The sequence below is a fragment of the Leuresthes tenuis genome, unplaced genomic scaffold (assembly GCF_036924035.1).
Source record: "Leuresthes tenuis unplaced genomic scaffold, fLeuTen1.0.hap1 SCAF_22, whole genome shotgun sequence".
NCBI lineage: Eukaryota > Metazoa > Chordata > Actinopteri > Atheriniformes > Atherinopsidae > Leuresthes > Leuresthes tenuis.
The window spans coordinates 13,173,719-13,460,989 of NW_027325376.1; the positions used below are offsets into that span (position 1 = coordinate 13,173,719).

The 287,271-nt window shown below is 41.0% G+C and overlaps 14 protein-coding genes across 17 annotated transcripts; 7 read left to right on the forward strand and 7 right to left on the reverse strand.

The window, feature by feature from the left end:
* Positions 1-42: 42 nt before the first annotated feature.
* On the reverse strand, positions 43-4,690 carry LOC140281871 (uncharacterized). Its single transcript, XM_072376374.1, has 3 exons — positions 4,406-4,690; positions 3,744-4,085; positions 43-1,669 (listed from the first exon to the last, which is right to left on the reverse strand). Exons 2-3 carry the CDS (start codon positions 3,922-3,924, stop codon positions 1,590-1,592), a joined length of 261 nt encoding a protein of 86 aa, XP_072232475.1. The 5' UTR covers positions 3,925-4,085; positions 4,406-4,690; the 3' UTR covers positions 43-1,589.
* A 5,413-nt stretch (positions 4,691-10,103) lies between these two features.
* Positions 10,104-17,079, forward strand: LOC140281825 (placenta-specific gene 8 protein-like). Its single transcript, XM_072376320.1, has 3 exons — positions 10,104-10,225; positions 10,378-10,532; positions 16,716-17,079. The coding sequence occupies exons 1-3, from the start codon at positions 10,126-10,128 to the stop codon at positions 16,878-16,880; spliced, it is 420 nt and encodes a 139-aa protein (XP_072232421.1). The 5' UTR covers positions 10,104-10,125; the 3' UTR covers positions 16,881-17,079.
* Positions 17,080-17,960: 881 nt separating this feature from the next.
* On the forward strand, positions 17,961-20,259 carry LOC140282127 (cornifelin homolog A-like). The gene is made up of 4 exons (XM_072376705.1): positions 17,961-18,368; positions 19,026-19,142; positions 19,542-19,696; positions 20,138-20,259. Exons 2-4 carry the CDS (start codon positions 19,037-19,039, stop codon positions 20,237-20,239), a joined length of 363 nt encoding a protein of 120 aa, XP_072232806.1. The 5' UTR covers positions 17,961-18,368; positions 19,026-19,036; the 3' UTR covers positions 20,240-20,259.
* A 4,025-nt stretch (positions 20,260-24,284) lies between these two features.
* On the forward strand, positions 24,285-29,861 carry ugt5g1 (UDP glucuronosyltransferase 5 family, polypeptide G1). Its single transcript, XM_072376278.1, has 2 exons — positions 24,285-25,311; positions 27,920-29,861. The coding sequence occupies exons 1-2, from the start codon at positions 25,216-25,218 to the stop codon at positions 29,510-29,512; spliced, it is 1,689 nt and encodes a 562-aa protein (XP_072232379.1). The 5' UTR covers positions 24,285-25,215; the 3' UTR covers positions 29,513-29,861.
* Positions 29,862-32,715: 2,854 nt separating this feature from the next.
* On the forward strand, positions 32,716-35,413 carry LOC140281782 (G-protein coupled receptor 4). Of its 2 annotated transcripts, XM_072376280.1 has the most exons (3): positions 32,716-33,092; positions 33,174-34,008; positions 34,357-35,413. In XM_072376280.1, exons 2-3 carry the CDS (start codon positions 33,428-33,430, stop codon positions 34,745-34,747), a joined length of 972 nt encoding a protein of 323 aa, XP_072232381.1. In that variant the 5' UTR covers positions 32,716-33,092; positions 33,174-33,427; the 3' UTR covers positions 34,748-35,413. The 2 variants fall into 2 exon arrangements, with proteins under 2 accessions (XP_072232381.1, XP_072232380.1); XM_072376279.1 differs by having other exon boundaries at positions 32,716-34,008.
* A 1,161-nt stretch (positions 35,414-36,574) lies between these two features.
* LOC140282304 (prostaglandin D2 receptor 2-like) lies at positions 36,575-39,077 on the reverse strand. Its single transcript, XM_072376890.1, has 2 exons — positions 39,026-39,077; positions 36,575-37,747 (listed from the first exon to the last, which is right to left on the reverse strand). The coding sequence occupies exon 2, from the start codon at positions 37,691-37,693 to the stop codon at positions 36,575-36,577; it is 1,119 nt and encodes a 372-aa protein (XP_072232991.1). The 5' UTR covers positions 37,694-37,747; positions 39,026-39,077.
* A 6,547-nt stretch (positions 39,078-45,624) lies between these two features.
* mus81 (MUS81 structure-specific endonuclease subunit) lies at positions 45,625-53,039 on the reverse strand. The gene is made up of 16 exons (XM_072376116.1): positions 52,969-53,039; positions 52,570-52,720; positions 51,532-51,661; positions 51,179-51,267; positions 50,596-50,721; positions 50,425-50,505; positions 50,245-50,333; positions 49,548-49,910; positions 49,324-49,451; positions 48,311-48,423; positions 47,629-47,748; positions 47,370-47,465; positions 47,022-47,150; positions 46,754-46,857; positions 46,279-46,362; positions 45,625-45,999 (listed from the first exon to the last, which is right to left on the reverse strand). Exons 2-16 carry the CDS (start codon positions 52,708-52,710, stop codon positions 45,933-45,935), a joined length of 1,860 nt encoding a protein of 619 aa, XP_072232217.1. The 5' UTR covers positions 52,711-52,720; positions 52,969-53,039; the 3' UTR covers positions 45,625-45,932.
* A 3,724-nt stretch (positions 53,040-56,763) lies between these two features.
* Positions 56,764-66,968, reverse strand: ovol1a (ovo-like zinc finger 1a). Its single transcript, XM_072376613.1, has 5 exons — positions 66,423-66,968; positions 59,433-59,656; positions 59,081-59,287; positions 57,538-57,682; positions 56,764-57,453 (listed from the first exon to the last, which is right to left on the reverse strand). Exons 1-5 carry the CDS (start codon positions 66,520-66,522, stop codon positions 57,128-57,130), a joined length of 1,002 nt encoding a protein of 333 aa, XP_072232714.1. The 5' UTR covers positions 66,523-66,968; the 3' UTR covers positions 56,764-57,127.
* Positions 66,969-75,620: 8,652 nt separating this feature from the next.
* LOC140282210 (N-acylneuraminate cytidylyltransferase-like) lies at positions 75,621-81,659 on the forward strand. The gene is given in 9 exon segments (XM_072376798.1): positions 75,621-75,995; positions 77,063-77,205; positions 77,294-77,449; positions 78,185-78,321; positions 78,445-78,539; positions 78,751-78,913; positions 79,003-79,168; positions 80,521-80,683; positions 80,685-81,659. Coding segments are annotated over 9 exon segments (1,329 nt in total). The 5' UTR covers positions 75,621-75,732; the 3' UTR covers positions 80,728-81,659.
* A 2,969-nt stretch (positions 81,660-84,628) lies between these two features.
* LOC140282209 (E3 ubiquitin-protein ligase TRIM21) lies at positions 84,629-97,479 on the reverse strand. 2 transcript variants are annotated; one of them, XM_072376796.1, is made up of 15 exons: positions 97,460-97,479; positions 93,504-93,645; positions 93,038-93,296; positions 91,211-91,425; positions 90,961-91,065; positions 89,906-90,001; positions 89,057-89,290; positions 88,826-88,973; positions 88,378-88,425; positions 87,703-87,729; positions 86,770-86,834; positions 86,553-86,663; positions 86,198-86,316; positions 84,994-85,090; positions 84,629-84,839 (listed from the first exon to the last, which is right to left on the reverse strand). In XM_072376796.1, exons 2-15 carry the CDS (start codon positions 93,642-93,644, stop codon positions 84,687-84,689), a joined length of 1,818 nt encoding a protein of 605 aa, XP_072232897.1. In that variant the 5' UTR covers position 93,645; positions 97,460-97,479; the 3' UTR covers positions 84,629-84,686. The 2 variants fall into 2 exon arrangements, with proteins under 2 accessions (XP_072232897.1, XP_072232898.1); XM_072376797.1 differs by lacking the exon at positions 97,460-97,479 and adding an exon at positions 94,860-94,880.
* A 7,245-nt stretch (positions 97,480-104,724) lies between these two features.
* Positions 104,725-116,909, reverse strand: LOC140282057 (circularly permutated Ras protein 1). Its single transcript, XM_072376604.1, has 18 exons — positions 116,693-116,909; positions 114,143-114,194; positions 111,894-112,025; positions 111,722-111,808; positions 111,566-111,651; positions 111,220-111,417; positions 110,903-110,947; positions 110,683-110,772; positions 110,262-110,413; positions 110,095-110,176; positions 108,642-108,769; positions 108,365-108,449; positions 107,680-107,786; positions 107,336-107,448; positions 107,047-107,158; positions 106,729-106,869; positions 105,481-105,574; positions 104,725-105,086 (listed from the first exon to the last, which is right to left on the reverse strand). The coding sequence occupies exons 1-18, from the start codon at positions 116,891-116,893 to the stop codon at positions 104,949-104,951; spliced, it is 2,043 nt and encodes a 680-aa protein (XP_072232705.1). The 5' UTR covers positions 116,894-116,909; the 3' UTR covers positions 104,725-104,948.
* A 583-nt stretch (positions 116,910-117,492) lies between these two features.
* On the reverse strand, positions 117,493-124,233 carry tkfc (triokinase/FMN cyclase). 2 transcript variants are annotated; one of them, XM_072376606.1, is made up of 18 exons: positions 124,152-124,233; positions 123,569-123,758; positions 123,369-123,473; positions 123,096-123,283; positions 122,841-122,919; positions 122,660-122,749; positions 121,972-122,006; positions 121,802-121,886; positions 121,631-121,720; positions 121,442-121,558; positions 120,926-121,045; positions 120,566-120,703; positions 120,367-120,473; positions 120,192-120,298; positions 119,227-119,260; positions 119,038-119,130; positions 118,732-118,914; positions 117,493-118,699 (listed from the first exon to the last, which is right to left on the reverse strand). In XM_072376606.1, exons 1-17 carry the CDS (start codon positions 124,155-124,157, stop codon positions 118,756-118,758), a joined length of 1,743 nt encoding a protein of 580 aa, XP_072232707.1. In that variant the 5' UTR covers positions 124,158-124,233; the 3' UTR covers positions 117,493-118,699; positions 118,732-118,755. The 2 variants fall into 2 exon arrangements, with proteins under 2 accessions (XP_072232707.1, XP_072232706.1); XM_072376605.1 differs by having other exon boundaries at positions 117,493-118,914.
* A 795-nt stretch (positions 124,234-125,028) lies between these two features.
* Positions 125,029-218,241, forward strand: exoc6b (exocyst complex component 6B). The gene is made up of 22 exons (XM_072376603.1): positions 125,029-125,207; positions 135,112-135,277; positions 135,370-135,417; positions 135,882-135,972; positions 136,103-136,148; positions 137,308-137,512; positions 147,313-147,498; positions 150,801-150,869; positions 155,725-155,808; positions 157,153-157,199; positions 161,181-161,301; positions 161,381-161,452; positions 163,028-163,125; positions 163,867-163,972; positions 164,153-164,262; positions 171,552-171,663; positions 173,111-173,245; positions 173,408-173,596; positions 185,203-185,344; positions 191,217-191,290; positions 214,330-214,442; positions 215,557-218,241. The coding sequence occupies exons 1-22, from the start codon at positions 125,119-125,121 to the stop codon at positions 215,681-215,683; spliced, it is 2,430 nt and encodes an 809-aa protein (XP_072232704.1). The 5' UTR covers positions 125,029-125,118; the 3' UTR covers positions 215,684-218,241.
* Positions 218,242-239,907: 21,666 nt separating this feature from the next.
* Positions 239,908-271,441, forward strand: cyp26b1 (cytochrome P450, family 26, subfamily b, polypeptide 1). The gene is made up of 7 exons (XM_072376291.1): positions 239,908-241,239; positions 257,642-257,866; positions 265,019-265,137; positions 265,651-265,807; positions 265,955-266,110; positions 267,201-267,485; positions 267,665-271,441. The coding sequence occupies exons 1-7, from the start codon at positions 241,036-241,038 to the stop codon at positions 268,055-268,057; spliced, it is 1,539 nt and encodes a 512-aa protein (XP_072232392.1). The 5' UTR covers positions 239,908-241,035; the 3' UTR covers positions 268,058-271,441.
* The last annotated feature ends 15,830 nt before the right edge of the window (positions 271,442-287,271 follow it).

The window sequence follows — 287,271 nt, forward strand, 5'->3', positions numbered from 1 at the left end:
AGATATATCCCATATTCTCGACTGGAAATGAAACACAGAAACTCCACAAAGATTCATTCTTTATTTCCAGAGATGCAATATGAAAAGTTGATCATGCAAAAGGCAACCACAACCCAAACAGTAATCTCTGAGTGAGAGAACGAGCTGTGAAATGCAGTGCTTCATGTCCCAAAACAGATCAGTAACTAATAACAATTTCACAGCCGACAAAAATAGTATGACGTGATCAGGAGCTCTTATGTCTCACCGGAGATCCACTTCAGTTTTCACAAAATCCTAAAAACATCAGTGTAAGATTGTCTGAGCAGGGACATCTAGTCAGAAGCTGCTTGTTTCCATTATCTCATAATCGCTGTAATTACAGTCTCTAAAGTCAAACATACCTTTAAATAGTCCGTGTCAATCTTAAAGATTACACACAAGAGGTTTCAAGCTTTATAAATAAATAGTAACACAAATGACTCTTCAGTTTCACAAAACAGTGTGCCAATCAGAATCCATTTTAATTCTAAATCTGACAGAGCATCAGGTATCATTTGGCATTTCATTTAAACAGTTTGAACTTTACGCATCTTTTCTCACAGTTTCTGTAGCCAACTGGGGAAAACCTCCCTTCGAGAGCAAACAAAAGCTCCATAAATCTGTTGTTGTTTGTGACATTTTCCTGCCGAGTCTGCAGCTCAGGCCAACAATGAGCTCAGGGAAACCTCGACTCTGCGTGGTCAAAAGAGCAAAACAGTGGTGTGGCTTGAAAACTATTACATAGCCCTTCAACAACAGGATACCAGTTACGTGTTTTGATGCTTACACAGACTTCATGCATAGAATTCTGCAACATGTCACTGCACATAACAGGCATTCCCACAAAGTGCACCATTTGGAAACGTAATAAATCTCAGTTACAGATGACCGAAGCAATGTGCATTCAGAAACAAGTAAAAAACACGTAGAAGCCATAACGCCACCAAAAAGAAAAGAAAAAAGAAATCAATTTTTTTAAACAATAAATAATTCGTAGTAGTTGATTTTTTTTCTCCAGTAAATAGCTAGCTTTCATCCAGCGGATAACAGTATACCACTTGAAACAGTGTGAAAGAGAACAATAGTCATTGCACAACCAAAGAGTAATATTTCACTCGTGTGATACACATCAACAGACTTGTGCTCCTTCACATAACCACCCTGCAGAGAATCAGTTACCCTCACCAGAAAAAGGCAGGTGAGCAGCTGCTTGTCATCTACCCGTTTGCTCAGTGCAACTTTAGCAATGTAGCCCTTGATAAGAAGCTTTGAAAAATACACTTTGTCCAAAATCTTTCTCAAGTCCTGAAAGCCTACTACCTACCGAGGTATAGAGTAGAGAGCAATGCCGTACTTTTCATTCACAGTCTGAAAAGAAGTTAAGTTAAATAGACACTATGTACAGTCAAGGCCTGGGCCTCAGCTGGCGCTAAATGAGCCATTTCAGAGCCTTGAAGAGCCATCAGAAGCTTCTACAGGACACTTGACAGGAGCAAGGCCAAGAGCACTGATGGGAAGGGGAATTGGCATCCCGGGGAATTTCTGTTTTTGGCACTTCCTGGTGAAGTTTAGGAGATAGGTGACAGGGATACGGGGCACTGCCCATTGTTGTTCATCATGTCATCCAAGTCTTCATCTTCCAGGTCCACTGTGGAAAAAAGGGCAGAGGTCAGGCAAGTGCACTCATATGTCAAGAAAGAACAGATGGAAATTGAAAACAGAGCATAGTCGTATCAACAGTATCAACGGAGCATGACTGCATGACATGAATGTATGCCGATGGGAGAGGAGAAAGACCAGAGCCTCAGAGGCCTCATGGTAACTCTATATGACCAAGCATGCTTTTGGAATTATCATACAAGCTTCATATAACCAGTCAGGAATTTTTATAGCTTAAGTTGTTACTAAATAAGAGTATTGTGTGGCAAGCACAATATGTATATCAGTTAGATAGAGAGCTCTTTCAGTTTCCTGTGTATTAAAAGACATGTAAGCACAGTAGAAAGAGATTTTAATTGTTCTGTGAGTGTTCTCTCTTGGTACAAGACATGTGGATTGTTTATTTTCTCATACTTCATATCCTTTTAGAATGTTTGCTCACTGAATAAAATGTAGGTATTTTTATTTGTGAAGGTGAAGACTAGAGTAAGGCACCACATCCATGTTTTTCTTTTTAACACGCCGATTTAAAAACATCTGGACTCTGCCGTAGCCAGTCTGTGGGTGAAAATTGATGCCTCATGCTCCCTGATCGACCCTTTGACAGTTAGAGTCTGATGAATCCAGGATTGCCATCTTGGAATATGCCCGTGTCACCACAACAGAACAGAAATTACTGTTGGAAACCTCAGTCATTCAGTATTTTCAGGTAGTCAGCTGCCCTCATTTGTGACACATACTGCTGCTAAACCTAGACCTGGCAGACTGAAGTAACTCCCGATCATTTGCTTAGTTAAACCAAGGTGGGGACTTGTTTTAAGCCAGGCAGTGTAAAAAAAACAAAAAAAAAACAAAAAAACATGAGCAATTAATTCCTGCTCAAACCCAGCATGCAGCAGCACAGCCCTGACTGACACTTGCCTTAGATCTTTGAGTCCACTGAAATATAGGTTACACCTTCCTTTTAAAATGAATCTCCGATCCACATTCAATTAGCTCAGCTTACCTTAGCTTAGCACGAAGACTGCAAACAGTCCGAAGTCAACAACCGACCTAAGCTAAAACAATCCCCCAGAAAAAGGCCATATCACGGGACTTACTTTGTCGGAATAATATCAAGAAAAAAGAGAAAAAAGGAATCAAATTAAATACTAAAAATAACAAAAAAAAGGGTGTTAAATAATTAAGGGTGTACAAATCTGATAAACAGGTTGTACAGAACTATTCCTTAGGTTGGAGCAATGAAGAAAAACAAGACAACTGAAATGATTTGCTTCTGGCCACGATGCAGTTATTATTCTGGTTTTGACATTTTGATTAAAGAGCAACTTCATGAAATGACAGACTCCGGCCAAATGTTCCAATTCTTTGTACAGCATCAGTAGACAAGATAGTCATTTGAGGTTGCATCTATTAGCTATGTCATCACTCTTCAAAAAAAATAGTACTAACATCCGTGTTCTTGCTCTACGAGAGAGACAAAAATAGGGAAGTTATTAAAAAAAAAAGAAAAAAATCCTATTTATGATAAAGGCATTGGTTATATTCATGGGAAATTCATGGTCTGCTCAAATTCTAGCATTTCCCCTTCAGCCAAAAGCAGCTTCACATGGACAACAAGTATGTGGATGTGATGTGATCTAAACCGTACTTCTATCTACACTCAGCCTATGTTTGGTTCTGCTCAGACTTAAGTTTATGATGTTATTGAATTATACTGCACGATACTGAAAGCTCTTCCTTCTATTTTGTCCACTCAATTTACATCAGTGAAGCTCAGTTAAAAATAGAAACACCTCTCCGCACAGTCTAATGCAGTTCAGGAGCACCACAAACTACTTAGGAGAAAAAAAAAGGTTGTGGATTTCCTACTGCAATGGGATTTTTTTAATATGCACTGCAAGCTCTGTGGATACAGTGTGGGTGTAGTTGCTCCTTGTTGTATTGTCATTATGTAACTGTAAATTCAGTAAGGGGTGCCATCGGTTTATGTCTTGTGTGCAGTGTGGGGTCCAGGGGAACCTGTTTGAGAAGACAAAGGCTTTAAATATGACAAAACTCACCTTTCTTGGACCGACCGATCTGGCCCAGTTTGGGCGCCCTCTGTCCGAGCCTCTGCGGGTTGGGCCCGCCGCTGTGGCCGTTCACCTGCGGGTGTCCCGGGTTGAACTGCCCCGCCGGGCCTGGCTGCCGGGGCGGCCCGGCGGGTGGGATGAGCTCCGGGATACCTGAAGCTCCGTACATCGTAAAGAGGCGTTCTCTCCTGGCTGGCCGCTAGATGTCCGCACAGCCCAAGCGTCGTCTCGTGCCGAGGAGCTTCTCACTTCCGCAATGGCATTCAACAATGAACGTATGGAAAACAGCCGACGAAGTGATGGAAATAACAGAAGGAAAGTCGTCTCTTCCTGTCAATGAAATAAAAGACGTCTGTTAAAAAACATGGGCTGTAGCTCTGATGATCACGAGAGGACTGTTTTTGACAAGCGTGCGCCAACACTGCTTCGTTGTTTATCCAGAAATAAGCGATGTACCCACACGTTTATTTTCTCTGTATTACTACTGACAGGTGTAGCAAACGCCTTCCGAGGCAGAATAACCACCCAGCAGTACAATCAGGATCCACCGTCTAAAACAGTGCCTTTCCGTCCGTCTCTAAGTACAACATTAACAACGTTTTCTCTACGATTATAAGAAAATTCTGCTAATATAATAACTCCGAGCTCACCTCGTCTTTCCCAAGGCCGCAGTAAAGAGCTGAATCCGGTAAAAGCTGCTTCTCAGAACCGTGTTGTTGTTTATCAGAGCTCCCCCTCTCTCTCTCTTGGCACAACACAGGAAGCTCGATTTAAAGGGGCCTCTCGTCGTCTTCTCCGCCGTGGGGATTTCCTTGTATTGTTTCCTGACTCATAACGACAAGAAAACGTCACCGTGTGGCTGATATGAGTGACAGTGCTGACACCTCGGTATATACGGAGTAGGTGTGCCAAAGTTTGGAGGGCGCAGAGCGTAATTACGCACCACGCCTAATGACAGCGACTCAACGGGCCAGCCAATGACAGACACGGCCCGATAATCCCCCGTGCGTAACAGTCAGATCGCTTTACAGGAGACTTGAGGTCCTGATAGACAGCATTAAGTGAGCGGCGTCACAAAACGAATGACTCACTGACAGCAGAACTTGTGCATGTTGTACTAGTTCATCACTCTTCTGCTTGTTAGAGAACTCACCGTCCTTGAATCAGCACCTTCCTACATGTGTGGTTACTCATAAAAACCCTACCAAACCTGAGCAGCCTCAGCAGACCTTCATCAGTTACATTTGTCACTTATTGACCGTCGCATCCTGTACAAAGTGCAGTCTTTGCATTTTGAAGTGTGTCCCCTCCGGACTCATTTAAGCCAGATATGGTAAATCCTTAACTTGGTAAACGCCACAGTGGGAGCTGTCCTGTGAGAGCTGCTCCAACATTGTTCAAACCCACATAAATGCGTGTTTGTTTTGATGGAAATCCAAATAATTTCAGGGAGATTTCATATTTTGTGTTGAATTTCAGAAATAATTATATCTAACAGAATAAGGCAGCACGTGGATATTGATGAATAAAGCTAAGAGAGTAAGTTACACAGTTGAACAGTGTTGAACACAATGATTTAGAAATCTTAAATGTCCTTATGCTGTAAACTAACAACATATTGCAATGTGTTGGGTCATTGTGATAAAAGCTCAGTACAACATTACACGAATGGTTGGAGTGTGTTTCTTGAGTTAAGATTGATTGGGTGAAAACATTTAGAATTTATTTACAGCTGTTACATATCAATGAGCTGTACCTGTGAACATATCAAGAGAAGGTTGCTTTATAAATATGGTTTAAAAAAAGTTCTTAATATATCTTTTTTTATTTAAATTAATTTTACACTTAAGGGCTTTGGTAGATTATTAGAGATAACAGACACTTCATGCCCATATACTTTCATTAAGAACTGGCGTGTGGCTGAGTTCATTTAGGTTTAGTGTCATATTTTTCACTAATGTTCCACCTACAACAGATTGATTGCACCTGCAGGCTCAGGTTTTCTTAGATGAGACTTAATGCCAACACTTTGTCACAAAACCAGTTGGAAAGAAAAGGACAAAAACTGAACTGTTCTTGTGCCGCAAATTCACAACTCCATCTCAGAAAACCAATCTGATTAGGTTGAAGGTTAGTTTGATATCGCATTTCTCAGAATGTAATGGTTGCAAGTCTGTTGGAAGTTCCCCCTGCATTTGGAAATCTTTATCATTTCTATGCATGTGTGTGAGAAAGTGCTATCTCCATTACCATCACATTTTACGAATGAATCCAGCCACAACTAAGAGATTGGAAGAAAAAAAAAAATGAATACCCCCCCCCCCCCCCCCCCCCCCCCCCCGACATGTCGAGACTGATCTGGTAGATGAAATTATGCATACCCACACGGATGAGGACCGCAGGTATAAAAGTGTTTGTCGAAGTGCAGTCCTGTAGAACCATTCGAAGGCTTTGGAGGAAGCAGAGAAAAACACCTGCCATCATGACCAGGATCGTAGCTATAATTCTCCTGCTCGTCTTTCTGATGGACAACTTTTGCGACAGCAAAGGTACATATAAAATCATTTGTTTTTTTTAGCTTTCCCTGTTTAGATGCATCTTATGCTGTTTTACTCACGCCACAATCAGTGTCTCCTATGACATACACTGGTGCAATCCTCTATAAATAACTGAGTTTATTTTAGGTTAAGAAAATGTGTATTTTAACAGATAATCTACAGTCGGTTTATAACTATTGCTGCTTCTTGTCTTTTGTGTGCAGTTTCTGATCAGTTCCATTCTGCTGGATTTACTACCCTGGAAATTCGCAAATGCAGATGCAAACGTGAGTAACCGCATTTTTTTCTTTTTCCTTCCTTTAACAATTATTTCACTACCCGTTATGATCAAAAATCTCTTTTTGACTGATAAAAGGTAGAAACAAATTTTACAAACTCGCAGCACAATGGAATGCATGAACTGCAACAGTGAAAACATGCACATTATAACGATGTTAAGCATTATTGTGAATGATACTAGGCAAGGTTTTACAGAGCAAATGTTAATGCTCACTTCTCATTGCAGATGTTTCCAATCGGAAGCTGAAGTGTCCTTTCCAGCTCATACCCACAAATGACCCCGAGGAAAAAGATCTGAAGAACTGCCTCTGCAGTAGAACACCTGAAGACGGTGAGTGAAATATGATTATGTACAAGTGTAAATTTACACTTTAAATGTTTAATTTGTTGTAAATTTGTTGTTTGTTTGTTCTTTACATTATAGGTCGTCAAGGAATTATGACATTCTGCAGTTTGAAATGGACCGTACTACCACACCCACCTTTATAGAGGAGTAGAATCATAATTCCGGGGGTGACGATCTTGTACATAGTTCTGAATGCACAGTAAACAGTGAAATGGCATTTTGCATCACAGTGTGAACTTAATTGTATAATTTACAAAGTTTTCTAAACATAAATGCAAGTTTTCAGAAATGAAACCTCACTTCCTTGTGTTTAAAGTAAGAAACTGAATTGAATATCATCCAAAAACACAAAGGCTGTTAAAGCAGTTAATTTACAGTTGAACAGTTAACAGAGAGAAATGTAGACACTTTTATTGGATATTCTTGATATGAATGTATAGATGTAACATAAATGTCTGTAAATTTTCCAACATTGTAAATAAAGACCCTTTCTTTTTTTGAAGGTTTTTGTATGAGAGTTATGACTGTTTTGTTAAAGGCTACAGTTCGGATTAAGATATTTCTTTAGAAATTGCTTAATTGCTTAATTGCTTCACAATAGATCAGATTTAAATGGAAAAAAAATGTTCTTTTAAATTTTTTGTTGGAAAATTTTGTGTCTTAAAAGAGAAAGTGGAAAGTGTCAGTAACATTGTCTTTTCGCCCAACACACAGATTATAGACAGTCTATAATCTCTAAAATTTTCTGGTTTACCAACAAAAAAAAGTTTACTCTTGCAAACCGGCCACGTGTCACAAGAAAATGTGCAACTGGTACATTTGTCCACATCGCCAAAACCTAAAAGTGTCACAAGGTTGTACATTGTGTAATGAACGTGTCTCCTTCGGCAAATGTTTTCAAAAAGGCACTTTCTGTGAAACATGACAAGATTTGCAAACTATGAACAGCGCAATGCAAATCTCAACTAAACCTAACCATCATGCATTTGTAACTTCTAACACAACCACAAACAAGACAAAAGAAGAAAAGTGAAAGCCCTGTGTAAAACATGCAGTAGGGGCATCAAATCCATGGTATTTTTGCATGGAGCAAACACTTGTTTCTTCCTCCTGACAAGCATTTTGAGGGGTGACATATAAATGTCAAGTGTGAATGACATGATATATCAGGACATATGGAGCCTTTAGAAATCAATGTGATGATCAAGACAAAAGCTGCATCACTACAGAGAACCATTCATGGAAAATGTAGTAGGTTAATTTCATCATTGTGAATGTTGTGTAAGAATTAAAGTCTTAGATATAAAATAAGCCTTTTCTATCCTGTCTCAATGGCTAACAAGGCTAAAAGGTGTTAGTTTAAGCTGTTTATGACACAAAAGTGAGTGTGTTGTAAATTCACTCAAGTAATCATGGAGAGAACAAGTATTTCCCAAAATGTCAAAATATTCATTTAGAGTAATGTAACATGTGTGCCAACGCACTGTTGAAACATCAAAGCTGCAGACACCTCTGTGACGTAAATCTAATTTTCTCATCTCATTTGCTATCTTTCTGTCTCTGACAGTTTCTGAAATATGAAGGTCAACATACAAGTGTAGATGTGAACCCTGCATATTATCTATTCACTCATGTTACTCCTAATAATCTCCTGTCAGATCCCACATGTCAGCTTCAGCCCTCATGTTTTGGATTTATTTACACAGGGGGTGGATTAAGTCAACAGGAACTTTTTCCGGTGGCTGTCTCACTTTCTTCTACCAGGACAATGATGAGACCAGATCAGATAAACAACAGCAGAGGAACTGTTTTTGTTGAAAGGCTTCAGTGAGAAAAGTGAAATCAAAGGTCCAGTTGGATTCACTTTCTGTGCTTGTTATATATTGTCTATCATTGTGTTTTTGTCTTGATGCTTAAGTAATTTTCCAAATAGGAGAATTCAGCTGAACACAGAATAGCTCGCTGTTTCAAAAACTCAACCATATTCATTTAATGTTCTCTATCAATCAACAGATGTTTTTAAGTCTTGTTCTCTGAAATTGGTACTGACGTTACCTTTGTTCTGTCTAAAAATTAATAGCGTCTTGACTTCCTGTTAGACATCAACTAACATGTCACTTAGAACTTAGAAATATTTGAGGTCAGCAGAGTTAACTTACATGGGAACAGGGTGGCTTCTTTACCCATCTTGTATGGCAGTTTCATATTTACACAAAAACACTGCAGTGAGGTAATGAGCATGTGAGTACGGGACGGAAGACAGAAAGAAAGCAAACAAAGTCAGTAACAACACATCTCCCAGATCTTGGTTTTCTGGATAAGTGAGCATTGTAGCAGGTAAGTCATCTATTCTATAAAGACTGGTTACTTATTTTCAGTTACACTTCCCTTCTTTGTGGATCATTCTTCAGGGCACAGTAGGTTGGCTCTGAGCCACACTGTGGTGGAATCTTTCTCTCCTCAGATTTTAACATGTGGCTGAAAAGAAGAGCTAGAGAATATCTCAAGTCAGCAGTGAGCGGGGTGTGAACGTTTCCTCTCAGCAAGCACCTCACTGGATTGTCACTTTTAATTATGAAACTGAGACTGTGGTTTCAGTTGAAGTAGATGTTTGCTTTTTTGTGACCATTTGCCATAATGTAGTGTTAAGGTGGAGCACCCTGCTCTAAACAAAAAGCTTAAAATGTGTAAGCATGACCTATGAAATGTCACAGAAGAGTTCAATGTCTACACAATGTCATGGTGTGAAGTTGTCATGTTGATTTGTGACACAGTTATCTGGCTCATTGGTAGCAAAATGCTCCACTTTTATTAACAAATAAAATAAGGATTTACAATAGATTTTGTGGCTCTGGAAAGTTTGAGTGTGTCTTTAACTTAAATTGAATTAGAAAAGAAGAGCTCTCTGGAAGTCATCTATTTAAATACAGGGCAAGCTTGCGATCATGCAATCATGAGAGGAAAATTAGTGATTGTACTAGTTTGATTTGGTGTCCGGAACACTTTCTACATGTGAAGAGCATTACTCCTAACTACGTGCTTCCCACAAACAGTTCCCACAATCAAAGAATTTCTGTAGAATTTTAATGCAAGTACTCCCTAGTTGTCTCATAGTATTGGTCCAGTTTTGTTTTGATGAAGTTTTACTCCAATTTCTCTTTTGTGGTGATGGACGGACTGCTGAGCTATGTCTCGAAAAGTGATCCAGTTTCAACCACAGAGCAGGGTCAAGGAGGCAGGTCAATGGACCACCGGCCTGTGTGAGTGTTACAAAGACATGGGAGACTGTAAGTACACAATAAGAAGCAAAACAACAGTTTGATCTTTATAACTGATCCACAAAGAAGAAAAAAATTGAACATATGTCAAATCAATCTCTTACTATCGGATGTCATAGTGTTGTGAAGTGATTGAGCAGTGTGTCTGTCTGTGGTTGCAGGCTGTTTTGCCCTGTGTTGCCTCCCAGTGTTTACCTGTAAGGTGACCAGTGCAGCAGGAGCGTGTCCATGCCTGCCTCTGCTGGATTGTATTAGTTGTGTGCCTCCAGCCTCTCTGGCCATGAGGGCTTCAGTCAGGGAGCGATACGGCATACAGGTAATGTCACTCACCACCTATTTCACTTTACCAGATGGATGACTGTGAGAATTTCTTAAGCCTTTTTATATTAACATACAGCCTTTTAAAAAAGAAAGTGCACAATCATGCAGTTCTAAGGATTTAATATCAGAACGAAAAAAATCTGGTTGTTAAACGGTTGTAAGAGCTTGTAAGCAATGACTTTAAAGAAGCAATCATTGCTGCTCATCAATCTGAGAAGGATTATAAGGCTCATTTCCAAACAACTTAGAGCTATCATTATACAGTAGAAAAGATTATTAACTCGTGGAAAACATTCAAGACAGTTGCCAGTTCTTTTATTTTAAGTGTTCTATATTCTATAAAACTGCAAAAAAAACCCTAAAAGATACATCTTAGACTCTACACATCTCAGTGAGCATGTTCAGTGTAAAAGTTCACGGGTCAAAATCTGAAGAAGTAAGGCCTGTTTGGATTGGTTGCAGGAGAAAGCCTATTCTCTAAAAATGGCTTAGGGTTACAAAATTGCATCTGAACAAACAAAGACTTTTGACAAACTTTTGAAACAATTTCCTTTGAACAGATTAGACTTAAACTGTTTTGTCATAATGCAGAGAATCACATTTGGAGAAAGCCAAACACAGTATGTTAGTACAAGCACTTCATCCCAATTCATCCCATTACAGTGATGATGATTTTATTTTCCAGCCAAGGACCTGGGGAACTTGCAGTCTTTGAATCATCAACTCTTCTGTATACCAAACCATTCTACAGTCAAATGAGACAATTGTCTGACAACTTGGCTGAAATTGAGTCTTGCAACAGGACAGTCGTCCCTAGCACAGCACTAAATCTAGAATATAATGGCTGAAATAGAATAAAAATCACAATGTTGCAGTTCTCCAGTCAACCTCCAGAACTCAACCTGATTGAAACCTAAAAGATTTTAACAAATACCTCGAAAACCTCACTGAAATTACGCAATTATTTTGAAGAAAGTGGACTACAATTCCTCCACAACGATGTGAGAGACTAATACTGTCACTCAGGAGATGATTGGTTCAAGTTCTTACTACCACAGGTGGTTCTACAGGCTGTTGAATCATAGAGTGGACCTAGTTTTTATCAAACAAATAATGATAAGATGCAAAATATGATCTGCGTTTGTGAGACCTGGACAATTTTACTTTATTATTTTAGGGTGGTGGTGGCAAGATTTAGACAGAAATGTAAAAACTTTAACTGACACTGACTTTATACCTAATGGGACAGATTTGAAAAAATGCTGAACTTTTTTCATAGGTGTTCTGGATAAATAGGCAGTTAAATCTTCAGTCAGAAAACCTTTCACACAGTAGCAGATCATTCACAGCTTTGGTCATGTATGTTTGACCAGTGCTGTGACCTCGAGTAAATGAATAGACGTGAATAAACCGTGTTGCAACCGGAATCTGAGAGTTAAACTTTACTCTCACAAGCAATGTTTATGCCCTTTCAGTCAAGTGGAACATTCCCCGAAGTTATAGAGCAATGAACACTGGCTCGAACAATTGAACTGATTGTTTTCTGTCTCCAGCTCAATTACACAAAGCTCCTGGAGTTTTGAATAATTCTGATTACTGTTGAGAGGATGGAGACATCTTAGTGATGAAACACAATAACGGCTCACAGAGGAAATAGCTGCAACAGCATTAAGCCTGCCTTTTGACACCAGTTATTACTTAGCAGTGCAAGCAATGTTTTGCGTCTCGGGTGACATAAAATATACGTCTATTACCTGATAGACATCAGGTCTCCGTCACTGATCAGTGCCACTAAATACAGATATTTTACATGCAAAGAGCACATACCAGGATCCCAATGTGATGGAGGAGCCAATCATTTCTGGGACAGTGAAAAGAGAGAGAGATAAGGTACGTTGTGGGAGTGGTTGGAGGCCAAGCAGACAGAGTCTGGAGTCCTGCCATCGGAGAGAAGAAGGTGGTTGATAATGTTGGCTTTTCTGGAGGCGGTGTGGGAGGTGGATCGTTGTCAGTATTGCAGAACAGGCGCGAGGGACGCCAGAAGTTCTTATGAAAACAAGTCCAAGCATGTAGGTTGTCTATAAAACAAGGCAATCATTCTCTCCCGAAAGGAGTGATAAAGCCATAGTAGTGCAGATCATGAGAGTATAGCTGTAGATTCAGACAGATTGAAGCTTGCTTAAAAATAAGAGATGTGTATATCCTTCTGTGAAGTGAAACTTTCGCTGCTCTTTCTGTTTGTACAATTAAACTTTTGTTGATGTTTTCTTTATTAACTATGAAAGCCTGAATCTGGGGTTACGCATGTAGGTCACTCAGGCTTTGTATGTATGAATATGTTGCTCAGAGAGTATATCCTCCTCTAAAGCCAGGGCTGTATTTCACAGTTTTGATAAGTGTGATCCAACAGTACACCAAATTGGAATGGCTTCTTTCATTTTCCATGCTACAACTCTCTACCATGAACTCTATATCATAAATATCGCCGCTGTAGTTTTGATGTAACCTTATTAACAAACAGACAGATGACAATCATTACATCACTCCACCTTCCCCCACTTTTATTACCATTGGATGGGTGACCACGGAATTTGGAAATTGTATTTGTGAAGCCTATCCTATGAACCTAACCTGGTGATCCACTTGCCTCTCTCTTCAAGCCACAATGGGAATAACCAGTTATTTTTTTTCCCCCTGCAGTCAATTATCCACTAATCTACAAAGTACCCTGCCTGTCACCCAGTGTCTGCTGGTGGAGGCTTCTTCGTAAAGGGTAGGCATGAAGCTGGAATCACAGTTACTTGTAGACATGCACATGGACATCTCCAGATACCACATATGCGCTGGAGTTGTAGTTTTACATCTTAGTCCATTTCGAGTCTGCTTGGAGGATGTGTTCCATCCAAGCACAGCAGACAGCCACAGAAAGTTTTTATTTTTAACAGTTTTTTTTTTTTTTTAGCACATTCTCACTTGGTGCTCTTGAGGCATAGTGGTGCACAGTCACAACTGTGGTGGAAAGTAAAGCACACTACCCAGAGGAGATTAATTAACTGGAAACCCAACACTTGCCTTTTTCTGCCTTTATTCAAGCCAAATCCTATAAGGGAACGACATCAAGGCTCGAAAATTATGAAAAGCTAGAAAATTGACAAGAACAATAGATTTTATACTGTTATAGTCTTGGTTACCATGGTTTCAGACGGTAGGACAAAGCCAAATGGCGACTGAGCTTCAACTACAACCACTAGAGGGGGCTGCTGGAGTAAGCAAGCAGTTATTTTGACCTGACACACATGACCTATACAGTAACTTTTTTTTTCCTCAGCAATGATCGGGACTAATTGGAAATGGCTTTTTTATTGCCTCTGAGCCTTATCTGAGTACAACAAAGCAAATTTAAGGTGTGTTTCACATTCACATTCTCATTCACTCACATCATCGGGACCAATCATTATAAGTTATATAAATATAACTTATTGTTCCCTCAATGCTGGGAAAGTACCTACTCTAAGGGGAGTATGAAATACTATTGTAATCGTAGTGCTTCAGTCAAGAGGCTTGTGTACACCCTCTAATTATTGAATTTGCAGTATGTCACTTCAACCCTTCTGAGTCTGTCTGTGCTTCACAATTATTCTTATTTGATCTTGATAATGTCTTTGGGGTGTCCTGAAACAGGAAACTGAGATGCTGTATTTTTTTATTCATTTTTGGTTTGTTTGTTTATGTTAACTGCATACATGCAGACTTCATGTCAGAGAGGTTAATATTTCATACGGACTTCCATAACTGGGATGACATTTAAAGGTGGACGGATATACTTAATTGTCATCCTCCCACAATGAATTCAGTGGTAGCATTGCAAGAGGGAGAACGTGTTTCTTTGAGAAGATCCCAGGTCTGTCACTCATGACAGACAAGTGTGTCAAATTTGAGTTGTTTAATGCTTTCTGCTGTAATGAGGCTGCTCACACACATTTTCTTTTTTATTAGAATCAAATGCTTGCTTTTTAATCATTGGCTCTCTCAAGATGTTTGTGGGAGGAGAGATTGTTCTAGTTGTTTATTTCACCTCCCACATAAAAGCAAGGTTCTATGGTTTGACATTACTCACTGTATCCATTATGTTCTGTGGCAAATTTTTAGGTAGATTTCACAAATGCATTTTGATTAAGCCAACATTTAAATAGAAGCTTCCATCAATGCAGGTACAACTTATCAGAAAAACAATAGATATAATACAACTCTAACAACCCAAATTCTAAAAAAGTTGGGACGCTGTGGAAAATGTAAATAAAAACAGAATGCAATGATTTCAAATCTCATAAGCCAATTTTTTTGATAGAACGCAGAAAACATTGCAATATTTTGCTTTTTTAAAAGCAAATATTGGCTCATCTTGAATTTGATGGCAGCAACACGTCTCAAGTAGTGATATGGGGCAACAAAAGACTGGAAAAATAAGTGGTACTAAAAAGAGACAGCTGGAAGAACATGTTGCGACTATTCAGGTTAACTGGCAACAGGTCAGTAACATGACTGCGTATGAAAAGAGCACCTAAGAGATGCAGTGTCTCTCAGAGGTAAAGATTAGTAGAGGCAATATGCAAAAAAATTGCTACTACAAATTGTGGATCAGTTTCATAGTGATGTTTCTTAATGTTGAATTGTGCAGAGTTTGTTTCATCATCAACAGTACATCATGCCATAATAAGATGAATATAATCTAGAGACATATCTAAGTATAAGGAACACAGCAAAAAACGATATACAGTGCCCGTGCTCTTCAGGCCCTCACTGCATTAAAACCAAACATGATTCTGTCATGGAAATAACTGCACAGGCTCAGGAACACTTCCAGAAGTCACTGTCTGCGAACACAGTTCACAATGCCACCCACAAAGGCAGATCAAAGCTCCATCATGCAAAGGAGAAGCACGGACACTGTGGCCTCTGAAAGAGGAGAAGGACCATTCAGCTTTTTGTCAGCGCTCAGTTCAAAAGCCTACATCTGTGGTGGTATTGGGGGTGCATTTGTGCCTATGGAACCGGAAACTTGCACATCTGGAAAGACACCATCAATCCTGAAAAGTACACATAGGTTTCAGAGCAACATATGCTTACATTCAGATGTTGCCTTTTCCATAAAACATCTTGCATATTTCAGCAAGACAATGCTGAACCACATAATGCATCTATTACAACAGCATAGCTTTGTAGTAGAAGGGTGCTGGACCTGCCAGCCTGAGGTTTAGATTGTTCACCACTTGAAACATTTGATGCATCATGAAACCCAAAATGCAACAAAGAAGACCCAGGACTGTGGAGCGGCTCAAATCCTATATCAGAAAAGAACTACTACTACAATGTTCCTCTCCAAAGGGTCCAGAATTCTCAGTTCCTAGACATTTGATTGTTATTAAAAGATAAAAGGATTCTACATAGTAGCAAACATTGCCTGTCCCAACAAAATTTTGCCAAGTTAAGGTTTTTCATGAATTAGTAAGATGTCTCACTTTCAGCATTCAATGTTTTCTTTGTTCTATTTTGAATAATATTTCGGTTTGTGAGATTTGCAAAAAATTGCACTCTGTTTTGTCGAGCTTTTACTCAGTGCCTCAACTCTTTTTTTTATTAAGCAGGGCAGTTGTGAGGAATAAAAAGTGACTGAAAATCTCAGCCAGGATCCAAATTAGCTCAGTATCATGCAGGACATTCTTGATGGGACCATCAGACTGAATTGGTTTGATAAAATCACCCACCAACATTTGCTGCTTGAGTTACTCATAAGCCCCTGTTCTGTTGCTATGAGCAATGGCTTGGCTGCAAGAAACTGGCTGTGCTAAAAGGGAGGAACACAGTCTGTACCATTACACTGGTAATACAGTGCCTATCATTACGTTCAAAGAACTGCATGCCTATTATTTTTAAGTATACTGACTTAATTTGGTTTTCTAATTGGGTTCATTGGGTTTACATCAATGTGATCAATATGTAATATGGAAAAGATTTGGATGAATTATGAATTAAACATCTTATATCTTTATATCAGGATACCAAAAGCAAATTAAATTCTTCTCTGCTGCATTATAAATCGATAAAAGTGTCCTTTGCACCTAAATGCAAGGAACTTGAGCCTCCCACCTGAGTCAAGACCTCTCTGTGTGTCTTACAGGGAAGTGCGTGGAGCGACTGCCTGTATGGATGCTGCTGCTATCCGCTATCTTGGCTCCAAATTTCCAGAGAGCTGAAGAGGAGAGCAGCATCCCACACCTCCTCCTCTTCTTCCTCAGCCAGATATGTTCCTTTGACCTCCCTGAAGGGGGCGCACTTGGTCTAGACACGTATCTTTTCTCTCTGGACTCCATCTCTCAGAGTACAGGGATTGATTTAATCACACTTCCTCCGGTCTGCAGCCACTCCCGGTTACCTCAGAGAATTCAACAGGGACACAATGTGTCCTGCGGAGAGGGGAGTTCAGTTTTTTCCAAGGATGAAGTGAATGAGCAATAATAAAAGTAACTCCTTTTTTTAGAGAAGGGGGTTTCTTATCAGAAAATGATCTTTCAGTAGTAGTTCACCACAATAGTAATTGATACTTCCCTCTTCATTAGAAGTGCTCTGGTTAATTTGGGTCACGTAATTACTGAGAAGTACGTGCAAGTCTTAGTTTTTTTCTCTCTTTCGTTTTGATCTTTTTGGTTGTTTGAGGAACTAATTTTAATCTATAAAAAATGGTATCAATGGCTGTGCCTGGATTTGTAATTTGGATTTTGATGTCATAGAATTCCAGTCTTTTTTTTATCATCTATTCCTTTCTTATGTTGTACTAAAACTTTAGACATTTTATTATAATATTCTGATTAAAAAATGTTCTTATTTCTCAAGATATCCAACATTGCGTACTTGCAATTCAAGGGTGCCAATAATTTTCGGCCAGCACTGTGAAATCGTTTTTTGTTCCATGTCAGTTGTTTTTTAATTTTTTTTTTTATCCTTGAACGTTTGTTTCCAAGGAAACAGAGAAAACAGGACACATGGACTTAAGTTCAGCACCAGATTTTAACATTCAAAGATACTACTGGTGAACTTGCACATGAAATGAACATCTCTTTTTTTTGCTAATTTAAGTGATAAACTAATCTGATCTTTCATAAATTTCACATTCGTATTTCAGTAGATTAGAGAGATAGATTGCTTCTATGACGTGCGACTTATCTTACTTTTGTAAACCATACGATTAGTCAGTTAGTCTATTTTTGTTTCGTTTCCTTTCCGTAACTGTAGAATGACGCTGCTCCGGGATTTCAGGTGGCGTTGTGTATTCTGGATTGGGGTTGATTTAAATAATTATCTTTTATTGTTCATATCAATTCTAATTCATTCATTCATTCATTCATTCATTCATTCATTCATTCATTCATTCATTCTCATTTTAAAAAGATTTTAGGTTTATTGCTAATGTAAAATCTTCATCTTCAATGAAATGATAGAATTAAGAAATTCTTATCGAATGTGATTAGAGAAGTCTGGAATATTCATACCATTGTGTTACAGGACATTCTGTTTTGAATTTATCATCTCTATCATCATTTAGCATCTCTTTCAAAGAACTATGCAGCAGACCTGATAGCTTGATGTCTGACTGAAAAGGTGATTACAGTCATCCGACTGGATGAACCAGTGAGTCAGTGACATACTTTGTCCGCTGTCGTGTTACGTTTGCCCCTTTCTAACAGGCCTATAAAACGCCACACTGCCCTGGAGACCCATCAGTTATTTGGTTGTAGGACGTGACAGTGCTCTTACTCCACTGAGCCACAGGGAGGTAAGAAAACTCACTCAGAGACCCTTTTAAACTTGACAACAATACTCATATGCTGAGAGCTTGCAGATCGGCCGTCAACAGGCCGAGAAAATTCAGATTTTCATACTTCTGGCATGTATGTGTCTGTTTGTGAGCATGGACTTTGGACAATCTCTATGTTAAATGAGCAAGTGGTGATATGGTAAAGAAATTCTGCAACTTCAGGCTCTGTGACACTTTATGAAATAGATTTCCATATCCAAATTTCACTCGGCAAGTACTTCAGCATTATCCTTTTTATCTACAAACTGGATTTGAGCGTTTAATTTGCGATATCACCAGAATTATACATTCAAACTCGACTTGTAGAGATGGGTTTCTTAACCTTCTTCCCATCTTGAGGGTCACACTCTGGCTTGTATCACATGGTTCCAAAACTGAGAAGCTGCAGAACTTACATCCCACAGAAATGACAGAAAACCCTGACCTGTTTTAACCTATAGAAACAAAGTGAGTTTGATTTTCTCCTCATTGAATCAACTTAATGATGTTTATATGCACAACTGTTTTCATCGGGTGCTTAGATTTGATAAAAAGGTTTGAGGCAGCCATGTTATTACTGTTATCAAAATGTATTCATTTATCAATGTGATCTTTTTTTTTGTTTGTTTCACTCAGAAGCTGAAGCCATGGCTGAAAAAATCAATGGGACCCAACCCCGGCCATTTGTCTCTGCCACTGTATCCAACCAATGGACTTCTGGCATCTGTGATTGCTTCCAGGACAAAGCTCACTGTAAATGTGCCTCGTTGTTCTTACTCAGAGAAGTTGAGCATATTTTCCAAAGTGTTTGATAAGCGAAGACAGCATAGTCTTGAGACGTTTGGCACATATTTTGAGAGAAAGCATTTGTTATCTTAATATATCTCAAGTGTCTGGCTAAGAACGCATTGATCATTCAGACTGTTCTAGGTTGAGGAATGCCCACACACCCATTAAGTATTTGGACATTGTTGAGACTAAGGTATCCCTACATAATGAGAGCTGTCTACTCTCAAAGCGGTAATGCTATATGACTTGTTTAAACAGGGCAGCAGGGGTATAATATGTATCGGCCCTGGACATGGAATTTTGAAACTACCTCACAGAATGACAATATTAAGCTGAATCTTTAATTGGCTTTTATTCTCTCAGGTTGCTTTGCTTTTTGGTGCTTTCCTTGCTTCGCCTGTATGACGGCTCGCGAAGCTGGAGAGTGTCTGTGTTTACCTCTGCTGGACTCCTTTGGAATTATCCCTCCCATGACTACAGCCCTCAGGGTGTCTATTCGTCAGCGATATGGCATTGAGGTACAGACAGTTCATCGTTTTGTGTAAATAAATACACCCCTTCTGCGTCAGTACTTAGTGAACCAGCAGAAAAGTCACTGTTGCCTATACTATTTATCTGCTCTCTGATCATTTTCAAACCCGTTTAGCCTTTCAGGATTGTGCTTGTTTACATTCCCAGATGACATACATCAATTCACGTTGCATGGTCATTAAAGAGCGTTGCAGTTTGCTGTGTTCTTTTGTTCAGTTTGATTTGTTTTGGTGAACTTTGACAGTGATTAATAGCAACGATTGATAGCTAAACAGCAGCTGTGATATGGAACTGTTACAGCTGTAAGTTCATTGAAAAATATCTTTTCTACTTCAATAGATAGGCTGAAGTGTTTCTTAAATGAAAGTAAAAAGCGTTTTAGCCCACACCTTTTGCCTGTTTTAACCCCTCTTATGTCCTTGTCACAGGGAACGATCTGCAATGACTGTGTGTACTCCTTCTTCTGCGGGCCCTGCAGCTGGTGTCAGATATCGAGAGAGATCAAAACGAGGAGGAATCCCATCGTCTGAACCAAGTCAGAGGCCTGATGAGAACAAAAAGTTCCCTCCCTCATCATCCCTATTAAAAAGGACATCACTACCATCATCTGCGTTTTCATGCTTTGCGGATCATCAACAGTTCGGAACAGTTCACCATCGGAACAGTTACGTCAGATTTTAAAAAGAAATAAAAAACAAGTCATCAAAACTAGCTAATGGGGCATACTGGTGTACGAGAATGTTTTATCTTAAACCCATGATTTATTATCTCTACATTCTAATTCTATGTTATTGTTTTTTTTTTTACATATATTTATTTATTTTCTACCTTTTATATATTTCTGTTGAAGAGTGCACATCTGTAACTAAGCTTATAATCAGTTGATAGAACTGAAACTTTACTATTTGATTATTCAATCCGAAACAATAACATTGTTGCATCAACTCTTGAGGTAAAACTGTAAAATGATAGATGCTAATTACTAATTACATGTTTACCACACATATTTTGTTGCTCAGATAAGTTTAACCTGAGTTAACCAGAGTTTTACATGTTCGGGTTTTGTTTCCAAATTCAAAGCTTTTTTTAATCACCGTTTGCGTTGCATGTTGGTTGTGAGTTGTGTCATCAGTAGAGCTGTGAGTGGGAGCATTTATTTTTTTCAAGGTACTGGTATAATTGCAAGTTGGGATAATTGTGGAAAGGAAAATTTATAGAAAAAAAATAAAACTGTATCAGACAGCATCAGATCTCATTAATTTGAATGACACCAAGTAAAACTGCATTGCCCATGAATCATACCATACTTTACAAATTATCTTAAGACCTTAACCTTTTTTTTCATAGAATAATAGCATAATTCATAGAGAATTGACCATAAGACTAATTTAATTATTGTGGGAAGTTTTTGTCAAGTTGTGTTTTCATTAACAGCAACTGTCACCAAGTGACAGTACATGCCAGGCATCTAAATCTGTGGCGTGAACACCAACATGGGAATTAAAATGATCTGTATCGTGATGCAGAACAATTAAAGGAAGGAAAGGTTCTGAACAAGCAAGCATCTCAGGGGCTTTGTTCACATGTTTGTGCTTGAAGTCAACTTTGAAAAGGTGCAATGAAAAGAGTCCCATGAGTAAAATTGTATGGTTGTTTTTTATTTTTCTGGCCTTCCTTGTTTGGGTAACCACCATAGTAACAAATGTGCACAGCAGCAATAAGCTGCAGCATTAGACTCCATTTCTGATCACTGTTCAGTTTTATCAATGTATTATCAGCAGCGATGGATGCTTCAGTGATGTAAAATGCATGCAAATCTCATTTCTAGGGGCACATAGATAGACTTAGTGCTTTAAATTAAGATCTTATAACAGGGAATCTATTTACAACCAAACTAAAAGATGACTAGATTCAAAGTAATGCCTCTCCTTTAATCTGAGGGCGGGGTATAACATTGTGATCATACATCTGAAATCTCTCTCAAAACTCTATTTTTTTTTTTTATTCAAACCTTTCCAAGATAAAGGACCTTGTAGTACCTCCTAAAATAAGACCTGTTTTGTCTGCAAAGCTATTTCTCCCAGGTCCGGACAGTTTTGCTTCCAGAGTGTTTCTGTCTCCCCCTGCTGGAAGATCCCGTTCCAGATCACGGTATGTTTGCCCCAACATTCAAAGCTTGATCTGTGTTATCTGTATGTCTATAAAATCCTGAGAGAAGGAAACAAAATGGTTTCACTGCATCTACTTTACAGTCTGCAACATCTGCTCATGATATGAAGAGGTCAGACAGATTAAACAAAAACACAAAGAGATAAGACAAGGCCAGGTGCAGTGTCGTCAACATCCAGCCATAGGTGGCCAGAAATACACCACTTTGTTTTTTACATTTTAACCAAAATTCTGTTTTTCAATTTGATCTTGATTTTATGTGATATCACGCAATCAAAAGCACAACACTGCATATTTTGGCCCCAATCTTCTTGAAAATCGGCCTGGACTTGTTTTCCATTTTTGTAGTGGTGCAAATTTGGGTTGACCTTGAAACTTGGATGTTAAAGAATTTTATCATCTTTCCAAATACATAAATGACACCTAGCTCCTTCTGGATGTGGGGTATCTGTAGAGTTGTCCAGACCTGTTTGGAGTTAGCCTGTGATAAGACAAAAACCACATCCATTCCAAAAGACAAGTCAACATGAAAGCTACGCTTAGATATAAGATACTTGTCTCAGCAAAGACAAAAAACACAAATGCAGCCATAGCTAACAAGTTTTAGATCATGTATGATAAAAACATTTGGTATTTGCCCTTGTTTTTCACAGACCATTTTCAGTCCATGACTTTTCATAGCACTTCGAGAACACACAAGAACAGACTTGTCATATTTCAGGATTCACAGAGTTATGTGTTTGCATATCTAAATAGCTTGCTGATTTCCGATTGAGAATTGCCTTTATTCTTATTGCAAGTGCATACAACAAAATCAAACTTGTCACTCAAATGTGCACACATAAATACTCAGGACTTAGCTTAAAATATAGGACAAAGAATATGAGCTGCCAGATGGCAAATGGCATGGAATTTTATGAGCAATCTAATGATATACTGGTATCACTCATTCTTGAAATTTAAAAGTGCAGGTGCTCCGCAGCTGTTTTTCTTGTTTAATGTGCTGATTGCTTGAGGGGAAAACTGTTTTCTGAACCAAGAGGTGTACGTCTTGGCCAACCTGCAATGCCTGCCCGAGGGCAATAATTCAAACAGATGGCTATGGGGTATGTGGAGCCTTTGATGATGGTGGCTCCGCTGATGTTGCATGAGAAAGCGATGTCCTCAAGAGAGGACAGCAGCTACCAAGGGATTTTCTGGGCAGTTTTTGCTTCACTCTGGAGCGCCTGCATCAGAGGAGCAGCCTGCATATCACACCTGCATGCAGTATGTTAGGAGACTTTGTGGTTGCCCGGTAAAAGGCTGTGTTGTGCTTCCTAAGCATTCTCAGGAAGTGCTGTCTCTGCTCTGCTCTTATGATGGTTGCTGTGGTGTTGGCCAACCAGGAGAATTCTTTGGATATACATATGCCCCATTCCAGAGGGAACAGATCGGAGGTCTGGTCAAATAGTCTTTTTTGCTTAGAAAGGTTCTGAGTCAAACAGTACAATAGTATTTTGGAAGTTGCCATAAGAGCTTTTTCGAGTTCCCTGAAAACTAAGGAAAGGAGCTCAAGTGCTTCCTTTATTATCTCCATTTGCATTGGGCACACAAGACCATTCTTTTTAAAATAAAGACATCATTCTAACCCATGATTTCTTGCAGAGGCATTTTTCAAAGCAATGCTTGATTATATTCACCCTGTTCCTAACTATGATTTATGTGGATACATATGAAAACAGGAGGCTGAATATTTGAGTGAAAACAGAATATTTAAGCAAAATCTATAGTTCCAGTGCTGCAAATTCACATCGCAGCTCAGTGTGGTTGTATTTTTTTTCCATCTTTTTTTCCAAAGTCCTCAGGAATTTCTACCATTATTATCCCTTGCTGATGATATTTTCCAAGTCAAAGAAACAAGCTTCACGTTTTTTTCTCCAGTCAAATATTTCATTGCTTCTTGAGAGGATGTGTAGGAAGTATAAGAAATAACTCAAATAGTATATCCTGCTTGAACATAGGACTATTTTGACTTTGGACACTAAATGTCAGCAGTCTTCCTAAACTTGATAAATGTGTCAGTGCGTAATGTGTTTTGACTTTTTTTTTATACCATCTGTGCCTCAATTTGAATGAGAAATAGGTTTAGTGCATTTGAGTCATAAATACAATTTTGAAAAAAGATAAACCAATAAATGATAAACTTCTTACCACATTAAAACTTTAAAAAATAATTCAGATTATTTAGCAAATTTGCTGCAGATGTGATAAATATAATTGAATATAGTCTTACATCGCTTTTGGTACATACACGCATAAAAATCCCATATCTAAGACTTTCATATATCAATCATATATCAATCATTAGTCATAAAAACACTTAAAGTATTCAATTAGAGTTTTATTGTACACATTGTCTTATGTATATGACTGAAACAATGCATGGACTTAATTATATGCAGTTCTACTGCAGATGTCTGCATGTAGATGCAGATGTCTGATTGACTATCTCTGCTCTGACATGTGACCAGCTATGTGATCACTTGAGAGCAGCTCTGACTGCTATCTACATGCACTTTATTGTTCAATTTTAGTGAAGAACTCCCATATTTCTCTTTTGAAGACTTTGGGCTGAATTCAGATAAGTAGTGATAGCTTGCATGCAGATCAAGTTTGCACAGTGACACAGCTAAATGTTTCCCCTTTGACCAGGTTAAAGGTTTACTGTTGTAAAGGCTTCATAGCAGCCACGAGTTACATGTGCTCTGCTGTTACCCTGTTCCCTGGCGAAGGTTTATACAACTCCACACAGGCAGAGGAAGGGAAGGCTGCATCTCACTGATATGACTGTGGAACTGTGAGTTGCGCTGTTATTGCAATCAATGCGCACGTTATTTTCCCTCCGCTGTGACCTTGCCGCTTCCTCCCTCCTTCTTTCCCTGCCACTCCCGTCTCGTGCGCTTTGACTGTGTCCCAGTTTGGATTTTTCCTCTTCCTAACCTAAAGTTGAGGCCTGTGCATGAAGCCTTTTTGAAAGCAATCAGTGAAGCTGTATGATGAGAAAATTGCAAATATTTAACTGCATTTAGTCATTTTGAATTAGTACTTATTTAAATTAATTTGCTATTGTGCTTACAATATACAATTCACTGGTTAATCATGTGGAAAGAAGGGCAAAAAAACTTTTAAAAGTACAGATTTGAACCCATGTGTGATATTAAATATGCATAGAAATATATTAACCCTCATGAACTTTAACCTTTGCTGCTAAGCACAAGGCAATGGCTTTGGGAGTTACCTTTAATCCATATACTGGACTTTGGCCCACAAGCACGGGGCCTGTGTGTGTGTAAAAGTAATGTCATGTGCAAACATATGCCACATATTATCCTGGCTCACTGAGGACCTGCAGACCTGCAAGTCGAACCTTTGGAATATGATTCAACAACATCAGGTGAGGCATTTGATTTACAATCAACCGAACAAACTAAACTAAAAGATTTACTAAGTACACTAGATAACCATTTCTGGCACAGTTACTAAGCACATTTTATGCCTCTGTTACTGGAATAAATAGTCAATTTATTGTTATTATCCTTAACATTACTTTCCTTTTCGCATTAGCAGTGATGCATATTATTCTGTAACATTTTGGCTTTGAAGAGGCTACAATATCTGTTATGTAACAGTTACATTAATAACAAGCTGCTGACAAGCAATACATCAGAAGCAATGTAAGACATTTAAGTATTTGTATTTGGTAAGTAACATAAAAAATATATCCTTTTAAAGAAAAAAAAACAGAGCCAAGGAGCAGCAGATCTTCCACACTCATGGAACAGATATAACTGTGATAATTGTATTTGTAAATTGAAATTATTTTTAAAAAGCGGAGACAGGGAGTGACCCAGAGATAACACAGGCACAGTGTGAGGTGACAATGTTAACTATCACACACCCTCCTGGATTAGCCTACAGATTAGCTTTAACATTTTTGCAAGCAAGAGCTGAGAACATCTCTGCACCAGTCAACATTCACAATAGATCCATTCATTCAAATTTAAAATGTGATATTCGTCCACTTATCTCAAACAAGTAGGCCACAAACAGACAAGATTCAATAACTGTAACCTACAGGGATATTTCCTTTTTTTTAAGTGGCATCGTGTAAAGAAACTCATAAGTAATCAGTGTATTACCTGCAGAAGACAGCAGCCAGAGTTTACTCAGTTTGGAGAAGAATTTTCAAGGAGGAGCTAAAACAACAGCTACTCAGAACAGAGACACAAATGAGCACATCTCAACTCAAACTTCAAAAAATTCTGTCTGAATTGTTTATCATTTTTCTCAGCTTAAGAATTTCTGTGTTGCTCACTGTCATTCAATGCATGGCAGTTGGTCAACGTATCCTGCCGCAGATCAGCTGTGACCCTGAAGTCCCCCAGTCTGATCTCAACTTACCAACTTCAATAAAGTACAAACTTGTGAAAAGCCTGGAAAAGCACCAGCACTCATCATCATTTAAATCCAGTCCCCAGTCTGTAAAGTTTAGTCCAACTTGGTCCTCCACACTCACTCTCAGTACTGGTTCTCCTCATTGTTGTGTGCTGAGCCCGATGCTCTACTCACTGTAGGGATATGACTGTACAATCATCTCCACTTCAAACTGCATTATTAAGTTTGCAGATGACACCACAGTTGTTGGCCTCATCTCAGGAGGGGACGAGACCAATTGGTCCGCAGGCTGACACTGTGGTGCTCTGCAAACAACCTGACACTGACACAAACAAAACAAAATAACTTATTCTGGACTTTCGGAAGAACAGAACTGACCAACATCTCCCACTTTATATAAATGGCAAATGTGTGGAAATGGTCAGCACTTTCACATTCCTGGGCATTCACATAACTTACACACTCACCTGGACACAACACATCTCTGCTGTAATAAAAAAGGCACACCAACGCCTTCACTTCCTCCGTGTGCTTTGAACCAACAAGCTCAGCACCAAGGTCATGACTGCTTTTTACCACTCTGTGATTGAAAGTACCATACGGACATACGGACTCACAGTGTGGTACGCTGCCTGTTCAGTGGCCAACAAGAAGGCCTCGCAGAGGGTCATACGGGCAGCTCAGAAAATCAGCAGCAGCCCTCTCCCTTCCCTCAAGGACATAGCAGACTCACAATACCTGTCCAGGGCCAGGAACACTGAAAAAGACTCTCACCATCCAGGCCATCATCTGTTTGACCTCCTGCCTTCAGGGAGGCGATACAGGACAGTAAAATCAAGGACAAACAGATTGTTGAATAGCTTCTTCCCAAAAGCCATCCAAACATTAAACAGACACCGGTGACAAATGTAATGTACTGCACTATACAGCCCCTCTGTGCAATATACAATTTACAATATCTTGAAATTAGGTTTTTATTAATTTATTTATTTGTCAATATGACAGTATTTCTTTGAGTCACAATGTTTTACTGTCTTTCCACAGTTTTTTATTATTGCTTTTATTGTTGCATGTAATCTGTGGGCAGCTATCGCAATCTCGTTGTATCCTGTGTACAATGACAATAAAAGGAAATTGGAATCTTTGCAAAACTTGTGACCCGCAGTGAGTTAACCAAAATGTGTGACACAACTCCTGACGGACTGAACTGATCATCTGCAGGGCATGGTGATGAGCCGCATTGAAGCGGAGCAACACAGATGTTTAGTTGATAAAATACTGACAAAGTCAACAAATGTCTGATGAAAAAGTGACACGGTGTAAAATTCACTATGTATAGCATTTGTTCAAACTCCTATGATGTTTTTGAGGTTTGAGTTCAATTAGGTGGTGAAAATCTATTTTCTTTGGTTCCATTTTGAGTTGCTCTTAGCTTAGTTCTCCCCATCAGAATTCCTCCTCGATTCTCCAAGAGTGCTCTATCCGCTGTCTGCTGCAAGTAAGACAATGACTCCTGAAAAGTTTTTTACACAAACCCACTGAAAAGAAATATTCCTTTGAAATTTGTGTTCAAAAGGCTAAACATTTGTCTTTGTTGTTCGTTGCAGGAAATGTCCCACACTTTCAATGTATTCCTGACAGGCCTCTGCTTGCTGTTGCTCAGTGTGTCTTACTGTGATGGCAGCAAGATTCTGGTTGTGCCCGTTGATGGCAGCCACTGGATCAACATGAAGGTGATCCTTGAAGAGCTTCACTCCAGGGGCCATGACATCACAGTTCTGCGCTCTGAAAAGAGCTGGTATATCCCCAGTAACTCCTCCATTTATACCTCAATTGACGTGCCAATGCTAGAGGATGAAGTAGGAGACAGGAACTACTACAATAAAATGCTTCAAGATGTTATGGAATGTCGCAGCTATCCGACTTTTATACGCACCTTTTACCAAGAGAGCCTGATCACGTCCATGTTAGGGAAGGGTCATGAGATTCTGGCCAAAGCAGCTGCAACAATGTTAGATGACCCCGTGTTTATAACGAGGTTACGGGATTCAAAATTTGACTTAATGTTAACTGACCCAGCTCTTTCTTTAGGGGTTATTCTGGGTAGTTACTTCAAGCTGCCGATGGTTTTCAATGTGCGCTGGATTAATAATGGGGAGGGCCATTTAACCATAGCTCCCTCTCCTGTTTCCTACGTCCCTGTGTCTGGTAGTGAACTCCATGATCAGATGGACTTTTTAGATAGGACAAAGAATTTGCTCCACTATCTCTATAGTGTTTATGAGTATCACTTTTACATTAACCCAGTATATTCAGACCTGTTTAAGCGGCACTTCCCTCCTGGAACTACCTTGCTGTCTTTGGAGCTTTCAGCTGATATCTGGCTGTTGAGAGCTGATTTTGTTTTTGAGTTCCCGCGGCCCACCATGCCCAATGTGGTGTATATAGCTGGGTTCCAGTCCAAAAAGGCCAAGCCCCTCTCCGCTGAGTTGGAAACATTCATGCAGAGTTCTGGGGAACATGGGGTGGTGGTTATGTCTGTGGGGACAGTGGTGTCTGCCCTGCCTCATGAGACCACAGAGGCCATTGCTGCTGCTTTCGCTCAGCTCCCTCAGAAGGTGGTTTGGCGGTTTGAGGGTGAAAGGCCTTTATCTCTTGGAAACAACACCCTGCTGGTGAACTGGCTGCCACAGAAAGATATCCTGGGACACCCCAAGACTCGTGTCTTTGTAGCTCATGGAGGGACCAATGGCGTGTATGAGGCCATCTATCATGGCATTCCTGTTCTGGGCCTGCCGCTTCTTTTTGATCAGTTTGACAATCTACACCGTCTGAAGGTGCGTGGTGCGGCTCGGGTGGTGGAGGCCAGATCACTGACCACAGAGAACTTCCTGGAGGCTCTAAAGGACATCCTAGAGAATACCTCTTACCGCAAAAACATTCAGAACCTCTCCCAGCTGCATCGTGACCTACCAATGTCTCCAATGGACACCGCCATCTTTTGGATTGAGTATGTAATCAGGAACAAAGGAGCAGCCCATCTACGGTCAGCAGGTTTTAACTTGCCTTGGTATTCCTACTTTTGCCTGGATGTGGCTGCTGTAATTATGGCCCTAATTGGAGCTTTTATTTGGGGTTTAGTCTCCATCTGCAGGTGTCTCTGCTGTGGAAGGTTTAGGGGAAAGATGAAAGCAGAGTAACAGTTCAAAAAAATTTTGTTTAGTTTTGTTCAGGAGTAAAAAGAGCACTTAAGTATCTGCAAATACATAGAGTTCAACTAACTCTAAGTACAATTTAAACATTTCTGCCTCATATTATAACCTGTTTTGAGAAAATGAAGGTCTTTATGGACATGTTAACTGTTGTGAAACATTATTTCTGATCATGGACACAGTGTAGAAAGGTGAAGGATTGACTTGTCTGTGTAAAGATTTGTCTGATTTGGGGAATACTTTTACTGTATGTTTAAACAGGTTGTAGTTACAAAAACATGTGGAGTCTTATCATGAGATTACCAACCTCAGTGATGCAAACCACACACAAATGTGAGATCACTGTCCAGTTTGCTGTTTTGATTTAAGAGAAGAACAGGTCAGACAGAAGGCTTAACCACTAAGGGAATAAAGCACCCACCAAACAGAGCGGAGGCTCTCATATTACTGTAAAATGTTTTTACAGACTCTATGTGTCCCTTTCAGGACAGCTTGGGAAATAAAGTGAGACATTTATGCTAGTGATTCAGCGAAACCATAAGAACCACATCTGATAAGGTATCATGTAAAATGGTTTGTAAATGGTTGAACACTACGACAAAATGTACAGAGCGCAGAGGGCCTCAAAGCCCAGTAGCCTGTAATATTATGTTGATTATACAGAACTGGTTGCAATAGTAGAGCTGGAAACTTCAGTTTTCGCTCTATAGTTTTGTCTGTTTGCCATATTCTTCAATTAAGGACTGGACAAGTATATATTGTGAGAACAAAAACATATGTGAGCCTTTAGCAACATTAGACATGAAATGAAAATGTAATAGAGTTCACAGTAAAAAAAAAATGTCTTTGTTATTTCAAATTATTTTGCTGTCTTTTTGAAAAATACGGGAAAATATCAATAGGATTACGGAAATAGACAAAGTAAAATTAAAAAGCTGCATCTTTGAAAAAAAACACAAAAAAATCAGTTTTTGTAAGTAAAATTGAGTTTCATTTCATATTAATCAAATGTTGTAGTACATTTTCAGAGTGATCCTAATTTCCATAAAAGGCACTTTTGTTTAATTTCAAGATTATTATTGTTAATACCCCTTTTAAATTCTACACAAACAGTGACAATAAACAGTAATAAAAATCATCATTCATCTGTCATTTTTTATATATATGTTTAGATATCTGTACACGAACATATACAAACAAAACAGAATTCCCCATGTTCACTTCGACTTAAAAATTTCAGAACCATGAGGAAGGCAGATAAGTGCAAAAGCATAAACATGGAATTTTAGACCAGTTTATGAGGTTTAAAAGCTGATGATGTAGCTGTTTTATATCATTGACCCTGTTGTATCATATATGTATATCGTACCTGTTAATAAAACTTGAAAGATTGATGGTGGAATCAGTTTTGATTTTGGTTATGTCAACACTAAGATTTGAAACCAGTCATCCTTATGAACAGTTTTAACTACCTATAAAAGGTTTTTATTTGTCTTTCATTATAAACTTCAAAGTCAAAATAAAAGCAATAGTCGTAATTGTCATGGGTGGAACTTTTTTACATAAAAACGACGCTGCATGTGACGGTGGGTTAGGGTACTTCTTGACTAGCTCATTCTACATTTGCCATGATTTATAAATTAATGTGCAGGTTCTCAGTAGATCATTTTGTTCTAATTACTCCAATCATCCATTCTCATCTTCATTACAACTGAAAATGCTCTTTAGATAAAGAAAAAGAAAGATAATGTGAGTTTTGGTGTCATTGGGTGGCTAGAGCTTAAAATACCAAATATTTTTTTAATTCCCTTCTTTTAACACAATAACACTTTTGTAAACAGTATCAACATCATTATCATTATCATTATCATCATTATTTACTTGGTATTGGATAGGAATTAAATTCGTGGTATCGCACATCTGTAACAGCCAGAATAAGACCATAATTTTAAGGTTGTTTCCTTTTTACAATGCTGTATCAGCTCAATTTCTTTTACTTTACTGCTATTGGGCTCTGTTAACTGAATCAGCCCAACTTCAAACGGTTTAATCAAAACGCATGTCATCAGTGTGGTGACTTTTTTTTTTAAACAGGAGGATGTCAAAATTTGATATGATTTAGTCTACGCTGGTGCAAAGGCAGAATGGTCTTGTTTAGAGATCCGATGCTCCCCATAGGGCATCTGAAATCCAGATAAAACTAAAAAATTCCTCTCCTTGACTTGCACAACTCTCTGCATGACAAGATTCAATTCTGGCAGAAACAGAGAACTTCCTGTGGAACTCAAAAAGCCTGCTGCAGCAACGACTTATCATGCTGCCTCTATACTCGGACCTTCTCCGGGGACACTTCCCCTTAAGCTTACTTTTAGTATAAGCAGTATGCAGCTCATCTGTCTACATGCAAAGTGAGGTTTACACAGAGGCATGAAGAGCTGGAGATTATGGAGGTGGTAAAGTCTCAGAGAAATTTATGTTTATTTGTAACCATCATAGATTATTCAATAAATCATAGATGTGAGGCATTTCAAGGAAACAAATCAACTGATTAGACCCCCTCCCTTTGAAACCATGTGGTAAAAATACTTCCCAACATATATTGTTACAATAAAAGCATTCTTAACTCAAACAATTTCAATTGTGTAACATTTCCCTCCCTCTGGTGTCTGGGAAAAGTTACCCACGATAAAATATGCCACTGTCTGTTACATAAACTGCTGTTTATAAACTGTTTCAGTTAAATCGGTGTGGGGACAAATGATAAGTTTGAATTTATATATCTCTTTTTATTCTACAATGACATTTAATGCAAAATGGCTGCTCTAAAGGTTTGTTTATCTGCTCTCTATTTCTGTGGCCTTAACTTTGTCTGCAAACTCAAGCAGATATCTTCAAACATCACACAAAGCAAAACCACAAGCACACTTGTTATTCATCTATCATTCAACATACACAGGCCTGAAGTAATCATGTGAGAAGACTTGTTTCCATGGTCCAAACCACACATCTATACTCTATATCTATACATAAATTCACACATTTACAATAATAAAGATTCAGAAGATAAGAAAATCTGAACCTGTCATGGAAAACTCTTGCATAACTGTACAAATTCTTCCATACTTAGAAAGAATGTCAAGAGTTATCAAAAGCATGCCTAGCAATATAGTTGAAGATCTTTCATTTTTTTTAATGTTACAACGTTTAGTGTGTCCTACAGCTGGCAGCCACCAATCTAAGGGTCATCAGTGAAAACTGCACATCAGTTTCCCCTCTCACAACTACTGTCCATCTTTAATCACTGTGACTATAGTGCTAGAATTTGAACAAAGGGAGCACAGAAAAAGCGACAGTGTATGTTTTTGTTCTGGAGCAGAAAGGCGTTCTCCTGGCTCAGGATGTTGCCTTTAAAGCTCAAGAAGTGGGCTTCCTGTGGAGGAAACAATTACAGAATAGACAAGGCTTGGGCGAGACCCCGTGTTCCCAACATTTCTTGAGCACAGGTCACCGATCTGCAGAGTGCGCTGCTTACTTTTGAGAACTGAGCTCAGTCTCAATCCATAGAGAGGTGAGTTAAAAATCTTTATATGGCTCTTGCACCTGCTGGGACCAAGCCATCAGAAAGGGCTCACACTGTTCTGTTTTGCAGGTGTTCATAGATGGATCCAGGATGCTTTGAAGACAGGTTGGCTGGCAGGATGAAATCTGAGCCTGATCTTTTCCAAAGCCTGATGGATTTATGAATACTACACGATGGAAGAAAGACAAATGGATGCATCAAACTGCATTTTGTCTTGAGTGACTTAATGGGTATTTCTAAACTCTTTCATCATTCTTTGTGTCAATCAATTTCCGACAGAGGAATCTCAAGTTTCCCATGTCAGGTGTTTGACCAAAAGAGACATGTCCAATGACACCTGCAACCTCCCCTTGGACACGGACACATTTGGCCTGACCTGTATCTATGGTGTCATCTTCTCCTTTGGTCTTCCCAGCAATCTCCTGTCTCTCTGGGGTTTGTACCACCTTGGTCGCTCAGGTGGGGGAGGCTGTCAGCTGGTCTACATCCTTAACTTGTTGCTGTCAGACCTTCTCCAGCTGCTCACCCTGCCACTGTGGATCCTTTATCTCCAAGGTGCACACCGCTGGCCCTATGGCCAGCTAACCTGTGAGCTGGTGGGCTATGTATTTTATGTAAACGTCTACGCCAGTGTCATGTTTCTGTGCCTGATAGCGATGGACCGCTGCCTGGCCATTGTTTATCCACTCAGCAGCCGCAGGTTCCGGACTGTCAGGGTAGCAGCAGTGTCGGGGTTAGCTGTGTGGACCCTAACCTTCCTGTTCTGCCTTAGTGGACTGCTGCCATCTGTGTTTAACTCTGACAGACTGCTGTGTCTGGAACAGTACCCCGTCAGCGCCAGATATGCTCACTTTAAGATCATCACCGTGGTTCTTGGCTTCCTGCTGCCATGTGCCATTTTAGGGTAAGTTAACATCGACTTCCAATATCTCCACATGTAAAATTATGTCTCAGGAAGTTACCATATACAATAACTAACTTTATGTTGAAGTGTTCTCCTTTGTATGACTGCAAAAGTGAGGCAGACTATCACTCTTAAGCTGAAATAATACGATCAAACTTATGGAGGCAATGTTCAGAATTTTTGAGCAGTTGCAATACTTTCTGATTTGAGAGGAAGGAAAATGCGCAGAACTAAAGAAATTCTTGTTGTGCACTGATTTAGAGTTACCATTTAACAACATATTATTTACTCTCCTCCCACAATTTTGTATATCAGGATGAACATTCTGATTTCTGCTTCTTCTCTCAGCTACACCTCAGCTCATATCGGAGTGACTCTTCGACGATCTCCCTCTCTTTCTGACCACGAGCGGCACAAAATCGTTGGAATCCTGGTTGTGATAACTGTCAACTTCATTGTTGTCTTTGGCCCTTACCACCTTGTGGGTGGATACAGGTTTGTGTCCTTGCTGCAGACTGATGAGCCATGCGAATTTGAGCATTCTATTTTCCTCATCTATCGCCTGTGCTACGGTCTGACCAGCCTCAACACCTTGCTGGACCCCCTCTTCTACATCTTCCTGTGCCCTGATGCTCGACTGGAGCTGCAAAGGTCCCTGCCTTGTTTAGGAAGGGGGCAAAACAACCACAAGAACATGACCATGAGTACCAGATATCGCCTTGACACAGAAAGAGAGTGAAACCAGCAAAGTAACTTTCTAGCAATTTAAACTGGACTGGAAAACACCTGATCCCTAGTGTTAAGTCACAGCAATTGTGCCACCCAGTGGACATGTATTGTGCTTTAACAGTGTGCAGTGACTTTCAAATTTAATGCCCTTAAAATGTTTCTGCATCTTCAGCTGAAAAATTCTGCTCATGCTGTCCTAGTTTTTCAAGATCGTCTTTAGCAGTGTGCACAAATCTTAACGTGCAAAGACTTTGCGACATTGTGCAACTCCAGTCCATTATTTTACACTTATTGCTACTGCATCAAGAGGGGGGAAAAAATTCAACCTGGAAATGACCTAATCAACTACATCATCAACATTTGTGTGCTTTGAGTTTCACCAGTGTGTGTGGAAATAAACTACTGTGGAAAAGTCATAGACAAACAACTCTCATCTTTTTGTTTGCAGTGATAAAAAATATTTCTAAGTACTTGTTTACTTTTTGTTTCAATAATAACATTTTGTGAATTTCCTCACTGTGGCACTAATAAAGGTTTATCTTAATCTGAATCTCAACACTGGTTTAAATCATGATGGAAACATATGCATAACTGTGATTACATGATTGTAAGGCATGTGTCACTTTGCAACAGCAGAATGTTTATTTCTCTCTTTTTCCTTTATGTTTGAAATGTTATTTCACTCTATCAAAAGACAGCACATGAATGAAAATCAAACAGATGTACAATGTAGATTTTGATACATGTATTCAAAGCCATATGAGTGCTTTCATCTAAAAAGCAAGAGACATTTTGTGTGCGAAACACATGCCGCTACTGATAACATCTCGCATGTGATACTTCTGCAGGCCATCTGTGACCCACATCTTATTATACCAAGTGCAAAACAGAGTACAATGCTTTATTAGGAAAAATGCAAATGTAGATGTAAACATCAAAGCCAAAAACGACATCACACAGAATGCAGTTAGTTTCTTTAGTATAATCACAGTAAAAATGTGTTCAGTACATACTGTACAGCACTAAGGGTTATGGCCCCTTTGTTGAAAATAAGACAGTTCATGCTGATATGTGAGGAAAATATGCTAGTCGAGCACAATGTAAGAGTTAAGGCATTCAAAGTAACCTTAAATTCTTAAGTTCATTTTTCATAATGCTGATTAGTGGATATAGCTAGCACCCACAAAAAAAGCTTACGCTATATATTCAAAGTGTACCAGCAGAAGAAGGGATTTAAAAAAAAAAAAACATTACCTCATTAATGCCAATATAAAGCAAAGGCAATAAGGACATAACTGGAAGCAAGAACAAAGTCAACCTTACACACTAAAAACAGTTGAGTTAAAAAAATAACCCAATTTTAACCCAACTGTGGTGTTGAATAAGGACAAACCCATTTTTTGGGGGTATTTCAACCCAACAGGTTGGGTTAATAGTTTTCGATCCAACGTTTGGGTTAATTTTTCAACCCAAAAGTGGGGTTACAGTAACTACAATGTGGGGTTATCTTTAACCCAATTATTGGTTAAAAAATATTGAATATGGCTGGATTGGGGTTGCTACTTATAAAAATGATATACATTATTATTCCACTAAAATACCCCCCCCAAAAAAAAAATGATAAGACAGAAATTAAAATTTTTACATTCTAAGTGTAGCATATCAATAAAATAGAACTTCTTGCTATACTACAATATCACAAAATCGATGCAGCATATAAACACAAGCGGAAAAAACTACAGTCTCCTTCACATTTTGGCTGTTTTTTTTTTTTTGTTTGTTTTTTTTTAATAAACTTCTTGGCAACATTACGGATATATATTGGTATATTTCAGTTTTAAACCGAGGTACTGACAATTTCATTCAGATTGTGCTCCTCTGTGTTAAAAGTTGGAATGGTTTTGTTCCGTTTCAACGCAAACTCTGCGCTGTTGGCGCTGCAAGCGGTGCTGCGGCGTCGAGCCAGCTCTGCCAGATCCTCAGCCAGCACACTCTCCATCACTGCCCCGAGAGAATGTTGGATCTTACCGCACAGGTCAGGGCAGCTGAATACATACAGGATGGGGTTGAGGACACTGTTAAGGAAGCTTATAGTTGCTGCAACTGGAAGAGCCCTGGATGCAAATTTCTGTGCAGGATGCCCTTTGGGGGCCATAACCTCTATGATAATGAAGAGGTGGTATGGGGCCCAGCAGACAATGAAGCTCACAACCACGGCTACCACGAGCCGAACAAAACGGAAAGACCGCCGGCTGCCTCTGCGACCCAATCCAACACTCACAGCTATATAGCTAAGGATAATAATTACGAGAGGAATCAGGAAGGCTACAAAGAGCTTCATGAGGGCCAAGCCCTCTTTGCGCTGCTTGATTAAAGAGTTTATATCATATGTCCCACTAGGGAGAAATCTTTGGTAGTTGTAGTAACACTGAATCGAGCCCGTGGGCAGGTTAATGGTGTCGCGGAACATGTAAAAGGGGATAATAAAGAGTACAGCTATGGCCCAAATCACTCCACATATCTTCCGCACAAGTTTGATGCTTCTGTAGTTCTGGGTCCAGACAGGCCTCAGCACCATCAGACAGCGGTCTACAGAAATGGCGGCCAGCAGGAAGGCACTGACAAACATGTTGAGAAAAAAGATGGAGGAATGGATGCGGCAGAATGTTGGGCCCAGTGTCCAGGTGTTCCCACGGGCCATGTACAGAGTGAAGAAGGGCAGGGAAGCTGTGGCCAACAAATCAGAAGCTGCAAGGTTCAGGATCCAGATACTGATGACAGAGCGTCGAACTTGGAAGCCCACCACTCCAAGGATGAGGAGATTTTCTATGATGCCAACACTAGAAACTATTCCATGGAGAGAAATAGTGAAATAGTTCAAAGAATTCATCTTGGCTGTGTTGTCTGATTGATTAGTTGTGACATTCATGCTTTGATAGGAGGGAAGAGATGTCATCTTGTAAGGAAAAGGTAGTTCTTTTTGCTGGCGTTTGCTTCTTAATGCTGAGATCTATAACAGAGATTAGAACATAAGTTAATCATGCTGCATAAGATGTCAAGCAATGAAATCCATAACAGAAAAAACACAGAATAAGAATCCTATCTAAAATTCTAGGCTCAGAGCCTTTGAGGTAAGTTTCCTAGCTTCTGATCCTGATGTATGTTTTCTGTCATTTACACAGCAGCTGTTCAAATATGTAGTGAAATTATTTCAGTCTTGATATCAGCTCACAATGCATTGCAAAAAGCACAATTTTGCACATAAAATGGCAAATGATACCCATAATGATGCAAAAGTTATTTCCTTTTAAGCAAGAATCCATTCGCACATTTAAGAATATTTACAACTTGTAACTAAAACCAAACAAGAAGTAATGTTGGTTTGTTATTTTGGCACCTCACACAGGCGTCTGCATGCTAATACTCATGCTTATATTTAAAATGAGTTTGAAAAGAAATGTTAAAGCTGTCTATCAGTCATGAACAGTGCTTTATTATACTTATTTTATGGTTTGTAGAGCACATATGTCAAATATGCAGCGCTTTAAAGCACCTCCTGACCTCTTCCCAAAATACGAAGCTTTCAGAGTCATGCTGGGTGGCAGAAATAATGATCTACAGAATTTGTGCTCATCAGCACAATGACAAAGTATTCTGAGAAATATTCAGTGAGGGTAGTTACTGTGAAAGGCTAGCTGGTCAAAATCATCAAAACGTTACAGCACACACAACTATGAACGTGTATTTAGCTCAGAAATTAAACTCATTGGCTTTGGGTCTAGTAACTACTACTGAGGACATTTTTCACAGCAGACATACTAATTTGTCAGAAATTGGAAAGCACAGTTGTAATAATGGGTGGCTGCATTCCACCCAGGAAGCTCCTGTGTTCGTCCACGCTGCCTCATTGATACGCCTTACCGGGACACTTTATGGGACTGACCTTGCATTTATTCCACCTATTGTTTCCCTATTATTTCAACCCAATTATCTGCTATGAAAAACTTCATTCCACTCATCTCCCCAATGTGCGATTCTCCGAAAGATTAGGAGGAGGTTATGAGGTCAATATGTTACATGAGTGAAAAAGATATATCAAGCTTATCAAACAAATCAGGTTAATTCACCTTTATCAGTTGCTGATTGTGATCAAAGCCATCTGAATGGTGCAATCCAAGCAGTCGTAAAAGACAGATATCTCAAAATGTTTCTTGAAATAGAAACAGAAGAAGATTCCACCTTCTTCTTGAAGGTGCGTTCAGTACATTTTAAAAGTCACCTACCTGACCGCTTTGTCAATTTGTCACCAGCCGGTCTGATGAGTCTCTGTCATGTCATCGTACTAAGGCACAGTGAACAACACTTTAACCCTGGGTAAATGTACAGTAATAGGAAGTCTCAAACCACAAGAGGAACCAAGTCTTCTCAGAAAATTGTGTACAGCTTAGTGTCTGAATAATTTGACAAGGAAGTAAGGCTGTTAAAAATAGAATTTGCTGACTCTAAACAGTTGATTAGAAAACAACTTAGTGACAGTTTTAGGTGTTATGACACTTTAAGACACTGTTAGAGTTGGGTGGTAGTAAAGAGATGAGGATCCAAACAACTTGGCCATTAACTTGAACAAACAGAGAAAACCATGGGAAAGTAATGACTGAGAGAAACCAGGGAGCTTAAATACGGTGGGGCAACTGATGAGTAAGTGATTGCAGCTGAGGATAGTGGATAGACGTGGCAATGGAGCTAATAACCAGACAGGAGGGAACTGAGGAAAACAATAGGTGAGAATATGGAACAAGAAACAAAACACAGACAAACTAAGCCTAAACTAAATGATCAATCTTTATCATGAACATGGTGACTCCATAAAACAAACACATTGTTGAATGTATTTGGAAGTAGGTCTTGCATTCATCTGTCTCTCAGTGGTGTGATTTAGATACTTCTGGTAAAGTCCATCTTCCTTCTTTTCACCTCTCCACTAGATCAGGCAACATTGGCTGTAAATGGGAGATTATTTCAGGGTGACACCCCTCCACAATGTAGCTTCCTTGTCTCTGTCACCCAGAAGCACTTTCTTTCTTTCTTCGTTCTTTCAGTTTTCACATATCCAGTTCCTCTTTCTTCTTGTTATTCCCCGCCATATCACACAGAACCCCCCACCACCACCACCACCACAACCCCCCATCCCCCCATCCTGTCTCAATCAGTAGTATTTTAGTCTTCATCAAGCTACTACTGCTAAATTATTTTCTGTTTAGGAGCAATCAGTTGGAGAATATCTTAATGTAACACAAGCTTATCATCAAGCTTTTCCTTTGCCTCAAGTCCATTCCACATCTCCCAAAAATAAGAGGATAGAATTCTCTTAGTATATAAAACAAAAATGGTGAATAAGTGAGAGCTCTGCTATTGATGTTCTGTATATTCTTGAGCCACTTGCATAATGTTGTTTTTTTCCCCTCTTTTTCTTCACCAGTATATTCACCTTTTGATTAGCTACATACTACATGCTTGGTTGCAGCAAAAGTTGGAATGTTGCCTCTGGGACTGAGTAATTTAATGTTACTTGTTGTTAAACTAAAAATGCTCTTTTAAATGGAGCAGGAGAGACTTTCAGCTGTGTACTTTGTGAGACCACAAAAATAATTCACGCAACATACTGCTATACAGTGTGCTCTGCACATTCCCTGGAATCATCTGCGAGTTGAACTGTTTCATATACAGATCAAAATCTTTCATTCTGTATTAACAGTAAATGTTTCACCGCTCAAGAGCAGTATCTGGTTCAACCATCCCCCCCTTGATCTGCCAAATGCTGTGAAAGCAAGGGTGGGTCTCTCTAGCTTTCATAATCTCTTGAAGACTCGCCTCTTCTGACATCTCTTAACCACTGCCATGTCTCACTTTTCGTATCTAATGTTTATGCCAGAGTTCCTTGCTGCACCGAAGCCTGAGTGTTTCTCGTCTCTTGCAAGTTGCTTTGGTTAAAAGCACATGCAAAGTGACTACATGTAACGTAACAGCAAGTTATCGCAAGGACAGACAAGTCTAAAAAAACAGCAGGTTATGGCATTCTCATTCAGAGTGTAGATTTACAGTCTGTTGTCTTATATCAGTGTCACGTGTTTAGAGAGATGTTGGCAGCGTTTTTCTAAAAGCATTAAAAGGATAATTGGACGTCTGTTACAGGCTTTTTAAAGCAGATCAGGAGCAATAAGAAAGAATATTTGGCAGCCCATGCAGCTGGATGTGTCTGAGATGTGTAATCTAAGATTAAATTTAGGTTAAGTTGGCAGAATTATTAAGAACTATAGATACACAAAGTAGGATTCTCAAAAACAAGTATGAGTGCGTGTGTACATGTGGCTTCTGGGTGAGGGCATGTTTTCTAAAAGTTCTAGTGATCTGTTACATTTCCTTTAAGTGATATTATCATCACCATACAAAGTTTAATTCTCGTGTGAAATGAATGTATATATCTATATATCAGAGTAGAAGAAAATTAACTAAATACCAGTTAAGATATATTTAGGCTGTATGAAATATGGTGCACTCAAAAGTGTGCAGCTTAGAGCCAAAAATGTCCCTTTTGATAATAACATCAACCGTCTTTATGACTCAACTAGAAAAAACAGTCCCTGACATATGGGTGACATAATTCTAAAGGCCTTAAAATGAGAAAAAGCAAGCAGAGCAGCAGTTACCAAACTTAAAGACAAGTGATACTTTCACACGAGAAGTCCCGCCATAGTCTTTCATGTCGTTACAACATGGTGGTTTGTTGTTGTGTCTTTGTGAGGATGTTCACACTGACACCTGCTGGTAAAGTGAGCAACACACACTTTACAACATGTGCCTATCAAACGATGAATCATTCATTTTCTTTTGACAATCCAGAAATTGTATATATTCATCCCATAGTGTTTTCTAAATACATTGGACTTAAAGACCTTGTTTCATTTGCTGATTATGAGATTAGGTATTGAGTCATCACTTCTGTGTTTCGTGTCGCAATCATCTCTATGTGGTTTGGGGAGAGTCTTGATACTTGCAACTGGTGTTTTCACATTTTCAGAAGCCATAAGTCCTTTTTACACTCTCCAGAAGCATGTCAGAACACTTTAACTTCTTTTTTCCTGTGCTAGAAAGAGAAAACCACACAAGAGTAAAACAGAAGTTATCCTGTTAAGAAATATCTTGTTGGAAGGTTAGCTCAAAAACTCCCCCCTCTGTAACTTTTTTGGACCTAACTTTTAGAACGTGACATGCACACAAAGGACACAGTTATAGGGCAGCTGGTAGAGGTAAGAGAGGACTTCTCTTTCTACCATCTGAGTGCAACACAGAATATCTTCCAGGATTGTTGAAAAACAGTATCTCTATATTCAAAGAATACTGTACACCCACCTCAGTTGTATTACTGTGGACAAGCCAGCATTACAGTCAATGAATTTGGCAAATTGAAATTTTGGTTGCAAAAATAATGCTGTGCCATTTTCAGCCCTTGAGTTCAGAGGCCAAGCAGTGGAAAGACTTCTCTGGAGTTAAACAATGAGACCTTTGCCGTATAATCGAGCCAATAACCCATCTTTCTTACGCCTGTCCTTTTAAATTGTTATTTGTATTGAAACCAATCAGTTTTAGTGTATGAAATGCATTTGAAAAGCTTTGATTCTGCACCAATCACACAAAGGTATGTTAGATTTTAGAGAAAATATTCATTTTGATATTACTTTTCGCTTGATATATTAAAGATTTTTTTAGATGTTTGTATTGAGTGGACATGCTCTTTGTGAAAAGCATCAAATAACTGCCAATAAGATGAAACTCTTTTTTTTTTTTTTATGTAAAGCATAGCCCAAAGAGGAAGTTTAACCCTTTCTTAACAAACAGTTACTGACTTGAGTGAAGCCAGGGAACTTAAAAGGCAGTTTACAAATTAGGAAAGGAAACACTGATACCACAACATCTATATCATTATGAGTAAGTTGCATTTCATGTCTAAAACTTAGTGGAGCCCCTCTTTGGTGGGATTGCTGTAAAGAGCAAACCCACAGTTATCAGATCAAAAGCTTTATTCTTATACTTCCGATCTTTGTACTGAAACTACTGTAGTTGTGCTTCACTGAACACAGAAACATGATTTGTGTGCCAAAATGTCAGCAGGTTTGACTTTTCTTGAATGTACCTTGGAACATTCACAGCTAAAGCATATGTTTGCCACAAACAGCTTCACCCACTCTAAAAATTCAGCAGTGGGGGAAGCTGAACCATTCTGAACCAGTTCAATTTAGCTTTAAAGATGATGTTTTATTTTTTCCAGCACTTCACACCTTTCACGCCAGAAATACAAATGTCACACTGTTCATCAGCTGCTGTTTCTAACAGACTCTTCTCACGCAGAGAGCTTAACTTACTCAAAAACACACATTCAGATAGTTTGGAATATTAACTTAGCAGTTGTCATGAGACAAGACTTCAGTTCCCCCAGGAATGGCACAGTCTAGCCTTTTGATATCAGGCCTTTCTGATTTGTCAATGTATGCAGCAGGAGAGAGCAGTGCACCCGCAGTAGATTTCATGTGAGCACTCCATCAAAACACTACATTTGTTGCTGAAGTGATCAAAGAACGCTTACATGAGTTAATCTCACCACATCGCTGTAGTGTGATTGAGATTGTTATCTTGTCTGTAAGATCCTGCCTTCTTCCTGCAGAAGACGGCATTTGCATGAACTATTTTGCATGGCTGTCACAAAAAGCTCCCCCCTTCATTACAGTAAATTAAGTCTTTTATGGCTGCTCAGCAGTTTCCGTTTCCTAAAACGTAACTTGACTAACTTAGGTTGTGAGTTTTAGAAAACCTTGTTGCATCAACTTTTGATGGTTGATGACTTGGACTCGCACAGAATAAGTCTGTGTACTCGTGTAACAGAAAACATAGTAGCTAATGCTGACTAAATCTTTTCCTTTGTGCAATTGAGAAGGAGGAGGAAAAGGAAAAAAAAGAGAAGACAAAGAACAAGAAGAGCTAGAAAATATCTGGAGAAATGTTGGTGGGTCCCAATGAAGCTACTGACCGCTGAGAGACCTAATGCCACAGGTGGGCAAGTAACCTCTCAGGTAGACATAAGGAGATAAAGAGACAGGTTGTGATGTTGTGTGTGTGTGTGTGTGAGGTTGCTTCATAAAGAAAAGATCAAGCTCCAGTTGAATGACAAGCCTTTCTGGTCATGCACACTTGGTTTTACTCAGAACAAAGATTCCCCCTGGAGGTAACCCTGTGAAATCTTTTATTTTGATAGGGAGACATGTATAACGTAGCTGTGAACACTCCTGGTTTGTTCAACTCGGCTCTTTATTTTAAGAAGCCTTACTGTTGGCATTTTACCGTTGATAACAGAGGTTGTTACCGTGACAATTAAAAGAGCCTTTGGTATATTCCTCAAAGTAAGAGTTGCTTTTTTTTTGAAAGGTGGTCTTCCTGTTGGCGCGTTCCTGTCAGTAATGTAGGCTTTTACTTTAAAGGTCAGACTGAGGATGTCCTCAAAAAGTGATATAAATGTCTGTCTGTGTGGATATGCGTTTGCTTCATATACTGATATACTTCTATATTATACAATGCGAGTTTAAATCCTCAAAAAGACAGAGGCTGGTGTGTTATTGTCATATTGTATTAGCTGTGAGCAGCTATAACACGGTGGCTGCTTAAAAACATGTTACATGGTGACAGCCTTAAGTAAATGAGGATAAACTGTGCAAGTGGCTCTGGCCCCAGCTCCTTTTCTCACACAGTCTTCCGTTCGAACAAACGGTCACCATTTGAAAACCATATGTCGTATCTGAAAGATTCTTGAACCGTGAGTGTCAGAAGGGACAGCAGAAGACACAGCTGTAATTTCCATGCAGCTCCAATGTACAGTTTTTTAAAAACACCCCTCACAGTTGTGGAGGCGTTCAGGAGAACATGTTTATAATGGAAGTTAATGTGAGTCTGGGTGGTTTGAGAGAAAAACGTGAGGCCCAGCACAAAGACGACCAAAATGCCTACGTTTTGATGTATGAAGAGTCTAGGTGCACCAAACATTGTGGGTGTGAGAGAAGTTTGTTTGAGGTTTTTCTGAGTAATCTGAAGCATGTGAAATATTAGTGGGTGGCATCCTCACACTAGCAGGGCTCTCAAACGCCGGTGCTCGAGGGCCGCTGTCCTGCAGATTTTAGTTGTTTCTCTGCTCCAATACACCTGATTCAGATCGATGCCTCATTCGCTGCTTTGTGCAGAATTTAACAATCTTTTGAAGAGATCCATTGAATCTGAATGTGTGGTAGAATGAGGATGACATCTGTCTTTATTTACTAAATGTACCACTTTACAGCAGGTTGTGGCACAACCCATGGTTGAATAGTCACTTCAAAGTCTTCAGCTGGATAGGAATGTTTCACACCCTCTGAGGGATGGAGCAAAAGGAATGTTATGGCCAACTTGAAGGCATTCTGTTGCAACATACCATCCCAGCTGGAGTGTGTTTAGTGGAACCACATTTTGTGTTTTCTAACATGTTAATGCCCTAAAAAAAAAAAAAAAAAACACCTCCAGGCTATGTTAGGCTCCAGTTATTGAACCAGGAAGAGCGAAGGAGTGCTGCATCAGTTCACCTGCTCGCCACAGTCACCAGACCTAAACCCAGTTGATACGGGATGAGTTGGAGCACAGAGTGAAAGAAAAGCAGTCAACAAGCGCTCATCATATCTGCAGACTCCTTCAAAACGGTTGGAAAAGCTGGCTAAAAATGCCAAGAGTGTTAAGAAAACGCAACCGTCACACATAGCACATTTTCTTTCATGGAATGGATGTCTTCCGTGTTTTCACCCTTTTTTTTTCTCCATTGAAAGCTCTTCGTGATTTACTTTGTCATAGAAACAACTTTTCAACCATAATTGTTATTCTGACTTTTGACTTTATTGATACACAATTTGAATCCATTTCCAGATTCACAGAGGGAATGTTTCACAAACATTAAAATATAGCAGCATCTGGCACATGAATGTAAGTAATCATCCTCAAAGTTAATTCAAGTAAAGGATGAATCAAAGATACACGGTGATGTACACCTCGCATTATAAGATGAGTGGGCGTGGCATGAGTGAGAAAATCCAATTGAAGAGAACAAAGGCCGTCGGTGAGTGTTGCGTTCATGAAAGTGCTCCTCGAGTACAGTATAGCTGATAAACTGTTCTGCTCAGAGCTGGACCCACGTTTCTGAAACCAAAGAAAACAGAAACCATTACCTATTCCAAGTGCTCCAGGTTCAGTCATTAAATAGTCATTTTGGCCCGTTTTATTGCAAACAACACATAAAATATTACTGCAGAATCAGATTTTATCAAAGCAGGTATTCACTGAGGTCAAGTTAATATGAAAACTTCCTAATATTTGTGTGTATTTGTCAAGAGTAACTAAAACTCCACTTAAATGTATATTTTAGTAAATTACCTTTAGAACAAATTGCTACATGAATCCATGGAATGTGCTACAAACCTTTTGAGTTTCCCATAGCGGATGCAGGAGAGGAGTTTCTCTTTCTCTGCTTCATTTGCACAGCGTTCATACGCTGTTAGAAGGCTGAGGAGGAGGAGAAAGGGATAAACCGATCAAACAATGTAATGCGTCATACAGCAGGCCACGGGATGTTTTCGTTTTTGACGTATTTAGTCAGTTTGGTTTCATAAAAAAATGTACAGTGGGGTGAAAAACACCTAGGACCTCTTTAAAGTTTAAGATTGTACGTATCAGAACATAATAACACCTGATCCTTATCCGATCTTAAAGTCAGGTAGTAAGGCCTCGGATGAACAACAGCACTTTGCTCCTTAAAAAGAACCCGTCCTTTTCTCTGTGTCCTCGTTCTCCATTACTTCGAACTCAAAAAAGCTAAATGTTTTAAAAAGGAGAGACTAAAATGGCAAACGTGTGGATGAAATGTCTGTACTGTGCATACTTTGAAATGAGTTACCTGTGTGGAGTGCTGTACTGCTCCAGTATAGCTGTTGCTTTGTCTCCAGACAAACCGCTAATCTGCATCAGCTGTCTGGCAAACACTTCTCTCACTGTCTGACACTGTGGAGGACGGAAAAGGCAGGACAGACTGGGATCAATACATTCACAAACACATAAATGAATGTTTAGCATTCATTCTTACTTGTAACTTTCTTTCCTTCAGATTTCTGAAAAGAAGATTACTTGAAATTTTATTAGCTAAGGTTCAAATCCTAAAGATGTACCTTATTTTTCACAGCACCATAGTTGAACTCTGCAAAGGACATAAGGGAGCAGGAGGGGCTCCCTCCCTCTTCTGTATCACTCCATCCATCCCCCTCCAACTCTCTGGAGCGACAGATTAACAAACAGTTCTGAAAGAGATTTATTTATTTTTCATTTGAAATGCCCTCGTTTACAGAATTTCTCACTTTGTCTGTCTATGTTCAGCCAATTGGGTTTACATGTCACAACATGTGCTACACACTGTCACTTTGTGTACTCATCGCCCATCATCAGTCAGAAGCCAAAAAGGGTGTAAAAGATAAAACAGGCAAATAAAACCCGCCCAATCTGTATATTTCCAACAGTACCTGGTAGAGTTTAGTCAGGTATCGTGTCATGACGGTGAGGTAGGCTGCAGACTCTCTGACATCCTGAACTCTCTTCACAAAGAAGCCGTCGACCACCTAACACACACATTGTATGGATCACACACAGGCAAAAATCACATCTCCACACCACTAAGACTATCTGTGTCGCTCGTTTTTAAACATATCTCACATTCAGGCTCAAATGCAGTCCAAGGTAACCTGGCTTAGCGGACAGGACGTATGAGTGAGCATATTGCACCTGTGTGTTGACGATGGCCTGCTGCAGTGTAGTTTCAGGTAAACTCAGGTGAGAAGCAGCCGCCGCACTTCCCTCTACTAAATAGATGGGCCGGCGAAGTCCACACCTTTTCAGTCGAAACTGATGGAGGAAAAGAGAAGAAAACAATTCAATGCAAACCCTTTAGGACAAAAAGGAACTCGCTGCTCCTTCGGGTGTTTTTAGTCACTTCACATTCACCAGGTTTCAAAGCTTGGCTACATGAAATGCATCAGTTATGCAGTTGGAAAAGACGCCAATATAAATGGAAAGAGGCTCGTCCTTCGTACAATATCTCACTGTAATTTGATTCCATTTGAGATTTATCAAGTTTCCTTCATATGGTGGTTGGGTTTTAACTCTGCTGTAAAATTAGTAAATACAAATGGAAAAAATATTAAATCTAACAGAAAAAAAAGAAGAAACATAAGACAAAGGATTAGTGTCAGATTTTCTACTTGTAGTATATACCACAAGTTTATCCTAAATGACTGTTGATGAGATGCTCTTCCAGCTTAGCTTCATAGAGGTGGAACCAAGATGTTTAAAAACAGCTTAATCCTTAAGGGGAGTTAATACAGGAGAGTATACTTTTACATACTTCCATGCATACTTTTAAACTGAGACGTTCAGGAGATAAAAGAAAATTCGTAAACAAACCCACCTTCTGTTCTCTGAAGCGCCCATCGATGATGCTACCACACAGGTCGTCCATCCTCTTCCTCTCGATTATGTAATCAAGCACGAGCTCCTTGCCTGCAGGAGCTCGCAACTGACCTGGAAAATAATAATTCATTTCCCTTAAATGTAAATGCGGCAGATTCTGTTCTATTGCTTGACATCTTTTAAGGTACCCAGATTAATAAGCCTAGCAGGCCTTAGCATGTTCAGTTTACCCTCTAATTACACACTTTGGAACACGTGCTTCTGGTCACAAGAGTCTAAATCCTTCCGTGGAGTTACTATATCCAACTGGATTCGATGTCCAGCTAAAGAATGCAGTAACTGCATTTAAAATGTTTAAACGTACACATGTTCCAGTCGTGTTCTGCACCTCTCTTGCGTTTAATCTGAGTTGGCGCTTAGCAGCGTGTTGGTAATGAGTTTGAGTTTGTTAGATTTAACGCTGCTCTCAGCTGATAAAACCTTGACAACCAGAAGAATCTAAATTCTATCACAACTAACCTGCACTGCAAATGCACCCCATATGAACAGTTTGGACTCTGATTAAACAGTCCTGTGACTGCTTGTCCTCAGTCAAAATCCCCACCGCTTCAGCCTGCTTGAGCATGTTTACCTTGACCAGTTAACGTTGAAAGATGACAAATATCGCCCTCTTCCCTCTCTGATCTCCTTCATCTTCTACATTTCCAGTCATGTTTTTATTGAGTCTACCTCACCTCTTTTCCAATGTTCAAATGGACTATGTTTGATGTCACTACTCATGACAGAAGGAAGCCTCCAGCATCAGACATTAAAACTAATTAAATAAATAATGCATCAAACAGAGCAGACGTTCCAGTTCCCTTTGAGTACCAGCTTCACTCTATATGTGGAATCAATGCTTTAAAGTGTCCGTCTTCCTCTTTACTAAATTATAAGCAGATTATTTTCAGATTTTTCTTATCATCATTGTTAATATCATCATTATATCTGGTTTGTCTTCACGTGCATCACCTGGAAGAGGTGCAACCTTTTCCCGAGCCACCCACAGGAAGTCTCCGACATTTAGCTTCCTGATGTCAAAGTGGACTCCATTTCTCTGAAGCTCTTTCACCAGCTCTTGCTTACGGTGATGGCTGCCGCTGCGCAAACACACACCGACATAAACTCACAAACTGATGTGACCTCGACCCTTCATAGCTCTTTAACTGGCGCAGATGTGCAGACGGGCGTCTTACCCGGTGGTCTCAATGAAGTCAACACAGAGGATAATCTCATAGTTTCCAGGTAGGAGACATTCTTCGTTCAGCTTTTTGCCTGTTGCCTGTGAATTCTGGGGGTTAGCTGATGAACACTTCCTGCCCTCGTCATTCATTGGCTGAGTGACTCTTTTTGCAAGGCTGTTAGAGTCCTCCTTCTCTTCATCTTCATCACCACTCTCAGTGAGATCAACTACCACCACTTCCTCCTCCTCCTCCTCCTCGAGCTCCTCTCCTTGACTCCTGACCTCCTCTCCGTCCCCCTTTGCGCCACCTTTCGTCTCCTGTTCTGTTGAGGCCAGTTTCTCGGCCAAAGCAAGACCTTCTTCTGTCAGAGAAAACCTAAATGAGAGGCAGGAAGCCGACAGAGTGACTCCGACCATCGCTTCTGTGTTTAAAAAAAGCTGGATTATTTTTGCTTTAAAATTAAGATGAAATTTGGTTTCTTAAAACTATCTGTTCATGACCAAATAATTTATTCATCGGTTATGCAGTCTACACAAAGTAAATGACATCGGTTTGTCATGGGCCAGTAAGATATACCGATGGCTCGATAACCCAAAGCTTTATCTTTAAACGTCTGGATTCAGACAACATCCAGGATATTTGGAACATTACTAAATTCAACTAAAGGTGTATATATTTCGATACGTGTATATGGAGAGATTCTGATCACCTTGCAGGGTTGTGAGTCTTTATCACCAGGTTCTTCTGGATCAGAGTGCTGACTGAGGACCAGGCGGTGTACTTACTGCCAAGATCAGGCTGCCAATGGAAGACATAAAGGTGAGAGTCAATTTAGAGACAAAATTAGCATGAATCATGAATACCAGGAGGTCGTGTGAAAACACTTAACCACAGTGAAAGATTTGTCACAGAGATGCTGAGCCTCCGTTTGCAGTTCCAGCTTAAACATGAAACCTTTGCTGTCCGGGATCTACGGAGAAAGCGATGACAGACACTCAGTCTGATTAGAGGCCACGGCACTTTGAGGTGTTTCATCTAACTTTACAGGAGAAGAGTGTACCTGTGTCTGTCTGTAAAGAGTGAGCAGTACAGCATACCCCCCAGATCTCTTCTGGGGCACATACTGCCTCTTCTTCCTCTTCCCTACTCCTCCTCTCTCCTTGCCTTCATCGCCTGCAGCATTCTTCTACAAAGGAGGATGAATCACACAACCAAAGTCACAGATCACACTTTGGCTTTCAAACATTGACGACATCACTTCTACTTTCCTTAAATATACTGAACACATTTTATTTGACAGCATTCGTGATAAGAAGATTTTCCTTAAGGTTTCTTCTTTTACTTGTTCATTGTCTTAACTGTGGATGAATAAATAACAACAAGAAAAATCCTCTTTTTGTTCAAGTGAAGGAAACCGAGAAGAAATTCCTCTGCCTGCCTTTGCATCATAGCTGGAAAGCTAATACTGTTTTTGGTCTACATGGTAAAAAAAAAAAACAATGTATAATCTCATGACAACAATGCCCAACATTTAATTTAAGAAGCTTGTGCATATCCACAAATTGCTCAATTTGTCCATTTACAAGAAAGCAATAAAACGTGTCGTCACACCATGAGTCAAATTCCCAAACTTTACTTTTTACCTTTCTAGAAGGAGCCAGGTTATTGCTGTAATCTGTTCTGCCAGGAGGGGGCGCTCCTTTGGGAAGACGGTGAATGGATGTGTTGGAACCTGCAGAGGAGGGGGTACAGAAGAACAAACGTAATTGTCTGTGAACTGCTTAGTTAGAAAGAAACGCTAAATAACATTTAAAAACTACAAAAAATCTAAGAAACATGTTAACAAGGGATTCTCATTTATTTTCAGGCTCTCTGTAATGTATCCTGTTTGATTTTTTTTGTCAGTTGTTGTGCTGTACCACATTATTGTGCCTCCTGCAGTAAATCCCACAGTTCACTCAAGCAGCCATCCATCCCTCACCTCCCTGTTTCTTACCGTTCTCTCTGTAGTATCGCTGCAGTTTTTCATCCAGTATTTTACAGATCCCGTCTCCAAAGTTTTGGAGGATCTTTGCCTCTTTGGCGTTTCGCAGTGGGAGAGGATATTTAGTCAAAGAGCTGATTGCCTGGTAAACGATACAAACACAAGTTATCCGAAATTTGCGGATGCAGCTGAAGAAACGTGAACAAATTAGATCTCTTTGCAACGGGCGGTTAGTAACAAAGTTCCTAAAGACAGTTCAAAATTGTTCTTTTTTTTTTGCAAAGTTATCTTAAATGTGTAAACACAACATTTGTGTGTTGCTTGAGTTATGAGACCTTTTTTTAAGATTGATTGATTGACACATATTCCTCCGAAAACGGTCAGGTGCAAGGACTGCACTCAAAATGAGAGGAAGAGCAGCCAATGTCCCAAAAAAATAAGATTAAATAAAACAAAAAACACTGGAGAAGGATTATTGAAAATCTGGTTCCTTGGGAAGAAAAGACAGCCTGAAGAAATGAGGAGTGCCTTAACGCTCCCCAAACACAAAACTCTCCTCTGTATAAATGCTTGACAACGAGTGCACTGCATGCAAACTTACTTATTTCAGACTTTCCAAAAAACTATGAACCAAATACTAAAAATGTCCCAGCAACATGTCAGACACTGATGCACAGACATCTAATCTATAGTGAAGTGTCACATCCTATAAGCTAAACATATGCTCCAAGTACACAGCAATATTAACTAATTACTACAGTTGTGTAAGGTATAATTCAGCCAAAAGCCTATTTCCCTAACAGAATAAGCAGCAGGAATAAGCAGCATAAAATATGTCAGTTAATGAGTTCATGTTGTTATTTTCCACCACGGGTTGGCTGCACAGTGGGTAACAGACTACTGAGATAATATTTCCGTTTCTTTGAAAAATGGTGTGCGGATCACTGATCCAGCGCTTAGCATCAAAAACACACAAGACAGCTCATCGCTATCTGACTTTTCATCAAATCGGTTGTGAAAACTTGAGTGAAAACTATACCAACAACCCACCTTCTGGTAGGTGTACTGGATCTTCAGTCCCTTATCTTTAGCCTCGTCCCGGAGCTCGGTGAGCCACTTGAGGAAGAGCGGGTTCGGGCAGGAAGGGAGGGCGCGTTTCCGACCCAACCGAACCGGCTCCGAAGCGGGCATTCCTGTGGATCTGACAAGGAGATAACGCAGCAGATTAACAACGAGCGAACGCTCGTGAAAAGATGTAAACAAAGACATGCTCGACTTGGTGCAACTTTTAGCCACCAAAAGCTAACGTTAGCGAACTTAGAAAAGTAAACGTTTTTACAAAAAAATAAGAAAAAAGACATTAAGCTTAGAGGAAGAAGCGTAAGGCTGCAGTTTGAGCACAAAACAACTCTGCGGTGACTGGTTTCTCTGTGATGTAACGTTCCTCACCTTTTACTTGTGAATCTGTTGCAGTCGCTGGCGCCTTGTATTCAAAGAGAAGGAGCATTTCCTTGTTGACATGAGTCACGTGATCCAACACGGAAGGTGGGGCAAAGTGCTGCAATCTGAACAGTGACCTCTAGCGGCGGAAGTAGCACCAGCAGGACAACGTCAACACAACGAAAAAAATGTAAAAGTAGAAAGAAATCCCAAGAAATTAGACAGCTTTTTTGGGCAAGTAAAATTATAGTGAAATTAAAGAGATTACTACTACTAAAATGATATGTTATACTGTATTGCTATAGCATTTATTGTTATACATGATTTAGAGGAAGGATTATTCAGTGATAAAGCAGCTTCCGTTTTTGCCTGCTCCAAAAAGTCCAATTGCAAGTGCCAGGCAATACCTCCTGTACAAGAAAACAATTACAAAGTCGATAATCAAATAAATAAAAGGAAATATAATAAAATGTAAGAATATAAGAAATGATACACAAAGATTATCCACAAAAGTGATAAATTAATTGTACACCACTTTTCTTATTTGATATTTGATCCTCTGGAAGTCATTAAAACTATGAAAGAATGACATCTAATTTATTAAGTTTGAGGTCAGTGACTCAATGAAGTCAGTTTCACAATACAATCAATACAATAGTGTTTAACTAATGCAAAAAAAGGCACAAAGTTTCTCATCCAGGAATTTGAGGCAATAAGGTTTAAAATGGCCATGTTGATATCTCTAATTTGGTTTGGCTCTTGATTTTTTCATCATAATGAGTGTAATACAGGCCTGTTTTTAAGTGCTGAGATCATATTTTGGGATGTAGTGTATGCCACAAGAGGGACTTGATATTGAAATTATTATACTGGGTCAAGTAAGCAGAAAATTAGTTACATAATTTAGACTGTGATCATTGATATTTACAGCATTTGTATTTCTTTCTAAAAAAAAATATCATAAAACTCTAAAGAATCACACTTTTACAATAATGACTTAAAGCTGAATATGATAGATGTACTTATAGGTTAATAGGGCATTAGTGTCATTATAATGACCGATCTATACAAACAGCAGAAGGTTGAAAATCTAAATTGCAGCATGGAGCACAAATATGTGTGTGACATCTGGAGAGGCCGCCAACTGTGGCGTTGGTACCCTCTTGTGGCAGAATCAGACACCAGTAACTCAGAGCTGTGCAATCAGTAGCAGATGGATCGAGTATGAGGCAGTCATCAGAACCACATTCTGAGTGGACTTACATGCAAGTGGTACAACACGTATTAGGCAGTGTTGGTAATAACAGTGTTAAAGCATAACGGCGTCACTAACGGCATCATTTTTTTCAGTAATGAGCAATCTAATTAATTACTTTTCCCATCGTTGCAACGCCGTTGTCGTCACTGAGAATGTGAAGTGGCGCGTTACTACAATTCGGTCGAATGAAGCGCAAAGTGCCAGGTTTTGGCCACACATCAGCTGCCTGGAGAGAGCAGGGGTGGGGATGATAACATCGTTGCAAATGTGATGATGATTGGCTGTGTGGGCGGACCATGCCCTGCTCACACTGTCTAGACGCTCATACTGTATTTAGAGTTTTTATTCAATCAGTTAATATAAACGTCTCTCTGAGCAACGTAAAGAGATTTTTTTTTCACAAGCAGGTAAGACTATTGTAACACTTTCCTATCTAATTACCTAAGACTGAAATTGTTCCCCTATTGGTTTTAGGTGCTAAAACTAATGGGAGAGCACACATTTTACACCTATATGGCCTTGACCCTAGCTGGCCTCACACCAGAGTACCTGCAAGAGTTTATGAGCCTCTGGGGATTTTAGTTAACTAAAATCACAGTATCGGCCTTAGGGTGACACAAGAGGGAAAGGCAGGGAATTATTATAGCTGACAATGAATGTCTGTAAACGTTCATGAATGGAAGAAAACCTTGTGGAGACATTGAATAACAGCCAATAGATAAATCTCTGAAAAATGTCAAATATAAATGTCATAATAAATCACCATTCCTCTGATAGGCTGAATAGTTGAGATATAAGTAGCTTCACACTTAATCAGATGGTGGATAAACATTGTGTTTTTTTAAACTTTCCTTTCTTTACTTTCTTCAATACAGTCAGAGTCAGTTAACTTCCGAGACCGTTATCTGGGTGTCACCTGAATCTTCTCCTGTCTATCCTCAGGCTGAAATGAGTCTGTTGGAATCCTCCAACAAGACTAGACAGAGATCAGGAATCCAACCCTCCCACACCCACAGCCCAACGCTCAGGAAAAGGTAACATAATGGGGGGAAAAACAGCAGAAAAACAAAGAGGTGGTTTGGGAGGAAACTGTCGGGGTGGTTCGAGCTGAAACGTTAAATGACAATGCTTGAAGACTTTAACGGGAATATCCCCCAAAGAGACTTGTTTCTAAACTATTAAACTTACAAAATATTTTGGGAGATGAAACTACAGTTGTCATGGTTGTTGTTTGCTCCCCAGAATCACCATTACAGATCAAAATTATGCCTAACTAACTATACAGCTCCTCATGCATCACAACAAGTCCAGTCCAGTCCATGAGTGCATGTACAGGAATTTGCCGTTGCACATCTAGTGATTAACAATGTAAAGAAATTTCCTAGACTTCCAAAGGAAAAAGGTACAAGACACTCGCCAGCTTGTTCCACTCCTTCATGTGTCACTTGTTTCTTCCTATAATCTCAGACTAACTCCACCATATTTAAACCAGGGGTCTGAGTTGGCTGTACCCACCAGGGTTTTTGATGAGGTGAGGTTTATGAGGAATATATGTCTTTAGATGTCTAGTTAAGAAGTCATATTTAGTGTAAAGCTATTCAAAGTTAGAAAGCAAAAGTTTAATACATGTCTTATCTGAGCCTTAAAACTATTTAGACTTATTTACAATATTTATCAGACCAATACAATTACACAGTAAACTTAGGGATGCTTGAGTTACGCGAGTCTTTCAACACATCTTTAAAATATGTAATTATGTTCCTTAAAGAATGGTTGAAAGCTAAACTATGTGTGGCCAAGATAATCCAGGTCTATATCAGAGCTAAAGCATAGATTTGATGTTGAAATAATGAGGAATTGCTCAGTTGGCTACCTGACTCATGCTGCTTTGGTCTGATTTGGTTCATGCTGAAGTCTGGAAATATTACAGTTACAATATTACTGTATCTAAGGTTCTCAAACATCGCCTTATTTATCTGTGTTTTGGACAACTGGACTAGAATGTAGTCACACCAAAAGCACAAAACTGTAATATCATTTCAGCCTTAACCATCTGAGAACTTATGGCCCTTATAGATCAGAAAAAAGGGCAGCTCTACAGGAGCTTGTCAGCATATTCTCAATCTGAGCAGCATTTGTCTTCAGAGTTCACTCCTCTGTAACATCTTTCAAACACTCGTCAGCCACTGTTAACCTTTTACAGTTTTGCTTATATTAAAAGCCAAGTTTGTGACAAAATGAGTCAGTCTTGTGTAATATATTAATCCCTTTAATGCATAAAGTATTTTTCATAGAAAAAAAATCTCTTCTGCCGTACAGAGAAGCCCACAGGTGATATGGTCCCTTTAAGAAATACACAGATGAGCCAAAACTTTATGACCTCTTGTCCGTGTTCAAAACAGTGTCATTATCAAATGACTGGGCAGGTGTAAAGATCGCTGCAGCCGGGCGACTCGGTTAAAGCATCTTCTGGTAAGAGTAAAGACTTGTTGGGGAATGTGATATCAAATCCAATCATTGGTGGCTCAAAAATCCTAACTTGCTACTGATGTCTTGTTGCCAGATAGTTAATGGCACCTTACAGAATTTATGTCATGTGATGTTTCAACGTCACACAAAGGACCAGCATCGTATTAGGTGAGGTCATAATGTTTTGGCTCATTTTAGCAAGACTCAGTCTTGCTTGTAGGATTATTATATAAACAACTGCTATGTACAATAGAACCCCAAATACAAACACACACATTCATAAATACACACTTATATACAGTACATAATAAAGATTTGCTTTCCCCGTTGCTATGGCGTCTATCTCTCTGTCACTGCCAACTACATGTCCATGAGATAACATGTCCCTGCTTCATCCATCCCTCCTGAGTTTATTCTGATGATCTCTCTTCTTTCTCTGCTCTACTGCCCTGCTGATCCAGTGGTATCATCACTATCAACTTCCTGGGGAGAACCTGGCGTGGATTCGTCGACCCCTGCTCCTCCCGCCCTCCTCGCAGCCTTTCCCTTCAGCAGGGCACTGTCGGGGTGAAGCGAGTGGAGGTGGAGCAGCAGCTCGTCCTGGGTTCCCGCCGTGTGGCCGCACTCCTCGCAGACGTACAGCTTGTTGCGTCGCTCCTTGTAGGCGTACTTTAGGGTGATGCTGTGGATCTTCTTCATGTGGGACTCGAGGGAGCAGCGCTGGGTGAAGGCCTTGTCGCAGAGGGTGCACTTGTACGGGCGGACGCCTGAATGGGAGTGAAAAGCGTTCCGTAAGCATTCAGGTGCCTCTCTTTGTGTGCCTTTGAGTGAACATAAAAGTGGGTTGCTACCTGTATGCGTGCGCACGTGTCTCTTGAGGTCGAAGGTGTCATTGAAGCCTTTTCCGCAGAAGCTGCATAGGTGTCTCTTGGTCTCATTATGACACTTGACATGTCTGTTCAACATGCGCTGGTACTGGAAAGTCTTCTGGCAAATCTATGAGCAGAAACAACAGTCACATCACATTTACCGTACATTCAACTTTGAAAGGGAGAATTTTGGAGAAGGAGCTTTTTTATAAATACAAGATCCACGTTTTCTTGCTGGCAGTCTTTTCCACGCTGCTTTTGTGGATGCTTTGCCTTGTTTTTTCACACATGTCAGCCTAGCAGTTTCCATGATTTATAAGAATTTGTAATACGACATAAGTTACTGAACAGTGGAAAATGACAGATGGAAACAATTCTTGTCACCTTTTGCATGAATTTAAAGTAATTCATCCCCATAGAAAACTATTAAGACTCACCAGTTTATAAGCTTCAGTGTTTACATCACAAGTCTATCAACCAGTAAATGAACAAGAAAGATCGCTTCCAGTTTCTTTGAGCATCATAAATACTGTAATCAAAAACAATGACTTTTCCAAAAGCTGGACAACAGTCACCAAATATCTTGAAATCCCTGCTTCAGAAGTTTTACAGCCGTATTACTGTGAAGATGCTCTCAGGATGTGGCAGTAAGAAGAAACACAATGAGAAAAGCCTGTGAAGATTGTAGCAGTACACTGCAAACAGAACCAAGTAGGGCTCTACCAGTGAAGGCCATTGACAGCACGACTAAAAAAGGAAGAACTGAGCGTCAGCCTCTAAGTGATGATATTTTGTCGGCCAAGTAGAGTTTTTTTTTTAATCTTGTTTACAGAATAAAGTCAATTAGAAACATAAAACCCACTGACAGTGAGACACAGTGGAGTTTCTGCTTATGCAGAGGGGCTGCATCATTGCTTTAAACAAATGATACAATTAGAAGACTGCCTGTGCATTTTAGAGTTAAATGTGTTACCCAATTACTGAAAAGTGGGTTTGAGGAGACGTTTTTGGGTCTTTCAACAACCTGAAGCCCACGTCCAAAAGTAACCTGACCTAAACCCCTTTGGAAAGCCTTACAGGAGGCGGCTTAAAGAACTCCTGACAACTTAAAAGAGGTGGAACACAAAGCAATGGAAAAGCGGCAGAAAATACCAGCAGACAGGTGCACAAAGCTTATATGTGGCTACAAGGTAGTCTGTCCCTGCTGCCAGATGCTAATGAAAAGAGGTGTTTTTATTTTTTTAGTTAACTGTATGAAAGCCTGGGCATTTCATTCAAATCTTTAGAATACATAAAAATATCTTCCAAAATCTTTGCCTAAAATTCCAAGGTGTAAATAACTACTGGCACGATATTTGTCGCTACCATAACATTTTGTTTTACCAACTTTTCCTGTCTTGACGTCAAAGAGCCTTATACTTTTTTGAAGTATCTCTGATTTGACCAAATTCAACAAATATAAAGGCGCATCATTGTGTTTCCTCTTGACAGTGATCAAGTCGTCTCTGTAAACTCTCTGGCATACCTGGCAAACAAACCCTCCTGCCGCTGCAGTCGAAGTATTTTGACTTTGACCTGGCGATCTGGTCACCATGGAGACCGCCTCCGAAGGGGAAGGGGTTGGCTCTGGGGCAGCTGGCATCTCAGTGGCATGTGATGTTAAAGTCGGTGGAGTGGCATTGAGAGCAGGAGGGTGAAGAGAGGGATCAGGTGGCAACTCTCCTGTAGTTACCTGAGATGGTGAGATAAAGACAGACTAAATAGTTATTTCAGTTTCATTTCAATTTCATTACAATATATACAATATTTTTAAAAAAATGAAGATAGACTTCAAAAAGCAATAATTAATAATTCAAAAATTGCTCCTTATTTCTCACCTTCATTTTGGATCGGATGTACGTGGAGTCACCATGCGACCGCTTTCTGATGTCCGACCTCCCCTGCGGTGAACCCGCTAGTCTCTGAGGTTGACCGAGGGCCGTGCTGGATGGCAGCTCGGCACACGTGTCAGGGGGATTGTGTTTGCTGAGGCAGAGAGGCACAGTCTCAGCAGGGCTCGCCTCAGCCTCTATCAACAGGGCCGATGGAGGGAAGATGGAGACTGGAGGGAGAAAGGAGAGAATATGAAGTGTTAATTCCCTTCTGAGAACTGCAATATTTAGTCTCTTTGAGCTCGGTTTTTGATCTCCAACAACTCCCGAGGCACAGATCGGGCTCTTTTAGATCCTACATGCTCCACTTTGTCCATTTGCTGTTTGAGCTGAGCAGACAGTGAAGAGTGGCTTTGTACAACCTTTCTCTGAAAATAGTGGCCTGTTGTGCCCTAAAATGACTCAAATACAAGAGCAGCGTGAGCTAATCAAATTTCAGCACATAAATGTCTGTCTTAGATTGTGTTTTTAAGTTTTTGTTACATTTTCTTGTTTTGATATAAAGTATTTTTAGGTTAGAGGAAGGTTAAGAATATCTCTTCTATCAAAGATCTCCAAACTCAAATTATCCATGTTTTTAGGGAACAGAATATCACATAAAAGTTTTATCATTAAGTATGTACTGTATTAAGTATTTATTATTAGTGTGGAAGAGACAGAAATCTGAACATTAACAAGAGTAAATCAAACTTTTATTTGTCTGTAATGTCTGGGGTTTTTTTTTGGGTTTTTTTTTTTTTTAATCAGTTTTACATTACCATGTTGCATAAACTGAACATGATTTAGGATTAGATGACAGTTTTAAACTTTACTTCAGTGATTAAAACAAATCAAGTTCGGTTACATGGAGAGTTTAATAACTTTTGTGCTTCTATAGGTTTTCTTTCAGATTTGCAGTAACTGTTAGCAGGTCTTATAACACTGTAGGCTCCATGTTTTTTAATAGCTTCAACTTTACTGGATATTTAATTAAGAGAATATCATTTTTATTACTTAACCATTCAAATCAGCAGATGAGCTTCTGTATTGATTCAAGTTCAGGTTACAACCTGCGCACTGACAAATCCTTACAAACAATCGACCGATAAAAGACATTTTTCATTTACTTCATACAGACACCAGCACAGCTGCCGCGGCACAGCATTTATTATTTGATAATGTCAATATAGTTAAGAAAAGATAAACAGGATTTCATTAAGACAAACAGTAGATTGGAGTCGCGTAGACAAGGGAGGAAGAGAAAAGAATAAAATAGGTGATGTGAAAACTCTATTAGACTATTGAGTTTCCCAACAGGCAGCCAGCATATTTGCACAATCATAAATTAGCAAACATGCAAAGTTATATATGTGCATATACTGGTGTGTGGGTGTGCTCATGTTTGCGCTATCGTTTAGCATGACTTATTTTTCACGCACACACATGCCTAGAAACCCAAGCGCATAAAGCCATCCCCATTATAGTTAGACTTGTTTTACCAGACAGTCTTGCAGCACCAGCTCTGTACCTTCCTCAAACAATCCACCTCCGCAGGGCTGGATGTCATGTGTGTGTGTGGGTGTGTGTGTGTGTGGGTGTGTGCGTGCATGTGTGCGAGCGTGCACGCACACAAATGAGCAGAACATAACAAAATGCCACAGAAAGAAGGCGACAGAAAGAGAAACCACTGAACCAACAGCACAATATGCAGCAAAGGTGAGCAGGTGTGTGTGCTCAGGTAGCCCAAACACAGGTGTGGTTGGCCTCAGTGAGAACAACGAATCAGTTGAGTTTGCCGGGTTACAATCAGATAAAAACCAAATGCAAATGCAAATGCAAACGAGTCCCAACAGCGAGCTTTAAAGACGAGAGGATATAACAGCGGATCTGTAAACAGGCGAGCTAACGGTACGCTGTGACACAGTGTAACATCTGTGCTGCCTGGGCAGCATATCTGGGAAAGAAATGCCTCTCACAGAGCCTCTGCAGATCTGAAGAATGGGTTTACAGAAATTAGCTGCCTATGTCACTGGAAAATCTTAATAGTAAAGCTTAAAATCTAGAAAAACTATCATCAAACTCAACATGATTGAAGGATAAACAGAACCATGGCTGTATTTTGTGCAGTTTCTTATAATTAGTGGTATGACCAAATATGGTCAGAATTATATTGATGCTAAGGCTCAGTTCCTGCACCTAATTCTGACTTAGCTGTTTTTATTGTCATGTTATGTCATTTATGTCAATTGCTGCTACAGCTCTCACTTTCAGATATTGATTTCCCATGCAGCAAACAAGACTAAACATATTGGGAATTTCTTGTCAAACATCAACACACTCTCACAGGTTTTCATAGTATTTTGGTAAAAGGCAGCGCAGGAAAAATGAGAACTTGTGGGTTTGTAATTTGCTGATAAAATCCATTTGGCATTTATCCATTTATCCATGTTAGGCTTATCTAAATCAGACTTTGAGACGCTTCGACTGCTCTAGCTTTTGACCTTGTTGACTCATTTATTAGGGTTGGGTAGACACAACTTGGTCTTAGTTATATTGAGAAAATGAAACAAAAACACCATCAACACAGGTAAAAGTGTTATTGTGTAATGCCCATTTAGAGGCCACTATTCAGGGCTTGACTTTTGACTCAACTGAACACAGAGGAGTTTTCTGTGAGGAGTTAGGGTTCAGAGAGTCTGCTGAAAAACATCTGTGGTGTGGACAGAAAGGAGCGCTCCACGTGGTTCTTCCACCCATTGCAACAGTTTAATCTTTATTACTGAAATATTTCTTAGCCTGAGTACATATCTATCGTGGGCTAAAACCTTGTTTCATAAAGATAACTTAAACTTCAGTTTTTTAGCAAAGACAAAAGCCAAATCATTCCAGCTGAAAGTGGACCATATTTCCACGATACCTCCTAAAATCCGTCCTAATTACTCCTGTGTGGTGATAGTCTCTGTGGTGACTGCTGCTGGCTGGACATTTAATCTCGTCTTGTATTGTTTGTTCACCCCTCCTTTCCCCCCACACCGATGAATGAGGTGTGTGTTTGTGAGGCAAATGTTGAGGGGGTTCCAAATAAACCAGTGTGTGTGTATGTGTGTGTGTGTGTGTATGTGCGAGGGGGGGGGGGGGGGGGTGTTGTTTGCATACCTTTTGGTATTTTATTTCTATTTTATATCCTTCACATCGTTCAGCTGGTACAGAGTCAACAATCAGTAGATAACTTGATAAAACACGGGGTGTGAGTTTGTGTGTGTGTGTTTGCTAAAGGCGTGTTGAGTGCAGCAGTAGGCTGTTCGTAAGGGTCCGTTACGTTTCCTTTCATCCCATAGCCTAAACATTAACCTTGTGGGATCCTTAGCACAGGTGGTGGGAACACATCCTCTGAACCCACAAAGAGAATCGGGGCCCAACTGATGAAACGCTTGTCTTAAGCGTACTTGGACTTTTGAGAAATCAGCCAATTCATTTTATGGCGCTACACGCACAATAAAACAGAACTAGCTTTCATGTCCGTGTTTTAATGAAGCTACAGCCAGCAGATAGTTAACTTAGTTTAGTTCAGCTTAGCTTAGTGTAGAGAATGTTGTATTGCAGGCTGGAAGAAGAGCCCCATCTTGTAAAGAATGCCCTCAGTTACCTTTGCCATGTGCCATTGTTGCCAAATTAGTTTCTGTTTTCTTTGACTAGAAACTTAACTCTTAACTAAAGAGATAAGATATGGATATTATCAAGAATAACTGAATAGCACTTCTAAAAATAAGACTTGCTTTCAACATCTGACACTCCAATGATTTTTGGCCAATTCGGAATATAGTTTAGTATAGTTAGAATATAGTTAGTTCATTCAAAATTCAGTAAATGAATTACAATAATTGTAAATACATTCAGCCATGTGCTGGTTTTATACAGTTTTATGCAGTGGGTTTTCAGGATTGGATAAGAACTTGCAGCTGGACTTCTGTAGTTTTTAACTACAATGGCTAAATTACCAAATGTGTGTTGCTCTAAATGAAAAAGGATAGAATTTTATCATCAATCATCATTTAATCAAATGAAAGAGAGATAAAAAAAAACTACCTTTTGTATCATGAGTAGTGGGCTAACAGTGGTTCCAGCAGGGGTCTCTCTGTGTGGAGTTTGCATGTTTTCCCCTGGTACTCTGGCTTTCTCCGCAGTCCAAAAACATGCATGTTAGGTTATTTGGTGATTATAAATTGACCGTAGGGGTGAGTGTTGCATGGTTGCTTGGCTCTGTGACTGTAGCCTCCCTCTCACCTTGTACCAGCTGGGATAGGCTACAGTTAAAGGGAAGTGGGTATGGAAATGAATGGCTGGTATTATTAGAGTTTATGCAGTGAATGTTCATAGCGTGCCGAGTGTGTGTGTGTGTGTGTGTGTGTGTGTGTGATCCTTAGGAGCAAACAAACATGACATGTATACGCAGACAGGAGTTACACTGAATAGTACACAATTTACATTCTGTACATGTAGAATATCTCGAGTAGCAACAGCTCTGTGTCTGGAAATTCTGCACTTGAATTCATTAAGTGATCTATTTGATACTATAAAATGTTTGCATGTAATCAATAACTCAAGAGCAGTGACACCCCGACCAGTAAAACTTTTAGCCAACCAAAGGAAATCTTCTCATCCAAATTACTTTTTTTTCTGGGATTTAGAGAAGATGTTAAAGGAAGAAACAAGATGTGGGACAACCTATTTATCTGGCTAGTTATGGCTATCATGAAATAAAACATTTTTAGTAAAAAATCCATTCCTGTAACCCTGTTTTATATTCTTTTCCTATAAGTCTTTTTTTTTAAATGTTTTTATTAATCATTTCATTAAGTCTCTTTCTTCTTTACATGTTTCTATCTACAACATCCCGGTTTTCTCAAAAGTATAATAATATCAAACATCAGTTTCAAAAACTTGCAATAATACCAAAAAGTCTGATGAATTGCACTTGTGTATATATATAAATATAAAAGCTCAAAATGAGTTCATAATAGACTTATATGCTATATTCTGTTTTGTTTTTGGTTTTTTTGTATTAAAACACAGCTGTTCTGAGTGTTTGGGAGTTTCAAAAAAGGCATGAGCCAGGCATGAATTCAACACAGGCTGATTCAGACTGATGACCCAACAGAAACAGGACCTGGCACATGTTTGTGGATTATGGGCTAAAAATAAACCCAGCATAAATACACAAAGACCATGTTTCAAACTGATGGCATCTGGCGTTTCATAAAAGCATTCAACACGCCTGTCTCTGAGGCAATTATCATACCTTTCTGTGTGAGGGTTTCACTTTGAGTGTGTGCGTGTCAATGTAGGACACTTAGAGACTCAAACACACGCCAGGCAGGTACATCAAGTAACGGCGCATACCAGAAACTTTAGCTGAGACCGTTGCTGGGTTTGGTAACTACGTGCGTAATTACGTGCGCTCAAAGTTGTCTTTTCATCTTTGACATTCTTACGGTAAATTGGGTATTTTACAACTGATACATTTAAGTGTTCTCGTTTGGAGTTAATACTACCTTAAAAATATCATAAAATCAACGTACATACTGTTTTATGGTGGGGGTGGGGTTGTGAAAATCTGTCAAATTGTCTCAGAGAAATAGCTCTATTGTGCCTTTTTCAGTGCGTAAAAATACAGCCAAACGCCATGAGAGCCAGAACAACCCTGAAATACCTGTGTCCTTCCTTTTAAGGTAATTAAATGCGTTTAGAGACAGGATTTCTTGGTAGTTTTAACACGTTCGAGAACACTCTAAAAATCGCACTTGGTTCAGTTCCTCCATATCTTCCAGCTTTGGGCACCCAGGAGGATGTAGAAGTCAATGATTAAAAGTTAACGGTGATGAGATGAGGAGAGGACACACATAGTCAGGCAAAGATGGGGGAAGGGTGTGAGAGGGGTTTAGGGTGTAGTCCGTTACTTGTTATCTGATACCGGCGTGGTCTCACAATAAAAACTCCGCCAACGGCAACAATGGGGATTGTTCTCAAGAAGAGGGGGAGACAGAGAGTTATTGGGACTCTCTCAGCTCGTCATTTAAATGTAAAGTCAGTGATCAACATTGGCTGCAGTCACAGGATCAGTTTTGACAGTTAACACATCAAGTCGTTGCACCTCACAATGTCTGAGAGGGTTGTGTCACCTTCCTATAAGACGACAGTGAATCTATTTCATGTCTTGGTTCATAACTTGAGAAGGCTGTTTGATTTTATTTTACGGATGCGAGGGAAACTTTCATCTACAAAAGTAAAACCAATATAAAAAGCTCTGAACAAAATGTGCTTGGCAAATATTTTCTGAATCAAAGTGACATGTAAGGAGCCACTGTCTGAATGCTGCAGGCCTTGGTTGAGGATTTATAAGTCAGTGCGTAACTAAACAAGGAAGAACACTGCAATAAGGGGTTGAAGGTCGATTAGAAAAGCAACGGACTCTCCTGATAGCCGCAACTACGGTAAATACCAGATAGGAGATGATAAAAGAAGGGGAAATTGCCTTTTGTCCTGTACAAGTTTATTTCAGTTTTCTTTCACTTAAACTGATCATTTCGGGGAAATGAAATAATCTGATATGGATTCAGATTTTTCTTCGGACAAGAATAAATATAATGTAAAAATTAAAACGATTATTTAACGCAAGTTTTCCCTCTTATCCATGCAATGAATACAACAACCAGGTTATCAGCGGCCCGCTGTGTTTCCCGTTATTCCGTAGCTGCAGTTGCCCCGTTACAATCACCACCGGACCCCTCCCCACCTGCCTCACCGACATTCCCGGCGGATTGCTAACCATGCGAACCCCTCCAATCTGTGCGCAAACATTCCCCCCAAAAAAACCAAACGCGTCGGTGGTCATCGCTTTAGGTCGCTCTATTTCTGTCAAACAACAAATGTGGCTCATTACCAGCAGCTTGGACTCACCTGGGATGTAGACGTCCCCTCGCTCATGATCAGGGAGTTCACTCCAGTTCCGCTTTCCCGGCGAAACATTCGCCTTTTTTACCAAAAAGGCCCTCGGCATTTTCAATTAGTAACCAAATAGTCCTTATTTTTCTTCTGCAGGAGCCGCTTTCCCGACGTTAAGTCAGGTAACAGTTACAAAAGCAGGAAACAGGGGAGTTGGGAGAAATCCAGGTGTCGGTTCTGTCTTCTTCCTCCGTCTGTGCACCTTTCTTCTCGTTTCGCAAGCGGTGTCCCTCTTTTATTCCCCTTTGCTTCACTTTATCTCCGACAGATTTAGTTTTCCGCTCCGAAGAGAAGTCCTTCTGCGTTGGGACAGGTGAGTCGGCTCAGGTGAGCAAACCGGACAGGTAAAGACGAGTTTCATCCGTAGCGCCCTGAAATAACGGGAGTGTGTGAGTGGGTGAGGGAGCGGGTTGAGAAGGAAAAAAAAAAAACCCGGCAGATATCCCCGATCACACACACACACACACACACGTACATACACACGCACTCGACAGAGGTGGGTCAAAAAGCAGCACAGGTACTCATTTTAAAAGCAGGAAACTGGCAGCAGCGCGCATGCGCGCCAGAAATAACGGTGACAACAAGCTTGAGGTAGCCTGGGTAAGGCCTCAGTATACCTGCTGAACCGGTTTACCCCTCCATTCTCTCTGTCTTTCCTTTTCTCTCTATCTCCTCCTCTTCTCCATTCCGCTTTAAGGTGGGGGCCGTGAGAATGATATCAAGAACTTGAGGGAAAGAGAGTGAGTGGCAGAGGACATCAAGGGCAACCGTAAAACAAATAGGCACACTTGAACTGTGGAGATGCATGACCACGGCAGCCAAAGGCCAACAAGGTGTTTATATTTCAGCTACTTTCAGTACACAAAAGTCGACAACAGATATTCATTTGATGTTTTTTACGGCCCAGAATCAGAAAAACAAGGAACAGTATGGAAAATCTTGATTTTTTTCTTTTAGTTTAGCTTTTATTTACCTGGTGACAGTATGAAACCAAGATTGTTCAGGCTTGTAATAAATCAAAATTGAGTTGAGACAGTAAAGCTTTTACCACTTTGTAACGTTGTCTCGCAACAACACTTCATTTCAGGTGCTACTTTGTTCCACACATCCTTTAAACACATCTTAAGATGTTCAACATTCTCTACTTGGGACATGTTAGAGCTGCAGGTGGGTCAGTCCAGTACCCATACCCAGTTTTCTGTTGCATTTTTAATATAACTCTGTATTGCAGTGCTTAAAAAAAGGTTTCTCACAGTAAGCCAGTGCCTGTGTGGCTATATCTTCTGATAAATGCCAGTTCTTAATGCAGTGCTGTCTGAGGAATGACAGATCACAACTATCTATCTTAAACTTGTACTTCTGTCCTTCTTCGCACTGAAATTCCTCCAGGTTCCTTAAACAGTTTAATGACATTTTCACTTGACAGAGAAATATGCAAATCCCGTCAGATCTTTCTTTTAGGAGCATTGTCTTTAAACTGTTCAGTAATTTCATCACACATTTTGTTGACAAACTGAAGATCCTTCGGTCCCTCTTTGCTCGTCAAAGACTCAGCCTTTCAAGCATTCTTCTTACCAAATCATTATCACACTTCACGCCTCTTTCACATAATGTCAAAATTTATTGAACCTCATTCCAAGCTCTAAACTGCTCACCGACTATTCAATGGAATACAGCACAGGCCTGAAATGCAGACATGGATAATGGGAAAATAAATCAAGTTGATGTGACAAAACATGAAATATCTTAGGTTTGCACTGTCTACAGTGGCGTGAAAAGGGACAAGGTATCTCATTATTAAGCTGCAGCGACCTCTCATCATGCAATAACCTTTTTGTTTTACATATTTTGTCATACACCACTGTTTTTTACAGATTGTCTTCTGTCTTCGTCTTTCTCTACAGCTGCAACAGTGCAAACTTCCACCCTATGGGACCAGTAATGAATCATCAACAACAAATCATCGAATTCTATTCTTTTCTTTTCTTCTGGGTCGACCATTTTGCTTGAAGAAACAATAAAACAAAATGGGAAATCCAGTTGTATAGCAGGGTTTATTCAGGAGAACATTTCATTGCACTGAAATAGTTGAGATACACACAATGTCATTAACAGCTGATTCAGAATCAATATGTTTTTCATTGCTCATGTGAGGTGACTTTACTAAAAAAAAAACAAAAAAAAAAACACTGGAAGTGACAAAGAAAGGGATGTCAGTCAAGTGCAAGCGTCTGCACATGTGTTTTAATGCAACAACAGCCTCATAATATTCAATTAAGTGCAGTATCACAGCTAAGGAGACCAAATCAGTCTGCAAGTGTGCAAACGACTCACTAAGAGATCCCTGTTTGTCTTAGCTGTGCACCCTGCTGGGTGTTTACGACCCCCTCCGGTTTACTTACCATGCTCTGGTCTCTGTTATTAACCCAAAAACACACAGACATCCACCCCAGAATGGTCTCTTGAGACTTTTGAAACCCAGACTAATTACACAGTGATAGAAGTAAGAGAGACAACCGCATCCCAGTTCCTCACTGCCCATCTCTAACAAAGAACACCCTCATCTGAGAGAACTAAGATGGGACACTCAATCCATTCACATTTATATGAAACAAAACAAACAAAAGTGTGTCATTGAGCTCTACAATCAGTGTATCAAAAAAAAGAAAGAAAAAAAAGAAAAACTCCTATTAGATACCAGAGAGATAATTCTACAATTAAGCAACTTTTCCAGTTCCTGGAAAAGGTTCCTCTTTGGAGCTGTTGATCAAAATGCACCATTGAATGAAGGAAAAAAAAACTTTGTTGGCTTCTGTGTTGGACACAATGGAGCCTTAACTCTGAGATTGATCATCTCTCTCCTCCTTAAAAGGCTCGGATGATGGTGTGCTTTTTAAAACAATCTAACTTCTGGTTTGACACATAGTACCTAACCTCACAGATATACGGCCTTGTAAGCATGATTCATGGTGGACAGTTTTCTTCAGCCGCTCTGTGCTGTAGATAATAAACAAAGTTTTGCTAGAGGTAATCAACTTTTATCAAGACTGACATGACAGGACAAAATACACAGAGAATAGCGTTCCTCTCTACTGTTGCATGTTAGATAGAGACTGCCACACCCGTGCTATAAAAAATGTCAGGTGAGACATCAAATGACTTACTGACAGGAGTGTGTGTGAGTAAGCAACAAAAAGTACAGGAAAACAACAGCTTTTAATCATACAGATAGAACTAAGTGTTTGTGCTAAAGAGAAAGTAACAGCCTGAATCAGCAAGAGGCCAGAGACAGTCGGGACCAGTTATGTATTCACTTACTGTTGTTTTAATCTTAACCTACCTGAGGTCAAAGTATCAGTACAGCAATGTAAATATACTCATATAAAAGTCCTGTGTTAGTAGTAAAAATGTGAATCAAAAGCACTGATTTAATTCCCTGACTGATGTTGTATCATGTAAAATGAGTGAAGCAACAGTAATGCAGCCTGTTATTGTCACAGCTGCTGTAGGTGGCGCTGGTTTGAACTGCTACATATGCAGTTTTACATACAGAGAGGCCAGCTAACTGTGAGGAGTCTTTGGACAATTAACGTTTGATTCAGGTTAAATCGTGATATGTATCTTAAAAGGGGCCAACCATACGATGAACAATGTCTTACAAGGGAGAGGGGAGGAGACAGGCAACAAGTCTGCCCTACATGTTTAGGTGTGTGAGATTTAGTAGCCTGATAAGATTATAATTAAATAAGTATTATTGTATTTATATATTAGTATTTATAGTGTTGAAGTCTATGGAGCCGTGCTGCTTTATTGTCAGTCAGAGAGAAACAAAAACAGTTCTTGTGGCGGATCTATGTGGTTTTGAACCATCTCATGAGCCTCCTGCAGATGCTGTCAGAGGCTGATGTCTTGAATGTCAGGGATAATTCTTGTCAGTGACACCCCCCACCACCACCACCACAGATGCTTTTAGTCATGCCTCAGTCTCTTCACAGACAAAGCAGAGCCACTGGTGAGTTTTCTGATCACGGTGTCCGGTAGAATACTTTGGTGATGTTCACTCTGAGGAATTTGTAGCTGCTGACCCTTTTCAACTTTAGCATCTCTGACGTGGACAGGCCTGGGTCTGCCACACCTTCCATGCTGCCTGCTAAAGTCGAGAAGACACATTTGGGCGTAATCTGGGCTACTTTTAGGCCTTCCCTAAGAAAATGCAGATTTAAGCCATGTTTTGCAGATCTGTGACTGTGTTCAAAAAGCCACACTCATCTGGATTTAGTGGCTTTGTTCAAGGCTAACTGTGGGTCATAAGGAAAGTGCTTTCTGGGTTGTTTCATCAGCACATTTTGTATTGATGTTGGACTGATGTGCAGCACAGCCATGAATGAGAAAAGAGTGGTGCGCAAAGTTGTCACCAACTGGAGCCTGCCTGCTGAAAGGGAGAATGTGCAGCTGCAGGTGTTTTTTCAGAGATTTTTTTTTTCAGAACATATATAGACTTTTATTGGAAAGAGAAAACAAACACTATTTGGTGGAGCTGTAAACAACCCACAGGCAACAGAAATGTGTCCCTGACCACTTGTTGCTTTTTGTAAGACGTCAGAAGCAACTAGAAACACTGGTTTACTCTGCCACACTATTTCATAAGCTTTTTTTAAAACATGTATGTCGAAAACAATCAGGGCAATCAATTATTTGTAGTGAGGTGGGAAGTACATTTTAATCTGACATTCAGTATGCAGGAAGTATAAAGACAAGAGTAAAGTACCTCAAAACTTAACCTAAAAACAATTCTTGTTTCACAGAAATAAGTTTCTGTGAACACAGAAGCAATTTGTTGCTGTGGAAAATCCATAGACAAAAATCAGCCTTCCAGCACACTTGCAGCTAACTTCTTTTAACTGTACAGAAGAAATAACAGTGTAAACATAAAAGGGTGTGGTACTATCGCAAGTTAGAGGTGGAATACTTCTTTGGTTTGTTGTAGCTATTTGCTCAAGGAGATGGAAAGAGTCCAGTTTGATGTTGATTGAATTATAGAGATGGAAGACGTAGTTAGTGGTGTCTTCAATTTGATTGAGGTATCTAATATATTTCATATGCCTATGAAATATAAATTCATAGGCAAACTCTTCATTGAATCACTTCTGACTTATGGACCGCACCTTTTTTGCCTCAAACATCCAACCTGTTTTGCTTTGCAGCCCTGCTTTGGATCAGTTCCAAAAACAGCTTTGTTCTGTACAGCATCTTAGATTTACATGAAATCTTTTTAAACAGATGCCTAATATACACTTGTTGTAGATCTCTGCTGCTGTCGTGTGTATTTACATTTATTTTCTCCGTCTTGTGTTTCCTTGTGACGTGTTATCTTTCAACCAGACATCCTCTCTTTCAACACCTGTTACGTTGAATGGGCAACCAAAGCAAACTTCTGATCAAAGCAGAGTTTGTCTGCAGTTGATTGTATGGTTGAACAGGAAGGATGGGTCCGAGCTGGTTATGAAGGACCAGAGGAGTGGTGCAGGAAGAATGAAGGAACGGTATGCTGCCTGGGCTGTTGGAGGAGTTCTGGCAGATGAGTTACTCACCCTCTCTATCTGCTTTGTTACATAGCCTTCCTAACTGTCACTGATACTGTCATTTACAGAGGGATTACTGATGGGGCCTGCAAGGGACAGGCCCGTGTTGAGATTTATTTCTGAAAAATCATTCAAGCAGCTGAAGACAGAAAACCCACAACAGACACCAAACTACAACAAGGAGAGACTAAACGTTAATAAGGACACAAACACATATTAAAGAAATAGGATGATTGCAACAAGTGAGAAAATGACTACAGAGATTCAGGAAACAACCAAAAAGGGGAATTGGAGTGATTACAAGAAGAACAAATTACTACATGGAGATTACAAAAAACAGAGACAGAAAACATTTATGGACCCAAAACAACCACAGAGACATACATAGGAGACTCAAAATGTCTACATAGACAAACAACATGACCAAAAAGAGACAAAATAACCAGACAGACTTAAAGAGACAAAACAACATTTACAAAAAAACTGCAGTTACAAGATGACCAGAAGAGACAGCGATATCTGCAAAGTCAAAACATTAAAAAAACTACAACAAGAGGACAGAAGTTAAGACAGAAGTTTCCATATAAAGGCATGAAATCTCTTCAGGGAAATGGCCAGGAAGTCACAAAACAATTACAGAAACTAAATGTCTACATGGGAGAATACTACAAGGAGACAAAAGTGATCATAGATGTGTAAAAATGACCACAAAGAGAAACAAAAGCTCCAAAAAAGACAAACAAATGCAAAAATGACTTAGAAATGATCACAAAGATGCACAAAACATCCGTACAAAACTGCCAGAAAGAGATACAAAATACTACAAAATTAATACGCAAAGATCACAGAAGGACGTTTTGTCTCTTAATCAGTGTCTAATTTGTATGTTTAATGGTGGGAGGACGGCTCTCGTAACCGTTAATGCCAGTATATTTGTCACACTTGTTTCACATATTTGGCTCACTCTTGAACCAAAACATCCTTTGTCTTTCTAAAGTCTCTTATTACTGTTCTTCACTTATTGACTCTCCTTTCATCAGCCTACACGTCAAACTAAACTGATTGAAACAAAGAAAAACATGTAGCGTGAGAGAGATGGAAAAACAAACGGTCCCAGAAGCAGCAGAGCCACTTTCCACCTGCCCAACCGGATCGACTGCCTGGTCCCTTCGACACGTCTAGTAGGTGAGGGGACAGAGACTTGGTGCTTTGGTTTGCCGGCCAACTTCCGTTTTAAGATAGTTGACTTATGTGAAATGAAGATGAAGCGGTGGAAAAGAAAACCAACAGTTGTTGTTCGTTATATCAGAATAACTTTCAGTTCTGGTCAGATGCCTCCCCCCCTGCCTGTGTTCCTCCATCACTCTGTGGGCATCATGTTAGTGTCGTAGATTAGTCGTCATGTTTTGGTTTGATTTGTTTTCTCACCAGTGGGTGGGAGCTCTGGTCAGGTGGCATACCTGTGTATGTCTTTCCAGTAAAGCCTTGCGCCTGGATAAACTTCTCACCCAAGAGGTGGTGCCAAACTCACGCCAGACAAGAAGGGCACGAAGAAGTGGAAGGAGAACTTATGTGGATGTCACCTCCATGGTTCTCCACTGAAAGACTACAGGGACACGTGGAGAGTGTCAAGCACCCGTCAAACAATCTGATTAATTAAATAGATAAATTATTCAACAAAAAAACAAATAGCCTATGTTCAGGCTTCAGTAGCTGATTATTGCCAATCTGGGGCAGCAGATACCAGCTGTCAAAATAAAAAGTTGAGATTTAAAAAAAATGCTTTATTTGAAGGGAATTCATATTTGACCAATAGGTCCCTCTGGCTCAGAATTATAAATATTAGATCAATCATACAGTACGTTTCAATTGCAACTATATAAAATGCCTCTAATAAACTTAAGGGACCACAGATCCTGTGTAATAATCTCCATGTCTTTGAGATAGGAGGGCTCCCTTGCTGTCACTACAGATATCAGTTTTCCACAGATTCTGGATTTGGGTCTGTTGATGACATTAATATTGTTCTTTTTCAACCCTTTGATTGAAAGCTTATTTTCAGAGTCAGTAAAACATTCCTCCATCCATCCGATTTCAGGGTCACGAAAGGAAAATGGAGTCTTCCCCATCAAGTCTTATCTTTCATTCATTGTCAAATGAGTCTCGCTGTCGCTGCTTTTATTCCTATTCTGGATGATGGTGAAGTCAACAAGTGAGCACTTCAGGTTCTTTACAACAGCTTGTTAAGACCGTGTAAAGTGAATTCAGTCATTTTCTTCTAAACACATTAAATAGGTCATCAATGTATTTCTCAACCATGCGTAAAAAGCATTTCAACCATTTAGATTGGAATTGTGGAGCTAGGCTTCACAAACTGTGTTTCAACATCAGGATTTAATGGGCGGGTCTGAAATCACCGCCGCGTTTGGTATAAACCCGCCCTTGCTGCTGTAGCAGTAAAACTACATTCAGCGCAATCGCCTCGGTGATTTTCCCCGCTCGGTCCCGAGTCTCGGACAGCATAGCACGGTAGTTTGCAACGAGCTGGCAAACAACTGTAACTTGCTCGCCATGTCTCCTCCTCGTTCATCTTCCCTGGATGCCACAGTGTCCAGGGTAGTGGCTCCATTACTTTATTTAGATTTCCAAATGACAACGGCATCAAGAAACGGTGGATCGATTTTGTTAGGAGCTACTGTGGAACTTAATAATCACCACCACCCCCGGTCTCTGCAATGTCCACTTTAACCCTGATAGTTTCACCAGCTATCACCAGGTAAAGTTTGGATTCCTGAACAGTCCGTTGAGGCTGGTCAGGGGAGCCGTGCCGACCGTCTCCCTTCCCGGTGTTGCTTACGTTCTCTCATCCCGCCAGCAGCAGGTGCCATCATCATCATTATGTGCCCGTATACATATTGCTAACTTGCATATTAGGAGAAATACGTTACAATTCTGTTGCAGAATGTGAGGCACGAGGTTATGCATTTTCATTGTCTGACTCAGTCTCAGTGTCTGGCTCTGACGGCTCAAACATGTAGGACTGGGTCACTGCGATGCTGTTGTTAACTCTCGCGCCCGTTGCTACTGTTGCTACGTCACACGGAGGTAACGTGGGCGTGGTTCCAGGGCATTCAGCGGACACGCCCCCACAGTCCTGGAGCTGAGAGTACTGCTCATTTTTACCTGATTTTGACACCTAATTTCATAAACATATCGTTATTTTTAAGCATTCAAATTTGGCTGGGTGATTAATAACACTTTCTTCTTTAGTCTGGCAAAATCAAAACACATTTATTTTCACTTTACACGGTCTTTAAGCTCTGCAAAACATGTCTTACAAAGCCAGGATGCTCAGCTATTATCTGAAATAGTTTCGTTTCACATGTGCATTTTGTTTGTTTTAACACTTTATTTTTACAAATCAATAATCAGAAACGCCGATTGACTGTCCTCCATGTCTGATGATTCCATCATTTCTGCCAAGGGTTGCAGAATGTCATGTCAGAAAGTCATAAAACACTTTAACATTCCAGTCCGGTAGGTGGCGGTATCAATCTCTTAAAATCCACAGAAGAAGGAAGAATATAAACCAGCCTCTGGATTGGGCAGAGTTGCTGTGTTAGCTGGAGTTCTACACGTAGACCTTGGACAAATAATTGGATGTTAATGTCTTTAAGGCCACAATGAAACGAGCTCAGAATGAGAACGGGAAGCGGGACGGCATCGTTACCGAGGAAGCCCGAAGATGCGATGAGAGTTACAAAGTACCCGAGAAGAAGACAAGAGGAGAAGCTGCAGAAGGACGAGGGAAAAGACATACAACAGCATTAATTCTGGCCAGGGGTGGAAGTAAGGGGATCCCGCTTAAGAACATCAAGCTGTTAGCTGGGGTTCCCCTCGTAGGCTGGGTTCTGAGGGCTGCTCTTGACTCCAACTTGTTCGACAGGTAAATATCACTACTATAACAACATCGTATACCTGCTTTCATTTGCTTACAGGCATTGACTTAAACTGTGTGCGGTTTGTCACGGAGAACACAAAGTCATAATTTCTGGCTCGTATTGTGCTCTTACAAAAGAAATGGAAAAGTGTCTAAATGAGAGGAGTTTTATTGGGAATTCGGTTGAATTATTACCGAAACTAGGCGAGGCAACGACAATGTAAAGGCCGTTTACAAACCGGAATGCGCATTAGCTGCATTTAGTTATTTGGCAACATAAGATGAGGTTTATCCGACTTCCCAAGACTAATTTCCAGGGATGTTTGTAAAATGATTTCCCGGCTTGGAACTCGGAACGGTCAATGTCAGGGAACGCACCATAGATAACAGTACGCGTGTCTGTTGGTGCGTTCGAGTGCGCCTCGGTTTACTGTTTACAGGAACGGTTTTCCCTTGCTGTAATGGGCAGATAATGACAAAGAATGTTGAAAATCTCTGTACAACATAAAATGTTGTGAGGTCACAAGTCTACAGTATGAATCTGACAGATGTTGGAGCCTACTTAGCACAGGGGAACAATGTTTGTTTGAATTTCCAGTCATAAGGCTGTGTTTTCCACTGCTGTGAAGGACAAATGAACACAAAGAGGGATGAAAATCTCAAGAGTTTTTTTTCAGACTGATACCAAATTGCATCTGTAGGTACTGTTTTAAAAAAGGTTCTCATGTTTCCTTGTTTAAATGAACAGTGAACAATTGCCAAGGAATTATTTAATATTTTGCATGACTATATGTATAATTTGCATTTGATCTTATTAGCCTCTCAGCCTCTGCATGAACTTGAACCATCAGAAATCTCTTTAAGTCATATTCGCTAATTCTAGATTTTTTTTATTGTAAAACGACATAAAAACAATAATTTGTTTCAACTGACTCCCTAAAGGGATTCATTGTCAAATAAGCTATTATGAAAATGATTCTAAAAGTTCAATTACAGATGATACAAGACACGACAACATAAACAAAATAACAATAATGATATTAATGATAGCATGTCTGCATTCATTCATTCAGCGTGTGGGTATCAACAGACCATGACGAGATCGAAAAAGTGGCGAAATCCTTGGGAGCCAAGGTGCACAGAAGAAGTCAAGAGGTCTCCAAGGACACTTCTACTTCAGTGGAAACCATCCAAGAGTTTGTCAGCCACAACCCAGGTTTGAAACCCACACCTAAACCGCTCCAGGCTTTCCAGTAAAACTACTGCAGCTGTTTACTTTGGAACAACTTCCTTTGTGTTAACAGATGTGGATGTGATATGCCACATCCAGGCTACATCTCCGTGCCTCCACCCATTTCACTTGAAGGAGGCCTTGGAAATGATCACGATGCACGGCTACAGTTCGGTCTTCTCTGTGGTCAGGAGGCACCAGTTCCGCTGGAAGGAGGTCAAGATGGGATGTGAGTCAACAGATGTCACTTGATCTGTTTGTTTGTTTTTAAGACGAGATTACTTTGTGTCACAGCTTCACTTTCGGGTTTGGTTGGGGTCATTTTGACCCTCAACTGTCACACAAAAAGACCGGGGACCATTGTAGTATCTTCTCTCTCAACACTTTATGTGGCAGCTCAGAGTATTCGGTTCTTCTTTGGGGAGTTTTAACCTTTATCTCCCAAAAGGCTCCTAGTTCTGTGAAATTCTCGAGCCATCTTCCATGCATCACGTCACAGGTCAAGTGACCGTGAAATCCATAGGAGAACCTTTGACTTTTACCTGTTCTCTGTGTTGAATTTTGAGGTTTTTTTACTTGGTTAATTACCTTGTTGCAGAAACATGATGTTTCCAGCATCTCAGCCATGTGATATTAGCCTCCATTATGTGCTAATATTTAACCAAATCCATCCTTCCCTCCACCTTTGAAATCTGATCCCTGTGCAAGGTCGATCTACTTTTTGGTGTTTTTTTTTTTTTCCTAACAGCAGGTCTCGGTTTTTGGGCTTCCAGGTCTCAGTTTGACCTCGACTCTTCCGTTTCCCTTCCATTTCTTATTTAAATTACAAATAGAAACCACTTCCTTGATGGACTTTGGTCTTTTATATTTTTGAAAAAGTACTTGGCAGCTCAGTCCCTCTGTGCAAACAAGAAGCGGGTGCAAAACGTTTCTCTTGTATTTAATGGATCCTGTTTCCTCCCAGCCGGTGAACAAACTCAGCCTGAGAATCTGGACCCCAAGAGTCGACCGCGGCGACAAGACTGGAATGGAGAGCTGTGTGAGAACGGCTCCTTTTACATTGCCACCAAGGACCTCGTAATGAAAGAGGGGTGTTTGCAGGTAATTGTGCTGCACGGCTTCCATTCGGTGCTCCGAAAAAGTATCAAGATGGGGGAATGCTGTCCATCAGCTTCTTTGTGTAATGGCGTGTCTGATGTCATGTCTGTGCTGACCTCTCTTTAGGGTGGTAAGATGGGCTACTATGAGATGCAGCCAGAGTACAGCGTGGACATAGACGTGGACATCGACTGGCCTGTGGCAGAGCAAAGGGTTCTCAGGTGAGACGCAGAAACTAACGCATAAAATAATTTAGGCCACTTCTCATATGTTGTGGGCCACTCCTACCCATTCTTCTTCTCTTTTTTTTCCTCCTTATTTTTCTGTCCTTCCCGTCTGGACGCCCTGCTGTTTTCAGATATACTTTATGTCTTTTTGTCAGAGTTTTATTTTTTTTTTTTTGTGTGGCTCCGTCTGTGCATCTTCCAACAGGTATGGTTACTTCGGTCGGGTCACGGTGCGCCTGATGTTCTGTAAGGTTTCGGGATGCTTAACCGATGGTCGGATCTCTCTGTCCGTATCCCAAGAAGAGATGGTGTCTATCACCTCCAAAGCCGTAGAGGGCCTTGACAAGCTGAGGAAAGATGATGTGGAGGTTGGATTCCTCAGCTGTGTATACACTGATGTTGAGCTGCTCTGTATGTCACATAAACTCACTTACTACCCTCTGTCTCTCTTCACCAGGTGCTACTCCTGACCTCTGGCAAGGACCCTGTTGCCCAGTCGTTGGCTGACAAACTGAGCCAGAGGACGGGCTGCCAGGTGATGCAGGTGGGAGAGGAGCCACTGAAGGATCTGCAGCCAATTGTTGAGCAGAAGAAGCTGGACTGGAAGGATGTGGCGTACATGGGTAAAGCAGCCACACCTTTATCCTCTCATGCAAATATAATGCGCTTGGGTCTTTGGCACCCGTGTGGAGACGTGTCACGATTTGTGTTTAAACAAGTATTCTATCTATAAGCTAAGTTGTAGACAATAAGCATGTTTACAGCACATTAGAAAAAACTAAATGTTGTTTTAGTCCAACCGTAACCGGACTTTTAAAATGCATGTAAACATGTTAATCTCTCCAAAATCATACAAAACCGAACTTCTCAAAAACAGACTAACACACCCGGGTTTTGTGGTTGGGAGTCGGATCACTACTTGTTGGACGTGCTCACCTAGACTCAGTTGGGCCTAGGCGCTCTGCACATGCTCCAAAGTCTCGTGTTTTTTTGCATAGTTACAAATTTTTTTTAAAAAAAGACAGCAAACAAACAATCTGCTCATTAAGACTGCTTTTCGTCTAACAGTCTGTCGCTCTGCTCTAATAGAATTCTAGATGTTATATCTGCAGCCTCATCAGACAAAATAGCCATCGAATTGACTGAAAGACAACGTCTGTGCACTGAGTTTAGTCAACTGTGCACGTCAAGGCGCTAAATGAACTGTTAAGCCTGTTGGTGACGAAACGGCCACTGGTGTTTATGTTGTGCCTCAGTCTGATTGCATGTAGTTTTGAATCGACTTTGGAGCAAATTAAGTCAGTTAAAGTAAAACAAAAGTACTGTTCTATGCATAAAAATAAACAAACTAAAGGTTTGTTTCAGCTTATGTTCAGGGAAAGTTTGACATTTGGTGGAATATTTGAGTTCTCTTTAAGTTTTCCATGAAATATCTGCGACATGCCACAGAAAAACAGTACAACAGCTCTTTATTCCACCAAGACTTTACACCTGGATTCACACTGACCTCTTATGGGCCAAGGTGTGACCCACTCACCTCTCTCCTCTGCAGGGTCTGCCTCTTTTGAAACTTGGCAGCACTTAATAACCCACGAAGCACATCATTCTCCTATTACCAAGCCTACAGTAAATGGCCTGAGACCTCAGACCCCACACACAGTTGACAAAGCTTTTCCTTCTGATGTGGACCCCTTTCAGCAAGTGAGGCATACTTCAGTGGATCTGGTTGGTGGATTTCTTATTCCAGAACCAGTCTGACTGTTGCCACCTGCTTCCAGTCTTTATCCTAAGCTAAGTTGCTGGCTGTAGTCCCCCATCTTGGCTCTTCAACACGATCAACTCTGCTTCTCGTTTCAGTTGGCCTTTAACTGACTAACTTGAGATGGAAAAACAGAAGCCAAAGTGGCAAGAAAACAGTCCGCTGCTAAATTGCTCTTTGTAATCGAAGAGTAACTTTTGTTTTTCCTCCTCTCAGGCAGCGATGAAGAAGACGCCAGTTGTCTGAAGCTGGCAGGTTTGAGTGCTGTGCCCAGAGGCGCTTCTGTGGAAGCCATTAATGCTGCAAAGTACACCTGCCACAAGGTTGGGGGAATGGGAGCTGTGCAGGAGTTTGTTGAACACATCCTCCTGCAGAAGAAGGACTCAGATGGAGCAGGACCACATCGACCGCACTAACTTCTGATGTGAAAGTCCACATGTTAAGGTTTTAAGAGTCACTGAAGCAATCAAAAAATCCAGAGTCTAGTCGGGTCAAAATGAGTTTCTTTGAATGGCTTCGTAGAGTATTAGTGTCTCGATTGATTCGTGTGGTTTTTGTTTTTTTTCTATTTGATAATTAAACTGTCAAACAAACTCTTCATACCATTTTCAGTGAAGGTGTACTTTCAAAGTCTTGGTTTTGTGTCTTTAAAAGCTTAATAATTACAAATACTGCTGATGACATACACCAAATACTTGAACTCAAAAGAGGGAACAGTTACTGCACTGTTGCTTTCTGGGCCTAAATTGGCTTTAACTTCGTCCAAACTACTTGCCAAAATAAGATAAATGGGGTTTGTGTTGAACCTCATGATAAAATTCACACATACAAGATATGACTGATCACCTTTCCTCACTTTTGTCATAGAAGCAGATACAGTTGTGAAGTAAAGCAGCTTTTACCACCAACTCTGTCCACCTCTGGACGTAACTAATAGTCATGAGCGAGTACAGCATTATCTGTATCTGTTAACTATATGAATTCTCTGTATCCGTAGCCGTTCTCGGAGTGGGCGGGACCTAACCCGGAGGTGGGCGGGGTTTAACCCGGACGTTGGTGTGGTTGTCTTGAAACGGGCAGGGCTTTAACCAGTGTTATTTTAAGCATGCAATTGATATGGGTTGATCAGAAATTGCTATGTTTATTGCTGATTAGAAAACTATTTACAGGGCAGCATCAGCATTGAGATTCAGATCAATGGTTTTGATCACGATAGCAAACAAACTATTTACAGAACAAGTTTTGCACCAATGAATACAACACATGCGGTTGCAATTATGAAGTAAAATGTAATGAGCAAGAGTTTTCATACTCAACATAACTTTCTTTTTTTTTTTTTTTTGATCAGTATTATTTTTTTGGTTCTTTTTTTTTTTATTTCCACACCAGCTGTGTGTGTGTGTGTGTGTGTGTGGCTTAATTTGTAATATTTATACCACTACTACCTTTATTTTTTCATGAATTACAGCAAGAAATTGTCAGGAACTGGTTAGAGGCAGCCGAGTTTAAAAAAAAAAAAAAAAGAAAAAAGCAGGCAGAAACGCAACGCGAGTCGCATTCTATCAAGCACCGCGTCTGAACGTACCAGAACACTTCTGGTTCTAAGTAACTACAAACCGAAGTAAAAAGCTTGAAGCTGAAGAAACACTAAATAACTAAACATCCCTAAAACTGCAAGGCCTTCTCTGCTGGCCTAAAAAATATCTGAATCACAGACTGATGTTAATTATGTTTTGTCCATGTGAATACTTATTAAATAATTCCAAATGGTCTCTCCGCTTCCTTTCATAGCTTTTCCCTTGGTTGCGCTGTTTATAGACGTGTATTTTGATATTAAAGCATTTAACCAATCACATTTTAGCCATAATTTGTTGCCAGGGTAAAATAAATTTGCCCGAAGGCCTTCACAATTAGTTCTGCGGGCCCTGTAGCATAAAATAAGTGTCGATCAAACTGTTGTTTCAACCAATCAGATGAGTTGGCAACACCAAGGCCTTTTAGCTGGCCAACGGTGACGTCAGCATATTCATACCCTTTGATTGGATAGTCGGAGCCAGAACTATAGGGTATATACAGAGTATACTGTCTATCTCTCTATATATATAGATAGACAGTATACTCTGTATATATATATATATATATATATATATATATATATATATATATATATATATATATACTCTTTAGCTCTGGCCAGAGCTAGCAAACTGCATCTGTAGCGAGCTGCACAAGCAAAATATTATTATGTTTATTTAATAGCAGTTTTGTCAACCCACAATGGCTGATGGAGGAGAAGAAATTGATTTTAAACTTTAAAACTTATGCCAGAAATAGGGCAGGGCAGGCTCGACTTTCATCATTAGCATAGATGCCGATAGTAAAGGACTTTTGATGGAACTGAAACACAGGGATAATCCGTAAGACAGAGTAATGAGGAATGAAATAATCAGGATTTTTGGTGAGTAAAATTTTGTTATTTTAATAGATAATATGAGTTTGTTATTGATGCTTTTCTATGTGTGTGGCAGCTGTAGCTGCAGTAGAAGGAGACTTGTGCGCCCCAGGTTTGTTTCTTCAGTATATGCGTTTATTCTGGCTACACAAGTAATCCACCTGCGATGCAACAGCTGTTTTTTACGGCCATAAAATAGTTATTGAGGGTGGATTGATTCAGACAGAGCACTATTGGCTTAGGTGTGAAATGCACGGCCCACCACTGCTAAAACTACAGTACAACCAAAAATGGACCTCTTTAGAGTCGGTGTTGGGGTTACCTGTTGTAGACTACTGTACAAACAGGATGGTGCAACATGACGTAGGAACATTTTTTTTTTTCATGAAGTAACGTGAACCCAACATTTCTTATTTTGACCCAGTTTTACACTAATGAAGACAAAGTTATGAATACTATTTTGTATCTCAGCCAACAGGTTTTCCTAAATGTGACACAGCGGAATTTAAGGACAAACAAAAAAAAGTGATTACCAGGAGTTACTGCAAATTTTCAATTGTTCTTTATTTGGTGAGTGTATCATTTTGACAGAATGTGCTCACAGACATCTCATAGCTGACGCTGGTTAGAGCACTTTTGCAGGTATCTCATATGGTTAATAAGTAAAGGGTAACAAATGTAGAAATGAGATCGTTAACTCATGGCATTGAGGCTAGTATCATCCTATCCCTACCCAACCCTTTCATTTGATTTTTAATATCTGCTTAAAAAAACATAAAAAAAGGACAAACCCAAGATTGAAAGTTTGAAAACTACTGATTTATTTTTCAGCAATGCTTCAAATGTCATAATTATCACATTTTTTTTTCCAACAACAAGGTTTATATTCAAGCATGTTGATACAAATACCCAAGAAATATATTACAGATACCTTAGTAAACACATCTGACAAACTCTTAACAGAAAGGTTTTCTAAAATGCAACAAAAGCACAATTCCACTTTGTTTATTCATTTTAAACTTTATTTTTTCAACTGACCAATGATTCTCTGGCCAAGTGTAGCACAAAGTGGTTCGCTATGACCCATCTTTGCTTGGAGGGTCTAGCTTTTGGGAGTTGTTCATTTATACCTAAGCGTGACACCCACACCTGTCACCAATAACTGTGATAATTGTAGAATCATCCAGGGAGTGTTACTTGTGTATTCTATGAACTTTTCTTGGCCTCTCTACTGTTTTCAGAAGACAATTTTTTGATTTGTTCATATCTTCTGAATACAATGGAGTTGGAAAGACAATGAAACTCGCCTGCTTCGTGTCTGTGCCTTAAAGGTCCCAATTGATTAACAAATGACAGATTTAGGTGCTTGTTGCATTTCATTTAGTGGTGAAAACGTGTCTGTTCTCATGTCTCTCCACAGGAGGTACAGCGGGGGGAAAAATAGCCACAGTTGATAGAAAAACAAATGTTTATCTCAAAAATATAATTTTTCTTTTTTTTACCATGTGCTCAGCTTTCATTGAGAATAAACCTAATAAGAAGGGCAGCTAAGTATATTGATAGCACTTGTTTGAAGCTACAAACAGTAGCTGTTAGCCTAGCTTAGCATAATAAACAAATATTGGTTTAAACAGTTGGCACAGTTCAAAAGAAAAACATAAAATAAAACTAATAATATAAGAAGGCACTTAAACTGAGCTTTCCAGGAGTTTTTTTTTTTTTTACTTGCAGCAGTTGCTATGTAAGTGCTAGTCTTTATGCTAAGCTAAGCTAAGCAGCGTTTGGCTTCGTTTTAACCATCGAAGAATAGCAGATGTCATCAACAAATGGTCACATTAAAATCAAAACTGCTTCATCTGACATGCTAATGAAAAGATTCAAGAAGCTCGTCACAGATTTATTGTCACAGATCATGTTTTTAACACAAGTGTTACTCTGTCGTGTTAACTGGTGTGATAATCAGTGGCCCGTCATTCTTTCCTGATTTATTAGTGCAGGGGCTGAAGAAGGGGTAGAGATTTTCAGTGAAAATGTCATTGAAAGTATAGATGTGGACTTTGGCATCGACGTTGTAAAAAGACACCTGTAGGGTGGAGCACAAACAGTATAATTACACAACAGATTATAGGGAAATACAGACTACCTTTAGCCGTACATTTATCAAAAATACTCCTCAAAATGTTCATAATATTAAGCAGAGTCAGAACAGTTATTTAGACATGTCTTCCATCCTGTACCTGTCCTTTCTCATAGTCCACAAATATTCCTATCTTATGAGGTCGTAGGTTCACGTGGACGTCTGTGGATGGTTCACTGCGAAAGGCGTATTTACTCCTGAGGGTAGAGATGAGGAGGAGCACAAGAGAAAGAAAGGAAAAGAAAAATGTCAAGACAGTTTGCAAGCAAAACCAACCTCCAGGATTTAAGCTTAGTGGAAATGTACTGAGATGTTTGTGCTACAATGTATAGAAGACTGAAACTGCCATAAATGAATAAGTTAATCACCAGACAAATGTAGCTAAAATAAGAAGAACTTGATGCAATAATTAGTGTATAGAGTATAGAGTGCTTTAATTATTTTCATTTGCATTCATTTAACTTTGGTTTAATACCCCTATTGATTTTATTTAGCATTTCATTTTCAGTTTTACTCAGTTATTATTTAAGCATTTTTTCTTCACTCATTTCTTTGTGTGTTTTGCATGACTGTATTTATTTCTGCATTGTTTCACTTTAGCATTTTCTTTCTCCTTTTAGTCCCCCAGATAACTACAGCCTGAACCCCGGCAGTCGGCATTGTTCTTGGAAAGAAGTTTATGTCAAACACATGAGTTGCTTGACCTCACTCATGATGTGTCTCGCAACACTTTGAAAAGCTCGAATTGTTGAGGATTTAAATTTTTTATTAGTAAAGGTTGATAGAAATAGCACAATGTGAAGAAAGGAAAAAATAATAAATTTGTCTTCGAGGTGGTATGAAAGACAAACCAAAACTTCAAATCTAAGTAGAGTAAATTGATCAAAACTAATTATTCTTGTATATGGCAACTAGTTTTATTTCAAGTTTGTGACCACCATTCTGTCGATTGCAGACATGCGTAAAGGAGGAATATTTCCTCCTTCAAATGATACTATGCGGTCTACTTTATTTGCTCCACACTATTTGATGCAAACATGCTCGATGGTCTTTTTCATTAATGCAATATTTCAAAAGCTTGCTTCAAATCAGCTTGAGACTTAGATGGAAGCGCAGCTATTGTTAACAAGTTTCCTTGTTAGTCCTATGTGAGACCGTTGTATTCTCACTCAGTTCGGTTACATTTTGACATCAAAAACTACTTGGTCAAAGTCAGAAAGAGGTCATGACATGGCTTGAAATGTATCTGTCACAACACTAAGCCAGCGAGTTAAAAAATGACAACTGTCTTTATCTAAACTCACCTGTCTCTTAAACTGAGGAACCAGAAGCCATTGTTTGGGGTATAATCGATCTTCCCTTTCCTGCTGACTGATTGCCTGGCCACACCCAGATCCCAGTCGGTCTTCCCGCCCACCTCCACCTGGTCACCAGAGCCAGAACACGTTTGTGATCAAATACTGAAACTTACTAGAGCCAAATAAAAAGTCTTCACAAAGCTGAAATGTCAAGGTAGTCATGGATTTTTTTATTTAGTTTTTTATAGGAAATCAGTCTTGCTTGACAGCAATTTGTCAAGCAAGACTTAAATACCATTTTACACAATGTTATACTCCGGGTCGGCTGTGGTAACAGCTACAAAAAAAGAGAGCCTTTTACCTCCCAATAGTGTCTCCCAGAAGAGATGGCCTCCCTCCCCAGGACACAGACAACTCTGTCGAACCTCTCCGGGTAGTCTGGCATAAAATGATGTCGATCTCCACACCTCACCTGCAGAGAACATGCAGATTATCAGTGCCAACCGTTACACACTGTATGGCTTAAAAAACAGGGGTTATCTCTGAGTGACAAACTACAGAATGCTGCAGTGTCTCACACTTTTCATGTCCTCTGAAAGCATCAGCCTGGGATGGGCAGTATTGGAGTCCAGGGTCACATCCACTGTGTTGAAGAAAGAGAAATAATTCTGGTCTTCTTTAGTTTATTTTGCATTGACATAGTTTTTTAAAAATGTTTTAACTGATAAACTTCTAAACTCCACTAAACCTCATTTCATGTCATGGATCTACCATGTTTTTTTTTTTAAAGTCTCACTGGATTGGATTGATTATGTAATACCTTGTCCATATGTAATTTTTATGGGCAGCTGCAATTTATACAACTTCCCTTCTGGATCAATAAAGTTTTGCTAAGTGTAATTCTGTAATTCGATGTAAATATTCCACAAAACTTCAAGAATCATTGACAACTAAAAAGTTGTCCTTTTTTTTTTTAGTCATGAAAATAGCACAAACAAATCATTTTAAAAACGTGATAAATAAAGTAAAATAAATGTAATACATCTACTCTTGCAACATAATTTGATCCTATGTATTTATATATATATAATTAATTTGGTCCTAGGAAAATAGGAAAACTGACAGCTGTAAATGTTGCTGTTTGTTAAGTGAAATTTCCACCTTTTGATTAAAACACCAGCTGCATCTATATCTATCCAGCTTACCTGCAACAAATAACATTACAGAGCTCTGCATTCCTGCTCCTGCACTAACTACACTGATTGGAATATTATTGGCAGTAAACAGTAATGAAAATGGGAAAAAATTTAGAGTCTATGGCAAATATTTGAGTAAGCAGTGCTGTAAGATTTTTCAGTTTTTCTTATCCTGTGTGTCTGCTGTAAATATGAGATTTCTGATAGCACATTAGGATTTTGCACGGCCCATGAACTTGACAGAAGAATCCACACAAATGTTTTGAAGTTCAACAGTGACACAAACTGGGAGGGTTAGGAATGACTGTTACATACGTGCATACTCCTGCACTCTCTTCACCCCTGCAAAAAAAAAAAAAAAAAAATGACATAATATTACACTGTTACAGCTGACTGTAGAGGCGTCGGCTTAGTTTAAGGTGAAGGCCAGACACTGTCACTGGCTTTTGTGAAGTGTAAACATTTAGAATTGTTCAACTTAGGGTGGAGAGGTATGGAGAACTAAAACTGCCACAATCTGAAAAAAATACATACAGGGCCAAATGGGTTAATTGATATGATGATAAATGCTTATAATTAAGTAAAAAAAAGTGAAAAATTAAACATAACATAACATAAACTAACTTCATTTGTTTAACTTTTTTTACCATGCCTATTTATTTACTTTGCCATTTAATGTTTAATTCAATTTGTTTTTAGTATTGTATGTTGGAAATTTGTTGTTTGTTATTCCTCTATTTATTTAAAAAAAATTTAACCTACGTAGTCTTGCTTTATTATTTGTTATCACTTATTTTCTATTCAAATTTTGCTCTCTATTTAATTTATATACATGTTTCTCTGTTTGTTTCCAGTGTTTTCTTTTTACATTTCTCTGTCTCAGTCTTTGCATCCTGTATGCATTTCTGCTTTATTGTGCAAATGAGCAAGGCTCATTTGTTTTTCTGATTATGGCAGTGTCAGTCCGCCATATTAAGGGATTGAACTCACTGGGCTGTGTTCGGACTGGACTCGGTTCCTCTACGGGGGCAGGAAAACCTGGACACAAACAACATGAAGTATCAGTAGTTGAAGCAAGCCCATATCATGGAACTTAACTTAACTTAACTTAGATAAACTTGCTAGCCGAATCAGGTATCATACTGTAGATATCCCATGCATCATAATGAAGAGCTCAGAATAAGTTCTGCCACTAGAGGGCAGTGTTTATTTGTTTATGATGTATCAAACTATAGTTTCTGACCCCCAAGACTTAATAAAATGTGTTTTTTCATTATACTGAGAACAAGCTCCAGACCAATTTTAGTCCATGTTGTAGGGAGGGACATTTTTTTTCAAATACGTCTCTTTTAAACAGACTCAGTTATTCAACAAACATTTCCTGTTCTTACAGTGTTCATGTTCTTCATAACAGGCTATGATTGGAAATTGCACTGACCCGTTTCTAAAACATTCTTCAGCTCTTCCTGGAACTTTTCCACCAGACCTGCAAGAGATCTGTAGACCGTGGCTGTTCCCAGGTCAGAGTTCAGTGACACCCCAGACCAGTCTTTGGCAGGTGGGGGTCTGGAGAGGATGGGGAATGTCTGGGAACAAAATGAAAATAAATAAAGGGGTGTCAGGGGTATCCTCTTGACTTTAACTTACTAAACCTTACACTCTCACCAACCTTGACACAGTGTATGTGGTCGTCTGATTGGCCGAGCTCAATGAGAGCCTTTTCTCTCCCCTGGAGCTCTTCAACCTCCCGCTCCAGCTGTCGTATCATATTGTCAGCTTGGCGCTCTGCCACCCTTCGGCTGATCTCCATCACCTCCATCAGCTCTGCCTGAGAGCGTTCAATGGCAGAGGCCAGCATGGAGAACAGACACACACTGCCTGCCGTCTCCCTGTCCACCGCCCTCTGGTAAGTTTAAACACGTGATTTAAATCTGTGCTGCAGTTTCTATGTTTTCATGCTTTCTAGCTACATACAAATCTTTGGGGGCACAACCCCCAAATCAGAGTAAAGTTTTTTACTTTACTTTTCCCAAACCTTTTTTTAAATTCAATTTTAAAATTACAGTTTGGGATATAATCATCACATCAAAGAGGCTAATTGATTAGCGAAAACCCTGTTTGAGCTTGGACTAAATCCCCCCCCCCCCCCCCCCCCCTTTTTTTTTTTTTATTTCTAAAGGTTATACACATATACAAATACTAAAACACTTGTTATTGGAACAAAAAAATTGGATCCAGAGTCCAGACCCAAAATCGATATATACCAGTCCAAAAATGTTTGAAAATGCTAAAGTTGAGGTAAAATGCCTCAAGTTTGGTTTAGTTTTTTCACAAATCAACCATGAAACAATTTTTTTAAAAAAAAGAAAAATCTTCAGCAAAAAATCTAATAAAACCAGATTGATATTACATCCCAGTCCCTGTGAAAGTTTGTAGAGGAAGCTGATGCGTGTTCAAGAAAAGCTGACGGAAAATGGAGGACAGGAGAATTTACAAGAATGTGTCTGTGTGTGCTTACCTCCATTTCAGTCACTGACATCCTGATCTCTTCTATCTTTCCCATTCGCTGAAGGATCATCTCCTGGATCTCCTGCTCCGACACCCTCAGCTGTTCCTACAAACACACACACACAGCTGTGCTTTTTGTCACTTCAGAGGACATTACACCCGCTGAAATACGCTGATTTTTATGATGACCTGTCCAAACCCAAGCCACTAATTGCCCAACATAACCTCTCAGCAAGTCCTGCAAACAGGTTTATGTCCACAACTGCACTCAAACACCAGTAGCACAAATAAAAAAAAAACATTTAATTGCTCCTGTTTCTGTCGTTTGTTTTTATTGTTTTATTAAAAATAACTTCTTGTTGTTGCTCCATCACGTCTTCCTTTACGCCTCTGTTGCGTTTTCAGTGATGTGTCGTGGCTAAATTGATCCACATACTTGTTTCATAATGTGATCCATCACTTTGGTTGAGCCTTAAAAGCCTTAAAAATGATCAGTTTGATGACCATGAAGCATTTTACCAACAGAATTGCTCCTGATAACTTTGTTGATTCGGCTGACTTACTTTGATTTCTGAGTACTAATTCTTATTACTAATGAAGTTCATATCAGACCGTGTATTAATAAGCAAGTGTTTCAATGCTTAAAGAAGACGGAGAACACTGTGAGCGTTACATCCGCTTATCATCAACATGTAATAGCGCTCTATTTAACCATGTGAGCAGGTGCAAACTAGTGTCACACTTGGCTCCAAACTCCTGTTATAAATTTGGAGACATTCTTGGAGACATTTGGAGATCAACTTACATGTAAGTCTAGCCAAATTAACTTCACAGACATTGACTTGTTGTTACTTGAAAGGTGATTTATTTTCAGATGACGCTGGGGTTCCAAGAAGGAAATTCTTCATGTCACACGTCAACCATCACCCGCTTTGTTTGTCAATGTACTTCCTCTTACAGCCATTGTTCTTTGTGAAAGAATCATATGCTTACTCCTCCAAATTTTAATGATTCACTCCAAACATCAGTATGCTCTTTATCTCTGTCTCTGTTTTGTTCTCTAACCTTAGTTTTCATCCATTCAGTCTCAACCGTCACAGTGTCGTGATCATTGTGGTCCTCGGTCTCACACTCAGGACAGATGCACACCTGGTCGGTCCTGCAATAAACCTGGAAGTAATGAGAGAGAGTGTTGCACATTATCCTTAAGTATTTCTCAGTAATGGTAATGAGAACAACAAATGTGGTGACGCTCAAACACAAAGCATGCAGAGCTATTTGAATGTGGAAGCAAAGTTTTCAGAGGGTGTTTTACCAGTATTCCCCTCTGGTGGATGTTGCACAAAGGGAGGTCCTGGCTGCTCGCGGCCCCACTCAGAGTGAACCTTCTGCGGCTACTGGAGCGGGAGTTAGGGGTCAGAGGTGGAGGATGAGGGGGGGTGTGGTCTACACTTGTTATCTCAGTGTGGTTCGGGAACGATGACGCCAGTGAGTTTGTGACATGTGAAGGCAAGGCTGAGATGGACTCGCCTGCAAACGAAGACGATACAAAGAAAGTCAAGGGCGCTGTCAGCTGCTGTGTGTTGGTAGTCAGTCCACCACTTTAACACTTAAACATGGAATATTTCTACGACTACTGCAGAGAAAGTTTGTAAGATCGTTGTACAGAACATGTGACGTTTTTTTTATTAAGCTAACAGCAATTCCAAAGTGGTGTTAAGATTCCCACAGAGCTGTGTGGTTGAAGCTGCTGCTGGATCACATGATTCTATCTAAAAAGTCTTATATCATCAGGAGAATATGCCACGACACAGTTTTGATCCATTGTTGAACTCAGAAGTTAGCACTGGGGTGTTAACATATTTGCTCATCAGTATTCGTACATCCAGTAATGGAGAGCTCTGAGAGCCCTGCATGTTCCAACTCGTCAGTCAAATTCATCTAAAACAACTTCTGTCGGGTAACTGAGGTGGCCACCGCCCCCTTTGTTCTCCAACGTGTGCTTGAGGTAATTGTTTTGCTTCATGAAAAAGTTGGAACCAGTCCAAGGTTTTTATGAAACCACTCCATTACACTGCAACAATGAGAAATTCACACGCTGACTGAGCAAGACTTGGATTTTGCGAAGATCACCAGCGTTTCTCGCAGCAAAACCAAAAATCACGGTGGTGGTTCTGGGGAATAAACGCTTTCATCTATGCAATGACAAACATGTAGAGGATTCTTTGCTTCTCACAACCTCTCCCTGGTGTAAGAGTGCTACACCAGGGAGAGGGTGAGAGAATGTAAGAGCATCCCATTGGATGTTATTATGTGACGCTTTCTGTGACAAATTTAAAACATCTGCCCTGAAAAAGATCTACCAAGTTTCTCACTTTGTCCTTCAACAGTCCACAGAAATCTTTTCATATTGGAAATGAAATGTTTAGTAATATCACGTGTCATATCATGAAATTAAGCATTGTTTTATCTGCAACTGTAGCCAGATTTGACTTTAGCTTTCGCATATTTTCTTTATATTAACATTTTCAAGTTCTTTTTCATTCTTGTTGCATTATTTAAATTACTCAGTAACTTTTAGTGTAGGAAGAAGTTAATTGTGGAAAACTAAGGCCACTTAGTTGGAGCACCAAGACTTCACACTTTACTAGAATGTTACTTTTTTTTGGCTATGTCTGCTTCCTTTATACAGTCTTATGATGTCATCAATCCAGGGAGAAAATCTTGTTCTCACTGTGTCAGAGGTTGGTTGATTTAACATGAACGTCAATGCTGAACAGTGAGAAAAATTGTACTCTTGTTGGCTTACAAACCACATTCATTTTGATTAACACGCCCGAAAGTGAAATTTTAAATGTAATTGGCAGTTCCATCATTCGAACGTTGTATAGCCACAGTTTGATTTACAGAAACTCATCAGTGCTGACATAATCCTTGTTGGAGAAAATATTGAGTTACAAAATGGTTGAAGCAATGGAACACAAAGAGAGTCTTGTCATCAGAAGCAATCATAAAGAATCTACTAATAAACCTCTTTATGAAATTACGAACATAAAAAATATAATAGTTTCACTGATAATAATGATTGTGCAAAAAATTATATATCAATTATATATCAGTTACTCGGAACACCTTAGCTTACCCTGAGCAGGACCATCCGTGATCGAGATGGGTATCTTTGGCAAAGGTCGAGGCAATTTCTTCCTCAATTCATCATATAAGCTATCTTGTATGCTTCCATCTCCTCCTCCTCCTCCTCCTTTCCTTCCCCTCTTTTCTCTCCCTGCCACTCCTCCACCTCTCATAGATTTGAACTGCTCTGTGATCTCACGTAGCGTCCTGTTGATCTGGAGGTCCGGTCGCTTCTGGAAGGTCTTCTTACACAGAGGACACTGACAAACCTGTAGGACCATGGAGAAATGGATGTGGTTAAAAAGAACAAAGAAAAACTTAAGAAAAGCATGTACAGCAGAGAGGAAGCGAGGAAAGAAGGAAAGTTAAGAAAAAAAAGTGAGACATAAAATTCAGCTAAAAGGGAAATAATGATGAAAGAGAGAGGAAAGAAGGGATGGGAAACTGGAGGAAGAAGCCCTGACACACACACATACCTTAGCTCCATCCCAGTATCTGTTGATGCAGGACATGCAGAAGCTGTGGCCACATGGTGTGGACGAAGGGTTGGTGAACACATCGAGGCATATTGAGCACTGGAACTGCTCATCAGAGAGGAAACTGCCATGTAAAGACATCCTGTAACAGAAGAGGAAGAAACTCTGATACCAAATTCCCCAGAAAAACAAAATGTGGTGAATCAGCTAGTACAACTTGAATTAATCAACCCACTTTAGTCATTTGGATCTGAGCTAGAACAATCATTTAAACAATTGTTAAGTTAACCAGAAAAGGTAACAATTGAGTACTACTTCCAAAGATTCATTGGCTTTGTAGACCCCCTTATAGCAGAAATAACTTGATATAATTGTTTTATGTAAGACGTCATCAGTCTGTCACATTGTTGTGGAGGAATTTTGGCCCAATCGCAATGTTGCTACTGTGTATTCAGGTTTGTTTCTGCACAGCTCTCTTTAGGTCCCACCAAATCATTCAAGTGTGACATGTTCAAACGTTTCTCGTTCTGCAACTCTGCTGCAGATTTGCTGCTGTGCTTGGAATCATCGTCCCAGCTGGATCTTTGGGGCTCCTGCATGACTTAGTTTCAGCCCAGCTTTAGGTGTCGGACTGATGCTCGGGCTGCAAAGCCAGCCCTAATCATTGTCCCTCCACCACAGCTGGCTTGAGCTGATTTGCTGTATTTGGTGTATGTATTTGTTCTAGAAGTCTTGTGGTTTGCTCAGATGCAACTTTGCAAACCTAAGCTGTGCTGCCATGTTATTTTAGAGAGAAGAGGCTTTTTTTCTGGTAACCCCTCCAAACAAGCCATACTTGTTCAGTCTTTTTGTAATTGTACTAACTGTATTGATCATTAAGAACCCGAATATCCCTAACCCGGTGGGAGGAAACTTAATCAGCAATTTCAGGCTTTTTATGGAAAAATCCTTTGTCCTTATCCTTTTGATTGCTCTATACATTTAAAGCTTCAGCTTCAGGACACTAGTTGTACCTCCTCATTCTACGCAACATGTTCATGCTGTGAGCTGTAGTGAACAGGAGCCTGTGTCAGCCCTCACCATATGAATTTTCTAGTTATATAAACTGACTGCTGTGGCAGTGAAACAGCAAAGGGGTTTGAAACGTCATGAATTATTATCTAACAAGCACTTTAACTTATGTAGCGTCGTCAATCGAATCAGAAGGTCAGTGCTAAGATGTGGTGTTTTGTGTCAAAATAAGGCAAAAGGAAAACTTGGAAGGAGAGAGAAGGAAGGTCAGGATGGTCAAAAAGAGCTTTAAGGGGCTTAAGCCGAAGTTATGAGAGATGAATTGAAACATTATGCAAGACAAACTTATCTCCCTTTGTCACCACAAATCAGATTAGGATGGTCAGAGGATGTCAGGAATGAAGTGGTGCAAGATTCTGCCCTGCACTGTCACGTACAGTATGTTCAAACGCATACAGATATTTTTGTATAGGTAACAATCATGAGGCAACACATTAATACACATAATACACATACATAACACATGTATTTCTGCTTATCCAGTTTCAGTGTTATGCGAGGGGCTGAAAACTATTACTGCTGCTTGATAGTTTAAGCATTTAACAATATACAAGTGACTGCACCCATACTTTAAATATCACTTTATACAAAAGTGTGTCACATTGACCAAACACAGGCTCCAAAGGAGAAACCCAGTTTAACAAAAGGGAATATTTGTACTTTACAAGTGAGCCACACACCAGAACTTGCTCACTTTTGAACCTATAGGTCGATTTTATCTCTGTGCCTCCATCATGTTTTCACACGGTGGAACTGCAAAAAACTGTGAGACTTACATGCCAAACAAGCCATACTTGTTCAGACCTTTTCTAATTCTGCTGTTGTGAACTTTAGCATTTAACATGCTAACTAAGGCCTGTAGAGTCTGAGATGAAGCTGTGGGGTCAATTTCTTTGATTATTGCATAGCCCGACCTCAGGGTGAACTTGCTAGGATGTCCACTCAGCAACTCTCTTTAATGGTTTCCACTTGGTAATAATCCTTTGCACTGTAGAATGATTCAAATTGTTTGGAAATGGCCTTATAACTCTTCCCAGATTGATGGCTAGGAACAATTGCCTCTCTAAGATAATTCAGTAGTTGAATAAATCGGGAACGGATACAAGAAGATCAGAGACCTACAAAGAATTTGTGCCACTAATCTGTCCTGCTCTGACTTCCCATAAGGATGTGCCCTACTTACACAACCTGGCTCTGAACAACAAATGGGTTCAAGAATCAGATTTGGCATTGGCATTATCGGTGAAAATCTGAGTTTCTGTGACAGTGTCGAGGACGGTGAGAATTGTTTACCTCGATGGACCACATCCAAGGAAGAAAAAGTTTTAGTAACTAAACTTTAGAACCCGAGCAATGATGGGTGCACAATCAATCAGATGAGATAAAGATACACTTGTTTGGCTTAGATGGGTCCTGCGTATTTGGTGTGAACTTGAGCAGGACTACCACAGTAAATAGATATACTTGACAGTTGGGAGGCGAGGGTGTGAAAAGGTAATGCAGCCACGTCAAACTGTATCATTTCATGATTGTAGAAACTATGGAAAAGGTATAATCTCAAAGTTTCTAAAAGTTTCACTTCATGTCTGTGTATATTCTCAGTCATCTACATAAAAACGAGGCATCTGAAGTGATCCTCTATGTTGTTAAAGTTCAATTGCCTTTTTTTGTTCACTAACCTGCACAAACGTGTGCTGCAGTGACCAGAAAACAGCCCACATTTAGTGATTAAAAGTGTTTGCTAATACCCTTAAATAAAACTCATGACAGCATCCTACACGTGGATACGAGCACTTTGAACCATGCGCCTTCATGTGGCATGAGATCAAGACCATGTCACATCTGCCACAATGAACATACCTCCAATGGGCACATATTGGGGAGGAGGTCATTTTAGTCAATTAAGTTTGACTTCAGGGAAAGAGTTCTGTTTTTCCACTTTGCTCTTTTTTTTATTATTTACTTTTGACTTGCTCACAGTTCAATTACATTTAGGCATCAGTTTTGGCAATACAACTACTTGGTTAAGGCCAGAAATAGTTTGTGTTTTAGGGATGTTAAATCACAGCCTTTCATTACTCATGAAGGTTTGGTTTGTGACAAGAAGGAAAAGTTGAAGCTCTTTTGGTTGAGCTCCATCGAGATGACATGAATCAGTGGTTTCACACTTAAAACAGCAGGGAACAAAAGAGGAAATAAAAGAATAAAAAACACAGCAGTTAATAAATCAGATGCCCCTTTGTAATACCATCTTCCCTGATTGGTCTGCGAGTTCCTCTGTATCTGTGAAGTGTCTCTCTCTAAAACCTGTTTACCCCAAAGAAAACTTATTTGTAAGGTTAAGACATTAAAAAGCTTGAAGCAGGCACCTGTACTTATAACAATACATTTTGTCAGAGTGAGCTGTATTCGGAAGACTGTTAGATGAGAAATTCCTGCAACCTGAATCAAAACAAACATTAGAGTCAAGCCATGACATCATAAGTAAAGCCTTTCACTTTAAAGTGCTTGACTCGTAATTGACGAGGTTTAGTGTTTTCTTATCTAGAAAGAAGCTTTTTACCTCACATTTAAAAAACAATAATATCTTCAGTAAAATGTAGATTTAGGAGTATCTTCAGCTTTAAATAATTTTTTGTAAGTTTTTTTGAACATGACAATTCGTTGGTTTTGTCGAATTAATTGGAAAGCGTTTGTCAGAGGCAGCCTGTCTTCAATTAATTAATTTATGACGTAAAAAAATGTTACGTTTACATTCTAACACCCTTCACGTGACACGTGGTTGAGCAGCTGGACAGCACATCAGACAATGTTTGTTATTAAAGGTTCATTTGTGCTACTTTAGAGAAGAACTGGAAATGAAAGTGTGGAGGAAAAGCTCATACCTTCAAACAAGCGAGGCTGTTTTTTTCGAAAACTCCTCTGCTCGGCTTTGGTTGTATCCTGATTGTAAATGCTTTTATCTGTAAAGTGTGTCTGCGTCTTAAAGGTGTAGCAATGTGTGTGTTCGCAAGAGTAGTGATATTTCTTTCCAGCAGAACAAAAAGCCACACCCAACCACCTGTCTTTCCCTTCACTGGGTAAATGTGGAAGGACTGGTTATGTTGTGGGAACACAAACAAACATATGCTGTAGAGTAGGCCAAAGAGCAAGATTTTTCTTGCTTCGGGCAGAGAGAAATGACGTTTCCTGCAAGCAACAACTAATAAAGTTTCTTAAATAACAAAATACAAAATCACACCCACAGTGACTTAACAGACTCTGATTGAATAAACATCATCGAATCACTTATGATAGTCGTTAAATTCAAAAGGATTTACTGTCACTTGTGTTACGGTAGAGGCAGAAAAGTGGAAGCCACGCCATGCTGAATGTTGGGTTTGTTTATGCACCATATTATAAGGATCTTGCTTAAAACGAGGCTGTCTCAGGGTGATATGTTGTGCACATGCTATAAGACAACACTCTATGCTAACCTCCACATAATAAAATGACATCAAAAACATATCTATCAACTGCAAGTTAAAAAAAAACATGTAGATTATAGCAAATCTTTATTGACAATGTAGTGACTTCAAACACCCGCTGACAACGACTACAAATTAAAAGACATGGCTGAATGTATTTGAAAATGCTAGAATTGGTTTGATTCTTTAAAAAAAAAAAGAGGATCAGATTTAGCAGGGAATTAGAATTAAGCATAACACTGGCTCATTAATTAGCACATTTTACACAGTCGCAGCAAAAGTGTCTGTAAGCTTTTTTGATTTGTTCAATTGAAGTCGTATCAGACAAAGAACTGCGTTGAGTTGAGGTGAAACTAAGCGTTAAAAGAGATTGAGCTTGTCCAGCATGTCTGTTGTCTTCTTTGTTCTCCATTTGTTGTCTTTTTGATGAAATCTGTTGCCCTTTAAAAGCTAATTGATCAAGCTACACATTGTGTTATTTCAGAGGGCAATGCGATGTTTGAAGGACTTTTAAAGGACTGCACAGAAGCTTTTTCACTTTGGTTAAATTCCCATAATCATCCACTCTGTAGTTAGTGATGCAAATAGCAACATATATGCAGTCATGAATCCCACTTAATATGGAATCTTCATATATTCAGTCAGTGTATGATCACTATCATCATTCCCCCCTGTTTGACCCTTTAAAAAGCTAATTTCCACTTGTAAAGCATTTGTAAATATCCAGTGTTGCTACTCTAAAGAGGTGAACCTTAAAACTACGTGCCAAAACTGCCCAGGAGTTCCCCCGAGGCTGAGATTCCACAGTTCTTAACTTTGGTTTCCTGCCCGACGACATGACACAACAGCGTTTAACACACTGATAACGAGATAAGGACACACCTTTTCCATAGCAAATAAAGAATCAAAAAAGAAAAAGAAGATATTACATCACAGAAAAACAAAAACAAAAAAAGACACAGGACAAGAATAAACATCCGATTAGATTTTACTGCTGGACAGAGCTCAGAGGACCAGAAAAAAACAGGATGCAGAGTAAGCTTCACTATAAGTAATAACAACTGGTTCGCTGTCTTGTTTTGTCAGTAACATTGGCAGCGTGCAGGTTCAAATTAATCAAAATAATACGCTCATGATCATTCCTTCCTCAGCTGTGTGTAGGCTGTAAATTAGAGGAGATTGAAGCTGTGGTTGATTCCTGTAATAAACCTACTACTGAAACATGTTTGGTCACTTTTTGGAAATTTCACACCAAAATCTTGGAAGTTTGCAGCCTTTCAAAATGTTCTTTGGCATCTTGCAATCCCTGGCACTGTAATATATTCCCATTACATTGCACATGTATTGATTTCTCTCATACACCACATTCAAATCCTTGGAAAACCAAACTGTATCACAGATTAACTAGAAAATTGTATTTTTTTTTGGTCTTTTTGTTTGTTCATCACACATAGTATATTAAGATATGCAGTCCTGTTCTTGTTAACTCCTGCAACATCACTCGACCTTGTCTCTTGACGTTTTTTGTAGCTTCTGAAGGTGTTTTTTGTCAGCCTCTGAAGCATGACAACAAATTCACATGTATGGCTTTGCATATGCAGGGCTCAGATGAAGGTCGGTTTAAATGACAATGGTGTTACATCCCACAACTGCGGGGTTAAAAAGCCCTGCTAAAATTGCCAAATTCTGTACTGATGCTTAAAATTATCTTGATTATCTTGGATTACCTGCATTCTTAGCCCAGTGTGAGGCAATTATTGCTGTAACAACAAATATTCTATTAATTTGTTGCTATAATTTAAAATGCAACTGAATTTTCAAAGTAATTTTTTGCTGGATATTTAACATTATAGTAAGAATGTGAAACAAATGTTATATGTTAATAATGATAAGTAATTACAGATTTAAAGTAACGAGACATTATTTTCAGCTGTTTTTAGTTCTAGTCCCTGCAGCTCTTAATAGCATAGTTGTGAATTAGAGCATCAGTACTACTCTTACATGAATGAAGTGCTCTGACTCATTGTTGGCATAGGCTATAATTATGGTAGGTATTTCACATTGTCTCATCTGTCTGTGATCGACACAGCTGTAGTAAATCTGCTTCCTGTCCCAGTATGGGGATAAGCCTCTGTTTGATTCAGCCTCCTTTTGACTGCTCGCTTTCTTATTGTGTGCAGTTGTTAGCTTGCTTTCACTGCAGGGAGATCGGTGACATTTCTCACGTTTGTCATTCCGATGCGAACGTAGCAAGATAAGCAGACTGTCAGGCAGTTTGTACACAAACACTGTGGAAAAAATTTCCCTGAACCTTGAGCTGATTCATTTCACACAAACTGTTTTCATGGAAATTTTGCTGAAACTAATTTGGCTGATTTTTATACTGATTTCTCTACCTTACGCTCGTGCTAGTGCTTGAACCACTGACCTTAACTGACCTTACGACCTATAATTATTTGTAGTTAAAAACTATTGAGTGAATTAAATACTAATATACTTCCTTCTGAGATGTCTTGAGGGGGGAAAGCCCAATATAATGAAAAAGGAGAAAAGTTGAAGAACATGTACCTCAACAATGTTCTTATCTTCAGACTTACACTAAATAACTGCACTTAGACACCTTGTTGTGGTTGTATCTGGTTATTTTGTATTGACACAAAAGATGTGACCCCAGGTAAATTTCCACCACTGTAAATATGTAACTATCGACAGATCAGCAATACCAGCAGGGCTTTTTCTCTTGTACATTCCACACCGTTGCTTCCATATTCTTTCACAACACAAACAATCCCAGCCAACTGATAACTGTTCCTGCTTTCGCATTTCCAGCATTAAGCTTCAACGCATAAGCTCGTGCCAGGACCGAACTTGTCTGCTTCAGGGTCCAGGTTCACATCGGTTGTAAACGGTACACAAAGTTCTTCGGATTAGTAAACAAATGCTGACATTTTCTTTAAAAAAAAAAATTCATTTAGGCCACTTGGGGGCAGCAGAGGTAAGTTGTGAGCACAACACTGACATTCCACCTGTCAAACTGACCAGCACTTTTGTATAAACAGCTTGTATAAAGCAGTAAAGGAGCTCCTTTTTTTCTTTTGTGGCTCTTTTTGGTCTTTACCAACCCTGAGGGAAAGTAATGCACCGGTTTAATGGGTCCAGTTTATATCATGAGAAAAATCAGACTACAGCGACACAACGATTTCTGTTTTGAATCTGCAGACCACCTCCTACAGACTAGGTCAGACAGCCTGAATATTTCATGTAGAAAATTAAAGAAACCAATCCTGAAAACTGCAGGGTAGAGCTGAACCGCCAATTTGCTTGTGCCACCTGTGAGGAACCAATGAAATGGCTAGCTGGAGACAAGTTGAGAAGTTACCCAGGGGGAAATTATTGGGCCAACGCCCAGCTGCTGGCAGCCACTCAGTTTAGTGGTTGCTGGTCATTAGCAGCTGATATTCAGCCAGAGCTGAGAGAGCAGCAACTAGCAGCCTGGACTTGTTCCAGATGGGAAGGGGTGTGGATGAGGCCTGATTAATTCAGGAGATGTCCCCTTTCTCTGAATGAGGAAAAAGGCAAAGAAAACCGAGAGGGTTTTTTTTTGTTTCTTTGTTTTACGTATCCAACACGTTTTTCTGTGTTTTGCTAAGGGGTAAGGAATTGTTTCCTGGTAACGCCAGAAAAGGAGATTTATGGACCACATTTTTTTAATGCCTAACAATAGCTGCATAGTTTTTCAATGATAAAATCCTACAAAACAGTTACTGAAAGTGAGCAATGACTGGAAACTAAAGTTCCAAAGTAAAATAGGTCAGAAGACGCCGACTGGGACAGGAGTCGAACTTGGATGTCCAGCTTGAACATTGAGTAGCTCCACCGCCAAACTCAAGTGTAGTGTTTGTTACCTGGCATATAGCATTTCTCTATGGAGTTTTCTTTTGTGTTACGGTGCATGACATCTTTAAAAGTTTCTGGAAACATTCTGGTTTCTGTCAATGTTTTCTTTTGGGCACTTTGAAGAACTGCGTCATGTAAGTTTGATGAACAGCAAAATTCCAAAGGACTTCCTCATTCTCACAGGCTTTCACACTTGCTGCATCAACAAAGTCTGCCACAGTTTCATCCTCCCAGTCTCCCCTCCTATCCCTCTGTAATGGAAAATTATATTTAGCCTTATGCTTGTGTTTAAATCACTTGTGAAACTTGGTCTTCTTTTCTCAGGCATAAGATTTTCCAATCAAACAGTTCTTTATTTCATTGTTCATTCTGTTTTGCACACTCTGCAAGGCCATCCTGCTCATCAAGGTTCTTCAAGAAGAATTTAGCCTGCATATTCTTATACATAGACATTTTTTCCTTCTCGTGGTGTTGACTGCATGCACTGAAATTGTAAGTCAGGGCTACACTCTGACACACTTGCTCTGTGTTGAAGTCTTGCTCTCTCTTGTACAAGAACTATTCAATAAACCTGCTTGGATAGTTGTTATTATTTTTTTCCACCACACTCAGTAATTTTCCACTCTAGCTGCCAGCCACGCCTCCCTAATCAGCCCAACTACATTCACCTGCAAGCTCGGCTGCAGCTTATTCCCAATCAGCCCTGCATATAAGCCTCTCCAGCATCCGTGCAGGAAACAGCACATAAACAAACAGCTTTATCAGAGGTTGAAGAAATGTTTTCTGACGAGGTTGCAGAAACATACAGGAAAGGAGCAGTAGAAACACAGTATGAAAAGTTGGCAGGTTATATATAATTATTTACACATTAAGGTTTGCAGTTGCTTGTTCCACAGTGGCTCCAATGGAAGACTGGACCACAGGGTGAACCTTTGCTTCCCATGATGAATGAGCTTTGGGTGTGGAGGACTCGCTTGTTTACCAGTTGAGGTTTTCCACTGCATGTGGGAAATACCTTACAAGACTAGATTTTTAGAGATTGTCTGACCCAGTTGTCTAGCCTTGTCCTAAGCACTTCTCTTATCCTAACTGAGCGCTCTGAGTGACTCAACAATGCATTCATCACCATCATGTTCACTATCTGCATAATTTCCATCATGAAGACACTGGCTCTTCTTGTTTGTGCCATGATTGTTCTAGCAAGAGTTTATGGTGAGTCTTAGCCCTGCTGCATAGTCCTAATAGCTGGGCTGAGTTCAGTGGCCGCTGCTTTCTGAATGTGCCATCAGAGCAGGAATGGGGAAATGCTGAGGGGACTTAACTTCAGGCCACGTGCTTTAATTAAAAACAGTTTTCTCTTAGTGATTCGGTTTCATATCCACTGCAGAAATTCTGTCTGACCAAAGGCGCACACCTTGCATCTGTGCACGGCGCTGCTGATTATCTGCACATCCAGCAGGTGATAGCAGAGGCCACACATGCGTATGGAAGAACACGGCTCGGGGATTCAGACGGTCAAACTGTAAGTTAATTTTTACACAAGCCCTTTAAATGCTATTCATGTTTTAATTAATACAACTGCCGTGTTAATTGCGTATTTGAGGAGGGTGTGTGGTTGTGGAGCTATGGTACACCTTTCAGCCACCGACACTGCGGGAAAATGTGTCAACCTATGGTGGAATCATCACTGTCTGCAGATGAATTATGGAGGTAAATCTCAGCACATTATTTGCTGATGCATGAGTATCCTGAATGATAGAGCATAAAACAATGGAGATTAACGAGAAAAAACACATCCAGTGGCATGTTACGAACACAAAAACGTGGGTTGAAGTCTGTTTTTGATAATCTGATGGTTCCGTCACTTTACAGCAGGGGTAAAGCAAGGGTTAGCAGTGATAAGAGCAGACTAAATCTATTGTTATGCTAATCTTGGAGACTTCACTTTATCTTATGTATATGAAGTTTTTAGTACAGCCCAATTTTTTTTTTTTTTTTTTTTCTGAAGAATAAAGAGCTCGAGCAATAAAACAAGTTAGTCTATTCTGAATTTAATATCAACTGGGGTATAATGTAGAGAAAGAAGTAGAATATCCCCAATAAAAAGGAAAATCCTGCTATGGAAAGTTACTGAGATTAAAGATATGTGGGAATAGTTGGATAAATTTGTTCAGGAATCTAACAATATACAATAGTCAATGTAGAAGACTGTGGCTTGTACTGCTGAGATTTGTATAATTTCACTGTATACAACATTTGTTTTTACAGTAGGTTCTGAGGAAACTGTGTTTTGAACTATTTCAAATATTTCGTCTTACCATAGCTTTAATTTTTCTAGATGTTTGGATATCTTGCTTTTATCAAAGAATGTATATGGTCGATGAAGAGCATCACCCAGTGATTCTTATAATTAGAAGTTCTTGGTTCACGTACCCCATCATTGAGAAGTTTAAAAAGACAGAAACTTTCATGCAATGGCAAAATATTTTATTTGATATCTATATATATTTTTAAAAACAAATGAAACTGTTTTCCTCTCTCTTTTCTTATGAATATGCTTCCTATAAAACAGAAATATTAAAGAGATTAGTTTGGTTTAATCTCTGCTATGATCTAATCATAGAAGCTGATTAATTCGGGATGGAGCTGTTTTTTTTCCTTTGTTTGTCCTCATTTGGGAGTTTTTTTAATTTTTTTGTTGAGGGAAAAACAACAGTAACACCAGTCCCGATCCCAAATTTTTAATTTAACATCAAACCTAAGACACGATCATAAAAGTAAAGGGGTCTGAATATTTGTACAGCATCACGTTGAAAAAGTTGTGGTCGATGAAATGATAGATCCGGGAAAAGATTTGCAATCGTATGTTTTCCCTAAAATCACAGTGAAACCTGGCAAACAATTTCCTTCACCCAGAGCAATTCAGAATAACTGAACAACACCTTCCTTCCTTCTCAGAACTTACAGTATTTGTTATAGCAGCCATTTGTGAACGGCTTATTTTTTTCATTTAAACTTCCATGGAGGCCTTTTTCTTCTTCTTCTTTGTCTTAATTTTAGTCTCAGTTGAGGTGCTGTAGTAGTTGTTGCTGGTGTTGCTGGCCCTCCTCATCTGGTACACCACCTCAGCTGCTTCATCGGACAGAATCTGCAAAGGAAACAAGACGAATCTGATAAGAAATTAAAATTTCCCTTTCATGAAAATATAGAACAGCAAGCGTTTTATACATGACCACAGGGAGGTGCTGTTGAATTCAGAGCTGCATCAAAACTTTACGCTCTTTTAATCGCTCATTACCAAACTTTCCCAACGCAGTTCTTCCCATATGTTTTAGTACATATTGCTCAATGAAAGACCAATAGGACTGAAAGCACATTATCAGATATAAGAGGAAAAAGTGACCAATAAAGTGAAAGAATCCCTTGTTGTCTTCAGTGAAGAGATCATTTCACCTCCCCCACCTCAGTTAACGCAACAAAGAACCTCAAACAATAGAGTTTATCAACAAGCTTATTTCAATATTACATGATATCATGATCACCTGGGATTCTGTTGTGATGTCATCACAGATTGTCGTCATGGCTTCCATCCAGTTACCATAGATACTCTCTTCTTTTTGGATTGGCCTTAACTTACTACAGAGCAGAAAGACACAATGCACTCAGTCCATATAGAGACAAACAAACACAGAGTCCAGCCACTTAAAACTGCGTATTTAACTTAAATTTTAAACATACTTGAACACTTTAAGCTTTAAGACCATTAGCAACCAATGCGTATATGTTCTTTTAAGACAGACACTTCTCAACAAACATGTCTCTGACCCACTGAGGTTTAACAAGTGGCAGCAAAGTCAAAGTTTGGGTAAGAAGAGTCTAATTCAATGTAACTGTACATATATAAGTATATATGTAAAGTATGACTTTTTAGGGGGACCTTATCACATTTGAATACTATATATGTGGTCGGTAAAGCAAATATAAGATGTTTAAAATGAGAATGACATGTCCTGTTATTCCAAATAAAATTGCAATATTGCCTCTCAGAGGCAGATAGCAGTAACTACAGAAAAGCTTCAGAGCGATATAAACTGTGACGCTGCAGTTTAGTCACTTGTAGGATTAGTCATCAAGAAGATTAAAAAAAATCAACTGCAGATAATCAGATCATATAATGTGTGGACGATCTAAACATCTAAGCTAAGCTAATTGTTTGGTTTTTTTTGGGTAGGATTCTCTTCAACAACCTTATGATAAGGTATAGGAAGAGGTCTTGATTATTTTGTATTAAAAATCATATACTTGAGAAGTTGTTCAATTACAGAAAAGAAGATAGAAATGATAAAAGAAGTATTATTATTATTATTACTATTATTGACCCTGATGCAATTTCTGTAAATTTTTTTTCATACATTGTAAAAACTATATGTTATGTTTCGGGTTATTTGGAGACTATTAGATATTCCAATAAACAAACTGTGTCGGAATGAGACCTGCTTTTTTGCCCATTCATTTAAAATCAAATTTCAAGAAGCATTCAGCTAGATGTTTATTTTATTGAGTCAAAATGGGTCTTATTAGTTACTAAATCTGTTGAGTGGTAATGGATCGATGCGTGATTTTGGAACGTAGTCCCACAGTGTTTGCCTAAAGTGAGCGTTCCTTTAGAGGATCCTACCGACACAAAGCGAGCAGGACCCTTACAACATGAAGAGTTAACAGCACAACGACTGATGGCACGATTATCCAGTGTTTTTAGTTCAGCATTCGAAAGGGTTCAGGATCCATACCTCACTAGATTGAGCAGGTTTTGTTGTGCTTTCAGCTGCTTCTGTGCCTCCTGCACCCGGCCCTCCATTGTTAAACTGGCACAGAGCTGAGCGCAGTGAACGCCAAGTACCGCCATGTTGAGTCTACCAACAAGAATTTGACTTCAGAAAAAGAAGACAAAAAAAAGGCAGATGAATTATCTCTGTGCAGAAGACAAAAACAGTAGATTAAGCAAATAGGACTGAGCATCTAATATAGAATTCGGTTTATGACACTGTTTTATGTACTGTACACAACTGGGTTGATACTGTTTAATATCCAGCTCAGGAGCTCCTTACCTGCTAGTTGCAACAGGTCGCTGTTCGGTAATGATGCGAGTGATTTTTTGTTGGTCTCTGGTCTTGAAGCTCAGCTGCAGTTGGAATGGAAGTGATCCTTTCTGGAGAAAAACTTTCAAGCACACAGCAATATATCACACGGAATTATAGTTAGTTTTGGGCTGCTATTATTGCTGTAAATGAACTCAAATGAATAGATAGGGGTTGTGTTCCCACAAAGTTAGTAGGAATGTGTGGTAATGACTATATGGCATACATTGTAGCATAATATGGTAAACTTTAAGCTTACCTTCTATAAAATCTGGTTTTACAGCAAATTGGAAGGTGATCTCAAGCCCCTTTGTTACATTTCCTATCTCTCTCACCAGTTTGTAATTGTTTTCATCCTCATAGGGAAAATATCTGTATAAAAAGACAGATAAGAAAGCTTAAATTGCCATAAAAGAGCCAATCTTTGCAGGCACACATACAAACAGATAGGAAAGAGACAAAAGAACTGCATGGAAAGGTGATGTTAGTAACTGAAAAAAAAGTAATTGGTATTTTGGCAATTCAAACCAAGCAAATGCCATTAATATGTTCACATACAAAACAAGCTAAATGTGCTCTTTTTTTATGTCAGTCACCACTCACACTCCATCAGAAGCAAGCAGGGTTGCTGTGACTCCTGTTGCCAGGACGTTGTCTGCGGAGACTGACTGGATCTCTGTTGCCACGGTACCGATGCTGACGATGTTCACCTGTGCAGGTGGGAGAACAAGAGCTTAGAGGAAACCACGTTTTATTAATCAAATGTATTCAGATTCTGTCATGACACATATCTTCTACACTTCACTTATCTGCCTACAGTTGGTATTGTACCATAGGTAGTAGGTAGTAATAACTGATGATTTTGAAGGAAATACATTTGCATCCTCCAAAAAGTTACTGAAATTAAACCCAAAAATGCTCCATCTTAAATTGTAATGAAGATAATTTAAATGAAACCTTTTATGGTCTTTCATGTTATATGCAGAGGAGGACTTAGACACACCACCCTACTCACAGATGTTTAAATTGGAGATGAGAAGATGAGATCATGGCATTTAAAAAAGTTAAAAAAGAAAAGTTGTGGCTGCTTGTAACCTGTTTCTCGAAATTCAACAAATACTATAAGGCACATTTGGGCAACAGGAAAGTCAAATAATTTCAAACTTTTTTTTTTTTTTTACTGCAAATTATGTTTTCATACTCCTTGACATACATTTGCATTCAGAAGTGTCTTTTGGTGCCAAAAACCGTGAATTTACTCATGTGTGTGTGTAAGTGTGCGTCTCACCTTTCCTCCAGTTGCATCAGCCAATCTTCCAATATCAACCAAGCGACAATCTGTTCCTTCAAAAGTCATTACCGATATTATGACTCTGGAAAAGGAAAAGAAAGAGGAGCTTTTCAATTTATCATTTTGTACTCATTTTATTCTACACAGTAACAAAAGCAGGCGTTGCAAGCAGGGCTTTGTAATATTAATCCAACCAAGCCAAAGATATGGTGCTTCAACATGACGTCCACACATTTAAACATTTGTTTAATGATACAGTTGTTTTTTTCCTCACCCTTTCGCCACAGCCTGCAGAGCCAGGTGTCTATAGAAATATGGAGGTTGGGTAAAGGAAGACGGAGAGGTCGTTTGCTCCATCTCACCGAGTCCGATGTTGGCTCTGCCGTCAGTGCACAAAATAACCTGCAAAACGCAAAAGATGCTCCAAAGTCTTATTGCTATTTCTGTCGGTTTTGGACAGCATAATTCTAAAGATGGGACATGGAGCAGCTTAAGTTTGACAAGCAGCTCTTTGGAATAAATAACACCACAAGGACCTTAGATCTTACGCAGACTTTTTAACAAAGCTCAGCTCGACTTAGTTTATGAAGCACTTTTCAAGTATATCCCACACATAAGGGCTTTACAGAGAAAAGGCTTAAATGGTTTTTTTTTTTTTTGGTTTTTTTTTTTTGGTTTTTTTGGTTTTTTTTTTAAAACTTAAAGATTGAAAAAAGAAAACAATTTGCAAATAGCAGTAAAATATAAAGTCAAACAAAAGAGAACCAGCATATTAAATTCAAGTAATGCACAAAAAACGAATGAGTCAAATAAAAGCTCTCTCAAAAAGCCAAGTGTTTAGCCTAGTTTTAAAGGAAGTGAGGGTTGTCAGTGTTTCGCATCCAGACTGCAAGTCAATCCAAAGGGAAGGAGCATAGAAATGAAAAGTTCTGCCTCCTATTCCAGTCCTGGAGATTCCAGGAACCACAACTTCAAAACCTGCATTTTGAGAGTGAGTCCTTGTTTTAGGGGACAATACGACCTTTTAGATGTGATGCAGCTAGGCCATTTAGGACTTTGCGTGTAATAAGCAGGATTTTATATCAAAGTCTGAGTTTTATGGGGAACCAATGTAGAGAAATGTCATTTCTCTTTGCTGCACCAGTCAGAAATCAAATCACAGCCTTTTGGATCAACTGAAAAATTCTACAGGAGTTATTTGGATGCCCAGCTAGGACCATAACTACTTTATGTAGTAAATGTATGGAGAACTTTCTCAGCACCACTTTGCGGAAGGCCACTCTTGATTTAAGTTATATTACATAGTTTAATATGCTAATTAAAAGCTGGTATAAAGATAAATGCACATTTCATACCGCAGTAAGTAGAGCAGCAAGCAAATAAAAGAAGAAAGTTTTTCTGCCTGAAACTACACAACTAGGTTATATATCTACATGACCTTTCTGCATGTCAAACATCCCAGCCTCACAAGTTTCACTTTCTCTCACTGTAAAACCTTTCAAAAAGACACCAGCATGTTTCTCTGTTCATACTTTGCCAGCATGAACAGAAACATGTACATGCTGGAATGATAATTTAGAAAGGAGTAAAACACCAAAATCTGATTTTAAAAAAATTAGCCAAAAACAGATTAAACAAAAAGAGGAAATTAATCAGAAAAACAACATTGAGAAGATTTATGATCAATCAATCAATGTCTAAGTATTTTCTTTAAAGTCCTCACTCACCTTTGAGCCAGGGTATCTTGACGCCATAGCAACGGAAGCTAAAGTTGCCGGACCAAGAGATGTAGCCCCATTTTCCCTGAGACTGAAAATGTGGAAATATCAACCACAGTCGTTCGGAGCATAAAGAGCAATTGTAACCACAGAGGACGCACATACACATCACTTACTCTTTAACTTTCTGGATCAGTTGGTTGTACGTCTCAGCGATGCAGTGAGGGATGCTGTAAGTCGCCGCTTGTTGCCATATATGGTCGTGGTCGACCAACGCCCAGTCCCTGAGAGTGAGAGGAGTACCAGTACCGTCACCGTATATCACAACCTGTAAAATGGAATTAAAATGAAATGATATTTTTCAGGAGCTGCTCTGTTGTTGAGATTGTATCCTGATGGATAATGAGGCAGACTGTAAATCTAGATGGAATAATTCAGTATTCTTCTCTTAATTACAAATAATACATAAGAAGATGAAATTTACAAAAATGAGACAAAAGAATGGCTAGACTTGATCTCTGCATTAAAATCAAACAAAGAAGCTAACTAGAATGGAAATCTATAAGATTATTCTCTTCCGTGCTTTAGTGCTGCTACCTCATCATTGAATGTCACCAGTGCCACCCTCCTGTGAGGCGACTGTTGCAGCATATACGTTAGCGTCCTCTGCAAGGCACCCTGAATACCCTGTAAGAACATAAAACAACAGTAGCAGTCCTTCATAACATCTGGTTTTAATACCACCACAAGTCAACCATGTAAATGTTTCACAGACTTTGAGTCACCGATTTGAATGTCGTGCAACATCAATTCTCACCTCTAGTCTGGATATGTGTACTGTGGAGCCACTGTCTGATGCAATCTGAAGGTCAAAAGGGATAAAAACATAAACACCAATACATTCATGTGAGGACACAAAGGTTATTATGACTGGTGCTGGTAATACAAAGGGTTTGTCTGTACGGGTTTTTACTGCAACAGTAAAATCAGAGTCATAGTTGCCCTTTTTTCTTTAGAATGGGTTCTTCAAGGTATCATATTTGTAATTTTCCAGAGCCTTTTTTTGACTATAAAGTTTTGGTACATTTACTGAAGTAAGACATCTGGATATGTCTGACACTTCTATTCACACACCTCTGTTGTGACACTCATGCTGCCAGAAATGTCCACACAGAAAACGACCAGCGTGTCCTCCAGGTTCTGATAGTCGTCCTCGCTCACGTTCGGCAGATAAAGGTCGTCGCTGCGCACACCTGCGCGCTGACCGACGCAAACTCGAGCCAAACTGTTGTCTACACTGTTTTCACGTCCACAGAATTCACATAGCCACGCCTGCAAAAGAGAGGAGGCTTTCAGAATTTTGTTTTACTGCTTATCTGTTTTAATGTTTGTGACACTGACATGGAAAAGAGTCACAGCTGAAGTAAAGGAAAAATGCAAAAAAAAAACAAGGCTGCGTATGAACTAAGTCACCACTTACATCCTTCTGTATAGAACTGAGACATGACAACGCAGCACTGCATTTCCCACAAATTTCTGGTCTCTGGTAGGTTTTCATACTTTCATCTGGAAAGAAAAGACATGAACAGTATACACAAACCAAACAACCTTTGTTTTTGTCAGTGTGTGTCCTCACCTTGGCTGATGTCGACCAGTTTTCCGACGCTGAGGGAAACAACGTTGACGTTTGCGTTCAACCTGCTTTCCCCCTCCATCTTGTCAACTGATAAAATACAACAACCACCTGAAGAAGTCTAATACTGCTTATAAGTTTGAACCTGCTGGAATAAAGGGCTAATAGTACTCACGTCTGGGGGGAACAGGAGGGGGCAGGGAGGGAGGGATGAATGGAGGCTGAATGGAAGAAAGAGGTGGGAGAGGAAGGGACGTAGGCCGAGGTTTCCTAAAACTTCGAGGAGGCAGCGGTGGAGGAGATGAACCTGATGAGACAAACACATGACACCTTCAATGATGTAAGATCAGTAGATAAAGATTGCAATATGAAGTGGGTGATTTGTCTCAAATTACGCCTCAGTTTGAACTCTTCACATACAGATGCTTGGTCAGGAGCCCGCTGTGTCAGTTGTGAATGCAAAGGGTACCCCCCAAAGCATCACTTTTGGATGTAAAGTGTCCTGAGCTGTGGTAACATATTAATGGATTTCACACAACGTACTACATAGAGGTGTTCAAAGCAAAAAGCATCCAAACTAAGACGAACAGTAGTTTCATGTACACTTAAGTTGGGCTATGGGTTAGAGTTTGACATGGCTATTTACTGGACCACTTTGTCCCACAAAGCACGGGACCAAAGAATGTCAGATTCCGTGATGCTGTGTGAGAAAATGTTCTAGACATTCTGCCGCCTGTAACTTTCACTGAGGGAGATAATTGTACATGTAAGAATAGGCAATTTCACTGCACAATTGTTGTCTTTAAGTTACTTTAATGGTAATTTTCACAATTTCTGACATGTTTAGCAGTCTGACAACAAGAAAAATATGTGAATGGGGGCAGATTTACTGGGAATTTGGTTCCATTAACATATACTTAACCCTCACATTTTTATAAAAAGATGAAAAAAGTCGATACTTTGGAGCATGTGCGGAGCCACTAGGCCCATTTGAGTTTAGTTGAGCATATACAACCAGGAATGATTACATCTTCAACTGCATTATCTGGGTGTGTCAGAGCAGTTTTGAGAAGCTTGATTTAATCCAATATAGGTTGTGCTAACATGTTTACATTTATTATAAAGTCCAGTACAATAAGTGGAAACAATAAGTGTCTTTGGATGCAAAGAGGTAAAAACTGCATGAAAAACAAACCTGATGCTTGAAATATAGCTTGATAAAAGTGGCTGTCATTAAATGACAGGAAAGCTTTTTAGTTGGTTTCTTTAAAATCTGTGATCAAATGGGAAGATTCAGCTTTGCTATCTGTTATTCATTATCCAGATATTACACAGGAAGTCCAGATATACTGGCTGTTGCTCACAGAAGCTAAGTCAGCATACATTAGCTGGTTTCTAATAAGTGGCAAACACCAGCTGCTTATCTATTTAGCATGTTTGTGAAAGATCCGACAACCACAAGTCATTATTCTATTCCGTTTATGCAAGTTGATTCTGTCACAGTGCTTAAATCGAGACAACATGCATTAAATTCTGATACATATCAGATGTGATAGCACGAACACAACACCACCGACTGCTACACTGTCGAACAGAAAAACAATGTCTCCCCAGAAATCTGTTGATGCGTGCAGATCTCAACGATATCATCCACCTGCTTGCAGAGTGGAGACACGATGTGGTATGTCCTCCTTTTCTGGGTTTTGAAAAAGAACAGCAGCAGTAACACGGGGTGCAGTTTTTTTTTTTTCAAAGTCAATTGCAAAAAAAATAAAATAAACGACTTGTAGCCCTTTTTTTTAACAGCATGGCTTTTCTTCTTGTGTAATTGAATTGATCTGACTGTGTGGACTTTCCCATGTTGAGCTGCTGCCTTTGTATCTCCTACGCTGTGTCTGTCTTGCATGTGCAAGTATGCCCACACACACACTCGCAGACATATTGCCTCTCAAATATGCTTTCCTGTTATTTTACTGCAATACTCTTGAGAATGTAATGAACACTTGAGGCAGAAAGGCAACAGTTTAAAAAACACTGTACTTCTATGCACACATGTGAAGCAGAAAGGTACCTTCTGTAAATCTAACTAAACAAGTAATCACATTGAATTGACTTTTTTTTGGTTTTATGGCCAAGCAATTAGTTTACTGTTTGCCACTTATCTAAAGCAAGCTAAATAGAGGCAGAAGTTGACATACTGACACTCAAACTAAGGGGATACACTTGGTGAAAAGCGATTACTAACAAGGTTTTGAATCTAAGCTGAACTGGGTGATCTTTATAGACCAGATGAGCAAGCTATTCCACAGTTTGGGGAGAAGACGCAGGCCTCACTTTCAAAATGTCCTCTGAAATCCTGTAGCTATGATAATATTTGTTGCTGTGGCATTTTGGACACATGACATTCCAAAGAAAACGACTCACCTGTTCTATACGGCCTCCAGTTACATACAACATGACTGCAGGCGAACTCCATCTGAAACACATGAGGAGAATGGAAAGAATATATTAAAAAAAACTTCAAATAGAAAGCTATTTGGTGGACTGTTTCTTTTTTTTACTTTTTTCTTACAAACTTGGGAGGCAGATGGGGCTAAGTGATCAGTTTGGATCTAATAACAGGGACAATAAAGAGATTTTTAGCATAGGAGGGTGAAATAAGATAAGTAATGACAGTCACAGATCAGCTTCCTGGTATTGCCTTCATGTTGTCACTACAGCAACCAGGGTGCTGATTATGTTATTTTTCTAGTCGACAGGTGGCTGAGTAAAACCATGAATGCGGGAGCAGCCACATTTCCTGTTTGAGCAAATGTGAGAGAACATAATAATAGCCTAATGAGGGCAACAGAAAGAAGTCAGATCAACACGTATGATAAAGTAGGAGAGTAGCTGAAGTACACATGATAGAAGCAGTTGAAAACCTGACGTACAATGAAAACACTTGTATCATTTAAAGGTCACATTCTTTTTAAACGGCATTGGTCATAAAATGTGTTGCAGATACAGACCAACAATTGACTGACAAAGGGTGCAAACCTGCATCTCATAGGTCTAACTAACAAGAGAAAGAGAAAAGAAAAACAGCTCTATCAGGCTGAATAAGGTGCTCCACCACATGAGTGATGCAAGACTCAAAGAATATCCTTCACTTGATGGATAATACTCTTTTCATGCTGTTGTTTACAAACTAAATATCCTCTATTCCTGGCAACAATTTAGTCTTCCGTCAAAGTTTCCCTGTTTAAAGCGATGAGGATGTGCTGATCATTCTCATGACCTTTTAGAAGAGAGTGGAGCAGCGTTTATGTTCGGTTCATATTTGGATTTTGGACTTTTTACTTAAAATGCAGCGTGAAGGCAGTTGATGGTGAGTTGTTCATTGCAAGTTGCTGAGCTGTTGATACCACACTCAAAGATTGGAATTTAAAGCATTCACCAAGTCTGATTATCTTTCCAGAAAACGCACCACATTATACACACGCAGCATTTTATTTTCAGTTCTTTTTCTACATTTGATGCTCCCCTACTGTTTTTTATTGAAAAGCCACATTCAAATTTTTGGTACTGGGTTGTTCAAGCCACATTCAAGCCACAGATGATGCAGCTGACTGATTCAGTCAGACAGCTGACTTTGCACCACTGATAACACAGAAGCACGACAGGGAAATCATTCTGCAATTCTGCAAAAATCTTTATTGTACTTGTACTTAATTACCTGCCTTGAACTTCTACAACGTGCAACAAGAAATATCAGCCGAGATGTGAATAATAGCTCACCATTTTCTAAAATAGCACTATGACTCTCATGTCTGAACACAGACTAAAACCATCACCGGCGGTCGGCAAACTTAACTCAGCACAAGGATTAGAAACTAGTTAATGCAACTCGCTTAATCTGTGTACAAACTGGAGAGTAAAAATCTCCGGAGTGTTACTTTCAGTCACAACTAAGCTAATCCATGTAGCCAGCTGAAGCCGGTCGACTGACACTAAAGTGTTGGCACCTGAATGTGGTAAAAGCTCATCGGAAATGAGCTAATTTAATACTTTTTGTTGTTGTTTAATCAGTTTTGTATCATCTGGGCACAATTTGACATAGGCTCATTTATGAGATGAGCATGAGTGGTGACTTCATTTTGAGTAAAGTATAGAATTGCTTTACTGTCATCATGAAGACTTGAGTCGATGGCGTCCTTCAAAGCGTATCTGAACAAAACGACATCCTTTGGCAGGCAAGAGCTGGGCCATTATTGGGCCAAACTACATGATGCAAACTGGGAGCTGTCTCTCTCTTTCTCCAGTCTCATTGTTATGCTGAGCTAATCATGTCCTGACTATAAATATATTTATTTAATGTACTGGCACAATGCAGTAATGTTGCACATCAAGCATAGTCATAGTTAAACTACATCTTATTACAATAGATGTCATAATACAGTCTGTGAGTCCTTCCAAATAACGATAATAATATGTGATTCGTATCCTTGAGATTTAAGCAAGAAAGCAAGTGATTCTCTGATGGAAATAATGAAAGTCTTCCCCGAAAACCTACAACTATTGGCTTTGGTATTGTGTTTTCAGTCATTTTTTTCAGACACAACCAACAGCAGGTGTCACGAAGAAGTTTCACTCTTTGTATACGTCAATGTCGGTTGAACATCTGTTGTGTTGCTGCTGCTCAGCCGGAGAACATTTGTCAAAACACGAGTTACTTTTTTTTTTTTTTTTTACTGAATTCACATTCAGAAAGGGGCATGTTTGCAAGAAAATAGGAAAAGTGAGTGAATATTTGAATGCTTTATAAACGGACCAGTTTCCATAGAGCTTCCTTCACAAACAACACCCCATTTAAAAACAATGTGGTTTTACCCTCATACATAAAGATGTAATAGATGATTCTTACCACAACAGCTCATTGTAGGGAACACACACACTTGCAACATATTCCAAATACAACATAAAAAGATCTACCTTTTGCGGCGGTCTGCGTGCAGTGGTCTTGATAAAACTGAAAGCAAGCGAAGCAAGTTTGAGATGTATGTGTGAATGTGGGCGTGCTCGAAGTCTGAGAAATGACACTTTGTGTGCGTCAGGAAGCAAGTGCAGGGCTGAAGGCTGATAGAAAGAAATGACAGTTAAAAGGAAAGGAGGGAGACTTGAAACTTGTTTCATGTTATAATAATTTTAAAAAAATTTAATTATTGCCAATGAGTCAAGTTGTTGGCTCTCTCTATTAAAATATATGGAGAAAACACACGTCAAAATGCTGCAGAAAAAACCCCAACCCAAACATTATTGAATTATATATTATTTTATTAGTAAAAATCAACAAAAAAAAATAGATCAGAAAGAAATAGAAATGATGATATAATATATTTGATTAAGGAGCAATCCAGCTACTTCACACACTAATTAGCCACATGTCATAAGGAGTAAAGTCTGCAGTGAAAACAGTCAATTGCCAAGGTCAAGTCTCAGAAAATTACCCCGGTGGCGTCATAGTGATGTCATTAGTTTATTGTCAGCTTTACCGTGACACACAGTCTGCAGTTGCAAAGTTTATTTGGTGGCGCGATGTCAGCCTCATCAGGTTTCATTTATAATATGTATCCTTTCAGGCGAGAGTCACAGCCAGTTGGCAATTAAACACAGAGTTCTGCTGAAAAGGTTGACTTTTAGTTCAAATAACCCAAAATTACAATAGATCAAAGTCAAAAAGATGTTGTATTAACAGTTTAACTATTGATTTTCTGTCAGTTCTTTGAAAATCAGACTTTTCCTCAACGCCAGTTGAGCACTTTCAATGTGGTTGTACAGTCAGGCATCGGTATAGATTCAAAACTTGTGTCTGATGTACTAAATGTTATTTTAGTCCGACTTGGTTGTCTCGAATATGACCATGAAAAAAGGAAATACACGTTTTACTGACAACTTCATCCAAAAAACAGAACATTAACAGCCTGAGAACAGGAATACACAGTATGTGTTCAGCCTGAGGTGAAAGTAGAACCACCTTTGTGAAATTGAAAACTCCGACTCTTTAAGGTGAGCATACCTCACTAAGCTGTTAAAGTTGCTTCACTGTACACACATTTTCAAGCCATTAACTCAGTTCAAGTTTCTCAAGCCTAACTTTCAGGATTTTATGGAACTCACCAACACAAGACCTTTGAATTTTTCATCAAGTAAAACAATAGACAAAGTATTTTCTCGACCGAATCGATTTTGGGTCCCGACTTCCCACTTTAGATACACTGAATCACTTTGCATTATGGGAAATGTGGAAGCTCTGAGAGCTTTTTCTTGGAAAATATCTTAAGTCTGAAATATTTGTGCGTGTTTTGCTCCCAAATTCAACTCTCGAATGTCCTCTGGGTGGTCGGCTCGATCTAATGAAAAAGAAAACGTGCTTGAAAGATGTCAAAATCTCCAGTTGATCAGAAAAGTGTCATTAGCAGTATACCCAGTATACACACAGAATGCAGTCACGATCAAAACCTCTTAATATAAATGTATGTGCAGTTACGGTAATTTGATTTGTTCTACGTCGTTAGAAATTTGGAATGTTAAAGTCATGATGGATGTGCTTCCAAGGTTTAGATGGACTCTTCAAACTTTTGCTTTGGGCTGAGAGTAAACCTGCAGATATCTGAAATGCACAAGGAAGAATGTTATATTTCATAACGCCATTTTCTGTGTAAGTTACTGTTTTTAGTAGCATAAGACCGTATAAGTCTTATACTACTCAAAACTGATCTGGATTTTTTTTCTGCCATGTTCTTAAAACAGGAGGATTGTAATAACAGCTCTAGAGCGTGCTTACAGTGCATATAAACATAGAAGATAATGCTTCACTCTGATGTCACAAATCAAAATCTCTGTCAACGCTTTCACCGACGAAGAAGAGCTCCGGTAACTTTTCTGTGATCTGAAACAGCGTTCTGATGGGGGTGAAAAGCACAGCAAAACCGCACCCATGTATGTTTTGAGAGGCCTTAATCTAGTGACAGCTAATGTCTCGGGTCATTACTACTTCATTTCTGCCCCTCCAGTGTCTCCACGACAGCTTTCAAGATGGCAGCTACAGCCACGGCGCCAGGGTCGGGAAGAGTGACCCGATCAGCAGCAATGTAGCTTGCTCGCCCAGCTCTGGCTTGGAGGAGACGGGTCGCCTCCGCCCCTGAAGCTGCTTTCTGAGAAGTCAGAAGAAAATTACAGGTGAAAGGTCACATGGTGATCAAGGTGCAGGATACCTGTGTTGGTTTTGTTCTCTACCTGTTGGCACCCTTGCTACATGAAATAGTATGTTACTGTACCTGCACCGCAGCCTGCAGTACACTCATCTGTGCAGCAGGTGGTACTGTAGTCAGTTTCATGAGCTCATCCACAGCAGGACACAAAGCATCCAACTACAAGGTGAAAGACATACAGGCAAGGTGGGGCCTGAGGTAATGACTGGAAAGTAAAGCCCATAGAAGCATTGAAAGATATTAAATGACTCTCACCATTGTTCTGTCTCCAGGGTCTGCACCTCCGTATCTGGAAGACAGTTAGCGTTTAAGTCTCTTTAGACCTGGAATATGTTTTCTGAAAACATACAGAGCATCCTCCAAATTAAAAGGCCTAAAAGCTGTGAAAATGTTGTTTTCATGTTGCTTTCATCATCGGATGTAATTCCAATGAATGAAGAATGTCTAAAACGTTAGACTATTAAGACAAAAACCACTCTTAAAACAGATAAAAGAAGTATCAAAGAGGGTTAAATCAGCTCATTTTGCAACAAATAGTTTCCATTTATTAGAGAAGTAAAGCTAAAGTGACTCTTTGAAAAGACACAACCCCCCCCCCTAAAAAAAAACAAGTCAATCAGACATATCTTAACTGACTGGTTTGAAGGAAATAAACAAGGTTTTGTATAGACTGTGCTGCTAGTGCTTGTAATTCAGTAGAAGAAGAAGTTGTCCTAAGATGCTGTTGTTCCCAACAACAAGCAAAGAGGAGGAATAAACAACAACACCTGCTGTGGACATCCCTGGAGGAAAAATGTCTGGGAATATCTGGAATATTATATATATTAATATTTCCATCCACCTGTTCTTATTCACATCTTCTAAATGTGAATCACAAATGGAAATGCAAACATGAGCGCAGCTTGATTGAGCTAACTGAAACTTTTTATTTGATCGGTTTACCTTAAATGACATTTTCATGTGATCGCAAGCTTCAGACCCTCAACTCCACGGGCCTCATGTTGAGATTTATTTCAACTTTCAATGTCAACTGCCCAACAAACAAACTTTGCATCTAATGTTTTAAACCAATGACTATTCCTAAAAACGTACATTTGAACATATGTAATTCCATAACTTGGAAAACTACATAAATCATCAAGTGAAGCTTCTTTAAGAACCTCCGAAGAGGCTACGAAACGCCAGCAGAAAGAAATAACTCATCTCATCTTGCCCTGTACCTTCTCATGGCTTGTGTCCCAGCATGCATTGCATTGGCCCAAGCCGCGGCATCGCTCCGCCCCTCAGTCACATGACCAGCCGCCGCAGTGAGGAACAGGCTGTACAGCTGTGAAAGACAGCAGGTGAGTGAGCGTGCCGTGTGAGCTGTCAAACTGTGATAATGTAAAAACCCACCGCTCCAGAGGACCCGCCCATCTTCTCCTGCACCAATCCAGCAAGGACCGAAAGCAGTTGCCCTGGGCAACCAGGGACCACATGACCCTGGAGCCACTCCTGAATGGCTGCACGGAAAAAGAAAAAAAAGTAATAGTCTGTTCAAAAGATTCTTAATCTCGCCCGTTAAACTGCGTCACGGCTGATGTTCCTCACCTACCTTTGGCAGCCTGTGTGTGAGTGTTACCGCAGTCTCCGTCCCCAGAAGCGCGGTCCAGAGAGTTGAGTTCCTCCTGCTTTTCCAGTAGGGTGGCACAAACCTTTACCAATGCTTTCTGCATCAAAGGACTCAAGGGTCCTGACGGAGACGAGATGAGAAAACAGTAACTGACGCTGCTATAAGGGTTGCCTTATATACTGTATCTGTATTTATTTATGTTTGCACATTTCATTAAGTCCATGCGCCCATGTCCTGCTTTCCTGGCAGAACTGAAGAGCATCTCCAGACGTTTGCACAGTACCGTTCACTGTAACACAAAACATGTGCACGGGTACAGCGGCTGTTTCCAAGGAGACTGACCTTCTGAGTGTGTGCTGTCCTGCGGCCGTGTGCTCATGACTGGAGGGTCTGCGATGCAACTGCGTCCGCTCACACGCACGCTGCTGAGGTTCGGCCAGGCGGGGGCGCTGGTCTTAGCGTCTGGATGATCCATGGAAAAAGTTTGAGTTCCTCTTTTTTTTTTTATAGATGCAGGAGTAGTGACTGTAACATGTAAATCTAGAAATTCAACTTGTAAATATACTTGAAAGTCAGGAAATTTCAAGTGTTTCAAGTTTCCTTTAGGTAATGGTTTGCTAAGACACATTCCAGTTGAAATGTTAAACTTTCCTTTAACATTTATCTTTCAATCAAGATACCTCTACATTGAGGCGCTTGTTGGACAAGCCAGCTATCTTTCTGCTATGCTAAACTATGCACCTAAAGACATGAGATTAGCATCACAGATCCTATCTAAATATGTGGCTTAAAATGTTGAACTGGTCTTTTAAGGTTCAGGTTGGGTAGAAAAAGACGCCCGTGTGCTTGAACACTTACCAAACAGTCTCACTGTTTCTTGGTCTGCTCTCATCAGAGTCAGCGAGACTCCTGCCATCTCCAGTGATGTCATGAAGGTGCCGGACATCACCCTGGCAACCACCACGCCGCGGCTTTCTGTAACCGCAGAATCCATCCATCACTTTCCAGATAGTCCCGCGCCGCGCCCACCAATTTCTAACCACTCACCCAGGCAGACGATGGACGCTCTTGTAACCACCGCCATCTCCAGGTATGACAGCGCTCCGAGGTCGTTCACACACAACACAACACTGTCGCCTGTAGGAAACAACACGGACAGAGTTCTAACAAACAGCACATACTGAAAAGTTGAGGCGGAAGGAAATATTCTAAACGGACCTGATTTCAGGGGCAGATGTGATTGACTGGCTGGGTTGGTCATGTGATCTATCATGATCTTCACTACCTCATCAGCGGATGCCACCTGAGAGACAAACGCAAAATAAATACATAAAAAAAACAGTTATATAACAACACATTAAGGCTTTCATTGGTTTAATCAGACTTACCTTCGATCTCTTGATTCCTGGTTCCCCGTGGATTCCTGATGGATGGAAAACATGAATCAATACACAGAACCAACTGGAGCTCCCGCTGCTGCCCAATATCTCTCCTACTGATCCTCTGCGAGGCGGTTTGTCAAGAGAAACTCCATTTCCATCATTTAATTAGTCATTGATCCTCTTTCTACAGTTTTAAAGTGTGTTTATGAGAAAAATCTAATTGTTTTCTATATCTATCTATTAAAAAGGCTCAGTTCACTGAAATTCAAAAAACCCAACTTGAGACTTTGAAACATTCATCTCTGTAAAGGACATCTTCTTGTCAATGTCACAGATGTCGACAGGCTAAAGTACTGTCATTTTGTGTTTTTTGGGCACTTCCAAGTCATTTGTTGGACATCAGAGAAATCGGCCACTAGAAGGAGCTGTTCTGCACAGTAATGACCCTTCACTTGATTTCATATCCACTGAGCTCAGTGTCAAAGACGGACGTAAAAGCAAAGACGGACGCATCGAAATCTAAACCCGATTGAAATATAAAAACCAAACATGTAAAATCCTGCAGATTTTTTGTATTCGTTGAAGAACAGGTTTGTTTCAGGTAATCAACAAAATGTAAAACAATGGCATTCACCACCTGGTCTCACTCTTCACCAATCTTCCTGCACTTTTCCGCCCATCCCTCGCCCCTCACCTAGTCCCAGCTCCATGTCTCCCGGGGGCAGGTCAAATGAAGGCAGGCAGCCTGGAACGCTGCAGGGAGACAGACTGACCCCCAGCGTACCTACCATACAGAAAACGCACCGTTATGAGACGTATTCCAGCTTCTCTGGCAGGTATTGAGCGGGGGAGTGACTGGAGAGAGAGGGACTCACCAAGCCCCTTCAACACCTCCGTCACCTTGGAAACGATCTGGACCAATGAGCAGCCTTCTTCTGCCAGAGCACCTGCCAGCTGTGCCCAGAAAATGAAAAAGGGAGATTTTAATTGATGGAGTGGACATTATTATCAATGATCAGTAGCGGACAGAGTTTGCTCAGGTGCCGGACAGCTGACTGAACAAACTGATGAGGGGTTTAGGTTAGGAGGTATTTCCGAGATAAAGACCAAACACAGCTTTTGCCACGTACCTTGTGTATGAATATTGTGCCACACAAGCCTCTTCTTCCAGCCTTACTGGGTTGGTCAAAGGCACAATCCTCTGCGACTATCACCATGTCAACAGCGATACCCTGGTTACGGGCTTGCTCCGCAGCCAGTCCAAAGTTAAGCCGGTCACCAGTGTAGTTCTTAACAATGAGAAGGACCCCAGAGGCCCCTGAGGATGGATGAGTGCTGTCATTCTTTGTCAGTTAACTTGAATTAAAATGAGCAAAAACCCGTCAAACTCAAGAATGTGTTACCTGCATTGTGCAAGGAGAGAATGGCAGCCAGAATGCTGGTGGGAGGCGGCGATGCAAACACTCCTCCTGCCACAGCTGCGGACAACATACCAGCGCCGATGTAACCTGAAGGCACAAAAAAGGGGTTTAAACCGAGAGCAACAAGGGCAGAGACAGTCAAGAGATACTCTGAGGGCAACTTTACTGTACAAGAGACGTACCCCCGTGTGCCGGCTCGTGTCCTGACCCCCCTCCGGACAGCAGGGCCACTTTGCCCCTCAGGTTGTCCAAGTCTGAGCGGAGCACAACTCTGTGGCCCTTCAGTAGCGACAGGCCCCCAGAGGCCCTGACGAGGCCGCACAGAGCCTCGTCCACACAGCCATCCACAGAGTTGATCAACTTCTTCTGAGCCTGAGACGTATCAATGGAAACACAGCAGGTTTACTTTACTGTCTTGCAAAAACATTCAGATGACGCCCATAAACTGATGATGAGACGGAGTATTTACGCGAGAAACGACCCCTGCGAATACGCAACTATGTGAAAGTTTACACAAGCTGTACGGTAAACTTTTATTTGCATAGACAACATGGAGTAAAATGGAGGATTTGCAACAGTTATTTTATCAGTGATCGGACTCTGATCCCCCTGAGTGACAAGTGTGCAAAGCTGTGCTAGCTCTGACAGGCCAGCAAAACCCTCCTGCCAACCTTCATAGCTGCGCAAATTAACAGCGGAACATACTAAAAGCCTTTGCATGCCTTCAGTGACGACTATTAAGGTGTTTTCACTGAATCATTTTACCTGCATTTGGACTTTTCCTTCTCCCGTCTGACACCAGGTTAATTTAGCAGCACCAAGTCAGCTAAGTTTACAGAAGCATGCTCCGGAAATGGATATTAATTTACTGTAACATGAAAATAAAAGCACAATATATATATTTTTAATTCTAAATGAATGGATATGTTACTGATACTGATATTTAGCAGGGTCACAGTGTACTGTGGTCAAGTGTCATATTAAATAAGCCTAAGGTCGCGAAACGAAATGCAGTTTGTGTGATATAAACATGGTGAAGTTGGCAAATCACTACAGTATTATTTTGAAAAAAGGAAATACAGTATTTTCTTATTTCATAGTTTGATAAAAATGGGCAGTCAACTTTGTGGACACAGGTTTTATGTAGTTTTCTTGTGTGCGTGTTTTTTAACACAAAAACATAAAATAATAAACAAAAGTGATTTATTTAAAATGCATATATTTATATTATGTTTAACGTGAGCATCAACTAAGAAAGACTATACATTTTTGTTGGATTATCTGTACAAGCACAACATAAACTTCATGCTGGTTTGTGCATAACTTTCCCATCTATTTAGTGAAGCACTGTTTATTTTATATAGCAAATTACTGATAATTAGGAGCTAAACAACATACAAACGTGGAAGTAAAAGAGAGAGTTTATTTTGTCAGCTGAGTAAATAGTTGGATCAATTCAAGGGATTCAGCAACATATTAATGAACTAATTACGTTTGAGAGTCTCTAATGACTGTTTTATTATGAACATAAATACTATACTGTTCTTCCGTGACAATAGCATCTTGACCCTCTTCTGAAGTAACGAATCCCCGCCTCCGCGGACTGTTCATTAAAAGACATCGAACCAACCCTCTGGTCCTTACTGGTGTGACGCACAGAGCCCTGTCAGTCCGCTCAGCTCAGCTTTGCTCTGCTCAGCACAGCGCGGAACCGTCCGGAGCAACATGCAGGATGGCGACTGTGGAGACAGCCGCCGAACACGAACGTATTCTGCGGGAAATCGAGAGCACAGACACCAACTGTATTGGCCCGACGCTTCGGTGAGTCAGTCGCCTGCGGCTGTTCCTGTCAGCTCTATTAAAGCAGCCTAGCGCTCGGAGTGTGGCTAGCTGCGACTAGCTCCGGGAGATTGCTCAAAACTTTAACGTACATGCACCCTTTATCGGACAGCTAACCGCTAACTTTAGCAAACATCAAAGCTAGCTAATTTACACCACGAACACTGGTGTTAAAACTCTAACAGAGACTACTGGCTGACTGAACTGGAGTAATATTATTTGGCTTGACTACTGTCCTTTAAGATTGTATCTATAAACTTTATCAACTTGTCCACGGGTATCTCAGCAACTTAGGCTAATATTAGCGTTCTTGGCTAAATAATTGCCATTATGCTCTCACTTGGTTGTTAAAGGAAGTCAGGAGCCCTGCTTATCATGTTACTTTTGGGTTTGTCACTTACTTGTGTCAGCTTTTTTTGGGGAAGTTTTTTTTTTTTACATTGCTTGTAAGTCGGTTTGTAACAGCTACGATACAGTGTATCAGGGAGTGTCAAGTGCAGCAGCCTTGACAAACCCTGCCTCTGTGTTTGTACTCAATGAATGAGGAGAGTCGCAGCTTGTAACTAATCTTCGGTTAATTTGTCTGACGGGTAACGTGACAATAAACGCTACTCGGAGAGAAAATACAACCTTTGTCATGCTTTGCATCTGTGCACGTGAAGTCTTAGTCAGTAATTTAGTGGAAACTAGTTGAACAATCATGTTGACGTTTGACAGGCTTGAACGTCTCATTAACTGAGTGAACGAGGCTTCTGATCCAGCATCACTTTATCTGCATTTGGACCTTAAATGGGTTTGTTTCTATTGAGCTTTCACGTGTGGATCTCTCTTGCTCTCAAATTACAGAGGACTCATTGGCTTGTAATGATTTTTGTGCAGTTCTTTCTCACAATACCTGTATGTTATCTGCAAGATTACTAACGAACAAGAGCTGTGTTCAGGTGGCGCGTTCAGAAATTTGCATTCAGTGCCTCTGAAGGTGCTCTTGGCCAGCTGTCTTTGCACTGATTGTCCAAAGAGGAAGCGGGTAGTGAATGAAGAGGGGAAATGCAGCTGAGGAACTGGGCTACTGAAGGCTCATCAAATGTGCTGGGTGTTTACAGATGGGCTTTTCGTCTTATCCATTTGTGCTGCTCACTTTCTGGGCATCATAAGTAGGTATGTTTTGATTAATCGGGCCAGAAGTTTGCTGTATGGAGATAATTTGGCTTATAAACGGAATATCTAAGTAGACGCAAGATACCGAGATCCACTTGAGCAAACGACGAGGATACAGGCTGAAGAATCTCTGATAATTGTTCATATAAATTCATCAATTTGTCTATTTAGTTTGACAGCATGGCCTGCACTGCTCTCGAAATAAATGGCATCAGCACTGGTCGATGAGGAGTCCATATAGGTTGACAACAACACGTACGATCCATTTAGACTTGCTATTTAGGCCATTTATCTGCTCTGATGGGAGGTTACATCGAGCAGAAAGCAGAGTGTGCATGTCCACAGGCCCTCTAAAGATCCTGGCACTAACACAGGTTGACAACTTTGTGCGACACCTCTGGCTGCCACATTCTTTGAGTCTTTGCATGCTGTTCAGAGCCATGTTGAGCCAGTCAGCCAGACAGGCAGACAGCAGGATTATTATTTCTCTTTCAGCAAGCACCGTTGTGTGATGTTTCATCTTTTCCAGTGTCTCTCTTCTGTCCTCCTCGCTCGGTTTTCCACCTCGCACAGTGCGCAATAACCTGCTTTGAATATTATGGGGCAAGTTTATATTTGGAGCTGTCTGCTACATCATTGGCTTAATTTAGTCTGGATGGGTGCCTGAAAGAGTTTTTTGGACAAATAAGAGCGTGCAAAGGTCAGCTTTACAGTTAAATTAGTCATTTTCCATTTGTTAAACAGACAAAGTGTGAAACCATACATCGCACAGGTCAAAAATAGAAAACAGTAACACGGTTGGCTTGAATATGAGTAGGTGCTTACTTAGCTTTTAGTATGCCCACTGAAACTAAACCGTTGCACTCTTAAGTCTTCAGACCAGAGGCTGTTTAGATGGATCAGACCGTTAGAAGTAGTCTGTTTTGTGATCCAGCAGAGGATACTCCAGTGTCAGCTTGACCTAATGCGTGCCACGGTGACCTCTGTGAAAGAAGTTAATGTTGCTCCCGAGTAAAGCAAAAAGCAGCAGATCTACTCTACAGTAACAACAAATCTGTGGAGCCCACCTTCTTGTATATCATGCAAGTGAGGCAGCTGCGTATCGGTGAGTCGATGCTGGGTGATCGGCGTCATCTGACTGCCCGTTGTTTGGCACAGTCAGCTACAGCAGGTCCTTTGTCAGAGGCTTGTGAAAACTCAGTGACCGGCAAGACGGCAAGGTTTATAGCAAAGAAAAGTCCTGTCAGTGTTGATTTCGGGAACTTCTGATGGAACTGAAGCTATGACATAAAAGTTGGAGTCACAGTATAATCTCTTCACACATAATGGAGGAGTAGGAAGATGCTAAAGGATAAGACACTTGATCTAGCTGCAGATAGATGGGCATCACTGGCCTGGCACGCTTATTTTAAAGTCTCATTTAACTGCAGTTCATATTCTTGGAAACGTTTGTGTCCTGTGTAGTGAGAAACTGAGAGGAAGCCATACGGCTGTTACTGTTGCAATAAGCACCAACGGAACGCTGAATGAATTTAGCGTTTCCTGTGATGTGTAGCTCAGGTTCAGAGCATTGTGGTGGACTTAGCCTCCACAGGATACTTTCTGTATTTCTGTACTTGTATTTCTCTGTCTGTGTGTTGTCTTTGCGTTTCTTGACATGCGTTCATCTGACTCACTTTCGACTTCTACCGCGTATAAACGGGAACCTAAATTAATGCCAAGTTTGAAGATGAGCACATTTTTGTTGTGCAAAACATTTTTTCCAGCTCTCTCATTGGCCGGAATTAAAATGAATAGGTTGGACGGATGCTCTGCTACGCTGTGATTGGTTGTTTGCTGTTGATAACGGGCATTTTGGGGTTACACTGGGCTTGAGCGACGCTGACAAGTCGCATAGAAATACTTAAATCTGTTCTCACATGCGGCCCCTTTCTTTACTTTTATTAAACAGCTGGAGCATCATAGAGCAGCACACCGTTTCCACACTGAGTTGAGAGTGCTGTCATTTATTATTTACTTCCTCTGATGTTCCGTTGTGATCACGTGCGGCCTTTATGAACTGTTCTACGAGCAAACATTAAAGATGTGCAAAAATTGGAGCATCACTGAATAATCACTTAAATGCAAGTATTGGATATCTGTTAAAGCAAGTGGAACAAATTCAACTCCAGCATCTGTTTGTTAAACGTCGACCGTTCCTCTGGTCAGTTCCACATTTACAGAACACAATGTGCACGGTTTTCAAAGGAACTACTTTCTACTGAGGAAGCGGCTTCTGTTTGTACTGTCTGCTGTAGACATGTCGTCTGACCCCAGCCTCGGTGGATAAGCTCTCCCCCTCCTCAGAAAACCCATTTCAACTGCTGTTGTGGACAGGCGTGCTGCATTAGTAGATAATGGATGCTTAGAATGTTTGTCATCAATTAATATGGCAAGCAGTTTGCTTTTCCTGCTTTGGAAGTCCTTTTTTGAAGGTCTACAAAACATTTTCACTGCAGACCAACTTTGTTATTTTTATAAAATAATGAATAATATATTAAAGGACTTTGCACTATATAAAGAAAAAAACATATTTTAAGATTTTGAAAAATATTTTGAAACTTTTTTTTAAAAAGCCAAAATAACAATAGGCCCATTTGAATTATTTTGCTTTCGAAGTAAAGAAAGGTGATCGTAGATTAATGATGAAAATATATTGGTTGTAGCCCTGTTTTACTTCCCTTCGCCCTTCCAAACCCTTTAACATAAAGTGACTGAACCACAGAGACGTCCTCGCAACCGTCTGATCAAACCTGGAGAATCAGCCTTTTCTCAGAACTTCTTAATGAAAATAATTATTTCCCAGGTCTAAGACTCTTTTAACTATCCAAATAAAAGCAGGAGTTGGCTGTGTGTCTGTTTCCCTTCAGCAGTGGTGAGCAGGTCGAGGCTGGCTGCTAAATTCCTCCCTGATAGCAGAAGCACTCGGGATGAATGTGACAGGCGCAGTCAGCCAACTTCCTCAGATTGCAACATTCGCTTATGCACTGTTTGTTCCTGGGGATGACTATGCTTTCCTCTGCTTAGAACTGTTAGATATTCTATATTCGTATATCACGGCGCGCTAACCTTGGCACTAATCAGTTAGCGAGGTGCAAGGTGACAAATGAGCTGCAAGAAAATAATGTATACAGATTGTGTAAAAAGTATCTATAAAAAGCTCAAGCTTTGGGTCTTAATTAGACTGTGTGCTGCGGGATGGGGGGGGGGTTGTTACCACTGGTTCTTGATGACAGTTTGGTGTATCAGGGCCTTAAAATTTAAGCAGTGTTCAAACACTTTAGAAAAGTCAAACTTCTCTTAATATTCCCCATCATCTTTTTAAAGTGTTTAAAGACTCAAGGAGATAAATTTGACATTTCCCTCATCACCGTCTGGCGTGTTGCTGTCACATTTACAGGAAGTCGCACGATCAAGGATCGTTCCATCTTACTAAAATTCTGCAGCATGTGTTGCTGTAAATGCGTGTCTGCGAATGAAGGCCATGAATCACCTTCGTTCGTGTGCATGTGTCCATAAAAAGTATTTTAAGCAGGATAAACGATCTACAAAGCACCAGGTCCAACATTATTCAGTCGCAGAAGGTTTCTCTTTTGTTCCTTCTGTTTTCATTCCTCTCTCTATGTGTCTGTGCTTCTTAAATAGTCAATAAGGGAGTTATTTTTCCACTCATCAGCTATCAGGGGAAGTATTCTCACATTACAGCACAGAAGTACAGACGAGCAGTTCCCAGGACAGAAATTTGAAAGACCAACTGTTTAGAAAGGCTGATCTGGATGAATCCTCCACTGACGGAGCAGTTTTACAGAAGCGTCCCAAATTCAGCCTCACATTAAACGAGTGTAAGAAGCTTAGTGTGCGTCTCTGGTCATCTGATCACAAGCTGACAGTTGTATCTATGCTGCTGCACACATCCAGAAGTGACTCAGCCTGGGATAAAAATGCACAAGCTATTCTTTTTAAGATTCTACAATCGTACCAAACTCAAAGCTTCACTGCAAATCCACATTTTCAAGCCTGGGTTCCAGTTGTCTTAATGAATCGCAGCAATCCTTCTGTCTCTCTTTTCTGATAAAGGAAAACTCAGACTTCTTCTTCAATCTGTTGGCACAGTAAGCTGCACAACACCCTTTCACTATTTTAGACCCCTGTTGTCTCTTTGCCACCCAGTTGGGTGTAACCGAGCCTAACCCGACTACAGTCATGTCTGATGACTTCACACTCACAGAAAGACTGAGCTTCAGAAAAGAGAACCATATGTATACATAGCCTTTGTAAATCTGGTGCAAAGCTAAGCTATCAGATTCCATTTTTCTTGTACGACTCACCTTTTCATGTTTTTAGATAAAAAAAAATACAAAAACAAACATTTTTACAATTTCTTTACTGGAAATTTCAGCTGCATGCTCACTTATCTCTCAGATATGATTCCTCCATCTCAGAAGGTAAAGAGTTGGCTCCGTGTTCTAACAAAGGAGGCAGTGAAGCCTTAAAAGATGGGAACGGTGAAGGAACGGTACTCCTATTAGTTTCATCCAGCTGTTTTTACACAAGCGAGAACTTGTTGATAGTAAAGTTTAGTTTAAAGTGATTCCATGCTTTATGACGCATCTTCAGTTTCTCTCAGAAATAATGTGGCAAACCACACATTAATGTCAAAATATCTGTCCAGAAAGTCAGCACGTGGTCAGCCGCGGGCGGCAGTTGATTTGAATTAGAGCTCGTGTTAACACCCGTTTCGCACATGAACTTTGTGTTCCTCATTAAACACATCATTAAAAAGATGTTGACAGATGTTGGTTTGAACCTGGTGTCGGTTTGTTTTCAGCCTGTTGCGGGCCGTTATGTGTCTGTGGTTAATGTTATCCCTGGGTGTGTTGTATGTTACACTGACCAGTGTTATTTTATCAGTTGACTTCAGTCATGCTTCTGAATGTAAGGACAGAGGCCTGCTTACTAAGTGTGTGTGGGCGTGTGTGTGTGTGTGTGTGTACAGAGCTCCACCCTGTGTTAAACAATGTGCAGCTGGTTAGTTTCGTCAGATTTAGCCATTACTTTATGTATGTGCTCATTTTGTGGTTTTCTATTATAAAGAGCGTGGAAAAAATCCTCATTCCTGATTGGCTGTCAGAGTTACTTGAAACTTTCAGAGCAGTTCAGAAACGGTGCTGTTAAGTTTAACCGCAGAGTGTACTGCTAAACAGCATGTAACCATAGCAACAAACCCAAACCTCATTTCATTTTATTTATTCTTTTTTCCCCCCATTATTTTAAGTCACTTTGTGCATGTATTCACTAACTATGAGCTGGTTGCAGTGACAGAAAAGTTGAATTTGGGTATTAACGCTTTGCTGAGCTAACAATGGCCCTGGCTGAAATATCTCGACAGCCATAGGATGGATCGTAATCATGTTTTGCATATTGCTACAAGCCCCAACATTTTGACCGCTGACATGTGAGCTCAAAAACATTCTCTCAGCTGATGACTCGTATTAGGCAGAAAGTGAACAGTCTGTCCTTGAAGCTGATGTGTTTTGAAATAAAAACAAGATGCAAGTGAAAGGATTTGAGCGATTTGACGAGGGCCAAGCTGTGATGGCTTGACAGCTGGGTCAGTGCTTCTCCAAAACTGTTGCTCTTCTGGGATGTTTCTGGCCTGCAGCGGTCGGAACCTGCCGGAACTGCTCTGGGAAAGCAAAGCTGATGAACTGAAGACGGGGTCATGGGTGGCCAAGGCTGTTTTGCTACTCAGTATTGGGCAGATACGGTATAAACTGCATGACCGTTTCATTCAGTCAAGTTGAAATATGATTATATTATTGCAGTTGAAATGATTGTGTTTCCTAATCAAGGCATCCTCATGTGAAATTTTATTGTTAAGTTATTGTAATATATGAGCTAATTATTTTTTTTTAGCTTGGCAACAACTTAGCTAATGCTGTCTCATGGACAGAAACTCTTCTTTCACAATAATATGCTGAGGATTACACCACCTGTTGTTAACTGCAATCCATCCTCTTTTATAGTTACCACTCTGTCTGCAGTCTCTCACCTCACCTTTCCCATGATGATTGAGAGATGAAATAGTTTAAACTACCCTGTCCTTCCTCTGTTTTATTACTGCTTTGCATCCTCAACATCCCCCCTTCGACTCCTCTGGATTTGGGGTTATATTCTGGGAACTGTGTCAGCTGCTTCCCCATGCAACAACTTTCCTGTTGGCATGGTTACATAGAAAATGTTGGAAAGAGTAGACCTCTGCTATCTGACTCTGCATCTTATCATCATTAACTTACACTGTCCTGTCACAGGTATCAATGCTTTTTCTTTGAAAAATCTACCATATGTTAAGGGGCTGTTTGACACTGTACACTGAACTGACGGCCAGCTGCACCGTGCAGATGTGTGTTGTTATGATGGTCAGACACGGTTGCTTTAACTCTCACTCAGACACTCATGCACACACACTCGAATTCTCCCTCCCTCCTGGTGTTTCATAAGATGCACGATGACTTAAAGGACAAAAAGCATGTATATTTATTTGTAAGTCTCACTGTTGCGCGCACTGCTGAGTCATAAGGGTGTACTTGGGAAAACACACACACAGACATTCATGCACACTCAGTGGTTGAGATCTCTTCAGATCCTATTTAGTCAGCTGTTGAGCAGTCAGCAAAAAGATCCTTGAGTGGATAACACTTACACACACACACACACACACTTGGGCACTTGTTTACAATGATGTCATAACTGAGCTGTTTTCTGAACCTATTAATGCCAGCAGTAGTCCCCTCTTCCTGATATTTTCTGACTACATGTTTTCCTTCTCTTCCCTCTCTCCTGCCATCAACTCCTCCTCCTGTTCAACACTTTCAGCAAACCTACTGCCCACCCAATTAAGATTTCAGTTGGCATGATGGAAACAAGGTCACATATGTTTTCAGCAGGGTGTTTTCTGATCTTGCAGTACATTTTCCACACGTAGCGACTGTAGCATTGTTCAACTTTTATGGTTGAGAGTTGGGGCAGAGTTGTTTGATTCGGTCCAGAAAAAGTTCCTCATAAGATGATATTTAATGGAATCGCAGACGTTTCTGCTAATGTTAACAAAGTGCCGCTTTTGGATGAAAAACAGAGGGCTCTAAAAAACATTTGAGCTATCAATTACCTTCGCTTCTTCCCCGAACGTACACCCTTCTACTTTTTAAAATGTCACCCTTTTTCTCCCTCTCTTTGCATCTTTGCAGTGGAGCTAGTTTGTGTTTTCAGGAAGTCTTGGACATCGCAGGGTTTAGTTCATGGAGTTTTTTTTCTAATTAAATGAACAAATCCTCCGTGATGTCACCCACTGGGTTGTGGACTGCTGTTATTAAGCCTCCAGTTTGGTGTTTGGCCAGTGCTATTTTGGTCCCTCTGGAACCAGCAAGAGGGTGAAAGTGATGAGCCAATCTTTGGATTGGATAAAAGTGTGTTTCTTTGAGAACTATTGTTTTCAAAAGATCCACGTCTTCAGAACAGGGTAGGAATATATTGGATGGCCAGATGTTTTGGGGCCAGCACCTGGCGGCTTGTTGTTGTATTGCTCCTGAAGTCATTTCTGTATTCGCTTCACATCTGACGGCAGATAGCTTCATCCATCATTTATACTGTTTCCGGTCTATTGCAGTGGTTCCCAGGGGGGAAAACAAACAAACAATCTCTTTTTCTAAAGATGGTGTTCAACACATTTGAGGATTTCTTACATGATAGAGAATTCGCTTTGAGAGTGTTCTATGCTGTAACGCGTCATGTCATATTTATTTTTGGTGTTTTTGTCATTTTATGTTACCATGAATTTCTCCAGAGTCGGCCTGCTGTGTGTGTGTGTGTGTGGGTGGCCTCCTGTGTTTGTTTGTGGCTAAAGACGGCCCTCGGTGGCGTCAGACCTGCTCCCTATTGTACATGTTGGGCATTTCCTGGTCAGAGGGAGGAAGGGTGGGGGAGTCCTAGCTGCACACAGGTGTGTGTCTGTGTGTGTGTTTCAGAAAGGGAAAGAACACAGGAAGAACTGTGATCCCTATTACAGCTAAGGATTTTCCACACGCTCCAGTCACATTTGATTTTTATTTATTTATCTTTATGTGGTCACTTTTATAAACAGTTTGAAAGGTTACACAGAAACGTATAGTTTTAGTTTGATAGTTTTCTGTGTAATTATTTCCCGTCTTTTCTCTACTCATAGCGCATATAATGCAAATTAAAAAAGTAAGCATAGAAAAAAGAAAACAACCTAAACTTGTTTGTAGCAAATAGCAAAAAAGCCGCACAACATGGAGAAATGTAATCGTATGAATGACACAAGATGCTACAAGTATATCAAGACAAATGAAACCGATTATAAAATAAATAATTTGATTTAGGATCTATCTGACAGCCTTTTTATCCAATTATCAACTGTTTGATCTGCTAAACAATTTTAAGCATTTTTTTTTATTGTTCATGTGACATTCATGTGTAAGTTCATGGAAATATGGGGCTATGAGGGTGAAAAGCACTCCAATACCACCCTCTAGTGGACATTCATTGTAGTTGCAGCAAACTGCACTTTTAAGGGGTAAGGGACCGTTGTGAGTTTATTGAGGAACTTGTATGATGTACATGACACATTGTGGCCTTTCCTACTTGAAGTCCTCTCTTTCTTTTTGTCCAGGTCGGTGTACGATGGTCAGGAGCATGGCCTGTTCATGGAAAAGCTTGATGCACGCATCAGAAACCATGACCGGGAGATCGAGAAGATGTGTAACCATCACTTCCAGGGCTTTGTTGACTCCATCACGGAGCTGCTCAAAGTACGAGGGGAGGCGCAGAAACTGAAGGTAACGAGCGGTGGGGAGGATGGTGTGTAAAAGGATGGGTTCATTAAAAGCTGACCACAAAGGACTGTTTTTTTTTTCACCTTTTTCCTCAGAGTCAGGTGACTGAAACCAACAGGTGTCTTCAGGATGATGGCAAAGAGGTATGCTTACAGGCTCACTATTTAGCCTTTTTCACATCTCAGTTGTGCTTTAAAGGCGAAAAAAAAGAAATCCTGATTAACTCGCTCCTGTTCCTTCTTGTAATTCTCACAAGCCATAGAGAGATGGCTCGGCCTCGCATCTCTGTATCCTCACACACATCAAGCCGCAGCTACGGAATCAGCTGAGTGGCGACAGCACCGTTTGTCCGCAATGTCGGCTTAATTTGTGTAAGCATACATGAGACGGGCCCTTCTTGTTTCTGTTACTTCCTCTCTTGCCCGCTCAGAAGCTTTTCAGTGGCAACCAACACGGATCCCCCCCCCAGTCCTGATTTTGTACTTTCACACATGACGCAGTGCTCAATGAAGTTGTGTAAGAGGCTGTTAACTCGGTCGAATCAAGTCTTAACACATGCTTCGTGAAATTTGAATTATTGTTCTCTCTCTCCGTCTCGTCTTCACAGCTCATCAGCTCCATGGAGGAGCTCAGTCAGTGCCGTGTGCAGCAGAGAAATATTGCTTCCACCATAGACAAACTGTCTCACTGCCTTCCAGGTACCACAAAATACCATTTCTCTGATACGGATCAGCTGCTCTGTTCTTTAAACACCATCAGCCGTTGCTGCGACATAGTTTCAGCCCTGTTCTTGAACAATTCTTGTTCTTTTTTTTTTGTATTCTTCAGTTCTGGAGATGTACAGCAGACTTCAGGAGCAAATGAGGGCCAAAAGGTATGTCAATCAGCAGCTCTTTGCTGGTTTAGAGCAAAGAAAAAACAAAAAAGGGGAAACAAACGTGTGGGATGGCTGCTCACCTGCATGCTCACCTGCTGATGTTCTCTCTCAAACGTAGGCTTTCACAGGCGCCCGCTGTTGTTGGCAACATCTTATGAATGCACATGGATGATATTAAAACACCGATTTGTAGGGAAAAGTAGACAAACCGTGTGATCTGTGTAGAAGTTAAACTCTCTCCCTGGACTGTGACTCACGACAGGAATTCAGAGTATGCAAGAGGGGAGTTCAAACAATATAAAACCAGCCTTGGAAACACATTTTTAGTAATGGATGGATTGGCAGAAAGCGGAACGTTGGAAGAGTAATGTGTGTATGTGCAGTGGTCAAACCACTGCTGCTCAACACCTCATATACCAACGCTTTTTGAAGCATGAAACAAAAACACAAATGGTTCTCATTTTCCATCAGTATATAACAAGAGGGGCCTCTGATCCAGTTGAATTTACTGCCGTTTAAGTGTTGTTGAAATGAGTGCGTAACATGAAAAACGAAGTCTGTTTTTCCAATATTTCTGGGCTTGCTTACTCAAACGTTTTAGTTTTTTTTTTTTTTTACCTTCCAGCCACGAGATGGCGCCACAGTGCTGTAAATAGGAATACAAATGACTGCTCTGTATCTGTTTCCCTCCCTGCCCTCACCCTGACCTGTAGGCCAGAGTCTGGTTGGTCATAAATTAGCCGTTTGTTTGTGTTTTTCTTCTTCTCCCTGTCCTGTGGCTGCTGCTCTGGGAGCAGGGAGAGGTCAGCCAACTCTGAGTGCTCCTAGAGAGAGAAAAGTGTTTGAGATGCAGTGAAGTGTTTTGGGAGATATTGTGTTGCTAAATGTCCTTGAGGTGAGTTGGAGAGTGTTTATTTCTTTGTGTGCGAGTGCATGTAGATGTGTTTTCCTTGGTGTGTTCTGTTTGGCAGGAGGTTGTATTATCGTTGCGTGCTGTTGTTTTTCCAAGTGTCTCCTTCCACATCCAGAAAGTCACAGGTTTCAAGTGTATGCTCATATATACAAAACTAATCTAATTGGGTTTAAGACACACAAAATATAATCCAGGAGTTTCAAATGAGAATGAATCAGTGTGCGCTCTTGTGTTTTACTGCAGGTACTACCCTGCACTGCGAACTTTGGAGCAACTGGAACAGACATGTCTTCCCAGGGTGGGTCAGTACCGGTTCTGCTCCATCATGGCCGACAACATCCCCAAACTGAGGACGCAGATCCGGGACACGGCCATGACGCAGCTGAGAGACTTCCTAGAGAGCATTCGGAAACACTCGGACAAAATAGGAGAGACTGCCATGAAACAGGTACGCCTCAACACACACCTGATAAACCATCTGAAATACAGCCCAGATCGGGCGGCATACGATGCCGGGTCGTCGTTTCTTCTTCTACAGACGTATGCTGGGACTTCTCAGTTGGCATTTTGGTGTATACGCAGACGTTTATGATGCCGCCTGATAAGTCCCATCTCCCCAACACCTTTTGTGCTCATGCAGCCCCATATCACTAGAGTCCCACCTCTGTGCTTCACTGTTAGAGCCATGTGTTCACCGTGGAAGTCCTGGTCAAGTTCACATGAAAGACGCTGCGCTCAGTCTGACCATCTGACACAATGTGCATCCATGAGGCTTCTTTTGATGTTCCTCAGCAAGGTCTAATGAGTCCAACACTGTGAAAGCTCTGAATTTCTAGTCATACACGTTTTAACCCTTTTTACACCCCATTAATACCAGTTAACATTGGACTTCTGAGTGGTTTAATCAGCGTTCAGTCCCACATCAAACCACTCTGCAGTGGACTCTCTTCTGCTCTTGTGCGCGAACACTTTCAGTGACTATCTATCTGACTTTCCACCACAGTTGCTTGTTGTTCTTCATCATAGCTTGTGTGTTAAATTGAAGCTGTGTGTGTGTTTGTGTAGTTCTGTGGTTCTCTTTCCAGTAAACTAGTATTAGGGCGCTGCAGGAGATGCCGTGGCTTGTCATTTAACATGCACACGCAGAGTTTCTGCTTTTCAGCACGCACTTCATTGTTTTTGTGTTTTCCAAGACCAGAGAAGTTGTATACGAGTGTGTGTTTTTGTCTCTGTGGTAGCCATAGCTCAGACGGAGGCCTCTTGTTTATTTCATGTGCCTTTTTTTTATAGTTTGTAATGTTGTTCAAAAGAATTTCAGGATAAAGGGGTGCAGTGGGAATAAGACGGGAGCAGTTGGTGATGGACAGAAGTGGCTGCGCAGCTCTTACATGTGTGTCCAGGTGACTTATTTTGTTGAGAGATTGGGCATTAAGATAACTATAAATCATCATGTTAGCCAAGGAAAATACAAATTATTTTGTAATTGTCACAGAAGAATGGAAATTGACCAATTTTGTAAGAAGCTTTTTAAGCTATTTTTTTTATTTTTTTTATTGAATTAATGATGACTTCTTGGGCCAGAAAAGGTGCCTTTTGTTGTTGGTTTCTTTTAGGATAAGATAGCATTCTGTTGGCTGTTTGTATCACAGATAACTGGAAGTAAAATGCTAGAAATAAAGGGTCTTACAGTGGAAGCTGAAATGCAGCTTTAGTGAACTGGTCATCCTTTCGATATGAATCGTTTATGGAGTTCACATGTGCCATAGATAGGTCTGTCCTGGTTTGATTGTCATGCAAATGATTGTGATTCACAATTTCCTTGTCTTTTCTCTGATCAAACTCAACCGCTTTCATGCTGTAAGTTTAGTTGTGATTCTCGTTTTAAAGGAAAGGAACGGACATCATTTGTTTCACATTTAATCCAGATAATTATTAGGATCACGCAGGCAGGGTCACGGTGACCTTTGGTATAATTACTGTAGAACAATGACAGGTCAAGCCATGATATTGCTTTGTGGAAATTGCACAGATTTAGAAATTCTTAGCTGGAGATGATGCATGCAAAAGCCCTCCTGGACAAAAGTTTTATTAGAAGTTCAACACTGAGATAAAAATGGACTCGTTAGGACACCCAGAGGTGGGGCTTTTGCCTGTTGAAAAATGCGAAACCTTAATCTCCAGGAACACCGTCGCCACAGTCGAGCACGTTGTTAGAAATCTGATACCTTTGAAATTTTTAGTCCTCAAAGTAAACGGCATCACCAGAAAAGCGACTCTGGTGGAAAAGCTCAGGCAGCCTGTTGGGAAATTAAAAAAAACTAGACAAGGATTGACATCTTGGAATCAAATTTTCCAACAAGCGGTCAACAGAGAACACTATCAACATTGTGGAGTTGCACAGCGAGAGTCCAGACCGGAGAGAACGAGAGATCAGAATGATTTGCAAGGAAAGCCGTCCAACCTTAAGGCCCGAAGAGCTTCCTGGAAGAGAAGTGGCTCAGAAGCCAGTGCAGAATGCAGAGAGCCTGTTAGGAACTATAGGGACGGTTTGAATGCCGTGAAGATAAAGAAAATGAGGAAGTGTATGTATAGTAATTAAATTCTTTTGGTTTCCTGTTCCTTATTTACATTACCGGACATATGTAAGCTATCTGTGAGACAGAAATGGTTGATGGATTGAAGTGAGAATAATTCTGGGCTGCATTGTGGGTCTGCCTGTAACGGTGAGCGGTGCTTCTTCACGTCACGGGGCCAGCTGAGGCTGCACAGGCAGTTTCTGTTTGACCAAAGTTTCACCTGCAGTTGCCCAGCTCCCTGGGTGTGTTCACATGGTTTAGATGCTCAAGTCAGATTCCTGTGTTTATTCTTGGCCGAAGAAAGGATTCTTCTTCGTCTTGTGCTGGCTGTGTTTGCTGCTGATCACTGTGGATTTTGAGAATCTTGTGAAATATCACATTACTGGGTGCCTCCAGACATCCAAATCTGTCTTTTGCTGACAGTAAATGGTAGGGAACATGATAGTCTTTGGAGAAACAGACTGATGTTATCACGGATATCTCACTGTCCAAGCATCTGCACCTCTATTGGCCTTCGATGATAGTTCGCAACCTTCCTCTAGATGTCACTAGTAGATCGCTCTATTAAGAATGCCTCTGCTTCTGGTTGATTGTGGGTTCTAAAGGTCTGCATGCTACTATGTGGAGAAGCACAGCCAACGCGGATCAGAGTTAAACAGAATGATTTAAGTGTGAAAACATTGTAATTCGTATACCGTGGCCTCTGCAGTCACCACATTCACACCTACTCGATCACATGTGTCAGATTAAACGTTCTTCATCGCGAAAGCACAAGCCTACATGAACAGCTTTTGGAAGAATGACCTTGAAAACACCTGGGTAAGAACCTTTTTGTCTGGAATATGCCATCCATTTTGTAGTAGAAACATGTGTTTTGCATGATGAGGCTGTGCTACGATGACTCTGAGCTCTTAAATGGCAAAAAGTACCGTAAATTAACAAGAAATCTTCCGTAAATACCCCCCTTATGCAGCACAAATGGCTCCCTTGTATCACATGTGTGCGCTAAAAACCCTTCAGTGACCCTTAGGTAGGACGTCTGTGGGCCACAGTTTGAGAGTCATGGCGTAGAAAATCCACTTGTAGTCACTGAAGAAGCTAACCGCTAACTGCTCTAACCACTAATTACAAGGGAGATTACGGAAACCCCAGCAGTCCAGCAGACCTGATACTGATACTGGGATTATGTTGTTGTATCAAATTTTGGGGCTCAGAGTGCACACACTCAGTCAGAAGCCCCAGAGCTGTGTGTGTGAGGGAATGAATCGGGGTGAAGTTCTTCTTTCTTTCATTTCTGCCCCATCTCCCATTTTCCCCCATTCTGCTTTTTCTTTTTCTTCCTCCTCACGTCTTTCTCTCAGACAGTGTGTCTCTCTGGCGTGCTCTGTTCCAAATTAGCTCCAACTCTCTGTACCCAGCCTGTTACAGCTCCGTCAACCAAGGATGTGAAAATAAATAGATCGGGGGGGAAAAGAGAGGAGGAAGAGGTGGAGAAGGAGATGGAGGAGAGTGAATGGTTTACAATGGAGCTATTGTCTGCTACCACATGTCCATGGAGGAGGAGAGAGAGAGGGGATAAGAGGAATGAGAGGAAAGTTGGGGAGAGCATCAAAGGATGAGGGGGAAGGTGGGGAAGGAAGAAAAGGGAGGAAGAAGATGACAAAGAAGGGGCAGAGTTAAGAGATTTAGATGTATAGAAACGAGGAAGAGGGAGTCTGAAATCAGATCAGATTGGAGTCGCATTTCAAACCACTTCCAAACGCGGTTTGGATCCAATTAGCAAAAATGACATTTCATGTGACTAACACCAACTAAGGTTCTTGTTTATTAGGTTTACATGACATGCGTACATTCTGTTTTCCCGCTTCTCCCTCAGTGTGATATTGATTGATTGATTGATTGATTGATTGGTTGATTGGTCTGCAGACGGGCACAAAAACGGCTTCAAGTCCAGCATTCAGTGCTTGTTCAAATTCACCAATGGAAGTCTTGGTCAAACAGCAACGGTGCTGTTGCTGACAGGCAAGCAGGTGAACACAGCGAGCGGCCCTGCAGTCTCTAACAACTCTGGCGTGAAGGCGAGTGGGAGTCATCATAACATCTGAACTGATCTGGTGTCTCCAGGCTGACAGCCCAAAGTTTTTCTTTTCAACCAATAAGTCTTTCTGTGCGAAAGGTTATATTAAAGGTTTTCTGATACATTTGCATGAATGAATTAGTGCCCATTCAAAAGGCTGAAATGCTATAAAACAGTTCAGATGTGCTTTAAAAACCATATTTTATCATATTCCTGGCATTCAAGGGAAAATGAATGCAATTTGATTAAAAAATCACTGCAATTGGAAATCAATCACAGGCCATATTATCTTATTATCTTGTTTGTTTTTTTTATGTGGCCCAGAATCTCACAATGTAAGCGTGAACGTTATCTACTGTTGGTTAGTAAGATTTTGGGCAGTTTGCTTCACAACCGCTAAATCTAAATAAGACCATAATCTGATTATGGCATCGACATGAGTTGCAGATTTAGATGTTGTCAGAGCGTCATCTGAAATAATGACTCATGCTTACATTATATCTCCCTGCGCCGCTGAGATGTTTGTGCCCATCCAAAACCTCATTTTAATCCAAACACGGAGCGTTTGTATACTTTTTACCGCTGCCCTCTGCTTGAAAATAACAAACCCAGAGTTGCTTCTGATCAGCAGCTCTGGAACTAAGACATGGCGTTGTTCAGCAGCAAGAAAAGCTCTCTGGAAGGATGTAACGTTGCTTTTAAGGTGCATACGTGACTTCAAAATGGAACTAAGATCAGAATACTCACCGCAGCTTTGATCCTTAAACACTAGCTGAGCTTAATTGTGTTAAAGTTATTGGGATAATGCTGTTGCATCCGATGCAGAATAAGGTCTCAATGGAGCAAACGGGGTGGAATATGTGCAGGTGCGCATTGTTTGTAGATGAATGTGTGTTCTGATACTACAGATGTTTGTCCCGTGTACCTCTTGTCTACTTATTCATAATTACGCCGCTGCATCTGGCTTCCTGGATCCTCTTTCATCAAAGCGGGTTCTCTGAGGAAGGGTCAGAGAGGTCAGAGAATGAGATGGCTGAAAACATGACGGGAAAAGGATGACATCCAGGAGGATAATTTAAGACATGAAGAAAGTGAAAGAATAAGAGCTCTTTATACAGAATCATCTCCAAATGTCATTCGTTTATATCTCCCTGCTCATTTGTCATCTCCCCACTGTAATTTTTCCCGTCACATTACATTTCCACCCCTCTCAAAATCTGTCATTTTCTCTCTCTTCCACTCTTTCCATTCCCTCCTCTTTCCATCTCCCTCCCTCCCTCCTGTTTTTCTTCCTTGTGTATTCAGCAAAGGACGAGTCCTGAGCTTCTGCTGTGTGCTCAGTAACGCACACAACCTGAGATGCGCACACACACACACTCTCTCACACACACTCTCACACACACACAGTAATGGGAAACAGATTGCTGGGCCTGTGAAGTGGAAGAAGATTGATTACCTGTATCTAGTTACTGAACACACACATGCGTGTGCATGCAGCAAGGGTGGCGGAGGGCACACGCTGGGTCGGTGTATTGAACCATCACAGGGAGAACTAAAATAGACTGTTACGGGTTGCTGTGTCACTCTGAATGTGTGTGTTGTCTGCTGAATAGTGCTCCACCGTTCAGTGCCAAATGGAGATCTATAACAGGGATGTCCCAGTCAGCTCTTTGCTGCTGATCAGAATCATTCAATGCAGGTTACTTTTCTGTACCGACTTTCATATTTGACTGAAAGCAGCTGTTCTGTGAGGGCCGTTCGGCTTGGTTTTCAGCAGTGGCATAAAAGGTTTACGACGAAATTCATTATATTTGATTTAATTTGTATAAATCGAATCGATTCTTTAAGAAAGATCAGCCAAAATCTGATCAGGCATTTCACACTAAGTTTTCTGTTAGGCTTGAGATGTCTGCGCTTTCTCCTGAGCGGCACAGACAGAAGCTTGTCAGGCTGTCCTCACCAAGAGCAGATTGAATAAACAAGATGGAAGCTGTTCATTAGTGAGCTTCAGAGTTTCTTTGACAGGAGCTTTATTAGTAATTTCCCCTTCTCCAGTCTTTATGCTGAGCTAAAACAACTGGCTACTGCTTCCAGCTCCATGTTTAACCTACATAACTGATTGATATCTATCTTCCTATTTAGCCCGTGGCAAGAAATGAAATCGCAGTGATGTTTGAAAGTGTGCAAATGCATAAAAAAGCCTTTTATTTTTTTATTACGTTAAACTCTTCTCTATTCTGAGAGACGCTGCGCTATTCTGAGTCTCTGCGAAGGACCGCAGAGTTTATCCACAGGTCAGTGTTTATCTGTGATGCTGCAAACGGGGTACATACAAGAACTCTAAAGGCCAGGTAACGAAGTTTAAAGATTACAAATGTAGCTGCGCCCGTGGTTTATGAATTCCGAGCCCTGGGCAGCGTTCGCAGATGCGATTAGCAAAATGTGAACATTAAACAGCAGGAGAGGAGCTTCTCTTCCTAAACTGCTGTCTGCTTCACATCCATGTTGAGGCTCTGTTTGCTAAAAAATAATTGCATCTTTGCCTTTTTGCTTCAGATCCCCCCCCCCCCCCCCCCTTCAGTTTTCAGGGTGACGTGGGATCATTTGGAAAATATTTGCTGTTTCGCACTAAATGGACTCCAGTGTGTGTCGACCTGCCTCCCTGCGCTGTTGTGCCATGCCTTCCCCCGTCTGCCTTTCGCCTCCTGCCCTCTTCGTCACCTTTCTTCTGCCGTTTTCTCTTTCTTTTTCGTCCTCATCTCAGTTCTGTTTTCCCACGTTTTCCTTCTCCACGGCCGCCCGTTTCTCATGGAGCTTTTGTGCTGGAGATGACGCACTTTCCCGCACTTGTGGTTCAAGTGCCCCGACGCAAAAGCCTTCCCTGAAGAAAAGTTGAACAAAAGACAAGTGAAGAAAGATTTTGTTTGCAACAGAACCTGGTATTGTGTGATGGGTAAGACTGGGTGTGTGTACAGCATGTCGGTGGATAGCTCCAGACACAAATCCACCTGCTGAAGAATGCGAGGGCCGAATTAAACCGCAGAGTGGATTTTTCTTGACGTAGGTGCTGACGTTTGTGGCTGCGGCCTTGCAGGCCCTCAGAGAGGATCTTTCAGTGCCATTTGCTCAGTCTCTTTTGAGGAGTAACAAAGTGGATTTGCACGTGAAAATGTGACCGATTTAAAGGAAATCCTTTGCAGTCAAAACGAGACTCTTCACTTTGTGTTTTTGACATCTCGTCCATTTCCTTTGTTGCTCGAAGCCCTTTTCTTTCTCTTAAGGAAAGAGCACAAGTCCTCCCTCTCTTCCTCCTAACCTATGCAGAGGAATGACTTTTTCCACTGATTTTTGTTTGCACTTATTGTCTTATATGACTCATTTGTCTTGTAATTGTGTGAGTGCATGTGTATGGGCATCAGATCAAAGATGGCATTGTATTCTTCCAGCAGCCCTGATATTGTTCTTCTAGGTTTATGCCTATCCACCCTTTTCACGCACAGCCGTTTTTCTCATCAACGTTGCCATTAACGGCTCGGATCGAGGCGTTCGAGGTCTCTGACGTATTTCTCGACGTCCCATTCGACAGATTTAAATGCGCACGGTGGCCTACGTGCCGGCGCCGCCGAGCAAAGGAAGCACTCGCTTGGATTTTCAAAAGGCCCCGAGGCGGATTTGGGCGTGATGGAAGGATGCTCTCGGCTCAGATCTGAGAGGGTTTCCCCCCCCAGAACAAGGTTTTCCCACAGAAATAAGGTTGGGTCAAAAGGGTTGAGGAGAAAAAAAGAAAAAAGACCTGGAAAAAGTTTGGGACTTTTGAGGAAAAGAAAGGCTGCAGTTATTTTTAAAATGTAGCCGTAGAAAACGAAGGCTTCCAAATCTTTACCTTTACTGTGCAAAGGTTTGGAACCACCCCTCATTTCTTTATTTATTTCAATGAAAACTGATTTAGTGAAACATTTTCAACTAGAATTGTAGATATAGAATACAGAAGGCAGAAACAGAGCCTGAACCCTCTCAGACTAGCTGTCTTGTTTTTTTCTTTACGTAGTCTTCAGGAATAGTTCTCCAGGCTTCTTGAAGGACATTCCAAAGCTTTTCTTTGGATGTTGGCTGCCTTTTGTTCCGTTCTCTGTCAAGATGATCCCACACTGCTTTAGACATGTTGAGGTCTGGGCTCGGCCCGTCCTTGTGTCATTTGGCATAGCTCAGCCTTTTCTCCCCGTTTCCCTTCCTTAAGAATAACTTCTTGACAGCTGCCCTTCCATGGAGACTATGTCTGATGAGGCTTCTTTTGTTCGCCACTTTTTCAGATGGCTTAAAGCTCTTTGGGAATGAACTTGTTTCCTATCAAACTGTGCCATCTGTTGTATTTTTCAGATGCATCTAAAGAGGTGGAAAGGAGTTCTATCTCTGTGTGGCAGGTTGCAAGTATTGGGAAATGAGAGGTGGCTCAAGTCTTTTGCACGGCGCTGTGTATACCGAACACGACTGTTTTCATTTTGTTTTGGATACACGCTCTCATTAATTTCTTACAAAAACTTCCTGTCTTTTATATATATTTTTAGAAATCCTGATTCATCACTGCTGGAGAGTCGAATATATCATTTTCCAGAATACTCCCCAGACAGTGACGCAGGATAGCTTGCATTAGATAATGCATTGTTCTGAAGGGAACCTTTCCAATTGTACCTCATTTCCAATTCTTTCTTTCTTTTTTTTCTTTTTTTAATGGGAGTATTTTGGGGAGCTTCATTGACCTGTGTTAATTCTGTGTGAACCAAATATCTGCCACATGTGAAAAATGTGGATTTAGTTTTTCTAACCCTGTTGTACGGTTACACTCAGAGTGCATGACCTGATAAACAGAAACATTTCCATATATCTTTGAGCCTGAGTGAAGGTTTTGTCAAGCAAAGAACAGATTTAACACACATGCCATCCTGGTTTCCACTTTTAAGTCTTCACCGGTAATTTTATGCTCTTTGTTTCATTGGCTCTTCATCCTTCCTGTCCTTCCCTTCCTGTCTTGCCTTTTCCCCTCCGGTGTATTCTCAGATATTTGTCATTGGACAAGGTGTGGCAAGACCGGCTCGTGAGTTTCAAACGGTGACCTTCTAACGTCATCCGTAAATTCTAAGCTTTCCCCCAAATCGTCTCAGAAACGGGAACGCTGTAGGAAATCACTGCTATCTGCTCGGATTAACACGTTTCTTTTCCCGTAAGATGCGTCGGAGAGCTGGTTGTAATCCTGAGTCTGCAGGGGTTTGGCGGTTTATTTGTACTTCTCTCTCAGTACGGGGCTGTAAAAGTGTTGCAGGAGCACATGTGGGACAGCTTCAGTGCAGACGGTGTATCAGTGTTATCAGTTCACATCTGGTTTTGGTGTCAGACCCTCAAAATCAAAGAGCTTCCATCAGTTTGCTCTGAAGTTGAGCCAAAAGTTCCTCGTCCTCTTCGGTGTAACATGAAAAGGGTTCTGGGAAATGTAGGAAATAACTGGAAAAGACACAAACAATGCAAGCTAGGGAAGAGGAGGGTACCCTCCCCGTGGGTTGACTTTGACCTTTCTGGCCTTGTGATGTGATTTCTGTCCAGGCCCAGCTCCAGCGCTCCTTGGACAGCTCTGTCGCCTTGCAGCCGAGGGCCCTGATTGGCCGGCGTAACAGAAAGGAGGCGATGGCGGCGGGGATGGGAACAGAGAGCGACGGACACGGCGGCAGCCCCGTGTCAGAACAGGACTCAGGCATTCTGGATGTGGAAGATGAAGAGGAGGACGAGGAAGTGAGAACGCTTACCAGGACACACAAATATTAAGCTCTCATAGAAAGCTGTGAGGAAAAATGTGTTAAGCCATTTGTGTTTAATCTCATATTAATCCTATTACATTTAGCACAGCATTAACAGCCATATATGTGTTATGTGCCTGCAGTAATCAGGAAAACAAACTCCTAAATCTGTTTATATGATTGAGCATTTCTTCAAATGTTACTTGGATCTGAACTATATATTTGCTGGATTAGTGACCAGTTCTACACAAGTATTCATAGTGCATTGTGGGATACCTTGAGACCACTGGAAAGGGTACGCAGTACTGTGCAGAAGTCTCCTCATTTCTTTATGGATTTCAGAAAATAAGTCCAATGATTTATTCAAACAAGTTCAAACATACATTTAAATGGAGCAAATGATGCAAAAACAGAGTTTGTACTATTCTAAGGAGTTTGAAAGTCACGATTTGGTCTGAGCGCCTTTATCCTTCAACACAGCCTGAACCCTTTCAGACAACCTTTCTGCCATTTCTTTAAGGAGTCTTCAGGAATAGTTCTCCAGGCTTCTTGAAGGACATCCAAAGCTTTTCCTTGGATGTGGGCTGCCTTTTGTTCCGTTCTCTGTCAGATGATCCCACACTGCTTCAATAATGTTGAGGTCCGGGCTCTGGGGAGGATTCATCCCTCCATAAGACCTGTTGCCACTGATTTTCAGTCCATTTTCAGCCCATTTTCAGTCATTTGGCATAGCTCAGCCTTTTGAGCCCATGCACAAGTAGAAGTACATAAACATACAATTTCAAAGTTGTTCTTTAAGTTTTCTGTTTCGTGTTGACGCAAGGCTGGCTCATCCTTTGAGTTGGGCTCCTTTTTAATGTTTGAATGATTCATAGGTCAGTGTGAGACGGCTTATCAAACTAAATAAGCTGAAAGTAAGCACAAAACAAACAAAAAAAAGTCCATTTCCAAATAAAGACTTTGAACGACCTTCAGAAAGATAGAACTATTTTTCACGATCACTTTAAAAGATTACAAGACAGTCTGGCTCCTTGGCAGCGGAATACAAAGAAACGAGAATTGGATCAAGACTTCGCACAGGACTGTACATCAAAAGCCTCATCAAAAAGACTTTACTTAATTTCTTCAGCTACTTCTTTGTTGTTTCTCAACCAATTTTTCCTCCCTGGCCTGACTTGCCCTTTCTTTTTGTTCCACTGGTATCTTTCCCTGACTTTTTACTTTCCATTCACTCTGCTGTTCCATATTCTCTGTAAACGCTCCGCCCCGCCCGTCCAGTAGTTGGCCCAGTGTCCCAGGTGACATTTCTGTTCGTGGTTGGCGATGTCATCGGGAATTTTAGTCCCAAGGCAGCATGTAGTCCACATGAACCCGCTTAGACACACTGATATTTCCCCCAGACTGACATGAGCTCACTTTTAATTTAATTCGATTTTGATTTATATGCTTGTCTGCACTAAATTGCAGTGCAGCATCCAGCGCTTGATGAGCTGGCTCTGTTGCTTTAATGCTGTAAAACGAAATGCATCACTTTGTCATTTAAATCAACAAATAGTCTATATTTGTCGGTGTCTGTGGAGGAGCTGATTTGATGAAGTATCGCAGTGGGGGGAGCAGCTCTGGTGCATCGTGCTTCAACACACAGTCGCGGATTTCTTTCTGGATGATTTAGCAGAGAAAAGAAATCTACTGTTTGTTACTCCGCTTAATTTTAAGTTTGATAGTGTGAGAGCTACCATAAGATCCTCATCTGTTCTTCCACGTGGAATTGTCCCTAAAATGAGTCGCAGTTCAGGGGAAAAGTTCAGACGATGAACTTTCAAAATGGCCACAAAGTGTTTTGACACTGAACTCTTCAAGTCATCCCTCACGGGATCAAAGTTCCTTTCTGCCGCCTTTGTTGTTCCCACTCAAGGCAAGAAAAGTACAATGAAGCTGAAGAGAATAGAGCTGAACTTGTCACCCCTGTGCTACCACTCAGTTTTAAGGTCCCCGTGGCTTATTTATGTCCTGTAAACTCAACTCAACCTTCTTCGCGGGAAGACCTTGGTCCGAACAAAGGCCTGACCCTGTGATCGTCAGGGTTATGACCGTGTTGGCGCCAATGGCCTGCAAAGATGCCAACCATCAGCAACCCGTCTGCTCTCGCCATCCCTGCCCCTTCCCTGCATTTACTGTCCTCCCTGAGCGACGGTATCCCAGTTCTCTTTACTCTTTTGTTCTTCTACTTGTTATTGAATTGTTTTACTCACCTTTTGCATATCTCTCATTGATCTTTTTTACCACTCGTTTCCTTCCTCTCCTCATCCCTTGTCACCTTTTCTTGCCCGCGTTTCTTTTCAGTTCTATTCTTTAAAAGGTCAGCGTCTGCTTCCATCGGTCTTTCAGGATCCCTCTTATTGTCTCCATGGCACCGTCTTTAAGTGAGATCTGTTTACTCTGTGTTGGGACTCTTTGTGTTTGCGTGTGGTTGCAGTAAATGTTGAAAAGAGCAAACCCCTTAGATAGCCAAAACAGTGTTGTTGTTTTTTTCAGTGTTGTGTAAAAATGGAACAAAATTCCACTCGCTTTTTTAGAAGTTAAAGGATGTGGGTGAGGAGGAAGGACAAGACTTAGTCTGACATTAGATTGTTGGGATTTTGTTCAGATAAATGTAAATCCTACTTACTACCTCGCTTCCAGCTCTCCATCTCAATTCACTTTACTTTGAGCTTTGTGTATTTGACATTTTGATTAAAACAGAGAAAGCGTACGCAGACAGTTTGATGAGCACATACAGACATTGAGAGGATTCTCAGTCCCTGCTTGATAAGTCTAAAGGAGAACTTTACCTGAAAATAGTTTCTCAGTGCATTTCTAATGTCGAAAGCTCACAGCTGTGGTCATTTCCAGGCGTTGGTAGGGGGGAAAGAGAATGTATTGACAATGAAAAGTTACCAAAATCAAACTTTTGCTCTATACTGTCCAACAGCTCCCATTTTTTTGGGTTTCCCATGGATTTGTGTTTTACAGGAACTATTTTTGTCATTTCTTTCTTGAATCGAGTTGTTTCGGAGGATAAAGATCACTTTTGTTTTTTTAATGTTATGGTCATTCCAAAAGAAAAGCTTTGTCTTCATGCCCCCCCCCACACACACTTTCTGGCTTATCGCTGTTTGTCATCTCCCCCTGACTGTTTTTGTTTACTTGCTGTTGCTTGTTTGAACATTGAGAAGCAAAACTGATTTCTGAAGAATTGTATCTTATCTGTTCATCGACCACACGTTCAGTCTGACTGTGTCAACCGTTTCTCTGCAGGTCCCAGGAGCTCAGGATCTGGTGGATTTCTCTCCAGTGTACCGCTGTCTGCATATCTACACTGTGCTGGTGAGTCCGTCCTTATCTCGGTTTCTCTCTTTGTCTCCTTCCCAGGAGGGAAGAACAGTAAAGCCACGTTTCACATCCTCGTGTCATTCACCACTGCTAATCCTTGCCCGGCTGTTGCAGTATTGCATGAGCGTGTTACGCATCGTGTTTTCACGTGGTTTACTTGGATATAAGTCCAAATAGATGTCTGCATGATGTACAGTACACACAAAGGCTACTGGTTACAGCTTAGTGTCATTGGGCTAAATGTAGAAACTTTTGTTCTTGGTTTTGGTTAATGATGCAAATTGAAGACTGGATACTTTATGAAACATCTCTGCAAAGCCAGTTTTGGCGAAAAGCAGCCTTTCTCATTGATTTCCAACGTCACCTGTTGGCTCCAAGGGTAAATATTGTGATGTTTATACGCCGAGAGGCACATGGAGGTGTGCAGTGAGGCCTCTGGCTCATGCCTGGCTTCACTCCAACCAGGCCAATGAGAGAACTTGCGTGTATCGTCTCAGTCTGAGCGAAAGCGACGTGGGTGGAGGTGTTGACTGGGCCACGACTGGGTCAGTTGCACATTTGGGGTGTGTGTGCATATTTGTGTGTGTGCCTGCAGGCCTTCAGGGGTTGTGACCGGGCCAACGCAGCCACAGGGTCGGGTGTTTCTGTTCTCTCTCTGTGTGTGTGTGTGTGTGTGTGTCGGGGTCTCTGGCAGGGTGAGAGGAAGTGTGTGAACTTTGACAGGAAAGAGAAAGCGCATATGGAGGAGAGTGATGCAGGGATAGAGTCAAAAAGAAAAAGAAACAAGATCTAGGTTAAAGAAAGGGGAAGAGGGTTGAGATGATGGAGAGAGTAAAGGAGTTAAAAGTGCTTTGGAGAAAGCAGGAAAAGAACAAAGTTTAATGATAAAGGAGAAACGAGAAGAGGAGGCAGGTTTGAAAAGCTGTGGCAAAGGGACATCAGAGTTTAATTTATTTATCGTTTCCTTTCGTGCTGTCAGGCAGTTTTTATTCATGATGAAATCACAGTTTAATTGCACTCGATTTTTTTGTAACTTTGATTGGGGGGGATATATATATATATATATATTTCAAGCTGAAACATTTCTAAATGATAAAAAAAAGAGAGCTTTATCATTTAAGAAGGCGGCGTTGGTAATGTGGTTTGAGCTGTTTTGGGCTGAAGAACGTGTCCCGACAGATGTGAGTAAATCGATCCTCATCTGCGATCGAGTGCAGATAAACACCATCTCTGCACAAAGACTCTTTCTGCTGAGAGATGTGCCCTGAACTGCGTCAATGATATTTCTGATATAGAACGTTTGGCTGAAGGGAGCTTCTTCCATTCATAACGAGACAGTGGTCTCTCTGAGGGTCTCAGATCGAGGCTCCTTTTGCAATTTGGTTTGGAGCAGTCACCGCTCACGGCACCTGTAGCCAGCGGCTGTTGACAAAGGGCTTGACGTCAGCCTCGTGTCCTTCGGAACTGAGGCTGATTTACTCAGTTACTCAATCAGTTTCACTTTGCACAGTGTCACAGAGCTCCAGAAGGTCCGGCTCGTGCTCTCCGGGGTCGGTTAACGGGGTGTCTGGTCGCCCCAGCTGCCTCATGTGAAGATGGTGTCTCCCTTGGTGGTTCACAGACAGGTGCACAAAATGCTCAACACTATTAGTCAAGTACACAAGAATGTCCTCGATAACAGCTAATGCAGTAAACTTATTTTCTTTGGTTCTATTCGTAAATGGTTGTAAAGCTCCAATCTGGCCAGCCTTACTGTACAATCCAAACCTTTGAACTGTAGATAAAGCTCAGAGAGAGGAAGAAGTGAAAAGATGGATTAAAACAAGGATGCAAAGCAAAAAAAAAAGATTTTACAAAGAGAATTAAGAAGCTAGATAAGCGATAGTTGGTAGGAGGATAGAGGCCAGAGGAGGCGTAGTTGCAGGAAGGAGAGAGGAGAGAGTGAATCAGCTGAAGAGTGATAAGGAGAAAAGGTCACAGGGGGGGTAAAGAGGCAAAAACAGGAAGATGAGGGAGAAAAGACAACAAAGTGGATGAGAGAGATTAGAGATGGGGGTTAGCTAAAGAAAAGCTTCAGAGATGGTGAAGGGAACGAAGTGTGTTGTGTCTCAGGAAGGTGTTGAAAGGCGTGACCTGTTTACCTCTGAGATCAGCTTCACCCTCTCAGCACTTTGTTGCTTTTGTCCGTTCATTTGAGGGTTTCTTCCATTCCTGCTCTTGTACTTTGTGGCGTGGAATCAACACTGAGCTGTTTGGGTAAACAACACGCAGCGCCGGGCAGAACAGTGGATTTACCACGACCAAAACGTCCTGCACAGTGTGCTGCGTGAGGTGGAGGCCGTGTGGAAAATCCCAAACACTGTGTGGTTGGGGACTGGCCCAAGCACACGCTTGTAACGGTTCCATTTATTTGTCTAGCAAACCTGGATGAGGAATCCCATTTGCAATCAAGACCTCCACTTTTTCATCAGGCTTCTTTTTCTTCTCCTCCCCGTGTTCCTCTCCTTCCCTCTGCCCCTTTTTCTGTTTTCCATGTTTAAAGTCCACAATTTTCCAGCGTCGAGCCCGAACAATACCCCTTTGTTACACTCGCACATGTACTGCACGCTGAGAAATGTGGGTCGAGTTGGGATGGATGTAAACACGAGACTGAAGCCCAGCAGAGAGGAGGAGAGCAGAGCAGAGCTGAGCAGAGCAGCCGGTCCATCAAGTCACTGAGAATTTGAGCTCAGAGCAGCACCCGCAACATGAAAGCAGCTCCGAAGATGTTATTCTTTTTTTCTTCTTCTTCATTTTTCAGAAAACTGCTTATCTTACAAAACAAATATCAAGACAAATACAATGTTGGGTCTTTTGCAATTTAGATTGTTTTTTGTTTTGTTTTTCAAAATATGGAAACTTTTCTTTAGAATAAAGAGGGAAATTGGTGCTAAGTACAGTTCCTAATGCTTTCCCGCAGAGGAAGTTAGACTGTATCCACGTGTGTTTTATCAGCCATGTGTTGGTTTGGTATGAAAACGGCAGCGTGAGTGATGAAGACAAAGTCTTTAGAGCCCACCGGAAAGCCAAACTACAAATGTTAGCAGACGTTCTATTCGTAGCACAGCTTTGCACTCTCCTTCCAAAAAGACAATATTGTTACAAAAAGGATCTTATATAAGGGAAAGTGACCCGGCCAGATCAGGTTTAACAATAAGAAAACTAGAATTGGACACTTGTTTGGGCTCATTCTGGCTTTAACATCGCATCACCATTGTGCCTCCTGCCGTCTAAAATGAGCTCTGGCCACGGCTGGGTTATAGATTCAGGAGGAATCAGTGAACAGTCGGCTCAGAGACAGGAAAAATGTCTTTTTAATAAGCTGAGGGAGCTCACACGAGGCCCATACTGCCTGTATACCATAAACAGCACATTAGCTAATCAGCTTATTTGACAGAACGCTTGGAAAGTTTCCTTCTAAAAAAGGAAAAAAGAAATCCACTTGATTTATTCCTCAGTTTCTTTTCTCTTATTAACTGTTCTGTTTGATTAATGTTCTGCCCCTTAGTTTGTGTCATTCCTTTTTTTTTTTTTTTTTTCTCTCTGGTCTCCATGCCTTCTCTTAGTCTTTAACTTCTGTCGGTTTCTGTTTCCTCTCTGCTCGCCTTGCGTTTTCCTCTCTGCGTCTCTCCTCATCTCCTTTGTTTTATATGATGTTACGAGGGTCATGCTTACACACTCGCCTAATCTCAGCCCTGGATTTCACCCCTGATTTTCTCTCAGGGCGCTCAACACTCTTATCGTGAGGAGTTCACGGCCGTTTGATGCTGCTCATGTGTTCATGAATGCGCATTGTTCAGCTGAGGGTCAAACTGGGAATTAAAGAATTACAGTTTTGTCACCTCGCAGCATCCAACTAAACAGGGTCTGAACTCCCCGTCTAGATTTCAACCAGTGAGTTTCATATTTGTAACATTGCATTAGCCTCAATGGGAAATCTTTCTCCGTTGATCCTTTTTTCCATTATTCATGTAATACTTTGTATCTTTCTTGTCATAGAGCACAGATAGAGACAGGACACAGGAGGTTTTGACCAATCAGCTGAACGTTGAGCTTCACCTGCTCTGGTGAACAAGTTACTCTGTCATTTGTTTTGCTACAACTCCTATCAAAGTGATAGCAGGCGGTGTGTGTGTGTGTGTGTCACGTTATCTGGCCCGTCCGGGGCATTTATCTCTGGTCCTGCTGGTCCTGCTCAGGGACTTCAGACAGACTCCACACAGAGAAATAAGAGATAGAAAAGCATATGTGTAATGGAAGGAAGAGATATGAAGTGGTCAAGTCCAGAAAGCCGATTCTGTTTCGGCGTGTGTGGGTTTTGATGTCGGACCAGTGACATCAACCAAAACAGAGCCACAACCGGGTTTGAACATCAAAGGCGCAGTTTCAGCCGCTCAGTTACTCACATGTGTGCACGCACGGCCTTCCTCATCCTGCAGTGCCTCCAACATTTCCTTTACACCTCCAATCTTTGAGCTTTTGTTCTCTTTTCTCTCCACTGCCATCCATCAAGTTTGTCTTCACAAGCTGGACCACGTTTCCCAGCTTAGCGGAAAGCACATGTTGTGGTATTTCTGACAGCTAAACACGCATCAGACGTAATTTTAGAGCATAAGATCACGCATAACGCCGACTGTGAGAATTTCTGCATCCCAAAAGTAGCTGAAATGGGAGAACATGGGTTTCTTTTCTTGTCTGGTATCAAAATTGTCTAAATAACTCAATAATTTTCTTTCCAGCGTAATAAAACAGTTGTTCTGAGTCAGTCTTCCTCTGTTCCACAGTTGCTTACCTCCAGTTTGTGTTTTAGGGGTTGCGTGATGTGTTTGAGAACTACTACAGAAAGCAGAGGAGGAAACAGGCTCGCCTCGTACTGCAGCCCCACTCTAACATGGTATGATCCTGCACTCTCACCCTGATTTTGGAGGCACACTTCTAACTGCACCCCCCCCACACACACACTCCTTAATCAATGTTAACACCGATAAATGTTAAACATATCTACTGAAAGTACAACTCTGTTTCCCACAAAAAGGTGTGGAAATTCTTTATTTATTTAACCAAAAGCAAAAAAAAAATGGGACATTTTGATACTTTTTTTTTTAAGTTGATACAAGCAACGTGTTTTCAAAGAAGTTAAGAAGTGGGCAACAAGGCTGGAAGAGTTCAGTAACACACCTGGCTGTAAGAAGACCGTCACAGAGAGGCTGACTGTTGAAGAACATGGGCAGGGGTCTGGCTCTGTAAAAGGCAGAGTTTCTCTGGGTAAAACGGCAAAAGAGATGATGAGCAAACGAAGAAATGCTTAAATAAATGAATGATTTCATCAGCTACAGCGCATAAAATGTTCAGAGAGTTTAATGAAATCTCTGCTTGTAGAGAACAAGAAGGAAAACCAGGTTTTAAAAGAGTATGAAACCCAGTGTTTCTGACCCCGAATGGCTCGGAAACACTTCTGAAAACCAGTACACAGTTTGTCACTGAAACCGCAAGTGAAAGAAAATTCCACTATTCAAAGAGGAAGACATGTAAAGTGGAGGCAGGAACACTGCCGGAGCATCCAGCTTCTTTCCAGCCCACAGTTAAGAAAATAAAACCGGCGACTTTGACCGAGCGGAGGTGCATCACTGCACGTCTGTGGAAGGAACGACGGTGCTGAACAACACGTGCAGCTTTTCTTTTTTTTTATCTTTCTAACTTCCTCATATTAGCAGCAATAAACCTTTCACTGCAGTTTCAGTGTGTAGACAATGTGTCACAAACATTAGAAATATAATACTACGTGTCATGATTATTTTCTTTTAGTTTTGGCAAATACACCCCATTTAAGGGGGGTTTGTGACCATATAAACACTAAACCTGTCCGTTGTCGTTATTGTGGTATGTTGTCAGATATTATGAATTGTTAAAAGTAAGAGTTTTTTTTTTTTTTTAAACGAGTTGCAATCATTTATTGAAAAAAGGATTTAGTAAATTGTTACCTCCTGGTATTTATTGACATTTTGAGCCAACTTTTTGTGGAATTGTCCCAACAAAGAAGGAACATTTACCTTTCCTCCTGCTGTAGATTAGCTTCCTGTTTAGTTGAGACTTTCGTGGACCTGTGTTTTGATTATAACAGATTAAAGTGTTTGTTCCAGTAACTCTTCCATTTCTGCTCAGCTGTTGGACTTTTTACCCCTTTTTCCTGTTTCTTCTCATCCCTCCCTCCATTTCACCTCTTTTTATTTTTTCCTAGCATGAAACCCTGGAGGGATACCGGCGGTACTTCAATCAGATTGTAGGGTAAGTCCTCCCATCCGTCCACCTAAATCTTTTAGAAAGACTTGTCAGTACATTCTCTGATAGGATGATCTATCGTTGTCCATCCCGTCATGTCACCCTTTAACCCTCCTCTTCATCCATTTGTTCATCCATCCATCTATCGACACACACATTGTGACTTTCGTGTTTAACTTGGCGTAGTGGAGTGAGATGGAGAAACTTCGGCTGAAGGCGGACACTCTGCGTTTAGCGACACCTCGTTTCATTTCTTTTGAGTGACTTTCGAAAGTTTGATATTTTATTCATCTCCTTTACTTTTCTGCCCTCTTTCTCTCCTACCCTCCTTTCTACTTTTCCCGTCATCCATCGCTCCATCCATTTCTCTTCTTTGCATTTGCACACACTTTTGATCACATTGTCTCTCATGGTGGTAGCGATTGATGGGGTGTGTGTGAGGGCGGTTGGCTTATTGCTGTTATTCCTTCGCTCTGTCTGCTGGGAGCAGACCCGTCGATAAACATGGCCAAGGGTGGACACCGACACTCATTTACAGAAAGGCGCACACACCCGCAGGCCTGTTTTTCCCATCTAAGGCGTTGGAGAGCCATCCGTTGTTTCTCATCCAACACGGTTCCTCTTCCACGCAGTTAATTTATTCCTATATTCATAATAACATTATTAATTCTCTTCTCAACGGTTTCTGTATTAACTTCCTGGAATTTCGGCACAGGATATTAAATATATTTTCAGTTAGCAAGATATGTACATTGATTACAAGAGAAAATGCATGGGAGGGAAATCATGTGGAAAAACAATTTGTTTATTGGTTGTTTATTATATTCCAGTTAATTCATCTACAAAAAATATCAAAACGCTTGTCAAATATGTGAATCTGTGCTTTTTTCTGTTCTACAACATTGTGAATTGCTTATTCTACTGCAGGTCAGAACTAGATCAGTTCTGTACCTTTCTTGTATGGAAATGATGACCCAACTTTTCCATCATTTTAAGAAATAATCTGTTGTGAAAATAATAGCATTTTTTTAGGCATTTGTGTAAATGGCAAGAAGCCTTAAAGGCTTTTCACATATGTCTTTGAAAGCAGGACGGTTGCACCTTGGCTGGTGTCGTGTGTGAAAGTGCACGCTGATGCGGAGCTGACCCGCCTCGGTTAGGCACGTTTGAGTTGCCATAGGAACAGCGCCTGGTTAACGAGGACGTCTTTTTTTTAAGTGAAAGGGTCTTCAGTGTCTCTTTCTTAGAGTTGAATTATGAGGGAGAACTTGATTGCCTCACAGCAGAACTGCCCGGTCTTAAAGTTAATTAAATGCCATTAAATGGTGAACTTTTTGAAAACTACTTTCCAGAAAATGGAAAATGTTTAGACATCTTTAAGAGAAGCTACAAAACGCAAACTACAGTGTTGTCCATTTTTGTGTAGACGCTGATTAGGTGCCATATAGAGCAAGACAGACTGTATTATAATACTAACATTATGTACGTAACACGCACATATTATTATTATTATACTGGTGTCTGCATTGATTCGTTCAGATTCGTTTGCCTGTTGCTTCATACCACTGAAAACCAAACTTTCTGGATAGAACTGTGGTTCAGTGTAAGTGGGGAGCGAATAAATGTTGAGCAACCGTAGCTTTTACTGAAATGACTTCAGCACAGAAAAGAGAGAAGATATCATGCTAAGTATGAGTTTTACGTCACAGAGAAATGGTCCAAATCTGAGGCAAACGAGGGGCTCTATCTGCCTTTATCTTTAAGGATTCAGAGATGGGATTTCTGAGGCTCATTGAGACTACAGCTGGCACGACAGAACATGGTGTAGAAACTATGGTCTGCTCAAGAAACGGAGCAAAATGTTCTTAAACATTTGTGAGAACACACACCTATTTAATGTGCTGCTCTAGTTCAAGGTGAGCAAAACCAATTGAATCACCAGATGCTACTTGTGTCTTATTGTAACGGGAATGATGAGAGAAAGAGACTTGTCTGACAGCTGGAGCTGATAAATAAAGAGCAATCAGATGAGTCAGGAATGGAATCCCAGGAATTAAGACTCTAAAACAGCACAGTGAATAAATGACACTTCGAACTGTGTAGTGAGAACTTGGCTTTAGAGGAGACAGTGCGTAAGACTCCTCTTAATACTAACACAGTAACCGGTGAACATCATGAGCTCTTCTTGTGTTGGTATTATCAGCAAACTCAGTGCAGTTACAGCCTGTTAGATTTAACATTTGAGTCCACATGGGCATTGTATTTTAGCAATGGAGTGTGCTGTGTAAAACACATGCCAACTGCACCAACTGAAGTTTTATGGTCTGCATCACCACATGTGGAAACCGCAGTGTTGGCTACGTGCCAATACTGTAAGCTCTGTGTTGATCTGAAATGAAATCCATTATTTTAGTGACCTAGGATACTGAAAAACAAATAATTACAATCTTTTACATCCCTTACAGAAGGCAAAGATCGCCAGAGTAGGGTTTGTTCAGCACACCAGCGTCTGTGTCAAACTGCTTTATTTTTACCCCTGTGTGCCAGCGCACTGGCATCAATCCAGCAATGCTCTCCTGCCATAATGTCACGGCTTTATCTAACATAGCTACGTAAAACGTCTCAATAGAACAGCTCAGTTTAACAGAGCATGAGGAATATTTTAGCCAACGGCTAAAAGCTTTGTTACTGCAAAGCTGAGACTGGATAGGCACACCCAGAACTGCAGACAAACGGGTGTCAGCTGCTTGTTGTGTGTGACAGACCTCATGAAGCGTTCTTTCCGTGCAAAGGATGAAAATTTACTGTGATTTACAATAATAATAATAATAATGAAATGCTGTTTGAATGCAGCGAATTTACAGCGAGTCATTACAGTGAAAGCTTTCAGAGGTTCTCACAAAAGCAAATGTTGGAAGAATGTTTAAAATCCATCAAAAAGTGCACATTTCTACCCGTCTGTAATGACAAAGAGAGAGTAACCACGCTTACCCGAGCCGCAGATTGGACCACGGGGCGGCTCGGGACCATTGTGGTCTGGCAAGTCTCAGTGGGCACTGGTTTGAATGAGACACATTGACAGCTGACATAAACCAAAGTCACTTTGCAGGCGATTTGATCCATTCACTCGGGCATCATTTAAGAGAAACAGTACAACATATGATTGACGAATGCGCTGCATTGCTCAGACTTCAGCATCTTTTAACGCCTGGCCGGGCGAATTATGCCGTTGCTCGACTGTCATTTGTACTCAACTTTTGAACTGGAGATTCATGGCAGCTTTTCTGGAAAAGCTGTCAGTATCTGTGTGAACTGTCTACAAAAGAGAGGTTTTAGGGGGGAAAAAAAAATGGAAGGATATAAATAAGCCACAGAAAGATACAATTACAGTAATGTGAAAAAAGCGCACTCTCTTTATATATTAAGGTTTTATGTGTCAGGATATAATAAACAATCCTCTGGCCCTTACCGGGTCTTAAAATTAGGTAAATACAACCTGAGATGAACAGCTCTTGACATATTGCTATGTGCTATTATTTATTCAATGGAAGCTAAGCCAAAATACAGAAGTGTTGTGTGAAAAAATGAGTACAACCGTACTACTTCCATTGGAGTTGAGAGAGTAAATGGCAGCCAGGCGCTAAAACATCAGCAAAGATGTTAGAGAAGCCATTGTTGCTGCACATCAATCTGCGAAGGGTTAGAAGGCCATTATTAATCAATATGGAGTCAATCTTGTCTGGAGTAGACGGCCCATTAAGTCGACTCATAGATCAAAACATGCAATGTTCAGAAAAGCTCAGACTTTACAGGGTTTAGTTGGAATGTTAAATGTTAAAGTTTATCTTCAAGTTCAATTAGAGAAAGACTGAATAAGAGCTCATGAGAGTGTTATTGTCACCTTCTCTTTGCAAGAAAGTAAATGGGTGTAAATGAGGCATGTTATTCTGGCTCATCTGTATACTTTCGGTGTCTCCGTCCTTCCAGCTTCTTCGTCGTTGAGGATCACGTCCTTCACACCACCCAGGGTTTGGTCAACAGAGCTTATGTGGAGGAGCTGTGGGAGCTGGCGCTGTCCAAAATTGTTGCCGCCCTGAGGACTCACTCTGTAAGATGGACACACTCACTGAAGACTAAATGCACGTTTTCATAAAGCTGCCAAATGACACGCTCCTTTGTTCCGGCAGTCGTACTGTGATGACCCCGACCTGGTGCTGGATCTGAAGAACCTCATCGTGCTGTTTGCTGATACGCTGCAAGTAAGTCCGTAATTTATTACTGAACTCAGACGATAAGGGAAGGAAGGCTTTGCCATCCCACTTTATCCACCAAATTTGTGGTGTTTTTGTACTTTTTGTTCAGTAGTTTTGGAAAGCTTTTTGACCCCACAGGACCATGAATCTTTCTCAGAACATGTTTTGCTGTTCTAAAAGTGGATGGCTGCCAGTCTCCAATGAAAGACTTTCTTTCTAAACGGACCCCTTTTCGAAATAGAAGTTTATCATCTGATGTCAGTTTGTTCTGTGTATTTATTTTCCACTGTTTGAACAAACCTGGATGGATCGGGTGTGATGGATGAGAGGATAGAGGGATGAAGGCGAGATGGAAGGGATGTGGGTGCAAACCGGATGGGAGAAACACAGAGATGAGTGAGACAAATGGAAGAAGGGGAGAGGTGATGAATGGGTGGTCCGATGCCCACTAATCATTTATAGGAAGTGATGAGGTGCTGCTGAATGGCTGAATTAAAGTTTTGTCTGGTTTTTGTATCTCTCACAACAGAGAGAAACGGCAGTGTTGTTTTTCATGAACATAACATATTTTTAGGCTTTTTATAATACAGCGTTCTCCAGCCTGATTTTGTCATCTCTACCTTCTACACAGACTGAATTATGTTTCTAATTAAATTTTTTTCCCTAACATTTGAGATGAAAAAATATTGCTTTCAAAGTAATAAAAAAAAAAAAACACTAAGATATTTGCAGACTTAAAGAACTGGTTCATATAATTTGGGTTGATCCAGGGCCACAAATGCAAAATAACGTTTGTCACTATGCTTTGCTTGTTGTTATCTTCCGATGATGAGGAAAGGTCCCAAAAAGATGCATTTCTTTCTTTTTTTTTGCTTTGCTCCAACTCAACCTCTTGCAGGCTACAAGCACTATTTGTTTAAAAAAAAAAAATCTGTTTTTATAGTTTCTCATCTGTACCATTTTAAAATGCAATCCTCTCACTGACAAAAATATACCTTAATGGAGGCAAAAAAACCCAAATGCTTGAATTTATAGACTCCAAAAAAAATTGATGGACGGGTAGATGGATATTCCATCAATACATTTTCAATACCCACTTGATCCTGTACAGCGTCTTGGGGGGAGCTGGAACCTTTCCCAGCTGGCAAACTGCATTTTTCTACAGTCTGTTGTACAGAACAACACTGTCTCTAGAGTTAGGGTTCTCTCATGATTGTGATTTTATGACTCTTATGAGAATCCATCGTATTTGCAAGCTAAATGGGAGGCTGAAACAGAAGTTACTCAGTTAGTTTCAGTGTGCAACTTCAACACTAGATGTCACTAAATCCATGATGGTGCACTTTAAAATGTCTTCAAACTCAAAAAATCTTGAAGCTGAACAGCCAACTCTTATTTCTACCCACATATGTTGCTTTTCTCTACATCCCTACATCCTACAGGGAAGCAATGCAGATAAATTTGCTTGGATTTGTAGATTGCAGAACATGTTTTCAGAGAATGGAGCTTGACTAGTACACCCTTAATGCATGTTCTCACACAGCTTGACACAGACCTGCTGCTGTTATTCCTCCTCTGCAGGGTTATGGCTTCCCAGTCTCACAGCTGTTCGACATGCTGCTGGAGATGAGAGAGCAGTACGGAGAAATCTTGCTCAAGAGATGGAACATCACCTTCAGGTACGTATTAACAGGAGTCTGTATCTGCGGCTGAGTCTGAAACCTTGAAATGCCTCCGTCCCCTCATGGCCTTTCTGGTCATAAGGCCATGAGGGCACACCGAGTTTGTCGGACCACAATGCACTCTCACACATCAGTGTGTGAGTGGGGAAACGCCCTCAGTCTGGTTTTGAAGTTTTACGAGCAGATGGAGAGAGGAAGTGTTTTAAAACAACGTCCGGAACATTCTTTACCCTTTAGAATAGGTAGGACCCTTATAAGACTCGGCGTGTGTACTTGGGCTCAACATGCCATTGTTTCACCATTGCTTTTCTCCAATGACACCAGTGGGACTTAGAGCAGTGAGAACGGACAAACAAACACACATTCCCTCTCTCTTTCCTCCTCTTTTCTCATTCACACACACATACTCGCACAATTGGAAAGCCACAGGAATGTTGTGTTGTATTGTTGGGGAGAGAGCCCTCTCCGGTTCACGGCCTCTCCATGGAACGTTGGAACGTCCGAACTGCGGAGCGCCAAAAAGAAGTGGGGGTGTTGAAAGAAGGGAGGGTGGTAAGAAAACCTCAAGCAGCAGAATGACCCCCAGTGGGATGATTGTTTATATACGTGTGCATGTTTGTGCTTCTGAGAGAGAGAAACGTGACCGATGGCATCTAGGTCACTCCTGTTGACCTAAGTGCATCGTCTGAAAGGGAACGATAGGAAGCTACTTACCTGCGATTTGTCTGTTTTCTCCAGGCAGGTGTTGGATCAGGACAACTATAGTCCAATCCCAGTCTCAACAGAGCAGGAGTACCGCCAATACACCTCCCAGTTTCCCCTGCAAGACCCTGAACTGGAAAAGGTAGGGGGCAACAGATGGGATAGAAGTGTGATAGAGAAACAGCAGAGGAGTCGTTTTAGTTCAGATTGTTCAACTTCAAAAACTAAAAGTAATACTTGAACTCGTGTGTCTGCCTATGTGAGGTAACAAAAAAATGTAATAGAATCACTAAATACCAGTTTTATGTTTTTTTTCTCCCAGCTTCCATTCCCCAAGAAGCTCCCCTTCTCTGAGTTTGTGCCAAAGGTCTATTGCCAGCTGAAAGAGTTCATCTATGCTTGCCTGAAGTATTCTGAGGACCTGCATCTCAGGTACACATGAATACAAACCTGTGCCTCTTATTTTAGTAGCTGTCGTCACACATGCATTCTTGCTGAGTTTTTCCGTCCTACCTCAAGTAAAATCTATTGAAGATTGACAAATGAGACGATGTTTGACCATAGCAGGAGATCTTCTGGATTATTTACTGCCTCTGTGTGTGTGTGTGTGTTACGGAGCAAAAGTTGCTTTTGTTCTTCTTCTTTCTGATCTGTAAGCTGCTTACCACTCGCTCCTCACCATTGGGGATCCGTTCAGATAAATGCTGTACTGATATCCTCACAAGAAGAAGCTTCATCTGGTTTTCTAGAAAACTGTCAATCCCACTGCGTAATTTCTGCATCACATCCGACCTTCTATGTGCTCCAGATGTACATTTCACCACATCCCCTTCCTTGCCTTTCCAGCCATGAGAACTCCTCTCCAGCAGAGCATTTCCTGCTGTGAAATGCACAAGAATGAGTCATAAAAAGTCTGGACTAAATTGTCACACAGATCCAAATTTACATAAACCGCACTGTCACATTTGCTGTAAAAAAAAAAAAAATCCAGGATTATATTAGCAAGAGAAGCATATCTGAAGTCATCCTTTGGAAATGTTTTCATTAACTGGTTTGAAGTGAATAGATTAGGCTTTGTAGTGTTGAGGGTGGCAGTACGGGCCACACTGCTAATGGTTGGAATTCAGTAGAAGAAGTAGCTGTCCCAACGAGAAACAAAACGGCAAACTATGGGGGCCATCCAGAAGAGAAAAAATGAAGCGAGTCTCCTCTGTGGGTATTACCTTAATCTCTTGAAAATATTAAATCACACGTGGGAAGATGCCAGTCAGTCACATGAGTTTATTGTTATTTTAATCTGTTCCACGTCAGGCAGGATTCAGTGAGTGAATCAAAACTGCCAATCGAAACCTATCGCTTTGTGGTGTTCTTACACAGAAACTCACACACAGCAAACTTCAGCCCTCAGAAGATTCAGCATCCAGTTCCAGCTTCTGTTCCAGGCTCTGTAGAGGTTAAACAGTGTGTGTGTGTGTGAATGTGTGTGTGTTGGTTATGGTTGATGGAAGAATTAACTCAAACAATGCAGCTACTTTTCTGTCGAGGAGAGGAGCAATCAGGCAATGACTTCCGCTGTCCAGACGTATTCCGCATGTCTTGGCCAGACGCGTATGCATTCACACACACACACACACACACACACACACAGGCACGCACACACAGACCAACATGCGCACACATGCATGAAAGTTGAGCTGTGTAGGTTAATTTACCAAAGCAGTAGAGATGCACACTCTCAACAGAAAATCGCACACATTGTTTAAAGTGTGTTATCAGTGCTGAGCTCTTATTTTGCAGGTGGTCTCAAACTAGTTGCATTTTCTTTTATTTCTACTCGTATTCCCATGGTTAGTGTGGGTTTTTGTGATTATTTGAATGTTTGGTTGGGTTTCTGTGGTTTTTAAACGTCCGTACCATGGAATTTTACACCGTGCTTTTATTTGTTCTTCTCTGTTTTTCTGTTTAAGAGCTGCAAATGCATGTATTAGCATTTTGGTTCTTATGGGAGCTGTAAATCTATGCGGAACCCCTGATCCATGACTGGCGGATGAAAGGGAGACGGGGCAGGAGGAGGGATGATTGGAAAAAAGTTTAGTGTATCGTCAGAGAGGCAGAGCTGGTGCAGAAAAGCTAAGGACAAAAGATACTGTTTCATACATTTTGCTTGGTCTGCATTTCAATTAAATCTACATAGATTTGTTGAGCCAGTGAAACAAAGTCCACAGCTGTGGGAATATTGTGCTCAATTACAAATCTGTCATCAAATGAGGCCCAAGCAAATCCCTTCAATCAACTACCCTTCCTTATGCATTATAGGGCATGCCAATTCCCTAAAACTCACAAAAATGTAATCGCATAACTGGATCTTCCACACCAGCCGACAGGACGAACTGAAGCAGGGTTTGTAGTTGTAGAAAAATCTAAATGTCCACACAGATGTTTCTCTCTGGTCTTTTGCTGACCAGACAGCACTAATCGCTCCTCTTAATCAGGGTAATGACTCCACTATTTGACCTGGCTTGATTTCTACAGCCGTACACACCCTGCTATCTGGTTACCGTGGCGGCACACCTTCCTGTCGTCTTCAAACATACGCTGACTCGCAAGAACGGAAGCAGACGGGCCGACGGAGCCGGATTGTAGTCATTGATCCCCCTGACCTCTGACCTGAACCTCTGCTCACGTTTTTAATTAAGAGGAAAGAGGCTTTGTCTGCATGTGGATTTTTTTTCTCTCCTTTGTGTGTTTAATATGTTATCATTTCATACCTCTGTGTGCACTGTTTGGTGTTTTACTTACTTGTGTTTTTGCCAAGCAAGTATTAAGCCCCTAAAAGATAAATCCTCCTCCAGAGGAATTAAAATCACCAACAGCCTCAAATGCCCTCTTTGTTTAGAATCAATTATCAATTTTCAGTTCAAATTTTAGTGTCAATCTAAAACTTCTAATCAATGACAAATCAGACTTTGGACCAGCACACTGACATCTTCCAGATTCAACTGAAAGCTCTCATTTTCAGGACCGTAGCTCACCTTCTTCCTGGTGAATCATCCTCCTACTCCTGCAACTTCAGTCCAAAAATGATCACCTTTTTTCTCTAGAAGCAGCACCTTCCCAATCATCTGTGGGAGTTCTTTGCTTCCAAGGTCATAGACTTTCCTAAAATGCTTAAATGCACACCTGTCGAAGGAATCAGAAAGTTTCTGCCATGGCCAGTCACACAAACAAAGAGTTGTTTCTTGCTGAAGGAGACGTCCAGTAAACACAGTGACCAGAGCAAGAAACCTAATGATATAAACGTTGAATGCAACATAGAAAGTCTGTAAGGGACTATAGAGGCTATGTCTCCGTTCAATCTATACACTCAAAAACACATTCACCATAGCAGCTGCTGCTCGTAGCTTTTGGTCTCAACAAAGACTCCTTGCGACCTACCAAAGAACATGTGGACGTTAACATCTGGTAAGAGATTGGGTTTCCTTATGTTCACATGTTCCTCATTTCTGCGCCAGGGAGATTCACAAAGCAGAGCCTTAAAGTATATAAAAGTCTGGATGCCTGGTCCTACTTAAAAGAGGGATTTGTCAGCGAAATTAAGATGACAAAGCCAATCAATTTGGCTCTCTTCTCTTTCATTTTTAGAGGTTTGTAGAAAAAAAAATAGATAAATAAATAAATAAAAAAGAAACCCCCGACTTCGAACTGAATTTGTTGCTACAGTCGATTGCACAACAACACCATCTTCACCATTTTGGACATTTTTGGAGTTTCCCTGCAGGTCAAACGGTCCGCAGCAATTTATTCAGTTGTCTTTGTGCTATTCAGTGAAATGGCCAAAAGCTTTTGCAATAACAATCTTATCGCAATATCTATAGAAAACTTTAAAAACTATTTTACTGATTCACCTTTGTTTGAGTTTCGTTTTAATGGCAGATGAAGTTTAGCTCAAAAATGAGCGAGAAGCAGCTCTTAAATGTGTTAAAAAAAAATCAGTAAGCATCCAAAAATGTTTGGTTTTACCAGCTGGGATCAAATCACAGTATCATGGAAATTATTTGCACAATACTGATTTAATTCCTTTAATATCACAATGATCCATCAATACTAGTATATTGTGACACTCCTACAGGTGATATGACAAAATCTGAGATTAATTTACTGAAAAATAATTAAAGGGATTATGGCACATGGTGGGAAGAGGCACTTAAATAGTTATTGAGGATGTGTAGCGGAAAAGCTGCTCCTTACCTGAATGTACTGGTTCCAAAACTTGACTTTTCTGTCATTTTTCTTACTGTGTGTTAATCACCCACAGCTCTCTGTTGTTAGTTTGTTAGTGACACATGTACTTCAGGTGCAGAATGTCTTCCGACAGACCAAAATCCATAGTCTGTGTGGTCCGTTCTGCAATAAAGCCCAAATAAAAGCATCTTTATACTAAACTAATTCAGAAAGATGACGTTTCAACTTTTAAACTTGTACCAAAAAAAATGTTGTTCTATTCAGTTGGACTCCTCGAACATGGCTCATGGGCATTGTTGTCTATAGCAAAGACATCATTTTGAGACTTGACAGAGACCTGGATGTTGTATTGGCTGGGACTTTGGTGATGAAGGCTGTGCAGCTCTGTTCTGGAGGGGATGAGGTGATGTTGGCTTGAAAATCTGTGGGAATTTCATCAACCTGCAGCCTTGAGGCAGATCAGCCGGCCGGAGTCTCGCTGGTGTAACTCCCGAACCATTTGGGAGACAAATGTAGAAAGTGAAATTGAGAGCTGCCACAAAGATGGCCACGAGCCAGTCCAGTGGTAGAAGATCGCGGTTGCAAATGTGTCGAGCTGCGAATATGAGGCAGGGTGTTGCTGAGAAAGTGCATGCGTGCTCAGCTCGACCACTGGAGGTGAAGACAGTGTGAAAACCTTCATCCAATGATGCCTCTCTTTTCATTCCAGCACAGTCAAATAATTCAGAATCCTAATTTCTCCAGTAGAGATGAAGCCACTGAGGACTCTGTGCCAAAATACTTTCAAAGCTGTTGTCACTTTTCATTTTCCAGCTGGCTCACTAAAAGCCGAGCACATCGTTATATGTCATGGTTTTCAGATTGGGACGATGAGCCATCTTTCAAGTCAGCATCACTGTTGCATTGGTCCAGAAAAAAAACTTTCGTTAACAAAGCCAGAATATGAGCTAAATCTCATTCATTTTTATGAGAGGGGATTCGGTTCCATTATCATGGGAGTTTGAGATTTCTAAAACCACTTTCACTCTTGAACTGCTTTCCTTGCACTGAAATAGTCTGTGTCATATCTGAACAACCACCCCGGAGCTTTTCAATAACATTTTGCTGGGTTGGTCGTACCTGGTAACATACATGTGTCACTTTTAACACTGCGCAGCTCTAAACTGCACCAGCCACACCAATGAGCAGACGCACGGGCATTTTATTACTCAAAACCAGTTACTGTCGGCCGTAACTGGGCTACCAAAACAACAACGATGAACCTGCCACTAGTCTCATGTCTGCCCTTGTCATTCACACCATCAGAGCAAAGAAATGTTTTTTTTCTCCCCGGTCTGCTGTCAAAAGGAGCGGCGGCTGCAGAAAGCAGATGCGTTCATAGACAGTCTGAAATCGCAGAACATAAACCTAAACATTAGGCTACTTAAACATTATAACAGTAAACATTGTTACATTCATATTGAATTACATCATTTCAAACAAGTTGTTTTCTGCTTCATTGTTTGTCCAAAATGCATTGTATCACCGCAGCGTTTGTATGCGATTCTGATCTGTGCGTTTTTTTTGTTTTTTTTTGCATTTGAATAGTTTTTGGCTTTGACAAAACAAATTTCTTTCCTGTAGCTGCTCGCTTCCATTTGAAATGGAAACACTGATACAGTTTACATGATGGGATTTGCTGCTCTGTGTGACTTCACAGCCTTCACTCTGTAATGTCAGTGCTTTAGTAGCATCAGGAGCCACTGAAAGCTTGAACCGCAGTGACGTTTCCTTTGAAAGCTGCTGGGATGACGTAGAAAATCGTGCTGCGGAGCAATTTGAGGCAAATCCAACAGAGACTGGAACTCTTATTTCATGCCATTGTACACGCCGGTTACAGAAGGCAGAGCGAGACCCTCTGACAGCATCACACATACTGATGGAAAAGGCATGTTCACACACCCAGTCAGATTGTCCGTCTCACACACAGAGGGCCGTGTACTGTGCTGTGCTGTGCTCCAACCTCTCGGTTTCCACTGCTGATGGCAGCATTCGTTTGTTTTGCTGTTGTCATTGTTGTTTGTGTGTATTCGGAGGGAACTACCCCTGCATTTATCCACCCTCCCCTCAGCGTGTCATAAACATGTGCGCCGAAGCCTCCGGGCCTCGCTTTGACAGCGTCGACCACCGCACGTTTATTGTGACTGATGGCGGCATAAATATATGAAATTCAATCTGAACTCTGCGGTGTGTCTAAATTTGTACATGTGTGTGCTTGTCGGGTTCACCAGCGTGCATTGACTTTTTGCCACTCTTTAGACACACGCACACACATTATTTCTGTCTACTCTGCACTTCTGCTGCTCCAGGAATTTTTTTCTCCCGTCGCTCCAAAATTGTCGGAACGTTTTTCGGATTCTTCAGCTTTTTTTTTTTTTGCAAACAAAATGAGTTTGAAATTCCAGCTCTTGCTCTCCCTCAGGCTACGTTCTGTGTGTGTGTGACTGTAGGTTGAATTCCAAGCTCAGACAATTTACTGATTTGGGTGGAATGTGTGTGTGTGTGTGTTACCCACAGGGCTCTGGAATCAGAGACAGAAAAAACACACACACACACACACACGGATTGTTCATCATCTCGCAGTGGGAGAAAGTGATCACTTTCTTTTCCGCTGATTATCTGTGTGTGTGTTTGACCTTTGCCTGTACATACTTCCCTCTGCTTTATCTTGACATGTGTACCGAACATCCCCCTGTGTTTCAGCCGCTGTGTGTGTCCCGTGTCGGACTCGTACAACTATGTGTGAAGTTTGACGCTTCCAGGAATCTGTTATTAACCAGCAACCGGCAAGGCTTTGCCAGAGAAACGCGTTGCCATGAAAAACCTTACCAGACTCTTGACACTGCACGGTTTCCTCACCAAATATCAGCCACATTTCAAACATAACAAAATCAATGGTATGTTAGAGATGTTGTTAAGCGGGTCTGATTATTCTGCCTTCAGACTTTGTTTTAACAGGAAATTTGAGCTCATTTCAGAGCTTTTGCCTCATTGGTTGCACACAGTTGGTAACTAGACGTTTTTTCCAACAAAAGCCCGACCAGTATGTGAACAGTTGCTTTATGCTATAGATGATAGAGGTTTAGGACGATTTGCTTCTGATTTACTTCTGGTAAAGTCTTAAAATGGCCAGTTTTGGGTCAGTCGTTTCAAAGTAAGAGTCTTATCAGCAGATATGAGATCGTGTTAGACTTTTAATGAGTCTGACAGCTTATAACACACGGTATAACATGTTTTTATTAAGTTTGGCAGACATTTCGACTTTTTTTTCCAAATGGAAAGATCTGCGGACTGAGGATTTAACTTAAACTGTTTGTGCTGGCCTTCGGATGCCGCAACTCTCTGCGAGAGTCGCTGATTCACTGCTGTGCTTTTTGCTGATGCATTTATTTATGGAGGTGCGTGCTCATGTGTATGTTTGTGCCTGTGTGTGTCCACAGCTCCACAGAGATAGATGATATGATCCGCAAGTCGACAAATCTGCTGCTGACCAGAACCCTCAGCCACTGTCTGCAGTACGCCATTAAGAAGAAGAATGTCGGGCTGGCAGAGGTAATGTGTGTGTGTGTGTGTGAAAGACCCAACTTCACACTTAACATTCCCTCTGAGGGAATGAGGCGATGTTGTTTGCACAACTTTAACGTAACTTCTCAGCATTTCCAGCTCATTAAGCCTCTGAAAACACACACTTCCCCTTTTCAGTGTGCTGAACTGCACAACTGATACAAAATAACGATGTGTCATGTTCCACCTTCCGTTCTGTTCGTCTGCATGCTCGGTGGTTATCTTATTGAGAAAACCTCATTAGTTTACAAGGCTAGATGTAATCGTCTGATGTTTGTTGTGGAAAACTTAAAACGTCTTCATCATTTCACTAAACGAGTCCATTGAAAACCCATAAACTGTGGAATTTACAACCTAACATGAAATCTTCTGCTTTGTATCACAGTGTCCAAATGGAGGTTGAATATTTTAATGCTATTTATGTGTCACAAGTCTCATTGTAGTAGGAAATTAACACATTGGTTCATTTATATGCTATACCTCAGTGACTGTTGTGTGCCCCGGATTTTGCTGTTTCGTGAAATTAATCAAATCAAATCACAGTGTTGTGTCTGGGGTGGCCAAGATATAAAAGGACCCATCAAGTCTCAAGCTGCCACTTCGACATATCGTCAAACTTTACTAATATAGAAGTTTCTTTGCAAAAGAAAGGTTGTAAGTTAAGATTCAGGGTTGGCAAAGGTCAAAACTAAACTTTTAATCCAAGAACGAGATATTCTAGCCAAAACAAATTAAATGAAATGCATTAACTTACCCAAGTGAATGGCAGCTCCTCCCAACATTCTCCCTGTTATCAGTGATCCCTTTACATCAGACAGTGCGTCATGTACAAATGAGAATACGGCTGGTTGGGAGGAGGAGGAGGAGGAAGTCAGCGAGTCCTTCAGCTCGTGGTTAGGTCTCTATGTTTGGGCTTGTTCTCCAAGATCCAGTTCTCATCGAGCTGTTGATCTTCGCACCGATCGCAGCCTGGCACCTGCACACTGCACTGTGTATACTTTACAGAGACAGGTCATTTCACATGACAGCAGTTATTTCGAACACCATGTCGACTGTGCAACCACAGCGAAGCTGCGTGGAAGACGGATGGGCTGTCAAATGGCGGGCTGTCATCTTAAGCGGTTATTATGATTTAGCTATTTAAATAGGAGGGAAAAGGTGAGAGCAGCGGCAGAGAAAAGTCGCTCCCCTGGTGTGTTTCACGCAGTCAAAAGATGTACTTTTAATTCTGCGGTGAGTTTGAGGTGAGACTCTGTGGTGAGGTCATCTCAGCTCCCATTTCGTAGATATTTTGCCCACAGATTTGGGGGGGGCTGAAAGAATCTCCTCAGTTTTTGTAATGTTTGACACATGAGAACATTGAGCCACCATCGGTACGGATTAGAGACCATGTAAAGTAATGCTGTGTGTCCATTTCCTGTTTTCCCCCCCACAGCTGGTGCAGGTGATCATTAACACCACCCACCTGGAGCAGAGCTGCCACTTCCTGGAGGAGTTCATAACAAACATAACCAACGTTCCTCCTGACACAGCAAATGCTACCAAGCTGTACGGGACCTCCACCTTTAAGGTGTTTCTATCTTCTTTTTATTGATGTATCACTCTTCATTTGTTCCTTCGTCCTTTATTCATCTTCTAAAAGAAATGTTCTTGTTTCCCTTCAGCTTCTTTTATTTGCTGTAGCTTTGTTGCTTGTGAAGTTTGGCTCACAAAGGTGTCCATCCTCCCACAGGACGCCCGTCATGCAGCTGAGGCAGAGATCTACACTAACCTGAACGCCAAGATCGACCAGTTCCTGCAGCTGGCTGATTACGACTGGATGGCCGCGCCGCAGGGAGGCGAGAATCTTAGCACCAGCGACTACCTGGTCGATTTGATCACTTTTCTGAGGAGCACCTTCACCGTCTTCACCAACCTGCCGGTAAGTGCACCAACCACCACCTGGTGGCACTCAAAGTTTCTAAGAGAAGCTCCGTTACCCTCAAGAAGTTCCTTGAACTGTTCGGTTCCAAAGCACCTCATCACGTCAGCATGACACATCACAGGGCCGGACAATCTGCTTTAGTTCGTTAGTGTCGGCTTGTTACGGGTTAGATCGTTAACATGGGGCTTGCTAAGCTCATTAAAGGGTGAGCTGAGCAGGTCAGCAGCAATGGATTACACACAGGATCAGGCTATTGACGCTAAGGCCCGACTGGAAAGACCTTGCCCTCAGCTTGGACCCTGTAGTGCAACATTTATAACTTGTAAAGCACACTTCACAGTGTAGGAATAATTTCAGGAATCATATTATACATCTTAAGCACTTCCTGCTGAAGCAGCGTCCTTGAAGGAAAAGCTGTTCCTGTGCTAATATTCAGGATAATAAATTATAGAAGCTGTTTGTGTAGAAAAAGGTTAATGTCAAGCAGTCTGTTGTGTGATTAAGCAACAAGAGCAGTAAATGCTGGTGTGTTAGATTTGATGTGTAAAACTGTACTACAAATAGATTGAGCTTGAGGTTTCACATGTTTTCACTATATTTTAAAGTTTTTACAATCGATTAACCTTAACCCAATCATATGCAGTACCAGGTTAAAAGAATTGTTTTTAAACTGTCCATCAGCACCAATGAAACTCAGTCTGTTAACCAACACACCAAGAAGTCTGTATTTAAAACACTTTTTCCTATTTAAAGCTCATTTATCTGTGTTTCCACTTTATTTTGACTGTTTGAAAGCACGGACAGATTCATGAAGCCTTCTACAAACACACACACACACACACACACACACACACACACAGACAGGTTAGCTCTAAGACGATTACACACCCAGATTTGGACAAGGCAGGTCACAAGGCCATAAGGCCACACACATACAGTGGTTGAGCTAAGTGTTTTCCAGCACTTCTAAGAAGCTTTTCCTAGACCCCCACAAGCCCCGGACATGACCCCGTCGCACACACTTTAACACAGTTTAACACACAGTGTGGGGCCTCCTAAATAGATCAGATGCTATGGATCTAACATGCTGGGTGGTATGACCTGCTGAAATAAAGGTGGACGTGTAAAAGAGTCGAGTTCCACAGAAATAAAGTAGATGCTGAGTTAAAAAAACAAAAAAAACCAACTGGTATTACTTCTGTTATTGATATATGGAGACCTGATGTGAATATAATGAAATGTGCAAAGCAATACACTTTATTTATTTCTTTTTTTGTGCCTCATAAGTTCTACTCCATCCTGCATCAAAAACACTTGTTTTTTTTCCTGCTGTAAGTTTCATGACATGGCATGCAACACTTTATTTGCTGGCATGAGCAGCAGTGGCCGGTGACTGTTACAGATGAGGACGCAGACCATGCAAAGTGCATGTGCACATATGCAGAGGGATGGTTTTAATCGCATCCCACCACTACACCAAGATTATTGAAGGGCAAATCGGATGACAAACAGAGTAATGTTCTCAGGAACGCGTGCACCATTCTGACCTGCAGATACTTGGCCAATAAAAGCCAAAAAGTAGCCAAAATGAAAATCTAAATGATCGCTTGCGTCATATAACCAGAGTAAACTCAGAAGGAGGGACATGCACTTCCCTCATTCCTGTCCAACAGAAGAAAGCCTTCAGGCTTTGCTTTGCAAATGTTCCCAGCAGAGAAATTATGTTCATATTAAACATCAGGACTCCCCGATTTTGGCCAGATATTAGTGTCCACGGTCTACAGATTCTTCAAAATCAAAAAAAAGACCCCCGTCGTGAGCAACAGCTGAGCTGATGTTCGTTTGTTATTCTTCAAACCAGCCGCAGCAGCCACTCTAAATGTTTTGCCACTCAGTGGGCACGTCTGGAAGGAACAGCAACCTGAAGGCATACCCTCTTCACACTGACATTTTGCCAAAATAAGCCATTACAGCTACTGCCGCTGTGCACCATACTTAACTAAATCATGGAGCTTGCAGATAAATAAAAAGATATTAGTCAGTATTCAATCATCCTATCAGAGTCAGGGCCTTGACGAAGCAGAACCTTCATCCAGCTAAAAACCTTTAGATGGATGAGGATAACTGTATTACCACAGGCTCACAAGCGCTTGTTTGCACAACTCAGTTACCAACGTAGTTAGTTTACCGACCAATAACACGACACACTGATGAGCATGAAAGTGCGATATCTACTGATACAGCAGCAGAAAACCCCCCCGCAAAAAGCCTTCATGCATTATTTGTATGGTTCCATCGCAAGAGTGCAACAGCAGCTGTGCAACAGAAGAAAATGCTTGTTTTAGTAGAACTGCAGCAGAAGAGAAGAGTGTTGGGGAGGCTCCAGCCCGCTGAGAGTGGCTGAGTTCAGAGAAAATAGAGGTGAAGGACAGACATCTGAGCGGGACCAAGAATCCAGGGAGAGAGTGGTTGTTTGTTTCTTTACGTCGCAGCGAAAAATGTCCATTTTTGGATGTTATGTAACTTGCAGAAAGCGCATTGAAAACCAACACAAACACACTCTTGACATGCGTTGAGTGAGGGCTCAGCGTGACACAGCAGCATTCTTGCAACAATCTGGCCCATTCTGTATAGATGTGTGTATTTGTGCTGACGTGGCTGTTTTAGCAGCTCTGCATGTACCAGCTGGAAGGAACCGTGTGCTGAGAAAACCTCAGCAGGATCGGATTTCTTCAACAGCTTTAAACGGGGTAAACGCATACATGTTCATCGTCTCAGTTCTCGCTGGAGCGGAAAGTGTATCCAAGAGCTAATAATTCTGCCCAGAGTTCCGTGCTTCGCAGAAGAAGAAAAAAAAAAAAAAAATAAGCTCATAATCGAGTTGGGCTCAAATTTTCAAGATGGAACGAGGAAGATGGGAAAAGGCCTCAGGGGTGAAAGTGATCATGTGAAAATTAGAAAGGAAATCTTGGACACACAACTCTCCAGCTTTCTGGTTTCGGATCTACTTGATCGGTTCTCTGCCGTGCACTTAGAGGACTTGGCTGCTGCTTCTCTTCTGTGTGTCGATGAGTTCTCCATGATGCGTCATCACTTTACGCAAAGTGGCAGATGGAGCCGGGTTAGCCTCGTCTCACGGGCCCCCGTGTGCAGCGAGTAATTTGCACACAGACGTGTTAAAAGCTGTGATTTGCAGTGATTTGTTTGATGAGGTTTATTTCCATGCAGCCATTATACTCCTTCAGCTTTTCATGTCTCCCATCAATCATGAGTTTGGATGTTCTGCCACTCGGTAAATGTCTTGGTTTATGTTTTTTTGCTGTAGGGAACGCCTGTAGATCATGCCACCTTACCGGTGAGTATCTGTGTTGTTGCAGTAACGGAGTGATGTTTACCAACCCCTAACTGACCTCTTTAACTCCTCAACTTTGACTTTAAATTCCCCACTTATGAGTTCATCAACAAGCATGGGAGATGACAAGAGAGTGATGCATGTTTTCCTGGAAAGGTTTTAATTTGCCCCTAACTGTGTCCCAGACAGGGAGGGAAATGAGAGCTGGTCACCTGCCAGTGTTGTGTTTAGGCTGATGGACCAGCAACATTAGTGCTATAGCAGATTCTGAAAGTAATTAACAATTAAAGCTTAAATTCACTTGGTTATCAAGTATTTTCCCGAGCTGGTAAGAAGATGTGCAGCGGCCCTGAAGTGCAACATGAAAGAGGAAAAAAAAAAAAAAAAAAACAGCAGCAAAGCAAAAAAAAAAATCAGCTCATGCCACAAGGAAAAGAAATGCGACTAAATAAAAAAGCAAAACGGGGAAAATAAGAAAAACTAAATGCACGACGCAGCTATTGACGCAAGAAAGGCAAAAATATGGAACGTGCACACGGGGGGGAAAAAACCCAACACAATCCCAGAAAAACAGTGACACGCTCAGATAGCTCAACACTTCACAACGCGACAGCAGAGCAGAGGACAGCATTTCAGATGAACTGTTCTGTCGTTGCGTTTTGCACCTCGGGGCCGCTGCGAGTCTGTCTGGTTTCCTAACTTTTCAGTCGCGAAGCAGTAACGGAGCCTGTTGCTGCTTCAAACTGCGCCTCAAACGATAAAGAATCCTGTGAAAGCAACGGATTCAGGAAAAGAAGAGAGCCAACTGAGCTGCTGCGAGTCAAAGAATCCAGGCCTCAAAATATAAACTCATGTCCATTATGTTAGGTTTTTGGGTAAAAATCATTACTGTACAGTATTTTGACAAACCACGGATGGATGCGCTGTTTAGAATATACAATTTAGGGTCTTTAACTGCAGTGTTTTTGTGTGTTATGGGAAAAGATCTGGAACACAGCCTTTATGGTCTGCATTGTGGGCAGCAGATGCTGGCTGATCGTAACATTACCAGGTCTGTTGTGCAAAGAAGTGGATTTTCTTTTCTAAATACGTTCAAATAAAGTTTATTATTTACACGACTGAATCCCAGTTCTAACCTCCTCCTGCAATCTTAATCTCAATGTTCACACGTCAGATGTCCTCCCAGTGTTATGAGTTGACGGGGACACAGCTGGAAAAAGTCTATTGAAAACAGACAGAGGCTGCTTTGGTACGTCCCCAAAGCATTTTGAAGTGTTTAACAACTCTGCTGAGTTTAAAGTATTCACTGCACAAGTTTGAGCGGAATAAAGCCGTCTGTATACAAACAGACTATCCACTGAGGTCGATGTATCGATACCAGGAAACCCGAATTCTGGCCAGATCTTAATGTCTGTGGTCCACTGATTCTTTGGTAGGCCACAAGGATCCCTGTCAAGTCCAAGAATATTTGATTGAAGGTTAAGTTCACTTGTTATACGGCCAGTTACTGCAGCTATGTTGAATGTTTTTTGCCACTCAGGTGAGCACATCTAGATATGACGGTAACATAGATGCTCCCCCCCGCCGTACTGAAACAACACAAAAAGAGAAATTTAAGAAAAAAGAAGGTTTTGCCAGTGATCTCGCAGGGCTAAAGACATTTCCAGCCCTGTTTTCTGTCAGATCAGATTTTCTGTTTAAGCCACTGAAGTGTAGCTGTAGAGAGAGAACGCTCACAAACATGCACCCAAAGTTAAGTCCAGACTTGTTTTCTTTTTCTTTCTTTTTTCCTTGACTGACGTGAATAGATGGCTCTGCAGAAATCTGTGATCATTTTACAACTCTTAACCTGGAGCTGCACCCTATACGGTCATTTTCATGTAGACCATGTGAATGCAAGTCTCAGACGCATAAGAAGATTCCCATTCGCTGCCATTTTCCAGCTCATGAATCACAATAAGCACCTGTAACCATCTGGATTCCGCGTGACAGATTTAGGCGATGGAGCACAGAAATCGGGTGTCACACACTGGTATCATATTTTTTGCTGTGATCCCACCTCTTGACTTTTGGCTGCCCTGACTGGCTGTTCATTTGACTGACAGGTTTCTGGATGGACGGAGAGCATATTATACACCATGTCGAATCCCTTCCAGGAGTTGTGAAACAGTGTGTTGTGGCATTGTGACTTACTACGCTGTAAGTTTCTTAAATCAGCCTGCTTCCAGCATCTCGAGGCGGCGGAGGAATTCAGCTGCTCCAAAATGAGAGACACGCATGTGAATCTATCTCGCTAAACTATTTCACATATGAGCTTCTGCTAGCTCCAACAAATTTGTCTTTGCAGTGTTTGTATTTCATGTCCTTGATTAAATTTAAGGCAAATATGATGATAACCAAACATAACTGAGGGGAGGAAATGATCCTTTGCAAAATATGTTCATTTGAACCCTCGGCGTGTTTATTTGACCTGTATTCTCTACCTGTTCTGCATGCTGGAGTAGTTTCTATGGCGAAACATAGCCAGATTAATTTACCCCACAATGAGACCACATCCCTTCATTGACCACAGAAGCCTGTACTAATTCTTCTGGATTGGTCCAGTATGGTCAGCTTCAGTCCCGAGCTTTACTTTAAACCTGTGTAAAAGCCCTGAAAGCTTTTTGGGTTTCTCTCTCACGTATTTGTGTCTATGAGGTCTGCGAATGTAAAGTCTAACTTCTAAAGAAATTCTCTCTGGATTGACCACCAGAGTCCAGAGCTTAATCCCAATGAGAATCCTGTGGATGTGCTGGAGGAATCTTGACCTGATGTAATTCAGAAATAAATGTTGCGACATCACAGCTTATCACAACGACGCCTCGGCAAATTAGTGCCACAATAAGTGGCAAAAGGAGGTTCGACAAACTTAGTGTAGCTGTTTTTTTTTCGGGGGAGGGTAGTGTACCCACCCAATGGATAGTTTGACACTCGTAAAACAAAGACCGCGCAGCTGCCTTGCCTTATTGACTCTGAACAGATTTAGTTTCAGGAGGAGGGCTTTAAAGAAACAGGAGGCATCACGAGGCCTTTCACACAGAGGGTGACCACAGGTGCAACGGCAGTGTATGAGCCATGTTGTCACCGCTTTGGCTCACGTGCACAGCGCTTTCATTCACTTTGATTAGAGAAACAAAAGCAACACCATCGCACCCCTGCAAACCTCTGTTCCAGCAACAGTTGTGTCGTTTGGATGTCCCACGAGTGTTTCTCAATCTCTGCAGAGGACGATGGCGTTGAGGAGAACACTTCTCTTCTCAGATCAGTGTTTTTCTTATTGCCTGACAAAAACATTTATTATTTAACCTGTGTTTAGAGATGCTCTAAATGTTTAAAAGCTTTTCTAAATGCTACCTGTCGCTTATGAACATCTGGCAATCCTGATGCTAAACGAGCTCTATCTCGCACCCATCCCCTGATGTAAGTAGGGATCCGCTCTGGACCATCCAAGTTGGTGCTACTGTTTTCCTGTTTGAGATCTATGACCATAGCTCCTTAAATAGAGAGAAATGGTTGTGAGTTGGGCTCTGAGCGCCATCTTGGTTACAAAGGTTTCTTTCAAACATGCATGCGAGTTGTAACTAAAACCCCTGGACAGACGGAGAGATCATTTGGCCGTCACCATCTTGAAAGGTATGAATCTTTTTGGACCTGCTGCAGTTCTTAACCCATTAATCTTAACCCAGCTCTAAATGAAGGCTGTTTCCATGGTAACAACTGACCAAAAAGAAGCTGTCTGAGGTCTTGGTCCTGTGCTTTTCGGTTTGAAGATTCCTTTGACCAAAGTTCCCAGCTCTGTGAATCAGACATGAAAAGCACAAATGGATGCAGCTTTAAATGCTCCTGAAATGTTAATTCATGTTTATTTGCGTGATTTACTGTCGTATCCATCCTCCTTTTCCTTCCTCTTCCCTCTTTCCTTGCTCTTTCTTGCTCGCCACCCCCTTCGTGCCGTCCGTCTCTCTCGGCCTGACCCCACCAGTCTCGTCCCGGTCCTTTCCCCTCACCTCTCTTCCTCCACCTCGCCTGCTTTCTTTCTTTCTTTTTCTTTCTTTCTTTCTTTCTTGTCTATTTGTTCAGCCGTTTGGAGCTGAGTGGCTTTTAATGAGCTTTGATTAACGTCCCTTATTAGCCCGGCAGAGGCTAAAAGGAGGGTGGAGAGGTGGAGATTTGGGGCAAGTGGGGTTCGGAGTAGAGGGATGTTGAATGTGAAGCATCAGCTGATGGTGTTTTTCTTTTTTCTTGCTTAATAACTTCTCATTCCCTCCTCCTGTTATCTCCACATCCCTTGTTTCTTGTGTTGCTGCTCGCCTTCCCTGTTTATGGTCCATCCTTCTTTGTCTTTCTTTACCTGTGCTCAGTGCACATTTGGCTTTTCCTTAATTTGCTCATATTTTCCCTCGTTTTTCCTTTCTCCAATTTTCCCTCCGTTCTTCATCTTCTCTATCATCTTTCTTTTAAGATGTTGCCATCTGTCCTTTCTTTAGTTATCCTTTCATCGAGCTTCCTTTTTCTTTTCAGCCCTTTCTTTTTCCGCGTCTTCTTCTTTTGGTGTTTGTCCCGTGTAGTTTCTGATTCCTTTTCCTTTCCTTCCTCGTCTTTCTTACTTTCCCTCATTTTTCTCTTTTTCTTCCATTTTCCTGTTCTATCCTCATCTTCTGTCATCTCTACTCCTAGTTCCCTCCCTTTCTTTTCCGCCTCTTTTCTTTGCCTGGCCTTTTCATTTCCTCTCTTTTCCTTACGTCCCTTCATCTGCCCTCCATCTCCCTTCCTTTTGTCTTATTTATCCAACTAAACTGTCCTCATTCCTCATTTCCTCCTCTTTCCTCAGCTGTTCTTTTCTTTGTTTTCCTTTTCTCATTTCCTTTCTTCAGCTATCCTAACCTGTCCTCAGCTATCTTCCCATCTCCACTGTTTTCCTCTTTTCATTTTCTAGGATTCACATCATTTTTCTCTCCTATAGTCAGCCTTCCCTTCACACCTGCATTCCTTTCCCTTTTTCCTGCTCTCACCGCTCCTTCCTGTTACTCTCATTTCATCTCATTTCCTTTCTTTAACTGTACCCACCCACCTTTCCTCCCACTTTCTTCATGCTTTCTTCTTCCTGGTCTTTTTCTTCCTCCTCTTTTTCTCTCCTTCCGTCTCCTTTCCTTCCCTCAGTGTGCCTCAGGCTAATTGCTGCCAGTTGTCTGTATTAAAGGCGACACCCTTTGTGGCAGACAGACCTACCTATGTGTTTGTGTATTTCAGCCTGTCTAGGTTCAGGCCATGTAAATAGAATTAGCTCATTTCACGCTCAATCTCGCCCTGTGATAATTGACCCCCGGGGTTGTGTGGGGTGTGTGTTCAGAGTTCAGAGGCCAGTGTAGGATTGGAGGATATCCGTCCACTGGTACGAGTGCGTTTCTCAAACATATGTGCTCGCACGTGTGCGCCTGATGTAAAAGTTGATTTTAAAGGCTGCCTCCAGAATGAACTGTAGTCCAGACACTTTCCTGAGGTGGACCTCAGTTCCTACAGTCTGAGCTCTCCATGCCTCTGTTGTATTAGAGATAAGATGGATTTTATGGATATTTGAGAGGAAACTGGGGTCATTATAGTGGGAAAAGAAGTTGAGCAGCTGCCTGGAAATCAGAGGAAATTATATGAAAGAATGTCTGTTAAATTAAAGATAAAATTTACTTGATTAAATTGTTGCTTCGTGAAAGCCTGTGATTTGAACTAATGCCTGTTCATTTCAATATGTTAGCAAATTATTGAGGAAACCTAAAGGAGGGAGGAACGTCCCTTTAAGACTTGATTAGGACTAGTTATTTGGAGTGATTGTACATGCTATTTGTTGGCTAAGTGTTGCGTGTATGCCTTTAATTTAGGATCAGAATGGTTGATCTGCTTAATTTTGTCCCAAATTAGTTATCAGACTTTGGACTATTTCAAGTTTTGTATATAAAAGATGGAATTATCTATGAAGTGTTACATCTATTGCCAGTGTAAACCAGTAGCAAAGAGTCGCGGATTAGAGTCGAGAATATTGTAGAAGACTTGATACAAATGAATGGAAACAAACAACTTTGCCAATTGTGCCTGATCTGGCAAAGATTAGAATAATGCAACTCAACAGCCTTTTCCTGTCTAAGCTGGCAAACAAAGTCACGTGATTAACCTGCATCTTCAGAAGTATGATATTAGGTCCTAGATATTTCCGGAAAAAAAGTCTGGCTCCATTTTCTCTTGTGGATGTCCACCGCAGGTATTGTTGCTTTCATTCTCTTCAAAGTTTATTTCTGGGCAAGTTCATTCACTTCAAACCGGGCGATGGAAACGTGTCTGATTCTTATTTGGTTTTCGGGGCTTTTCAAAGGATCGTTTTAGAAAAGCCTGTGAATGCAAACTCGACTTGAGACGGTAAAATGGAAATAAAACACATTAAATCATTCAGAAATGTTCAGTGCTGTATCGCTACCTGGAAGGTTCCACATAGGTACTACCTGCTTACCTGGGGTGTTTTTTTCTGAACTCTGCTTAATACCTGGTTACTCTGGTGGGAATAAACAGGGTCAAGAAAAGGACTCCATAGATTAGAAAAAGTTCCTACCATCGAAATGCAGCGCAAGCATTTTTATTTATTTATTTTTCACCAAATGTCACCTCTACTTGAACTGACATTGAATGGGTATAAAGAGTTCCAATCAACTAACTTACGATAATAAACTAGCTCATGTTTGATCAGCAGCCTCATCAATTGATGAAACACAATGAAGCGTTTCAGCCGCAGTTCAAAGCGGATGAAGAGGGAAAATTCAGTTCGGTCAACTTTTTCTTCGCGTTTGCCATCGCAGGAGCATGTTGATCATTTATTCTCTGAGAATTATGGCAGCATTTACAAATATTACCAAACAACACATGGAAACGGAGTCATTTATGTGTGATTAGAGCTGCACAAACACACAGTTATATGATTATAACAGATTCACACCAGCTCTCGAAGCTGATGCACAATTACAACAAATTATGTGTTTGTCTGATTGTGTGTGTGTGTATGCTTGTGTTTAGTTTCACTGTGTGATGAATGAAGGTCATTAAATATACAGGGCTGGAAGGAGAGGCCTGGTTTTCCCTATTAATCACCTGAAAGTGTATTGGTGTGTGTCCGTTTGTGTCGGCCAGACACATCAAAGTCTCGTTAGGATTAATTTGTGTAATCAGCCCTTTCAGTGAAAACATGCACTTCCCCTTCTTACCCTGTTTTTTGTGATTGTAGGAGGATAGTTTGTGCTCTCAACATAACGTCTTGTCAAAACTGTGTTAATGGAATAAAGGAAGAGGAAATGAATCGTAATGAAAATTGTTATTTAATGATTACGGGGAAACAAAACATGTTCTCTCGTCGCAGTTTGGCTCGGGTTGTTATTTTTGTCTTTGCTGAACTTTTGCTCTTTCGCTCCCAGTTTAACTTTTTAGTTTTACCTCTGTCCTTCTCCTTTTGATCTCCTGGCTTCATTGTATTGGAATGCAGACGTCGAGATTGAGGCCACGGCTAGATGCTATTGCTTTTATTCTTGTTGTACTCCTTCATCATTCTGACTGCACCTGAACGCAGCATACTTTAATGCTAGCTGTGTGTGTGTCTGTATTTATGTGGTGTTTTTCTGTGTCGGGGCTTTTTACTTCCTTCGGTCTTCTGTTGCACCAAAAGCATTTGATTAAAGTTAGGAATTAAGAGCATCTGGTTAAAGTTTCGTAATAAAAAATACTCGGTAAAGTTGGCCAATAAAACAGCGTAAAGGTAAGGAAGAAACCCTTACTGTCTTACCTTAGGCAGTAAAAGTACCTAAAACAATTGTAAAGTTACCCAACATAATAAAATAAATAGTATTTCAGTCCGTTTTTTAGTGAGCACAAATTCTTTCATATGAATGTTACTAAAAAGCTTTTTATTTATACCTTCCATGTGAAAAAAAAATCAGTTCTGTAAGAGAGGAAAAAAATGTTAAACTGCTTGATTAGCAAATTATTTTGTGCCCAACAAAATGAAATGTGAATAAATCTCGTCGGTTTCGGAGCAAAAGCAGGACACGTTAAATACACACCGGTCACTGCCGTTGGTAGGTTTGATTGCTTTTGCTTTTAGGCCGATTGCAGTAAGCAACGTGATGCCGTGTATCCCTGATTCAGATCGCTTCAACATCTCGCCTCTTTCTGCTTTCCTCAGGGTAAAGTTGCCCAGACGGCCTGCATGTCGACATGTAAACACATCTCCACCTCCCTGATGCAGCTGCTGCTCGACCCGGAGGTCCGGCAGGTCTCCATGGGAGCTCTTCACCAGCTCAACACCGATGTCAGGGAGTGTGAGAGTGAGTTTTCTTTCTTTCTCTCTGCTGTTGATTTATTTATTTTTTTTAACATAAAAATGGAAAGTAGTTTGTTGTAAACTGAAGTTCCTTCTGGACCTGTTATCATCCTTTTAGCTTTTTTAGCATTTAACAGTATATTTTCTACATTAATGTGCAAAGTTAGCTGTTCTTTATCCAGGTCTTTAAACCTAATGTAATACTACTATAATAACATTATTATAATTGTTTACGTGTGCATGGCCTTATAAGACTTGAATGTTTTCTTAATATATACATATGTTTTTTATTATAATCTAAAATGAGATTTTTAGTGACACTAATGTAGAAGATGTACATTTATATTTTGTACTCCCTCTATTTCCCACATTTTCTTTCCTGTTTTCCTTTCCTTTTTTGTTTTCACACTTGTTTAACACAAAAGTGTAAGAAAAAAGACTCTTTAAAATGACATTTCACACTCATTTGATCAGCGAGCGTTGAAGCCACACGGACTGCGAACGCTTCTTCTCTTTCTTTAAAAAAAAAGAAAAGGAAAAAGGTAGTTCAGAGGCACTGTGTTTGCATTTTGCATTTGAAAGCACAGGGGGCGCTATGGAACAACCAAACAAATGGTTGGGCGAGAGCATCTTTGAGACCAGACCATTAGTTTCTCCTCTCATCTGTTCTCTCCTCTCTCCATCGTTGCTTCTTTTCTCAGATTCGCCACTCTTTCCTCTTACATTCTTCTCCTCTCTCTCCCACCGTGTCGCTCTCATCCACCTATTTTTCTCCTCTCCTGTCTTACAGTTCAACCTTTTCACTCTTTCTCACCCCGCCCAAGCTGCCCTTTGCCCTTCTCCCCCCCTCCCTCCTCCATTTCCGTGATTTCTGAGACCGAAAGACACAGTTGTGCAGATAAAGGAGAGGGAGACATGAAAGAGCGCGAGGCATTGTTGGCTTGTTTTTTTACATGATCAAGGTTCTTAGGGTCTCATTGTGGGTCGCATTGTGTGTGTGTTTCTGACATGATGGGCAGTGACATGCATGCAGTGCTGCGAAGGGATTATGGGGGTCACAGAGTTACTTCTTTGGAGCAAACTGGTGGGGAAGTGGAGTTGAAGTTACAGTAGAGGGACATATAAAATGGAAAGAAAAAGAGAATAATCTAAAGGATGTGAACAACTAAGAAGGAAACCACACGACAGAGCAAAAGGTGGGAAAGAGGGAAGGAAAATATTTTAATGACAAAATAGAGAAACCCTGAAACTAAAGTGAACATGTTGATGGAAGATTAAAGAAATGAAATCAGAAGATGTGAAGGAATTACAATGTTAAAATAGAGAATAGTAAGGGACTGTTAAACTGTTCAAATATAGTCTTTAACAGCTGAAAATTGGTAAAAGAAACGGAATGATGGCTAAAATTGAGTAATCAAAGAAAGCTGATTTTCAGCAATGAATTAAAGTACTAATACAGTGTTGGGCGGACAGAGCAAGTGTGAAATAAGAGAAAAGGCTGGCTGATACAGAAATGTTTTTTAAAAAAAACAGTCAAATGTTCAAAGCTGAAAATGAAAAACTGATGTGTAAAGAAACGTAAAATGGAAGCTCAAAACGAGAAGCAAACTGTACGCTGTAGTGTTAAAGAAATCAAGGGAAATAAGAGTAGGTAAGTAAATAAAGTGTCAGATAAAAGGAAAGGTTAGATTTAAAGGATCTGTGGGACAAAGGGTTAGATGAAAGAGGTGTGAGTTCAATAAAATGGGAAGCAGAAGTCTTAAAAAGAAGTAAAGACGGGGCAGAAAAGAGTTAAATACATGGATGGGAGGAGAAATTAAATAGAAATTAATGGTGAGTTTGATGGCAGCAGGAAATTGGGAGAGCACAAGAAAGGGGGATTAGGGTGTAAATGAATGGAGGAATTTCAGGATTGTGACGGATAAGAAGAAACTGAGGCACAGATGAATGATCAGTGGGTAGAAAGGAAGTGTGGGAAGAAAGACAGCAGAGAAGGACAGAAGAAAACCAGCAAAGAAAAGGAAAGTAAGAGAAACTCATTTAAATTGCAGAGAGGACGTGAGAAGAGTAGCAGCAAAAGATGGAGAATTAATGCTGAAAAGTGACACTTGGTTGCCTGTTTAGAGGAAGAGCGAGAACTTGATAAAGAAAGAAAATATAAAGTGAAAGTGAGGTAGAAAGAGAGGGGTGACAAATCACTGATGTTACGGCCCCAGTTCCAAAAGGCTGCTGTTTAATATGAAAGTTGAACATGGAAACGCCAAGATTTTAGGCTGGAAAAGAAACTGGAAGAACATGTTGCAACTGCTTCCGTTTATTGGCAACAGGTCAGTAACATGATAAGGTGCATAAAGAGCACCTTAGAGAGGCAGAGACTCTAAGAGGTGAAGATGAGCAGAGGTTCAGCAATCTATGAAAGAACGAAAAATGGCATTTCCAAATGTGGAGCAATTTCAGAATAATGTTCCTCAGTGCAAGATTATTAAAAAACAGTGTAAATAAAACTGTTTGAGTAGTCCGTCACCTACATTACATAATATTATCAACAGATTATCAACAGAACAAACCTCTCTGTGCCCAAGATGATCAGGTCCTCAGGAGGCGCTGAATTAAAAACAGACATGGAAACACTCAGAAACACAGCTTTAACCAGCGTTGGAGGAAGAGCACGATGAAATGTTGGGCCAGAGTTCATTTAAAATAGCCTGAGGCAAAGTGGACACCATTCAGATGAATCAACCATTAATTCTTCAAAGGTACAAACAGCTTTTAGAGCAACGATGCGCCTTTTCCAGGAAAGGCCTTGCCCATTTCTGTGCAAAACCCCACATACTGCATCTATTACAACAGCCAAGTAGAGCAGTCCGAGTGCTGGACTGGCCTGCCCACCAGTTAAAAACATTTGGGGCTAAATTAAACCCAAATATGACCAAGAAGACCCAGCACTTTAGAGCAGCTGTGATCCTACAGCATTCCTCTCCCGAAGGTCCAGCAGCTGGTCTCCTCAGCTCCCAGACGTTTACAGACTGTTGTTAAAAGAAGAGAGGATGCTACACAGTGATAAACATGGCCCCGGCCCAACTCTGAGACATGTTTGTGCCATCAAATTCATCATGTGCTTGGTTTTTGTTTTTGAAATAGTAAAAATGTCTCACTTTGAACTCTAGATATTTATTTCCCTCTATGTTCAGCTCTGAATATGTTATGTTGGTTTATGAAATTAGCAAATCATTGCATTTTGTTTCAATTAACATTTCAGACAGAGCCTCATTGTTCTTAAACTTCCCTTTGTTTTAAAAACATGTGGGAATGAAAAGCAAATTGTGTAATAGAACATTTGGCCAAATCAAACAGCAAGTTGGAAAAAAACAACCAAAAAAAAAAAGGCACGGAAGAGGGCAGATGTAACCAGTTTTTAAGAAAGAATCAATAAAAGCAAAATGTTCAGATCCTAAAACAGAACAAAGCACAGTGAAAGATATAAAAAAAAAAAGGAAATTAAATTAAATGAATATATGAGAAAAATGGTAAGCCCAAGGGCCAAAAACCGCAGTGGTATTAAAGCATTAAAGGACAAAAAGGTAATAACAAAAACATGGTTTAAAACAGCTAAAACAGATCTGTTGATATTAAGGGGTTGAGCTATAAACTATAGCCCTTTTTTTACACAGATCAAACGGAATGCTAGCATGTGTCTTTAGTGTGAAATGGGACGGTTTTAAGTCTGCATTCAGTCCCGAGTCGAGTGACTCTGTAGCAGTCTTCTGTTAATCAGCTCCGGCTCCATGCCAACATGGATGAGAACACAAAATCCAGGTGGATGTGCTAATTTAGAATTTTAAATACATGTGATTTGTTAGCTGTCGGTAACAAAAAGAAGCAAGATTGATCATTTTTACCCATCTACATGACTGCTGGCTTCTCGCTCTTGGCTGGCTTCCACAGTCAAAAATGATCGACACGCTTGATTATCTAAGAAATTCCCCCATTTTCAGAAACCGGCCCAACATGGCCAGTGGAATACATCCTAAAGCCATTCCTTCATGTTCTCGTAGCTTACAGACTAGGTGCTGGATGTAACTTCGGTCCTGAATACAGTGTAGCCCTCAAAGCAGTGAAGGTAAACATCAGTTATGTTGGGATCTCTACTCAGAATTCTTACAGATTGACATAAAAAGATAGCTTTTAAAATAGAGGTTTTAACCATTTAACTACAGTTAGTGTTTTAGAGATCATGTGAGCCTCACTTAAACATCTTAAGGAGAACTTAAGGAGTTTTGGTGAGGTACAACAGATCAGTCATCATACTGCCAGCTACTGACAAGTTTTAGGTGCCAGTTAAGGAGTGACTCCTGGAAGAGGTCAGTGTAAATGCTGTCACCCCATCAGATAGATCAGAATTTGACAGTAGCTCTTAATTTGCTTCTCTCCAAACTGGACGTGGATGGATTCAGATCTACCAGCTAGTTCTGCTGGCAGTGGTTCAGCGATCTGATTGGTTCAACTTCTCTCATGTTAGGGAAGTTTGATGCGGTCACTTTCCAAGTATTATTGGAAAGCAGCTTCCTATTTCGGATCATTTCCAAGGACGCTGTTTCCAGATGGTTGCATCAGACCAGCTGAGTGTCAGGTTCAGGCGCACCATGTGTCTGCCTCGACTCTAAAGCTCTTTTGGCTTCTTTTAACCATAACCACAATATTCCTTTGATCATAACCGAGTTGGTTTCAAGCCAAGCCTGATACGGATTGAAGAAATACTCTCACAGGGACCTTCTTTTTTTCCACTGTGTCCACAGACAATGAGCAGATTTTTCACTAAGTATGGAAGACTCTTTCCCCACTCCCAATCACCTCTTGGCCTTACAGCCATTGTGTTTTTGGAGGATCAAGGAGTAGTGCTCATATAGCCTTTCAACACATTTTAGATGGCTAAATGATGCTACATGTTGGTCCCCAAAAGCAGAAGGAAACCGAGCAAAATGGAGGGGTGGGGCCAAGGGTGGAATTTGGGATTGAGCCATGAAACGTAGAAGTGGATGAATATAAAAATTATATATAATAAAAGGTTAATTTAACCTGTAGCTTCAAAGTTCACGAGCGGGACCTGTTTGTGTGTGTGTGTGTGTGTGTGTCGCCGGGGTCATTGAAGATGGCAGGCGTGTAATGAGTGCTGTAGTGTGTATGGCCCTGTGTGTCTGTGTGTGAGTGTCCCGAGGTGAAAGAGATTAGCTACAGGCTCGCTCTCCTCCGCCGCAGCACTCCTCTTTTCTGTCGTTCCCTCGCTCAGAATACCAGTCAGCTTGTTTACGGGGGCCAACTGACGCCAAGACCCCAGCTCACACTCCGCACGACCCCGACACACACACACACACAGGCGTCACCCCGGGTTCAAACTCCAACTGTCTTCAGCTGTTCTCAGACATGCAAGCGAAAGCTTGTGCAAACACGTAAACACACTCAGCAAGCGTACGAGAACCGTTTTCACATTCGCTTTCAGCGAGACGCATGCTGAGAATTACATCCTCATCACATATTCAGCACAGCCTACACCTAAAAACCTTTGCTCCTTCCATCCACACACACACACACACACTCGTACTTTTTCACACAATATCTCTCACAAGCATGAACACACAGTCTCTAGCGACATGACTCCAACACCCTGCCCTCCCCTCCCCTCCCCTCCCCTTCCCTCTCCTCCTCCTCCTCCCCAGGCTGTCATTTGTCTGCCAATCTATCCCGATGCATAGCGAATCCGACCAGGTCTTTTATTATTCTGTTTTTCACCCTCTCTTTTTTTTTTTTCCTCCTCCTCCTCCTCTCTTCCCTCTCTCCGGGGGTGGACTGGGGGGGGGCGGGTTTGTATTTTCCCACAGGTTTTGCCAGAGCCGGCCCGGTCGCAGGCTTCCAGGGTGACACGTTGCTTCTGGCCTTCAGTGACTTGAGACAAGTAGGTCTTTGTCTCCCTCGTGGTCCTCTCTCCTTCGTTTTCTCTTTCTCTTTCTGTTTTTTTTTTTTTCCCTCGCCACACTATCTCCCCCCCCTCCCCACTTGTCCTTTTCATCCTTCCTCCCATCTTCCCTCACACACCCCCAGTCCTCGTCTTCTTCCTTTATTTGGTTTTCTGATTGTTTGGCTTTGCTTTATACCCCCTACTTTTTAATTCTGTGTCATTCTCATGCCTGCCACCATTCTTAGTTGTTTAATTCCCTCCCGATGTCTGGTATCATCCTTTAAAGCCTTTTAATGCCATATCTTCAAAGGTTTAAACATTTTGATTAATTATGACTGTTTCTTGCTTTATCTCATCATTAAAGTGTCTCTCTTTATTGGGGCTAAATGATGAACTCCATACATAATCAGGTTCAAAATGATGATTACAAAATGATAATGTGCAGGGATCTTTGGAACTCATTATTTCCATGTCCTTTAGGATTTGAACGAATCCTGCCAACAATAAAAGTCCATCCCACCTTTTTAATCTGTAAAAAGTTATGGCATTGCATCAACCTGTTGCAGAGGTTACGTGACGAATTTTAGTCATTCTGAAATTGATGTGACTCTAACATTGATGCTGATTAGTCATCACAGTCTGCCAACCTGCTTGACCTTGTGATGGTCCCAGTCTGGGCGAATAGGAAGAGCATCTGAGGGTGTCTTATCTTTTGTACCTTGTGGGCGGTGAGATCTTTGTGGATCGGACTTGGTTAATATCTGGGGAGTTTGAAATCTTGCGAACACCTTAGAGTGTTTGAAGTGTTCTTTGAGACCTTCCTAAGCAGAATTTCCCTGCTCTGAGGAGTGAGGAGGCTGCCGCTGGAGGGGAGCACTGCTGTCTCATGCCAGGTCTGTGCTTAAAGTGCTTCAAATCTTGCTTAGTTGTTAGCGTTCATGGCTTAAGAGTCAGATGTTGGCTGACATGTCCTGCCGATCACTTTTTGTTGTACGCCACAGCACCAGTTCAGGACCTCTGTGCGAGTGTTTCTGGGGACTCCATGGGTCCTCTGGCTGGATGTTGGGAAACTGCAGAGCACAGGAAGTGGCTCAGTTTGTGTGCTGGGCGTCTTGTTTTCGGTCCTGGGAAAAACGGGAGCAGAACTGGACAGCTCCACTGAGAATCCAGGATGTTTGGAGGGCGGAGTGCGTGTCTGTGTGTGTTTTTTTTTATTTTATTTGTGCGATTATGTTGCGTTTCGACTTTGCGAAAAAGCGCTTGGCAAGCCAGCGTGTACGGGCACGAAGATGCGTGAGCGAGCTTGTGTTTGCAGTCGCTGTTTCCGAGTTGGGCTCTTTTAGTGTGAGTTTGGCGTGTTTGTGTGCCTGTCATCGCTGAATGTGTGAAACGGGGCGGAGAGCTCGAGCACAAGTTTGTGAGGCTTTCTGGCCGCTGTGTTTGCCGCCGCCGTTGCTGTGAAAGTGGCTAAAAAGTGTTTGCGCGTGTGAAACTGAGCGTCGAGTGTGTTTGTGTGTCATTGCAGTGAATGTGTGAAACAGGGCGGAGAGGGAGTCGAAGTTTGTGTGTCTCCCTGAGCGTCTTTGATGTGTGCGTTTGTCGCTGTTGTTGTGGAGTGTGTGAAAGTTGGTGGAAAGCGTGTGTCCGTATTTTTGTGTGTGCGTGACAGCAGATGACGGATGGGCCGGCAGGACGGAGCAGGGGACGATGAATGAGGTGACAGACAGAGACGGATAGCCCTTTATCCCTCCGTCACAATCCCTCTTTCTCTCTCCTTCTCTTCTCTTTCTCCGGCTGTCGGGATGATGCAGTGCCTCTTGTTCTCTCACTCGGAGGAGGAGAAGGAAGGGGGGAAGATGGGGAGGAGAAAAGAAAAAATTGCATTCATCCAGCATGATGTTTACTTGCAACCCCCGCCTCCTCCTCTCTCCTCCTCTCTTTCCCTTTTCCCTCCTTTGCTCCCACTGCCTTCTACATCTTCCTTCATCTCCATCCTTCCCCCTCCTCTTGTCTTTCTTTTGCTGATCAGCATCACTTGACTCCTTTAGGAGTTATTCAGCTCCTTCGCGCTTTTATTTCTTTCTCTTCCATTGTTTTTTGTAGCCATTCTTATCATATCAAAAGGAGTGCATTCCTCCCACCCCCAGACGTGCTTTCATACCTAACTTGTGTGTTCGCACATCTGCCCGATCGCATCTCTGCAGCTGAACAACATTCTTCAGGGGAAATTTTTCATGTTTACGTGTCAACATGCACGCTTTCATACGTGCTCATATGCACGCGTTGGCACGCTGGACTGTGTGCGTTATTGTGTATACGTCGGTAAGTTGCTGAATGGTCGATAAATCACGCTGACGGGGCCGTTTTGTTGTTTGGTCGGGTCCCGGTGTTCTTCGAGGTTCTGGGGTCCTGGGACAGGGCCGAGATGCGAGTTCCCCCAGGGAACACACGCAATTACGCACAAACACACATACATACCCAGATGGACACACACAGCGCTCAAAGAGGGAGATAAACAGTCTGTCCGTTAATAATTTTATCTTCCGAAAAATGGAGCCATTAAGGCTTTATTGTGTGTTATTGGGGTGTTTTTAATGGAACGTGTTGTTATGAGGTCTCATTGTTGCACATCAAAAGGTTAAACCTCTCAGATTAGATGTTACAAGTTCAATTCCTGAGTTTTGATACGAATAAAGATAGAAACCCCACAAGATGCTAAACTGTCGACTGATACTTACAATGTTAAGTTTTAAATTATACTATATATGACCCCACATGAACTTTTACAGAAACAATTGTTGTTGAAATTTTGGACAAAAACAGTTTTAGCTAAATGAGTTCAGGCTTTGAGCCATAAGTTCGACACAATTAAACATCTGATTTAAAGTCCAAACTTCTTCAGCGTGAGTTAGAGCACCGACAGCTACAAACACAACAGGAACGTAGAGTTTGGTAACCATCTGTATCATTTCCATATGTAAACATGTGCTGTATGCGTTTCTATTTGATTTCTGCATACAAGAACACATGGAGTTTCGGTGCAGTTGGTGGGCGATGTGCTCACTGATCACTGTTGTGTTACAGTGCGCTCCTCAACATACGATTCTTTTAGCTCCGTCACATAGATATTTTATCACATAGATATGACGTTTCTGCTTCAAGCCACGGTCCCTGTCACATTTTTAGGAAAGTACCATCTGTCCTGAATCTCCTCCATTCACAGGCAGTTTGTCTCGATGGGAATTTATGAACAGCCACGTTTTTAGAAAAGCTTTTACTTTCCCTTCCAGCTTCATGCATATTTATAATCTTATAATCCTTTTAGGCTCCACAAATCAAACTCCCAATCTCGTGCCAGCAGCTGAAACGTCAAACTAAAATTGGCTTTTGGAGAAATTGTGATCAGAGTTTCATGTGTACTTTTTCCAGGCTGGACTGAGAACAATTACTCGGTTACTTGTGTGTTTATATTTTTACCAGTAAATTCACAAGTTTTTGGCTTTAATTGAGTACAAACTGTATTTTTTAAATTAGCTTTAGATCTGCACTGAACATCACATCCAGGATTATTTCAACCTTTTCTTGTGTGGACTCTCTCCTGGTTTAGTCCTACACACAAAAGCAGCATCACGTTTGCCAGAATTCTTTTTTCTTTCATGGCAAACTATTTTAGACTGTCTAGAAATAGGCTGATTGACTGTAACGAGTTTATCGGAGCTGTTAGCAGCGTTCTCGTGTTCTCTACAATTGCTTAATAATTGTGTGTGTTGCGGCGTGTCTTTGTGTGAGTGTGCACCATCTCCGGGCTGCTGCTTTTCCACAGATCTTATCAATCTGCCTATATTTAGAACATTCAGAAGTCTGGTTACTTCAAACCTTTGGCTGGCCCTCGTGCGTGTGTGTGTGTGTCTGCGTGTGTGTTGCGGTGTGGCGTCCCCCCAATAAAACGCTTGCAACAGTAGAGTTCCACTCATCCTTTTCTCCAGACGCTTCCACGCCAGGCACACATTCTTCCACCTTTGGCCCACTTGTGTGTGCCCCAGTGATTGGTCGTGGGTTCATTCCTTTGGTTGACCACCGACAGTCAAATTCCATCCATTAATTTACCTCCTCTGGGGGTTTTTTGCCTTAAATGTCACTTCTTTCCAGCTTCTTCTCTTTTTTTCTTACAGTATTTTCTTACTTGTACGTGAACTTCTCTTTTCTCTCCTGCTCAGGTTCATTATTTCATGCCCTCTTCTTTACTGCCTTTTCTTCCCTCCTCTTATAGCCGGTGTGGTCCTCTCTACATGTGTTTTTTAAAGACGCACAGAGTGCATTGGGAATTCAGCTGTATTAATGTACACCGAAGGTTGCTCTCATTCGTGCATTTTGCTTTTGTCCGATTGCTAAATGCATCAGAAATTGATTGAAAATCAGTCCATTAGGAGTATTTATTAACTCCCTGTCACTTAAATCATTTCCAGACTGTTGCTCTACTCTAATAAAATCCTGATTTTATAACTGCAGCCTCATCTGACAAAAATCTCCATTCAAGTACCCTAAAAATGTCTGTGCAGTGGATTTGGCTTTGCTTACGTGCGCGATGATCTCTCACTGAGGTCATTTCCTCTTTAATCTCATTGCTCCATTGATTTCTTTTGCTTTTCTCATTGTCCCTCTTTTCTCGGCCTTTCTTTCTATGCTGTGTGTCACCTTCCTCCTTACATTAGTCTTCTCATTATTCACTTGCTGGATTTCGTTTCGATCCCCTTTTAAGCACACACACCAACACGCAAACATGTGCTCTCAGTACTGTCTGCATCCCAACCATTACCTCACAAGGCTTCCCTCTCGAGGTCCAAAGGCAACATGTCACAGCTTGTCAACTGCGGCCCTTATCTCAGCTGTGTGTGTGTTTGTGTGTAGTTTGACCGGCGTAGCCAGTAGCGATTATCCGGTGACAGGGTAACACACTCTCCCCCTGTCTGTGTGTGTGTGTGTGTGTGTGTGTGTGTGTGTGTGTAGAGGTAGTAGACAGGCTAAGGGATGAGATGAGGCCCAGTGGGAGAGGAAACCTCCATCTCACCTCCTCGTAACCCAGACTAACAAGGCAGCGGGAGGGAGAGAGCCGAGAAGGATGGAAGATGAGAAGGAGCGATGGAAAGAGAAGAAATGGAAAACTGAAGCTAAATGCGTCCAAACGTTTCAGTTTATTATATTCTGGTCGTCTGAAACAGCTGAGTTTGAGTATCAGGACAGGAAGGAATACTGGACACTCGTGACTTCCAGTGCATTCCTTTTAAAATGTTTATTTGCGATATTTTGGAAGCTGAATGTGATTCATGCCACCTTTAAGCTGTTCATTCTGCTTCTCTTCTCCCATTAGTTTGCATGTCCTGCTGGTAGTTTTGTGTCTGCGGTTATTTTATTTTATCTTGTGTGTGTCTTCTGTTTTTTTCCTTGCATTTACATTTTGCATCTCTTATTCTCTCTGTGGTCAATTTCCCTCTTTCTGCTTCCTTAGAGTCTTCTCAGTTGTCTTTTTGTGTTCTTTTTGTCATCGGTTTGCACCTCCTCTCGTTATCTTTTGGCACTCTCTTTATTTGTCCGCCTCTCTTTCTCACTGTTCTGTGGCTCTTTGTTCTTGTTTGACTTTTCAACAAGAAATGTTAACAAGAATTTCAAACAGAGGCTCCAGAGGGGCCCCCCACCCCTCACTCTCTGGGCCCCCAGGCCTGTGCCTGTTATGCCCATTCAGTAATCCATCACTGCACAGCACTCACCTGTCAGTCACTCTCAATAATGCATACCTTTCCTCGTCTGCGAAATGACAAACGTAGAGTTCACTTACCAGCCTGTTTTGGCTGTTCACCTGTATTTTTTATTGTTGTGTCAGTGAGAAAAACAACTTGTACCAAACGAGGTCATCCATTACTGTAAGAGGAAGCCCTCACTTGATTCCAACACAGTTTGTTTGTCATTTCATTGTTTCAGACTTGAGAGCACATGCTGCTTATTGCTCCTTGCTTCCTTTCAGTGGCCTGACTCAATGGAAAACTTGATACACTCCTCCAGGAAATAACCCTTCAAAATCAGATTGTCTCAATAACTCTGTTTTATGCCCACATCTCATTGTTTTGCAGCTTCTCCCGAGTCTTAAATTCTTACCAGAGTTTTTCTTCAGTCCTGAAATAGGGATAAATGGATTTTCCTCCTGACGAGGCTCGTCGTTTGTCAGCATCATTTATTTTCTTGCGTTTTTACCCAGACTTCATCTTGAGCCAGGTTGATCTGAAGCCTGGAGAGGACTGTGATGGAGGTTGTCCAACTACAGCAACTGAATTTTTCATTGTGCCCTTAAAGCCACAATAATACATTTTAAAGGTAGTTCATATCCTATAGCTGCTGGTAGTTGTGTAAATGTTCACATTTTTTACATTTTCCCCCACGACTGCAGAACGAATAAGCAGCGAAACATTGTGTGTGTTTCATAAAGATGTGTTTGTTCAGCCTTTTACTTCTGAATGCTGACGCTTCGAGAATAAAAGCACTGTTATCATCCATGCCAGCTAAACTAGGCTAAACGGTCGCTCTGAAATCGATATATTCTTGCATTTTTATTTTCAGTTGGCTCAGACTCTGATGCTTGGCCGGAGTAACTGTTTGTAACCTTGGACTAAAGAGACCGGGTGGTTTAAATTAGCTCTGCTGATGCTGTGAGGTCCAGGCTGGAGTTTTCAGAGCTGTGATCAGGGCTATGTGTAACGGGCGTAGCTTATTATTAGCTCATTTTACCAGTAGCTTAGTCGAGCTTTTTAGTTTTTTTTTGGTTGGGATCTCCAGTGCAGACAATGAGGTGATTTTTATGTTGCTGGAAGGAAGTCTTTTCAAAGCGTAGGTCTAACAGTTAAATATTTAAATTGTAGAGCACGTTTATATCACACTTTTATACGTTTATATCACATGTTAGTCTGACCAAAATCACATGAAACTAAACTCAATAGCGCACAAACAGAAAGATAATGCAGTTAGGGATCAAATTACTCCTGCATGTGCAGTATATGCTGAAGTAGATTCAGGCGGACCTGGGCACAGTGTGCATGCTCCAACTTTTTGCTTGTTTTTGTAAAGACAGTAAAGTGAAAGTGCATATTAATAAGCTGAATTCCCAAGAAAGCTGCTCTCATTCACATACTTTTCAGTCTCTCTGGCCAGATGGCTAAACATGTCAGAAAGTGTGTGAAAAGTGAAGTATTAAGAGAAGGACTGGACAGAGGTGAGAATGAGGACAGGGGGAGATAGAGGAGGTCAGAGAAATGGAGGGAGACAGAAAAATCTGCTACCATCACATTCCTAAGGATTGTGGTCACGCTGGGACAGCTGCAGTGTGTGGGTGTGTTCCTGTGTGACAGGTCAGGTTCAGGAAAGGGACTGCTGACATGACCAGGGGTTACTGTACGAGTGTGTGGTAAGATTGAATGGCAGCCAGTGCATACACTCCACCACATCAACAGCAGGTTCACCTCTGACCTTTCAACTCCTCACCAGACTCAGACACATGGGGAAAGAGGAGAGGATGAACACGTGAGGAGATAAGATAAATTGAGGAACAGAAAGGCGGCGATGGCGAAAGTGCAAAATGTGAGAAGAGAGACGGAAATGAGGCAGAAAGTTTTGTCAAAGAGTGGAGAAGGAGCGGATGAATGAATCCAAAGGAAGATGACAGGAGAAGATGGAAACGAGAAAGAGCAAAAGCTCTCTGGCCAGATTCTGAACTCGCAGAGAGGGAGAAAACGAGTGTTGAATGTGTGAAAATGTTGACAGAGCAGAGCAAAAAGCGAGGGATCACGCATGAAAGAGTGCAGTCAGGTGAAAGTGATACGGCGAGTCAAGCGGACGTACAGGGTGGTCTGCCTCTCCCTCTGTCTCCCTACCTCGCTCCCCCTCTGTCTCCTCGGGAGGCTGACACTTCTCTTCATCCGTTTGACCGGTCACAGAAGGGGGGATGAATGGAGGAGTGGAGAGGGGTGAAAGAGCGGAATGAACGGAGAAGAAAGCGGGTGAAGGGAGGATGAGCATCAGACGGACATCTAAATGCTCGCCTGCCGATCTATTGGAAGAGCGGGAAAGGGAGGGACGCACACACAAAAACATGGCTGCAAACGGTGCCCAAAGTGGAGCAGAACATTTGCTTGTAGTGAACGTTCATGCGCGAAAACTTTGCTTTTGTTGCAAGTGCACACAAGTGATATTCTGCTGGGCATCGAGCAGTCTGAGAGATGCACAGTGTAACCATGACGTCCGAGGCCCAGCTCTCTCCAAGCACTCTTCATGCGTCCCAGCTTAGGTTTCCTGTGAGCTTTCCACTCTTCATCTAATGAAGCTAAAGCTCCGTTCGACGGCGGTCGTAAAACTGTCGTGTGAAATTGTCATAATTGAACTTTCGAACTTGTCAAACTTCCATCTGAAAGTTCCCTCGGAGCTGTATTCAAACTAATGTGTCCTGATCAACACTGCACAGATGAACAGGAAGACAAACAGTATGATAAAAAGCATTTCTGAAAGAGGTCTGTCGTTATATTGCACGATGTGAGGTGCAAAAAACTCCATTTGTGGGAAGTGGAGTAGATCTATATATCTATATATGGTCACACTGCCAAAAGTTTTCATGAAATCAGTTCCATCTCAAAAATATGCCTTTTTTTTTCTTTTCTTTTTTTAATAATCCCACACTAATAAAATCCTATTTCTCCATAAAACCAAAGTGAAGGGTTAAGTACAATCCACTACAATGCTCTTCCCTTAACCTTTTTTCCCGCTCCTCCTTATGTTCAGAGTAATGGGAGAAAAGAAAAAAACAATCTTTGTCTCAGAGTTCTTTGCTCTCATCACTCCTCTCTCATCTCCATTGCTTCATCCTCTCCTTTCTCAGTGTCTTGTTTTTCCTCTTCTTCCTTAAGTATGATCGCTGGCTGATGTCTCAATCAAACGCACTCGGCATGAGGAGAGGTTTTGCACACGGCTTAAAACGGGTGCAGTATGAGGTCAGTGGGATAAGAACCGGTGCCAGGGAGGGGTGAGAACTAACAGTCAGACCCCCGAAATACTCTTATCTGATTTTCCTGTCTGTCACGCACACACGCTAGTCCGCAAACACTTGAACGTCCACTACACCTGTCTCTCCTGCGAACTTTGCACACACTGCTCCTCCTTTTATGCAGCAAAGCTGACTGCACGCACGCAGCTGGTTCTGAGAGAAATAACCTGGTTGGCGATCCTGCTGCGTTCAAGATAACGCAGCGAGAAACAATCGCCGCTCAAGTTGTGCACGTCCATATCTTTGGATTTATGAGTACTAGCATGTGTGTGTTTCTCGGCCCCTGTCTCAACTTCCTGTCCTGTCTGTGGCCAGCCTTATCGGCGTGACAACGGGTCAGGCAGTGGTCACGGCAACAGAGCTATTCAGCAACCCGATTGGACGGGGTGGGAAGCGCTGGTGCTCTACTACTGACCGATGGTCAAGTAGCGGTCAGGAATTAGGTTGGTATTGGGGGGGGGGGTTAAGATGGTTTAAAGTTCCGAGCTTACTTAATGAGTCATTAAATCAGACACACACCCACATGCCTGCCTCTGCAAATGAAGTGTCAGTCATCCATATTTTCATATGCACACATACAGTGACCGTGTGGTGACCGGGTCAGGTCATTGTTCTGCGTTATCAGTGCTGACCTCTCCGTCAGTCTCTTCCACACGACCTGCATCTACACCCCTTCCTGTGTGTGTGTGTGTGTGTGTGTGTGCGCGACTCGGCGGTCATCTTGTGGTCAAACCAAAGAGTTGAAACCTTCAAAGCGCCCTCACCTTTCATCCGTTTCCTGTTTTGGGGTTTGTGGAGGAGGCAGAGAGGGTGAGAGAGCTGCCCCGTGATGCTGTGGAGCGCTCGACAGTTTTATTCCTCTGCATCAGCAAATTAGGTTTTTTTACAGTAGTAGAGTTAGTGCTTGGATTTCTGGTGCTTGCAAAGCTTTTGCCTGAACATCCTCTGATTCAGATTGTAACACTCTTCCATGTTTGACTGATATTCATATTTACAAATTACTGTCTTCCAATTCACGATTCCTAGAGGTCATGTTCTCTTTCACTAAGATTAAAAGCAAACTTCATTTCTGACACTGCTAACAAGAGTGTTTGTGTAGCGTTGTCTCACTTAACTTAAAACTTCATTCATGCACTCTCCTGTAGTTAACTTACACATCGGACCTTGGTTCTCATCTTGAAGGCTATAAATGGGCCGCCTGCCCGTGGCAGGACTGTTCGCCTTCTTCGCACCGGTGCAAGTGCATTCTGGGACAATCCTGTCGCAGCAAAGTATTTCTCACATGGTTTCCAATGAAAATTCGACTTTTTGCAACAATAAGTTTTCTTCACAGTATTTACTTTCCGAAGGTTTTTAACCGAGGAGGTCGGGCCTCATTTGCAGCTTGACCTATTTTTTTTCTGGGTGTTTTTAGTGATGTCAACAAAATGAAGCAATAATTCTGGATTTTGCTTTCACTCAGAGTTCAGATTTCTGCAAATAGCTATTTTTATGAATATATAATATCGAATCTATGCATTTCAGTGTTTTATAAAGATTATGGAACAAAACGTTTTGTCATCATGTTGGTAATCAGCTGAGGAGATGTTTTATCCACCTGCTGTGTCTCTTAATGACGGATAAATGACAAAACAACCATCAGTTTGTTTCAGTCTTTAGCTACGGGTTGATTCAAAAGTGCCCGAACTCAATAAGTCTGAAAAGCATTTAATTAAGTAAATGGATTCGCATAAAAATCTAAATCTAAATCCCTTTATACCCCCCCACCAAAAAAAAATTAGAAGTTTTAAGCTTTACAAAGTCTAAAAAGTGGATGAACCCAAAGTGAACTCCCAGCCCAGAATTAACCTCCGACAAGAGTTTGGAGCCAAATTGACTGTAAAAAAGTGACTGAGGTTGAATTGACCTTTTTAAAAAGTGACTGAATCTAAATGGGGCTCAGAGTGCAGCTTTTAGCTGCTGTTTTTCTAGCCCTGTTTGTTTTGGAGTATTCCGTCTTTATTTGCTTTATCAGCGCACAGAGCAGCTCCCAGCAGGCCCCTCTGTCTTCAGCCTGCACTCGTTTTATCGTCTCACTCGTTCTTCCTCCTCCGTAACATCTAGTTACCCTCCGCCTGACCTCCTTCGCTCCCCCTTTGCCTTTCTCCTGCAGTCCTGTAATATTTCCCCAATCCTTCTTTTTGAGTCTTTTCTCGTCGCTCTCGTTTACCTCCTCTCCTCCTCTCTCGCTCTCTCGTGTCCGACTCTGTCGCTCGCTCCGCCTGTGCAGTGTCTAATTGACAGCGGAGACCCCTGGTTGAACCACCAACACGCTTGTCTCGATTTTGTTTCTCTTCTCTTCAACACACTCATTCCATTTCAGCCCCTCTCACTTTTTAAGCAGGTAGCAGAGCTCGTCTGTCACTGCTGACAGGGGGCGAGGGAGGCTGAGATGAAGAGAAGAAAAAAAGTGAGGAGCAAAGCAGAGAGAGATCAGAGACGGCACCTGTGTGCAAAACAAAGTCACATTCTCATCGTCTTCCTCCCACGAAGCACCATTCAGGCCCTCAGGTGATGCTGAACAGTGTGAACCAGTTTCTAATTTGAATCCCTCTGTTTGCGAGGCTGGTTGCATGTTGTTCCTCCATATTTTATTTGTGGTGAACGACAGCAGAGAGGAATCTGTGTGTAAAGCACACTGGTCTCATGAGGCTCAAACCATCAGTTGATTCTGTCAAATTCAAGGCCTGCATAGATGCATCAGCTCCAGTGTCGTTTCTCTGGTGTGTCCTGGCTGTGTTACATTGACTTTGCCCTGAAACTGATGAGATGCGTTTCTATTTAATTCAGTTTAACCACGTCAGCACAGGATATTCATGGGATTGGTAATAGTTGAATAGGTTAAACGGTGTGTGATATAGAACTTCTGATACAGCCGTAAAAATGAGTTTGTGCTCATGTGCAGACGGTGTGATGAAGAGCTGAAATACTACCAGTTATTTTTCTATAGTACGTATTTCAGTGTTTCCAAGGCATTCCAGGGTAAATGAATGTACAAAAACAGCATCTGTATCAGCATCTGCCCTGAATTTAACAACCGGTGCGTCCTCAGTAAAAATGCTGATTTTGACTTTCAGGACAAGAAAATACAAACGATATGAAATAATACAAAATAGAAACTTGACTGTTGTATCAGAAGTGAAGCTGATTCTGGCCTTCTAGTGAAAATATCCGCTGGCTGCCACTGTGCAAAGGTTAACAAGGGCTCGAGCAGAAAACTGGAACTCATTTCAGTGCTTTCTGGGGAAAAACAACGAGTTGACTAATGGAAAAGAGCATCGAAGGTTTCAGGGCTTGGCTCGGAATGAGCCACTTTCCATTGTTTTCCACTTTAGACAGTAAGTGTCCCCTTGACATGGGCGGAGTCGACTGTTTATCAACACAAAGTGGAGGAAACTAGACACTTTTAGCTGGAACGGTGACTGACGAGATGGATAAATCCGCCATCGTATGCACAGCAAAAGCCCGTCTTTGGTGATGACGTTTACAAGCTTACAAGACGTTTACTGACCTCACACAGGTGCTCTGCAGCAGTTTGCACTGTTTATCAGTTTTTACCTTCTCACTGTGGTCCACTCAAGTCTCTGTGCAATGCTTCCGTCCGTGTTGTTCTTTTTCAAAGGCTCAGAAACCTGCTGCGTGCAATATTCAGCGTTTCGTTGTGACCACACTTTAGTTTTAATCATTTTGCATGATGTCAGTTCTTGGAAAGAAACTCAGACTCTGACTTTGTGTGTAACGCGGCGTTAGCGACACACACACGTGAACCCCAGAGATGTTCAGGAGGAATCTGAGTACAATCTGACCCAGTCTTTTAACGCAGCTGCTGTTAAAACTGGTGTTAAACAGGCTTTCTGCTGGTGCTGCGCTCCTCCGGCTGGAAATGTGAGGGGGGGGGCACAGGGGAACTGGGGTCAAGAGAAGAGCACAGGAGGCAGCGCGCGATGCAGAAAGTACACTGTGGAAATGGCTGATGAGGCGCTTTATTGTCTTCATCTGAGTGAGGGTAAAGCAGCAGAAAGGACAAACTCACCAGCACAGAGTCCTGCACTAATGGTTCATCCGTCTATTACAAAATATGAGTTCACAGACGTCCGGATTTTATGTTCTGCGTGTTGCATCAGTTCATGCTACAATATAAACTGATTTATGAGGGTTCTAAGCACTGAATGTTCACCTTCTTTGATCATCCTGTGCTTGCCATTCTCCTGACATTCCGTCTGATCCTTAACACAACGCATTTAAAACATTTGTGGACATCAGCTGTGTCTTTGTCAGTGCAACAAGCTGATTGGCTGGCTGTGTCTCTCATTTAAGCAGGTGATTGCTTTCTCTGGGCTATGAATCTTCCAGCTTTTGCTTTACAGAATTCCAAAATATCTCTGCCAAGGATATCACGATGTCTGACATTTGTAAAAAAGAAAAAAACGATGTGAAATAAAAATAGTTGATTTTAAAGAAATGTGATCTGACTCACATGCAACTTTCTGCTTTGAACTATCTCAAAATTTATTTTAAAAACTTTTCAATGAAACTTCTATGAATGACAAATTAAAATCTTGCGGTTTTCTTTAGATTTCACTTTTGCTTTTTTTAGATGGAGCTAAAGACTGAAATAAATCTGAGCTGAGTTCATTAATACTCTCCGTGACAGGACTGCCAGTCGTTTTCAAAGAAGATGAAGGCGGAGTTTTTTGGTTTTTTTTGTCTGGAAACACTAGAATACACAGCGGTCATCTGTCAAATAACCCCGGGCAGGAAACGTATTAAACTGTTCACGTCTGCTCTGGTTTATTATGCGTTTAATTGAAAACCCAGAAATGGGTCACAAATCAAAAAATATACATACGATATTTACGATAAACACTTAAAGTCATTTATCTACTTGAATTTAAGTTCCACGTAGAAGTTTAGCTCAAAGCCAGCCTCCAAAGTGCAGATGATAGAGTTGTAGTCGTGTTGTTTTTTTAGCCGACCTCTGCCCTCTGTGTAGGGGAGCAGAAGATTAACCCCCCCCCTTTGGGTCGACTGTGTGTCATGTGCATATCTGCTGGTAGCTGCACGCACGCGACAAGCATTCAGCCCACAGTGGATTAATAAAGTTCAGCTTGTGCATCCAAAGGGGCACCAGAGTGGAGGTTGAGCTGTGTTGTGGTCACTGGCAGCGGCGTGCTGCAGCGGTGGAAATGAGGCAGCAGGCAGATGTACAAAGATAGAGGCCTTTGGTTTTAATTTACTTCTTGGCCCTCCAGTAAGAATGTAAAATTAGTTCCCTGTTGCGAAGCGATAAACATCCAAGCGAGCCTCATTCCATTCGTAGCTCGAGATGGAGTGATAGCGTTAAAGCTGCAGGGTACAGTTGTGTGTGAGCAGTCATGGAGGGTCTTTCATACGCTCGCCATGCGACGTCCAAACAAATGTTGCTACAATGCAGCAAAGGAAGCTCAAAGTTTCAGATGTTTGCTGGAGCTGAAGAGGAATCCCAGAGAGCCTTCCAGTAGCTGCCCGAGTGTCGACCGATAACCCCTCAATGGGACCGTTGACCTCCTGACTTCGGGGTTAAGTGTAAAGTGTTTTCCTGCAGCTCGTCAGTCAGATTCTGTTGCAGATGAGATTTAACATGCTGCTTCTAACAGAGGGGGGGGGTGTTTGGGTTTGGAAAGTATTAGCAATGAAAGGATGCTGTTGTTCTGGCGTCAGATTGGCTGCTTTTATCTTCTTTTACGTCACGTGAGGATAAATAATGCTTTGAGCTTTTGGATTGTTTGTCAGACAAAAGAAAAAAAAGCGTTGGTGGCATCCTTTAGGGCTCTTGAGCAGTGTTCCTTTCCTTTATTTGATATTTTATAGACTATGTGACAAGTGCATTCAGTATATATGTAGCAGATTTATTGAGGCTGTTTGCAGTCTGTAATAGACTCAAAAGTAAAGCGTTGGATATGACCAATAATTTGAAACGTAGCCGAGTGAACCATGGAGATTAGTAAAAGGATATAGATTGTTTCGTCTGTAGGAAAGGATGAGCTGATGGATAGCTCATGATCACCAGGATGAAAGTAAAAGCCACTTTCTCTCCTTTTAGTGAGTTAAATTCTTGCTTAAAGGACAGAGGGAGGAGGGAAAGTTGGGGGAGACGACTGACAGGTTTCAAGGTGCTCCAGCCATACCTCCACAATCGGTTAAGATGTCTCCTCTTCTTTTTCTTCTCGTCAGCATGGTGTGATGGTGACCTATGAACTCTGAGGTGAACTGAAGATTTAGCGCTGGAGTTGAGGAAAGTTCGTAGAGACGGTCGATGACAGACGGGTGTTAAAGCTTTTCATGGCGACGCTTCGAGCCACTTTCGCTGCTTTCGGTGACCTTTGACCTTTTAGTGATGTGGACCAAATGGCCATGTGTCTGGGCCTGTGTTTGCCAAACAGAGAGCAAAACTTCAGACCCAGTAAATAGAAAATCTTTTACTTTAAGCCCTCCTCACAAACAATAGTAGAGGAGTGTTTGCTTAGTTAAATGTATCCGTAATCGCTGTGTGGCATCTGCTTCTAAATGTTCCTGAATGCATGTCTCACACTCCTGCTGAGCTGCTGTTCGACTAAACATTTGTAGGAGAGGCCCGACAAAGGCTCTGAAGAGTGGGGCTCTCTGTAAAGGACAGCATGCTGTACCTCTATGGGCTTCCTCTCTGGTAAGATTGCTTTAGAGACGTCACAGTCAGCCAGCACCTGGTAGACAAGTAAAAATCAGGCCACCTTCCCATCTGTGCACTTTGATGCATCCACATTCTTTCTTATTTGTTTATTCACTCTGTTCACTCTTTTTATTATGGACACATGCCTCACCATCCATCTGCCTGTGTATAAAGCGAAGCCTGGAAGAATTTTATAATTCCAGCATATATCGCTTTTCTGTTGGCGTGTACCGGAGCTTTTTTCAATGAAACTGAACTGTTGCCTCCTAATTATTCAGGCTTTTTGTATTTCAGCAGCACGTTATTAAGAATAAACAGAATTTGTGGTGGGTTGAGAAATGGATGAATGATTATTCGTCAGCGGGGAAAGCTGCACAGTAGACGTGGACCATCGAGATGGACGGGTGCCAAACTGGCTGCTGTTCTTGATAAGAGTCCACTTTCCCCTGCTTTTAGCAACCTCTGACCTGTTGACTGTCAAATTCAGACAGAGATTGACAGCTGTTAGAGAGGTAAATGCTGGGAGAGATAGAAGAGTGGAGGTATGTGGGAGAAGAGTTGGAGAATGTTACTCACTATTTAGGATGCTTAGTTTTTATCAATTTTCTCATCCCGTTAAAAGATGAATGATCTGGGGTTCACTGCACTTGGTCACAGATTTCTTTCTTTCCTTCCTGGCAGAAACATTACATAATCAAAACCAAGATGCGTGTGTGTGTGTGCAGAGTGTAAACATGATGAATTCTGGGTGACCCTGACGTTTGGCCATTAAGAATGGGAACATGGCAATTCCCTGACGGTCCCAAACAAATAAATCCTGCCTCCAGCCGGAATAACCATTAACAACTCCGCTAAAGGCTGAGAGGAGGAGGAAAGCAAGAGGTATGGATGGATAGAGGAATGAAGGAAATGTGAATAAGAAGAAAAGTAGACTGAGAGAATGAAGGGAGGGGAAAATGGAAGACGGAAGGTTAAAAGTCGAGTGAAAAGTGGAAAAGTTGCCAGTGAAAAAGAAAGCCGGAGAGAGGAAAAGGATAAAAGGAAGTGGGTGACACAGGGAAGAGAAGAGTGGAGGGATGAGAAGAGTTAGATGGGAGGCTGAAAGGAAAGGGGGATGACGAGATAGAAAGGAAGAACAGAGGGCATGGGAAGAGTGAAAGGATGAGGAAAAAGATGCCGAGAGAGAGAGTGAATGATAGATTAAGGATGGGGCGTGAAGAAAAGAAGAAATGGGAGAAAACAAGAAATGTGAGGGTAACACATCACTTTGTTTTTCTGCTTGTCCCTCTGGAAGAATAAGAGGAAGCAATAATCTGTGTGTGTGTGGGGAGACGGGAGCGATAGCGCGGGGGAGGTCATGGCGAGGTGAGAGAGGGGGAGCGAGACGGAGAGAAAAGTTCAGCGAGAGGTGAAGAAAGAGACCTGCCGTTTTTTTTCTGTGTGTGTGTGGGGTGAATCGAGGGTCAGGTGTGTGTGTGTGTGTGCGTGTGTGTTTGCCAGGAAGACCTGCTGGCTTGCGTGTGGCTCATTTTTTTTGGAAAGCCCACGCTCTCTCTTTTCTTTTTTTCCTCCTCTTTTCCATTTTCATCAGTTCTATCTGCCTCTCCTCCTTCTCTCTGATGTTCTCCTTCTGGTCGGACCTCTGTTTTTGTCCTCCACCTTCCTGTTTTTTTTTTCTTGCAAAGTACTTTCTAAATTTGTGAAGAAACAAAGTTAAAGTTCACTTCTGATCTAATCTTAGCAACTAAACCCAATAATCACTGGCCTATTCATTTCTCCTCTTTCTCCTCTTTCACTTCACTCGGTCTGGTTCTGCTGGAGGTTTCTTCCTGTTAAATGGGAGTTTTTTCTCTCCACTGTCACCTCTTGCACGCTCAGGACGGGGAGATCGACTCGAAGAGGAGTTTTGGAGAAGGTTTCCTTCGCTGAGCAACTTTTTTTTTTTTTTTTAATTGGCTCTGTATGAATTGGACTTATTTGGATTTAATTAATTTTATTTGACTGGATAATGTATTGTTGAGATGACATTTGCGGCGCTTTATAAACTAAACTGAATAGAAATGGATTCAGTTTATTTCATAGCACAAAATGTGCCATCTCCAGGCCATTCAATCGGAGAAGAAACCGCTTCAATTTAATCCAATCATAATCCAGGTCAATTTAAATAATCAAATTCATAATAGCTGTATTATTATGCTACTTCCTAAAATCTAGTCTTTCTAAAGAAACCAACAGATTACAGTCAGTGGGGTCACATGAGTGTCATCAGATCAGATTAATGGCTATATTAGAATAAGATTGAGTTATTCATTTCATGTAGCCACCTTAATCTGACAAAAAAAAAAGGGGATCGGGTTACTCGCGATCGGATTAAGACCCTGAGATAACTCAATCCAAATGTACACTGAACATGCGTGTCGACGGCAGTGGATGGGATTGAGCGTTGAGTGAAAAAGTAGAGTGCAGGTTTAGGAATGTTCCATTGCAGCCTGGGTCTATAGCAGTGTAACTAGAGGGATAATCTGTGGTCCTCTGAGCCATCTCTGTTATTTCTGTCTTCACAGTAGCACTGGAAACTGAGGTAATGCCATCTAACTAAAGTGTTTGTTCTTAATGTTCTGACAAAACGTCTTGCGTTATTAAATCTTCTGATTTTTGCCATAATTTCCATGAATGCGTCTGTAAGTTTGGTCTTACACTTTGTAACTTCTCTGTCCTAGTGCTGAAATGAATAATGCAGTGACAGTCCTTCTAAGCTGGTTTCTCTTTATGGCTCCTTTCTCTCTCCTTTCTCTGTTATATTACATGATGAAAACATGTAAACACATGGGAGTTTCTTCCCCATGTTCTCTGTCGTGTTTGTTTCTCACCTTTGTGCCCCCTGACCCCCGTCTCTTGGCTATAGCGCCTCACTTGCCAACTTTTCCAAAATTCCAACTAGGTTAGATATTCATGTGCACATCTGTCCAGAGGTTTCAGACTTAGCGACTGATGAACACAGATTGAAAACATAATTACATATAAATGAGTTCCCTCTCAGTGGAGCGAGTGAGGCGTTCAGGTGTCTTTGCCATAGGTTGTCACTCACACACACTAAATGTACCCACAAAAAAACCCCCACTGAGGAGCAGAGTGGGAGCCTGAGTGAATGAGTTATAAGTTGCATTGAAGCAAGACAGGCGACAGTAATAACAAGCTGGGAATGGAACGTTGGTTTGGACATAAGGTGGTGTGATGCTCCACATATTATTAAGTATATGTTCAGAAAACTGCCATCAATAGAAATTCTAGGTATTTGTTCACTGAGGCATGAGCTGAAACATTCAGCTTTGAGTATGCCAACAGGAAGGAGATTAAACATTAAACTTCGCCCAAACACTGAGAGAAAATGTATCTTTTTAAACAAACATCAGACAAAATGTCAATCACAGCCACGCAGCACAAATTAAAGCATTTCTTTTAATAGTTACCTCCAGTAAACTTCTACAGCCTGAATCTCCTATTGTATTTCTTATTTAGTCTTTTCTTCCACCCATCTCTGTCATCTTTTCTTTTGTGGGGTATTTGTTTTGTGGTATCTGATTTGAAATCATTTTTTAGAAAGTTGGAAAGTGGAAAAAAAGAGACGAGCTGATTGTGAGTCCATAGCAAAGACAGCAATCGCTCTCAGATAACGTGAAAATGTTGTGGGGCTGAGTTGCTTCCATCACTGCAGCTCTTCACCAGTCAGGATTTTATGGTAAAATGGTCAAACAGAAGCCACACTTTACCTAAAGGCACCTGAACTACTGAGAAAAGCAGCCACAGACTTATTAGATGTTTTCAGGAGCCCTCATCCATCCTTTTTTTTATTTTTTTAAATAGATCGCACTTATCCAGGACCTTGTTGAAGTGATAACAGTTTAAGCAAAGATCCCGAGACCTTTCTTTCATCCGCCACCTCCTCCAGTTCTTCCGAGGATAGACAGTCGTTCCCAAGTCTGCCGAAAGATTTAACCTCTGGGTCTGCCTCAAGGCCTCCGTGACCTGAGACATGTCCAAAGCACGCCCCCCTGGGAGGTGTCCAGAGGGCATCCTGACCAGAACTGACCAAACAAACTCAACAGGAGCAGCGACTCTACACTGAACCCCCCCCTCCCCCAGATGACCAAACTCCTCACCCTATTCCTAAGGGTGAGCCCAGTCACCTGCTGGGGAAAGCTCTGCTGTTTGCCTTTGCCCAGTAAGACCACGCCCACTTCAACTACATAGTGGGAAGGTCCAGCCCTCACCAGGATATTGGCTCCAGAACCTCTGCTGTCCATCGAAGTGAGAAACAAGTAAAATACTAAATGTACATGGGATTGTTCAGTCTTTTGGTTTGACAGGTTTAGCAAAAAAAAAAAAAAGAAAAAACAAATGTTGCTTTGAGGAGATTTGTGTAGAAAGATGAGCAAAAAAAGATAAGCAGATGTTGACATTTAAACAGTTGGAGCAGCTTGAAGCGTGTGTGTAAAACTGTTTGTAGACTGTGTTTACACACACGTTTCTGTATGAAAATAACCGATTCTTTTTCTCCCCTTCACATAACCTTGTACGTACCTGTTTCTGTGCGCAGCATGCTTGCTCGTACTTGTTTATACGGAGCGGATTATCAGGTCAAACCTCGGCCACACAAGGGTGAACTTGAGGACAAAGAGGATAGGTTAACATGGCAGGGGAAGGACCAGAGGGAGGAAGGGAAGGAGAAGAAGAAAACATCGAAGGGAGATAGTGGGAGTTGGATGAAGGAGGGAGGAAGTACAAAGGAACCATTAGTCTTCCCTGTGAAGCCCGATAGAGCTAAATGGAGACGATATTTCGGGCACTTCCTGTTTTCAGTAATGTCTTAGTATGTTTAAGATGCAGCTTCTTTGCAGGCTTCGTTGCACCTAAATAATTTGAAGGGCCTTTATTTATTCAAGTTTTAGGTTCGTCATGTTTGGATCTCGAAAACGCTGCTTTTTTTGGTCTGGTGTTGGGTCACTTTTCGTTACCTGGGTTTCCAACTTTGCAAATAACTTCTGCACAGGCAAAGATTGCCATAACATGACCCTCCAGCTGTTTGTGGTCTGAGCGGACAAACGGTTCATTCATGTGAACAACCACCTACTTCCAAGAGCTGATATAATAACTCAGCTATTCAAGGAGATGAAAGTCATTTAACCACCCAGTTCATCCAGTAAGTGTTGTTGATTTCCTCCTTAAGGCTTGTTACTACGACCTCAACTGTATTTTCTCAAATAGAGGAAGAGGCCTTTGTCGTTCATAACTCGGACAGGAAAACCCCTAAAACTAACCTTTCCCATTGCTGCATCAAAGTTTTCATTCATCCGAAAAGAAATGCATTTCCTTCTGTTGAGCATTAGGGAGGGGAACCTGTTTACCAGACAGAGCTACGGATCAAACGCACGTTTTTGTAAATCAGGCATCAGTCTATGGCAAACACAGGATGCTTTAAAGAGTTTCTGATGGTAAAGCAAAGTTCAAGGTGAGCGGCTGCTTGTTGGTTAAAGGATTTTATTATTTTTTTTTTATCTTGCAGGTTCTTTCTCTTTACATGAGCCCCTTCATGTTCTCCTTTCTGTTTCCTTTTTTGCCTGATGAGGCACCTCCATCACCAAACACTCGTCCAACCCGTTCTTTCATTCTTATCTATCTTCCTCTGCCCTGCCTTTACCCCTCCTTCCCTCTGCTGTGTGCTCTGTTCCTCTCCATCGGTGTCTGTTTCCATCTTTGCTCTCTCATTTTCTCCATCTTCCCCACATGTGGTTTTGCTCTCCATCCTTCTCTGCTCCTCCTCCTCTTCTCTCATCCCTCGTTCACATATGGTTTCTTTCTCGGGATCTGTGTGTTTGGTGTTACCTAGAGTTCACTGGGGCTCCCTGCTCACATGTGTGTTTCACAGACAGAGATGGAGAGACGATGTGTGTGTGTGTGTGTGTGTGTGTCTGCAGGCTCCCGGCTTTGCCTGCTGGGGCCTGTTTCTGTATGTGTGTTAGGTAGAGTTCAGCAGGGCAGCAGCAGGTTATGCAACAGTTTGAAATGTAGGTCATTTAGAAGAAGATGACGCCTCATCTCCGTGCCTTTTCTCTTTCTTCTTCTTCTTATCTTTGTATTGATTTTCTTGAACATAATAAATGCCACAGGCTTCTTGGGAGATCAGGCAGTTGATAATCCTTGGAGTGTTAGGAACATAAAGGTCAGGATTGGGTCACACGAGTGTTTGTGTGTGTGTGTAAATCCAATGCTAATTCTGTTTGTATAGTCTTTCCTAAGTTCTTAGGGAGATTATGAGTACTTTTATTTATGCATTGTTCATTTAGCACCAACAATGCACAATACATTTAAGTCATGGCTGTCGGGTCACTCAGAGAGCACATCTTCCACAGATTCATCAGGTCCTTCCTTTGCCCATGCTCCAACTTCCAGGTTTGAAATGGTTACAGAGGGAGGGATGGCTGTGCAGCTAACTGTACGAAATCCCCTGACACTTTGAAAGAAATATGACAACCTGAGAGGGAAAAACACCACCTGTAATATCAGTATCGATTGATGTTACAGAACAAGATAAGTCCATAGTTCTGAACTCCCATCACCTAAAAAACTTTCCTAACTGGTGGCCACTTATTGTTTGAAACCATCTACAGTCAAGCAGAGGGATAATACATATTTCTAATAACTACACATTTCTTGCTTCATTGTATTTATGGTAAACTACATAAAATAACTGTATGAAATAACTCAAATAATAACTGAAAATGCGGACTATGTTATTATTAATTTCTTTAAAGACCAACCTGTACTTTAGAGTTTGTCTTTATATTCCAGCATCAGGACTATATGTGCATCTATAGAAGGACTCTGTTTCCTGACAGCTTCATGAAAACTAACATCTGCACGTAAGATCAGAAAAGCAGTTGATATTCTAATGAATTAGGTTGAATTATATAGTAAAGCAGTGAAATATGCCATGTTTGAATAAGACCAACCTTTGGCTCTAAATTTTACTAACCCTAGCCACAAAAATTCTAGATGAATTGATAACCCCCCCCCTCCTTGTTTTCTTTGCTTGGACGTTGCTGGGAATTATTTGTAACCGGTTACTAAACATGTTTCTTTTTCAGCTGCCTGAGCCTGTCTCTCACAGCTCAGCACATTTTGGTGAGTCACCCTTTCTAAATTTTTTTTATTTTATTTTTTTTTGTCCAGTTGCTGGATCTGTTCACGCAGTGGGATTGGTCCACCTACCTTGCTGACTACGGCAAACCCACCTGCAAATACCTGAGAGTCAACCCACACACTGCGCTGGCCCTTCTGGAGAAGTGAGTAAGCATTCATGCATCCCTCACCCGCTTCCTCCCACCTTATCCAATTTTTCTGTTTATTCGCTGAACACTTGATGGTTCCAGCTTCTCAGATATGAAGGTTTGATGTTTTTCTGATTCATATCCTTATCGATTGCTAAAGATTTGGACTGTCTTTCAAAACAACTATTGTCAAGCATCCTAATCTTGGACAGAAAGTAATCAAATGAGGTGGAGATTACTTCTCAGGCCCAGCCCAACCCAACCCATCAGAGCACTGCTTGGCATTTAAGAATTTCACCCATCATCTCTGTCATCTTTCTGTCTCCTGTCCTTATTCTCTGTCATGTTTTGACAGGTTATTTAAGCCGTGAGTATGGTCTGTGTGTGGTGTGAGAGTAGTGAAGGATTCAGGCACGTATAAAGACTACTTGGACCACTACTAAACAGTTGTTTTTTTTTTAAGTGGGTGTGTGAAATCTCACCGGAGGGATTTTCATGACGCAGCGCACGCACACTAATCTGGAGAACTAACAGAAAATAAACTCTTTTTGTGATGATACTGATGTTATCGTACAACAGCACCCACATCTGTCTGTATCTGTGCACCATCTGGGATGTGGAAATAATGCCGATAAGCACCTCCTCACACCCCCAACCTGCATGAAAACAAAAACTTTGTGAAGTTCTCCCACAGACAGGTGCTCAAACACAGCTCCGTCATCCCTCATCGCTCGGTACAGCACCCAAACGGGGTCGAGACTTTTCCATCGCAGTGGGCTCTCTGGACCCAGGAGGAAGCGCCCCACAGGGACTCGTCCGGTCCACTGAACCTCCTGGAGGTTCAGGACAGTTTCAGTGGACAGAATGCAAACGCACACATGCTGAAACAGACGCTGTTCTGCACGGGTGTCTTTTTCCTTTAACAGCCGACTGTAGATGAGATGTGAGCATGCTGCTAGTGTGTGTGTGTGTGTGTGTGTGTGTGTTGATGCATTTGACAAGCTCCTCAGCACATACTGGTTTATTAGCAGCATTCAAGTGCTGCAACATTATTTGTCTTCATCCTGTTAATCCCGTTTTTTCTTTCGCTTCTGCCTCTCCTCCCTCTTTGTTTATTTTCTGTCTCCAGGATGAAGGAGACGAGCAGAAAGAACAACGTCTTCGCCCAGTTCAGGAAGATGGACCGAGACAGACAGAAACTCATCGACACCGTGATCAAGCAGTTACGCAACCTCATCGCACAGCACCACACCTAGTGAGCCGCGTGATTGGCCTGAAAGTCTGAAGTCATTATTCAGTCGGCCGACTTGTCCATCCAGCGCGATCCACCAGAAGCTGATCTATGCACCTTAACTTCGAGGAACTTCCAACAAACACAACTAGTTAAAATCTAAAAGAAGCTCATTGGATAAAAAGCTTCCGCTTTGCCACTTGACTAATCAAGTCTGTTTGCTACTTCTGGGCTGCGATCAAGCATCCAAAAAGAAATCCCTGAAACTGTCTGTTGTTGACAAATCTGTCGACCATCAACTCCTACAGAAGCTGATAAAGAACCTTTCTGAGCGGATGTCGCCTCCTTCCTACCAGCTATTTAAGGGGATCTTCTGACACAGTTTACTTCTCTGTGCCCGGCTGTTTTAGGAGGTTACTGAGCCCTTTTCTAGATAAGAAAGAATATATCTGTGAGCCTCTTCAATAAGAGGAGCAAGGAGAGTGTAGGAATGAAAGTATACAATATTCCCAACCTTTTTTCTTAAAGGCAACTCCAATGTAGGAAGTTTCTGACTGTGGAAAGCTAGAAAGTAGAATTAATAACGTAAATATTTAATGAGCTAGTTTCAGCTAAAAGTAACACGATAAGCAGTTTAACCTCAACATTGTAGATAAAACGACACGCGCTGTGCTCTCAAGCCACATCCTCCTGTTCATCTTCGGTCTATGAGTAGAAAGGACTGTTTTAGCTGGATGTTGTCAGCTTTCAAATGTGTTTGTCTGCATGGAGGCAACGCAGGCTCACTGTGTTGTAACGTGTCTTCAGGATATTGTGCGTGAAGCTCTAAGTTTTAGCAAAGAACTCACATTTTTGGGACTGTACCGGCCGCTTTAACAGCCCGTCCTGATGGGACTTTGGTCTTCCGTGTTGCTTTCTGACGTCACTGTGGCACAACAACAGAATGTATTTCATGCGCATACGTGAGATTAGTCTTCTATATTTGGTGGTTGTGAATTAGCCAGAGAAGCACTGAAATAAAGCAGATATTTGTGACACACAAACAGAATGTTACTGCAGTATCTTCAAACAAAGGCAGGATGTTGAGACAACATAGCAAATTCTTTTCCTTCCGAAAGAGATGGTTCGTCTTTGAAGTGGGGTTCTTAGAAAAGTCATCTTGGAGCGCGCTCCCAGTATGAGAACCTTTGTTTCCCTTCAATCCAGGTGTTCCACTCCTGTTGTGTAACACGCTTCTAAGCCACCAGTATCCTACACAAAACTTTGGTAGGCAAACCCAAAGGTGCTGTTTGGAATATTAAACATTTTAGTTCTGACCTGAAAAGTTCTTCCTTACAGCAAGAAAAATATTTCCAAACTTGCCCCTCCCCCAACCAAACCAGTAAAACCATTCCATCAAACTGGGAGCATGCCCTCTTGCGTGAATAATACACAGACTTGGTGGAAATGCGTCATACAACCCCACGATAGCCTGCAAATACTTGAATAGGCGATGCTGCTCGGGTCTGGCAACTTTACTTCTTCAACTTAACACCTAGAAGCACAGTGTTTGAGATGTAAGGGGGGAGGCTATCCAAACATGGCAACCCTTTCCCACCCATTCAGTAAAACTTGATTTGAATGGAAAGGGTGTTGCCTGAGCATTTTCTACCCACCATGTATAAAGAGCTGGGTCTTAAAGAGGGGGATAATGCTCCAACCTGGCAACGGTGATGAAATGTATAGTCCTTTGTTTGCCTGCTTGATTGGAAAGAGACTAATTTGTGTAGAAACCATTGTTCTGATGCCAAGTACACACAGTCCTGCATCTCCCATAATGCAATGCCAAGCTGTGTGTATGTGTGTGTGCGCAGTGTGGCTACTTTTACACACACATTTAATTAATTGAAGCACAACACTTACTTAGTTTCGCACTAGATTATTTCTCAAACTAATAGGGGTCTTTTCTTCCTTTATGTTGCTTTTTTTTCTCCTTAAATTTGGGTGCAATAACAGCATTGGAAAGTGCATCAAGGTGTCGGGGTGTAACTCATGGTGCTTCAAAGGGATTCTAACCTGCAGTGTGTCTGAAGGGAATTTAAGTCTTCCTCTCTGGTCCACATCTCTAGATTGTGTTGAACAGTGTAGTTTTCTTACCTATCCTTAGCTGTGTATCTTTCTTTTTTACATGTGAGAAAGGGAACGGGGCCATTGTTACTGAATGTGCCTTTGCTGTACTTTATTATTTCTGCCAATGAAGCGGTGACATTGTGGTGTTTGGACTCTGGACACAGATGATTGAATGTTTACACTAAAGTAGACTGACGCTTTCAGAAACTGTCTATCCTCGGTTAGTGGGACGCATTTCTTGTAGCAGGATGAGTGCGTCGCTCTTTCGTGGTCGAGCATCTACGTTTGTGTCCAGAGTCCTCGCTCTGCAGATGTGGCAGCCACTTTATATTGTTGTTTTTTTTCGTTTAGTTTTTTTTTGTAAAGCAGAAATTGTTGAAACAAAAGCACTGTACATGCTGTTGTATTAAACCACTAATGAAAGAAACAGAATACTAATAAAGTTGTGAGAAAATGCGGAATAAATGGGGAAAACTGTTGAATATTTGTTTGACATCTTTTTTTTCTTTTAGTTTAAGCTAATGACCCTTTTTTCACATCCAGTTCTCATAGCATTTTAAGAAGTTCCTTGTCAGGAGTGTGAGCACCCCTATAAAAGCGAGATTTGCTGGACTGAAGCATTTAGGTGTGAGCTAACAACGTCAAAGAGGAGAGGAGAGACCTCAGCTATGATTTTAGAGAAGCAACTGTTGCTGCCCATCCATCTGGGAAGGGTTATAAGGCCATTTCCAAACCAATTAGAGTCCATCATTCTACAGAGAGAAAGCTTATTACCAAGGGGAAAACATTCAAGACAGTCGTCAAGCTTCCCAGGAATGGACGTCCCAGCAAGTTCATCCCGAGGTCGGACTGTGCGACGCTCAGGGAAACTGCAACAAGCTGAACAAGTATGGCTCGTTTGGAAGGGTTGCGGGAGAAAAAGAACGTGGCAGCAGGGCTCACGCTTTAAAGTTGAATCTGAAAAAAAAAAAACAACTTCAAAACTTCTGAAATGATATAATTTGGATAGATGAGGCCAGAGTGGAGACGAATGTTTGGAGAAAGGCAAACGTACGAAGCTGTCATGCACAATAGTGGAGGGTTGATGATATGGGCTCGGAATCCGAATACCTCGAGTCCACCGTGAACCCTTCAGTATATGAAAGTTACAATTACTTCAAGTTATTGCTGCTAAATTATGTTGTTTCTGGGGATGTGGTTACCTAATTTTAGGACCTCTTAAAGCAGATTGGACACGTAGTTTCTTTTAACCACTGGAAATAACAAGATAGTCACCGAATTCACCAGAAAGAGGAAATTACAGTAATGTCACAGTGCTGACTCCCCTCCCTGTGACCTGAGACGTTAGCAGGGATTTAATCTGTGTTTGTGTGTGTTGGCGCTGCAGGTGGGAAGTGTGTGTGCGCTCCTGTTCACTGGAAGGTGGCGAAGCGAATCCAAAGCAACACAAACTCTGCATGCTCCAGTTTTCCTCATCTCATTCGGTCTGTGTGTTCTCACTCGTCGACAGTGAAGCGCTAAAAGCTCCCTCTCTTCTCCCTTTTTTCTCTTGGTTCACCTCCTCTGAACTTCCGTTGTCATTTCCAGTTCTAAACATTTTCCTCAAACATTCACACGCCGGTGACGCCAGATTTCAGGAAAGCCTCCTTCCCTCTATCTGCTCTTTGTCATCTTAGCCCTCTATAACCAAGGGAAAAAAAATCTAATGGAAGCTGCAGATTTAGAAAGGAGTCAGTCAGCTGTCACTTATATGAAGCTGACTCTACAAATATTAGTTCCTGGTTTTGGTTCCTCTTTGCAACTTTGTTTGGGTCAGTGTCAGGTTCTAAAGTTTTGACATTTTAATGCGGATAATAGAACAAAAAGTGTGTATTTGAGTGAATGTTGAATCTTAAACCTACAAAAAAATATATATTTTTCATTTTTTGGACCGTGAAACCTTCCATAAATCCACTTATATGACACTCCAGGAGCTGAAGGAATACGATAACCACCAGTTAACCTGCATGAGTGCTCTTTCCAGCATCACCCTGAAAGCTGCAGAATACAATAGTTCCACAGCAGTCTAATCTCAATCAAATACACTTGGAAATCTTGTTACTAACCAACACCGAGGCACCAATGAATACCATCTAAAACCTTGCACCTTTTGACCAAAACATGCCAAACAACTCGCAGGAGACGGTGACCAAAACAACCCACATAACAGGTGATAACTCAGCACTGTCACATGCAGCTGAGTAAAGCTAACGCTCAGCTCGAACTGTCTGTTTAACACAGCCTCCATCATTGTGCCAATAAACAGGCGCAGGAGGGGAGTAGAGTCAATTGGTCAGTTGGAGGAAAAAAGGGAAAACAGTCACACTGCCATATGTCTGAGTTTGTTTCCTTAAAGTCTTTAATGACGCTTTTCCACATTGTACTCAACCTTTTCTACGCTGCGTGTCATAAACTGCAACAAATACTGAGTCTGAAAGATGAAGAGAAGGAAACGGAAGATGTGGAGAAAGTTGAGAGCGTGTTTGGCAGCAGGACCAGGTTTTCCTTACACTTCCTCCCCGTTATCAGGGTTATTTTCAAGATAAAAGAACTTAAAGCATATTTGTCTGATTATTTCAAAGCCTCCCTTTCTGCAGCAAGGTCTTTGAGCCTCACAAGGTGCGTTACAGTATAACAGAGCTGCAGCATGTGTGTGCGCATATTATCTCGTTATTACTCCACTGACGGCTGTCTCAGATTCATGTGGTCTGGCAAGTATGAGAAGAAGCAGATACGTCTCTCAAACAGAGACACACGAGTATCCAGTCTGAAATAAAAATCTCCTCCGCTGCGCTCCTTGTCTTTTTAAGAGGCGCCAAACACATTAAGAGCTTTCAGAAAGCGGCAGGATGTAGATAAGATTATGACTCCGTGCATAAAGCCTTTCAAAACTGCCACTAGGACAGAAAATATATGTTACATGTGTTCATTCCTGTCAGCTGCTTGTGTTCCCCCCCCCCTTTCTTTTTGGGTTACCTTGAAAACTAATGAAAGTTCATGGTTGCGCTCCTGAACCTTCTAAATAAGTGTGTGTGTGTGTGTTTTCTTTTTTCCTTCTGTAGCCAACGAAAACAGTGAAGATTAGGGAAGAGTTTTGGTTTTGATTAAACCGCACATTAATGCAAATATGCTCAAAGGATCTCCACGTGGTTTTGTCTGACAGGAGTTATCAATTTACACTGAACAAAAACAGTTAGTCCACCCCTGGAGAATTAGTTTCATTAAGACTTGACACTGAATTAAACGCTATATTCGAGTTTATCATTGATACGAAAAAACATGCAGTCTTAAGCTCTGAATATCAGAGGACAGAAAGAGACATTTTGTAATAGAACTATCAATGCCTCACACTTTTCTACGAGCCCACCTTATTTTTAGAAAGAAAAAAAACAAAGTAAAGTCACTGATTGTAACGAAACGTCTTAATATCTACGAGAGATTGTTAATGTTGCGTAGAATTGTCAAGTTGTAAAAGTTTGGAAATCGAGACTCCATCCACATTCTACACCCGCAAGAGGCGGAGCCATAAAAAGGAAAAGAAAAGAAAAGATCACGTTAGTGAAGCAGTTGCGAAACATAATTGACCGATTCGTGTCCTGAAACACAAATTCATACCTTTTTGTTTCTTGTTGTTTCCACGGTGACGGAAATAACGGCATAAAGGAACACAGTCTCACGGTATTTATTTCTTAAAGCTGTCAGGAAAAGTTAAAATAAATTAACAGATTTCCATTTTGTGCCTACTTTAAAAAGAGATCCGGGTTGAGCTTTCACCGTCGAAAATAGATGAGAAACAAAACTCAAATCTCCTCGATGGAAGTCGTGTGTAACAATGCCACCAACCCCTCCAGCCTCTTCACGTGGAAACTTTTATTCCTGCATGTGCTTATTTTCAGTGCAATAAAAGTGCTGCGAGCCCACATGTTACACCGTGATGAACCTCCTTTCAGAGTTTCGTCTTTCAGGTGAAGTGACACGAAAACACAATAATTTTGTTTGCTGCAGTTTCTTTCCATTTCAATCTCGGTCCTTCTTTTACATCCCAATTGCTGACCTGATGTTCAGCCTCTCAAAACTCCTCAGAGTCTCCGTTACCTAAATATTGTTTTACCTCCACGGAGGTCATCTGAGGTCGGCGGGGTCACAGCGGTGTGCATGTGTCAGACCACACACAGATAAACAGGCAAAATATCTCATCCCTATCTGTGTTGCTATCACGCACGCACTGCTACACAAACCATCTCTTCATCTTTATGCATGTTTTTAATCAGATCACTTTGTGGCTGCGTGATGCTCGAGTTTGATAATGTGTTCTAGCAGACAAGGAAGACATGGGCGCTAAATATAGAAACAGGAAGTCATTGTATAACATACTAGAATATCTCCCACAAAACACTAATGAACCAGGAGCATAAAGCGAAAGGTGAAGGAGGAAGGAGCCAAAGGAAGGCGGCTCGTTTCCTTCCTTTTGTTCCTCTTAATAGTCATAGCAACAGTAAACATAACAGCTTAATACACTTATTTAGGTGTGGTGAATGTGTGTGCATTTGTGCTTTTTTTTTGGTTTTCTTAAGTTTCGTGCCGTCTGAATTCAACATTAAGACAGAAACCGGAGGAAGAGGATTCTGAATTGCTTGAGAACTAAATGGACAGGAGCGGGAAACATTGAAAGTAAACACAGAAAGGGAGGGAGGAAGGAAGCTTCTGTCTGTACCAGTGTCACTGTACCTGTACAGGGCGACAAAGCTTTCAACATCACCCTCACTTCCCGGTTTGGCTCTGCTTTGCATATGGTCTGGCTCCTGTGTGTGAGACAGAGTGAAACAATCAGGTCAGCAGATATCAGCGCGATAGTTGTCCTTCCTCCAAACACTGAGATGATCAGATTAATATGAAGAAAGAACAAAAACAGGGTCAACATTGTGGTTCGTGTCTCTCTCTCTCTGCATTTGTGCCCTCATGAAAAACTTTTTTTTAAAAGAACCAAAGCTTGTTTTGGTTTTTGAAACCACAAATCATGTCACTCTTTACACGAAACCTCCCGGCATATATCTGCTCGAAGTGTGTGTGGACGGCAGCAGTCACTACAATCAACACACACACGCATACACACAGTAGCCTAATGAAGACAGACGAGACAGCGCACACGCTTCTCCTGGCCTCCCAGTTACTGATGAGCCCGCGGGGTCAAAGGTTAAAGAAACACCAACTCTGAGTGAGTATGTGTGTGTGTATCTTTGACTTTCCCTTTTTTCTTTTATATTTTAAATCTTTCTCCATTTTGCATCATCTCTAACTAATATTTAGAGGCAAAGCTCTCACATTCATGCTACTGTACAACATTTAAAAACTAACTTTAAAGTGAGGATGCTTTCAAAATAATTATCAGTTTTTATTTAAAGGGGAAATCAAACAGTCTGTAAAGTGATTTTTTTCCTATAATTCAATACTTTAAGGTAGTAACATCCAGTTAAAAAGTCAGACCAATAATAAAAAAAGGCTTTGCATTGTACTACTTTCACATAAATGCAGAAGAAGATGGAATAGAGAAGGACCCTGATTATATCCCCATAAACCCTCTATCTTATGCCGTCAAGCCTGTGCGGAGCAGAGAAGTTCAAGCTCGAGTTTGTCCAGAGGAACAGACATGCTGGCGAGTCAGTCTGCTATCAGGAGGCGGATCTGGATCGCCTGCTTTGAGACCTATCCAGCAGAAGACTGGCCTGTCATGAAGGGATCGTGTTGGGAGTGTGTATGCTTTTCCTACGATGTGCAGGGACCTGAAGAGGCCCCTAAACAGCAGGTAGGCTAACTCAGGCTAATGATAGCTGTTCACCAATCAGAGAGCTTGTTCATGCCAAGTGAATCTCTGGTAAGGTAGGAGAAGCCAGCTTCATTAGCTGTGCAATAGGTTTCTGTGACTAGAGACATGACTTGGTCTCCAAGGCAATTTCAATCCTATTTGTAAGAAGTTGTTCATTTTTTTTTTACTATTCTTAAGTGGTTATAAAAATGTTTAGCTACTTGTATAATCTGAAAAGTATCACTACTATGGCATATGTGGATTAACATGTTAAACTTCAAAGGGAAAAAAATGTCGAATTTTGTAAGATGATGATAAAATTGGTTCATAAGTGGTTGTTAAGCACATAGCTTACCATCATTTATCTATTTAGTTTTCTTTTTATTATTGATTACTATTTTTTTACTCATTATTTTATCTTTTTTTTTTTTTATTAAACTATCATAACTTGGACAATACTCCTAAAAGCAACAGATATACAATTTTTAGCTGTTTTCTTTAGTAGAAAAATCTCTCAGGTTTGTAAGAACAGCAGGGAAGATCAGAGCTCCTCTCCCACGCCTGGAGAGCCACAAAAAGAGCCGCTTAAAGACTTTAGCATCATCAGAGACCTCAACCAACCCACCCACAGCTTGATCGTTATGGAAAATGTGCAAGATCCATACCAAGACCACCAAGCGTCATACCCTAGGCTTAAAGGGTCGTTAAAGACTGTTGCCCCGCTCCCCCAAACTGAACCAGAAAACCCACCATCCAATAGTACCACTTACTGCAAATTAATGTTTTTTCTTGATATAGACAAAAGCTGTGTTTATTTGGCAGGACATTCTAGTCTCCTCCCCCCTCTGCCTCACTTCACTTTTAAATGTTTCCTGCTGTTTTGTTTCTAAACTCTACGGGGCGGGATGGGAGTAAATCTAAAAAAAACTTAAAGAAGATGTCCAGTTCATTGCGACAAACAACAAAGATATTACTTTGTAACTCATTTGGGTTTCTCCTTTTCAAAAGTAGATGTGAATGTGACAACCGAGAGCAGCATCCGGCTAACGGACGCTACACTGGCTCATGCAAGTTTGGCTCGAGTATAAACTTCCGCAATGATGTCCAGCAGTGCTGTACAAGCATTATTCTACATTAACATGGAACCCCTCTAATATTGCAATTAGCTCTGGGAATTAATGCGAGGATACTGCAGATTGTAAGTTTGTTAGCTGGACATGGTAAAGCTTTCAAATTCAGATGGAAGGTTTTAATGGTTAGAATGTTTCTTTCCCAAACCCTCCCTGTTAGTTATCATCATATATGGTTCTGCAATATATATTTAGTTGGTTGAATCTGCTTTAAGAACTATTGTAACTAGCCTGAATTATCGAGCACTATTCATCTGACAAACAAAACTTTCTTTTCTCCTTTTTGACAACCTAAGAAACGGACCAGAGCATATTTATTAAAGTGACTTGATTTCAAACTGGAAATGTCCCCCAAGCTCCAGGGCAACCGCATTATTTATCTCTCTTTTTCTCTCCAGATGTCTGTGGTTGGGATCCTCCGAGCTTCTCGTCCTTTATTTTCCTCCCCTCTCTCATCTCCTATCTCTTAATCTCTTTCACTTTTCATCCGCAATGTGTTTTACTAATATACCCCAAAAATAGCTGTGGCCTGACCAGAAAAATTCTCTTTTTACGTACAAATGACTACTGTGTGTATACGTGTGTGTGATGCCCTGCCAGTTGTTCATTCCTTTTTTGAGCCTGACCACATATGAAGAAAACAAAATTATAATGGGACCCATTATTAAGGCTTAGCAGAGACCTGATCGCTCTGTGTTTAGGGGACAGTTATTGTGTGTGTGTGTTCGTGTGTGTGTGCGCGCTGCACAGGCTTGAAAGTCCATCTTTGGACTGGAGTTTGACATTTTTGGAATGTGAGGACACTTCGCTGGTCCTGACTTTGGACCGACCCTGCAGTTAAGATTTCTTTTACAGGATAGAAAGTATGAAAGAATGCATCGTGTCTGACATAGTTCTCACAAACAGAAGTACAACGTGTGTGTGTGTGTGTTCATTGCTGGATTTTCCCCTGGTATTCATGGTGAATATAAAAACATTAAAGTGTCAGTCGGTATTACTGTAATTGCCATTTTAGATCTGATTTGATACAGACCTCTCTTGGGAAATTTTTGTAAGACGCACATGTGTGTGTGTGTGTTGTAGTATTTGTGTGTCTACAGAGAGAGAGAGAGAGAGATCCAGCTGGGAAACTGACTAACTGATTATTAATACGACTTCTGGGAAGTGTGTATTGCAAGTGTAGACAGAATAGCTGTGTTTTTAGCTCATTTGTTGTGTCTTGTGAATTAAGTGTGTTTGTGTTGCTTAGAAACGTGTTAGTGAAGCTTAAGCTGCAGAAAAACTCATTCTTGAGAAGTGTTTTATCCTCAAAAACAAAAAGTTGGACCTAAATTAAAATAAGATTATTCTACATGGTTAGACCCTCACTAAAAAACACACATTCAAGATTTGCTGCTGTTTTAAGGTTTAAATGTTTAAATCGGATACGATCTAAGTGTCAACGTAATGGCACTTAGATGATGATAACATCGAGTACATCAAATCTTCCAAAGTATGGGAATATTTCTTAAACGCAGACATGAAAATCTGTCCTTCATGTTGCAAGAGGGACAATTTAGCTCATTTAATAGACTCACAATGACTTCCTGTGGGCTCTCTGACCTCAGAGCACCTAACCATCAGCTGAGGTATTTATCAGTGTGTCACGTCCGTTTGTAGGTTGGTATCAGGGAGTCATCATTTCAGGATTATATGTTGTGTTTAAAAACACCTTAACAAACAACTGAAACATCTGTTTTAGTGGGTGTTTTACAGCTGGATTTTATTTCACTTGAAGTTCAGGAAAACCTAATGTTGAAATATTACTGAAAATTATGGTTATTATTTATCAGTGACATAATCCAATAAACAATCCAATAAACAAAACAGAAAAAAAAATAACTGAAACTTAAAGTTGCTATCCATGCCTGCATATTTGTTAACAGTGAGCAGAACCAACTTCTCTCCTTAAAGAACAAAGAGTCGGAGCATGTATGAGATGCATAGCTCCAGGTGGCCATTATTCAGACAGTCCCTGACCAGTCAGATGTCTGCAGTGTTTTCATGTTACCTTTTAGTATCATTTCAGCACACATGCAACCAAACCTCAAATGCTGCCTGTGATGAAAACAACTAATCAAAACACGCCAAGGCCACGTATGTGTCACTATTTACATGTAAAATAAATTACTTTACTTATAATGTAGCGACGCGCAAGCTCAAAGGAGGAGGAGAGGATGTATGGCAAAGATGAAAAGTGCTTAGATTTGAAGTTGCACTGAAGAATACATTAAGAATATAAGAATATAATAACCCACACACAAGGTACACATTAGTTGGTTTCAGATCATTCTTAAAGTTCCCTAAAATTCAGATTTTCATGCAACTTCAGTTTCAACATCCCTATGGGCTGGTGGGCATTAGCTGTGCACTGCTCACACACACACACACACACACACACACACACACACACACACACACACACACACACACACACACACACAATAAAACAAAAGGCAATTCCAATTGTTTGTTGGGGACATTTCCATCAGGAATAAAAGTAAACCGGTGGATCTCGATTTCCATAGATGCTGAGAGAGCACGATGATTCATTCTCACATCAAACAGAGAATATTTCACATGCTGCTCAGATAATCTAAGACCTCTGGTGCCCTGTGATGGACTGGCCACCCGTCCAGGGTTCATCCCGCCTCTCGCCCAATGGTTGTAGGGACACACGCCCAGCCCTCCGCGATTAAATTAAGTGGGTATAAAAAATTAATGGATGGATGGTGCTATCGAGATAGATCTGTTTTCTAGCTATTGTCCGACCCAAACGTCCCCCCTGGCTTCAAACTAAAGCAACCCATTAACAGGAAGCAACTTCTAATCTACTGTCTGAGTCATTATAAACTAAATAATCAGGATTAAACCAAGTAGTTTTTCCACTGTGAACACATTTTTGAAGAAGGGAAACAAAGTAGCCTTTCATTAAACAAGAGCTTCCTTTTTTTTTACATTACATCAACAAATCTGTGCTTTTTAATCAAAGACTGAGTTGGAACTTTTCCCACCACTGATGATGAGATTCAGTCAACGTGCGAGGCGTAAACATTAAGAGAAAAGGGGGAAACAAAGTGAGTTACAAAAGGCAGGAAAACACCAACACACATACGGAGCTGAATCATGGGCCCAGATGTCTTCAGATGTACAACAGAATCGCTGTTGCAGTCAGATTCAAACGCTCATAAAACTAAATTTAATCCACACTTCTCTCTAATGAGCCATTCAATACACACACACTCGCATTATCATGAACTCACCTGACAGTCTGCGCACGCACAACACCCTGACCTTACAAACCATGTTTTCTGGCTGAGGGCGATGTGTCATCATGGCCAACTGCTGCTACATATGTTATCTATAAAGCACTGATTAACGCGCGTGTGTGTGTGTGTGTGTCAGAGCTCATGACGTTTGTGGGAAATGGGTTGTTGGACGTACAGACACACACTTCTCCTGCTGTGCAGACTAATAGTTTTGCGATGTGTGTTTCATCTTGATGGCACCGAGCTGTGCGATGTCAGCGGGAGATCTGACACCCGGAGAACACAGAGACGTTTTATAGATATGTCAGAGTGGAGCCGTTTGGAGCTGAACCAGTCACACATCAGACTGCGGTCAGACGCTCCATCACGCTAATCCTCGCCATCTTTCACAGGAAGAGACAGAGTCTCATGAGAGAATTGAATATAAAGTAAAGATAGTTGGTTTTTGGAACGATATTATTATTTTAGGATGATCAAAACTTTCCTCTGGCCCAAACCAAAATAATTTTCGAAAGACAAATGATTCTTGCTCGGTGGCGAGGACATTATTTCTAGATAATTATGAAAAGGTTTTTTACATGTGTCATAAATCAACCCACAGGGATTTGCTAAGGTCCTGGTACAGGACAATCCAGGACACCTTCAGATGTTCTTTGGCCACGCCTTGATTGGTCAGAGCGGTTTTGGCATTATTTTAGGCAGATGGTCTGTGTGTGAGTGTGTCTGTGTATGTAAATACATATACATACACAGACACACTCACACATGATTTAAAAAGGTTTCATTTTTATTATTTAATTTCTTAATTATTATTTCTTCACTTTTTCTAAATGATGTTATTCATTTCTATCCCTTTATGCTTCTGTTTCCTCTTTAAATGAAAGACATTAACACCCCACCCCATCTTGTCCCCTGAGCCAGTGATATAAGCAGTATAAAGTTACTGCTTATATCACTGATTTCACCTAAACTGCACATCAAAAGCTGTTTCAGAACACATCACTTATATTACATCTACACGGCCTAAATTCACGTTTAAAATAAATGAAAATGTTCATTTGTTTTTAAATGTCCACCATTATTCATCTATCAATTTATTTCTGTATATATAACCACTATTATTTTCCAAATCTTTTGAAGAGTTATTCTTTTTCGTGGTACTCCTATTGTTCCACGAAAAAACGGCAAAAAACATTGGGAGAAAGAGTTGAAAAGAAAAAGAAAAGAAACAAGAGTGTAACAAAACAGATGACTTGCTGAGAAAATTATATGTTTGGGAAGAAAGATCAAGTGCTGCTTTGAAGAAATACAGAAAAGCTCGTCCATCATTTCTTTTGCTAATTTTCGGTCCTTGTTGATCGTGTGGTCAGCACCAGGGAAGCCTGCTGTAGATGCTCAGCTTTCCCGTCTCACCCGTGGCGTCACCGTCGTCACATTTTCCTCCCCATGTCTCATCTGTTCTTGTCATTTATCACTTATTTTGTCAGTGAACTGGGTTGTTGTTCCCTCTCGGTCCTCCCAGCAACACCCTTTTCTTTGCTCCTGCTTCTCCTTCAGAGGGTTTATTTGTCACATCAAAGACGCTGGTTTAATCCTTAGTTTTGGTGCGTCATCAGATGTCGCCACTCTGTGACGAGTCTGTCTACGAAAAGATAGAATCTTAACTCAAACCATCTTCAGTCCCCCGTCAGGAGCACAGCTTTTCTTTGAGGAGTTTTTGATAACCCAAAAGGTCAAATATTCCCCTACAGGAAGCGAAAAAAAAATTAAAAAGTGAGATGACTCAAATCAGATGGAGCCAACTTCTGATGATAAATAATGATTATTTTGTCAAAACATTTCAGTCTCATAATTCTAGAAGGCTAAAGAGAAAGATTCCCACAAACTGAAATCACTGAAATTAATTAATTTGTTGGTGGAAAACTCCACAGAACAAATACAGCATTTCTATTTCCAGTAGAGAATTAGATGAAAAGATAAATCATGTGAGATCAGATCTTTTCTTCACATAGAAGGCTGCCATCAGCCACTGGTTGGCTCAGTAAATTTGACTGGTGTGAAGTCATTCAAAGCGCAAATACATACGTTGAGAAAATGCACACCATAAATCTTTAAACATGTTTGGAAAACGTAATGTAATCATGGTAATAAATAAATAGATTTTGACATTTTTCAAGTAAATTTTAGGACATGGCAACATCTGGCCCATGTATTTGAAACACAAGAACATGGGGAATTATCAAAGTGTTCCCAGGATAAATGGGATATAAAATCCCTCCAGCATGCACAGGGTCAGTCCCTGGTTCTTTTCATAGGTGGCCGTGTCCGAAAACCGTCCAAAGGGAGGCGCATTGTGTGTCATCTCAATGCGGAGGAGCATCGGCTCTACTCGGCGCTCCCTCTGGACAGTCGAGCTCCTCGCCCCATCGTATCCACAACCTCATTATTTCAGTCACTACCCAATTCTTGTAACCACAGGTGAGTGTTAGAACAAAGACGGACCAAAAAACTTTTGATTCAGCTTCCTCTTCACAACAGCGCACTGACGCAGCACCCAGCTGACAACACCCTAATCCGTCTGTTCATCTTCTGCTCCAACTTGCCATCTTTCATGAACAAGATGCCAGAATACTTAGGACTCAATCCTGACGCAGAAGGAGCCCTCCACCTTTTACCAGTTAGGACATTCACATCACTCAAGAGAAGCATTTGTAGCAATATTTTGTGTACCGGGACATGAAAAAGTCACGTCAGACTGCATTGTTTTTTAAAAAAAGGGGGCAAAAGGTTCAGTGGCAGTAGTGCAAAATGGCCGTGCTATTAGGTCTTTATTTATCTCTTTAACAAAGTTAGGGTGTGTTCAAAGCAGTTGTGAGATCATAGCTGCATTTAAGCAGAAAGAGTTCAAACCCGCAAGATTCCCATAAATTGGTTAAAAAAAAAATTTAAAAAGAAGACTTTTCACACGTGGCTGGAAACGCACAGTTCTGATGCACCGAAGTTCTAATTAAGCTGTCGCACACTAACCTTGAGGAGCAGTATAAAAGGCCACATCCTAGTTTTAAGTTTTCCCACAAGTCCCAATCCAGAAATGTTTTTGGCGAGGAGGGGGACAGACACTTTGTTCTTAATTAGTTCAAGGAATCTGCATGAAATCCTGAACTGTTTAACCACATTAAGTCACTGACCCCGTACCTCGAGGGCATCATACGCACCACAGGCTGCTCTATTCACTAGATTTAACCCCAAGATGTGCCTTTCTGTTCCGAATCCGTTTTTAAGAAAAAAAAAAAAGTCTTTGCCCTATATCATATGACGAGAAGAAAAAGACATCATACTTCTCTGCTTTTATTCTGTTGTCACGGGAAATGCTATGAATAAATGTAATTAATTGTGTTAACAAAAACTGGGCTGACCTCTTCTGAACTCCCCTCATTATTCTGACATTGGAGAGTTTATTAACACAGAGAACAGCATCAGGATTCAGTTCATTAGCAGCATAGCTAATTTATCTGATCCATGCTTACTTGAAGATTCATAACAAAGTGGAAAACATCCATCTCTCAGTAAAATAAACCATCAGCCACATCTGCAACAGCTGTTTCTGTGTGTTTCTTCGTCACGGTGGCTTTCCTGTTATGTTGTTGTTGTCCTCTTCAGTCCTGCTGGGTCATTTTATTATTTATCCATTACCACAGGTTCTGCAGCTGCCCTGCTGTGCCATGCAGCTTTTATTTTGTTAATAGAGGTTACCGAAGAGTTCAAATGACGAAACAATGTGCTAAGCTAATTGATGCAGCCTGTGATTGCACAGCAAAAGGCTCACTAGCCCATTTCAAACTGATCTAATAAAAAGGTTCTGTTATGATCCTCTTTTTCCATGATAATAACCCATTTGCTTGACTTCAGTTTCTTACAATCTGCCTATTTAAGTTTCTAATTTTCCTACAACAAATCCCCTGATGCTGTTCGATCCTAAAATTTATTGTATTGAAGTAGCATTGAATCCAGAGGCAATCAGTCAAAGGTAAAGATGAACTGGTGGTATTTTAGTACTGATCAATACATTCAGGCGTGGACATTTATAGCTCTTTTAAAAGTAGAGACTTGAAGTTGCGGTGTGTAATAATATGAGAAATCTATAATAAGGACCTAATTGCTTTCCTATAAATAAATTGTGTTTTTATTCACTTAAAAAAAACTTATTTTTATCTGAGCACTGGGTCCTTCTACAAAAGAACAGCCATATTACTGTCAAAGGACAGAAGACTGCTTCTCCAAGAGCAATAAAGATGGAGAACATTAACATCGACTTAGAAATAGAGCAATTGCAGGTTATTGTTAGGATTCATTTCCTTCATCCTTCTCCTTCTTCCTTGCATAGTCATTGAGACAAATAAACTGATAAACTAATCATGATTGTTGGAGTTTGGGTGCCTACTTAGCTTAAAAATCCTGAGGACTCCGAGACCAAAAGTAGCCAGGGGGCTACTTCCTTTGCAGAACCCAGTCGCTTTTGGGCTTATTTCCATAGATCTGGTCATTTGTTTCGATGACAAGATCTGGCCGAACACTGATCAGTGGTTGTTGAAGGGACACATGAGAAAAGGAGGATCAGATTAATTACATAATGCTAGAACGATCCCAATGGTGCTCCTTTTCTTGTCTTGTTCAAACATGCAAACCTGGGCTTAATGAAAAGAGGAGCTTGTGTCCTGGATCACAGTTTCATCACACTTTGCAACCTAGTGCTCACCAATGAAAGCTGAGTAAATTCCATCACTAAGGAAGTTGTTTTGCTTAGTCCACCGGCAGCAAATTCCCTCCCTACTTTTGTCGAGGAACACGCACAATAAAAACACACTGGTGTGGATCTTGAGTTCAGCAGAGTGCAGCCTAGTTCCTGGGTGGAACTTGTTTGTTTTCTTTTAATTATTAACCTTCGTTAAGTCACCAGTCGGACTGCTGTATGTGAGTCAGCATGCTACTATGAATCTTACTGTAAGTCTGGTTTGTTTGTTGGTGGGAGTCAGGTGATGATGTCATAGCTTAACAACAGTTACTGTTTGACTTATTTTAGAGCACTAAGGTTAGTCATATTTTGAGGAAATAACTCTTTAAGAAACCAACGTCATCATGCTCATCATCAAACTGCCACAATGACTTGCTTTAAGGTTGGGTTCAGAGAAGTTCATGGTTAGAGCAGTGAATCTCAAACTGCAAGTCACAGAGCCTCTTTGGAGGGACTTGCATAAATGGGAGAAACAGAAATATATGGAAAGAATATAACTAATGTTAGAAAAAAATGATCATGTCCTGGATTTAGTTTCAAAGGTTGCATCCCTTATAGCTGTTAACAACAGAACAGAGGGGTTGAGTGTGTCTGTGTGAAAAAAAACATTTGGAAATCAAAATTAACAGTTCTAGGCAGTGTCTTGGTATTGGTGCATCTGTCAGTTTCAGATCCTCCATATTCAATTCATTAGACAGTAAATGAGTTGCTTTAACACTTATCATGGGACAGTGGGAAATCTTGTAGCTCCCAGTGCAGCATGTAGCCTCTCCACCTGTATCCGTCACAACAAATTGATGCTGGAGCAGATAAATACCAGCATGCACTGCAGAGTCTGGCTGAATCCTTTTATTTTTATTTTTTCAGTAGAAAAGGCGCTCAAGCTAATGTCCCTTGGAGTGATGGAAACATGTGTGTATTAGAGCGATAATAAGGTCATGACTGTCTGTCTTGTACTTGCCTTTCCTTCAGTCATCACTCTCTACTCCTCTCCTCATCGCCCCATTTTTAAGTGGAATCAAATCTTTTGTACATCACATCTCGAATTTCATGTTATTTATATTTGCAGTTGTTTGAACTTTGTTTTGTGGTTCAAGAACTTCAACATGAAGAGAAAGAATTTCATGTTTGTTATATTTTTTTGCACTAAAGGTTGCAGCACGGTGCAAAAATCTTGTGCCAGCCCTAATTGCTCCATATTTTGCCTCCAGACTTTTCTGTAACCTCTTAAACTGGTCTTGAGCAAAAGTTCTCCAGGTGTTCTGAAGCTCTGTTAAAGTTTTCCTCTGGACACTGGCTGTTTCTTCACTCATTTTCAGCTCATTTCAGGTCATTTTGACTGCTGTATGTAATCACTTTGTTTGTTGAGCCACTTAAAGGTGCTTTCAATAGAGAAAAAAAGGTTTAAAACTTCAAAAGATTCTCACAGACACCACTGTTTGGTATTTGTGATTTAGCACTGAGGAGCAGTGGCAGGTTAACCAAGACTCTTTTTCTCTTTGCTGATAAGGCTAAGCTACAGTGCTGAAAAGCTGTGTCTGCAAAGAAAGCAGAAACAAGCTTGAAAACTGGGTCAAATGTATGCAAGTTGACAGAGTTTTTATAATTAAAAGCTTCTTTCAAGTGATCGCAACACAAATAGCAGGATTAAGCTGCTGGCTGCCTTTTCCCCCCTCAGAATCCCGCCAATTAAAAAAACAATAATTGTACACAAAGAAAATAAATTGGTAGAAAAATATTCAACGAATCCCAGTTACTGACACACCTCCGAGTGGGCGTTTCGGGACCAATGACCATCTGTACCAAAACGACAAAATGTCAAGTCCCATGAGAAAATAAATCAGAAGTACTTTTTAAATATTGGTGCCACTATACTTTGTAGTAATGATCAACTTAAGTTACATACAGCTCCTTCTTTTTCAGAACAGTGTAAGAACTCGAAGAGCACCTAAAAGCTCAGCTTGACTGAAGACAGAACATGCTGCATTCCTGCTGAGCTTCTTCTTGCTACCGACTCCGACGACCAACTTTAGCAGCAACTGAGTCACCAAGTCATGACAAAGTCAGCGTCTTATTCAGTAGCTAGGTGAGGGCCGTGGAAAGTCACCTTTGCAAAACCAAAGAAGAATGCGTTTCAGCGTAAAGACACAGATATATTTATTAACTTGCAAAGCAGCTGGTTGTAATCTGAGTCGTGTTATTCGTCTCATTGGTTGAATTTGGTTGTGACTTTGATAGATTTCACACAGTCACATGCTTAGTATTTCCAAAGTTCCTTTCCTTATTCAAACAGTTTATACAGGGGACTTTCTGTAAAACCAACCAAGTCTGACACATCAAGTGAAACTATTCCTGTCCTCACTCACCCTTATCATTTTCTCTCTTCTTATCACCTCAATTTGCATTGTAAAATCAAGTCATTCTATCCATCTATTCTCTCTATACCACAAATACATTTATGGCAAATCATTCAGAGTCATTCTGCAACTTGTTGGTTTGGGGTAAAAAGCAGAACGGACACGATTTTTTTTCACTTAGAAATGTATACATTAAAACAAAAAAAGAGCCTTTTATTCTGCAGACTGGGTCGTACCTTGATCTCCTTCCCTTTTTTCTCCTCATTATGTGTGTGTGTGTGTCCATGTTCACTTCCTGTGTCCCTTTAAGCCATCTAAAGTCTAAGCTAAACACCTTGGCTGTGAAAGGTTGTTCCAGGGTCAGAGGAAATTGAAAATGTGTTCACCAGAAGCACATCATCATTCACACACAGAGTCTCCACTTGGGCTAAGTGAAGTAAGCGTGTGTGCATTAGGTGTTAAAAGCTTAAGCGGACATAGCAGTGGAATGTAAAGATAAGGCGTTTGTGCTTATACAATGAAACGCACACTTGCAGCCACACAAAGGCGGTAATTATCCAACTTGCACACATAACAGCGTTAAAGGCCTAAGCACCACAAGATCTTCACGTCCCTGACCTAAAATGTCTGAAACATTATACAAGGTCACAACCCTGTAATGGAGAAGATGAGGTCACCTACAGCTCCAGCGGAGGCTCGTCGGTGTGTGTGTGTGCATTTATGAATGCGCAGGGAGTATTTAAATCAGATGTTACAAGTGTTTGGCACAAACAGCCATTACTTCATCACAATCAGAGCAAATGTTTGTGAATCAGAGTCGTTTCTATTCTGGTCATCAACTCACCTACTTGGAATGCGTCTTTATGATGGAGGAAAAGGAGAAATGCAGGTGACGTAATTTAAGAATCACACAGAGCAGGGCAGGATGGAGTGATGCTGTGCCAAGACTATCAGGGAGCTCACAAGGCTTTGACTTAACTGATATGAGCTTGCCGAAATCATATTTGCACATGCTGACACGTTCACAAGATGATCAAAAGTCTTGCATGAGGATAAAGTGCATCAAACACTACTGTTACACACAAAGGTATGTTGGCTGGTGCTTGAACATTTTCTATCATTGCAGGATGTGAACGTATCCTTGAAAAAGCTAAATCGATACTTGTGAAAGCATCTGACTGATGCATTTTGGACTGAAACTGCTTACCTAATGGACAGAAAGACCAACAAGCACACGCAGGATCCCGACTCGAACATAACCGAGTGAGAAGATGCTCAAGAGGTTTGTGCTCAAACTGGAGTGCAGCGATAGAGAATGGTAAAAGCTAAGCTGGAGTAGGAAGAATCGCCGATGAAACGATCCAGTGGCGCTGCGCACTGATTTACTCATATGGAATTTCAACATATGACTCATGATTTAAAGCATATGGCTTTATTCGGTTATCATAAGAAAAAAAGTTAGAAGTATCTTATTTCTGGCAGTTTGCGGTGCCGTGACACTGTCCATAGTGCTGACACTCCCTTAACCTCACCTGAAAATCAGTTTTTAAGCCGCTCTGATTCAACTTAGTGGGTTTGGCCTGATCAGAAGTGCAATTAGAGGTCACGTTTTAGGCTTTATGATGAAATCAAAGAGAAACATGATGGCAGATTAAAGGATGATCAATCTTGTCATGTTAACAGGTGACTCAGAACAAATATCCATGCATACTGTTATTCTTCTGGCTGGACAATTCCTTTCCCTTCTTTTCAAAGCTTTTGCACAAGGTGTGACTCCAGTTTAGAGACACAGGTTCTTCCACGTGCAACTGTGGTGGATTATAAGCATCAGGCTGTGTGAGGATTAACATACATCATCGTATACGGTCTTCTCTTTTCAGTAATCCTCAGGTCAGTTACATGTCTGCTGGGGTTAGAGGCGCAGTTTATTTCAGATATCTTGTTTAACTGGTCAGCTGTTCTCCTCTGCCATAACTTTTTAAGGTTTCAAACAGGTGTTTGTGTTTTAGTTTGGCTTTTGGATTCAACTTGTGTTTGTAACTTAAACCGCTGCTGGCTTGTTGTAATGAAAAACACAAGTCATTAAATATTGGGATGTTTGGGTGAACGCCAGTTTTGAAAGAATTGTATTCTTATATTTGACCTAGATTTCATTGGAGAATGAATAGACACAAAGATAAGTTAGTGAACTTAATTCCATTTGTTATCTTCATCCATTTCTGCATTTCAGGTGAGCTTCACATTTCATGAAGGCTTCCACATGCACGGCTCCATGAACTGCAGCTCCTGATGAAGACGCTTCACAGCGAAAAGCATCACTTAGCTGTGATCTTTTTAAGGATTCTTGGCTCAGGAGTGCTCTTTTTTCACCTCTTTTTTTTTTTTTTTTTCCATAAATCGGACGTGACCAAGAAATTAGTCAGTCACCACCAAATAATGACACAAATCTGAAGAACTTTAGGGTTGTAAAGCTACTTCTGTTTGCCCCCACACACAAAAGTTGCAAGTTAGCATTTCTCAGATTGTTTTTAAGAAACGATTGAATCATCTGTTCCTCGAAGACAAGTTTAACCTTTTTGTCAAGTCAGTAAATAGTTCCCAAAACAAAAAAAATCTTTGTATGTGTATGTGAGCGGGTTTTCACTCTATTTGGTGAGTCTCAGAAAAGTCAGACAGCTTTGTGGGGACCGAAATGACAAACTTCAGAGGTTTAAAGGTTTAGAGTTGTGACTGTTTGAGAGTCAAAACTAAATTCAGGTGTAGGGTTAGAGAGGTTAAGGGTAGTGTAAGTGGACAGGGAGACAGAAAAACAAACATCTGATGGCCCAAAACTAAGCTCTGAAAATACCCATGAGAAAAGTAAATCAACCTGCTCTATAAAGTCAAACTTTACACGGCCCGTCTTCATCTCTCTCCTTCTCTTCTTCGGTGTCAGAGTGGCTGTTGTGTCATTCATCTCCGCTAGGCGGCAGCATTGAGCCGCTGTCTGAGAACAAGTGTGAAAGGAGGCTTGAGATTAAGAGAAGGAGGGAGGAAGGGAGGGAAGAAAGACCTGGTGAAAGAAAGGAAAATTAAGAAATCCCTGTGAGGTTTTCACTTTGTGATGAATTAAGTGAAAATGGGGAGAAACGAGCAAAGAAAAGGAACGTGAGGAGAAGATGGATGGGTGTGCTGGATGGCAGAGTGAGAAAAAAGCAGTCGTATACATGAAAAATACAAAGGTAAAAAAAAATTAGGGGAAACAACTGCAGTGGACACTATCTGATGAAAGAAAGTTATGATGACAGATGAGTTGAAACTGATTTAACAATCACACTGCAGACTTGCAACTTGCTCCGTTATGACCTCCCGCATGTGAGGTGTGAGAATGTCAGGGCCTCACTTTGCCCCTCTATTACCTAACTATGTCCTTGATCATAGTCAGAGGCCCTAATTGAAGCCAGTAATTTTCTTTGGAATGGAGCAGCTTCCCAAGGCGCCTCATTGATCTGGAAGCTGAGGTGAGGACGGGGGACACGAGGCTGGGGACAGGAGCTGGAGTCGATCCTGTGGCACCAGACACATGAGTCGGCTGCTTCAGCTCAGCGACCACAAGAGACTAAATCATTCTTATATGGAAGGATTTATACAAAGAGTGATGGGGAATAGGGGTAGGTGATGAAAGGATGTGAGCCCACTGTGGCAGCATACGAGGAATCCAACAGACTGAACGAGCTGCTGGAGCTTATCGGGCATGGAGAGTATATGAAAGGTGCGTGTAGGCTGCTGAAAGTCATAAAGTGTAGGAGCAAGACTCTCCGGTGCAAAAAAAGACGTTAGAAAAATCTGACAAAGTTCAAAGAAAATTATTTAAGAACATGAATCAGGAAAGAAAGAAATGAAGACAAGTGAACCTGACACAGAGCTGAAATGCTTATATAAAAAAAGTGACCGTTCCTGTTTACATGAACCTAAAAGATGGGGAGAATAAGTAATGATCCGCAAAGAATAGATTTACGCAGTGGCACCAGCTTTTCCATTGTTTTAGACCCTTTGGCGCGAAGTCATTATTGAGAAAAAGGATAATGGTTTCGGTCCGAAGTCACGCAATCGCAGCTGGAACACGTGGAAATGTGGCGAGGCGGCCTTTAAACAACGAAAGCGCACCAAAATCTGTGCGCAGCAGCGCGTCTCGGAGTAAACAAGGGTCACGCTCTCAGAGCCACGACTTACTTCTCTGAAAACTTACGCAGCGATCAAGATTCATGTGGAGTATTGTGCTCTTATAAGACGGTGAAAAAATTAGGTTACATCAACTGTGAAGCTCGCGCAGCGCTGTGTCAGTCTGCAGGTGACTGGCTCCACGGTGCGCACGTCCTGCATGGAGTCATAAAAGCAACTGCAAGCCCCGTTTCTCCTCCAGCCGCTCGCTTTCTCTCTCACTGGCGCTGCGCCAGCTCCAGCACGCTCCAAACCTCCTCTCCTCTTGCGCCGCTTGCCGCTCACTTTACACCACCCCTCCTTCTGAGAGGAGAGCGCGGGAGGGAGAGGAGAAGGGACGGGGGTGCTTCAGGAGCTGAAAGAGGTGGGGCAGAGGGGAGGGATGGAGGGAGGAAGGGGAGAGGTGGAGGAGAAGGAGGGGAAGATGGGAGGGGAGTCTCGCTGACTCTCTGGCCGACGCTGAGTGAGGTGGGGTGGGGTTGGAGGGGGGCGACGGGAGCCCTTGGCCGCCTATTCGCCTTCCAGTTGCCTCCGCACTATATAAACACTCATTGGTGCCTCTGGCTTGACGCACACACACTCTTTGCGCACGCATTCGCACACTCACGCACTGAGGGTGACTTGTATAGGCAGCCAGAAGAGAGAGGGAGGGATAGAGGAGCGAGCAGAGACAGAAAGGTACACAGAGAGGAGAGTGGACGACAGAGAGTCAGAGAAGCAGAAGGAGGACGGAGCATCTCCTGCGCACCTACTCATACCTGCAAGCTGACGGATCTTAAAGCTCTGAACTTCTCGTGCTTGCTCCAGAGAGATTAAAACTTTTGCAAAGAGGCTATTTTTTAACGCCTTCTTTTGACATTTTTTCTGGGAGTTGACAGAGACGCGATTTTTTTTTTGCAAGAGTTTATTTTACTTCCACTTAAAACAAGTCTTTCCATCATTCAATAGTTTTTTAATAACAGAAACTATTGTTAGCTCCGGTAATCGGCTTTACTTTTTCCACGTGTCCCCGGACGTTCCAGCGTCTGACATAAACGTGTCACCTTCAGATTTTGATTTGGCTCAAAGTTCCTTTTTTTTTTTTCCAAACTTCAATTTAAGTCTGAAGCCCACAAAAAAAGACTAAAAATGAAATTTCAAACATCAGGACTGTCCCCTGTCAAGTGTGACTGCAGTCCTAAATATTTAATTCATTAAATAAAAGTGAGTTTTGATCATTTTTTCTAAGTGTTCCATTGGAGACTCGGGGAGTCACAGCGCAGCTCACCTGTAGCATCTCCTCCGCACAGCCGACGCTGACTTGCACTTGTGAGGCACAAAAACACCACTTTGTTATTATTTTCAGTTAAACATTCAAACTATCTGAGAGGGAGAGAAAAGAAAAAAAAAATCACACTGCTCAGTTCATTCATTCTCTGAAAAAGAGAAGCTTTTTCAACCTTCCAGAGCGCTAAGGAACTCAAAGGAAGCGCTGCGCTTTTTATCCCCCACCCCCTAAAAAAACAAAACAACAAAAAAAAATCCCAAAACAAATCAAAAATCATTTAAAAAACTGATATCAATCGCCTCGGGGGTGCGTTTTTTCCCCAGACAAAGTTTTTTGAAAGTCATCCAGAGTTCCGCCGGGCTCTCCATCACCATGCTGTTCGACAGTTTCGACCTCGTCTCGGCTCTGGCCACCCTGGCCGCCTGCCTGGTGTCCATGGCCCTGCTCCTCGCCGTCTCACAGCAGCTGTGGCAGCTCAGATGGACAGCCACGCGGGATAAGAACTGCAAATTGCCAATGCCAAAAGGATCCATGGGCTTCCCCTTCATCGGCGAGACATGCCACTGGCTCCTGCAGGTAAGAGCGCGCTCGGGCTCGGGACAGGGAGGGGGGAGAGGGACTCAGAATATAGGTCAGCGTGGGTCCCTGCCGGGACAGAGCCAGACTATATCTGTTATAATGCAATCCTCCTAAGGCTGCTCTCAAGTTTACAGTTGAAGACTTAGTCGTTATTGCTTTTAGCAGCACGTCATCATATTTCTACAATTTCCCTTTTCTTTTTTGCGCAGTCAGAAATTCTTTCTGTCTGCTATATCAAGTTACTAATGAGTCAGTCTGCAGCAGGACAATGAGGTTATCTTGATATCGATTATTAGGAGACCCCTTTAACCACCAGTATTGCCCAAATCCAATATGTAACTACATAAACGTTCTAATGTGCGCTCCTTGATGCTGTGGTCAAAGCAAACCCTCACTGTTGTAACACTGCTCTTTCATTAAGTTAACGCAACACCTCACGAGTTAAAGCTTCTCCTTATCTCAAACCGTCTCCTAAAATGTGTCAGTTCGAGCTGGTTCATCCTCATCCTGCGCGCCTGTGATGCTCAGACTGAAAGATTCATTCGCACACGGAGGGATACGATCACCAGAGAGTTTCGCGTCATTTTTCAGTTGATTAAGTCTAGCTGTGCGGTATCTCTCCCCCTCTCTTACAGCGGGGATCGGATCAGTTTCTTTACTTATTATCTCAGACAGGAGCGCATCGGGTCAGCAGACCGCGGCGCGACTCCCCCGGACCCCCCACCCCTCCGTGCGCTGCGGGGTCGAGCCACAGTCAACCAGATAGTCCATCGATCCCATCAGATAACTGGCGACGGAAGGTGGTCAAGTACAGTATTCCCTTGGAAATTCAAATCATAGTTAATATGGAGAAGAACTCCGATTTTTTTGGTGAAGTCTACGGCGAGACAGAGGATGAACATGAGAGGGAAGTTGTGGGAGTTAAAGGGTTAAAATGAAGGGAAAGTGCGCTCCTCGGATTCTCTCTCAGCTTCGCTTCAGCTCCCTCATCTTGGCTGCATTTTCCAAAGTTCCCAGCATGCTGCATGCTCCAGAAATCATTCACCAACATGAGATTCCACTTCTGGCAAGTTGATTGGCAGACTGAGTGAAGCTGCAGGCTCGGAAAACCTTGCAGCATGCATGATAGTGATATTTATAACATCCAGATTTATTTTTGTGAAGCTTCAAAACTTGAATTTGATCACGACTGTGAAGCGAATAGTTCTCTAATCGATCAGAGGTACAAATTGCCACGAGCCTGCGCGTCAAAAACTAAACGTCATCTATCGGTTTCGACTCAAATCAGGGCAAAAGTAGAACAAACGGAACAAAAACAAATCTTAGATTTATCAGCTCATTGTAGTTTGACCTGAGTTTGTCCCACTGTAAGCAGCAGCGCTGAGGTAGGGCAGACAGAAAGGGTTGGAGGTCGCAGGAGAACACTTTTTTTTTTTTTTAAAGCAACAGAAAAAATGGAGAGTGAGCTGCAGAAAAAGAAAAAGAGGAGAAGCTAAACGGGGCTCAGCGAGCTGGGGCACGTTGGCCGCGTGCGGGGCTTGAACTCGCGGTGCTCCTCTCGGTTACATCTGACACCGCGCGAGACGCGTTCCCGGAATGCAACCGAGGAACAAGGCCAAGTTTATAGCGAGGGGAGGGGGGGATGGGGGGGTTAGTCAGATAGAGGAGGCTGAGTGTGTCTGTACTTACGAGTACCAAATGTCCCCGCAAGCAGAGCAACAATGTAAAAGCCTCTCAGGGTCTTTGGCTGCGGTGCAGCTTCTTTTACAGTGTGGATCTGAAGGGGACCTTGACCCGATCTTAAAGCGAAGGTTAAGAAGTTAATGTAGTCAGTAATATGCCTCATAAATCTTGATAAACTGTGTGTAAGGCAGATAAGACAAGGCAGACATAGTGGGTTGCTCTTTCATACTGAGCAGATGGAGATATAATCAGTCCTTCTTGCCTGGTTGATGTTTCTGTCTCCACTTTTAATCTGCGTTTTAGACCAGAATGGGCTTCATTAAGAGTGCCACTGCCAATGTTGCATTTGTTCTGTTTTGCTTCCCTTTAGCATATGAAGGAGTAAGAGGCTGTGAAAAACACTTTGATATCAAGTGCAGCTGCAAATTCTTTAAAATGACTCAATTTCTACGAAAAGTAAATGTTTCTGAAACTAAATCCATCCAAACTTTTAGACAAATATGTTCAGCAAATAATGACTGTGTTCATGTTGGCAAGCAAAGCATTACTTGGCACTGAAACAGTAAAATGTTGCATCTGATTTGCAGTGCTATAAACTACAAATAGAGTTAGTTTCTGACCTTTAGGTGCTTTTAGGTGCTCGCCACTGGGGGCTTCCCTTCAGCAAACTTCCCAGATTGGCTGTTCTGGAAATATTCCTGCAACCTGTTTGAGGACCCGACTGTTCCTGATATGCATTTTAAGATTTTTTACTGTGTCTGAAAACTGTATAGATCACACCGGGGTGGTTATGTGTCACAGTTGGACAGTTTACAGTGGACTTCTGCACATTTCCCTGACTTATTTGGCATCTTTGCGACACAATCACACAGAACATGAGGTCATGCGTAGTTTGCTCAGACACCATATTGTATTCCTGTTTGCTCCAAGGGGGCTTTTACACAGTGTTGAAAGACCCTGAATTCTAACTTCTGTCCGCCATATGCAAAATCAAAATCAGCTGTGAGTGTGATGCTAGCTAGCAAACAGATGCAAGCTTTTAATGGGACTTTTTTTGTTTTGCGTGTGTTGTGGTGTTATTTTGGTATCAGTACTCGTTAATTTGTCTACGCACTGAATTAGATAAGTGGTCATAGGCTCAACTACAAGTTATCTTTCTTTATTTTTTTTAAATCGTCAAAATCCTTCAACTGCAATCTGGTAAGTGCTTTATTGGCCACTAGGGAGCAGCAGAAACGAGCTGTGAGCACAGCACAGACATATTACTGCAGTTTCAATTTACAAAGCTATGCGCAACGCAACCATTTAAATTAGTCATGTTTTGAACCCAAGGAACAATGGAACTTCAGAATTAACCTTATTTTAACTCTGTTTTAGGTCTCAACACCCCATGTTAACCAATTAGTCGTTATCCGTGTCCGTGTGTTGTAACACATTTCTGTCATAAGGCAACACTAAAATTGGGGTAAAAGAGAACCAAATAAGTTCAGAATTAATGTTGCGTTGTTATTCATAAGTGTTTACACAAGACAGTAACAGTAGGTGATTATTTGCTTTGCTTTACTTACATCCTCTTTTGTTCTCTCGCCCTCTAAGCTTACGCCTTTTGGCGCCTCTTCCACATCTCCAACATAAACAGTTGGTGTGTATACATGTGTAAACAGTATGTATATACAGCATATTTCTATCTCGACACGCACACAGCAGCATATTTCTGTGACGGATCCATTTTAAAGCGATCGGAGCTCAGAAATAGTGTTATGGCCGCTCTGCCAAAGACCTGTCTGCTCTCATTAGGAGCAGGAGCCTTCTGAAGGGACGGTGCCAAGCAGGAGAGCTACTGAGCAGGGACACACACAGACACACAAGGGCAAAGACTCAGCAACCTACACGGTGCAGATTTATGTACATATACTAACATGTACATGTGGAGATAGACTTCCCTGACATAAAATATAGATTTATACGCACATCCTAGGTTTGCCCCATGACTTAAAAAAAAGATTTTTCAGGAAATTTCCCAAACAAAATTTAAACACTCCAGTTGACGCAAGCTTTGTTAAAACTTTGCTTTAATCATCTTGCGTGAAGTTAAAGATTCATACTCGTAGATTTTTCATTTGGTTGATCGCTTTGGTACATTCAAGGAACTACTTCAACACTCTAGTTCTTGTGCTTCCGGTACCACTTTTGGTGAAACTACACCAGTGTTTAGACCAGAGTATTTACTAAAGGGACAATGGACAACCAAAACATACACACAGTAATTCCATAAAATAATTAAACAGTCTTTTTAGGTCATTACAACATTTTAAATTCACAGAAATTACCTCCAGGCACCACAAGGGGTCGCCAAACTGCAAAACTAATTTATTTCACGTTAAACGTGTCCATTTTGAAGCGTATACGGGTCACTCACACTATTGCTCTTAGATTTGTGGATGATAAAGCTTTATCAATTTGTAAAAAACTGCCGCTCAGGTGATAAAGTGCTGCGTTATTCTCCGATTCACACAATCGACACGCATGTTCAGCCATCCAACAGACTCTATATTTCCTTAAAACAAGGAATCGTGTTTGCTGGTCATGATACGGTTTCTTGTCTGATCGTGACATTAAAAACTAAAGTGGGCTAAAGTGAATCTAGGTTAGCTCAGAGGAGATGAAGGCATCACGCAGAGACTCGGACAGTTTCGTGCAGTTGTGTGAATGAAACCAGAGAATCACCAAACGTTGGTGTACACACAGTCCATTTCCAGACAGACAGAGCCAACGTCAGTGATTGTTTTTTGCTTTTCTAGTCAAATATAGCAACAGGCTGTTAGTGCAAAGCTGTATAAACTCACTTATACACACACACTAATGCAGTAGCCTTCTGTCTGCCCGCCGACCTTGTCGTCTGTCTGTTTTACAGTGATGAAGTGTAAATGATGGTGGGCAGAGTAATAACAATCCTGCAGACCAAACGCACTCATCACACTAAGTGATGAAAGCTCTCCCTCTCCATATTGCTCCTTACTCCCCCTCTTCTCCTGCACCTGTCCTGCCTTTTTAACTGTATTAGCAGGCGCAAATAGAATCATGATTTTTCTAAGATTTGGACTGTCTCTTCTTTGCGAGATACTCATAGTGCCTTTAAATGTTGATTTCTGACGTGTAATGACTTGAATACAACCAGTTCAAGTTCCAAGCTACATTCAAAGGCAACTTTGATTTTTTTTTTTGCCAGCTGGGCACCACACACGGTTTACAGTAAAAGCTCTCTCACGTAAATGCACGGTTTCATTTAACGAGCCTGGCAAATCTTAACGCAGTGCCAACCCAGTTGGTATTATTTGGGACCCAGTGAGGTTTCCTGGTGCCAGACAGTTGTTAAAAATCTCACCCAAAAGTGAGGAAAAAGCTCATACTAACACTTTGACAGGATCAAAAGGCAGATTAAAACGTTTTGCTTCGAATAATCTGACAGAAAGTTTGCAGTTATAGCCCTCGTTTAGAGTTCCAGGATCTACTCTCGCGTCTCGCAGACAAACAAGTCTTCCCGTAATTGTGAAAAATCATCATAAAACTCGAAATCCATACACATGTGATGTAGTATTTTCTCAGAGTGAAGACAGTCCCTCGGTTCCTCTTTGTTTGTGGCAGGATTGTGCCTTTAACTAGCTCAGACAGAGGGGGGATTGTGAGGCCTGGTGGCTTCATCTATAGTAGGTTCCATTACTGCGGTCCAGCCCACTGTGTGCTGCATAGTTGTGGTCACACAGTCCTGAAGTACACATACCAGTACACAACCAAGAATGGAAAGACTTCAAGCATATGTGCATTAAGTTGTATACAGCAGTGTATTGATGCTGCCGAAGGTTTTATAGATTCAGTTACTGTCCTTAAAAGTCTCTTTTCAGGGATGGCAGGGAACTGGCTGTTTTCTGGGTGAGAGATACATAGTTCATTGAGCAGGCACAAGGGGCAGCTTTTCAAGTGTGTGTGGCATACAAGTGTTAGCATTCTAAGCAGCACCCTTGAATCTCTGGACACGCTTCTTCCTGCATCCCGCTAACCTTTAAGCCCCTTCTCCATTTTTTTGTTTTATTGCGCTTGATGTCCTGATCTAAGTTCAGATAAATGCGCTGCTCTGCGCGTTTCTGTTTTTCTAGCGTGAGAATGAGGGTATCACTACCTTTCATGTTATCATTTCAGTGTTCCTCCACTGCATTTCCTCCACCTTCTTAATTTCGTGGGACTTGCCAAACTTACAGGACTTCATTTTTAAACATTATAAGGCTACATCTTCCTACATCTTTTCCTGGTGCTGTCTTCCACTATTTCTCCATTTACCTTCTTCTTCTCTTCCTTCCATCCCTTTCTTCTAATCACATCAGTAATGTTGATATAAACTTGTCCATCAGAGCTTCCGTAAAATAAATCAATTGCACTTTTTTTGTGCTTCTTATGCATTTTACCCTTCCTCTTTTTCCCCGTTCCATCCATCCTTTCTGTCCTCCTCCTCTTGTAGATTAGCAGGAGGTATTGGCAGCAGTCTATCTTGCCCCTTCTTTCACCCCGAGAACACACTGCTCCCTCCAACACTCTTGTCCTGGACAGAGTAAAAGCCCAGTGTTAATCTCCTCTTCTCTGCGAGTGTGTGTGAAGGAGGTTGCTGGTTATAAACTTTGTGTGTAATAGCTTAAAGGATAAAGCTGGTGTCCTTCTGTCTTTGTCAACAAACTGACCACGCTACCCACAAAGAGGCCCAAACTAACACTTCAGTCCACCACCCCCACCCAACACTTTCTGACTTCATCACTTTACCTACATGTGTGGTGCTCATTCCCACCCCCACTGTTTTTCACTAAGGAGGACAATGACAAATTCATAATGAATTGTTCCTTAAACAGGTGATCTAGGTCTAGTTAGTACTTGAAATTAACTTGTTTGTATCACTGGCAATAAAAGCAACCCAGCGCCAACAGTGCAAGTTCTGAGGGGTGTACAAGGAAGGATTAAAAGGTCAGCGAGGTGAGTTGAGCTTAAAGTCAGACTTTTAAGGGTCATTTTGGTGACTCTTCTTTAGACTAGTTTGATCACCATCACAATTTTGTACTGAACAAATAACTGGAGGTGGTTACGCCCCAACAGTTTGTTTAACTGTCAAACGTGAGTCACATCCTCAAACATGACTTTCCCATCTGCATCTATTCCATTCTTCCTTCCCATACGTGTAGAAGGAAAGAAAAAAAAACTCAGAATAAGAATATAGTCTGCCTGCATTTTATGATAAGTTGACAAAGGGACTGATTACCTGTTTTAAAAGGTGAAAAAGTCCACATCAGTGGGCTGCCTTAAATCGGCTGCAAGAAGTTCCATCTTTTACAGTCTACAGAGCTCTAATGTGCAGCTTTCAGAATAGAAGTCAACAGTAGGCGTTGAGTGGTAAATTAAACGCTCAAAGTTATGATTTCCCCAGTTCTGCCTGGATTCCCCTCTTGCCTCATTTGCCTCCATTATGACGTTTCTCTTGAGTGAACTAGGCGGCACATGATCGGTGCACCTTGAAAGTTAAAACACGCGGCAAACAATCCACTTTTAAGCGAGAGCAAAGAACAAGAAAGAGAAAACCTGAGTCGACAAAGAGGTGATCAGGAAGCACACTGCAACTGGTAAAAATGGCTTTTAATGAGATTTGTTGACCAGAGGGAAAAAATTAAATATCCCCATATGGATTTTAGTTTAACATCGTCTGAATTCACTTATAGCTGTGGCACGTCGGTGTGTTTTTGTGTGTGTGTGTCAGGGTATTAGCTGGGGTCCTGGGGTTAGTGCTTAGAGAGTTTTGAACAACCATAATCTCCCTTTCTATAATGTCCCCGGGTCAGGGGCCAGCCCTCCCTCCCCCTCCGTCTCTCCTGCTCTCTCTCTCTATTCTCCGTGTTTTCTGGCTGAACCATCCGAAGCCTTTCTTCATTAATCCGTCCTTTTTGAAACCAGCACCCATCCCAGCTCTCCGCCTACTCTGCCACGCTCTGCGCTTGCTTTCTCTACCTCTGTTTTTGGCTCTTTGCTCATTTGCACCTTCCCTCTGTCCCCCTTATTCTTTACCACCACTCCTCCTCCCCTCTTCTTCTTCTTCTTTTTCCCTTACACTTCTCAGTTTCCTTCCTTCTCTCCTTTCACTCATCCCACTCTTATTTTTTCTCTCTTCTCCTCCCTCTGTATCTCCCTGATGTGGTGGCGTGACCGCAAAGGGACGGGGTTCATTGTCAAGTCGAGGACCTATCGCACCATTCAAAAGCACAATCACACACACATAAAAAACCCTCACACTGGTTCCTTGGCATCTCTGGCACCAGCTGAATGATTGACAGCTGAAAGGAGAGAAGGAATTCCCTCACAGTCTTTGACCTCATTTCCTCTCTGTTGTTCTTCTCCGCTGCTCTCGCTGCTTTTTCACTTTTCATTTCCAACCTTTATTTCAGACATTGTGACAGACACCTGGCATCACCTTTGTGCATCTCGACCTACCCGTCAGTGAAGTGTTGTGGAAAGAATTCTTGGTCTTTTATTTATTTATCCATTTTATTCTGAGCCAGGTTCAGTTCCAATCATTTCTATGTTTTTGTTATGCGGTTTGATTTCTTTTTTATGGATCAGATTTCTTACTGGTCAGGATAACATGCGACTCACCTGCTCCCTCATGGACGCCACAACAAGCCAATAAAGAAAGACCTTGCATTTTGCTTTTCTAAAAATCAGCTTTCTTAAAACCTTCATGATCGCAATTAGATAAACAACAAGTCAGGAGTTTGAATCTCTCCTCGTCCATTTGTTAAGTTTGATTCGCACCCATCAAAACTAAATTTCTTATAATCTTTTGGATAAAGTGGTTGTTGAGCATGCACAGCTTCAAAACTACTATGAAAACATCTTTTAAATGCTCTATTTCTGATTCTATTTTCTATTCCCGATTTCTGCAAATAAATTGCATACCAGAATTTAAACGTCTACTGGGTGGTTATGGACGGAGCTTTTTATTTAGTCTTATTAGCTCCTTTCACAGTTGTGACACATTCACACACACAGTGTTCAGTACTTTTGCCCAAAGACACTTTGACATGTGAACAAGAGAATCAGAATTACTGATTTTTGAATAACTTGCTCTTCAACTTGAGCTTAGATGTGCGTTACATTGTGTTTATCTGATGGGTACTCTGAGCATCCTCTCCTAAAAATAAAAACTGGAAGAAATTAATATTCTTTTCCTGCAGCTCAAAGTAAAATGCTTCTGTTCAGGCTCCAAAAAGACAACACTTTACCGTTGTCGGGTAACTTTTTGCTTCAGATTAGTCCAAATTCTTTTAAATGTGCTGACAGTTTCTACCATGTTTTGTTGTAATTTACGTCCGCGCTGCTGTTTTACTTTGCCGTCTGTGCCGTCTGAATGTGACAGACTACACTACTCAATACAGACCCCCAACTCAGTATCTGATTGGCTCCGAGCTGGACATTTTTGCCAAATTTCAATTATCTAACCAACCAGCTCACAATAACTCAAAGCAGGCGATAAAAACTAGCCAATTAGAGGCAGAGAGGGGGCAGGACCTGACGATCTGAGAGTTTTACAAACACCTAGAGTTCGCTTTGTTTGATTCAACATTTTAAATACATTCAGCAGAATTTTTACACATTTCTTTCCAAATTGATTAATGTAATGAAACAAGTTATGCATTTAACACTTTGTCATCGCAGTCAAACACACAGAAACAAACGTGTGTCACACGTGAATGATTTTAAACGATAAAAAATTAGTCAAAAGTTTTGGATTTTCTCATGAGCGACTTTATCTCCTTGTGACTCGGTTTTCTTTCATTGTGTCGGGAAAGAACAGAAAGTGGAGTGTTTCAGACTTTCTGTGCTCCTTTCTAGCTTTCTTTTCCAGAAAAGTCCTCTCAGCTCGTCATAGCAGCAACCTTATACTTCTACTTTATTAACACATTAAATACACATTTTTTTCTCCCACTCCTTACACACACACACACACACACACATGCTCTTGCCCATCTAGCACTGTGTGTGTGGGTTGATCTGAGTAAACATAATTAGCTGTGTTTTTTGTCTTGCCCTAATAAAAGAGTCATTTGTTGGACATTTCCACTGCGCTACAAAGAGGACATTTATAAGCCCCGGCCCAGGTTTGCCCCAAGGCCAACCCCAACAGAACAGACAGGGGTATTTTTAGCATGGCCGGCGGGCTAGCTAGCTGTGTTGGTACAGTGTGTGTGTGTGTGTGTGTGTGTGAGTGGGTGGGTGGGTGTGATAGAGGAGTGTGCGTTTTTGTGCAGAGAGAACAAGAGAAACAGGGTGATTTTATGAGATTTTCTGTGATCGTGGAGACGCTTGTCAGAAACTGAGTACATGCGAGTGTGCAAATGTGGACTGAGGTGGTTTTGTGCGTGTACATACATGGCATGTGTGGAAAACTCTTCATTGAATCCCCCCCTTTCTCCCTGCTTTATTGAGGTTCTTGTAAAATATCTGATAAATCTCAGTTCAAAAAAATATAAAAGAGACTCTGTGGAGGCTGACATCGCAGCTTACAAGAGCAACCCTGTCCAGACTACTGACACACACACACACACACACGCACACACACAAAGTTAAAAGCTCTATACTTCTGGGACGTTCTTTTACTTGGTTATTAAACGGTGTTCCTACCCTTCCAGTGAGTGTACAAGACCTTTAACCCTGACAAAAACTTGATTTTGCTCTTATTCTAACCTTTGTTTAATCACGCCTTGGGGTGCAGTTTGAAGCTGCGTTCGCTGCTCTCAGCCCATCGGCGCCGGTTTTATTCTTAGCTTAAAGTGAACGGGGAGCTCTGGGGAGACAGACGGAAAGTGTTTCATTCAGTTGAATTTTTTTTTGTTTGTTTTTTCTGTTGAAGGATGCACGCTGCTTTGTGATGGTTACTGTTACCGGAGGCGGGAGAAGGACAGAGATGCTTGTACCTTTCTAAAGAACACATTAGTTTTAGCATTTAAATATTCTGAAAATATCACATTCTTTAGGTGGACATTTTTATTATACACATTATTAACAGTTATTCAGTTACTTTTTAGGATATCCTGTGAATTTACCTCGAGGACAAAGCTTCATCTTTATCTATATTACGTCATTTATTTGTCAATTTTGTTTTTGGCTGTTAAACTAACATCCGAGCTTAAGTTATACAAAACAAGTCGGGTAGTTCAAAGGTGCAGTATTTGTCTCTGAGCTGTGCAGGAAAGGAAGTGTAAATTAGCCGATAATGTAAAAAAAACAATTCAATATTGTATTCTGTTATTTTCCACCCACTTCTCTCACTGAAAAGTAAAATACAGCAGAAAGGAGGAAAGCAGTTTTTTGTATTGTGTGCGATCTCTGATTTCTGAGAGTTTTGTTACAAGTCAGTGCATTTTCTGTCAAACAGAAACCCTGCGAAAAAAAAGGTTTAATGGAAAGAACTTTCACTCTGCTGCCTGTACGAAGTAGAACGCTTTGTGAAAGGTTTGGAAGTGCTTCAGAGGAGGTGAGGCTATGGCTAAACCTTGGCTGTAATGTCCAGTCGCTGCTCTCTCTTAGACCCTGTCTAATGTAGCGGTGATTATTCTCAGGAAAAAAAAAAACCTGACAAACCATTAACAGTCCTCAGGACTCAAACAAATAAAACTAGCAAGAATACAGGAAATATTAAATCACAACTTAATGGATGCATATAGATCGCGCTGACCTTTTTCACTTTTCAGCATCGTCTGGACGAGCGCTGCTGACTTTAGCCGCATAAGCTGCAGGCTGACACTGTAGAGGTTAATTACAAGAATTTAATATAAGTTAGGGTGAGAATAATCTAAGAAAGAGAGTACACTGTCTAAAAAGAAAAAAAATCATGCGAAACAGCAGAAAGTGTAAGACTGCAACCTAAACTCTAAAGTCACAACAGCTGCTGGCTGCATGGAGCTGGAAAAAAAAGTGGTGCCAACATCATGTTTTTAGCGTCTCCAGCTTCTCCAAGTTGTACATCTGTAAGTTGCTAGGCAACATGTCCACAAAAAAAAAAAAAAAAGAACTTAAAAAGTTTGTGCCCGCCATCATTAAGAAGAACCTCTTTATGGTTTTCAGCTCACATCAGTCTGCTGCCGGTGCCCTCTGCGGTGAAATCAGCCATAATGTTGTGGTGGCAGTTTTGGTTCTGGGTATTTTCTGCGAAAACGAGTGTTTACAGCGAGGGCTCCTTTCGCTTCACTGAAGTTTGGAGGGAAATTGTGCTTCAGCCTGCGCAATCAGTGTGAAACTGTGACGCCCGTGTCTCTGCAGCGATGGCTCCGTTCATATGTGTGTGTGTGTGTGTGTGTCTGTATGCTCGCTCACCGTGAGCCTGCATGCGGTTCCGTACGTGTTCTCCTGCAGGAGAAGTGTGGCGTCATTACATCACAACTTTCCATGCTTGCTCTGTGCGTTTGTGTGTGAATCTATGTGTTTTGCCAGATTTGGGAATGAGAAGGGGGGGTGGTGGTGTACACTTCTCACCTTTTAAAGCTAAATGTCATCCAGACCACACCCCTGGCACACAGACCCACACAGATTATTTCACTGAGACTTTTTTTTTGTCGGCACAACTTTTTTCCCATTTTCCTGCAGAGAATATGACAGATGAAAACCTGCAGTTTTCTGCCAAAATGTGTGTGTGCATAAAAAGTAAATAGAGAGCAATGGAAAGAGTAATCGTACGAAGAAATACACACATAATGCACATAGCTGCCCGTGCACACACCCCAAAAGGAAAGTACACAATCGCCCCAATCTGATGCTGTATCTTAGAGTGTGAAAGGGAGCCTTGTCTGGCTGCCTGAGGAACTCCCTTTGAATTGGACTGTGTGTGTGTCTGTGTGTGTGTCAGCAGGCCTGCCAGGCAGACATACTAAACCACTCTACATCCATGTGGCAGCAAAATGTAGCTTGGAAAACAACCCTACTCTAACACACACCCTGAGGGCTCCAGAGGCCAGCCGGCAACCTGGTGTGTGTCTGTGTTAATGTGTGTGTGTGTGCCGCAGTAAAAAGAGGAAGTGTACGGGAGCTGTGAAAACAGCTCAGGTCAACAGTTTGTACCCAGAGAGATCGACTGAGAGAAAAAGCAACTGAAATCAACTGCGAAGGTGAAGGAATCAGGAGTCCCATGTCAAGTGTAACTGTACCGAATTGTGATGGCATCATCCAATGTAAATTAATGCTTTGTAACAACAATCACACCACAGCTTTCAACAGAAACCAGAAGCTAGACAGTTTTATTGAAAACCTCGGACTAAACACGTGTTGTAAATAAAATTTTGTCAACACCTCACAAAGAGGTCTTAACATCTGAAGGAGCTCAAGCGCAGTTACAAACAGCCTTAGAGGTGGGGGCATGTTGGGTAGAATGCTAATTAGCAGCATTTTTCATCTATAAAAGCGGTCTGGCGATCAGAGCGTTCAAAGCAACATGAAACAGCTAACAGGGCTGCAGGGAGGCCGAAGCATCTGTGCTCAATTTAGCTCACGCAGAGAAAGATGTGAGGTGCGTCGCAAGAAGGTGAGAAAGAGCCGAAGGACACGAATAAGAAGGCAGGAATAGCTTTGGTTGAGTCGAAACATGTCTTTGTGGAAATGAAGCCAAAAAAGCACAAAATGATTGTGTGGAGGCTGATGGATAAAAAAAAAAAAAAAAGAAACATGTTGGCAAGATGCCAAACCACTTGTAAGAAGAAAAGGACCGCAGGTCTACACCTCACCACTTCTCGCTCGTACCTTGCTGATATATTTTCCAAAAACTCAAACTGAACGTTGAGGGCTTCCAACAATTCCACAAAAAGAGGGAGGAAGATTTCTGTGACCGAGAAAAACTGCACCACATCCAAGTTAAGTTTAGCATGCAGACTGGGACTGAATGGGACAGTGACCCTGCACATGGCCTCCATATGCACCCTGATGTTAGGTCTGTTGGGTGCTCAGAGTGTGGTCATCGGGTGGATAGTTGGCAACCGCCCCTGGACAACCAGTAGATGGTGGGCACCCAAAGCCAGTGATGGTCCAAGCTTGCTGCTGGTGACAGACGGAATGGGAGACAACCTGAGCCTTGTAAACAGGCTCTGCCACACGTCCAAGGCTTAATTCTATCGTCTATATTAACCATTCAGTACATTTTTCTGGAGTCTAAATAGGGACTGAAAGTAGTCATTTCTGTGTCTTTGTTGCTTCATATTTTCTTCTGCATTTTAAATCTGTCTTGTGCAAGTCCTCTAACTCAAAGTGCAATATTAAACTGGTGATGACCCCTCTAAAGCTCTATGCCAGGCGATTAGCATTAAACTGAGTTGTTTGGTTAATTATTCCTAACATACTGATAGTTTTATCCAGAATGACCAGTGAGTGAGCAGGTACTAAGTGTAAAACCTAAACACCTCCTCACTTTTAACACTCTTTGGAAACCGAGGCAGGTTTTGATTCAGACTTTATTGAATGTATCAAGCCTTCACTGCAGGACTCTGAGCCACAAATTACACCGTAAAGCTGAATCGCTGTGAGGAGATGAAGCTGCGTGAGCGCACACACGTGCGCGCAAACTGAAAGCGCTGCTGCTGCCAGAGGTGCGTCTCAACCAGGAAACAAACAGGCTAGAATTAGACACAGATTTCCGCATTTTTTTCCCCCAGTAGGGTGGCAATGACAGAGGTTCTTTATGTTGATTCCAATCAGAATTTTTCATTAATGTTTATTTCTTCTAGAAAGAATTTACAAGACAAATGATCTCTTTCTTAAATAAAAGTTGAGCTAAACTCTGGAACAGCACCTCACAATACTGCTTCTTGTATGTTCACATGTATTACAACTCTGTGTGTGTGTATGTGTGTGTATGTGTGCCCTTCACAGTTGAACATATCTCTTTCCCCTCGAGTAAACTGGGGTCAAACCAGTTAGTGTTGTCACGGCAATTTGCAGGTGGGCCTCCGCGTGTTTGTTTGCTTTGCACGTTTTTTTGGTGGATTTTATGAATCTGGAGCATGTGTGTGTGTGTGTGTGAGAGAGAGAGTGTGTGTACATGAACCTGAACATGCATGTACATGACAGTGTGCTTTTATAATATGTGTGAATACTTGCATGTGACTGTTAGATATGGTGTGGAGTATACATTCTTCATGTGAGTAACACAGTAAGCTGCCCTCAGGCTTATATATATTCTTTTCACTGGAACAGCCCATTTACAGTTCTAGGGTCGGCTCCCTCTCGCTCTGCCATGACCCGCACCGCTTAGAGGTCAGCGTCAAAGCTGCACTCAGGTCAGCTCACTAACTGACTCCAGCTCTGGTCCTCTGGGGGTTTACAGAAAGCCAGGCTGCACAGACTGTGAGACAGGGCCCCAAAAATGAGCTGTGTGGCTCCTTCTGGTGGGTCAGAAAATGAAAAAGGGACAGATATGTCTTCTCTCTGTTTTTTTTGTCTGTGGCAAAAAAAAAAAAAAAGACTTCCAAAGACTTTCTACTAGATGCTGCCAAAGAGAGTTGGACGTGTTGAGGTTATGTAACTGCCACTTTAAGAAAATTGGTGTTATATCATTTTAAGCAGTTCAGGTGAAAACAGAGGGAAGAATCCCTTTTAAGATGAACAACCACATAAAGCGTGTGATAAAGGTAGATATAGCACAACATTTTTCTGGGTGATAAGAAAACACTGGGAACCATAGAGGAAGAAGTTTGAGTAAACTCAAGAAGGCCAATAAAGCTCCGAGGTACCAACAGCTTCATTCTGCTCCACCTTGATGAGAAACTCAATTCACTGTACTCAAAACCTGAGTTGAAAATGTTTTGAAAACCTTTAACCTCGACTGTTATTCATGTGTCGATGTTAAAGCTGATCTCAGATCATGTCCTAAAGGCAACTTAAATCCGTTTTCCTTGCATTATCCTTGTGTATACAGACGTCTTAAATAACTGCTGCCTACATCCTTCAGTGGATACCTTTACTATTTCTGTGGGAGACTCACCAGAAAGAGTCTGTCTGGGCCTCAAACCGCAGAGAGAAGAAATACTGTTATATTGGTGAAGATCAAAGCTGGAGCATGGATTTACTGTATGAGATGTAGCTTTGCTCAGTAGTCGATGATGTTGAGGATTAAAGAAGGATGGCAATGTTGGCATGAGAGATAAAGAACAAAAAAAGAAATTAAATGAGTAATCAAGTTTCAGATATATAGAGAGAATAGGCTTATGTTTCACAGCTACTTATGACGTGCAGATAATCTGTTGCGATATTCAACTGCTTAATGTCAACATCTGGCACACCGGTTATCTTTCTGACATTCTAAATGTTCCGAACAAATTGACGATCAAGTGAGAAAATCTGAATATAATGGAAGCGATGATGAGGGGGATCTCCATTAACAGGACGGGATAAGTCTTCCTCTAAAATCAGTGAAACAGGGTGGAGTGTTTGGGGATTTCCTCAGAGTAATGTCTGGTCACACCTTCTGCCGTAAACCGTAGCTCTAACGGGAAATTCCACCTTTCAACAAAATCATGATCATTTCCTCAATGGTCTCTCTTTTGGAAGTCTGAATTACAGCATATGATATTAAAATAACAGAACTGACATTGTAGCCGATGTTACGCCCTAACTGACTTTTGTGCCTCATTGCTGTCACTCTGTCCAGGGTTCAGGCTTTCATGCATCACGGCGACAGAAGTATGGCAACGTGTTCAAGACCCATCTTCTGGGCCGTCCTCTGATTCGAGTGACGGGCGCCGAGAATGTGCGTAAGGTGCTGATGGGTGAGCACACGCTGGTGACTGTGGACTGGCCTCAGAGCACCTCCACGCTGCTGGGACCAAACTCGCTGGCGAACAGCATCGGAGACATCCACCGCAAGAGAAGGAAGGTGAGGATGCACGTGTTCACACGGACATATGTAGTTGGAGATGTATGAAAGGAAGGGCAGACAAAGCTGACACTTGGTTATTTGTTGACATACTATTAAGTTGAACAACATTAACATAAGCAGTTTACTATAGCGTGGGTATCGACAGTGGAAAAACACCCAAAGTTTCCAAGATGTAGAAGATGACCGTTAGAGTCTGCACAGTGTGAGAGGAATTAGCATAAGGTGCAAATTTCCCCATCAGAATTCCCCTAAAATCCAACGTTCAAATGTTGTAACGCGTGATCAGGGATGTTTGTCGATCTTCATGGCGGGTACCATGAAAGAAAAGCTTATATCCGATAGACCGATCTGCTTACATGATGAGGTCCACCTCAGCCAGTGGTGATGATGCAGAGGTTTCTCTCATCCCAAGAACCAACTAACTTTTTAGTCAATTATGTCCCACATGCCGTCAAAAAAGTTGTGATGCTTATTTCTGCGAGGAGCAGTTATCCAAACGAAGCTCTAAAAAGGACACGCTTTCGCACAATTTGATTACTTCATACCCACTGAATTTTACATTGAATGCTCATCCTCAGTATTCATTCTCTGAAATAACAGACACACACTTGTCTGTTAAAGGCAGGGGAATCAAGGTAAATCCAAACACACACACAGTATCAGTCTTATCAGCATCGTTCTGGCTACTGAACCGTGAGAACGACCCCTCAATCTCTCGAGCCTCTCCTCCACTCGTCTACGTCAGGAGACGGTCCTCGATTATCTGTTTTTCCTTTTGACTGTCTCTGTTTGATTTCTCTCATTTCACCCTCTCTTTCTCCCACTTCCTCTCCCTTGTCTGAGCCAGGACCATTTCAGATAATCAGCCACTTACCTCTCCCTCCGATTATCCTCAGGGCACATACCTTCCCCTCTCTCACACATACACATCAGGCGGATGAACACACAACATTACAGATAAACACACAAAGGATCAGGAGAATAAGACGCAGAGTCTGCTGTGTTTTCCTGTAAATCAGTCTCATTTTGTCTTTGCAGAGTAGGGGGTGTTAGTGGGGGGGCTTTGGAGGCGGGGTCAGATTTCGCTGCAGCGGTGCCCGGGGACGGCAAGGGGTCGGCTGAGTCTAATCTGAGCTCTGATCCCTTCTCCCCTCCCTGGAGACCCCCGCACTAACCTCATGTAATGACCCCTGATTAGGAAGGCTGCCTCCGACACGGCACAAAGAGGGGCTTTCTGTGGGGGCCTGACACACACGCAGTACGCAAAAGCATGTGTGCGCACACACCTGAACACGATCTTGCACTCAAAGTAAAACAAAAAACAAAAGAAAAAGTTGCAAGCAAGCTCAGTAAAGTAAAAGTTGAACCCCTACAATATGTTGCTAAGCAACATCAGTACCGACAAGCAGTCTGACACCTGCTGCTGTTCTGTCTGGCCTCCTAAACAATCAAACAGATCCTCAAATCAACTGATGTAGATTCATTTTAGAAAATAACTTCTTTGAAGATGTAATACTCTTTTTTAAATTAAGTTTAAGTTTTAAGTTTCTGAGGTACTGGTACCTTTGAGCCAAGGAGAATGAAACGCCTCATCTTTAAAGCCTTTTCTCCGACAGAAGCAAAACTTGAAATAATAGTATCAACGCAATAAAAGCGGGCAAACTGTCAGCAAAGATGCTGGAAAACACATGTGCATTCTTCAGCGCAGCCCATGTCTGCATCCTCACTATCACTCGGACTTCTTTCACCTACTATATACGTTTCCTTTTTCTTAGAACGAGACAGAAGTAGCACGGGCAAATTAGTAAAACCAACAAGCTGCAGAAAACACACAGATTCCTCCCCAGATATGTAACTGAGCCTTGTAACTACGAGATTATCACACTCGGCGATGTGTTTAGTTCTGCATCTTTGTTTATACCGTAATTAGTCAGTTTGACCTTCTGGCTGCTTTGAGAGTCAAAGTCCCGTTCTTTGACCAGAGAAAAAGATCAGGAGGGTGGTTGGTTGGGCAGCTGGGCAGTGTTCATGGCTCATGTGTGTGTGTGTGTTGGCAGCACTCACTCCTGTTTTCTGCGTAATAAAACTAAGTCAACAGACAGAAGCGAGACAACATCGACTGAGAAAAAGCATGAGCGACCGCCTCGCTGTCTGACCCACTGGACCAGAACTGCTCCTCCTTGTGTGTGTCTGCCCTCCTTGCGGTTTTCATACGGAAAAACAATCTTCACACAGCACATTAGCCTTTAGTGGATCAACGGAGCCAGCCAGTTTCCATATATCCAGTGTTAAGCTGGGAAACTAACTCTCTCAAAAGAACCACAGTGGACTGGCTTTCCACTACAGGCCAACCTGAGCGGAACAGTCAGGACCTGCACCTCACCCCTAACCATCACCGTACGCATGATGCTTGTGGACAGTCTGCAGTAGCACGTCTGTGAGGTTTCAGTTAAGCCAACAAGCGATTTTTAAATGTGCAAAGCTCATACGAGCATGAGATGATGGTTAAACTTCACTGTTATCAGGCTAGGTTTTGAAGGTTTTTGAAGAAGTGAGAAGAAGTGAGAAGATAAAAATAAAAGAACCCAGTAAAATTTGAAAAGACGTCCTCAGTAATGCAACAAAGTGCTTACGTTGGCTCGTTTATAGATTAGCTGTGGCACAGAGCAGGGGATGGAGACGCCCAGCGTGAATCAACCTGCGTTCCATTTGCTGGTAATGACGTCACACCCAAGTTCACCGTGTTTGGTTTGGAAGATGGAAAACCAGCAAAATCTCCTCATTCTGTACAATCAGTTCTGTCGTCTATGAGACAATAATATGATTAAATGAGGTCTCATTTAATAACAAAGCATACAATATTGAACACCTAGACTCTCGCACAGCTGTATGTTTTGACAGGTGTGATATCAAATGTCTAACTGAACTGACCTTTTGGTCATTTATAACTTGGGCCATGTCAGAACTGAAAAATGGACCCATCTGCCATTTCTGTAGTTTTTGGCCTCCACGAGAAACTGCATTAAAGTTGATTTCATTTGAACTTTAATCTGACCTGCATGACACTTCAAGCTGACCCGCGGTGGAAAAAACGTCCCCCCCTGATGGAGCAATGCTGTGCATGGTGTTGGCTGTGGCAGCTACTTCTTTCTTTTCACCTTACTGACATACCTTTCACTTAGTCTTTTTTTTTTCACCCCTCAGCTGCCCAGATTCCCTAATTTTCCCTTTTTTTTATTATTTATTTTTCACCACATTTTCCTTCCCCCTTGTTATTCTTTCTTTTGGAGCCATCACTCTATCCCTAAATTAAAGAGAAACAGAGGCAGGAAAAACAGAGTGGGAGACAGAGAGGGGAGACTGGACGAGAAACTGACCTTTGGCTTGATTTAACACCTCAACCTGACACATTCTGCCAGTTGCTGCCGGGTGTTTCTCATAATGAGGAATAACTGATGCAGTAAATCAAACTTGAAAATGGCACAATCCCTCAACTCTTTTAACTCGTTGCCATGTCCCTCCAAATTGCAGTGAGTAGTTGGTGTCCTTCTGCTCATCACCAGTAGAGGGCATTGCAATTTGTAACAGAGCCCAATCTGGGTTTCCCATCTTTTACTTTGGAGGTGTAACCTGTGTGAGAGGTGGGGATCTTCAATAAGGCGGATTCTTGAAATTTTGTGACCAATCATAAATACAGCTCCTACTTGCACTTCTGGTCTTAAGAAACCCTTGAGACTGCAGTTTTGGTGGTTTTTAAAATCACCATTCCAAATGAGGGACGGGGTGGTCTTCGGTTTGAGAAAATGTACAGAAATCTACAGTGGACTTAAAAAATTGAGCATGTAGTGAAGGTATTACAGCTCTGATATGTTAAAAAATGCAGATGTCAAGGAATGGAAAGTAAAAATGTAGAATACTAATGTAAAGATACTCTTTTAGAAAGAAAATGAAAGCAAAATACACTCTTTGAGTGGAGTATTGCCTGTTCAGGATTACATGTCATTTAAAAAAAATACATTTATAGAGAGACATTTTCATTGATGCATTAACATCTTTACAAAGAACAGAATTCCTCTGAGATGTGGTGGAGTTGACCCCTATAGTACTATATAAGTTAACAATAAGCCACAGTGATGCAACATGTCTTATTAACTCAAATAAAACATTGCTACATGGATGTAGTCCACTGGATGCAACTTTAGCAATAAATCGCTGGGAGAACATTACTGAAGCCTAACAAAACAGAAATATTCAAGTCAGGCTGTCGGCTGTCTCTTTGATGCATCTTTGGGAACGCACTGAAAACTGAAAAGGAGTAGATATTTGCATCTTCAACTTTCATGTTTGAGACGTTTACTCTGTACTGCTGATGTGATTCTGTAAACATGGTTAAAAAAAACAGAGACACACACTTACAAAACAGACCCTCTCTGATTCAAAGTGACGATAGAAACATGGAAAGACATACAGCGCCGACTGAGAGAAAAGAGCAAGGAATAAAAAAGTATTTTTAAAAAGAGGATGGATGAAGGGGCAGGGAGAGACGGGAAGAGGTGGGAGCAGCGAGGGCAGAGAAAAGAATAAAGGAGTCTTTACATGTCTGTGGAACCAGCAGCTCGCAGCACTTTCACATAATTTAAGACATATGGACGTTATTAGGACAACTGTGTCTGTGTGTGTAAGAGTCTGAAAGTGTGCGTGTGTGTCTTAAAGCCTGTGTCTTTGCACTGCAGGCAACAGTAGACAGTCACGTTTTTGTGGTGCAGCAAAATGACTGTTGTACTGAACAATCCCCCCCCCACCACACACAAACGCCGGCCCCTAAACCCTCGTCCTGAGTGGAACTTGGAACGTCCCAGAGTGACATTGCATAAAACTGCATTTGATTGGCAGCCAGGTTGTGTAGTGAGATGCTGGGCCCATGTTTGTCTAACCTGTAGTTACCTTTTCGGAGCCAGTCCTCCACACACAGACTGACTCACTGGTCCTACAGTAGTTCAACCCCACTGCTCTGTGTCTATTTATGTCAGAGTGTCTGTGGGTCCGTGTGTGTGTGTGTGTAGGAATACGCAAAGTGCTCACTCAAATTGAGCAATTATGCATAATCCAGTACAGAAGAGTTAAATGTCTAAACTCATAACGCTACAGAGTCTCCTCTGGCTCAACCAGTTTTTTTGCCCAGTCAACTTTCAGTATCCCCTCAGTGCGAGATTAAAGTTTCTCTTTTCATTGTTAACGCAGATATTCATGCTAACTTCTAAAAACGTGTGTCCAGTTTTTACATCCATCTGGCAAGTGAGAGACTAGCCTATAGATCGCCAAAGAAATGACAAAAAAGCAAAGAAACATTTTTCAGCTGGAAAAACAGCTGGATGGAAACAATAGTTCCACTGAATTATTCCTCAACCTAACAAACTGACTACCAGATTAGTAAAAAAAAGTCAGCAAGGCTAACATCTTAGAAGACTGATCTATTCAAACCACTCCCAAACACACAATACATGTAAGTCACACAATCACATTTCCATGTGCACAGCACTAGCTCAGCAGACTATTGTTCATTCATTAAGAGGGCAGCAGAGGGAGGGAAGCGGGTTTTGAGAAATGAGAAGGCACAAAGGGAATGGGGGGCATTGGAGGAGACAAAATGAGGAAGAGGACTAAATAAGAGTATGAGTGCCCAAAAGGTGGTTTCGTGGCTGAAGAATCAACCTCAAGAACCACATGTACCCCCACTGGCCTGGTTTCAACTCCCTCTGGAAGCTCCTTTCTTCCTTCTCTACTTCCTTTTTCGATTGAAGAAGGAGCTCATGAAACTCAAAAGCTTAAAATAAACATAAAAGTAAAGACTTAATACATGGTCATAACAAATTTGTTTGACTTTTGAATGAACCCAAATCAAAACAACTGCGAGCCTCTGATAGTGAACTGATGGGTTTGACTGGCGACCAGTCATTACACACAGTCTAATAGGGAATTTGCTTGTACAGATAGTCCAGTCTCTTTTCATTGAGCAGAAAATGCAAACCATGTGTACAAGTCGTCGAACTTTGCTCGAGAATGTGCTGCATTGCCTTCCTGCAACTGCTCATTGAATAAAACCTTGTAATGGAAAAATCAGTGGGACTTAAATTGGAGAATAAAAAAAGCCCTCAATGGTTTGAGAAAGCATTGAACACTGCTCTCTTTTAAAACTAATTTGTAAAGCCAACCAGCCAACTTTGCCCGACTGCATGCCGCCAAATAGTTGTCACCCAGCAAGCAGCACCTTTTTGCTCTGTTCTCATCATAACCCCGAAGATTACATGCAAAGAAAGTAATTCTACTCATCCAAGTAAAACCAAGCTTTAGTAACTTTGTTATATTCAGAAAAACACCCTTTTCTCATTCCTCTCAACTGTTCTCTACTTCTATGTAATAATGTCAGACTACGTTAAGGGCAGTTTTGGAAGTTAAATCGAGGAATGTTATTTGTCCAAACAGCACTGACGTCTGGTGACTGATTCAAACAGAGAAATACTACAAGCAGCCAGGAAAGACTTAAGTCTGCCCCCTCCTCTCTCCTGCTCTTTCTGCCCATCATTCTAGTTCTGCTGACTGCAGGGAAAAAACTCCACAATGTATAAGTCTCTGTAAAGAACAAGGTGGGAGGGGGGAGGGAGGACTGGGCAAGGGCATCACAGAAAATGGAGGATTTTTTTCTAGGTGTCACTCAAATGATGGTCGCAAAGAGGTGTTATCTAAACCAAAAATCCATCAACTCCCCCTTAGTCCACAGCTGACCTTTCCACCAAATTTTACAGCAATCATGTCCATTTGTCAATGTAACTGGCAGGGAAATGAATGAGAGGCGATAATGACCTGAAACATTTCAACAGAGTAAACCTGTTCCTCTGCTTTCTGATCACACACCCCGCCAGTTAGGATTTTCCGCAACAGTCTCTGTGTTTGTACGAACTATAAGGAGATTACAGTACATAATCTGCAGGATTTTGTCTTCTGCATTGACTTGCAGTGGTTCAAATAAGGCTCTGTGACTAATTCACCTTATTTATGAATTTGTAAGAATTGAAAGAGATTTCTGATCTTGACCATGGGTGTGTATTTGGGGAAAAAAAAAAACATATGCTTCTCACTTTGTGTCTGCAGGTGTTTGCCAAAGTGTTCAGCCATGAGGCCTTAGAGTCATACCTCCCTAAAATCCAGCAGGTCATCCAGGAGAGCCTCAGACTGTGGAGCTCCAACCCCGAGCCCATCAACGTCTACAGGTACTGCACAGCTCCTAGCAGTGGTAATAGAAGACGAAGTCTAATCATTTTCTTGAACATAAGCACCAAGAAAGCAATTTAAATAGTAAAAATACAAACAAAAGTCCAGCATGAATCATTTTTGTAGTATTTACAGCACAATGTAGTTGAAGTATTAAAGTAAAAGTACCATTTTGGCATATTTTAATATATGAAATCATTTGAATACTCAGACTAATGCACATGTGATATACCTGAGTGTATGAGAGGAGTGATAGGAAAAGGAAGAATTAAGGATATTTTGGGGAGGGGGTTGAATTTTTTATTTATTTAAATGACAACTCAACAATCTGAAATGTAGCCAATGACTACACAAAGCTCTTACTAAGACATCCAAGGCCAAAAGAAGTTATAATCCACCCGTTTCATCTATGACACTGTCGTGAATTTTAAAAGTATTTTATGTTAATCACCTGTGTAAAAGTTTCATTTTAAAAGTTTGTTGGACGTCACTGACTGGTTGTCTCTCCACAGGGAGAGCCAGAGGTTGTCATTCACCATGGCTGTGAGGGTGTTGCTGGGTTTCAGGGTGTCCGATGAGGAAATGAGGCATTTGTTCTCAACCTTTCAGGACTTTGTAAACAACCTCTTCAGTCTCCCCATAGACCTGCCTTTTAGCGGCTATAGGAAGGTAAGTTGTTAGATTTAAATTATTCCCTTTGTGCAAAGTTCATGCTTAATTTTTTAAAAAGGAAGTAATATTTGGGTGAATTTCTGTAAAAAAAAAAAAAAAAGCATTTGTAGTAGGAAGGTTAACATGTTCTGTGTATGTTTGCAGGGTATCCGTGCACGAGACACCCTTCAGAAAAGCATAGAGAAAGCCATCAGGGAGAAGCCACTGTGCTCCCAGGGAAAGGACTACAGTGACGCACTGGACGTCCTAATGGAGAGCGCCAAAGAGAATGGCACCGAGCTCACCATGCAGGAGCTAAAGGTAATACACCTCTGCACAAAAACACATCTGGGAAGGAGGATTAGCACTCCAAACATACGCTGTAGAGAAGCCAGATGCACATCAAGTCAGTCACACACAGAAGCATGTAAACAAACACAACCTGCGTGCGTGCACTATCACCACTATGCAAGCCAAGCAAGTGACTCATAATACACATCCTCTTGTAAAATATGAAGCGATGCTAATCTGATGCTAACAGGCAAACAGTAAAAGAAACACACACAGTCAAGGACAGGCACACCCTCTATTTACCTATTTATGTAATTCTGTGGAATTCTATGGAAACTACTCTGCTGCTCTCTCACTCTTTGTGGTTTCTGGGTTGAGTCCAGAGCCAAAAATAAGTCAATACAGCCCCTGCCCTGCTAGGGGTCTGAAAGAGGCCTCCTGTACACACACACACTCACCCACGCACACACAGACTGAACTGGGGAGGCCCTGTCACAGAGGCCCAGGCTGAGGTCCTCTCTTTCAGTTTTTTTGACCAATACGTATAAAAACACACACATACACATGTAGGATGACGCCCAAGTGTGTTTTGACACAGATGGTGGCAGATGAGAGGTTTACAATGTGAACTGTGCTGCCAAGCATTGGTGTTATTTATTCCAGAAGCCTAATAATGGACCCAGCGCGGCACAGAAAGTGTTGTTATTGGATAACATCCTCGTACTTTTCAGGAATTAAAAACAACATACTTTTATTACATATTAGGCTTTTGAAATTCTTGTTTTTGGCCTAATTTTGTTATGAGCTTAAGGTGTTGGGTAGTGGATTGGCACCAAAAGGAAGGCACAATCCCAATTCCTCCCCTTGGCTCTACCACTTGGTAATGGATATTAGATCCCTGGTTGGATTTGCTCACAGTTTGGCTTGATACAAATTAAACAACAAAAGTTTAGTGTATTCAAAATGCATCAGAATGCAACTGAAATCTATTACTTGCAGTGTAATAATTTATTGACAGGGCCTGCTTCTGTGATGCAAGCTAAAATCAGAAGATGATTAACAAAGTTAAGTAAGTAAGAAAGTGATCTGATGCAACATCTTACTCTTTATCGTGCCACAGGAATCAACTATCGAGCTCATCTTTGCTGCCTTTGCCACCACTGCCAGCGCGAGCACCTCCCTCATCATGCAGCTCCTCCGCCACCCTACTGTCCTGGAGCGTCTAAGGGAGGAGCTGAGAGCCAGAGGGCTCCTCCACAATGGCTGCCTCTGTCCTGAAGGAGAGCTGAGGCTGGACACCATTGTCAGCCTGAAGTACCTGGACTGTGTCATCAAGGAGGTGCTGAGACTCTTTACACCTGTCTCTGGGGCCTACCGAACCGCCATGCAGACCTTCGAACTAGATGTGAGTGTTTTGATCCATCTTCATCATATACCAATAAATAAGAAGTATGACTCAATACAAGTTGCAAAATGCTAAAATTGCCATAGTGCAGCATAGTTTTTCTGGACTGATTACTGCAGAATAATGTAATTCTGGTTAATTCATTATTCTAATGTTGTGTTTTTTCTGTTTGTCTCCAGGGAGTGCAGATTCCAAAGGGCTGGAGTGTGATGTACAGCATTCGAGACACTCATGACACAGCTGCAGTCTTCAAGGATGTGGAAGCCTTTGATCCCGACCGATTCAGCCAAGAGAGGGGTGAAGACAAAGAGGGGCGCTTCCACTACCTGCCCTTTGGTGGTGGTGTCAGGTCCTGTCTGGGAAAGCAGCTCGCCACCCTCTTTCTTCGCATCCTGGCCATTGAGCTGGCAAGCACCAGCCGCTTTGAGCTGGCCACTCGGCAGTTCCCCCGAGTTGTCACAGTCCCTGTTGTTCACCCGGTCGATGGGTTAAAGGTCAAGTTCTACGGCCTGGACTCCAACCAGAATGAGATCATGGCCAAATCAGAAGAGTTACTTGGGGCAACAGTTTGAGGGGTGGAGGGTTGATGAATGGTGGTGGTGGTGGTGGGGTTGAGCGATAGTGTCTTATGGGAGAAGACTGAAGGAAGGAAGAAGGAATTTCAGAGTTATTTTTTTCCCTCTCCACCTTTGTTCTGCCAAGTAGGAGGTTCCTTTCAGACTGAAAGCAGAAGTCTTCATCTCTTGTCACACCTGATGATCTGGACTTTCCTTTAAGAAAGGAAGAAGCTGCCAAAAAGTTCTTAATTATGCTCTATTATGTGTATTTTTTAAAAGAAATATACAGACAAATTATGTACAAAAAGCTATGTAATATAATTTCAAGGAGAAAGTGGGTAGTGCACAAGAGGACATTTGGTGAAATGAAGTGTTGAAGGTGGTTGTGGCGGCAAGATGGATGAAACAGGGTATAGGATGAAAGAAAATAATATTCTACCAATTTGTTTCTGCTTAATCAATGTCAGTGAACCATTTCAGTTGTCTAGCAGGGTAAAAGAGATGAATATATAAACTGAAAGTTCCAGATTCTGAGGAAATTTTGATCCAGAGTTCTTAATGGTGCCACCATACTTAAACACGTGCTTTTTGGCTATTTCATCCAAAAAAAAAGTGGGGAGGGGTGTTGGTTTCCCCCTTTCTGATCTATCAAAATGAAAATTGTGTACTTGCTTACAGATCTAGACAAAGGGATCATAGCACATTTGGTATACTTAAAGCAGTACTTCTAGTTATAGTGAAGTATCAATGCAGGCAGCGAAGGAAAATGATGTGCTCTGAAATATTGAGCTATATGGATAATCAGGAAATACGTACTTGCAGGAGATTTTATTTTTATTTTTTTATTTTTAAAAAGGGGATGTAAATGGGCAATTTGTTGCTTAGGACAACCTCAACTGCTGTTTTTCCATCTGCCTCTGCCTGTGGAGTTCCTCACAACATTTTTGGGCAGCAGTTGCCATAATATCTTCATCCATACATGAGCCATTAAGTGAAATAAGCTTTTATCTAATACTAGGATTGCAAGGAAATATTAGATACTAAACGATCAAGGACATCAGTGCTTTGACTAAATAATAGAAAAGTGCAACTGAAATTACAACAAAAGCAGCAGTTAATTCTCATTTTTGGGGCGTCAAATACTTCCGTCAAAGCCCATGGTGTCAGTGCCCTTCTACATCAAGCGGACATCATTATTAAGATTTTAAGTCAATGAGCAAGTGACAAGGTCCTTATGAGTCAACTGGAAGGAGGAAACATGCAACTTGAAGATTAACAATAGAAAGCTTTTCCCCCCACTTCCTATTACAATTGTAAGTTTAGGCACCAAATTCCTTGGTTAGGTTTAGGAAAAAAAACTAATTGGCTAGGTTTGGAAAGCCGAACTCTCTTAGAAAAATTCTAAGAACCAAAACTACTTTATAAGGTTTAGGAACTAAACTAAAAGACCATTTCAGCATGCTGTACAATGTCCAGTGTATTGAAAACTGATTCTAAAGTGTACCTATAACTTGTGATGTCTGACAAAATGCCAGAATGTGATGCCACTGAAAATGGTTTTGAAGAAAAGAGGAACTGGGACATCTTTAGAGGATGTAACTTTATTTCTTCTTGTTGTAAGATTGCTACAATTTCCACGATCTTCTACATTCTGCAAACTATATTTTTGGGGATCCAGAATTCAAACAGAGTTCTCCTTTGAAATTCTGAATTCCACCTTGAACACAGATTTTCCCAGAATGCACATAATATCTCCTAATCTTCCAACAGTTTCAGAGCTGGACCAGTTGCTTAGCTAATTATTAACATTTTGGTTTCACCAATTGTATTTATGCTCTGCAACCAGTTTCAATTTTTGTTTTTTTTTGTGGGCAGAAACAACCAACAAGAAATCCTATTTGGTGGTAATATGGTCTGGCTCTGCATTGTAAATTCTCTAAACTTGTGCTTTGACTCATAAACTACACTTCCAACTTGTATTGAGACTATACTTTTATGTTTAATGTACAAGTACATTATTAGAGAACTCGTTCTCATGAAGCAGTGCAACTTCTTGGCCTGAAGGAGGAGCAGAGGGAGGAGGAGACATATATACATGCTGCTTGAGTGTTGCCTTGCTCTTCCGTTTGTTTCATTTGTGTGCTCGTTTTATTTTCCTGGCTCCTTGGAGGCAGCCATTCTGAGTTTTGCGAAGGTGACATTCTTACTTGCTGCTCCTCCAATCAACAATAAGAATGCAAAGCTAAATCAATTCCAGGGTTTGAGCAACTATATGAGCTGAAAGAGATTAATTGCTTGAGATGATTGCACAATCAGAACTATGAGTTTGTATGTTCCGTAATCCAAGAGGACAACTCTGTTCTTCTTTCCTATATTGGGAAAAGCTTCCACAACGGATTCAGGAACGTGCTATTGGATCTTTGGAACATTTTAGAATCAATGGGCAGAGCTCTAAGCTCACACCTGAAGCATGAGAGAAGGACCAATGAGATTTAAGGGGAGGGTGGGAGTCACACTCAGAGGACTTTTTCTTTTTTTTTTAATAAATTGGACAATCCTGTCCATTTCAGATGGATCTTCCTGTGCCACCACAAATTTCTTCTTTTCTACCAACCACACCACTGATTTGTTCACGATAGAAAAATATGAAAATAGACTTTTTTGCTGCTTTTCTTGTGTACATTTTCTAACTGAGAATTCTAGATTGCAATAGTTTGTATCGAGTGAGATTTGCAATTTCTTTCCCTTTTTTATATATTATTTAGCTCATTAAAATATTTTGCATTTTGTGAAAGCAAACAAGAGCATCAACAGATTATAGTGTATATTAATTTGTACAATATTCCTTAGCAAGCCATGGAGAAAATTAGCTATTTACATCTACTAATAACCTAATATTGATGTTATTGTATGAATAATATTGTTGTTATAAGATATTTGAAATGCTATTTTTTATTCTATTACAGATTTAGAGTTTTTAGCCTACATGAGAAGGTCTTTGGTAAATATTGGATGTATTTAGAATGTTATGTATTTCAATTTATATTGTAAACTGTTTAAAATGTTAATATTATTGATTTGATTACTGTAATAATTATTTGTTTTGTTATTCAGACTTATTATCACTGCATTTTATTTTATATTAATTATGGAAAACTGAAAGCACTTGCCAGATATTTTTATTTTTTAAAGTGCCATGCGACTACACTTCCCCTTCCTCTCACCTTTTGGTTTCTGAACCTGTTTAATGTAATTCTGTACATATTTGTATTTCTTTTTACAGGAAAAAAATGTTCATTTAGTTCGAATATGAATGTCTTGTGCTGGTGTTTTCCTTTCCCTTTTTTGTTACCAAGACTGTTATGTGTACTCCTGTAATAAACCATAAAGTGAAAAAGATTTCTTAATAGTACATTTCTTAAATGTGTATACCAGACAATGTTGCTAGACTGGGAAATACTCTAATATTCAGTTCACAACCTAGAACAAACAAGTAAGCAGGATGCTTAATGGGTGGCTTTATGTCCATCTGTCTTCAAGACGACATTACATTTTTGTAAATGGTTACACAGAATGTATCTATGGCACATGTAGTAAAAAGAATTTATATCTTATTTATCCAATGAAAAACATTTTTGACAGTGGTAGAGTACCTTGAGCTGTACAAAATACAGCACACACTGTACTTAAAACCCAATAACTACCACAAACACATGGAAACTGCACCTGGAAAAAAAGATGTCCCCATTAAGCCGTAGTCATTCTTCTTTGGTAATTCACAAATAACACAGTAGGGACTCAGAGCCACATCACTGTGTGCTTACAAGCAGCATGTCGGTGCCATAAAATCAGATCTGCAATAGCAGCATCAAATGGCTAACTTAACATGTTACACATGACTTCATGTTCTGGTTGCCTTCATTTCTCCAAAACAAGCAACACTTTCAATACAAGGTTACCAAACACTTTCAATACAAGGTTACCATGTAAAGTGACGTAACTGGAGACCAACTGATAATAAAGACTAAAGAGAGACCAGCTGAGTAGGATATTACCAAAATACACAAAACAAACAATATCATTGTTTACCTTATGATCAAGTGTGCATACTACTGCCCCCTTCAGCACTGGGGAGCTATGCGTTTTTGGGTAGGCCTAAATTGTAGATCCTGGCTTGCAGTTGGAAGTTGAGAGTTCAAGTGATGTTTTCTTTGCCTATATTCTGGTGACATGAGGAGACCCAGCAGGGGGGGCTTTTGTCACTGCTAGTTCTTCCCATCGATTGGTTGTATATGAGTCCTGAGCGCTGTCACTTTTTCTTTGAAGTCTGAAAATGTGTTAAAGTGAAAATGACTTGGGGATGCAAATGTTAGTAACCTGTTTAAATTCAAGAATTACATTTTAAACAATTGAAAGACTGTGTGTTCAACCTAGAAATTTAAAACAGCTTTGAGATGAGTAGTGGGTTTCTGCAGTTTCAGGAGCACAAATATCATGACCCTTTTCTACAATAGCTACTTCAGAGGTGTATGAATTAGCAAGAATAATAATTTTAAAAAAAAGTGTTCACACTATCTACTGCAAGAGAATGACTTACAACCCTGAGAGAAAACAAAAGCAACACCAACCACTCAAGAAAGCACTTGAAACTTAAGAATATCCAAACTGGGCCTTTGTTAAATCAGCAAAGAAATATGGACCAAACAACACAATTTAGAGAAGCTAAAAAGAACAGGCACAAACACATTGTAATTCCATATGTGGCAGGTGTGTCTGAGAAAGAGTCTTAGAAGGATCTTCACCAAACGTGACATTCCAGATCATTTCAAACTACAAAGATCCTTCCTCCAAAGGACAAAACACTAAAACCTAGTGGCGTCGTATATGCAGCACAGTGCAGCGAAGATCTTTATATAGGAGAGACCATACAACAGCTTCACAAGCACATGGTACAACACAGGAGAGCCATCTCTTCAGGTCAACTCTCGGCAGGTCACTTACAGGGGAAGTGACACTCTTTTGAGGACAGTAATGTACACATTCTGTAAAAAAAAGATGGTTTGAGAGAGGAGTCAAAAAGCCATCTATGTTAAACTGGAAAAAACATCTTTAAACAGAGGAGGTGGTCCTACGAATCATCTTCCTAGCACTTATAATGCAGTAATGTCTCTCGTTTACATCCAAACTTTTGATCCTGAACCATAACTCGCTCTTTCAGGCGGGTACACAACTTACAGGTAAGACTGACCCACACATTGGTCAGGTGAACGAGTGACAACTCAAGTGTGACCGTATTGACCAGCCAAGTGTGAAAAGCCCCTCTAATGTTTTTGTAATTTCTTGTCTTTTATTTTATTCTTTTTCTTCCCGTTGTGAAATTTATTTTGGTATTGAACCCTTCAAAGTGTATATGTATATGTGTGTATGAAACTCCAAGGGTCGTGACGAAGGGAATACAGATAAAATTGTGGTGCACTTTAGGCTCTCAGCAAACCGACTTACCTCTCATTGCCTTCATATCTGTTTCTATTTCTCAGCCCACAGATCACTGAGGTTTGTGAACATCAAGAAGACACATGCTGTTATTCTGGCATGTTGGCCTTGAGGTTTTATTTATTTATTTATCTATTTTTTTTTGGCTTGACAGAAGACAGAAGCTGAGACCCAAATGGGGAGCAAATACTATTATAATGAGCACCAAAGTAACAACCTAACAACACCAGGTTAATACAAATCTCCAGAAAAAAGATGAAATTTGACTGAAAGATACACACCAAATTTCAAATTACTCTTGGTGAAAACAAACTGAGCTCTGTTTGTTTGTAGTTTTGCTGCCAGGAGAGATTGTTCGCCACAATTAGTACTCCTACATGAGCCACTTCAAGGAAACTGGAAGTGTGTGTGCGTATGTGTGTGCTGTGTGTCCTCTTGGTTGTGGTGTGTGGAAATTATTTGATGGTTTTCATGAGAGGAGGGATGTTCTATGATCAAGCACCGCCTGATCTCTGTTTACCTTCGCTCCCCCATTATATATTCTCTGTATATTTTTGTCTTTTCCTCCGACCATACACAGCTCATTCTGTGATCTCCTGTTGCACCTGGAAGCTATTCCGGTTTCGTTTCAAGAGCTACACACGCTGGATAGAATATATAACCACAGCTAAAACTTTGTAAAATAAAACGTACGCCGATTATAAAACAAAAGATTTTTGAGAATGAAAACGACCTGTAGCCGTTAAAACGCTGGAGATTTGAGGACATTTTCCAAAAATGCAATCTTTTTCCTGCGTAAACGAGCACCAAAACAAAAGTTGTAAAATTCCTCAAATACTTAAAATCTAATAAACAACAAGGAAGCAGTTGCATGCTTGTAGACAGTGAAGCATGTGGTGAATTGGACTTGGTGAATTGGACTTGGTGAATTGGACTTGGTGAATTGGGAAGAGTTCTGCGCATGCTCGAGATTTTTTCCCAGGGTCGTGACCCGGAAGTCGAAGGAGACGATATTACTGTTGCTGTCGCCGCCGTCGGAAAGAAACACACAACGCAATGGACAATGCGCTGTTGTGCATCGCCTTTGTGCAATAACCAGCTTGTCACAAACGAAATGTAGAGGGACGTAGCTTCATCTTGCTCTTCGTTCGCCATCTATCTCGAATGCCTGAGTTTTGTTGTAGGTGATGAAGAGGTCAACCGGAAGTGGCATTATTACCACTAGTTGAAATGGGTAAAGCGCCACCTATCGTACCGGGGTATGACATGCTTTGTGCCAATCATTCGATTTATTCACCGCCATATATCCAAGGATAATTACCCTTGCTCAAATAAGGAGCATAATCCAACTAAAATCGAATTAATTTCATATTGTAGACACACTGAGTGAGAACGAACGACTTGATGAATCACTGGGAGAAGGGGAACACAGCACTCTAATCTAAACACAGAGGTAGAAAATCCTGCTAAGATTTTTTTTTTAAATATCTAAAAAGAATAATTAAATCATAAAACTTAAAACTAAGATCGTGTAGAAACTCGAAAAGATACAGAAATACAAACTCAGCAATCAAAAGTCTAATGTTTTAGGATTCAATTAAACCTTTATCAAAAGTGAACCATTCTTGATCAAGCTGAAGTTTTTGAAGTACTTCCTGGATGAGATTAACACCATATTACAAACTGGAAGTGCATTATGTGCTCAAATTATGTGCAAGCACCACAGACAGGTTTAACTCCACAGTCACAGTTTCTAGCCCAGGCGGTGGTAACAACACCACAGCTTTGGTGAAAAGATCAGTAATCAGTTGATGAAGAAGAATTTACAAGTTTTCAAGCAACATTGGGCTGACCAAACTGTAATTTTTTTCTTAGCCTAACCAATTAATTTTGTTGTCTACACTTTAACCTAACAAAGCCGGTTTTGCCGTTGCCTAAACATAAGAATGGAGGTTCCACCAAGAAACTTTGCATTCATTTGCATTTAAAATAGTGCCTTGCAGGCTGATTATTAGGCTAATTATGATTTCATATTTTCATTCTTCATACTATAAATATATAAATATAAATGTAAATAAACTAATTATTCAAAGCCCAGTTGAATTCTATAAGAAAATTTCAATTTACTAAACAACTAAAACTATTCACCAGCCTGCAAGGCACTAGTCTCTACAATCAGCCTTGAAGGCAGCTGACTGAATAATTACATGCTATATGAAACCATCATTATCCTAATAATTAGGCACTAAGGCACTAATTTCACTAGTCACTCTTGAAAGCAGCAAAAAGAATACTAAAAAATATGCCTTTTGTATCAACAAACTAGCTAAGCTAGCATCTTGGTTAGATATAAATTGTTGTAAAATCTAGCTCTTGTTTGCATTAGCTGAAGCAATCAAATATCTTAAATATCTAACTTACTTCAAAAAGCAGTTTGCAGTAAAAGTGAAACAGTTCGCTCGGTGGCTTAGGCTGAGCAGCCTGAAAGTCAATGGCTGAAGGCAGATTCACCCTGGAGCCTGGAACCTGACGCCACCTGTTGTTGTGGAGTGCGAATTACAGGCATTTGTGCACAGATTATTTTGCATTTGCTTACGGATCTGCAAAGCGGAAAATTACAGCCAAAAGTCACATGACAGCAGTAAGTGAAACACGTTTCACTCAATGAGTTCAGTGATTGCACATTTTAGTCAAGGTGAATGTTGTTCAGCATCTCTGAGCTCCCATTGTACTCAAAGAGCTTGAATCATACAATTCACAGCATCGCTAACTAAAGCACACTTCGACCACCTGTAGTTTATCCCCCATCCAGATGGGGGCAAGTGTGCATTATTGATTAGCTAGCATTTAGGCTCATCCTTAATCACTTCTTCGTTACCATGTTGTCTACCAGCTTTTGCTACGACATCGTTGGGTTGTAACTTTTTACAACCATCCCACAGTTCCGACAGCTAAGTGTCCATAGTTTCCTTGGTAAGCCCAATAATTTGGCTGCCATTGATAAAGGTTAAATAAAAGTAAGGACAGATGCTGAAGAGAACTATTGCCAAAAAGGTTCGACAATATCTGTAGAAAAGCTAACATAAGCAATGGCAAGAATGCACAATGGGGTAGAAATAAGCACTGAATACATACAAAAATATTGAAATCCAATTTGAAGATCTGGTAGTAGTCACCCAGAGCATAGCGGTAGCAAAAGTGAATTACAATAATGAATGCTAGATACTGAAGGAACAACCTGATAAATGTCAGCACAATTTGTTTTGGTCAAAAGAGTAAAAAAATAAACCATCTAAAAAAAACTCTGGTCTCAAACAGGTTGGAAACATTTTTGACCAACACATAACACCATAGCAACCTTCTTATGTCAACTTATTGGCTCTTTTAAAAGGCTCTTATATGTCACAGAAGCTTGGGAGTAGTCTTGGTAATATTCAGGGAGTAGGAATAAACTGAAATAGTTGTTTTTACATTAATAGTTATGACATTTCAAATAAATGATGATGTTAATTTAATCAATATATTTGTCCTCCTTCTGTATGAACTTAGGAGCTTCATGAGTTTTATGACTAAGTTTTATTAGGTTGGGAATGTCATTATGAAATGTGGGTGTGATAAAATAGACAGGATTTACTGGTGTAAGCAGAGTTGTTGGTATAATAAAACACGGCAGAAACTTCCCCGGCAGTTGCAGGAAGTGTCAGCAGTTTCAACTTAATACCGGGATCTGGGTCAAAACTGTTGAAGTTGCTTAAGAGAGTTTAAGAAGTCACTCAGTTTCATTCTCAATGCAAACACCATTTCCCGTAATAGAACTGGGGTGGCTTTTCATCAGCAAGAGAGCAGTTTGAAGCTGGTAGCAGCAGAACCTGTTGGCACCAGGAAGAAGTCGCCTCAGATTACATCCGTTAACAATATTTTCCAATATCAAGTTAGTGTTGGGGACAACGAGGAGAGAATTCCCAGAATACTCGTGTCCTAAAACTGCTCACAAGGTCACAAGGTCACTGTGGTTGAAATCTTCAGGGGAATTTTTGTTTGTCCTTTTTATTGTCATTGTGTGGTTCTGACAAATGTGACAGATATACCAGCTTGCTCTTGCACATTTTCTTCCAATATTTCCGGGCAGGCTGAACTGTCTGTTGGTAAACCAGCATGCATTATGGGATGTACGAGGTGTGTGATTTTCCTCCTTGCATCAATGTGGGATTTCCCTCCGAGGCGACACACGTGAAACACTGAGCCAACAATCCAGCTGGTTGCACATGTCTACACGTCCCAGCACGGTATGTGGAAGAAAAAGCTTCCAAAGAAAACACGTACAGTTTCTAAATGATGTCACTCAAGACTATTCTAAGAACTGACATCAGCAATCAATTTTTGTGGCAAGCACCTTCAAGTTTATTGTTGTAATATCTTGTTCCAAGAATTCCCGTGTGAGAATGTTGCATCCTGTGCCTGTGCCTCTATCCATCACTCTACAGTGTGTGTGCAGCCAAATACACAAACTGAAACTCAGTCCTTTTGATGTATTTTTCAGCAGGTCTGACTGTCTAATCAAGGGATGATAGCCTGATCAGATTAAAATGTTTCTCCTCGTTCATGAGGCCTGTTATATCATAATATATATGTAAGGGCTGTCAAGACTAATGCGTTAATAACAAGGTCAGGAAAATTCCCCTTAACACCATGAATTTTTTTGACGCAGGATCAACATAGACATGTTCTGTTAACAGGAATTAAAGAAGGCATGTAGTCTAATCTTGTGGCTTGATGGGACCTTCAAATGGATTTAAGAAAAAACAAAAGGCAAGATCATCTTCAAAACTATGCCATATGATTCATTCAAGAATGTTCTGGACAATATCTTTCCAAGACAATTTCTTTGGATTGTTGCAAGAATAAATTACAATATGCATTTTTATAAAGCAAGCATATTTGTTTGCCCCATGTTGATAAGTGAAATCTAAAAATAAAATCCCTTAAAAAGGTGCATTTAGAACACATAAATAAAAAGTGTAATTAATTTGTGACAACTATAGTTATGGATATTCGTGCAATCAATTGCAATTAAATATTGACTATTAAACTTAAGCTATTGATAGCCGTAATACATCTACAAACAGTACTGCTTTGCAAATTTGTATCATTTAATCAAAGTTTATCTTTTGTGTTACAGTTGTGGAGTTTCAACTCTTATGAATTGTTCAGCCATTTTTCACACAGTGCTGCCAAGAAACCGTATTTTTCTTTTACGACGCAACGTTCCCTCCCACTTATGCCAAAGGCTGAGAATTAAAAACCTGGTCAGTGCTTTTAGCCAATATCATCCAGGTGATCATCACACAGGATGGGTGATGTATAAATCAATATGCTGCAGCCTACTGTACTCGATACCCACTTCTTGAGTATCAACAAAACGCCATAAACGACAATAAACAGCCATACTTTACACAACTAACAACTTTCTGATTGCAGTCCTCTCATCTTCATTGCAAAAACAATGTTGCTTTTTCTTGTAATGGCTTGTAATGTTAATGCTCTCCATTCACACAGCTTGCTCTTCTGATGAATGAAATGTCAGGCGGTCGGTGCATTTTGTGCTCAAGATGATGTGCAAGATGATGTGCAAGATGCCTTTTTTTATGCGAGTACGAGCAGAGAATGAAGAGGAAAGCCTTAGCAAAACCCGTTTTAACACATGAACACCCTGTGAATTTGAAGAGGAATGACGCAGTTGCTGTTCATAGAAGCACATCACGGCAGGAGATGTGCTCCTCTAGCTGGAAACGCCAGGGAGGGAGTGTGAGGGAATGAATGGCTGTGTAGAGCACACAAAAAGTATCACTTAATACCAAAATTACTCTGTGGAAATAGTTGTTTCTCTACAGCACATTAAGAACAATAGATAGGTTTCATCAAGTAGATGTTTCAACGTGGACTGATGATGTTGGCACCACATTTCAGGGCATTTAATCCATTAGTACTTGAATTGCTACAATTTGGATACAAGCAGTAAACTGACCAATTTATACCAAGATTTACCAAGAGCCGCAAGGATAGTATTTTTAGAAGGTAGCATTTGGAAGGCTTTCTCCAGTCAGCAGTGATAAGCATTTTTACACATGAGGACTTCATGAAAATTCCTTGTGGAATATTTGAATTTAAATGTATTTATTTATTTATTTATTTTAAAACTGCTGTTCTGTTCTCTCATGAGAAATGTTAGATTCACTTTAGATTACAGGATTCCCCACAAGTGATCCCAATAAATTTGGGGGGGGGGGGGGGGGGGGGGTAGACAAAGGTTACCACATAAAAACAATTATTTTCATTTTTATCAAGGTTTCATTTTCTACCTCTTGTGACCAGCGCCTTTCTTAGCCATTTACACTCCCCCCCCCCCCCCCCCCCCCCCCCCCAAGTCGATGGCAAAACTAATTGTGAGAGACAACATGCGACTTACTGAGAAATCATAAGAGACTATTACACAATGTGACTGAAAACAAAACCGATACGATTATGAGAAAAGGTAAGACTTGACAACACACTACATGGAAGGGGAATGTGAAATAACAAGGAAAGAAGACGCAGGTGTTGATGAGAAGATAAAAATCATACAAAAACTGTGGGAATTACCATAGGTGTGTGCATGAATGTGTGTGTAGGGTCATGAACCTCAGGTGAACTCAGAATGATGCGTCTCAGGTTTAGCAGGTGCAGGGGTCAAATGAGTTCAAAAAACAAGCACAGACACATATTGTTAGGCTTAGATTTCTATACTGAGGCCCAAAAATCATATAGTGCCTTTCCAAGCTCCTACACACTAGCAGTTCATTGGCTCAAAAAAGTATCCACTTTGTCTGTTAAGTCTGTCTGACTTTCTTCTGCTTTCATATGAAACAGACATGACCTGACATGTGAAAGAATATGCAGTTGATGAACACGCATACCATGATGTTGTTAAAAGTGCCCCTCATCTAACTCTGAAAGTATAAGCCTAACATGTTAAAAAGAATCATTTTGAAACACGACCTCAGGAAAGCAGACGTGTCTTTTGTTTCATTATTTCATTCCCAAAAAAGCTAGTAATGAATTATTAATGAGGGTTGTATTGGAGTCAGTATCAGGTTCCAACAGTCTGTGACATCACTATTGATCAGGGTCAAAAGGTCAGTGTGTTGACATTCATATCACTTCTTTCCATATTCATTTCCATGTCCATGTAGGTGTTTGTTCTGGATGTAAAAACACTCAATGTGTCACCCGGTGTCACAGTAACTTTAACCATGTCTTAAAAAGGGGAAAAACCTGAAGTACGACTTCAACTTGGAGCCCAAACAAACTACTGTTTTTAGTTCAGTTTCATTTTAAGTAAGGTCTCAGTCATAGCAATCATACGGAATATCCTTTACAACTTAGCCAGTGTTTTTTGTTTTTTAAGCCTTCACTGTATAATTTTTCTTTGGGATTAATAAAGTATTTTTCATTTATTTCACCTCATCACAGAACTATATCCTCCTGATATTCAGATAATTCTCAGTACAAAACTAATGTCACCTTAGTTGCTAATTAATCATCAAATTGAACCTAGATTATACATGTAAATCAAGTGTATCATTGGAATTATTTTAAGACCATATGCATGGGTCTATTACATCATGGGTGTGAGGTCAGGGATGACTCTTTGCAATCCCATTAGAAGAGACATGATCATGTTACCAGTAATCTTGTGCTTTCTCTCATATTTTACTATAACCGCAAACCACTAGAGGAGATTCAAATGTAAAAATCAATGAAGCTTAATGGTAAGTGCAAGCTCAACCTTGTATTGATTTACCAGACAAGTATCAGCAGAGACATGAGAGCAGCACTGACCAGTAAAAGATAATATATAATATACGTCTTAAAATGTCCTGTCACTGTTTAAAACCAGAATTCGATACATAGATTCATTTTGTGCTTTTAATCTACTCCTGGGACCTCTGAGATTTAAAAAAAAAAAAGAAAGAAAGAAAATCACACAGGGTGGAGGAAGGGAAAAGATGAGGCTGGAGAATCATTAGAAAGGTCAGGAATAATAAAAGAAAACACTGAAAGAAACGAGACAAGATATAAGTATATTATTATTATTTATTATATAAATAATAAGGAAAAGACTGATAATGAAGGAGACAGCCAAAAAAAATAAGGAGACTGAAAGGAGCCAAAGGATGACAAAGGAGGGGTGGGGGATAATAAAGAAGGTAGTGAGGTGAGATTCGGATAAAAGCCCCATCAAAATTCCTCCTCTTGGCCCAACCACTTATTCCTTTGTTTTAATGCATGAAAAAATATTCAAATGTGGGGTTTTCAATCTGTCTGCTCTTTCTTGCAATAGTTTATCATTTGAGTATCACCCCAACAACATTCTTCTATTAATTAATTAAAAAAAAAGTGGGTCATATAAGGAAAAAAACAACAAACAACAAAAAAAAAAACTTAATTCAGCAGACTAAGAATTCCGTTTGTAGTTTAGGAATCTTTGACCTTTGAAAGTCATAGAATTGGATTTCTTATCATATCATGCCAGCACAAATGAGGACTTGGCTTTAAACAGACACCAACCAACAGAGAAAAGCAAGACAGTTTAAACTGTTGCACAGGTAAGGGTCCTTCAAATATCTGTATCCACAGGACGCAGTCTGCATCAACCAATCCTCAAGAACATTTGACCTGATATTAACAACCTGATCTGCAACACCTGGGCTCTTTAATCATAGCAGTGACATCTCTGATTCTGAAAATCTATTTTATCCACCAACCGTAATGAAATACATTTAAAAAGAAAGGCAGGCAGCCAACCAAGCACATCATTTCTGTGAGTTATTAATAACTTAGAAACAATGTTTTTTGAGACCCAAAACCCATAACGAGTACAAATCGAATTTTACATCAGGAATCTTTTTTTTATTGATCTATGACAGGAACAAGTCAAGTAGATTAGAGCCGTCATAAAAACTATATAAGATGTCAAATAAACAGGTGAAATTAGGAGGCATATTTAACAAAAATACCACAACACTTTGAGTGCAACTCATTTACATACTTCCAAACACAGTCACTCAGATCAAGATAGTAGAACCTTGGGCCACAACAGCAGGAAGTAGAGAAATATATTCACACTTGCACAAACTGGAAAATTTTGTGTGTCCAACATCCTATCTGTCCCTTCAACCATCATTGCTTAATCTACCTAATATCAGATTCCAAATGCAGAGGAAAGAAATCATTATTCTGGAACTTTTTTTTTTTTTTTATCATTTAAATGACAATTAAGATTTTGTACTAACAACTACTTTGTTAGGTTTAGGAACATATTGTGCATGAGTTTAAAACACACAGCTGTATCACATTAATTGAGTAGACTGGATAATCCATCCATCGATTTTCTATACCCGCTTCCTGCATCCTATTTAGGGGAGTGGGAGGAGTGGTCTCCCATCAGATGAGATGCAGGAGCCACCCTGAACAGGTTGCCAATACATTGCATGCAAAAACAAGATGAACAGCCATGCACATTGACTCCAAAGGTCAACTTAGAAACACTTAGAAACAGTGGGAGGAGGCTTGACTAGAAAATTTCAAAGACAGGGATGTCTGTCATAAATAGCATTATTAACAATAATTTCTGAAGTGTTCTTGTCCTCTCGTTGGTCTTTATAACCATATAAAGCCTCGATGGTTCGATTAAACTTAACAAAACTGTTCGTATTGTGGATTTGTAGCAAAACTCAAGAAGAAAGTCTGAACTGTGAAGCTTCTGAAAGAGAGAATGGGACATTTTGTCTCAAGAACTGATAAAAAAAAGATGGAAAAACTAAGAAGAAAGGTAAATAATCAGCTGAGAATAGAGGAGGAAAGAAATTGAAAAGGAATAACAAATGAAAGGAAGATCACAATTTTTAAAAAGCATGAAAGATATGAAGGGAACAAAAAGAGCGAGAAGGAAAAGAGATTGTTAAGGAGCAGAGGAGGGACATATTCAGACAAACAAACAGGGAAAAATTAACAAAGGAAGAACAGGAGGCGGCATGCATCAGTTTGTTTCTTGGCCCGACCAGCTAACCTCTCCTATCAACCCATTAACATCTAAATTGTTAAAGAAACTCCATTCTTTATCAGTGCCATCACTCACTCATATGGACTATTTTGACTACACTTGCCCTCCAGTTCTTGGACTCTTATCTCCTTTTATGTAGGAACAATGGCTGCTTTCAGCCGTCTGCCCTCCCTCCCTCCCTGTCCAGCTCTACTTCTCCTCTCATCTTCCTCAGCCTCTCTCCATCCTCGGAATGCAGATTTCCGACCACAGGGTTTGAAGTTGAGCTGGAGGGGGGAGCTAATTATTATGGAAAAGAGAACAAGACACTGAGGGAGGGAGGAAAAAGAGATAGAGAGAGGAGGAGAGAGAATGAGACAAATACAGAGGCAAGGCGACATGGAGAAGAGCAGGACTGTTGTTTATTAGCACAAGAAAGACAAGAAATAATTGCATATTGTCCTTTCAAGAGTTGGGGAGCAAATGGGCGATATCCCAGCATGCACTAAGCTAAGACAGAGAAACATCTTAGGCATAGATCAAACTTTTTATTAACTAACAGTTTTGGGTTATTCACAACAAAACCATGAAAAATACTTGTTTGAGGTTAGGACAAGGCCTTACAACTATACTAAACCATGCTCATTTGGGGTAGGAGCATGGCACTACCTCAACTATAGGGCATGCTGTGGAGACATGAGACAGTTGGACTCTTGCAAGTTTTGAGCTTGCAAGTTTTGTGTGATCCTAATGAAGAAGGAATGCATTTTGCCAGCCTTTGTTTGTGACCAAGGCACATTATATACAGGAAATTAAAGGACGCAATATTGCTTCTTTACTAAAAGATGAAGAAATAAGAAATTTTTGCTTTTCTCTCAATTTGCTTTGTCCAGAGTTTAATTCATCAAACTGACAGATCTTAAAATCCATATATTGGTCCACATGTGTTTGTTATAATTGGCCTTGTTCTTAGACATTATAAATTCATATTCTGTATTTTACTAAATAACCTATGTTCCCAGCTGGTACTTTTCCACTTTGCTCATACTGCACAATCGATGACCTTAAAATGGTCCAAGACCTTAGAATGACATAAACAACTGGGTCAGACAAAACATCTCTATTAGGGCAGATAGGTCTGGTACTCACACATACACACATTGTTTATCACATCCAAAGAACACAACAAGGACAGCGGCTGGCCTGATCATGCCACTAAAAACTGGCCAATTATACTCTAACAAGTGTGAATACAACTTTGGTGAGATAAAGCTGAATATAAATATGAAATGTTTCCGCATATCGGGGCTCGGCCTGACGGATTTCCTGCTGGAGCTCTGGCACTCCGAGTCCTATACTTTTTTAATAAACGATTTCTCCAGCTTGTTCTTGGGCTTCCAATGAAAGAATCGGGCTAACACGTTGAAATTTCCCAATAGAGGCTCAAAACTTGTACAGGAGCTACTTTTTTCCCCATTAATTCTACCAAAACACAGCTATTCTCGCACCACTGGTGACATTCAACATCAGCTTTGACACTCAAGATGTAATGAGACTGAGAAATTTGTGCTTCACTCTCACCTACTAATGGTTATGGTTAAGAGTTCAACATACACGGTACAACATGTTACATGATTGGTCACATGAACAATTTTCTGTTTCTGCTACTAGAGAGTAAACACACCTAAAACTTGCCAACATGAAAGGTTGTTAAATTTCTCAAGACTTCTATTTGTTTGTCTCTTGTTTATGGTCCAGGCAACCAGAATTGTCTGCATCATCTTCCTTGAAGTTGGCTTAAAACAAACTTACTGACACATGAAAACTATAGTCATGGTTGAAAGAGCATAGTTACCAATTTAATAGGCTTTAATCGTTGACTATTACTGCCTTTGTTACTTAAAGAAGGAAACTATATTTCTCATGACAATTAAGAGGTAGCGAATGAGGTAATGAATTCAAATCAATGGTTATTTTAGTCTTTGAAACAAACCATAAACAAACCTGGACTGGATTATCTTTGAAAGTAATTTATATTAATTAATTTAGTCAAAAAACAGCATTATGGGCTCGATTAAGATCTGGGAAAGTAATTTTATGAAGTTATTATTCATTATAAATGAAGGTGTTTTTAAAAAAATGACCTAAATGATATGGAAAATGATTTATCTTTACTTTTAGTATGCAACACTTCATCTGCATTGTGCTATTCAGAAGCATTCCAAAACTCTGTGGGAAATCTGACAAAAATAAAAAAAATCAAAACTGAAATTGACTGTTGCCTCAGTAATTTTCATACAATGCATAAAGGAGCTTGAGAAAAAAAAAGAGGTACTCTCTCCAATAACTTTGTCTGACTTTTTAAAGTGAATCACAGCTATACAAATGTGAATTTGTCATGTGCTGAAATTTGAGAAGCTCCCTTACAAAAGCTGCACTTCCCATACAGTTCTTATATCCAGGCGGCTTGCCAAGAAGAGTCAACAAAAAAGATTTTTTCATTTGAGTTGGACTCTTCAGTCCATGAAGCTGATGATTTTCATCAGTGTGGATTTCAGACAGTCACAATTTTAAAATGTAGAAACTGCTGAAAGCTTGTCACTGAGCAAAATGCATTTCACAGCATGCTGCCATGAGTGTTGGCCAACACAAACTGATAGGTTTGTGATTGGCCAACACTGTGCAACCGCTATTAGCCAATACAGCACTATTATGGTTCAGGTACATTAGTACATTATACAATATAACTGTAATGTGAATATGCATGTGGAAAGATTGGAGAAAAAATGTTAAAATAGAAAATAAAATCTGGAGCCATATTTAACAAACATTTCATGCCTCAAGTAACCATTTTCCTCTCCATGGTGTCGAAAATGGTATTCAGTACTGAATATTGTTTATCTCTGGTATTGGTACTGAGTTTGAAATTCTAGTATCATAACAATCCCTATTGATTTGCTACGCTATAATGTCAAAATATTGATTAAAAATTTGCATTCAAGCCTTTGTTCTGTCAAAAGCTTATTTTTGTGATCACAATAGTGACAACAGCGTAAAGAAGTCTACTGTTGAGGCAAACGGAACCGCGGGGCCAGAACAGACTGAGCTCAAGTACGTCACACGTAATGGTCAAACTTACTGCAGCTGTTTTTTGTTTTTTTTTTACTTTTCTCCTCGTTAGAGTCTCAACAGCTAAAACCATCTTTCCATTCCTGAATAACAAACTGCATCTCAACACTTATGTCTGATTATGGACTGATAATGTCCATATTGTTGACTGAATGTCAATATTGTTTTGAATTGCCTATTTAATATATTGAACTGTAGAGTTTTTCAGGTTTATCAGTTCTCTAGGCTGAGGTGGAAGTTCAGTTTATGCTTCATTATCTTTTAGATTAAATCAATAAATAAATTCAGTTGACGCGACAGCCGCTGTCCAGGGTCCTGAATAGGAGGCTGCCCTGGACATTTCCACAACACTCGTGCCAGCAGGCAGATATCCATTTGCGATCGGTTGCGATCACTTGCTTTGATTAGCCAAATAATCAACCTCACCTGCAAAGCTCATAGACGTCTTTTGGTTCCTAGTCCAGAATCTTGGTCTCAGCCTAAATGAGAGTACAATGCAGGAATTATACTCATTCCAATTTGAGGA

Excerpts from the sequence above, each read along its gene's own strand:
- LOC140281871 (XM_072376374.1), bottom strand. The coding sequence starts at position 3,924 with ATGTACGGAGCTTCAGGTATCCCGGAGCTCATCCCACCCGCCGGGCCG. Across the intron at positions 1,670-3,743 it reads GATCGGTCGGTCCAAGAAAG|TGGACCTGGAAGATGAAGAC; the intron begins GTGAGTTTTGTC and ends TTTTTTCCACAG.
- LOC140281825 (XM_072376320.1), top strand. The coding sequence starts at position 10,126 with ATGTCTCGAAAAGTGATCCAGTTTCAACCACAGAGCAGGGTCAAGGAG. Across the intron at positions 10,226-10,377 it reads TTACAAAGACATGGGAGACT|GCTGTTTTGCCCTGTGTTGC; the intron begins GTAAGTACACAA and ends CTGTGGTTGCAG. Across the intron at positions 10,533-16,715 it reads GGGAGCGATACGGCATACAG|GGAAGTGCGTGGAGCGACTG; the intron begins GTAATGTCACTC and ends TGTGTCTTACAG.
- LOC140282127 (XM_072376705.1), top strand. The coding sequence starts at position 19,037 with ATGGCTGAAAAAATCAATGGGACCCAACCCCGGCCATTTGTCTCTGCC. Across the intron at positions 19,143-19,541 it reads CTTCCAGGACAAAGCTCACT|GTTGCTTTGCTTTTTGGTGC; the intron begins GTAAATGTGCCT and ends TTATTCTCTCAG. Across the intron at positions 19,697-20,137 it reads GTCAGCGATATGGCATTGAG|GGAACGATCTGCAATGACTG; the intron begins GTACAGACAGTT and ends TCCTTGTCACAG.
- ugt5g1 (XM_072376278.1), top strand. The coding sequence starts at position 25,216 with ATGTCATGTGCAAACATATGCCACATATTATCCTGGCTCACTGAGGAC. Across the intron at positions 25,312-27,919 it reads ATATGATTCAACAACATCAG|GAAATGTCCCACACTTTCAA; the intron begins GTGAGGCATTTG and ends TGTTCGTTGCAG.
- LOC140281782 (XM_072376279.1), top strand. The coding sequence starts at position 33,428 with ATGTCCAATGACACCTGCAACCTCCCCTTGGACACGGACACATTTGGC. Across the intron at positions 34,009-34,356 it reads CTGCCATGTGCCATTTTAGG|CTACACCTCAGCTCATATCG; the intron begins GTAAGTTAACAT and ends TTCTTCTCTCAG.
- LOC140282304 (XM_072376890.1), bottom strand. The coding sequence starts at position 37,693 with ATGACATCTCTTCCCTCCTATCAAAGCATGAATGTCACAACTAATCAA.
- mus81 (XM_072376116.1), bottom strand. The coding sequence starts at position 52,710 with ATGCCCGCTTCGGAGCCGGTTCGGTTGGGTCGGAAACGCGCCCTCCCT. Across the intron at positions 48,424-49,323 it reads AAAGGTTGCACCTCTTCCAG|GTCAGTTGCGAGCTCCTGCA; the intron begins GTGATGCACGTG and ends ATTATTTTCCAG. Across the intron at positions 46,000-46,278 it reads CGCTATGGGAAACTCAAAAG|AAACGTGGGTCCAGCTCTGA; the intron begins GTTTGTAGCACA and ends CTTTGGTTTCAG.
- ovol1a (XM_072376613.1), bottom strand. The coding sequence starts at position 66,522 with ATGCCGAGGGCCTTTTTGGTAAAAAAGGCGAATGTTTCGCCGGGAAAG. Across the intron at positions 59,288-59,432 it reads ACATCCGATCCAAAATGAAG|GTAACTACAGGAGAGTTGCC; the intron begins GTGAGAAATAAG and ends TCACCATCTCAG. Across the intron at positions 57,683-59,080 it reads CAGGAGGGTTTGTTTGCCAG|ATTTGCCAGAAGACTTTCCA; the intron begins GTATGCCAGAGA and ends TTCTGCTCATAG.
- LOC140282209 (XM_072376796.1), bottom strand. The coding sequence starts at position 93,644 with ATGTCTTTACATGGCAGTTTCCTCTCTGATGAGCAGTTCCAGTGCTCA. Across the intron at positions 88,426-88,825 it reads GAAGAATGTTTTAGAAACGG|GTTTTCCTGCCCCCGTAGAG; the intron begins GTCAGTGCAATT and ends GTTTGTGTCCAG. Across the intron at positions 86,664-86,769 it reads TTTCAGAGGACATGAAAAGT|GTGAGGTGTGGAGATCGACA; the intron begins GTGAGACACTGC and ends TGTTCTCTGCAG.
- LOC140282057 (XM_072376604.1), bottom strand. The coding sequence starts at position 116,893 with ATGAAACAAGTTTCAAGTCTCCCTCCTTTCCTTTTAACTGTCATTTCT. Across the intron at positions 110,414-110,682 it reads TGGTGACATTCAATGATGAG|GTTGTGATATACGGTGACGG; the intron begins GTAGCAGCACTA and ends TCCATTTTACAG. Across the intron at positions 107,449-107,679 it reads CTGCTTGCTTCTGATGGAGT|ATATTTTCCCTATGAGGATG; the intron begins GTGAGTGGTGAC and ends CTTTTTATACAG.
- tkfc (XM_072376606.1), bottom strand. Across the intron at positions 121,887-121,971 it reads CAGGAATCAAGAGATCGAAG|GTGGCATCCGCTGATGAGGT; the intron begins GTAAGTCTGATT and ends TTTGTCTCTCAG. Across the intron at positions 119,261-120,191 it reads GGGACACAAGCCATGAGAAG|ATACGGAGGTGCAGACCCTG; the intron begins GTACAGGGCAAG and ends ACTGTCTTCCAG.
- exoc6b (XM_072376603.1), top strand. The coding sequence starts at position 125,119 with ATGGCGACTGTGGAGACAGCCGCCGAACACGAACGTATTCTGCGGGAA. Across the intron at positions 125,208-135,111 it reads TGTATTGGCCCGACGCTTCG|GTCGGTGTACGATGGTCAGG; the intron begins GTGAGTCAGTCG and ends CTTTTTGTCCAG. Across the intron at positions 173,597-185,202 it reads CCGTCTTCACCAACCTGCCG|GGTAAAGTTGCCCAGACGGC; the intron begins GTAAGTGCACCA and ends TGCTTTCCTCAG.
- cyp26b1 (XM_072376291.1), top strand. The coding sequence starts at position 241,036 with ATGCTGTTCGACAGTTTCGACCTCGTCTCGGCTCTGGCCACCCTGGCC. Across the intron at positions 257,867-265,018 it reads TCCACCGCAAGAGAAGGAAG|GTGTTTGCCAAAGTGTTCAG; the intron begins GTGAGGATGCAC and ends TTGTGTCTGCAG. Across the intron at positions 266,111-267,200 it reads TCACCATGCAGGAGCTAAAG|GAATCAACTATCGAGCTCAT; the intron begins GTAATACACCTC and ends ATCGTGCCACAG.